We start from the raw sequence: 227,618 nt of genomic DNA, 5'->3' as shown, positions 1-227,618 counted from the left end.
CTCAATTCCATAATTCCTTCGAGAGAAACATGAAGGGAGGAATAATTGTAGCCTTTCTAACAAGACCTGAATGCTATACATGAATAATTGCATATAATCAATCCAAGCTGACATATGTTCATTGTGTAGGGACAGATCAACAGTGATTTTATATATAATGTGTTTCCTGGCCTCAACACATCCCAAAGCACTTTATAGCCAATGAAATGTTTTTGAAGTGAAGATACTGTTCATAGAATCATACGGCCCCAACAGTGCAGAAGGAGGCCATTCGGCCCATTGAGCCTGCACTGAACCTTCGAAAGAGCACTCTACCTAGGTCCAATACCCCTCCCTAGCCCAGTAACCCCACCCAACCATTCGACACTAAGGGGCAATTTATCACGGCCAATCCACCCAACCTGCACATCTTTGGACTCTGGGAGTAAACCGGAGCACCCGGAGGAAACCCACATAGACATGGGTAGAATGTGTAAACTCCACACAGTCATCCGAGGTGGGAATCGAAACTGGCACTGTGAGGCAGCAGTGCTAACTAGTGTGCCACCGTGTCGCCCGTGTTATAATGGAGGAGCAGACCAAATAGATTGTACTGTCAGGCAGATAATATAGCCAGTGCATTCTGATTGCTTGGTGATAGGGAAAGCAACAAAGCAAGTTGAAAAAGCATTGTTGGTAGGAAAGAATTTCACACGATTGCACACGGGGGCAATGGGCATAGGTAGTGTGCTCTCAAAGGGTCGGTGTATACCCGATGGGCCAAATGGCCTCCTTCTGCACTGTAACATTTCTATGATTCTCAATCAGTTCCTCAGGTTGCGATACATTCAGAGGTGAATGAGGGAAGATTATTTTGCTACTGGTGTTTTATTCACTGTCTCCTCTGTCCCAGGAATCGCTAGCTAGTAATCCTGTTCCGCCCTCCAACGAGTAAATCTCAAATTTCTTCCAGTTCCGATGAAAGGTCATTCAGCTGAACTGTTAATCCTGGCCCTCTCTCCATATATGGATGCTGGACTGCTGGATGTTCCCAGCCTTTTCTGTTTTAAATTGGAGATATACTTTTGTGTATTTACAGTGCAATCAATTGTAAGTGTTTTCTGAAAAAATATGACTGGAAGTATTGACCAGACCCAATCTCCATGTGTTTGTTTGCAGTCTCAGAGATAAGGATGGAGATAAGAACAGTATTGATGTTGTTATCCTCAAAGGTTACATGGAACAAGGGACAATTTCAACTCTTGACATTATGCACATTCCTTAGTCACATTTACAATTTCTCTACCAGGGCCGGGATTTTCCCCTACCCGGCGGGGGCGGGGGGTCCCAGCGGGATGGAGTGGCGTGAACCACTCCGGCGTCGGGCCTCTCCAAAAGATGCGGAATTCTCCGCACCTTTAGGGGCTAGGCCCGCGCCGGAGTGGCTCCCGCTCTGCCGGCCGGCACGAACGGCCTTTGGCGCCCCGCCAGCCGGGGCCGATAGACCTTCGCCAGCCGGCGGAAGTCCGCGCATGCGCCGGTGCGTCAGCGGCTGCTCATACCGGCTCATGCGCAGGGGAGGGGGTCTCTTCCGCCCCCGCCATGGTGAAGGCCATGGTGAAGCGTGGTCAGATCGCCCCCGGGGTCAGATCGCCCCGTGCCCCCACCCCCCAGGACCCCGGAGCCCGCCCGCGCTGTCAATCCCGCCGGTACCAGAGGTGGTTTAAACCACGCTGGCGGGAAAGGGATGTCAGCGGTGGGACTTCGGCCCATCGCGGGCCGGAGAATCACCGCGGGGAGACCTGCGCGGCGCGATTTCCGCTCTCGCCAAACCTCGGGGGGGGGGCGGAGAATTCGGGACACGGCGGGGGCAGGATTGACACCGGCCCTGGAGAATTCCGCCCCAGTTCACTGAGTGGGAAGTTCCGCCCCCCTCACAATATTCCTCAAAAATTACATGTAATAACGGCAGAGATTAATCCGGGATAGTCAGTATGGTTTTGTTCAGGGAAAGTTGTATCATACCAACTGAATTGAATTTTTTGACCAGGTAACAAGGAAGATTGATGAGGATAGTGCAGTGGATATGGTCTACGTGGATTTTAGTAATGCTTTTGACAAAGTGCCGCAGGAAAGACTGTTTGGAAAGGGATACAAGAGAACACAAACATATAATTAGGAGCGGGGGTAGGCCACTCAGCCCTCGAGCCTGCTCCACCTATCAATAAGATCATGGCTGAATGTGGTGTGTTGGATCTAAAATTGGCTCACTGACAGGATGCAAAAGATGTTGAACCTGTGGAATTCTCAACCATAGAAGTGCTATGGAGGCCAAATCACTCAATATATTTAAGAAGGAAATGGATACATTTCAGACTCTAAAGATGTCAAGGGCTAAAGCAGGAGTGTGGCGTTGAGATAGAGGATCAGCTATCATCATGTTGAATGGCGGAGCACTCTGGAAGGGCCGAATGGCCCACTCCTGCTCCTATTTTCTATGTTTCCATCTTTCAAAAGGGAATGATTGACCAATGATTGGCTATATCTTAATGACCTGGACTTAAATGTGGGACGCACGATTGGGAAATTTGCAGAACATGGAAAAATATGGTGTCGCTGATAGTGAAGAGGCTAGCTGTCGTCTCCAGAATGATATCCATAGTTTGGTCGAATGGGCAAGAAAGCGCTAAATGGAATTCACTCCAGAGAAGTGTGAAGGAATGCATTTTGGGAGGGCAAACAAATCCAGGGAATTCTCAGTAAACGGGAGCATATTGAGAGGAGTAGGGGAAGTGAGAAACTTTGAGGTGTGTGTCCACAGGTCCCTGAAGGTGGCAGGGCAGGTAGCTATGTTGATAGAGAAGGCATATGGAATGCTTTCCCTTAAATAAAATGGGATAGCATACAAAAGCAGGGATGTAGTGCTGGAACTGCGTAAGGCCACAACTGGAATTTTGTGTCTAGTTCTGGTCACCACATAGTAAGGACAGTTTTTCTGGTGAGCGTGCAGGAGAGGTTGCCAAGAATGTTGTGGGGAAATTGCAGCTATGAGGAAAGATTAGCTGAGCTAGAGTTATTTTCTTAGAACAGAGAAGTTAAGAACCAACCACGTCGCTGTGACCAGCGTCACATATAAGCCAGACCAGGTAAGGACGACGATTTCCAAAGGGCGTTAGTGAAGCTGATGGGGTTTTATGACAATTGCTAATGGTTTCATGATCATCATTGGAGTTCTAATTCCAGATTGTTATTGAATTGCAATTCCTCTGTCTGCCGTGGTGGGATACAAACCTAGGTCCTCAGATCATTTCCATGGGATGCTGGATTACTTTTTTTAAAAATAATTTTTATTGGAATTTTTTACAGAAAATATAACAACAAGCAATGAAAAGCAACAATAGAACCCCATAATAACTGTAACACCCCCAAGACCGTATCAACGCATGTAACACACCCCCCCCCCCACACCCCCAAACCCAGTAAACAAGAAAACTTAAAAATTAATTAAAATTAAATAAACAAACATAGCCATTGTCCCACCCCCCCCCCCCCCTCCCCCCCGGGTTGCTGCTGCTACTGTCCCTGTACCCTATCGTTGAGCCAGAAAGTCGAGGAAAGGTTGCCACCGCCTAAAGAACCCTTGTACCGATCCTCTCAGGGCGAATTTGACCTTCTCTAGCTTAATAAAACCCGCCATGTCGTTGATCCAGGTCTCCACGCTTGGGGGCCTCGCATCCTTCCATTGTAGCAAGATCCTCCGCCGGGCTACTAGGGACGCAAAGGCTAGCACACCGGCCTCTCTCGCCTCCTGCACTCCCAGCTCCACCCCAACCCCAAAAATCACGAGTCCCCAGCCTGGTTGACCCTGGATCCTACTACCCTCGACACCGTCCTCGCCACCCCCTTCCAGAACTCTTCCAGTGCCGGGCATGCCCAGAACATATGGGCATGGTTCGCTGGACTCCCCGAGCACCTGACACACCTGACTTCACCCCCAAAGAACTTACTCATCCTCGACCCTGACATGTGGGCCCGGTGCAGCACCTTGAATTGGATGAGGCTAAGCCGCGCACATGAGGAGGAAGAGTTAACCCTCTCCAGGGCATCAGCCCATGTCCCATCTTCGATCCGTTCCCCCAGTTCCCCCTCCCACTTAGCTTTCAGCTCCTCTACTGATGCCTCCTCCACCTCCTGCATAACCTTGTAGATATCAGATACCTTCCCCTCCCCAACCCAGACCACCGAAAGCACCCTGTCACTCACCCCCCTCGCGGGAAGCGAAGGGAATCCCTCCACCTGCCGCCTAGCAAACGCCTTTACCTGCAGATACCTGAACATGTTTCCCGGGGGGAGCCCAAATTTCTCCTCCAACTCCCCCAGGCTCGCAAACCTTCCATCAATGAACAGGTCCCTCAGCTGTCTGATGCCCGCTCTGTGCCAACCCTGGAACCCCCCATCAATGTTCCCCGGGACGAACCGATGGTTCCCCCTTAACGGAGCTTGCTGCTCCTGCGCCCACTTCCACCAGTCCTCGGGTGTTCCGCCGGCCGCCATTTTGTCCTTCTTCCCCCGCTTTTCTTGGGAAGCTGCTGCAGCCTTTTCCTTCGCCCCACTCCGGGTGAGCACCATAAATTTCAGGGAATGCTCCTCCAAACACCTTCCCCCACCGGGATTTGTCGAAACAGCGCCATTTGGGGCCCTCAAGTAGGCCCGAAAGTCCTTTAGTAGCAGGAGCTGCCGAACGTGCGGCTTAGCTCCGCATGGCCGCAACCGGAAGTCTCGGGATGCTGGATTACTAACTCACAATACCAATACCACCACCAACACCTCGTCTCCCTTGGCAGAGAGGTCAGTTACCGGCCGGGGGTGGGGGGGGCACAGGTTTAAGGTGATTGGTAGAAGGGTGAGAGAGGCTATTAGAATGAAATGTTTCACCCAGAGAGTAGTAGGTGTCTGGAATTTATTGTCTGGATAGCTCGTTTAAAAATTTACCTGGATCTACACTTGAAATGCTGTAACCTGCAAACGCTGCGGACCACAAGTGGCTGATTTTTTTCAAACATGATGGGCTGAATGGCCTTTCTCTGCACCGTAACTTTTCTATAGTCCTGTGAACAAAACTGCAGGAAACCTTTTACATATCAAACCTGCTCCAAAGGATCCTCCGCCGTGTCCACGAAACAGTCAACAAGCCAGGAACTTGAATACAAAGTCAACGGATTGAATGACTGAAGTTAAACCAAATCTGTCGCCAGAAAATTAAAAGTGGATGTTAAACCTGGATTTCCAGGTATCTGTGTTCCTTCAACTTTAATTATTACGGGTAGTTCAGGGAAAGCGGCCAAAAAAAACATTTTCATTTGTTTTTACATGCATTATTAAAAGGGACAATTCGCTTCTACTGAGTGCCTTTCAAATCATTTAATAAGGTGATGGTCCAATGCAATGAAAGGTTTGCAGTCAGTTTGAGGGTCTTGATTTGTTCAGTTTGACTAAGAAATATTCGCAAACATTGTGCGCCTCTGCCAGGTTTTATAAGGGATTTGTCATGCCTAGCTGCAAGTTATTTGAAGTGGCCTAATTTCAAGGCACGGTAACCTCAGCAAGTTCCTTTCAACACCTTTGAGTCACCACCGAATTATTGCTTGTGGGCAGCCAGTGGGGAACCCTTGTTCAAAGGCACTCGTGACTGATCGAGAGACCAGGCATCAGGAAGGGAATTAGGGCCTGCTGAGTGCCACCCCCTGCCCTTGCTGCAGACCACCCCAATCTGCAACCCCCAGCCTGTGATCCACATTAATTCTTACCAACTTTTACAGATGCACCATAGAAAGCACCCTGGGTGGAATTCTCCAACCCCCCTCCCCCCCGCCATGCCGGGTGGGAAAATCGGCAGGGCGCCGCACGAGTCCCGCCACGCCGCCCCGGCACCCGTACGCGATTCTCCCACCTCCCCAAACCGCGGCGGGAATCACGGCTGGCCACTCGGAGAATCGCCGCTCGCCGTTTGCAAAAGGCGAGCGCCGATTCTCCGGCCCGGATGGGCCAAGCGGCCACTCCAACATGACAGGTTCCCGCCGGCGCCGTCCACACCTGGTCGCTGCCGGCGGGAACTGCGCGGGAACGCAGGGGGGGGGGGGCGGCCTGTGGGGGGTGGAGGGGGGTTCCTCCACCGGGGGGGGGGGCCTCCGATGGGGTCTGGTCCGCGATCGGCGCCCACCAATCGGCGGGCCGGCCTCTCTAAGGGAGGACCTCCTTTCCTCCGCTGCCCCGCAAGATCCATCCGCCATCTTCTTGCGGGGCGGACTCGGGGAGGATGGCAACCGCGTATGCGTGGGTGACGTCATTTACAAAGCGCCGGCCACATCATTTACGCGGCGCCAAGGCCCAGCGCGCCTAAATGATGCGACGCCGCTCCTAGCCCCCCGGGGGCGGGAGAATAGGGGGCTGGGAGCGTGTTCCGAAGCCAGAGTGAAACACTCCGGTTTTCACTCCGGCGTCGGCACTTAGACTCCCGTTGGGAGAATTGTGCCCCCTATCGGGCTGCATCACAGCCTGGTATGGCAACTGCTCGGCCCAAGACCGCAAGAAACTTCAGAGGGTCGTGAACACAGCCCAGTCCATCACACAAACCTGCCTCCTAGCCATTGACTCCATCTACTCCTCCCGCTGCCTGGGGAAAGCGGGCAGCATAATCACCTGAGACGGTGTGAGGCTCTCGTTGACACTCAAGCCAGTGAGCAAGTCTCCTGTCGCTTCCATTAGCTAAATACCAGAATGTGTCAATCGTGGCTCAGTTGGTAGCGCATTTGACGCCCTGCCTGAGACTTGAGCACAAAGGAGTGCAGTACTAAGGAAGTGCAGACTCCGCACAGACAGTGATCCAAGCTGGGAATCGAACTTGGGACCCTGGAGCTGTGAAGCAGCAATGCTAACCACTGTGCTACCGTGCTGTCCTGCTCTCCTGCCAGAGCTGAATCGCTTCTGGCTTGCTCTCGTGCTGGGAGTGGCGCCCAGAGGTAATTCACTGTCCCTCGCCATGCAAATTTATGTTTTAATTTTAATTAAATGTATGGCATGGATTTCCACCGTGAATCCCGCTATTGAGCTGTCACTTTGAGTGTGCGGCCCGATAGCAAGGTCTGGCGCCTGCCCCCCCCCCCCCCCCCTCCCTGCAACGCAATTCACACTCCCAGAAGGCACACATGAGAGTGACCGATCCCCTCAACCAGAGGCCCCCACCAGAGACCCCCATATCACAGACTCCTCATATCAGAGACCCCACCATATCACAGACCCTTCCATATCAGAGACCACACCATATCAGAGACCACACCATATCAGAGACCCCACCATATCAGAGACCCCCATACCAAGACCCCCCCATATCAAAGATCCCCCAGGTTTTACTAGGCTGTAATTGATAGCTTGCAGATGTCTGTATTGTTTAATTTCATGCTTGAATGGATCTCAAGAACCCTGCTGTGAAACTAACTGCAATGTTTATAAACATCTAGCTATGATTGATGCTCATGACCACAACTAAAGGGGCAGCATGGTGGCCTAGTGGTTAGCACAGATGCCTCACGGTGCTGAGGTCCCAGGTTCGATCCCGGCTCTGGGTCACTGTCCATGTGGAGTTTGCACATTCTCCCTGTGTTTGCGTGGGTTTCGCCCCCACAACCCAAAAATGTGCAGAGTAGGTGGATTGGGCACGTTAAATTGCCCCTTAATTGGAAAAAATAATTGGGTAATCTAAATTTGTTTTTAAATGACCACCTCTAAAGCAGTTAAGTGCTTTCTGCTGAGAAAAATAGGAAGTAAAATCACTTAACATCTAGATGTTTACAAATATTGTGGTCCGGTTCAAAGCAGGGGACTTGAGATCCATTCAAGCGTGAAGGGTAATTACATTAAACAATCCAGACATCTGGCTGTCTGTCTGGAAGATGTCAATTACGACCTAGTAAAAGCTTTTTCTCTTTGACATGCACAGAAGCCTTGCAGATCAAAGAATCTGAGGGGGTTTGAACCCTGGTGATGTGGCTTTTGCTTTCTATTAAGTTACAGCTACTGCTTTACCTGCCTGAGGCAGCAGCTGTAGGGAACAGGTGAGTTTTAAAGCAGTGATGTTTTCACTGTTTCTTTCTCGACTGCTCTTTAGCTTCCAGGATAGGGTAACTGATTGGAGGAGGGGTCAAGTCTTTGTTATGGGTGGTCTTTGGTGGGGGTCTCTGATGGGAGTCCCTGCTGAGGTCTGATGAGATGGGCAAAATTTTCATTTGATGCAGGAGGTCAGGAGGGAAAGGAGTTGCAGCTCCAGCAGGAGGCACTACATGGGCGACATTAGCATTCAAATCAACAAGGGCCTGAGAAGCACAGACCCAGACAGCGGAGCAATTCACAACAGCAAGGTTCCATCATCCTCGTGACTCCTTTCTACACCTGAGTGAGAGACAGTGCAGGGCAAGGCAGCAATTGTGCAGAGATCTGGCCCACCACATGTCACTTGCTCTGAGAAGACCCGACGGCATGTGGGTTTGAAGGCTTCCGCCAGCCATTGGTCCTGAATGTGACGGCAGCACTTTCCCTTGAGTCTTTCCAGGGATTAACTGTGGACCTGTGAGGCATTTCACCGTCAGCAACGCACGGTGCAATCAGGAGGTGGCCAATTCTCTTTACAGTAGGGCCCATCATTATGTGAACATTGCTGGGGATCGAGAAGGGCCAGGCTGAGAGATTCACGTGCTTCAGAGCAATCCCAATGCTCACAAGAGTGCAGGGAGCGATAGACTGCACCCATGTAGTGAAACAGGCTCCCTGTCAGCAGCCCCTGAGGTTCATCAACCGCAGGGACTTCCATTCCGTCACCCGCAGTTGGTGCGTCACCATCGAAAGCAAATCCTGCGCGTGTGTGCACTGTTCCCCGGGAGTTGCCATGACTCCTACATCCCCAGATACTTCCAGGTGCCTGAGATCTTCGAGAGGACAGAACGTCTACAGGGATGGTTGCTGGGGGATAAGGGCTTCCCACTTAAACACTGACTAATTAATCTGGAGCATCGCTTCAGACTCCAGGGAAGGAACAATGCTCCACACATCACCACACACTCCCTCATAGAGCAGACCACAGGACTGCTGAAGACGTGATTCAGATGCCTGGACTACTCAGGTTGCTCACTGCAATACGCACCGGAAGGGGTTTGCCGCATCATTGCAGTTTGCTATACCCTTCGCAAAAGTACCTCAATGATTAAAGAGTCTGCGCGGAGTCTGCACGTTCTCCCCCTGTCTGCGTGGGTTTCCTCTGAGTGCTCCGGTTTCCTCACACCAGACATAGTCATAGATGTTTACAGCATGAAAGCCGGCTCTTTGACCCAACTTGTCCATGCAGTCCATCCCGAAAGACATGCTTGCTCGGTGAATTGGACATTCTGATAAAATATTGAGGAAGGATAGGAGCAGCACGGTAGCACAGTGGTCAGCACTGTTGCTTCACAGCGCCAAAGTCCCAGGTTCGATTCCCGGCTTGGGTCACTGTCTGTGCGGAGTCTGCACGTTCTCCCCGTGTGTGTGTGGGTTTCCTCCGGGTGCTCCGGTTTCCTCCCACAAGTCCCAAAAACAACGTCCTTGTTAGGTCATTTGGACATTCTGAATTCTCCCTCCGCGTACCCGAACAGGCACCGGAATGTGGCGACTAGGGGCTTTTCACGGTAACTTCATTGCAGTGTTGATGTAAGCCTACTTGCGACACTAAGAAAGATTATTATAGAAGGTCGCTCCTTTCTCGGTCATTTCAGAGCACAGTTGAGAGTCAACCACATTGCTGTCGGTCTGAAATTACATGTAGGGCAGGAAGGACAATGGCTTTCCTTCCCTGAAGGTTTCTATAGCAATTCAATGGTTTTAAGGTCGCCGTTCCTGAGACTAACATTCTATTTCAGATATATGAATTAATTGAATTGAACTCCGCCAGCTGTTGTGGTGAGATTTGAACTCACAACTTCAAGGAATTCATCCTGGCCTCTGGAATACTAGTCCTTCAACATTCCGATTAGACCACCATCACGCCTGTGAGCAAGAAGTCTAATAAATTATTTCCTGCGGCTACGACTTCTCCTTATTTTCTGTTTACCTCACCATCAATGCAGACTTAATAATACATTTCAGCATCGGCATGACTCGACCCTTTGAATAGAGAGAAAAACAACACTTTAATCATTGAGGTGCTTTCGCGATGCACTCAAATCCCCGTCTACTCTCCAACAATTAACAGTGACAGCGTACCAAAAATGTCTTTAGAAAAAGAACAGCTCACAGCTAGCATCTTTGAAAGCTGCAAGTTACCCCGAGCACGCAAAAGGTTAACTCCATCTTGTACATATTCAAATTAGCCTCATTTTGTTCCCTAGCAATTCCATGGAGATATGCAAATGAAATACCGATTTATGCATCAATGTTAGCAAATTTTACTCCCAAGTTACGGTGTTACCGGAGCTTGCGTTGGCTGATCCTTTACGATGTAGTATGGAGCAAAGCAAATGTCCAAACTTCTGAAGGACAGGGGGCCTGGTCATCCTTAATGGTTGTTGCGTTGGAGGTTGGTCAGTTTTTTTCCTGCCTTGCACGGGAGTAAAGGCCAGCTGAGTAAAATGCAATCACAGCCACTTGCTAATTCAGAGTTTACTAAAAGGATAGAGCATTAAAAAGAAAAGCAAAAAAAAATTTGAACTGCCTCTCTGTTATTTTCTACCATTTCGATCTTCAGGCAGGGCATCTTGACAATTAATGGCATTGCCTTCAGGAGCCTATTTTTAGATGCACCAGTGTAAGTGTGCCAGGTGTACCTACCTGCAGTGGAGAGATGTCAGGAGTCTGAGCAGGGAACAGATAAGGACCCTATCGTCAAAGAAAAAGCAGGTAAGTTCTTACCTTTTTCATTCCTTATAAAATAATTATTTTAATTACACCTAGTAGCTATTTATTACAGTGTGTTCGTGAGCCATAGATGGTCGATTAGCAAAGTATCCTTGCCGTTCTAATTGTGACCTCAAAACAATTGAGTGTAACTAGCAGCCTTCTCTCTCTATCTCTCTTGTCATCTGACTGTGAAAGGTATTTCTTTGTTGTGCGTTTCAGATGCTTAATGCTACGTAGGGCAAGGAGACAAATATGTAGAATGACGAAATGTGTATTGAATGTACCATCAAATCAAGCGTCTCCAATCTAGATGTAATTGTGTTTCAGTGAGGCTGTCTCTGTTTTTTCTCAAGACGCTGATTACAAGTTATTGCAGAGTTAGCAATCAGATTATCTGACAGATCTAAATCTGAGCCTCATTTCTCCATAAGTTTCGGTGTAGCCCAGGTGTGTCTTAAGTCCTAAAGAGCTCATTCACTCATGCTTTTATTTTTCAATCTTTTTCTGAGATAATTTCACTCAGCATAGGTCTGGGATTGTCATGCTCTGTATGATTCAATATCACACTGAGCAACGTTTAAATGGGCAGAAGTATTTAAGTAAGGAAGCTCTTTAAGGAAGCTCTAGCGTTCCAGTATCACTGAGAAAAGGGTTTATACCAATAATTTGCATGCACAGTGGACACCACTTTCATCTTCGTTACTTGGGTGGTGAACTGGCAGAGTTGGAACACTCACCTGCTGTGAGACCCATGCGAGTTTCAGTTCCATTAATTCCTCATCTTTTTGCCAGAATTCATTTGCCAAATGGAGAAATAGGTGTGTTGCCACTAGGTCTGTGAGAGGAACATTCTACAGCTGTATAAAATGGTGTGGTGTTTAGGTAGAGTGGGTAAGGCCCTACTCCCCATGGTTGAGGAGTCCATAACCAGGGAGCATTGATTCAGGAGAGGAGGAAGGAGGTTCTGAGGGGACTCAAGGGGAACGTCTTTCACCCAGAGAGTGATGAAGATCTGGAACTCACTGCCTAAGAGGGCGATAGAGGCAGAAACCCTCATAAAATCTGAAAACAAAACTTGAATCTGCACTTGAAGTATGCAACATTCAAGGCTACAAAGTGCCAGAGAATGGGATTAGGCTGGGCGGCTCTTTCTAGGCCAGGAAGGAATGGGATGAATGGCCACCTTCCATGTATATTTCTATGAATGCACACAGGGACCCATTTGCAATTCTTCAAATAAAGAAACATGAGCAACTGTATTCATGTTTGGGTGAAGGATCTGCCTATAGCACAGCCATATAACCAAATTAAACTGCATGTTAGAGAGAGTTTACGCATCGCAATAATATTCTCATTCTAATTTAACATATTTGTTAAGTCACTCATGTCTGAAGAGCCCTGAGATATAATTGCAATGTTAATCGATTAACTCCAAAAGCCCCAAGGGGTTAAAAAAAAGTACAGCACTATTGAGTTGCATTCTCGTGTTCTTAAACCAAATATATTCACAATCGCTGCAGACGTATTTCACGACCAATTAAACCAAATCAAGACCAAGCAACCCTGAACTGTCCACTAAATCCGGAATGAAATTGTCAGGAGTTTTAAAAAGTGGAATGCTGACTACAACACCTTACCGCAGAAGCTATAGAAAGCTGCAGCAGGTAAAACAGTGTGAGATCCATGTGGGTCAGAATCTAGGACGCTGAGGTAGTTCTGTGCATCTGTCACTGTCATCCAATATAAAAGTAGGTCAATATTTTAATGTGCGGGTTTTTGGTGCCACCAATCAGATTCATTCCCTGCGCTGCATATGGCTGTAATGATTTAAATCATTTTGGGCATGGGTACTCTCTGATTTCTCTCTGGCAGCAGCTAAAACAGTTCACAGCAGGATCGGTGTGGCTGTGCTCGACAGCTTGCCTTTAACAAGCGTAGAAATATGGGAGGGAAGTTGCTTTGCACATCGACTGTAAAACGGGCACGAGAGCGAACAGTTCAGCATTGGCACAGATTGAGCAGATACCGCAAATAACCCAGAAGGAAACAGCAAAAATGGGGAATTAAGCACACTTGTCCGAACTGGTCTTGTGTACCTTAAAAGCGAACGTCGACAGAAACAGGGACTAGAAACAGGGGTGACACAGTGGTTAGCACTGCTGCCTCCCAGCGCCAGGGATCCGGTTTCGATTCACTGTCTGTGCGGAGTCTGCACGTTCTCCCCGTGTCTGCGTGGGTTTCCTCCGGGCGCTCCGGTTTCCTCCCACAGTCCAAAGATGTGCGGGTTAGGTGGATTGGCTAAATCGGCCCTTCGTGTCCAAAGGTCGGGCGGGGTGGGGTGGGATGGGGTGACAGAGATAGAGGAGGGGAGTGGGCCTGGATGGGGTTCTCCTTCAGAGGGTCGATAAGGACTCGATGGGCCGAATAGCCTCCTTCCACACGGTAGGCATTCTATGATAAATACGAATACAGATCCAAACTTTAAATGGAACGCCAGAAAAAAAGGGGAGATTAGAATACTGGTCGGAATAATTTATTTCCTTTTGGGAAACACTTGCACTCTTGCAAATAATAAAAGAGCCCTGGACCAAAGTGACTTGTCCTAAGTGGAGAGAGCCCCGGGCTGGCCCCACTCCAGTACATTGTCAGTCAAGCTCCTAAACATTTGCTGAAGAGCCTTTATTCCCACCAGGATCCTCAGATGAACATTGATTGCATCCTGTAAGGTGTTCTTGAGCAGTTTCCCTGCACAGATGTTCAGCACACTAGCTGGAATTCCCAGGTTCATTTCGCATTGCATTTTCAAACACTGGGTAATACTTGCTGTCCTCCAGCCAATAGCCATTTCTGCCTTTTCATGTATCCCATCTGGCCCAGCAGCCTGTAGACTCATTCCTTCAGCTGTTGTGCACAATGTGTGCTTTTCTCACCCCTGCAAAGGTTATAGATTTATGAGTTACATCTGGAACTTGATGTGAGGAGTCCATTGAATGACTATCATTTCCTAACCTCCTGTATTTTTACCCAGTCCATAAGAAATAGGAGTAGGCACCAGCCATTCGGCCCTTTGAGCCAGCTGCATCATCCAATAAGATCGGAGTTGATTTGGTTGAGGGCTTCATTCCGCTTTCCCACCTGTATGACCCTGACTCTCTTGTCAGTGAAAAGACTGTCTAACTCTGCAATGATCATAGTCGATAATGCAGCTTTCACTGGTGAAAGGAATTCCAAACATTAACAACACGGGCAGCACGGTAGCATAGTGGTTAGCATAAATGCTTCACATCTCCAGGGTCCCAGGTTCGATTCCCGGCTGGGTCACTGTCTGTGCGGAGTCTGCACGTCCTCCCCGTGTGTGCGTGGGTTTCCTCCGGGTGCTCCGGTTTCCTCCCACAGTCCAAAGATGTGCGGGTTAGGTGGATTGGCCATGCTAAATTGCCCGTAGTGTCCTAAAAGTAAGGTTGGGGGGGGGGGGTTGTTGGGTTACGGGTATAGGGTGGATACGTGGGTCTGAGTAGGATGATCATGGCTCGGCACAACATCAAGGGCCGAAGGGCCTGTTCTGTGCTGTACTGTTCTATGTTCTATGTTCTATGTTCTAACACTCAGAAATTCTTAAAATGGAGACCCTTTGTTTTGAAACTTGGGGGGCGGGTGCAGAAAACCCCGTTCAAAGGGTTTATCTTTCTATAGCCAGTGCAGACTCGATGGGCCAAATGGCCTCCTTCTGCACTGTATGATTCGATGATTCTACGATAGCATTTTTCACATCCTCACGTCATTCCCAAGAGGCTCATAGCTCAAGGATTATATTCTTAGTGGAGCAACTGTTGACTTGTTGGCATGGACTGAAATCTTCTGGCCATTCCTGCTGGTGGGTTCTTCTGTTCCCCCTGATGCCGCACCCCCAACCCAGGTTTCATGGCGGAGAGGGGGGTGCATTCAACAAAAATCCCCGTTGACAATGACAGGCCCAAAAGATCCCAGCGCCGGACACTGACAAGCCACTGCGACGGTTTGCAAGGTAAATTCCACCCATAATTTATGCACAGTTAAGGTTCCACAAACAGCAAGTGACCAATGAATGGATCAGTTCTACACGAGGTTGATTGAGGAGTCAATGGTGCTCAGTACACTGGGAAAACTCCATATTTGCTGTCATTAAGTGTCGTGGGATTTCATTTTATATCCATCGGAACAAGCAGGTGGGGCCTTAGTTAAACTTCTTCCCAGAAAGACAGGGGGCTGGACTCCCCGGTTGGTGACGCCAAAATCGCGTTTGGGGCAAACGGCCGGAGAATCCAAATTCCCTCCGAAATAGGGGACAGTGCCGCTTTCGCGATGCTCCACCCCCTGCAAAGTGGTACACTCCTGCAGTACGCCGCGACACGTATCGACAGCCTCAGGACACTGCCTGAGGCCCGCCCCCGATGCTCCGCGACCAACCAGCCGAGTTCCGGACGCCGTGGGTCTCTCATGGCCTCACCCATCGGGAACTCGGCGTGGCGGCTGCAGACTCATTCCAGCACCGCCACAGTCGGGGGGAGGGCCGATCCACGGGCAGAGGGGACTTTATCAGGGGCTGGGGGCACCGTGGGGTGGTCCAAGGCACATGAGCCGACTGAAGGGGGTGGGGACTATTTCGCGGACCGGGTCCGCGGTCGACCTCCGGCATGTTGCAGGGCGCGGCCGCTGCCGTGCGCAGCCACGGACACGGCAATTCTCCGGGCCGTATCGGCATCCACAGCCAGCTGCTTTACCCTGCCGTCCTGCTCGCCCCCCAGCAGAATGGGAATCGGCATAAAACGCCACCATTCCCACGCCGGCATGGGGACATGGTCTCAGAATCGGAGAATTCAGCACAGGGCCTCTGAGAGAGCCGTGCTTCTCAGAACCGGATCAACCTGGATCATGTGCTGAAATCCAGGGATTTTTGGGATCCCTGCAGGTTTTCCAGCGGCGGATGTGGTCGGCGGGTTCCTCAGTGACAAAGCCGGCGAGCAACGCAAATGGCTATGGAGCTATAATAATCTTTATTAGTGTCACAAGTAGGCTTACATTCACACTGCAATGAAGTCACTGTGAAAATCCCCTAGTCTCCACATTCCGGCGCCTGTTCGGGTACACAGAGGGAGAATTCAGAATGTCCAATTCACCTGACAGCACGTCTTTCGGGACTTGTGGGAGGAAACCGGAGCACCCGGGGGAAACCCACGCAGACACGGGGAGAACGTGCAGACTCCGCACAGGCAGTGACCCAAGCCTGGGACCCTGGAGCTGTGAAGCAACCAGTGCTAACCACTGTGCTACCGTGCCGCCCAATAGCGACCCACTTCAGCCACCAGAAAACCCTGTTGGGGGGGGGGGGAGAGGAGAGAGAGAGAGAGAGAGAGAGAGATCCCAACCCTGGAGTGCGGTTTCAGTCCAAGAGAATCAACTAGATTAAACATAATTGATGAGGACATTTGTGCTAAATTATTACATTTGAATAAGCTTTAATATTGACATTGAAACTTTGCTATGAAACCTTATAGTCCTTTGGTTTTACAAACATTTACAAAATGGCAAACCTATCTTGTTACACTTCTGAAGTCAGGCTGGTTGAGTAATGGTTGTGAATTGTGCGTTAAGTTGTTCATTATGAAACTGTCCATCACCGACAGAAGCAAAGATTGTCACTTAAGGATGTAACTTGACAAGTCTGGTAGGAGCTTGCAATTCAATATGTTGCAGAATTGACAGCTACGTGACTGATTTTCTGAGTGCCTGCTTTAATATTTTAATCTTTAGCAGCCACCGTCTGGAATTAGAGTTTTAGGCATTCGAAAGGGGAAATACTTGTTGGATTTTCTAGGGTACAAAAGCCCGGAACCCTAGTTTCTAATTGACTGCACCGCACCTCCCCAAAGTTAATGTGCTGTTACACGCAGTGCTGGAGCGGCTTAATGTCATCAGAAATATTTGCATTTGTGGAGTATATTTCACAATTAGAGAATTCCCCAAAGCATTTTATAGTCAATTAAGTGTGTTTGTAGAAAATGGGTCTGTCAATTTGGGCACAGCAAACTCTCAGAAGTAGCAATGTGATAATGACCCGATCGTCCATTTTTCATAATGGTGATTGCAGAATAAGTATTGGGCAGGACGTCAGGGATAACTATCCACCTCTGCTTTAGAAATAGCATCGGGTTGCCAACTGTGATTAAAAGTATTCCTGGAGCTTTGTCACATGACTTGCCCCCACACTCCAGCCATCAATTGGCCAACATGTCCATCCCTGTCACTCACGTCCTCCTTACACCAGTTGGAAAGGGTAAAGACTCATTCCCCAATTGGCAATTTAGCATGGCCAATCCACCTAACCCGCACATCTTTGGACTGTGGGAGGAAACCGGAGCACCCGGAGGAAACCCAATTCAAAGGATGGCACTCCAACAATCCCTCAGTATTGTGTTCGAGTGTCAGCACTCATTCTTGGAGTATTCACAGCCCTTTGACTCAGAGGCCAGTGAGCCAAGTGATAAGAGGAATCTCATGTGCATGAGACAGTTGGCAAATAGTCCGCGCCAGTCAATGCTCGTGTAGAAGAATGAGCCTATTGCAATGAAGGCAGCTTACAGGAAGAAACACGGTCCACAGATGAAGACAAGACAGGTCCCAGTCGCCAGTTTCCCCCAGGCCACAGCTCCCGGATAAAAACAGTTGGTTAATCATTTGACTGTTAACACAGTGGGAGAGTGAACGCACAAGGCTTGGGACGCCTGAGAGGAAAAAGGAGCATCTGTGAAGGGAAAATGTGTGTCTAAACTAAGGCAAAGTGTTTATTTGGAAGACAGATCTCTTAAGTCAAACTTTGAATTAATTCCCAAAACACTCCTTGTGTAACGTTTGTTGGAGCGTCATCGACAGAATGTGACACTTTCCTGCTCAAGTGGCGAGGGTGAAAATGACCCCGAGCGTCTCTCCTTTCTTCCTGCATCCTCAGGAGATGGAATGATGAATCATCACACCAGCTCCTCTTCAACCACAATCTTTCACAGGATCTCAAAGCTGCAGAAACTCTCACATTTCCGTTCCCACGACTTCTGCAGACCTCAATTTTAGGAATCAGCCTGAGCATCACCTATTCTCCGATCGTGTGGCCTTCTGATTACACGGCGGCGGATATTACTGGAGTGACGGTCGGCATCGCCACCGGGGGTAGCGGCTTGGTTGGGTGGCCTGTACCACTTCCTGCGGTTGGAGAAGATAAAGTATGAGTTAAGGGGCTCAGCAGAGGGGTTTGAGAAAAGGTGGGGGATGTTCGTGACCGTGTATGAGGAGCTGTTCGTCGCAGAGAGGGAGGTGGGGGTGAAAAATGGGAAAACATTTGTACAGACTGTGTAGTTGATTGCTGGGAAGTATGTTTCCCAGGGTGTTTTTGTTGTAACCTGTTTTGATACGTGTTGGTAATGAAATACATTTTATTAAATGTGCGTGAGCCACAGCACATTGGTCCACATGCTCAGCTCTCAGTGAGAATGCTTTGGTTCACGGTCCGACAGGGCTAGTATTGATGGAACGTTGCACCAACTATTTGGCCGGCTCAGCCAGAGGCATTGGTCAGGCCACAGAGCTCAACCGCCAAGGGCGCACACGCTGCAAACCACAACGAGAAACCGGACGCTGTGCGGGTATGTCTCGGGGCCTTGGAGTCAAAGCCCAGGGCTGCCCTGCAGGAATCTCTGCCCTTCGGTCACCATCGCTACCTTGTTAGAGTGGGGAGGAGTTTGTGAACTTTGCACAACCCACAGTGTGGGAACCCCCTTTTCCACAGTCGGATGAAGGGACAGCTAGTTAGAAAGCAAACAACAGAAGACTATGTTGACAGGAATAGATAAAGTAAACGGGGCCCAGGCTTGCGTGGGCCATAAACGCAAACATGGATCAGTTGGGCCAAAAGGTCCGATCGTGTCTGCTTTCTGTAAATTCTACGTAATCCTCAGCTGAACACAACACACTGAGAAATGTTATCCCATTCCACTCTCCTACTTTATGACAATTAACATTGGCAGAAAGTCACTTACAAACAACCTTGTAAAATTCAGCCACGGACTAACATAAATAGCAGAGAACCATGTCTGCAGATGTTTTATGCGGTTTTGTCAGCTACAAAGAACAGATGCTACCCAATGGACTCATTTATCCCAATTAAAAAAAAAAAGATCTTCTAACCCGTCCCCAATATTTCGCTCCCAGAAAACAATGAGAGCACAAGACGCCAGGAATAACAATCTGCTGCTCCATATTGTAAGGAGGATCGAGCACAGACTGTAATCTGCTCGAGGCCCCAAAGCACCAGAAAGTAGTGACATTTTTAACAAGGAGGGCAATGTGTTTTTTTTTGTATGTTGGAGATAAGTGTAGGAATGAAGATTTATCGGGATCACTATCTACCCAAGTGGAGAAATTGTGCCAGCGACATAATCAGTAGGGTTGCCAACCCTCCTGGATTGGCCTGGAGTCTCCAGAAATTAAAGATCATTTTTCAGGGCATTCTTGTGTGCAACCCTGGAGAAAAATCATCGGGACGTTAAAAATGATAGTTTATTTTTGTCATTTCCTTTGAACATTCCTCTTCCCGCAGGTATAAAAACATTGAGAAAGGGCTGTTCGGCTGACAGTCCAATTGGGCGATGAGCCATTTTGCTTTCCACTTGCCGCAGGAAGGCAAGAGCTTCACGAGGATGGATGTGTTGGCCGACCAATGGCTGGACTGTGGGGAAATTCATGCGGTGGGACCTCATTTAATTACAGTTGGCAACCTTGACAACAAGGTGTCACCTTTTCCAAAGGCAGTCATGGAGGCCACAACACGCCTGCATTCGATCTCGATGCCTCCTACTCTGAGAGCCCACGAAGGAACAGGGAATAAAGCTGGCTCCAACAATAGTGGCCCCAAGCGAGACAGGCGTTTCTGCCACCCTGTTAGAGTCATAGATAGAGTCATAGATGTTTACAGCACGGAAACAGGCCCTCCGGCTGAGCTTGTCCATGCCGCCCAGTTTCTATCACTAATCTAGTCCCACTCGCCCACATTTGGCCCATATCCCTCTATACCCACCCTGCCCATGTAACTGTCTAACTGCTTTTTAAAAAATAAAATCGTACCCGCCTCTACCACTGCCTCTGGCAGCTCGTTCCAGATGCTCACCACCCTCTGTGTGAAGAAATGTCCCCTCTGGTCTCTTTTGTATCTCTCCCCTCTCACCTTAAACCTATGCCCTCTAGTTCTAGACTCCTCTACCTTTGGGAAAAGATGTTGACTTTCTACCTTAGCGATGCCCCGCATTATTTTATAGGCCTCTATAAGATCACCCCTAAGCTTCACACGCTCCAGGGAAAAAGGTCCCAGCCTATCCAGCCTCTCCTTATAGCTCAGACCATCAAGTCCTGGTAGCATCATCGTAAATCTCTTCTGCACTCTTTCTAGTTTAACAATATCCTTCCTATAATAGGGTGATCAGAACTGAACACAGTATTCCATGTGTGGTCTGTCTAATGTCTTGTACAACTTCAACAAGACGTCCCAACTCCTGTATTCAATATTCTGACCAATAAAGCCTAACATGTTGAATGCCTTCTTCACCATCCTGTCCACCTGTGTCTCCACCTTCAAGGGGCTAGGAACCTGTACCCCTAGATCTCTTTATTCTGTAACTCTCCCCAACTCACGACCATTAACTGATATGCCCTGCCCTGATTTGATCGACCAAAATGCATCACCTCACATTTATCCAAATTAAACTTCATCTGCCATTCATCGGCCCACTGGTCCAATTGGTCAAGATCCTGTTGCAATCTTATATCACCTTCTTCTGTTGTTATAAAATAGAGAATATTGCCGCCAGATCATGCCAGAATTCGCTGCTTTGGCATCACTGTCGACGACCCCGTGTATATATTATTTAGCTATGTGAAGCACCGCCCTGTGCCACTGCATTGATTGTTCATTGTGTTGGGATTTTATTGTTGTCTCGGGCAGGTAAGAAATGAAGCACCTATTTCATTTTGGTTTTGCGAGATTCAGCTTTCCACAGCTGCACGAGTGTTTCAGGTGGAAACAGTCCAGCCCTGTCGAGGTGGCGTTGGAGGGTCAGGAATGGGGAAATGTCAGAGGTTGGCAGTCGGGATGGCTCCCCTGCTGCTTCCTTGCTGGAGGTGGACTCAGGTTGTCCACCCGGCAGCCATTTGGAGGTGCCCCTTGCTCAGTAGGCCGGAAGGCCCTCGACACCTCCTCGCAGCGGTCTAATGAGCGAGCCACAAGAACGAAAAAGCCTCAAACATTACCAGTCCAGCGGAGGGGTTTTCCCTCTGCACCCATGCCCCTCGAGCAGTGCGCACTTGCTCATTTTAAAAATTGAGGCATGCTTCTGAGAGCATCTCCATTTTGAAATGCCCTCGTGCCTCCTGCCCTCTCCATGGTGGGGCTGCTGTCCGTCCACTACATGCGGGGACCTCTGGTTGGAAACGCATGTCCCTGTTCCACCCAATGTCCTGAAATTGGACAGTGAATGTAGAAATGACAGATTAATGGTTCACCAGGAGGCACACTGACGATTTCTGACGTTGATAAAATTGCACCCTTTATGATGTGAGGGCAGAGTACCAGGATGTCAAGAGCAGGATTGAGATGCGCTACCTGCATTATAAGCGGGCAGCTAAAGGGTTCAGCAGCCTGTGAACAGATTATTCGTTAATGAACTGGGAAGATGTGAAAAATACCAGATGATGCAACGGTCAGGTTCTGAAAAGGGCACAAAACACTGAGTTAAACACTTCAAAACTGAAAGCAAGTGGATGTGAATGGGAGGTACTGACAGTATATTAGTCGGTGTGATGCGAGATGCCTGGTAAGATCCTCCCACATGCAGGGCAGTTGGTGCCTGGAAAGTCCAATTGCTGAGTTGATGGGAGGTTTGACCTCTCTCGCCCATCCCTCGACTTCACTTCTGCGTGCATCCAGTGAAATCTCTTGATGTTCTCAATGCTTCGCTGAATGAATCTTGGCGACATTCCAGGGACACCCCCTGAGCCAGCGAGGACATTTGACCTCTGCGGTGATACTTTGATGACATCCATAAAGAGTTTCCATTGTCCACCTGGAAGTCTCCGGCCTAAATTGAGTTCTGAGAAGAGCGGACCATAGGTATAGGACGGGTTCTTCCCATGAAATGGCCAAGTGTCAGGTTCTGAGTGAAAAGCGGATTGTTTCCACTCACAAACCCGCAGGTTTTCTCTCCACATCTTCAGACGCCTTGTGAAAAAAAAGCAGGGATGGGTGTTTTGCACCATCACTCTGGCAGGGTGGGGCCGTTTTTACATGGCGGTCCGATTTCTCGACACCCAAACCCCCCCCCCCCAAAGCCTTAACTCACCTATAAGGGGTTCCTTGGGCCCCCCTCCACCCCTGTGCAAGGCCCCCCCCGGGCCCAACCCTCGGCACCCCTTGCCAGCTTGGCAGTGCCATCTGGGTACTGCGGCAGTGCCAGGGTAGCACCCAGGTGGCACTGCAGGGTACCATGCTGGGAATGCCAGGGTGTCAGCTTGCCCAGAGAGCAGGCACCTGGACTGCTGATCACATGGGAGACCCCACCTAAGTCTCCTTCCACCTGGTCCCGTTTGTGGGGTTCAGCACTGAACGGCACTGACCGGGAACGCCGAGGTAAAGGGGGTTCGATCGCAACACCTTGGGTAGATCATGGGAGAGCAGATCAGAATGAGACTAGCTGTCTCACTCTAACATAGAAATTTGCAAAATCGTGATCCTGCCCACAATGGACAGATTCACATTGTGACGTCTCGCGAGATTGCATTAGATCTCGGGAGACGTGGTGAGTTGGGTCAATCCCAGAAGAGGGATCTCCCGGCATCTACCAGCCTCGTCACACTGCCATTCGGGCACACCGCAGCCGGCAGGTTATACCCAGTATGTTCCACCTTTCAGTTCCACACAGACTGATCACACAAGCTTGCCACCCCCACATTGATTCTGTATACACCTCCCGCTGCCTCAGGAAGGCAGACAGCATTGTCAGACGCCCCTCCCACCCAGGCTTTGCCCTCTTCCAGACCCTTCCATCAGGCGGAAGATACAGAAGTCTGAAGACCCGCACATTCAGACACAGGAACAGCTTCTTCCCCACAGCTACAGGACTCCTCAACGACTCCCCCCCGGACTGATCTGTCCCCCTGTAAGAATACTATTCGCGACACCCTATGCTGCTCTTGCTCGTGTATTTGCTTTGTTTGGGCCCTTGTTCCGCACTGGAACCAATCACTGTTTGTCGATGTACCATTTGTCAATGTTCTCTGTTGATTATTTGTCTACTATGTGTACGTTCCCTCGGCTGCAGAAAAATACTTTCCACTGTACTTCAGTACATGTGACAATAAATCAAATCAAAATCTGGGATGAATTCTCCTTTAAAAGATACAGATAAGTTTGTTGAATGTGGAAATGATCATCTGCAATGGGTGTGGGAAGGACAAGGGAATGGAGGCAAGACCTTGGCAACCATGATGGAAACTGTTGCCATGTTTCCTCTGACCATTGCACTTTTTGCCATTATTTGATCAGTACGGAATCAAATGTTCTCATTTCCTGCCCTATGACTCTGTCAACAAAACTCTGTCAAAGACACTACACTAAGTACCATAGCAAAATGTCTCAACATGATTGGAGGAGATGACCTATTTGAAAACCAGCACTGGGTTTTCTGTCATAAACACAATCGTGCTTTTGTGCACAATTTAGCTCCCCATGTAGACTGCACAACAGTTAGAATTTCTGGGAAATGAAACCATTTCCAAATACCATTCCTGAGAAATACAGCGGGATTTTCTTGTCACATCTGCCTTGAGTCCCGAAATTCCCAACCGAGGTCAACGGACCTTTGAATGCTCCATCAAATGATCTGTCCCATCTGCGAACATTTACCCCATGTTCCATGAAACCATAATATTTAACATCCTAAAATCTAACTTCTGGGGCAGGATTCGCCGACCCCCGCCGGGTCGGAGAATCGCCGGGGGCCGGCGTGAATCCCGCCCCCTCCGTGTCCCGAGATCTCCACCACCAGAAATTCGGCAGGGACGGGAATCGCGCTGCGCCGGTTGGCAGGCCCCTCTCCGGCGATTCTCCGGCTCGCGATGGGCCGAAGTCCCGCCGCTGTCAAGCCTCTCCCGCCGGCGTGGATCAAACCACCTACCTTACCGGCGGGAGCAGGTGGCGCGGGCGGGCTCTGGGGTCCTGGGGGGGTGCGGGTCAATCTGGCCCCGGTGGGTGCCCCCATGGTGGCCTGGCCCGCAATCAGGGCCCACCGATCGGCGGGCGGGCCTGTGCCGTGGGGGCACTCTTTTCCTTCCACCATAGCCATGGTCTTCACCATGGCGGAGGCGGAAGTGACCCCCTCCCTGCGCATGCGCAGCGTTGATGTCAGCAGCCGCTGATGCTCCAGCGCATGCGTGGAAGTCCCTTCGGACCGGCTGGCGTGGCGCCAAAGGCCGTCCACGCCAGCCGGCGGAGCGCCAACCACTCTGGCTCGGGCCTAGCCCCTCAATGTTAGGGCTTAGCCCCTAAAGGTGCGGAGACTTCACGCCACCATCACGCCGGGACCCCCCGCCCCGCCGGGTAGGTGAGAATCCCGGCCCAAGTCATCCAACTCAATGTGGGGCATTGCTGGGTGATATTAGTTGCCAATCTTTCTCATTGTACACAGGTTACAGTTGGTCAAAAGCAATTCACGATGAGGAGCTTGGAGATAGTTTAAGGCTGTAATAGGAGGCGATGCACAAATGAGAAGAATCTGTTTAACTCGCTCTTCCTGAAAATGCCCAAACATTCTGAAATTACAATGCACCATCAAGGTTCAATAGGAATAAAGTCGAACATGAGGTAAATTGGGGGATAATGATTTGGTGACACCAAAGTCTTGGAATATTTGCCACCCATTTTACAGGCTCATGTAAATAAGAGACACATTGGGCGGGATTCTCCGCCCCGCTGCACCACATTTCCGCCCCGACCCGTCGGCTGGATTCTCTGTTACGCCGGCCGGTCAATGGGGTTTCCCATTGTGGGGCAGCCCCACGCAGTCGGGAACCCCCCCCCCCCCCCCGGCGCCGGCAGAATGGGTTTGCCCTGAATAGGGACAGTGGTCAGATAGCAATGGGTCGGCCAGGTTTAAAATACTTACCTAAATTTGAAATCAAGGGAAGGTCTCCTGCTCTATCCAGCTGGACATAAAAACCACCAGCACCAGGGGCGCATGCTGGCTCAGTGGTTAGCACTGCAGCCTCACGGCGTTGAGGACCCGGGTTCACTTCCGGTCCCGGGTCACTGTCCATGTGGAGTTTTCACATTCTACCCGTGTCTGCGTGTGATTCACCCCCACAACCCAAAGGTGTACATGGTAGGTGGATTGGCCACGCGAACACACACCCCATTACCCTGATCCTCCTGATCACTAACACACACAGATCACCCTGATCCTCCTGATCACTAACACACACACAACACCCCGATCCTCCTGATTACTAACACACACCCATCACCCCGATCCTCCTGATCACTAACACACATACAACACCCCGATCCTCCTGATTACTAACACACACCCATCACCCCGATCCTCCTGATCACTAACACACACCCCATCACCCCGATCCTCCTGATTACTAACACACACCCATCACCCCGATCCTCCTGATCACTAACACACATACAACACCCCGATCCTCCTGATTACTAACACACACCCATCACCTCGATCCTCCTGATCACTAACACACACCCATCACCCCGATCCTCCTGATTACTAACACACACCCATCACCCCGATCCTCCTGATCACTAACACACACCCCATCACCCCGATCACTAACACACACCCATCACCCCGATCCTCCTGATCACTAACACACACCCCATCACCCCGATCCTCCTGATCACTAACACACACCCCATTACCCTGATCCTCCTGATCACTAACACACACCCATCACCCTGATCCTCCTGATCACTAACACACATACAACACCCCGATCCTCCTGATTACTAACACACACCCATCACCCCAATCCTCCTGATCACGAACACACACCCATCACCCCGATCCTCCAGATCACTAACACACACCCCATCACCCCGATCACTAACACACACCCATCACCCCGATCCTCCTGATTACTAACACACACCCATCACCCCGATCCTCCTGATCACTAACACACACCCCATCACCCCGATCACTAACACACACCCATCACCCCGATCCTCCTGATCACTAACACACACCCCATCACCCCGATCACTAACACACACCCATCACCCCGATCCTCCTGATCACTAACACACACCCCATCACCCCGATCCTCCTGATCACTAACACACACCCCATTACCCTGATCCTCCTGATCACTAACACACACCCATCACCCTGATCCTCCTGATCACTAACACACATACAACACCCCGATCCTCCTGATTACTAACACACACCCATCACCCCAATCCTCCTGATCACGAACACACACCCATCACCCCGATCCTCCAGATCACTAACACACACCCCATCACCCCGATCACTAACACACACCCATCACCCCGATCCTCCTGATTACTAACACACACCCATCACCCCGATCCTCCTGATCACTAACACACACCCCATCACCCCGATCACTAACACACACCCATCACCCCGATCCTCCTGATCACTAACACACACCCCATCACCCCGATCACTAACACACACCCATCACCCCGATCCTCCTGATTACTAACACACACCCATCACCCCGATCCTCCTGATCACTAACACACACCCCATCACCCCGATCACTAACACACACCCATCACCCCGATCCTCCTGATCACTAACACACACCCCATCACCCCGATCCTCCTGATCACTAACACACACCCATCACCCCAATCCTCCTGATCACTAACACACACCCATCACCCTGATCCTCCTGATCACTAACACACACGCAACACCCCAATCCTCCTGATCACTAACACACACCCATCACCCCAATCCTCCTGATCACGAACACACACCCATCACCCCGATCCTCCAGATCACTAACGCACACCCCATCATCCCAATCCTCCTGATCACTAACACACACCCATCACCTCGATCCTCCTGATCACTAACACACACCCATCACCCTATCCTCCTGATCACTAACAAACACCCATCACCCCAATCCTCCTGATAACTAACACACACCCATCACCCCGATCATCCTGATCACTAACACACACCCCATCACCCCTATCCTCCTGATCACTAACACACACCCCATCACCCCAATCACTAACACACACACATCACCCTGATCCTCCTGATCACTAACACACACCCATCACCCCAATCCTCCTGATCACTAACACACACCCCATCACACCGATCCTCCTGATCACTAACACACACCCCATCACCCCGATCCTCCTGATCACTAACACACACCCATCACCCCAATCCTCCTGATCACTAACACACACCCCATCACCCTGATCCTCCTGATCACTAACACACACCCAATACCCCAATCCTCCTGATCACTAACACACACCCATCACACCGATCCTCCTGATCACTAACACACACCCAACACCCCGATCCTCCTGATCACTAACACACACCCATCACCCGATCCTCCTAATCACTAACACACACCCCATCACCCCGATCCTCCTGATCACTAACACACACCCCATCATCCCAATCCTCCTGATCACTAACACTCACCCATCACTCCGATCCTCCTGATCACTAACACACACCCCATCACCCCGATCCTCCTGATCACTAACACTCACCCATCACTCCGATCCTCCTGATCACTAACACACACCCATCACCTCAATCCTCCTGATCACTAACACACACCCATCACCCTGATCCTCCTGATCACTAACGCACACCCAACACCCCGATCCTCCTGATCACTAACACATACCCATCACCCCGATCCTCCTCATCACTAACACACACCCCATCACCCCGATCCTCCTGATCACTAACACACACCCATCACCCCAATCCTCCTGATCACTAACACACACCCATCACCCCGATCCTCCAGATCACTAACGCACACCCCATCATCCCAATCCTCCTGATCACTAACACACACCCATCACCCCGATCCTCCAGATCACTAACACACACCCATCACCCCGATCCTCCTGATCACTAACACACACCCATCGCCCCGATCCTCCTGATCACTGACACACACCCATCACCCCGATCCTCCTGATCACTGACACACACCCATCACCCCGATCCTCCTGATCACTAACACACACCCATCACCCCGATCCTCCTGATCACTAACACACACCCATCACCCCAATCCTCCTGATCACTAACACACACTCATCACCCCGATCACTAACACACACCCATCGCCCCGATCCTCCTGATCACTGACACACACCCATCACCCCGATCCTCCTGATCACTAACACACACCCATCACCCCGATCCTCCTGATCACTAACACACACCCATCACCCCGATCCTCCAGATCACTAACACACACCCATCACCCCGATCCTCCTGATCACTAACACACACCCATCACCCCGATCCTCCTGATCACTAACACACACCCATCACCCCGATCCTCCTGATCACTAACACGCACCCATCACCCCGATCCTCCTGATCACTAACACACACCCCATCATCCCAATCCTCCTGATCACTAACACACCCAACACCACAATTCTCCTGATCACTGACACACACCCATCGCCCCGATCCTCCTGATCACTAACACACACCCCATCACCCTGATCCTCCTGATCACTAACACACACCCAACACCACAATCCTCCTGATCACTAACACACACCCATCACCCCGATCCTCCTGATCACTAACACACACCCAACACCACAATCCTCCTGATCACTAACACACACCCCATCACCCCGATCCTCCTGATCACTAACACACACCCAACACCACAATCCTCCTGATCACTAACACACACCCAACACCACAATCCTCCTGATCACTAACACACACCCATCACCCCGATCCTCCTGATCACTAACACACACCCATCACCCCGATCCTCCTGATCGCTTAATTTCTTCGTTCTTCTCCTACAGCGCTGATTTCTGTGAAGTATTAGTGGGCCTCGGTGGCTCATCCACCAGCATCTCCTCTTCTGTGAGTGGCATGTAAGTCAAATTCTGTCCTTAGCGAAACTTCCAAACATATGTTTCTAGCTGTGCTTGCAGTATAGCAAGAAGACCCCCCGATGTGTTTTTACTCCATATCGCACTGGTCAATATTGGACCCTTCCAGTAAAGCTCCATTTGTGATCATCGAATATCACTTTAACTTTGGGGTCTTTGGCCTGTGTGGTTTAGTTTCACACTGTCACATCAAGTTTCAAAATGAATTTAAATCCTAAGTTGTAACAAAATTAAGCACAAATAAAGTATGCAGGCCTCAGGATAACTCACTTATGCTTTGATTACCGTAGTGCCCTTGAGTCTCTATGTGTGTCAGTTATTGCCAAGAGGCATTCCAACCAACTTTATTCATTTGTGTGGCTGAACGAAGAACAAAGAAAAGTACAGCACATGAACAGGCCCTTCGGCCCTCCAAGCTTGCGCCAACCATGCTGCCCGTCTAAACTAAAATCTGCTACACTTCCGGGGTCCGTATCCCTCTATTCCCATCCTATTCATGTATTTGTCAAGGTGCCCCTTGGGGAAGCAGTTATAGTTTAACATTGAGGTTAACGATCTATTATTGGGGGGCAGGCAGGAATTGGGGTTGAGATTATAACTAGATCATCCTCGAAGAGCCAAATGGCCTGCCCCTAATTCTCGGGCGGGATTCTCCGGCCTCCCAGCCACATGCTTCTCGGCAACGGGAGGCTGCACAGCATTCACTGGCAGCTGGAACCTCTGCCCGCACCGCGGTCAATGGGGATTCCCATTGAAGGGTACAGACTGGGGCATGGCTCCTCGGGGAAAGCTCTCAAAGGGTTCACAGTGTAAGACCAACAGAACGATACCGACTAAATCAGGCCCCCATAACCTTGGCATGTATTCATTCCTCTGAGTATCAAAGATTGAGAGACAAGCTAATTCAGGCGTTTAAAATCTTAAAAGGATTTGATGGAGAAACTTTCTAGCGGGAGAATCAAGAAAAGAGGGGTCAAGGTTTTACGCTACAGCTTGGGCATTAAGGAGGGAAATCAGGCGGGAAAATTTCTTACAAAGTATAGTGGAATCTGAAATTGCCCCCAGAGGTGTGGCTGCTGGAACAATTGGAGCCTTCAAGACTGGAATTGTTCGATTTTGTCAGGTAATTTATAATTTAATAGGGAGGTGATAGGGTTGACTCTGACAAAGTGGTGGGAGTGCAATCAGGTAACATACCTGTGGTGAATTATAAACACTAATAATCCACACTGTATTGTACAACATGTGTTGAGCCTGTACCTTGTACTGGATCATGTGTAGTTGCGCGGCTCTACCCATGGGGGGAGATGAGGAGCTTGTACTGGGCTCCACCCTTGGCTCCGCCCATGGCTCCGCCCATGGCTCCTCCCCCTAACCGGAAGTATAAAGGTTGCTGTTGTGAGCCTGCCTGCCAGTTCATCTAGAGTTCATCTCGTCACAGGCAGGCTCTGTTGTAAGACGATTAAAACCACTGTTCGCTTCCAACCACGTGTCGCGTGAGTTGATGGTCTCATCAATACCCCTGAGCAAAAATCGTTTTTTATTGATCATAATTGGTTGCCAGACAATAGGGCTGGGGGGGGGGGGGGGGGGGGGGGGATCATGGGTGTGTTTCTATGGGATGAAACAACCCCCTTTTCTGAACATGTTGGACTTGTTGGGATTCTGTACCTGTGGTCACTTGTAATACTAAAGGGAAGCAAGAAGCAATTAACTCAGCCCTGACTGTCCAGTTATGTACTTGGTCGTAGAGAGGGGTCAACTTATCTAAATGGATATGATCTGATTTAGAATTGTAAGGCCATGAAGTATTTCCATTTGTACCTGTTATCTTGGTGCTGTGAACGGAATATTTTCAGCTATAAATTCCTGTGACCAAAGCTATTTCTTTCTACTCATATGGCCTGCCTCTCGGCCAAAGGTCACAACCAGACTTGGTCAACCCCTTAAGCTCCAATCCCTCACCAAGGTTCCAGGAAACTGGAAATTATAAATGTGAATCAGCTTCGGATGTTATCTGGGTATGAATAAAATAATTAACACAGCGGGTAATGTCACCAATATTGAGTGAGTGCTCCAGATTGTGCCCCTGAACTGGGGGTCAGTACACAGTCAATGTGATGTGAGAAAAAAACGTTTTCACACAACGAGCGGTTGGGGCCTGGAAGTGTGGTGGATGTCATAATATACACATCAGTATATGATGGTGCAGGGACACACACTGACTGACACACTGGAGGACCAATCAACACACACAACACAGCAGCCAATCACCAGTTAGGGCACGGTCACTATAAAACCAGAGGGCACTAGTTTTCCCGCTCATTCGGGATGCAGCCTCTGAGACAGACAGAGCTCGCAGTCAGTAGCACAAACATCCACCATGTGCTGGCAGTATAGGCTGGTCAGGTTAGGCATAGGTCTTCAGTCAATCTAACAGAGTGTTGACCCACAGGGCAAGTATGTTTAACAGCTCTTAGTTAAATAAAATAGAGTTGTACTATTACAAGTGTTGGTAGCCTGTCTATGTTACTGCTAAGGTAAACGCAGTCTCCACAGATCCAGAGTACCCAACACATCATGGTACCTGTACGTAATGTTAGAGTTTAATAGACCTACCTTCAAGTGATCTGCCTTCCACCAGCAATCAGCCATCCGGTAGTATGGGCAGTGTCCGCCCTCCACCGCCGCTCCGCATCACCGGCAACCTCGGTGCAACACATCAGTGGAGGCAGGTTCAACCGAGACTTTCAACAGGGCATTGGGTGATTTCTTGAATAGAAACAGTGTGCAGGGGTACGGGGAACAGGCAGGGGAATGGCAATAAGTCATAATGCTCTTTTGTGTGTCAGTTATCACCAAGAGGCAGACACAATGGACTGAATGGCTTCATTCTGCACAGTAAGAATTCTGTAAGGGATATAGAGCTGTGGATAATTGGCTTTGAGGTACAGAATGGTCGTGGTCTAACTGAGCACAGAGCAGTTCTGAAGGGGCCACTCCTACTCCTAGTTCCGATTAAAGGGTTTAAAATTTTGGTAGGAATACCAACCCTTGGGAATCTTAATGGGAACACTTGCAATATTGCTACATAACAGTTGGAGTAATTTCCCACCCATTGTTGGATCACAATTGAGAGCATTCTGAGTCTGGATCCAAACATTTAACGCAATCAGCAGGAAGTGCTCCATTTCCAACGAAGAACCGTTCTCACTTTGAGGAGTTTGTTGTGAAGAAGGACATTAAAATATCAGCAATGCTGGAAATTATTCAAAAATATCACCTTCCTTAAGCCACCTTTTTCACATTTGAGGAAATCATTTATAGGCCAAGGGGTAAGGGAATAAAGAAAGATCTGCATTTATTTCTTTATTTAAAATATATTTTTTAAATTTAGAGTACCCAATTATATATTTTTTCCAATTGAAGGGCGATTTAGCGTGGCCAATCCACCTACCCTGCACATCTTTGGGTTATGGGGGGGTGAGACCCACACAAACACGGGGAGAATGTGCAAACTCCACACGGAAGAGCCGGGATCGAACCCAGATCTTCAGCGCCCTGAGGCAAGAACTTGCATTTATATAGCACCTTTCACTCTATCATAATGTCCCAAAGCGCAATATGAGGCACTGAATTGGTTCTCAAAGTCACTACTGATATCAAATCAAATGTGACAGTGAAGATTGCACTTTTAGTAGCTTTTATTTTAGCATGAGTCAAAACCAATGCAAATTGCACAGGACTGGACAAGCAAATGATACTTCAAATAAAAGGGTGAATTTCACTTTAAAGATTCAACATAAGAAAGATGCGTCTCACACAACCCCAAGCACCCACATCAGTCCCCGCACAACTGCGACGCTACATAGCTACACAGTGCCACAAGAAGCTGCTTTTTATTCCTAAGCAGCATAGGTCAGGAGTCCTTCCTGATAAGAGGCTTCACCTTTGGGTTTTGTGGTTATGATCATCATCAGGAAGGCACACCTCTACGAACCCTCCCTCCCTCACTCCGGACGGTCGAAACGTCACTCGCCGTCCAGCCATATTTGTTGCTATGACAAGTTTGCGCGGTCGAAGATGTGCGGCCAACCTTTAAAATATAGACTGTTGGGCAACATGGTGGCACAGTGGTTAGCATTGCTGCCTACGGCGCTGGGGACCCGGGTTCGAATCCCGGCCCTGGGTCACTGTCCGTGAGGAGTTTGCACATTCTCCCCGTGTCTGCCTGGGTTTCACCCCCACAACCCAAAAGATGCGCAGGGTGGGTGGATTGGCCGCGCTAAATTGCCCCTTAATTGGAAAAAATAATTGGGTACTCTAAATTTATTTTTTAAAATATAGACTGTTGTCAAAACTAAGCTAATTAATTGTGGTGCCTGATTCAATCAAGACAGTCACATCAGTGCACTGCCAATCATTTACTCACATCCATTTAGTAAAGAAAGGGCTTCGTGCTTTGTAAGGGGTGCTGTGTGTTTAAATGACAAAGATCATTCGGTTTTCTAAAGGGTTAAACAAAAACAAGCCCCTTGTGTTGAGGCTCATGTTGGCTGGAGACGAGACAATTTACTTCACAACGACTGGGCTGGCGCCGGCCAGAGTGGCCATTCCGAAAGGAGATACACAAAATTTGGTGCAGGTATGTGAGGCATTTCTCAGGTTAACTCTGAAAGAACAAAGAACAATGGACAAATTGGGAATGGGGAAGTGTTGTGTAAACAAGTCAAAGTTTATCTTTAGGTAACGATAGCCTTGAGATTCACACCTCGCAAAATGCTGATGCTTTCCAAAGAAGTGCCAGGCGATAGAGGCAGCTACGCCATTGAGCGTACAACAACTGATTCTAATTGACAAAGGGTAATGCTTCGATCAGGCGTCAGATGGAAGTTTGGAATCTCACTGATTTCCAGCTGTCAGCTTGCCCAGTTCTCAAACATTAATGTCTGGCTGTATTTTTAATTACTGCCATGTTGGACTCTGATTTCATGGCCCCAATTCCACCTGTCCTCTAATAGGGGGCGGGATTCTCCCCTACCCGGCGTGACGGAGGGTCCCGGCGTAGGGGAGTGGCGCCAACCACTCAGGGGTCGGGCCTCCCCAAAGGTGGGGAATTTTCCCTATGACCTTTGGGGGCCAGCCCCGCGCCGGAGCTGGCCGCTGACGTCACTGCCGGCGCATGCGCGATGTGGGGTTCTCTTCAGCTTCCGCCATGGCGACCACGGAGGAGAAATAGTGCACCCAGGGCACTGGCCCAGAGTCTGAGCGGGGGGCCCCGATCGCGGGCCAGAACACCCCCCGGGGTTCGATCACCCCCCCCGCCCCCACCAGGACCCCGGGGGCCTGCTCGCGCCACTGATCCCACCGTTCCAGAGGTGGTTCAAACCTCGGCGGTGGGAGTGGCCTCCCAGCGGTGGGACTTCGGCCCATCCGGGCCGGAGAATCGCCACAGGGGCCTCTCCGATCGGAGTGGCGAGATTCCTGCCCCCGCCACTTCCCGGGTGGCGGAGAATCTCTGCCACGGCGGGGGCGGGATTTTCGGCGGCCCCAGGCGATTCTCCGACCCTGCTGGGTGTCGGAGAATTTCGCCCAGGGTTTCCCCCAAGGCTGGGAATTCTGCAGCAAGTGACTCACTTGATGGGCGGAATTCTCCGACCCCCTGCAGGGTCAGGCAATCGCCTGGGGCCTTTGTAAATCCCGCCCCCGCCGTGGCAGAAATTCTCCGCCACCCGGGAATCGGCGGGAGCGGCGATTCTCCGGCCTGCGATGGGACAAAGTCCCATCGCTGTCAGGCCTCTCCCGCCGACGTGGTTTAAACCATCTCTGGTGGCGGCGGAAGCAGGTGACGCGAGCGGGCCCCGGGGTCCTGGGGGGGGGGGGGCGCAGGGCGATCGGACCCCTTGGGGGTGCCCCCACGGTGGCCTGCCCCGCGATCGGGACCCACTGATCGGCGGGCAGACCAGTGCCGTGGGGGCACTCTTTTTCTTCCGCCGCCGCCACGGCCTCCACCATGGCGGAGGCGGAAGAGACCCCCTCCACCGCGCATGCGCCAGGGTGACGTCAGCGGCCGCTGACGCTCCGGCGCATGCGCGGCCTCCCGCCGGCCGGCGACGCCCTTTCAGCCTGCCGTTCCCGCCGGCTGGCGGGAGGAAGGGCCGCTCGCGCCAGCCGGAGGAGCGGGTGCCACTCCGGCGCGAGCCTAGCCCCTAAAGGTGCGGAGAATTCCGCACCTTTGGGGAGGCCCGACGCCAGAGTGGTTGGCGCCACTCCGGTACGCCAGGACCCCCCACCCCGCCGGGTAGGGGAGAACCCGGCCCAAGTTTTAAAGCTTGTCCGCCATCTACAAGGCACAAGTCGGGAGTGTGACGGAAAATACTCTCCACGTGGCACCACCTGCAAGGTGAACTGCAGCAATTCATCAATGCTCCTTTGGCAACACCTTCCAAACCCACCATCTATACCATCGAGGAGGGCAAGGGCAGCAGACACAAAGGAACACCACCACTTTGAAGTTCCAATCCAAGTTGCACACCATCCTGACTTGGAAATATCTCGCTATTCCTTCGCTGTTGCTGGGTCGAAATCCTGGAACTCCCTTCCTAACAGCACTGTGGATGTACCTGCATTACATTGACTACAGCGGCTCAAGAAGACAGCCCACCATCATCTCCTCAAAGACAGTTTGTGTTCAAGGGCTGAGTTCTCCGTCCGTTCACGGAAGTGGGATTTTCCGTCCTTCCCAGCAGCGGGATTCTCCAGTCCGGCTGCAGTGAATGGGAGATTCGACTCAGTGCCAAATCCTCCATCCTGTCCAGCATCAGCGAACTCGCAACGGGGAATCCCGGCCCACTGTGGGCCTTGTACCCCCCCCTCCCACATCCTGGCTCAGGTAAGTGATGTTACCAACTAAGCTAGCGCCAGGGAAGGGAGAATTCTGAAGAGAAAATATGTTTTTCAAGGAAATACAAACCCAATCAAATTATGTTATTAATGCAGACAAACGCTGCCGCGTGTGGCATCATAACCAACATCCTGAACATGTGGTTCTGTAAACACCTGGCTGGCAAACGTTTCGGAGTGTCAGAAAATTGCCATGTGAAATTGGAATCGTTCCTTCAGTGGGGTATTAACGAGGACAGGAGTTCACCCCAAGCCATTGTCATTTTGCGCTATTTGCATGAGTCACACCCGCCGCAAAATAGTTTCTCACTCCACAGCGAAGAATAGAGTGAAAACAGAAAGCAGAGCAATATTCAAGGGGAAAACTCCCCAAATCACAGAATCATACAGCACAGGGGGAGACTATCATCTTGTGTGGGTTCACTGGAAGAGCTATCGGTTAATCCTATTCCTTCCCCCTTCCCTCTCCCCCCCCCCCCCCCCCCACCACCACCACACCCCCTCCGCCCACCCTTTCTTTTTCCTGTTGTGAAATCTGGAGTATTGTGTGCAGTTTTGATTCTATTCTCTGCAATGAACATACTTGCTGTAGAGGGAGTGCAGAGAAGGTTCACTGATTCCCGGGATGGCAGGATCGTCGTAAGAGGAGAGACTGGGTCAACTAGACCTGCATTCGATGGAGTTTAGAAGAGTGAGAGGGGAACTAATTGAGACGTATAAAATTCTGACAGGGCGGGACAGAGTGGATGTAGGGACGTTGTTTCCTCTGGCTGGGGGCGGGGGGGGGGGATCTAGAAGAAGCCATTGTCAAATAGCCTGGTCAGATTATTTCACAATCAAAACCAAAATGACCATGAAAACACTAAACAAGAATCACTTTTTGGAAAAAAAGGAATCACTTTTTGTGGGGGGGGGGGGGGGGGAGGGGGGTGGGGGGGGGGGGGGGGGGTGGGGGAGAGGCGGCAGGGTGGCTCAGTGGTTAGCACTGCTTCCTCACAGCGTCGAGGGCCCAGGTTCGATCCCGGCTCTGGGTCACTGTCCGTGTGGAGTTTGCACATTCTCCCCGTGTTTGTGTGGGTTTCACCCCACATCCCAAAGATGTGCAGGGTAGGTGGATTGGCCACACTAAATTGCCCCTTAATAGGAAAAATGTTTCAAAAAGTAAATGTTTTAATGCCTATGTAATTTATCTCCTGGGGTTAGTAGTGTCCCTCAGGTCACAACTCGATACGTTGTTGTGAATTCTCCACCGGCAGGACTCTCTGTTTTTGTTTTACAATTTACAGTGCAGGAGGCCATTCGGCCCATCGAGTCTGCACCGGCTCTTTGAAAGAGCATCCTACCCAAGCCCACACCTCCACCCTATACCCATAACCCAGTAACCCCACCCAACACTAAGGGCAATTTTGGACACTAAGAGCAATTGAGCATGGCCAATCCACCTAACCTGCACATCTTTGGACTGTGGGAGGAAACCGGAGCACCCGGACTAAACCCACACACACACGGGGAGGATGTGCAGACTCCGCACAGACAGTGACCCAAGCCGGGAATCGAACCTGGGACCCTGGAGTTATGAAGTAACTGTGCTAATCACTATGTTCCGTGTTCCGCCGGTAGCGCACCCCCGCTCGAAGCACATGCAGCTGGGGAGAGGGAGAGTTCACTCTGTTAACTCTGGGCGTGATTCAGTGGACTCAAGTTAAAGTCCGCACGTTTAGCGGGGTCATTCTCAGCGTCTGCAGTGCTGAGACACATCCCACTATCCAATGACACTTTGCCATTTTTTTGGGCCTTGGGTTGTTTCTCCCCACCTAGCCCCCCACCCAGAGGGATTTCCTGCCGGTGAGCTGAAGAACGCCAGCAGGAAAGGCTCCTCGCGGATCGCCGCGCCATTTTGGCTGGCAGCCCCGATCTCCCCCGACCCCCCGCCCACACTTTCAGGCCCAGCACCATGTTTCTGAGGCCCCTTCACTCCCTCAACGTTGGGGAGACCCCTGGGAATGACCCATCATCCCCCCTCTACCTGGAAAAGCCCCCCCCCCCCGGACCTGACCCCTGGCAGTGTCAACCTGGTGCCCAGGTGGTGTCATGGTGCCACTGCCAGTGGGCCACCTAGCCCTATCCCCCATCACCTGGGGGTCCTCAATGGCTTGGGAGACCCCCGGAGATGCAGTTTGTGTGAACCGGTATTAAATGGCGCCCTGGTGAAGTCCCGCAGGTGCAGCCATTGAGTCGCGGGCGCCAGCCCTCGCTGGGTGAAGTGAACCAGGTGACTCGCACGAAGTTTGGCCTCATCGCGGAGCCCAATTTGAGGCTCACACGCGATTCACCCATTGTGCCCAGATGCCCAGATCCACACCTGGCGCAGCGCGGTCGCTGTATGTATGTTTAAAATATGAATATATTCTATATCTTGTACGTGATGAATACTCCCCCGGCCGCCACCAGTAGCAAAGTTTTTGATGCCGCGCAGAATCCAGTGTCGGCCAAAAGACGGGATCCCGTTCGGATGCTCCAGTCACCAGCTGGCGGCGGCATCGATATCGGTGACCCTATTAATGGGTTTGGCACTGCATTCCCTCACCGTCCCTCATAACACCATTGGAGAACCGGAGAGCTCTGCCTAGTATCCCAAACGGAGAATTTCAGCCAAAATATATTGGGCTGGATTCTCCACTGCCCACCTGGGTAGTGAGGCCCCCAATACGGTGGCGAATCGGGAGTCCGGGAAACATCAGGATTGCCGCCGGCTGATCCGGCTCCGCCGCTGGTGGCGGGAAGATGCTAATTGATGCAAATCGGTCTGATCCACTTAGCGGGCCCGGCGCCAGAGTCTGCGGGCCCTCGCGATTCACTGATCCACTGGGCCAGGAATCACGTGGGAGGGGATGACAACAGGTATCACCGAACGTGAACCTGTCATCCTCATGGGGGGGGGGGGGGGGCAAGGGTGTAACTCCTTAAGGGAGTTGCCCACAAAGTCCAGCCGAAGGCCACACTCCCCGCTCACCAACAATGCACGGCCTGCCCACCCTTTCCCTACCAGACCACCCCCCACTGCCTCCCACCCTCAAAGACCCCGAAAACAGGAGACCCCCTAACTCAGGAAAGCCCCCTAACCTGGGTAACATCCCTCCCCAGTCACCTCCTAATGAAAGGGACCACCCACAGGTACCCCCGTAACTAGAGAGAGAGAGACCCCCTAACAAGCGTCCCCCCCAGAACCCCTCCCCTCCAGACCCCCATTCCCCAGAAAAGCAACCCCTGTCTGGGAACTAGAGAGCAGCAGTGAAAAGAAATTAGGGTTGTAACACTCACCTGGAAGCACCACGTGCCCAGACCTGGAAAGCTGTGAGCTATGTTAAAACCCCTCAGATCCTTTAGCTGCACGCAATTCATTCATTTTTAATAGTGGGCTGTGATTGACAGCTTCCACAAAATAGCCGTGAACCTTGTTTCATTCATCTTCTTCATGGATGAGTAAGTCTAAGTGCTGAAAGCACAATGTTTACAAACATCAACCACATCAAAGAGAGTTAAGTACATTCCAAGCATGCCCCTTCGCGCTTGCGTGATTTTCAACTGCTGAGCTGGGAATTAACAGCATTTAACTCTCTTTAAGTGCGTTGGGTGCTTGTTCTGTGGGTGTTGGGTGCTGGTTCTGTGGGTGTTGGGTGCTGGTTCTGTGGGTGTTGGGTGCTGGTTCTGTGGGCGTTGGGTGCTGGTTCTGTGGGTGTTGGGTGCTGGTTCTGTGGGTGTTGGGTGCTGATTTTGTGGGTGTTGGGTTAAGGTTAAACTTAAGGTTTTGTACCTGAATGCTCGGAGCATTTGAGTTAAAACGGATGTATTAGCTGTGCAGATAGATGTACACTGGTATGAAATAGCTGGGATTACAGAGAAATGTTTCCAAGGTGACCAAGGACAGGATCTAAACATTGAGGAAGGGCAGACAGAAAGGAAAAGGTGGTGGAATTGCATTGTTGATTCCAGAAAATATTTTTAAAAAATAAATTTAGAGTACCCAATTCATTTTTCCCCAATTAAGGGGCAATTTAGCGTGGCCAATCCACCTACCCTGCACATCTTTGGGTTGTGGGGGTGAACCCACGCAGACACGGGGAGAATAGAGGGATGCAATGGTAGATTTAAATTGAGGAAAGTTGGGATGAGAACATAACATAAGAACTAGGATCAGGAGTCGGCCATCTGGCCCCTCGAGCCTGCTCCGCCATTCAATGAGATCATGGCTGATCTTTTGTGGACTCAGCTCCACTTTCCGGCCCGAACACCATAACCCTTAATCCCTTTATTCTTCAAAAAACTATCTATCTTTATCTTAAAAACATTTAATGAAGGAGCCCAACTGCTTCACTGGGCAAGGAATTCCATAGATTCACAACCCTTTGGGTGAAAAAGTTCCTCCTAAACTCAGTCCTAAATCTACTTCCCCTTATTTTGAGGCTATGCCCCCTAGTTCTGCTGTCACCGGCCAGTGGAAACAACCTGCCTGCTTCTATCCTATCTATTCCCTTCATAATTTTATATGTTTCTATAAGATCCCCCCTCATCCTTCTAAATTCCAATGAGTACAGTCCCAGTCTACTCAACCTCTCCTCGTAATCCAACTCCTTCAGCTCTGGGATTAACCTAGTGAATCTCCTCTGCACACCCTCCAGTGCCAGTACGTCCTTTCTCAGGTAAGGAGACCAAAACTGAACACAATACTCCAGGTGTGGCCTCACTAACACCGTATACAATTGCAGCATAACCTGCCTAGTCTTAAACTCCATCCCTCTAGCAATGAAGGACAAAATTCCATTTGCCTTCTTAATCACCTGTTGCACCTGTAAACCAATTTTTTGCGACTCATGCACTAGCACACCCAGGTCTCTCTGCACAGCAGCATGTTTTAATATTTTATCATTTAAATAATAATCCCGTTTGCTGTTATTCCTACCAAAATGGATAGCCTCACATTTGTCAACATTGTATTCCATCTGCCAGACCCTAGCCCATTCACTTAACCTATCCAAATCCCTCTGCAGACTTCCAGTATCCTCTGAACTTTTCGCTTTACCACTCATCTTCATGTCATCTGCAAACTTGGGCACTTTGCCCTTGGTCCCCAACTCCAAATCATCTATGTAAATTGTGAACAATTGTGGGCCCAACACGGATCCCTGAGGGACACTACTAGCTACTGATTGCCAACCAGAGAAACACCCATTAATCCCATTCTTTGCTTTCTATTAATAAACCAATCCTCTATCCATGCTACTACTTTACCCTTAATGCCATGCAGTAGTTTCATGGTCATCATTAGACTTTTAATTCCAGATTTTAAATTGAATTTAAATTCCACCAACTGCCCAGGTAGGATTCGAACTTGGGTCCCTAGATCATTACCCTGGGTGGCTGGATCACTAGTCTAACAGCAATACCACTACGCCACTGCCTGGGACTATGAGGTTCTAGTAGAGCAGAATCTCCGGCATGGACGGATTGGGCCATTGGCCTGTTTCTGGGCCATATGCCTTAAATTATCCTACATAATCGTCCAATTACTCTCCCTGGGAGTACGATCCCCATTTGAACCACTCCCTGGGTGTAGAGGTCTCCCCTGAATTTCCAATTGGATGTATTAGTGACTACGTTATGTTTGCCATTGCCATTGGACTTCCTGCATGTCCACCATCTTAGATAGATGGATGGAAGCCTTTGAGACATTGTGGTTGGGATTTCCCCGACCCACCCATGACGATGCGTGCCGTTAGTGCGACCCGAAAATGCCACCTTCTATATGGTGACCCTATGGGCTCCCAGCTCCCCAACCCCCACCCCCAACAAGCAGAAACATTTTCTCTACATCTACCCTTTTAAGCCCTTTCCGAATCATAAACACCTCTGTTCATTCAGCCGCTTTTCCGGAGGAGAGTTTGACTTGAAGATCGTGAAAAACGTGGAACAAGTTCAGTGACATTTCTGATCGGGAGCCCCGCTTATTTGTGTAAACAGTATCCACTCCAACTTGAATGTAATTGCAGTCGGGAGTAGTGACTGCATCTGGACTTAACTCAACCAGAAACAGTGTACGGAGGCATAAACAAGGGCCCCAGCATTTACATGCTGTGGACAGATGTTGGTTCCTTGGTCCTGCCAACTGCTGGAAGCATAGAACGTCCCGGGTTATTATTAGTCACAAACATGAATACAATTGGAAGGTAACAATCCCCAGTATTAACTGTTAACTCAACCTTTCAACTGCACTCTCTGTTAATAAACACAATGATTTTTTAATACTATATTGCTACAACATACATCAGGAAACAGAACAATAACAGCTGTTGGTGAAAGCTCAGTGTCAGCCTGTTGCCGTTTGATCTTCAAGGATACACCTTTGGGTCAAGGCCAGAGGGCGCCTTAAGTTGGGTAAAAGATGCCCTTTGTTTGCCTGTTTACACAAACCAGTCCACACACAGGTCCTCTTTCATCCACTATTCTCACTGCTCAGCGCAATATTCTCAATATTCTCAAGGTGCTGAAGTGCAAATCCTACGATGGCCTTTTTTTCTCATTACCACTTGTATTTCTGTGTCTGTGATATGTTGTCCAATCATAGGCCAGAATTGTATGTTCCCCGGTGGTATTTTAGATGGGGTCGGGGGGGGGGGGGGGGGGGGGGGGGGGGGGCTGGATTGAAGGGACGGGATCTCCTCCGGGTCCCCCCCGCCCACCGACACCACACGGTGATATTACGCTGGGGTGAGCAAAGCCTCATACAGGAAGGGCCCCCCCCCCCCCCCTTTACCCAAATGGCTAATGTTCTGCCCCCTTAAGGGCCGTTTCCTCCCAGACTCAATTTTTAGATTGGTGGGAGGATTTAACTGGCATGGCGGAAGGATGAGAATCAACCGTTAGATTCCGGTTGGGAAGGGGACAGAGGTTGCCCCTCCAGCAGAAGCCCTCTTCTGAAGTCCAGCGCACCCCTCCTTAAGATCGAGTGGCCTCCAGACCTCCTTTCCCCACGACTCTCCCTTGAGACTTCAATCACCCCCAGGTCTGCCCAATCCTCCCTGCCCCAAGGGGACCCCTCGAACCTATCTGGGCCTCCAGTGCCCAGGTATAGCCCCAGGTGTCTTCCTGCATTTCTTCCTCTGTCCACTAAGGGCATTAATGAACCAGATGGGTTTTTACGACAATTGACTGCCCCCAGTAACTGTCAGGGTCTGAAGGGGTCTTGATTGGGGTGGGTGGGGGGGGGGGGGGGGTAGTTCTGAAGGGAGGGCCTGAGGTTCGGGCCTGAAGGGGGGGACTGGCAGGAGAACCTGTAGGAGCCTCAAAAGAGGGCGCTGAAGTGGGGAGGGAGGGGGGGGGGGCTTTGGCGACTCCATAGCAGGGTGTCACTCACTTGGAGGTGGCCTGACGACAGTGACTGGGGGAGGGTCTTACCTGCCGATTGGGGGGAATGTGGTTCTGTAGGGTTGTCTTAAGATTGGGAAGCTCCTGAAAACGGCTCCAATCTCTGAGGAGCCAGACATGCCCCCACACACCTCATTCACGGTGCAAAAAAACCCCCAAAAAGTTCAAAGAGTGGGTGGATTGCGATCTGGATCAGGCTGACATTCCCACCAGGGACCACACTTAGAAATCTTTAGGGAGAATCTCCTGCCTTCCCAGTCCGCGATTCCTATCTCATGTCCATCTGTGTCAGTAATTCCATGCATTTCATTTTCTTTCCTGAGCTGGTGTCATTAACTGTCCCATCATTGGAAATGGAAGCATCTTGGCAATGTCACGGGACCAGTAATCCAGGGCCTCAGCCGAATGCTAATGGAGACCTGGCTTCAAATCGCACAACGGCAGCTGGTGGAATTTAAATCCAATTCAGAAATCTACAATATAAAGCTAGTCTCAGTAAGCATCGCCATAAAACTAGTGTCGATTGGTGTAAAAACTCATCTGGTTCACTAATGTACAGTCAGGTGAAATTGGATATTCTGAATTCTCCCTCCGTGTACCCGAACATGCGCCGGAATGTGGCGACTAGGGGCTTTTCACGGTAACTTCATTGCAGTGTTTTTAAAAAAATATCTTTTATTCTCCTCCTTTTTTACATTTTCTCCCAAATTTACACCCACCAACAATAAACAATAATCAGTAACACATATGTCAATCTATATCAATAACAACAATTCCATCCTCCCATCAAACCCCAAACATTAGCCCGCATGTTCACATAAACAAATGACAAAAAGGAATCAGAAATCACCCATAGTCACCATCAACACCCCTACGACCCCCCCCACCTCCCCCACCCCCCCGACCCCCCCACCCCACCCACCACCACCCCCACCACCCCCCACCCCCCACACACCCCCCCACACACCCCCCACAACCCCACCCGACCCCCCCCACCCCCCACCCTCACCCCCACAAATATAGAATCCCTACCGTGCAGAAGGCGGCCATTCGGCCCATCGGGTCTGCACCGACCCTCTGAAAGAGAGCCCTAACTAGGCCCAATCCCTCTCCCTATCCCCGTAAGTCTGTTTTTTGGCCACTTAGGAGAGATTTTGCGCGGCCAATCCACCTAACCTGCTCATCTTTGGACTGTGGGAGGAAACCGGAGCACCCGGAGGAAACCCACGCAGACACGGGGTGAAAGTGCAAACTCCACGCAGTCACCCAAGGCCGGAATTGAACCCGGATCCCTGACGCTGTGAGGCAGCAGTGCTAACCATTATGCCACTCTGCCTTGGATCCATTCCGGCCATGCATTCATTTTACTGCTGATACTCAAGGCATTTATGTCTAGTTTCTGAAAATAAAATTTTGTAAATTAATTCTGTTCCACATATTGCTCGCACTGTTCAACACTGACTTTCAAGAATTCACATGATCAACAGCAGGGACGTCAAAATTAATTCATGTTCTAAAGGCAATAGCGCCATCTAATGGTAAATATGAGCATTACAAGAATCATTCAATATTTGGGGGCGATGGGGTAGGAGGAGCTTGCCTTCTTCAGTAATGCATGGCACCATAGTAAATCTGCAGAACACAAAATACTGTGTTTCTGCCAAGGTGTGTCGGCCTGAATTGTTAACTCTGCCCTCCTTACGGGTGGCACAGTAGCACAGTGGTTAGCACTGCTGCTTCACAGCGTCAGGGTCCCGGGTTCAATTCCTGGTTTGGGTCACTGTGCGGAGTCTGCACGTTCTCCCCGTGTCTGTGTGGGTTTCCTCCGGGTGATCCGGTTTCCTCCCACAAGTCCCAAAAGACGTGCTTGTTAGGTGAATTGGACATTCTGAATTCTCCCGCTGTGTACCCGAACAGGCGCCGGAATGTGGTGACTAGGGGCTTTTCACAGTAACTTCATTGCGGTGTTAATGTAAGCCTCCTGAGGCTACTGTGGATAAACAGGCTCCTGTTCCTGAAGGAGAGATTGAATAGCTCATTTGCATCTCCCTGATTCCATCCATATATAACAAGCACGTCTTTTGGGACTTGTGGGAGGAAACCGGAGCACCCGGAGGAATCCCACGCAGACACGGGGAGAACATGCAGACTCCGCACAGACAGTGACCCAAGCCGGGAACAATTCTTCCCAGAGTGACAGCTCTTCCAGAGTGACAGCTCTTCCCAGTGTGAAATCTAATAATAATAATAATCGCTTATTGTCACGAGTAGGCTTCAATAAAGTTACTGTGAAAAGCCCCTAGTCGCCACATTCCGACGCCTGTTCGGGGAGGCCGGTACGGGAATTGAATCCGCGCTGCTGGCCTTGTTCTGCATTGTTCTATCAGAGTGACTGTTCTTCACAGTGTGACTGCTCTTCCGGAGTGACAACTATTCCCAGAGTGCCAACTCTTCCCAGTGTGGCAGCTCTCCCGACGGTGACAACTCTTCCCAGAGTGACAATTCTTCCCAGAGTGACAATTCTTCCCAGAGTGGCAGCTCTCCCCACAGTGACAACTCTTACCAGAGTGACAATTCTTCCCACAGTGACAGCACTTCCCAGAGTGAGAGCTCTTCCCAGAGTAACAGTTCTTCCAGAGTAATATCTCTTCCAGAGTGGCTGCTCTTCCCAGAGTGACAATTCTTCCCAGAGTGAAATTCTTCCCAGAGCGGCAATCCTTCCCAGAGTGGTTGTCGAGTTGCTATTTGTTTCTACGTCCCTATCTCCATCCAGATCTAAGATTCCACATCTTTCCTTTGCAATGATATCCAGGCTCCTCGATACTTTTTGATATTTCCCTGGCCTGTCTCAATTCTATATGATCTTCGCTGTGGTACTATTTCTATTACAAAGCCTTCGCTCTGTCTACAGCCGCAGGCTGTAACACTTTCAAGCCCTGTGCCCTGTGCCTGAAATTTAAATTAGGAGCTTGACTGTCTCATTGTTTCTCCACATAGTTCATAACGTTCTCAAAATCATCGGCGGCACGGTAGCACAGTAGTTGGCACAGTTGCTTCACAGCTCCAAGGTCCCAGGTTCGATTCCCGGCTTGTATCATTGTCTGTGCGGAGTCTGCATGTTCTCCCCGTGTCTGCGTGGGTTTCCTCCGGGTGCTCCGGTTTCCTCCCACAGTCCGAAGATGTGCAGGTTGGGTGGCCTCATTGAAAAGGTAGATGGTGTGGGACATCCAGTGACGGCGGGCAGGAGGCAGCCGCACACTGGAGGGCTCCAGCTCGGGAATACGAATTTCGGAGTTTTAACGCCCGGTCCTGGGGGCAACTGAGGCTGAAAAGGCTGTAAGAAGGCACAGGGAGGAGAAATGTCCAAGTTTGGGAGAAAAACGGACGTGAAAAAGGGGGTTAATGGAAGTCTGCCGGGGAGTGAAAAAGTCAGAGTAGGAACTGTATGGAAGGCTGGAGCACCAGGGGAGGCCGCATCGCTCACAGCAGAAGAAATGACCAAGGTGATGGCTGTGGAACTTGAAAAACAGTTCACAAAGCACATGGAAGTGATGAAGAAGGAGATGGGGGTGGTATTGAAAGGGCTGGTGGAGGAGGCGATTGCCCCGGTGAGGGCGGCGGTATTGAGCGCAGTGGAGGAGGTGCGGGAGCAAGGGAGACACTGAAGGAAGTGGAAGAGGCATTATCATACATAGCACAATGATCAACTCACCTCGATGGGGAAGGAGTTGCAGAGCATTATAGAGACAACAAGGGTCTGCGAGCCAAAATGGAAGACCTGGAAAACAGATCCAGGCGACAGAATCTGAGGATTGTGGGTCTGTCCGAAGGTGTGGGAGGCCCGAGGCCGACGGAGTATTTTGACCCGATGTTGGCGGAGCTATTGGGGGAGGGGGAACTGGATCAGTCTCATCGGTCGTGGAGACCTATAAAAAGGCGAATGAGCCGCCAAGAGTAGTAACAGTGTATTTCCGTAGGTACAGCGTGAAGGAGAAAGTCCTGTGCTGGGCAAAGCAGAAGCGGGTGGTGCAGTGGGCTGGAGCTGGTATACGCATATACCAGGACTTAACAGTGGAGCTGGCAAGGAGGCGGGCTGCCTTCAGCCGGGTGAAGAAGGCACTGTACATCAGTAAGGTGCAGTGCAGCATAGTATATCCAGTTAAGTTGAGGGTGACCTACAAATCTTGGACTTTTATTGTAGGACAGCGGAAGCAGCGGACGGGTTTGCGAAGGCAGAAGGACTGTGGCAGAATTGAGAAATGGTCGTGTACCGACGTAGCCTCATGTAACTTTATTTTTTCACTGCATGTTGGTGTATGTACAAAATTACTAAACGCTGTATATATTTGGACAAGGGAAAGAGTTGGGACTATTATTTGCAATGATGGTTCTTTGGGGCTTGGGTGTGTATGCGGGGGTTGTGTGCGAAAGGAAATTTCTTTGTTTCCCTGGGCCCGGGCAAGGGGGAAGGAGACCCGGGCGGTGGCCTCCACGCTGGCCGGTTTAAGCCGGCCAGTGAATGGGAGTGAGGTGGGGGGGAAGAGCTGCGGCCCTCGGAGCCTGGTAGAGCAGGTTTTGGTGCGTCTAGCCGGGGTGAAAAGTTGGGGGAAGGAACCGAGGTTGGGGGGAGGAGTTTACAAGAGGAAGTGGAGGGGAGGAGCCTGAGAGGGGGGGGTGGGTGGGGGGTGTCTACATTTCATGGGTGTCATTCACGGTACTCTTTTGGGGATTGGATGGCATTGAATATTAGTGGGGGGAGAGGTTGGGGGTGGACCGTATATGTCAACGGTGACCATAGGTGATTCCTGATTCCTTTTTCTGTTTTTCCTATTTCTTTCCACCTTGGGAGGGTTTGTTTTAATTGATGCTCAGATTGTCAGGCGGGTCGTTGTTTGGGGGGCAGTGGGAGGATGGGATCATTGTTGTTGGTTGGGGGATTGACATTGTATTCATTACCGTTTACTGTTTGTTGGTGGGGTGTAACTTCTGAAGAAAATGTGAAAATGTAGAATAAAAATATTTATTAAAAAAAAGGAAAGGTAGATGGTGTAAGTGAGTTTGCCTTCACTATTGTCTTGGCACTCTGCACATAAGGCAACTCGTGATTAATCCTTCAATGGAATGACTGTTGCCTGCCCATCACATTGACTATTTGGCTCTTGCTCTGCAGTTCACTATTCCCAAGTGACCTTGGTAGATTTCCTGAAGAATGTTGAGTCGAGATGTTTTAGGGATGACTAGTCTGTTATTATCGATAATGGTAAAATGTTTCCTTTGTTCAAAATATTAGCAAAGTACAGGATTATTTGGAGTGTATCCTGGCCCCCATTAGGGAACACTCGTTTATTTTCATGTGCTCATCATCTTGCTGATTTTGCTTAATTAGTCCGTGGCTGCTCAGTGTTTTGGTGACAAGCGAAGTCTGTGCTTCCAATTGCCCAATAAAATTTGTGTTTTCCAATTTAACTCCCTTCACTGTTGATCTTGATGATACATCCCCTTTTGGCTGATACTTCCTTTGAACATACGCAGTAACTGAATCGTATCTCATGAGTCGCAGTATGAACCATTAAATTCTATGTGGCATTTTCGCAATTTTCTTTAGATTAAGAAGGTCTGTGTTCACTTTCAATTTTAAACCCAAACATCCAAACATTCAAATTCTCTTTCCACACCTAGTGGTGAACTAAGGCAGGCTTTTGTCTGTTTCCGTAGCTAATAATTCCTGGAACAGGTTGCTAGTCTGTCGCTAGAGGCTTATAGCGTAAGGGGCCCTACTCCACATCAAGCCTGGCTGGCCAGGAGTCTCACCCGCCCTTACCGTCAGCCATTGGTGTGTTGGAAGGATTTTCAGAATGGCACATTCAACCTGTTTTGCCATCAAGTCCTGGATGGGGCTCGACCCCGGAGCTTGTGGCTCAGGGGCAGGGAGGCTAACCCACTCTACTGCGCAAGACCTCCAATCCTAAAACATAATCAGAAAATTTCTCGAATGGCTGCCCATGCTTCTTTCTCAATGGTTTCATACCTCATCTCTGTGTGAGGGATCTTGAGCCATGATAAACTGGTCTTCTTTTCCATCTTATTGAACTTGAAACAGCTGCTATAATAGTTGGTAACTGAGGGCCGAAGGGCCTGTTCCTGTGCTGTAAATTTTCTTTGTTCTTTAAGTAGACCTTGGAAAATAGGCAACAGGTTTAGATAAAGGATCTGGATCGGCGCAGGCTGGGAGGGCCGAAGGGCCTGTTCCTGTGCTGTAAGTTTTCTTTGTTCTTTGTTCTTCGTTATATTTCTGGTAAAATTAGGAGACCTTTGATCTTGTCAAAAAGATTTTCCTGGTCCACATTCCAGCACCACCATTGACCTTGCTCAACAGCTGTTGGAAGGGCTCAAAGATTTCCGCCACGTTTGCTATGAATTTGTTTTTTTATCAATTTAGAGTACCCAATTAATGTTTTCCAATTGAGGGGTAATTTAGCATGGCCAATCCACCTCCTCTGAACATCTTTGGGTTGTGGGGGCGAAACCCACACAGACACGGGGAGGATGTGCAAACTCCACACGGACAGTGACCCAGAGCCGGGATCGAACCTGGGACCTTGGCAATTTGCCTACTTGTTTGACCATCTCAAGGAACTTTGTCATTCTATAATGTTTTTAGGCTGTGGTAACTCTCTACAAACCTTGGTTTTCTGCGTGTCGACCGTCATTCCTGAAGTTTGTGTAATGTGGCCTCAGAGTTTAGTCGTAGGCTTTGCAAACTCACATTTAGCATTTAATGTCAAACTGGCTTCCTGGAGGATTTTGAGGACCGCTCTCACTGGATGTTCTTCCCTGGACAAGAATGTGGACCATGTGGCATGCTACTCCCTGCATGCCTGCCAGGGTCTGAGTTATGGGGCATGATTCTCCGGTCTCTGACGCCGAAATTGGATTTGACGATCGGCCGGAGAATCAAAGATCCCGACCAAATCGGGGACAGTGCCTCTTTCGCAATGCTCCACCCTCTCCAAAGCAGCATATCGACGGCCTCAGGACATTGGCTGAGGCCCGGCCCCTGATGCTCCGCCCCCGACCGGTGGACTTCCCTACGGCGCGGGTCTCTCATGGTCTCATCCATCGGGACTCAGTCCAGCGGCGCCACAGTTGTGGGTGGGCCGATCTGCGGACAAGGGGAACTTTGCCAGGGGCTGGGGGCACTGTGTGGGGGGTTGTCTGGGGCACGTGAGCCGGCCAAAGAGGGGGGTGGGATTATTTTGCAGGCCGGGTCCACAATCGGCCGGCGCCATGTTGTACGGTGCGGCTGCGGACCCAGCAAGTCTCCGGGCCTATCGGCAGCTAGAGCCGGGTGCTCTAAGCTGCCTTGATGCGAGCCCCCAGCCAAACGGAGGATCGGTGGCCGTGTTATACCATTTTTTGTGTCATAAAACGCCACCGTTCCCACGACATAGCCTCAAAATCGAGCATTTGGTTCATTGGAAATCTCAGATGCAGAAGCAATTTTTTTTTTAAATTTGTTCATGGGAGGTGGATGGCGCAGTCTGGGCCAGCATTCATTGCCCATACGTCATATTGGCCCTTGTGGGGCCAGTTAAGCATTAACCACATCGCTGTAAGTCTGGAGTCACATGTAGGCCAGACCGGGTAAGGACGGCAGATTTCCTTCCCGAAAGGACATTAGTGAACCAGATGGGTTTTTACGAAAATCGACAATGGTTATCATTAGAAATTTAATTCCAGATTTTTATTGAATTCCAATTTCACCATCTGCAGTGGTGGGATTTGAACCTGGGTCCCCGGAGCATTTCTCTGGGCCTCTGGTTTACTAGTCCAGTGACAGTACACCACCACCACCACCCCATTCAAAATGGTGACCTGTTAAAACAATAACAACCAAATGTGTTGATAAAAGTAGTTAACGATCAGGATTTGTTATCCGGATTCAACGGCCAGAAGCCGCTCTTAGCATCCAAATTTGTGAAGGGGTGGGCGTGTTTGCTCCTTTGGCGAAACTTTTATCCATTGATGCCATTGGCTGGGTCTTGCGTTCTCTTGTTTAATTGAGTCAAGTTAAGTACGGTTACGCGGTTTTTTGTGTTCAGCTTTCCTAAGCCTGCAAATCGGGATGGAAATTTATTCCTTTAAAAAAATTTTTTTTAGAGTACCCAATTCATTTTTTCCAATTAAGGGGCAATTTAGCGTGGCCAATCCACCTGCCCTGCACACCTTTGGGTTGTGGGGGCAAAATCCACGGAAACACGGGGAGAATGTACAAACTCCACACAGACAGTGACCCAGAGCCGGGATCGAACCTGGGATCTCGGCGCCATGAGGCAGCAGTGCTGACCCACTGTGCCACCGTGCTGCCCCGGAAATTCATTCCTGAATACCTCACTGGACTGCCCGTCAGCAGTTGCATCAACCTCGTGAATGAGTCTCAACTGCAAACATGCGTTTCTGCTCAGCAGTGACTGAGAACTCCTGGTTCTTTACCACAGGGGTTCCACAGTTCCTTTATTCTTGTCTCTTAATCTTGCCAAGTGTTGGCCTCTTATGCTCAGTGTTGTTTCTCTTGTTACTTGTAATTAAGATAGGATTATAGGCCATTCAGCCCCTTGTGTCTGTCCCACCATTCAATGAGATCATGGCTGATCAGTGACCTAACTCCATATACCTGCCCTTGGCCCATATCCCTCAATATCTTTGCGTAACAAAAGCCACTCCATCTCAGATTTAAAATTAATGGCTGTTCGAGCTCCAACTGCTGCCTGTGGGAGAGAGATCCAACCCTCTACCACCCTTTGAATCAAGAAATGCTTCCTAACATCTCTCCTGAACAGTTGAGCCCTAATTTCTAGACTATGCCCCCTAGTTTTTGAATCGCCTACCAGTGGAAGTAGTTTACTTTTATCTATTAGATGGTGGATGGCTCTAATGTGATATGTTTAAGCCATTTGGCTTCATTCCCGTAACAGCCTTCCCGAACAGACGCCAGAATGTGGCGACTAGGGGCTTTTCACAGTAACTTCATTTGAAGCCTACTCGTGACAATAAGCGATTTTCATTTCATTTTAATTTCATTAGATAATACTGAAACACCTGTGCCTGTATCTAGCTTGAATTCTGTGGGTGACTATTGTCATGTGAGAGTACCTTTAAGAAATGGGTGTTTATTACTGCAGTGATGTCAGAGAATGGGTGGAGCTGGGCTGTGTGTCAGCTTTTTACTTTCATTTTAGGCTGTTTGCTGCAGGGTGTTTTAGTTTCAGAGCTGGATAGCTGCAGTCACAGCCAGAAGGTGTATGAATCTCTCTCTGTAATCCAAAGACTGTAAATCGATCCTGGAGATTTAAAACTAATAACAGTAGTGACTTTAACCTGATGTGTTTCTGGTAAACGGTGTTTTAAGTCTTATGGATGTTAAAAGGAAAGCTGAAAGGATTACTTAGTGTTGTATTCTTTAAGGTTTGTATTTGAATTAATGGTTGCTAAGATGTTCACTGTATGTTTTAAAAAGGTTAACTTGAGTTCATAGAATAAACATTGTTTTGCTTTAAACAATACTTTTCCATTTCTGCTGTACCATACCTGTAGAGTGGGCCGTGTGCTCCCCATACCACAATCTAGTAAAAGTTGTGGGTCAGGTGAACTCCATGATACACTTTGGGGTTCTCTAAACCCTGGCCTATAACACTATCAACTTCTAATTTAATGCTCCAGTAACTATTTTCTGCTTTGTTATTTTTTTCTTTCTGTGGTTCTTCCACTGCTTGGATTTTACTTTGTCTCTTTATTATTTCCTCTTTTGCCCTCTGAGCTGTAAGTATTTTGGATATTCAAACTATTTTAGAGTGTCCGAACGACCCACAGTTGTGGCACTCAGCTCCCCCTGCTGGGCATTTTCCCCACTCGCGTTGGGTTTTCCCACAACACCAAGAGCAACTCAAACGGGGGTTGGTGCACTTTTACCCGATTCCATGGACTTTATTTTCACTTCGCTTTCACGTTTTTGTCTGGCATAATTGAATGGCTTCACTGTTTTTTCGCAAGAAACATCATCCCTCTTCAAATAGCCGCTTCCTAATCTCGGTCTGTCAAGCTACTTGTACTACCTAATTTTGTTTTTGTTTTTTTAAAAATTTAGAGTACCCAATTAAGTTTTTCCAATTAAGGGGCAATTTAGTGTGGCCAATTCACCTACCCTGCACATCTTTGGGTTGTGGGGGTGAAACCCACGCAAACACGGGGAGAATGTGCAAACTCCACACGGACAGTGACCCAGAGCCGGGATTGAACCTGGGACCTCGGCGCCGTGAGGCAGCAGTGCTAACCCACTGCACCACCCTGCTGCCATTGTACTAACTATTTGAGAGTTAAATCTTCCCTCATTTGCAAAAGATCTGACAGGGTTTCAACAAAGACCCCAGCCACTACAAGGTCATGTATTAGAGGATCCCTCAGAGTGGAGGCGGGAGCTTAGTGGTATTGTCCCTGGACTATTGTCCAGAGACCCAGGGGAATGCCTGGGTTCGAATTCCGCCACGGCAGATGGTGAAATTCAAATTCCACAAAAATCTGGGATTAAAAGTCTAATGCTGACCATGACACCGTTGCCAATTGTCGTAAAAACCCATCTGGTTCAGCGATGTCCTTTAGGGAAGGAAATCCGCCATTCTTACCTGGACAGGCCTACACGTGACTCCAGACCCCACACAGCGATGTGGTTGACTCGTAACCGCTCCCCCCCCCCTCTGAAATGGTCCTGTTCAAGGGCAATTAGGGATGGGCAACAAATGCGGGCCCAGCCAGCGACGCCCACATCCCAAAACAGAATAAATAAATCCCATATCTCAATACTCTGCGAGTCTGTACAGGTCATTTATAAGTGGGTCCATGGATCCACCCATTTTTTTCCCTCTTATTAAATTCTGCCTTGTCAATTATCACATTTTTTCAAGTGCTGAAATATGAATTGAGTGCCACGCGTGCTTGAAACCTTATCGATGCCCTGTCCTGCAATAACATTATCTGCCTCCACTGCGTAAAGTACTGATCTGATCTGATGTGTTGGCTAGTGTAGACTTGAGAGATGACCAGACACTTCCAACACTGATGAAGGTTCAACTCAATTTTATTAACTACTTCTAATTAACTAACACACGATGACTGTGGGTCTAAATAATGCTAACTTAAACTAGAGACCTAAGCCTTGTCCGAACCAGTTGATTCTCTCAGCACGTGTTGTAAGTCTGTGCTGGGCTGGATGAGTTCTTGTTACACTGACAGGCAGCACCCAGAATGAGCGGGAACCGTGGTGCCCTCTGCCTTTATAGTGTGTGTATTCTAACTGGTGATTGGCTGCGGTGTTTGTACATGTTGCCTTTATAGTGTGTGTATTCTAACTGGTGATTGGCTGCGGTGTTTGTACATGTTGATTGGTCCCTGTGTGTGTCCATCAGTGTGTGTCTGCACCATGATATAGAATTTACAGTGCAGAAGGAGGCAATTCGGCCCATCGAGTCTGCACCGGCTCTTGGAAAGAGCACCCTACCCAAGTTCAACACCTCCGCAGTATCCCCATAACCCAGTAACCCCACCTAATACTAAGGGCAATTTTGGACACTAAGGGCAATTTAGCACCTAACCTGCACATCTTTGGACTGTGGGAGGAAACCGGAGCACCCGGAGGAAACCCACGCACGCACGGGGAGGACGTGCAGACTCCGCACAGACAGTGACTCAAGCCGGAATCGAACCTGGGACACTGGAGCTCTGAAGCAATTATGCTATCCACAATGTTACTGGTGTATATTATGACAGGATCTTTCTCTTATACAAACCTGAAGTTTGTCTGTATCTGGAGAATCAGGTTCTCCACTGGTCGCAGTGTTGAGCCTGGGTGGGCCTTCAGCACGTCAGGTTGGCTCTGGGAGCGGCAATGTAGACTCCACACTTACCCTCAGCTCTGGATCACCTGCTGCATCAGCAGTTTGGCTTGGAGATTGTGATCTGTACTCACTCCTGTCTGGACTCCGGGTCTGTGTGTCCGCTGTCTGGACTCCGGGTCTGTGTGTCTGCTGTCTGGACTCTGGGTCTGTGTGTCTGCTGTCTGGACTTCGGGTCTGTGTGTCCGCTGTCTGGACTCCGGGTCTGTGTGTCCGCTGTCTGAACCGTCCGGGTCTGTGTGTCTGCTGTCTGCACTCCGGGTCTGTGTGTCCGCTGTCTGGACTCCGAGTCCATGTATCTGCTGTCTGGACTCCGGGTCTGTGTGTCTGCTGTCTGCACTCCGGGTCTGTGTGTCTGCTGTCTGGGCCGTCCGGGTCTGTGTGTCTGCTGTCTGGGCCGTCCGGGTCTGTGTGTCTGCTGTCTGGGCCGTCCGGGTCTGTGTGTCTGCTGTCTGCACTAAGGGTCTGTGTGTCTGCTGTCTGCACTCCGAGTCTGTGCGTCTGCTGTCTGCACTCCGGGTCTGTGTGTCTGCTGTCTGGGCCGTCCGGGTCTGTGTGTCTGCTGTCTGCACTCCGGGTCTGTGTGTCTGCTGTCTGCACTCCGGGTCTGTGTGTCTGCTGTCTGGGCCGTCCGGGTCTGTGTGTCTGCTGTCTGGACTCCGGGTCTGTGTGTCTGCTGTCTGCACTCCGGGTCTGTGTGTCTGTGTGTCCGCTGTCTGCACTCCGGGTCTGTGTGTCTGTGTGTCTGCTGTCTGGACTCCGGGTCTGTGTATCTGATCTCCTCTGCAGCACCCACAAAGCTCCATTCTCAGGTCAGTCTTTAATCTTGCCGCAGGGTAGGTGGATTGGCCATGTTAAATTGCTCCTTAATCGAAAAAAAACTAGAATTGGGCGCTTTAAATTTGTAAAAAGGGCAAAAAAAAGTCTCCAATCTTGTCTCTTGGTGAAGGATACCGAGGGGGGAGGGGAGTTGGGTGGTCGGAGGTTTAGTGGGTGGAGTCAAGGGAGCAGGAGATGAATCTCATGAACAAGATGAGCTTTTCAAGGAAAGTTGGCCCAATAGGCTAGTGGAAGGGATGAGCATGGCAGAGGTAGCTGGTCAGATGTCCTCCATCCGCATGACAAAGAAATCCATGAACTAGAATTAAGGAAATTTTATCTCAACTTCCTTATAGGAGTAGCACGATGGCGCAGTGGTTAGCACTGCTGCTTCACGGCACCGAGGACCCGGTTCAATCCTGGACCCGGGTTCGATCCTGGACCTGGTACTCTGTCTGTGTGGAGTTTGCACATTGTCTGCATGGATCTCACCCCCACAACCCAAAGATGTGCAGGGTAGGTGGACTGGCACACTAAATTGTCCCTTAATTGGGAATTAAAAATGAATTGGGCACTTTAAATATATTTTGGAAACAAAACTTCCGTATAGAAATTAAAGGGGATAAAAGATTATCCTTTAAGTTCCACCAAATTGTTCCTGTGATTTTGCAAGCTGCAAATTGTTTTTTAACATAGTTTTTTTCAGCTGATTTCTGCACAGCAACCAAAATAAATCTGAGAGAAGTGATGTGATCGGTCAAAACCAGGAGATTTTTTGCCGATCTGTTGGCTGTGCTCTGAATGGGGCTGATTCTAGAGGGAGACAGGAAAATGGCAGAATTAGGAGCAAGCTTGATGCATCTTCTGCCTGTTCCAGTGGCTTTGAAGGGGATCAGGGAGTTCTCCTGCTGCCAGGACTCCCCTCAAATAACACCACCAAAATAAACCAGACTGTCTCCACATCAGGGTGGCAAGGTAGCACAATGGGTAGCACTGTTGCTTCACAGCTCCAGGATCTCAGGTTCGATTCCCGGGATGGTCACTATCTGTGCGGAGTCTGCACGTTCTCCCTGTGTCTGCGTGGGTTTCCTCCGGGTGCTCCAGTTTCCTCCCACGAGTCCCGAAAGACGTGCTGTCAGGTGAATTGGACATTCTGAATTCTCCCTCAGTGTACCCAAACAGGCGCCGGAATGGGGTGACTAGGGACTTTTCATTGCAGTGTTAATGTAAGCCTGCTTTCTGTCATATTGGCATTGAATTCGCCCTGTGAATCATATCGGGATTAAGTTGGTTTATATAACGTAGGGAACACCAGGCAAGTCTATCTGGGAGAAGGGAACAGATGGTTACAATGATAGATTTAGACGAGAAAAGACGGGAGGAGGTTCCAGAGGAGCATAATGGGACTGTTGGACTGAATGGACTGTCCCTGTGTAACAGGTAAATTACAATGTAAAAGCCACCAATCCCCACCAGGTGGCAGCAAAGCAGTAACTTAGCTATTCTGTCATACGGTCCAACATCTATTCCTGTTGCACTTTTTAATTTGTTTGTTATTGTGACATTTGTATTTAATAATCAGGTTATTTTCCTGCAACGTTACAAGCACATAGGCTGTGCAAGTCATGAGGTGCAACTTCACAGGGAGAAATAACTTGCATTTATATAGCGCCTTTGATGACTGCAGGCCATCTCAAGGTGCTTTCAAACTAAATAAATACTTCTGAAGTCTGGTCATTGTTGTTGTAATAATTGGCAACCAATTAGCACACAGCAAGCCCTCACAAATGGGAAAGTGATCGTGACGTTGGTGGAGGGACATATCAGACCAGCGATGCCTTGAGTGCGAAATTCTAATCTTTGTTTCCACAGCTTTCCATGGCTATCTCACTGTCTCGTCCGGACATCAAACCCTCTGAGGTTTCAGCATTCCGAAATGGTCCCTTGTCCATCCCTGGTTTTAATCACTCCAGTTGCCTCGGCCACCAAGCTCTCTGATCCTCTCTCCACACCGTTCTCTACCTCACTTTCACTCCTCCCAGCCCGTGCCTTGAACCAAGCTTTTGGTCATCTCACCTGATATGTAACTTGCCATCATATTCGGATTTGTAACGCTCCTGTAAAGGACCTTGGGTATTATGTGAAAGGCGGTATATAAATGTAAGTTGTTGATGTTGAGGACAGCATAATAATAATGATCTTTATTTTCACAAGTAGGCTTACATTAACACTGCAATGAAGTTACTGTGAAAATCCCCTAGTCGCCACACTCCGGCGCCTGTTCGGGTACACTGAGGGAGAATTCAGAATGTCCAATTCACCTAACAGCACATCTTTTGGGACTTGTGGGAGGAAACCAGAGCACCCGGAGGAAACCCGCGCAGACACGGGGAGAGCGTGCAGACTCCACACAGACGGTGACCCAAGATGGGAATCGAGCCTGGGACCCTGGACCTGTGAAGCAACAGTGCTAACCACTGTGCTACCGTGCATAGCCCTGCTCTTCCATGCCATGAGGGGGCGGCGAAGCGGTTAGCACTGCTGCCTCACGGTTCCGCGGACCCGGGTTCGATCCCGGCCCCGGGTCACTGTCCGTGTGGAGTTTGCACATTCTCCCCGTGTCTGCGCGGGTCTCACCCCCCACAACCCAAAGATGTGCGGGGTAGGTGGATCGGCCACGCTAATTGGAAAAAAAAGAATTGGTACTCTAAATTTTTTTAAAATGAAAAGAAAATGCCATGAGACTTTTCGAACCCACCTGAGGGAGCAGAGAGGGCTTTGACTTAACTTCCCCTTTGGAGGACAGCAGTGCTGAAACGTCAGTGCAGAATCGTGTCATCGAGGCTCTGGTATACACAGCCTCGTGACTCAGAGCAAAGCTGCCTAACCAGCCACAGCCTAAGCTGATGTCTGTGTCTATTCTATCCCAAGGGCTCTCAATACGTGGGTTTCCATCGGCCTTGCTGCTGTTACGACATGTGAGTGCTGTGTACAAACAATATTGAAGTGACATAACTCTGAACGCCGCTTTTAGGATCCTGGAATATTAACAACTTACCCAGACGAAGGCTGGTGAGGGAAGTGGGAGAATCCACACATTTCTGCTGTTTTCTCACATGCTAAGAACTGTGAACTCTCCCACAGGACTAGTCATTAACAAGATCAGGAACAACCAGGTTCCAACCTCACACCTCACTCATCGGAACATCTCGGAGGATTTTGCAATGGGGGGGGATGCTGAATTTGAAATCAGGAAAGGTAGTGCGAAGGAGACTCTGGGGGCGACGCTGAGCCCACACCAGCCGCCAGTGAGAACGGCGAGCGCGAGCTCAAACTCCACGGAGAATCAAAAACTGAGGCGCTAGCCCGGTACCGGAATCGGTCAGGGCTCCGCGCCCCACTATCCTGCCGTGAACCTCCCGAGGATTCCGCGTTTGAGTCGGCACTTAGCCTCAGCCACGGGGAATCCAGACGGAGATTCTTCCTGGCCAATCGGGATTTGGAATTTAAAAAAAAAATAATTTTAATTAAACTTTTCACATTTTCACAAAAAAGAAAACTAACAGAAAATTCAAAGAACAAAAAGAACAAACCCCCCCCCCCCCCATATATACAAAAGAGAAACAATAAATAAACGCCCGTCGTTAGCGAAGATTCAACCCAAAACAAATTTCACCCTCTCCAATTTAATAAAGCCCGCCATATCATTGACCCAGGAGGGATTTGGAATTTTGGCCTCCTGCCCCCCTCACTGATGGAGTAACGCTAATCACGCCGCGAACATACAGTGCAGAAGGAGGCCATTTGGCCCATCGAGTCTGCACCAACCCACTTAAGCCCTCACTTCCACCCTATCCCCACAACCCAATAACCCCTCCTAACCTTTTTTTGGACACTAAGGGCAATTTAGCATGGCCAATCCACTTAACCTGCACGGCTTTGGACTGTGGGAGGAAACCGCTCCAGCTGCCGATCCCGGCGTCAGATGGGCGCCGCGGGTCCGCACATGCGCGGTGGGACCTGCGCGATTTCCGCAGATGTGCGATGTCCCCCTTCTCCACGCCGGCCCCAACGCAACATGGCGTAGGGGTACAGGGGCCGGCGCAGAACAAAGGAGGCCCCCAGCCGAGAGGCTGGCCACAGCGGAGGCCCCCCCCCCGGGGTCGGACCTCCCCTCCCCCTCCCACAGGCTGCCCCAGGATCCTTCCACGCCGAGGTCCCTCCGGGTAAGATCAGGTTAGAACGGCGCCGGCAGGACTCGGGCTTTTTGGTATGACCGCTCGGCCCATCCCAGGCGGAGAATCGCCTGGGGGCTCCCTAGAGCGGCCGCAACCGACTGTGCCGGCGCCAACGGTGCTGATTCTCCATTCTGCGGAGGAGCGCGTCCCGGCGTCGGGGCAGCGTGGCACGATTCTCGCCGGTCGCGGCGATTCTCAGACCCAGCCCTGGGGTCAGAGAATCCTGCCCACCGCATTTCAAAATAACTCATGTTATGCACGGCTTTTTGAGAAATATTAAAAGGTTCTGTGTAAATGCAAAACAAAAATTTTTTGCAATTGTTGGAGATTTGAAATAGAAATGGAAAGTTGGTTTGACCAACATGTGCAAAGGAAAAAGAAAGATTCATATTTCTGCCGTGAATTCTTTATCAGAATTGTAACCTTAACCAGTTTTTTCTCAGCTTACTGATTGACCTAACATACGACCATAATAAAAAGGCTTCCACATCTTTTTAATCAAATTTTGGTAACGCTTGAATATATTTCGACCATAAGGCAATAAGGTGTAGGGACAGAATTAGGCCAGTCGGCTCATTGAGTCTGCTCCACCATTCGATCATGGCTGAAATGTTTCTCATCCCCATTCTCCTGCATTCTCCCCATAACCCCTGATCCCCACATTAATCAAGAAATCCCCTTATTAATCAAGAACACCAGATTTGTGCTTGAGGTGCTGTTACCTACAGGGCTACAGACCAAGAGCTGGAAGGTGGAATTAGACAGAATAGTTCTTTCTTAGAACATCAGAACTTGGAGCAGGAATAGGCAATTTACAATCATGGTTGATCTCAACATGGTCCCACCTGTTGGGGCTGGTTTAGCACACTGGGCTAAATCACTGGCTTTGAAAGCAGAGCAAGCAGGCCAGCAGCATGGTTCAATTCCTGTAACAGCCTCCCCGAACAGGCGCCGGAATGTGGCGACTAAGGGCTTTTCACAGTAACTTCATTTGAAGCCTACTCGTGACAATAAGAGATTTCCATTTCATTTTTTTTTTTCATTTCACCTCCACCTCCCTGCCCTTTCTCCATACCCCTTCAACCCATTACTCCTCCTTAAATTTACTCACTGTCCCAGCAGCTGCTGTCATCTGGGGTAGTGAGTTCCACAGATTCACAACCCCTTTGGGAGAAGTCTTCATCTCAGTTTTCAATTTGCTACTCCTTGGTCCTGAGACTGTGCCCTCTCATTTTAGAATGTCCCCAAGTGAGTGGTTAGCTCAGATTGTTGGAGCACAGTGCTAATAATGCCGAGGTTGTGGGGTTGATCCCTGTACTGGCCAATAGAATCCTACATTACTAGAATGCCCCACAAGAGGAAGCATCCATTCTACTTTATCCAAAACTTGTATCATCTTGTATCCCTCAATTTGATCTCCCCTCATTCTTCTAAACTCCAGAGAGTTTCGGCCTAAACTGCTCAATCTCTCGTCATAAGGCAAGCCCCTCATCTCTGGAATCAGTCTAGAGAACCTCCTCTGAACTGCCTCCGATGCCATTTGCAGGTGGTGGTGTCCACGTACACATGCCACCCTTTTGCTCGCTGGTGGGTGCCCCGGGTCTGGAAGGTGCAAAACTAAAATACAACATTAATGGATTAACGTATTCTTTGTGTCCCCCCAACGGAAACAGTGGAACTGTTCCCGTTTCATGCGCTCAGCATTTCTATGTGATGTAAGGTAACTTACAGAATAAATTAGGCCTATTTTCGCTAGAATTTAGAAGGTTAAGGGGTGATGCGATCAAAATATTCAAGATATTAACAGGGAAAGACAGGCTTGATAAAGATTATTTCCACTGGTTGGAGACTCTGAAACAAAGGGGGTATATTCTAAAAATTAGGGCTGGACCGTTCAGGAGAGACGTGAAGAAATGAAATGAAATGAAAATTGCTTATTGTCACGAGTAGGCTTCAATGAAGTTACTGTGAAAAGCTTCTAGTCGCCCCATTCCGGCGCCTGTTCGGGGAGGCTGGTACGGGAATTGAACCGTGCTGCTGGCCTGCCTTGGTCTGCTTTAAAAGCCAGTGATTTAGCCCAGTGTGCTAAACCAGCCCCGTGGGCTGGGAAGCACGTCTTCATTCACAGAGGTTTGGAATCCTCTCCCACACACAGCACTGAAGCTGGAACAGTTGTTAATGTTAAATTTGCGATAGATAGTTTTTTTTAAGCAAAGATATTAAGGGATATGGGCCAACGGCAGGTATATGGAGTTAGGTCACAGATCAGCCATGATCTCATTGAATGGCAGGACAGGCTCGAGGGGCTGAATGGCCTGCTCCTGTTCCTGTACTGGACCAGTCCAACATTTGCCCCTCATCGCGTCTGTAGCTTCACAGAATCACAGAGTTGTTACGCAGGAGGAGGCCATTTGGCCCATCATTGTCTGCAATGGTTGTCCAATCGAACATTACGGCTTAGTGTTATTCCCCTTTTCCCCATACACTCGCACTTCAATGAATGAGACACCAGCCTGCCTGGAACTAAACTCTGCTGACTGCCCTGAGCTATCTCATTTCCTGCAGAATGCTTAGTGATTTTTATCCCACCTGTGTGGGTGAAATTTGAACCTTGGTTCCTCGAAAGGAAAGGCTAGTTTCGGTCACAATTAGTATGCAAGTTTGTGTCAATATTATTGAACGGGAGCTGAATAATGTGTTAACCTGGCCCCTGATTGCCATTTGGAACTGAATGATGGTGGATTCACAGTTGTGAGAGCATTAAATCTACGTGTGTTATTTTGCATGCAATTAATTAACTGCTGCATAACTTCATCATTAGTGATGGATTTTCAGTGAGCACACAGCTCTCCCGTCATTCATTCTCTGCCGGAAGGCAGTTCCTTGGCTGATTGTCTGCTGATTCCTCGCCCTCAGCCATTTTACTTGGCAGTTTTTTTCTGCCAATGATGCTTAGCCCTTGCTTCCCACTCTTAGGGCAGTGCGTGGGTTTCCTCCGGGTGCTCCGGTTTCCTCCCACAGTCCAAAGATGTGCAGGTTAGGTGGATTGGCCAGGCTAAATTGCCCTTAGTGTCCAAAATTGCCCTTAGTGTTGGGTGGGGTTACTGGGTTATGGGGATAGGGTGGAGGTGTTGACCTTGGGTAGGATGCTCTTTCCAAGAGCCGGTGCAGACTCGATGGGCCGAATGGCCTCCTTCTGCACTGTAAATTCTATGTAAAATATGTAAAAAAGCCGAGGAGGTAGGTCTATCTCAGCTGGCGCAGGAATCGAACCCGTGCTTTTAGTGCTGGCCCAAACCACGCAATGGCCATTTCGACAACTGAGCTCATAGCCCCCACACAGGCTTTGGCCTCAGTAATAAAGCTAGTGCGATTGTATACATTCACAATTATCTGTTGGTCTTATGCAATGGACGCATCACGAGGGTCACTGGCAATACTTCACACCCTGGGGTTGGGATGTGGGTGGGATTGACTGTCGGATCTCAAAGTACATTTGAACTCATTCAAATTTTGATCATCAGGTTGGGTGGAGTCTCTTTTATTGTTGTGGTGGGAACTAATTGTAGCTTCTCAGGTGTAACTGACAACTCTCAGTATGTGCAAACAAGACGCCCTTTTATTAATGAATGCTAATTTGTTGTTATAGACAGTTTTTTTGGTTTCGCTGAAGGTCATTGCAAATTCAGAACAGTAAACTTACTTTGAACTGCGCTTGCTTTAAACTGGACCAAAGGGACTTCGTCCTCAAATTTCCTGTAAACCAACGGTTGGGAATCTCCGCTGTCCCCCAGCCGACTGTTTCTCTCGGAGGCGCGCCATTTGCTGGTGGTGGGATTCTGTCTTCCCACTGCTTGACAATGGGATTTCCCATCAAAACCACCCCACGCCGGCGGGTAATGTGGGGGCGGGGTTGCGCTGCCAGTGGGAAAAGTGAATTCCAAGGACAGGAGAACTCTGGCCAACGACTCGAACTCTAGTATTCCAGGTACTGTAACAGAACAGCCACTGCCTTCTGAAGCGTCCAATTATGTGTGAGAACAGGTCCCAGATGAGGTTAATTACAGAGGGGATCCTCTGCTTGACGTCAATTAATTTTCAGAGATTGGCTATCTTCTCATACGACAGGTGCCATTGTACTTCTTCCTACGCGTAAAGAGGCCCATTGAGAATGCAGAGAGATTGTGTGTTACACAAACACATTTGGTGCAGTCCCGTGGGGTGGGGGGCAAAGCAGTTGGGGCAAACGGCTACAGGCGACAGGCGATAACGGAGGCAGAAGCTGAGCAGAGAAAGGTTGGCGGCTACAAGCAAGAAACAGTATCATTTGTCAAGCACCAAACTTTCCCTCATCTTCATATTACTGCCATTTTCCATTGTTCATGTGAATCATAGAATTTCATAGCATTTACAGTGCAGAAGGAGGCCATTCGGCCCATCGAGTCTGCACCGGCTCTTGGAAAGAGCACCCTACCCAAGGTCAACACCTCCTCCACCCTATCCTCATAACCCAGTAACCCCACCCAACACTAAGGGCAATTTTGGTCACTAAGGGCAATTTATCATGGCCAATCCGCCTAACCTGCACATCTTTGGACTGTGGGAGGAAACTGGAGTACCCGGAGGAAACCCACGCACACACGGGGAGGATGTGCAGACTCCGCACAGACAGTGGCCCAAGCCGGAATCGAACCTGGGACCCTGAAGCTGTGAAGCAATTATGCTATCCACAATGCTACCATCCTACCGTGTTAAGGAATAAAAGCATCTTCAAAGGTTGTTATGCAGCAATGCTTAACTGCATCCTTTAAGTGCTTTTTACAAACAGTTTGAATTATTTTTCAACCTTTATATGCAGATTGTTTTCCATAACAGTGAAGCCCAATTCTTTACGTGTTTCTGGTGGTGAATGTTGTAAAGTAGAGCTCGACAGTGAGTTCCTACTGGAGCATTTATAATTGCTATAATTGCAGTAAATAATTGGGACAGAGGACCAAAAGCTTGGGTTTTAAGGAATGTGCTGAAGGAGAAGAGAACGGTAGAGAGTTGGAGAGGTGTAAAAAGGAAATTCCAGAAGGTAGGGCCCAGGCAATTGAAACGATGGTCGCCATTGCTGGAGTGAGGAGAATCCAGGACAGGCCACAAGACATAATTAGAGGAGCGCAGATTTCTCTGAGGGCTATAGGGCTGGAAAGAATTGCAGAGATAGGGATGAAAAAATGGAAATACTTAAAAAGAAACAAGGATGCAAATTTTAAAATGGAGATGTTACTCAACTGTGAACCAGTGTGGATCAGCAAGCACAGGGCTGATGGGTGAAGGAGTCTTGGTACAAGTTGAGACATGGGCAGTAAAGCTTTGGATGACCTTTTGTGCTTGGTCCTCCCCTCGTTCCAACTGCCCTCTGGGTAGAGCCCAATTGTTCTGCGTCTGATTATGTGAGTCTGTTTGTTTCTGATGCTCACTGTGCTTGGCTGATTAAACCTGGGTGTGGCCAGGGAAGTGTAAATAAAGCTGTAGAAAGCTGGAAATCAGAGCTGAAACTCAGTGTTGACATTTTAAAGCACCGTAAACTAAACGTGCTACGCACATAAAAGCTAGTGTGATCTCTGCATAGGTGCGAGATCTATAAAATACACACTGCTCTGATACTTCACCCAATAAGCCATTCCTCTCATATGAGCCACGACCATGAGTGTGGCCCACATACCAGATCCTGTGGCAGGTCCTCTGTTGCTGCCCTTAAACTGAATTAGACCCAGTCCAATTACCAATGGACGGTCCTACTGCTCAAAAGTTTCACACCAGAACCAGCCCCAGATTCCTCTTCCTATCCAACTCCAGTCCAGCTGTAAGTCCCACTACATATCTAATTAGAATGATAGAATCATAGAAAGGTTACTGCACAGAAGGGAGCCATTCAGCCCATCTTGTCCATGCCAGCCCGAGGACACCCAGGTGCCCTTTCTAATCCCACCTTCCTGCACCCAGTCCATAGCCCTGTAGCTTACTGCACTTAAGATGCAGATCCAGGTACAATTTAAAACAGTTTAGGGTCTCTGCCTTGGAAGCGAAGTCCAGACTCCCACTACCCTCTGCTTAAAAAAAATTTCCTCATGCCCCCTCTACACCTTGAATCTATGTAATGTAAATCGCTTATTGTCACGAGTAGGCTTCAATGAAGTTACTGTGAAAAGCCCCTAGTCACCACATTCCGGCGCCTGTCCGGGGAGGCTGGTCCCCGGTTCTAGAATTCTCCGCCAAAGAGAAACAATTTTATCCTGTCCACCCTATCTCTTCCCCTCATAATTTTGTCCGCCTCAATTAATTCACCTCTCGGGCAGCACGGTGGCACAGTGGTTAGCACTGCTGCCTCACGGCGCCGAGGTCCCAGGTTCGATCCCGGCTCTGGGTCACTGTCCGTGTGGAGTTTGCACGTTCTCCCCGTGTTTGCCTGGGTTTCGCCCCCACAACCCAAAGATGGGCAGGATAGGTGGATTGGCCACACTAAATTGCCCCTCAAGTGCAAAAAATGAATTGGGTACTCTAAATTTATTTTTTTTAAACTTAATTCACCCCTCAGCCTTCTTTGTTCCATGGAAAATAACCCCATCCTATCCAATCGTATCCCATGTTCCATTCTAAATTCAACTCTTCCCAGGCTTCAATCTCAATGCCACTCAAGATGATAGAATCAAAGAATCATACAGTACAGAAGAGGCTCTTCAACCCATTAAGCCTGCACCTACAACAATCTATTCTAAATCTACACTAGTCCCACTTGGTCCAGAGCCTTGAATGTTGTGACATTTCAAGTGCTCCTCCAAGTAAAGATTGTGAGGTTTCCTGCTTCAACTACCCTCAGGAAGTGATTCCCGCCATCCTCTGGGTGAAAGATGTTTTCCTCAAATCCCCTCTAAATCTCCTGCCTTTCACCTCAAAATTGTGGCCCCTTCAACTAAGGGCAACAGCTGTTCTCAATCCACCCTGTCCATGTTGCTCATAATCTTATACACCTCAGTCAGGTTCTCTCTCGTCTATCTTTGCTCCAAAGAAAACAACCCAAGCTTATCCAGCCTCTCTTTCTAGCTGAAATGCTCCAGCCCAGGCCACATCCTGGTCAATCTCCTCTGCACCCTCTCCAGTGCAATCACATCCTTCCTATCGTACGGTGATCAGAACTAAACACTGTACTCCAGCTGTGGTCTAACCAAAGTTCTGACCAGCTCCAACCTAACCACCCTGCTCTTATAATACATGATGTGGAGATGCCGGCGTTGGACTGGGGTCGGCACAGTAAAAAGTCCGACAACACCAGGTTGAAGTCCAATAGGTTTGTTTCAAATCACTAGCTTTCGGAGCGCAGCTCCTTCCTCAGGTGAATGTGAGGTAAACATCTGCTTTTGATCCACCTGAGGAAGGAGCTGTGCTCCGAAAGCTAGTGATTTGAAACAAACCTGTTGGACTTTAATCTGGTGTTGTAAGACTTCTCACTTATAATACATGCCACAACTAATAAAGGTAATGCCTTCATTTCCCCAGCGACTCTCAAGTGGGGCCCAAGGCCTCTTCCATTGATTTCCAGAGGTCCTCCTACACAATTCATGGGTGCTTTTCGAACTCATTCGCCAAGGTACTAAAAAGCACCTTGACCATCAGTGGCGTGGCTGGAGCCCCAGAGACTGAGTCCACCATTTTACCTGCCGATGATCTCTGAGTGGCCTCAGGTTCCATCAACAAACCTTTCCCTTCCATCTTCTTCCCCCTGACGTTTTTGGGCATTTTAGTCAAAGGGAATCCATATTACATTAACTATGTGGGTTTTCAGGAGAAAACAATACACGGCACCAAGAAAAGGGGTAAAAAAGACAATACTCTCGCAGAAGCCACCTCGTGCGTGGCTTCCCCCGTGTTACGCCACCAGAGGTCCCCTCTGGAAAGCCTTCTCAACTACCCTATTCACCTGTCCTGCAACTTTAGAGGATCTGTGGACAAGCACCCCAAGATTCCTCTGTGCCTCTGAGATTCCTATAGTCCTGCCGTTCATTGAGTACTCCCTTGGCTTGTTACTCCCTCCAAAGTGCATCACCTCACACTTTTCAGGGTGAAATATTATGGCCACTAACATTCTGTGAAACTTTACAGACTGAAATACCACAAAATACCACATCACGCCTTTGGAGAAGGCCACCAATTCAAGGATCCCAGGGGTGGACATCGAATTTAGAATCATAGAATTTACAGTGCAGAAGGAGGCCATTCGGCCCATCGAGTCTGCACTGGCCCTTGGAAAGAGCACCCTACCTAAACCATACCTCCACCCTATACCCACACCTCCACCTGTAATTACTCTGTAATCCCACCTAACCTTTTTTCTTTTGGACACTAAGGGCAATTTAGCGTGGCCAATCCACCTAACCTGCACATCTTTGGACTGTGGGAGGAAACCGGAGCACCGGGAGAAAACCACGCAGACATGGGGAGAAAGTGTAGACTCCGCACAGACAGTAACCCAAGCGTGAATTGAACCCCGAACCCTGGAGCTGTGAAGCAACTGTGCTAACCACTATGCTACTGTGCTGCCCTTAAGAGCTGCCCTTCCCCCATGAGAGCTGCTGGCCAATCAAAGGCCAATCGCTCTCCATTGAGGGAGTGCCAGTGGGTGAGGTGCCACCCACCAGCAATGCACCAAGAGAGAGAGAGTCCTCCAGCATTGCCAAGGAGCACAGGCCGCAGGTGAGTGACGGTGGGATGGAGCCATGGGATGGGGGTCGTGGATGAAGAGGGGATTTCAAAGGCAGGGACAGGGTGTTGGCTCTCAGCATCCCCCAACCCCCCCTTCCCAATGTCAGGTCCTTGGATCAGGCACGGAATTCAATTGATGAAGGACTGCGCCCACTGCGAGTCCACAGACCATCTGCTTGTCAGGCACTGCACACATGGCGGGTCCGGCGCACTCTGCTGCCTGAAAACCCCCGGCAATGGGATTGTGCCCTTCAATAGCCCACTTAAGTACGTAATTGGTAGCAGGGCAGGAGAGTCATTCATGAGCTCCCCCACCCTGAACGGAATCGGAGGTTCCGCACTCAATAACTCCTCACCCCATTAACCACCACCCCTTCCCCCTCACCCCCCCCCTCCCCCGCTCTCCCCCTTCCCCTCCAAGCCTGCCCCAGGGGGAGTAGGGCGAGTTCAGGTCAGACATTCATCCTACATCCTGCCGATTTTACCCTCCATTAAAAATGGAGAGGGGCTGTTAAAGAATCTTCTTTCTCATTCGACAACATGACAAAAATTTGCATTTATTCAGTGCTCTCGAGGTACAAAAATGGCTCAAGGCTCTTCGCGCAGGCATATTGTTGGGACCAACAATTCTACGGACACGTGCTTGTAGGATTAGAATAGAGGTTTTAATATACTTCCAACAGAGCCAGCCTGTTAGCCGTTGAACTTTCGGTGAACTGGCCGGCTGACCCTGTGGCACTGATCTTTATACAGCAACTCCCGGGGGAGGAGTCCTGGGCGGAGCCAAGGGAGAAGCCCCATACAACTCTCGAGCATTCCCAGAGCTACTCCCCCTGGAGGTCAGGTAGTGCAACTGCACTTACAATATAGACGCATGTATATACAGATTATAATCCGGTGTGAATCACATTCACCACACATATGTACAATGAATGGACATGGGGGCAAAGGACATACCATGAATGACGACATAAGGTTTGGTCAAAGGTGGGTTTGGAAGAGAACGTGTTTTTAGAAAGGGAATTCTTCAGCACGAGGTCTAATTAGCTGAAGGCATGGCTGCCAATATTTGCCCAACAGAGGCTCCATATCGAGCAATGGAGAATTCAGTAGGTTTCTTGCGCTGGGGGAGGTTACAGAGATACAAAAAGAGAAAACAACGGCTGCACAGTGACGCAGTGGTTAGCCCTGCTGCCTCACGGCGCTGAGGACCCGGGTTCGATCCCGGCTCTGGGTCACTGTCCGTGTGGAGTTTGCACATTCTCCCCGTGTTTGCGTGGGTTTTGCCCCCACAACCCAAAGATGTGCAGGCTAGGTGAATTGGGCACGCTAAATTGCCCGTTAGTTGGAAAAAATGAATTGGGTACTCTAAATTTTTTTTTAAACAAAAGACAAAGCAATGGAGTGATTTAAATGCAAGCACGGTAAATGTGAGATATCGGGCGCAGGGGAACAGTAAAGGACAGCGAGGAGAGTGTGACCAGGGCCTGTTATGGGATAGGATATCAGCTGCCAAGATTCGGATGGATTCTGGTTTTCGGTCAACATAAGGGGCAAGACTGCCCCTTGACACCAGATGAATTCCTGATCCTAATCCGGACTTCAAATCTGAAAAATTCTGTGGGAAATGATCGCGGGGTGTTGCAAACTTTGAGACTCCCTGGATACAATTGAGGAGTGAAAAAGATAGAGGGTTCGATTTAATAGAAATGGAACAGAGTCCCGTTTTGGACCTCAGGCGCCCACTTCATAAGGGCAGGGCACCCCCAGGCCTGATCCCTGGCTTGGGCAAAATGCCACCTGGGCACCCTGGCACTGGCAGGGTGGCACCCAGTTGGCATTGCCAAGGTGGTACTGGCTTGTGTCTTTAAGTCTTCAAGACACAGGGTGGTACCACCCTGCCCAAAGCCCGACCACCCAGAGGCACCCAATCACCTGGGAGAGCCCCTCAGGTGGCGATACGTCTGGTCCACATTTGTGGAGACCAGTGTTAAATGGCGCCTGCTCGGTACCTCCGAGGCGAGGCCATTCGGTCCCACACCTTGAGTAACTCCGGCGCAAACATATTTAATTGAGCTTAACTGCGCGCTTAAATATGCAAATCTGGTTCACGCACAGTGAGGGCGAGGTCCAAATTACGACCCCTCGCGAGATCTCGTTAGATCTCACAAGGCTTAACTGGACTTGCTGGCCACATTGCGTCCCGTGTTGGGCATGATGAGGACACTGAGGAACTCCTGCAGCGCTTTCCTGATCGGCCTCCAAATACCTTTATGCTCAGTATGATTCCAGCCAGCGGCAAAATCCTGCCTTGCTGCCAAAAACGGCAACAATACCTCACCTTAACGTTTCCTTCCAAACAAATGGCACCTCTGGCACTGCAGCACTCCTTCAGTACCTGGAAACTCCGGTTTAATTCCGTGCTCCAGGCCGGATTTCTCCGTCCGTTTGCAGGTGGCGGGACTCTCTGATCCCGACGGTAGCGCACGCCCGTCCGTGGGTTTCCCAGCGGTGCAGGGTGGCTTCATTGGGAAGCAGAGAATCCCGCTGCCAGCGAACGGCGTGCCTCCCCTCGCTGCCGAGAAGCACGCGGCTGGGGAGGGGGGGGGGGGGGGGGGAGAATCCTAAATCTTCTGATTAGAGATGAAAGTGTGCCTCTCTTTATAAATTACAGTAATCAGCCTTACAAGATACTTTGCAGTGATGATTTGGGACTATTTATTTTGCCGTATCATCGAAATGAAGATAAAACAAAACGCAAACTTGTTCAAAAATGTGTTTGCTGGGTTCAATCCTCCGAAGGGTTAAGTGCTTCTTGTGTAGCAGAATGTCGAAGCACAGGGCAATACTTAAGGTGACCACAGTCTGATTGTTCATCCTGTGAAACTTGTAATCAGGGTGAACAATCATGCACTGTCTTCACTTTCAGCTCTCCAAGGGAGCCGGAGGTCGGCGCAAAGGGATTGGTTCCTGTCAATTGACTGCTTAATGTCTTTGTGAGAGAGAAAATGCAAAAAAAAGAGGCCTGTTGCTGATTGGTGAGCCCATTCTCGATACGATTGGAGCTGAGCCTGTGAGGGGGTTGGGTTGTAACTGTAGCCACCGTCATGCCCCAGACTCTAATCACATTTTCTTACTCCCAGCAAGTACTGTGTGTCACTGTTAACCTCACTTGCAAGAAGCTGATAGAGAAGGCTTGTGGCATTCGCGTTCCAGTCAGTAAGTAGGTCTCAATTCTCATCCTACCAGTTAAAGCTAATTAACCCGAGTTGTTCAATCCACTTGTGAAACAGGCCTGTGCACCTTTTCAGAGCTGGGCACAAAGTGATGGCTTCATTGTGAAGTGCAAAACAATTGAACACATCTTTCAGTAATATTAAACTTCGATGCACAAAAAAAACTGTGCCGAACGGTGTACTATGCAATAAGAATGTTAAGGTTTGCTCACGTAACACAAAACTGGTTTGCATGAAGATGTGTTGGATATTTTATGGTGTTTATAGTGAGGGCATGCTCTCATATCCTGAAGTGTGCCCGTTTTGCTCATCTCCTGTCCTAAGTTAGGATGTTGTGGATTTGAGTGGCACCCCAGCGTCTGAGGCTGGCATTCCCACGCGGTGCTGAGGTAGTGCCGCATTGTTGGAGGCACCCACCCTTCAGGTGAGACGTTTACACTGAGTCGCTTCCTGCCTGTGACAGTGGTTTGGGGGATCTTAGGTTGGAGCAGCGGTTTCTCTTGCTGTCCTTCCCCAACATAAGCAACACAAACAGACCACCTGCTAGTTTAGTTGAATGCTATTAGTGGGCTGTTGCTGGTGTTGAATTTGCCTGCCTCTATAACAAGAGTCCCTGCACCTCCCAAATAATCGGGGTACTGTAAAGTGACACAGAGCTTAATACAAATATGATCATTAGGAGCAAGGCATTGAACTGGGAACTCCATGGAATAGGAGCCCAAGTTAATATCAAAATGAAAATGGGATGACTTGCATTTGTATAGCACCTTGCATGACCATTGGACATCCCAAAATGCTTTGGAGCCAATGAAGTGTTGTAGGAATTTGGGGAAAGCGGCAGCCAATTTGCACACAGCAGACTCCCACAAACAGCACTTGAGAGTGACCAGATAGTCCATTTTGTTTCAGTGTTGATTTGAGTGTTTTAATGTTGATTGAGGGGTAAGTATTAGCAGGACACGGAGAGTGTTCTTCTTTGAAATTGTGCCATGGATTATTTTGCATCCACTGAAGACAGCAGGGAAGGTGGTGGCTGAACGTCACAGAAAGACCACACCCCTGGCAAATCTGCACCCCCTTCCACCCTGATGTTTGTGCTCCAGTCTCGAGTGAGACACTCCGAAGCAGGCATGGCACAAACTGAGCAATTGAAAAGGTGCAACTTGTTGCTAATTTCAAATCTCATTTGTTACAGACTGATAGATATCAGCTGTGATTTTTTTTCCGATTGTATTTTCATGGTTAACACAATAGGAGTCTTTGGCTAAACAATACAAATACAAAATTAACACGGTTAGCGATTTAGAAAGCATTTGTTCCCCTCGAGATATTTGTGAGCTGGGACAATTACTCGCAGAAGGAAATTGATTTGTGGTCAATTGGCATCTTTAAAAAGTATCTGGGTGCACAGTTGTTGAGAAGAAGGCTGTGAAAATATTAAAGCACAGTTTGATTTAACTGCAATTTTGCCATGAGTTTAGCCTTAGTTTAAAGTAAATGCAGCTTCATGCTAAAGTTTTTTTGTGAAATCAGATGTTTAGGGCTCACTCTAGCTCCACAGTGAAGTAAGATTCCGACCTTCATAGAATCCCTACAGTGCAGAAGGAGGCCATTTGGCCCATCGAGTCTGCATCGACAGCCCGAAAGAACACCCCACCTAACCTTTTGACACTATGCGCAATTAGCAAGGCCAGTCCACCTAACCTGCCATATCTTTGGACTGTGGGAGCACCCGGAGGAAACCCACGCAGACACGGGGAGAATTTAGACAGTCGCCCAAGGCAGAATTGAACCAGGGCAGATCTAACTCCAGATTCATTGGGACTTTCTTCCGAGCCTCGTCAGTTCCACGTGGATCAAGAAATCAGGAGCACGCTGAATGGGGATTTACCGATCTGTGACATTAGTGGGTGAGGTGAAATCCTCCGCTTATAAATCTAGCCTTTACAACTATGCTGGTGGCAAAAACTGAACTATTGTAGCTTTGCAACAACACCAGAGCTGTGCCAGTGCACTCTCATTGATCCTTAAAGCAGGAGATCAATAAGTGGCAACGGAGTATGCAGAGAAATTTCAGAATAGAACACTCCGAGATAATCCCAGGATAGTGTGGAAATAATGGGTCAAAAGGGCTCCAATCATCTTCTATAAGTTGCATTTATGGAGCACCTTTGTGGTAATACGACTTGACTTACAGGGGAACAGTCAAATACAAATTGACACCAAGCAAATGGATACTCGGGCAGGTGACTGAGAGCTCGGTCAAAGAGATAGGCTTTGAGGAGGAAGGAGTAGTGGAGAAGCAGGAGGGTGGAGGGAGGGTAACTCTAGAGCTTGGAGTCTGGACGGATGAAGGCACGACGAGTGGTGGGGTAAAGGAAGGCGGAGGCAAAGGAGAGCAAAAGTGGAGCAGTGCAGAGATTTTGGGAGGGTTCTGGTTCTGGAGGTGGTTAGAGAGAGAGGGATGAGGCCATGGAGGGATTTGAACTCCATCAAGCCATTCAGGCACGGGAGGGAGGGCAATGTATGCCTCGAGCACTGAGGTGATATGAGACTTTGGCCACCGCAACGCAGGAAGGACAGCAAAACTTGGAGAGCACCATGGCAATACCAGCAAATCCTGCTGTTGGTGTGGGACAGAATATGAGCAGCTGGGATTTAGATGATCTCCAAGTTCATTAACGGGCAGTGAGCCTATCCGTTCCATTCTCCGCAATGACATTGAGTGCGTTGGGCTCTGGGAAACTCAGATTCCTTAAGTTTGTGGCAGGTTTCAATGAGATTAATGAGTTTGTTTTAGACGAGGGGAAGACTCCCAGCCATGACAACAATCCTTCAAATAACAATCCTAGACACCGCCAACCAATCCTCCAGCACCCCCACCCTCACCCTCACCCTCGAGATTAATTTAGGGAACTGATTCTGTGTTACAAAAAAAGATTTAAAGCAGACATATGATAGTTCCCTGAAAGCGATGAGGGCTGGATGGAGTAGGAGACAGGAGGCAGCTGGACGCTGAGGCAACAATAACGTCACATCCCTGACCCTAAATGCTGCAAAAATGACAATGTCCAAAATGGGAGGTCAGCCAGAATGGAATCACTTGTCGATGATGATTAGAAATGCCTAATTTATTTTATTTGAGAGCTGACATGGCCGCCAGAAGGAGTAACTGAGACCGGTTCAGGATTCATCACGAAGCAGCTGAGTTGTCTCAGTGGCAGGTCAGCATATTCTTAAAAAGGTGAAAGGCTGATGGGTCAATGCATCTGACAGATACTCGGTGATAAACTGATTCATACAATCTCCGATATCCACCCCCCAGCAAACACCAGGAACTACAAACTCTGAACATTGTTGCACTGTTTTGCCTTTTGTAGACCGCTGCATCCAGGACAGCAGTCAGATCTGCTCAATTTATCTCCACTTTAGCTAAGTGCCCCAGCCAACTCGCTGCTTGAGCATGCAGGGACACACGCGTGGCCACGAGCAGGGACACACGCGTGGCCGCGAGCAGGGACACACACGTGGCCGCGAGCAGGGACACACGCGTGGCCGCGAGCAGGGACACACGCGTAGCCCCGAGCAGGGACACACACGTGGCCGTGAGCAGGGACACACGCGTAGCCCCGAGCAGGGACACACACGTGGCCGCGAGCAGGGACACACGCGTAGCCCCGAGCAGGGACACACGCGTGGCCGCGAGCAGGGACACACGCGTGGCCGCGAGCAGGGACACACGCGTGGCCCCGAGCAGGGACACACACGTGGCCCCGAGCAGGGACACACGCGTGGCCCTGAGCAGGGACACACGCGTGGCCGCGAGCAGGGACACACGCGTGGCCGCGAGCAGGGACACACGCGTGGCCCCGAGCAGAGACACACGCGTGGCCCCGAGCAGGGACACACGCGTGGCCGCGAGCAGGGACACACGCGTGTGCACCGAGCAGAGACACACACGTGTGCACCGAGCACAGAGACACGCGTGACCCCGAGCAGGGACACACGCGTGGCCGCGAGCAGAGACACACGCGTGGCCGCGAGCAGAGACACACGCGTGGCCCCCGAGCAGAGACACACGCGTGGCCCCCGAGCAGAGACACACGCGTGGCCCCGAGCAGAGACACCCGCGTGGCCCCGAGCAGATACACCCGCGTGGCCCCGAGCAGGGACACACGCGTGGCCCCGAGCAGGGACACACGCGTGGCCCCCGAGCAGGGACACACGCGTGGCCCCCGAGCAGGGACACACGCGTGGCCCCCGAGCAGGGACACACGCGTGGCCCCCGAGCAGGGACACACGCGTGGCCCCCGAGCAGGGACACACGCGTGGCCCCCGAGCAGGGACACACGCGTGGCCCCCGAGCAGGGACACACGCGTGGCCCCCGAGCAGGGACACACGCGTGGCCCCGATCAGCTAGATTGCAGCCCCATAAAAGATGATGGCAGGTGTTGACAAAGTAGATGTGGAGTGGATGCTTTCTCTTTGGATGTTGTTTATTATCACGTGTACCAAGCGACAATGAAAAGTATTTTTCTGCGAGCAGCTCAAACAGATCATTAAGTACATGAAAAGAAAATACATAATAGGGCAACACAAGGTCCACAATGTAAATACATAGACGCTGACATCGGGTGAAGCATACAGGAGTGTAGTTTATATCAGGTCAGTCCATAAGAGGGTCGTTTAGGAGTCTGGTAACAGTGGGGAAGAAGCTGTTTTTGAACCTGTTAGTGCGTGTTCTCAGACTTTTGTATCTCCTGCCCGATGGAAGTTGGAAGAGTGAGTAAGCCGGGTGGGAGGGGTCTTTGATTATGCTTGTGGGGCAATCAAAAATGAGAGGTCATAGTTTTAGGATAAAGGGTGGCAGGTTTAAAACGCACGAGGAGAAATTGCTTCTCCCGTTGGGTCGTGAATCTGTGAAAGTTGCTACTTCAGAGCGCAGTGGATGCTGGGACATTGAGTAACTTTAAGGAGGAGATAGTAATGGGCTGAAGGATTATGGAGAACGGGCAGGAAGTGCAGTTGAGGCCGAGAGGAGATCAGCCATGATAGAATTGAATAGTAAAGTGGGCTCGAGGGGCTGAATGGCCTACTCCTGAGCCTCGTCCTTGTGTTCTTTATGGAAGACAGACGTTACAGTGAATGCACGGTACTTTTACACTACAGCGTCGCCCTTCCTGTGTTTCAATAGGAGCACTTTGGGAAGTTGGAAGAAATTTTGAGAAAATTGTTCTCTTATTTCAGACCCACCAATGTGGAATCCTTCAGGGATAAAACCCTCTCTTTTTCCTGTTCCACGGCTCGAGGTGCAGACTCTGTGTCGTGCGATCTCACTTGCACCAGGATCCCCTGACACCTCATTCAACAGGCCATTCTCCTGAGGAAAGATTGGATTGGCCGGGGTTGTTTTCTTTGAAACAGAGGAGGCTGAATTGCGCAACATTATTGGAGGCCTAGATAGAGTGGATAAGGAAGGAGCCATTTCCCCCAGCAGACAGAGAGGTCAATAATAATCTTAACACTGCAATGAAGTTATTGTGAAAATCCCCTATGACCAGGGGGACCGATTCAAAGTAATTGTGGAAAGTTTAGAGAGGAGTTGGGAATTTCTTCCACCTGGAAGGTGGTCGGGGTCTGGATCTCAATGCCTGGAGGCAGGAACCCTCGCTGCATTTCATAAGGTGCTTGGATATGCACTTAAGGTGCTGTGACCCACAGGGCAATGGCCCAAGAGCTGGAATGTGGGTTTGGTTTGATAGCCTTTTTTCAGCCAACCCAAATGGAATGGGCTGAATGGTTTCCTTCTGTTCCACAGATTTTCTATGTTTCTCCTTCGAGGCTATGCACAGCCAGGCCTGACCCTCGATCCTAACCCAACAATCACAGGGGTAGTGAATAATGTAGGAGTTCTTTCTGATGATTTCCCCTTTCTTTATTGTTGTGCCATTATCATTTTGATCCATGGATGCTTAATGGACATGTGTCTTTATATCAAAAAGCCCAGAGAATGAGGAATTCAGAAAGTTGCAACATAGTGTATGGTTCTGGTTTCTCTAACAGGAGAACGCGGACGTTTCGGCATCCGCGAGATGGGATGGAACTCAGTTCGATTGGTTAAAATTGGTCAAAAGGCTGTATTCTGCCCAATAACAGGTGGTGATTGGATTCTGTCTGAGTGGGATGATTTCCAGAGACTAAAGGAAAGCGGAGTTGAGATCTGGACATACAGCGGAAAGGACACGCTCTCGCACTCTCTCGTGCACTCTCTCTCTTTCTCATGTTATCTCCAGAAATTCTATCTGTTGCTGTTTTTCTGAAACTGCAGAGACCTGAATGAGTCTAGCGTGAAACCATTGCCCATTACAGGCTGCAAACGGAGACCTGGATCTGAAAGCTTACTTTGAAGGAAGGTCTGCTTACCGACAACCATCTGAAACAAAGGGAACACATGGAAACATTTCTAAGTATCATTTTGGGCTTGCTTGCCAGGACCTGCCACAAAGGCGACCACTGTGGTCTCCTGTAATTCCCCCCCCCCAACACCGGCAATCCTCAAGGGTAACCGGAAGAACAGGTTGGCAAGGCGATGCCAGTGACACCAGTAAGTCGACTGGGGCACTCTGGGCTCCAGACCCTCCAGAGGATGTCTGCCACAGCATCAAAGGCCACAGAGCACAAAAAGCAGCGGCTGCCTCCTCTTCTGATGTACATCCTGGGGACATACCTAGACGTAGCAGTAAAAGATGCAAGATTGAGGATCACGGAGTGGGCACTGGGGAAGGGGGGATTGCCACAATCTGTAGGTGTGTTGTGTGTGTGTTCTACCAGCCACATTGCGCCTGAAAGGCAGCGTGACCAGTAGAGGCCAGGAGATCCCTCTTCTGGGATCTACCGGATCACCATCTCTCGCAAGATCTAACGTTCCCCGCCGACGCCCCAAATATAACCAGAGTCCCGGTGGGTAGCATGGTGTTTCTCGGTGCTAAGAGCGTCGGGAAACACCCAAATCAACACGCTCGTCCCGGGACTCTGTTCAGAGTTCGGTTAGATCGCGCCTGTTGTCCCTGCTAACTCGGGGGCAGAAACTGGAGCTGGGCCTAGCCTGGCCTGGACCCGAATGGCTCAGGAAACATATGTAACCATGGAAACACCTATCAATTTACTTTGATAAAGGCAAATAATTTCAGAAGGTGTATATCTATTGAGGTAAATTCATTGATCTCGGAGAGCGTACAATTGAACAGACACAGATGAGAGAATGGACCCATTGGTGTGTTACTCTTGTCTACCCTCGCTTCCTTTTGAACAAGGTTCCCTGCTTGGTGAATTGATCAGTTTTATACCAGGCCTATATTTTACAAAGTCTCCAATTCTGACAAAAGCAGAACTCATTTGATCTTGGCTCATAGCTTCAATGGTCTAATTTGCCATCCCTCATTGCTGGTCCAAAAATACGACTGATTCTCACTAGTGTGTTTCAATGGCTTTGTGTTCGGTCTCACTTTCTTTTTTTAAATTAGTCATCTCACACATAACATTTCCCCACCTTTTGATAGCTCTCCAACTTGGGTATTTTTGTACCACAGCCTATTTCATTTTCCTATTAACTATATACCGGTCGAGTATCCTTAATCCATAAATCTGAAAACCAAACCTCTCCAAAACTCCCACTTTTTGGGGGGGACCTCATCAGCCTTTAGCACAGGAAGTCTCGTTCAGCACAAGAAGCTTTGTTCGCGTTGTTTGTCGTAATATGATATGGGCAGCACGGTAGCATGGTGGTTAGCATAAATGCTTCACAGCTCCAGGGTCCCAGGTTCGATTCCCGGCTGGGTCACTGTCTGTGCAGAGTCTGCACGTCCTCCCCGTGTGTGCGTGGGTTTCCTCCGGGTGCTCCGGTTTCCTCCCACAGTCCAAAGATGTGCGGGTTAGGTGGATTGGCCATGCTAAATTGCCCGTAGTGTCCTAAAAAATAAGGTTAATGGTGGGGGGTTGTTGGGTTACTGGTATAGGGTGGATACGTTGACTTGAGTAGGGTGATCATTGCTCGACACAACATCGAGGGCCGAAGAGCCTGTTCTGTGCTGTACTGTTCTATGTTCTATGATGTCAGCTCTGTGGCTCATTGAGGAGTTTGGGACTGGGATATTTCAATGTGGAACATTTATTGTTCGTCTTTAACCATTTACAAATCGCCAGCTACGGGCACTCATGCGCTGCTGCCATGCAGGTAGGCTGCTTCCAAAGTATCATCTCTTGAGTCTATTACCATGTGACTCTATGCATCATACCATGCTGCTATTCTCCAATCTCATGTTAACCCTTGCTCTGCCAAACACCCTTTGTTACAACGGCATAGAGACACTTAACACAACTACCCCCCTGCCTTCCTCACCTGAAGATCATTTTCCTACATTCCAATGGAGTATTACAGTACAAGTTTTATTTGCTATTCCTTCTCCTTAGCTCAAGTATCTTACTTTATAACTTTATTAATGACTCATCAACTTCTTTCAGACACTCTGGGATTGGCACTTGTTAAATTTGGACTCAAAGTTTATTTTTCTGTGGTGTTCACCATTTTCTTGCTGGGTGTTTAAATTTCGTGAATGGAACCTTCATTCCACTTCACTCGCATCCCAAGTTCAGCCAAACATTTGTTTCGCTGTTTTATTTTCAAACTCTCTGGCAAGCTTATGAACCTTTTCACTCAGCTCAGCTGGTCTTTCTTCTAATGCCTTGCATTTCAGTGTCAGGTTTACATTTTCCAATCTTCTCGTTGTCTTTTCTTTCTCTTTGCCTTTGTTGGCTTCCCTGTTGGCCGGGTCTCCTAGACCCCTAGAACTGACTCATAGAATCCATACAGTGTGGAGACTCTCGAAAGACCACCTTACCCAGTACCCCCCCTCTCCCCCCCACCCCCCCACCCCCGTAACTTAACCTGTACATCTTTGGATTGTGGAAGGAAACTGGAGCACCCGGAGAAAACCCATGCAGACACTGGGAGAAATTGCAAACTCCACACAGGCAATTGAACCCGAGTCGCTGCCGCTCTGAGGCAGCAGTGCTAACCATTGTGCCACTGTCCCGCCCAGGTCTGTCTCCAGCGAAGTCTTAACTTGTTTCAGTTCTGTCGTTCTGCTACCCTTGGCTTCATTATCCGCTCGCAGCTTGGAAAGTTCCGTGGCTTTGCCTTTCAATCCCTCTTCATCTTCAGCTTTTGTATCTTTTTGCTTCCTCCTGGAATATTGAGCATTGCTACGTCTTCTCTACCAGCTGGTTCTTCGGTTTTGTTTAGAGTGACATTACATTCACGATGCTTCGCTTCCTAATTTTCCAGTGGAATAAGCTTTGACCTGAGGGATTCTTGTACTGCGTGAAGGACTGCTGTTTGTGAAGCTTGCTTTCTTTATTGTGAGTTCTCCTGTAATCAAGCAAAGTCTCCTTGAGTTTTTTCTGCTGTGCTTCCATTCTGCTGTTAAGACTGTCGTCATGTCTTCCTGTTGCTAAATGGTCACACTTTTCTTGAGCGTTTGATCCTGAAGGAAAACCAACTGTTCTTTCAACTGTTTCTTGTCTCAGTTCTTCTTGACCTCTTGCCAACTCACTCTGGGTTTCAGTGCATCATCTCGATGACTCAGCTTGAATCTTGTGCTTCAAATCTTCCAGTTCAGCTCTGGCACGAACATTTCCCTGTACAAGAACTTCATTTACTTTTTGCACGTTTTGCTTCTTTTGATTTATCTCCGATAGCTTTCCTTCATTCACAGCCATCCGCGCACTCCCCACTGCCATCTGCTGTTGCAGTTTGTGTTACTGTTAGCACCATAGCGTGGGCTGTGCTATTCTCCAGTTCATGGTTGCTCTGCCGAACACTTTACTTTAAAATGTCATGCAGGCACATAACACAACACCTTGAGGTTTTTGTGGTGAACATGCCAAAAATAAACTTGTTACAGGTACCTTGCATTCATTATTCAGTGATACATATCACTTTTCAACCCATTTTATTTACGTTAGACTATAGATAGCCCAGGTTTATGCTAATATAATGTAAGTTTATATGTGGTCCAAGCAGAAGGGCTGCTTCCAGACTGTTCTTTGTGAGTCTGTTACCATGCAATTCTATATGTCTTACCATGGGCTGTGCTATTCTCCATTTCATGTTACCCATTGCTCTGCTGAGCACCTTTTACATTACAATGGCTTGCTGGCACATAATTCTTTACCTTGTGACTACTGTGATGAACATGTCAAAAAGAAACTTATTACAGGTACTCTGTACTTATTATTCAGCAATGCATCTTACTTTTCTAGTCATTTTATTTACTTTAGCCTACGTTTATGTTAACGTAATGTAAGGAGTTATGTGGTATCTGAAAACCCAAATTACAGGCAGTCCTCAGCTGTACGACACAATTGGTTCCTGAAAACCGCGTCTTAAGTCAAAAAGTCATAAGCTGAAACCAATTTTCCCATTGAAAAAAAATGTTATAAATGGGGGGTTGTTTCCTGAACTCTCTTTTCACTGAAAAGTCGGGCGCGATTCTCCAATATTGGGCCCAAGAGTTTGCGCCGTCGCGTTTCACGATGGCGCGAACCGGGCCCGGTCACGTACGGTTCTGGCCCCCACAGGGGGCCAGCATGGCGCTGGAGTGGTTCACGCCGCTCCAGCCTCCTTACGCGGTGCCAAATGGGCGTCGCGCCAACCTGCGCATGCGCGGGGGACTTCGTTTGCGCGCCAGCCCCGACCAATATGGGGTCGGTGTTCAGGGGCCGGCCGCGCCAGGAAGTAGGCCTGCGGGGGGGAGAGGCCGGCCCGCCGATTGGTGGGCGCCGATCGCGGGCCAGACACCATCGGAGGCCCCCCCCCGGTCAAGGAGCACCCCTACCCCCCCCCCCCCCCCCCCCCCCCCCCCCCTCACCCCACACAGGCCGCACCCCGACCGTTCCTGCAGAGTTCCCGCCGGAAGCGACCGGGGGTTAACGGCGCCGGCGGGAATCTGTCGTATCGGAGCGGCCGCCCGGCCCAACCAAGCCGGAGAATCGGCGGACCCGTCAATTCCAGCAGCCCGCGACCGGCGCCGCGCCAAATGGCGCCGATTCTCCGCACCTCGGGGCATCGTGGTGTAGTTGCGGTGATTCTCCGGCCAGGTACGGGGCTCGGAGAATCGCCCCCGTAATGTTCCCTTTCCCTCAACTTGTGGCCATTGGCCATGACACCACGGACAGAGGTTTGGAATCACCCCCTTATTTGATGTTTTGTATTTTTGAAGCGGAAACAATTGAGTGTTAAGTAAACTCAAACGTTTTGTCAAACAGGCGTCCGGCTCATCAGTTGCTGCTGAGTCAGTTAGTTTTAAACTGGGGCTTTTGTCACGTTAAAGTTTGTGAGATCTTCTAGATCTGAGGACCAATTTATCCTCCTTGTAGTTGTGAATGGCGAAACATAATAAATAGTTGGCAAAGATCAACTGTTCGCTGGCGTGGCATCATAACGTCACAACTGACGGTATAAAGCCAGAACTGGGTGTAAGTTTATAAATATCGTAAGTTCTGTTCATCGTAACTCCAAGATCGTAAAGTCGAGAGTGCCTGTATCTGAAATCCAAAATGCAATCGACCTCTATAGTTTCAGATAAAGGATACTCGGCCTGTATTATAAACAGCTAACAAAATGCTGTTGGCATAGAACTAACTTTGAAACCTGTTCGTAGTTAGTGGAATTTGGTTAAGATATGCCAGTCAAGTATTTAACTTGTTGAGTCAGCTCAGTGGGATAACGGGGCAGCATTTATTGCCTGCCTTAGAGATTGTGAGTCACTATTGTATTTGGATGGAGACTGCTACACAGTCCAAGGGAATGGGAAGTGGTGTGGTGGCTGGACGCCGGTGTGGTTCTGGAATATGCTCAGATCAGGCACTGTGTGTGTTGCTTGCAAGTTATTGTCGACCTGACTGAAGAACTCCGCATAAACCAGCTCATTTATTGCAGGAAACATTCCTGCACAAGAAACGTGTGTTCTAACTAACCTTTGTAAGTGTAGTGTGAATCCCAGAATAGATTAATTTAATTGCTGCTGCGTCACACACTCTCTTGGCAGCTTCTGTCTAAGCAGCTTGCACGTCCAATCAAGGCCCGCTCTCCTCTGCACCCCCTGCAGTCAAACCAAACAGAATTCTAAGCGTTACCCGCAGGCGCCATGCTCATAAAATTTTGGCGTTTCCTGAATGCACAGGTCTTTTCCCGTGGTGAAGCTGCACAATCTGACAGGCTTGTGCATTAGCAATAAAGATTTCTGACCTTCATTAATAGGTTAAAGCCTGCTTGCCTGTATGTGGGTACGTTCCTGTGGATCAGTTGGATTCCTCGCATTTAGCACAGGGCTAAATCGCTGGCTTTGAAAGCAGACCAAGCAGGCCAGCAGCACGGTTCGATTCCCGTAACAGCCTTCCCGAGCAGGCGCCGGAATGTGGTGACTAGGGACTTTTCACAGTAACTTCATTTGAGGCCTACTCGTGGCAATAAGCGATTTTCATTTCATTTCATTTTCATTTCAATACACACAAGATCTCGATGCTTATTGTCACCTTCTGGTCCTGGCTTTTGATGCAACTTCATTCACCCATCTCTCCCTTGCGCATAGCTGTCCACAGCTTTGGTCTGAAGACTACAATTCATCTTCCGTGCTCAAGTCCCAGACTAGGGCTCGAGTGGAAAATTCAAATTGACACTCCAGTGCAGCTCTGAGGGGATGCTGCATTGTTGGAGGTGCCATGTTTCAGGTGAGACTTTAAAGCGAAGCCCCATCTGCCTATTGGGTGGATGTAAAAACTCCCGCAGTACCAGTTCAGAGATGAGCAGAGGTGATGTCCCGAGCAGTATTTTCCCCCTCAGTCAACGTGACAAATACACAGATTAACTTGTCATTAGCGCATTGCAAATAAAATATTTAATTGGCTCTAAAGCGCTTTTTTGAGACATCGGGGGGTGGATTCTCCATCGCTCGACGCTGGTATGAGGATTCCCAAACGGGGGGAGAATGGAGCAATGAAGCACTGGTTTGACAACCCCCCCCAACCCTGCATTCTTAAATGAAAGTACTTAGCTGCTTTTGATGTGGCAAGGAACTGGCAATCATTGCAAAAGTGTTTTGAAACATTGTGTTTAGCATCAAAGCAGGGTAATGGAGGGCGGCACAGTGGGTTAGCCCTGTTGCCTCACGGCGCCGAGGTCCCAGGTTCGATCCCGGCTCTGGGTCACTGTCCGTGTGGAGTTTGCACATTCTCCCCGTGTTTGCGTGGGTTTCACCCCCACAACCCAAAGATGTGCCGGCTAGGTGGATTGAGCATGCGATATTGCCCCTTAATTGGAAAAGAAAAATGAATTGGGTACACTAAATTTATTTTTTTTAAAAGCAGGGTAATGGAGATGCATTCAAGCATGAAAGGAAGGATAGATCAACAATCCACCAAGCACCTGTCTCTGGAGTAATAAAACTGTCAATCACTGGCTAATGTACTGTATCGCCGCGTGAAATTGAATGGAAGATTTGCATTTCAAAGGCTATCAAGGGATTTGAAGCCCTTTGAAGTTCACTTGGCTTTGGGAAGCCTCTGACACTTGTAACAGCTGTTACTTTAAACACTTTTGCAGCAGATTTTGGGACCGGGTAAGTGAAAATACAGTGATTTTTCACTCTACTGCCCAAACTGCTTTTCAGCTTTCTGGTGGGAGGGTTGGGTCACCCTCATGTGTGCATGCTGTGGGTGGTGATCTGTGATTCCCATGGTGGTGGTTGGGGGGGGGGGGGGGAGCATGCTCCTCCTTGTCAGCGGGGGAGGTAGCAGGATTTGCATTGTAAGGGGAGGGGATCCACCACTGGACCCTGATATTGGCCGTCCACTCAAAATGGTGGCCCGGTACCGGTTTTTCCAACAGAATCCGACGAGCTCTTCCCCCATGCATGAATTAGCACGGTGAAGGGGGAAGAATCACATTCAGGTGCCTCTAGTACCTGTGGAGACCAGTAGCGATTCGTCACCGGCAGGAGAACGTAGTCTCCAGAACGGAGAATCCAGACCCAAGTGATGAGAAAGGTGCTATAAAAACACAAGCATTCCTAGGAAGAACTTCAGCTATGTTCCGAATCCAGTGTGTTCCTGAACAAGACAGCCATGGGCATCCATGGCCTGTTCCAGGCCTGTGCTGTATATAGTGAACATAAATCAATCCATCAACTGAAGGTCCATCATTGACCTCTGTGTTATGGGCTGAGGAGAGGAATTGATCCAACTTTCCTGTTTTAATCACTGTCACTGGAGTCGGGGATTGTGTTTGACTGAGATGCTCCGATGAATTCACTGTTCTGCATCCATGTATAAAGAATGGTCACACGGGTGAAGTATAGTATTCTAGTGTCTGTGATTCCAACACTCTGGACTCCTGATTCATGTCACAGTGAGGAGACTTGGCCTGAGTGCGAAAAACAGAATAAACTCCATAGACTGGCTTACTCGCCCAAACTTAGATTTTTTTTGGGCGATAAAGATCCTGGGGTGGATTGACGGATCTTCTCTCCTGCACCTCCAGTTGCGTCGCAATGCTCTAAAAGCACAGGAAGCAATTTACTGAGGTTTGCAAATAAGGTTGCAATGAGCTACCCTAACAGCACAACCATCTCGTGCCAAATACCTCCAACATTTGCAATGGTTTCCCATCACACTTGTATGAGCCTTTGCGAAAAGCCCTATACTTCATGGTGTTTACACCCACACAGAGACATTTTGACTTTGAATGCAGGTGTAAAATGGATAGTGTCAAATTAGCAAGCATTACACTGCAGATCCCACTGAAATCAATGGCAAGGACTTTCAGGAGGAATATATAGATGGGTGGCTGATTCTACAACGCTCCGCTCACACTATTATCTGGCGCGCACTGTGAAACTGACCCAATTGTACTGGGGACTTTCAATATTTGGCTGCATGAGAGGCAGCAGGGCATGGGAGTAGAGTACACTGGCAGCATGCAACTGTACTGGCACAAGGCCAGCCCCCACAGATCAGACCTATTTGAACAAATATCCTTTCATGCCTCAAAGCCAGTGACCAAATGGCTGAATCCAGTCTGTACCACATGTGTGGGTGGAGGGGCGATGGTAAATTTCCACTGGTTCTACTTATTTTCACATCAATGTTACTTTTCAGTCCTAATCACTGCCATGCAATAGTGAATAAACAACTAATGATGATTAGGTTTTATGAAGAAGGGAACAATTAAATATCATTATGCAGAGAAATTTAATTTTCCTCCTCCAGTTTGTGTCTGTACAATGCGTGATTCCTTTCCATCAGACTACCCGACAGTGAGATTTCAATACACATTGGGTCTCCACAGTAGAAATGTGGAACATCGACCTGGGCGGCACGGTGACGCAGTGGTTAGCACTGCCGCATCACGGCGCTGAGGACCCGTGTTCGATCCTGGCCCCGGGTCACTGTCCGTGTGGAGTTTGCACATTCTCCCAGTGTCTGCGTGGACCCAAAGATGTGCAGGGTAGGTGGATTGGCCACGCTATATTGCCGCTTAATTTGGGGGAAAAAAAGAATTGGGTACTCTAAATTTATTTTGTAAAAGCGTTTTGCCGTCAGTAATTCAACACCGACTCGGTAAGATTGTTGTGTAAATTCTAGCTGGAGTTTTCTGCTTTCTGTTGAATTAAAGTCATTCTGTGTATCCTTCTTGTTTACCTTCTAACATCCTCTCTCGCTTCCCTGATGATGTCCTTCACCCTGTCAGAGATTAGAAAACACAAATCGAAGTGGGGTTGGATATTCCGCATCCGGACGGAATCGCGTCCGGTGCCAGGGCAGAGAATCCAGTTCTCCGTGTGGAATCGGGACTAGCAATGGTTCCTCTATTTTCCGACCACCGAAAAGCGGCGTACCCGGGATGTACACCGCGCCGCGCATCCCCTACCTGGAGGCCCGCCCCGCCATTCTCCGCCGCCGACTGGTCAAAGCCCCGACCGCGTATTTCTAATATGGTCCCAGCCATTCGGGAAACTCGCTAGGCGGCTGCGGATTCAGTCCACGGCCGCCATGGTCGTGGGTGGGCCGATCGAAGGGAAGGGGGGGGACCTCATACGGGACTGCGCCTTTATTGTGCAGGTGGTCCGAGTCAGGTGCACGGCCAATCGGGGGCACGATCTCCACAGTCCAGCTCTGTGCTGAATCCGCCACGGAGCACGGCACAGCCGCTGGACGACGCCGCTGCGCACACGCGGCCTCTGACCCGGACGTGCGGGTTGCCATATCGGCAGCTGGAGCTGCGAGCTCCACAACAGCTGTCTGCTAGCCTCCTGCAGGACAATGAATCTGTGGCCTTCTGACGCCAGGTTACCTGGTGTAAAAGGCCACAGTTTTCACGACAGCGTGGGGACATAGTCCCTGAAACCGGAGAATCCAGCCCTTGATTTTTCCTGAACCTTATTCGATTCTCTCCCAGTGGTTCTTGCTGTATTCCAGCTGAGAAATCTGCCTAACGTAAACAGGATTGAGACAAGCTCCCTCAAAGTGTTGTGGGATTCTTCGAGGCACACTGGGGGGATTCTCTCAATCGGTGACTAATCATACTCCTGTAAAGTGCCCTGGGACATGTTACATTGCTTTAAAAATGCAACTTGTTGTAAAGTAGTTCTGCTCAAAAATCTGTATTATTAATACCACCGCCATTGCTATTCCTAGCCATGCAGTGGAATTGCACATTACCCTTTGACTTTTGTGAGTTGGGTTTGAAACCAGCCACGTTGTTATAACTTCTCTCTGCTCGCTATAAGACAGAGAGCATAGAACCATACAGTGCAGAAGGAGGCTATTCGGCCCATCGAGTCTGCACCGAGCCACTTAAGCCCTCACGTCCACCCTATCCCCGTAACCCAATAACCCCTCCTAACCTATTTGGTCAACCAGGGCAATTTATAAGGGCCAATTCACCTAACCTGCCCATCTTTGGACTGTGGGAGGAAACCGGAGCACCTGGCGGAAACCCACACAGACACAGGGAGAACGTGCAGACTCCGCACAGACAGTGACCCAGCGGGGAATCAAACCTGGGACCCCTGGTGCTGTGAAGCCACAGTGCTATCCACTAGGAGCAGAACTAGGCCACTTCAGCCCATCGAATCTGCTCCGCCTTTCAATCATGGCTGGTATGTTTCTCTTCCCCATTCTCCTGACCTCCCCATAACCCCTTATTAATCAAGAACCTATCTATCTCTGCCTTAAAGACACTCAGTGATTTGGCCTCCACAGCCTTCTGCGGCAAAGAGTTCCACCGATTCACCACCCTGTGGCTGAATAAATTCTTCCTCATCTCGGTTTTAAAGGATCATCCCTTTAGTCTGAGGCTGTGGTCTCGAGTTCTAGTTTTTCCCACTAATGGAAACATCCTTTCCATGTCCACTCTATCCAGGCCTCTCGGTATCCTGTAAGTTTCAATAAGATCCCCCCCCCCCCATTCTCCCGCCCGTCAATGAGTACAGTCCCCACCGCTCCTCGTATGTCAAGCTCTTCATTCCAGGGATCATTTTTGTGAACCTCCTCTGGACCCTTTCCAAGGTCAGCACATCCTTCCTTAGATACGGGGCCCAAAACTGCTCACAAATGGGGTCTGGCCAGAGCCTTGTAGAGCCCCATGGAAGGTTTAACGTGCCATGGGTTGGGACAGTCTTCACTCAGTTCCAAGTGAATATGAGCCCCTGGCACAAAATAAGAGCGTTGTGTATTGAAGTGGAGCTTAACTAATACGATTACCACTAACTAGCTACCCTGATAGAATATCGTACGGTGAATGCAGTAATATCACTTGTAATGATTGTAGCCTCTGTTTTAATGTGAACAACAAACGGGACAGAAACTAGTGGCAAATAAAGGGCGTGATTTGATGGAAAAGAAACTGAGTCCCGTTTTGGGCACGTTCAGCAGTGTTGTTCCTGGCACTTGCAGCGTCGAGAACGACACACCAGTAAACGGGAATCAGCTTCTTATCTGGGCCTCGGTGGGAAGCTCCCCACCAAGGCAGCACTTAGACTCATTTAGTGCAGGAAGAGATTATGTCGCCCTAATCTCGGCGCCCGGATCTCTGAACCTCCCCCCACTGCGGCTTCTGGACACCTCCCCCACCCCCCGAGCTTACCAATTGGGTGGGGGGTCCTCGAGCCCCCCCCCCCCCCCCCCCGCTCCCTGACACAGGCAGGATGCCACCCTGGCAATGTCCCTCCTGGCCTGGCAGTGCCACCTGGGCACCCTGGCATTGTCAAGGTGGCACTGCCGGAGTGCCCAGCTGGAAGTGCCACAGTGCCCAGATGGCATCGGGTGTGCCAGGGTAACACCTTGCCCAGTAAGGCATGACCTCCCGGGGTGCCCTGGATCACGGCGGGACCTTTGTGGAAACCAGTGTTATACGGCGTCAATCGGGGGTCGGGGGGGGGGGGGGCAAGGCCGTTAATCCCGTGCCTTGGGTAACTCCGGTGCAGCCAGTCAAGTGAGACTAACTATTCACTTGAATATGAAGATCTGGATTCCTCGCATTGAGAGCAGGATCCAGATCCCGGTGCCTCACAAGATCTCGTTAGTTCTTGCAAGGCGTGACGAGCGTCATAAATCTCGTAGGATTTACCAACCTCGTCGCATCCTGTGCTGGGCGTGATGAGGCAGCCCAAAGGCTCCCGGAAACTACATTGGGAAAACCACCATTTGCATAATTCCATTTCCTATGCGGAATAATGTTGTTTGGCAACAAGTTGTGACTTCACACTTTATCCATGTGTGTGAACGCAGTGTGCCGTGTATACTGGCAAACCTTTTCACTTGTCCCTGCCTTGCGTAGTCACTTGTGCCAGCAGTAACAAAATAAGGTGTGATATAAATGCAAGTTGTTGATGTTGGCATGATAAAATTGCACAGCGTATGTTCCAAGCTCTGGAATCTGTAACTCAAATAGTCACAGCTGCTCCTGGGTCTCATAAAACCATAGTTTACACAACGGGAACCAGTTGGCTGATTTGGTCTGCTGCATACCTCATTTCTAGATTAATCTGACCACCAACCCCGTCCCGCAGTCCTGTACCTGCCTCAGCTTCAAATATTTATCCAATTTTACTGTAACATTCTCCACCTCAAAGCATTCCACCTCCAAGAAAGAAATTTCTCCCACCGCTCTCCTCATTCGAGGCCAATTTGAATTGTATGACCTTTTCTCACTTCCCAAGTGTAAAAGGAACTGTTAAATTCCCACTTGGGTTCTCTCCACTCCTGCACAAATTGTCCCAATCTTCTATCTTTCCCCAAAAGCCTACTTTCTTATTCCTGCGCCCATGTCGGTGCACTGATGCTGTGCAGTGCCTATGGCTTGGACGCCTGAACAATATAAATGACTTGTTAGGGTTTGGCGTCGAGGTCTTAACGATGCGGTCTACAGTGTCCATTCTTCAATAAAGGTTACATGATTTAATTTTGCGCCCAAGCATCCTCTGACAAAAGGTGATCATTTTGTAAAAAAACAAAGAAAATGGGGTTTCAAGTCTCCGAGATGTGATAAATGAGAATTACTCCGTTTTCAGTATTGACACTGAATATTGGAAATTTTGCTGGGCTCCATCTAACAAGAATGAAGCAGCATCCTATAGAGAGTTAGGCAGAGTTTGTAAGATTACAGACAGATATATTGTACAAACTAGGAGCAGGAATAGGCCATTCAGCCCCTTGAGCCTGGTCCGCCATTTGGTAAAATCATGGCTGACCTGATTGTGACCTATACCTTCCTGTCTAACCCCTATAACCTTTGACTTCCTCATCAATCAAGAATGTATCTAACTCTGGCTTAAAAATATTCGATAATTCAGCCACCCCGGAGAAGAGGATTCTGCAGATGATCCGTTCAGAGAGAGAATCACCCTAGATATGGGTCATAAATGGGAGACGCCTCAATTGTGTCCCCTTGTTGTCACGTCGCCCACAAGGGGAAATGCCCTGTCAGCACCCACCCTGCCAAATCCCCTCACAATCCTATATGTTTCAATAAGGTCACCTCGTATACAGAATTACAGATCATTCTTGATCTTCTCCTGAGTGGGAACATAATGATTTTGAACATCTCTATCAAATCTCCTCTCGGCCTTCTCCAAGGAAAACAATCCCAACTTCTCCAATCGATCTCCGTAACTGAAGCACAGAAAGAGGCCATTCAGCCCATTGTTTCTTCATCGGCTCTCCAAATGAGCAATTCACCTAATACCATTCTACACCCCCCCCCCCCCCCCCCCGCCTTCTCCCTGTAACCGTGCACATTCTTCTTTTTCAGATAAAGATCATTTGAATGCCTCAATTGAACCTACCTCCACCGCTCTCTCTCACGCCGAGCAATCCAGACCTTAATCACTCGCTGTGTGCAAAAGTCTTTCCACCTGTCAGTTTTGCTTCTTTTGCAATACTTTAAAACTGCGCCCTCTCATTCTCGATCTTCCCCTGAGTGGGAACGGTTCCTCCCTGTCTACTCTGTCCAGCCCCGCAATGATTTTGAACATCTCTATCAAATCTCCTCTCGGCCTTCTCCAAGGAAAACAATCCCAACTTCTCCGATCTATCTCCATAACTGAAGTTCCTCATCCCCCAGAATCATTCTCCTGAACCTTTTCTGTACTCTTTCCAAGGCCTTCACATCCTTCCTAAATTGGTGCATCCAGAACTGGACGCAGTACTCCTTGCTCTTGTACTCTATTTCTCTCTGTCCCTGTTAATAAAACTTAGGATACTGTATGCCTTATTAACCGGTCTATCAATCTGTCCTGCCACCTTCAATGCACCTATACACCCAGTTCCCTCTGCATCTGTGCCCCTTTAAAGTTACTCTTTATTTTATATTGTGTCTCCATGTTCTTCCGACCAAAACAAATCACTTCACGTTTCTCTGCATTGAGCTTCGTCTGCCACTTGTCCGTCCATTCCACCAACTCGCCTGTGTCGTTTTGAAATTCTACGCTATCTTCCCCATAGTTCAAAGTTTTAAATCATCGTTGTTCCCTATGCACCAAGGTCTATATCATCAATATATGACCGGAAAAGCAAGGGTCCCAATACTGACTCCTGGGGAACACCAGTACAGGCCTTCCTCCAGCCTGACATCTATGAACCACCACACTCTGTCTCCTAGTCACTCAACTAATTTTGTGTCCATTTTCCTACTGTCCCTTAACTTTGCTCACAAGTCTGTTGTGTGGCACTCCATCAGCTACTCGCTCCAGATGCTTTATGGGTGGTATAAAATTCTGGAGGTCCGAGAAGATAAGTCCAAGAGAAGTTTAATTTTGCTTGGCGGCCAAAAAAGTGACAGCCGCAACGCTCCAAGGTTCCAAACCTTGGACTGCCGTTCCAGCCGGTCCCAATCCGGGCCGGCTTTTGTGAGGTGATTTCTACCATCCCCAGCTGATGGGCTTCCGCCCACCAGCAGGGGGGGAAACCCATATCCCACGAGTCGATGTGAGGGTTATTACAGCCGGGCAGCAATTTATCAGCATTAATTGGTTTGATAATGAGCCTAATTGATCCTTGATTACTTCTTTGAATATGGTGGGCAGGCTGCCAATTTTCATTCCCCTTGTATTTATGGAGGGGGGGGGGAGGAGTCAGAGTGGGTGGGAAGGTGGTGAACTAGATGCCTGTCGTATTTTATGTGCCCCTCCCCCATCCCCCACTCCTCACCCCTCCAGGAGACACATGTAAAATCTCTCTTCCTTTACCCCATCTCTTAACCTTTTGCCCATTCACTTAGCTATCAATGTCCCTTTTACAGATCCCTTATGTCCTCTTCACCACTTACTCTCCTACCTATTTTTGTCTCCAGGGCAAACTTAGCAACCATACCTGGGGGGCCCTTTTCATTCAAGTCATGGATATAGATTGTAAGAAGTTGAGACCCCAGCACCGATCCCCGTGGCACTCCACTCGTTACATCCGGCCAACCCAATATAGACCCATTTATCCTTGCTCTGTTTCCTGCCAGCTAACCAATCCTCTATCCATGCGAATATGTTTCCTCCCCCCACATTATCAAGTTACTCCGGCTGGAGCAGCAGTTGTTTTGTGGTTTTCTATAACAACAGAAGTGCAGGGCGACAGCCTCGTCTGTCCAGGAGGCTGACAAAAGTTTCTTTCTCCGTTTTGCGTCCAGCAGTGCGACCGTGTCAAAATCTGACTCGTGGAAACCAAACACCCATTACACAGTTGCAAACATCTTGACCGGGACTCTTTTGGGGTCACAACTTCCTACACGGAGTGACCTTTCGCTCCCCTCCAAAATAAATAAGATTTGATCAGCAGGAATTTTTTTTTAAAAATTGTACAAAGACAAATGAGTCACCAATGAATAGAAAGACCATTTCACTGACTCTTACCATGACTCACTGTGTGTGCTCCCATTGAGCCTCACAGACCGAGTGGGAATCACTGCTCTGTGTTAACTTCGCTCATTCAAGTCGGGGTAGCTGTGAATTTACCTCAAACAAAAGGGAAGGAGGGATGTCCCAGTTGTTACCGTGCCATTGTGGCGGCACGGTACCACAGTGGTTGGCACTGTTGCTTCACAGCGCCAGGGTCCCAGGTTCGATTCCCGACTTGGGTCACTGTCTGTGCGGAGTCTGCACGTTCTCCCCGTGTCTGCGTGGGTTTCCTCCGGGTGCTCCGGTTTCCACCCACAAGTTCCAAAAGGCGTGCTTGTTAGGAGAATTGGACATTCTGAATTCTCCCTCTGTGTACCCGAACAGGCGCCGGAGTGCGGCAACTGGGGGATTTTCACAGTAACTTCATTGCAGTGTTAATGTAAGCCTACTTGTGACATTGATGAAGATTATTGGATGCTGTTTAAAAGGTACATGCGCATCCTTTTGTACGTGCCCCCCACCACATAAAATTGTGTCACCCTCATGATTGGAAAGGATGAGATGAGCAATGGCAGGCCTCTATCAAAATTGGATTGCTCTCCAAAAGTGTCAGCTCAGGCTTGATGGGCCAAACGGCCTTCTCCTGCACTGCATGATTGTGTGTAGTCTATGATTTCATCGTGGAGTCAAGTTGCGCTTAAAGGCGCTCCAGTCTTACGGGCAATTAACAAACTTACTGGTGCTGTTTTCATTTCTTGAGAAGCCAGACATTCACACCCACAACCTCCTGGCGTTAAGGATGCAGTGGTCGGGGTGAGGGATTTTGCATATCTGCACAATTTTCTTCTCTGGTGAACAAAGTACGAGTAACGGTCTGCAGAGTAATACCGGCCTTGCTGACTGCAAGCTCAAGCTGGCAATGTAATCTGACCACAGCCTGCACGTTGTAAAATATAAACTGTCTCTTCTGATTCCAGGAGCTACGGGGCCTCCGTGAAAATAAACTGCACACATGAGAAACATACCACTTCAGCAATTCTTCTTGATCGTGAATTGTACTCCTGACATTTGCCCGAAGTTGACATTTTTATTGCAAGTCTTTAAGCGGTACGTTTCTTCTCTCCATGGTACAAGAATACAGAGGGAGCTAGTGTCAGAAATGCACACACCTGGAAGCAGTAGCTGTGTCTTTATTGCAACTCCCCAGCTGCATGCGAGAATGTATCCGATGGAAGTGGAATATTTTAAAGTAATTAACACATAGAAGTCAGAATAGGGAAAGGGCTCAGATATCAGAGGGTCCCTCCAAAGATTGTTCGCTGTCAATTTTTTCCAGGTTTCTGTGTAAAAGCACTGAGAACGTTGCCTTTTTTTTTCAAGTGCATTCTTGGTCCAAAAGGCAGCAAAATCGGTGCATCGTGTCTGGAACACGTGTCAGTGCCAACATTTTTATACATATTCAGAAAATTTAAATGTGCAATTTCTTCTTCATCACGGTTAATGGACATAGTGGGAGCAAACCAGAACTCTTTTAAATTTTTTATTTTCTCGCCATCTATCCATTAGCCGAGGTGTTTTAGGCTGTCGGCTGTTTCCCCCATACCCTCAGTTTGTGAGGTCAATTTTCAAAGTGACTCACTACAAAGAGTTGAATCAGAAGTATTATTTATTCATACATTCAAACCAGGGCAATGGCCGTGACCACAACAACATTCACATACACACACACACACACACACACACACACACAGTAGCACACAAAGAGAAATGAAATGAAATGAAAATTGCTTATCGTCACAAGTAGGCTTCAAATGAAGTTACTGTGAAAAGCCCCTAGTCGCCACATTCCGGCGCCTGTTCGGGGAGGCTGGTACGGGAATTGAACCGTGCTGCTGGCCTGCCTTGGTCTGCTTTAAAAGCCAGCGATTTAGCCCTGTGTGCTAAACCAAAGAGGAGTTTTTATAATTATGATTAACTTGATAGAATAAGGACCACAGATATTGATATCAGTTCACCTGATTACAAGAGTCCAGACTCCAGTGAGGGCTCCTTCGTGGAGAAGTTACAGTTCAGGCGAGTTCAGATAGCTGAAGCAGGAGTTGCAGAAGTAATTTAAAGTTGATGGCTATGTAGTGAGATGCAGTCTAAAGAGACTTGACCTGCATGGCAGACGCTGGCAGGAACCTTCCAGAGAAACCGGCTTCCAGGAGAATTAGACTTGATGCGGGCTGTTAGTCAACCTGGAGTTCTGCTTTGTTGCATGCTGGAGGCTAATCCACAGACTTGAGTTGCAGGTCTAGAAATGTAATACAGGCAGTCCTCGGACCTACAACACAATTAGTTCTTGAAAACCATCTTCAGTCGGAACATTGTAAGTCAGAATCGATTTCTCCATAAGAGAGGATTCTGCGGTTCACAGCCGCATGCTTCTCAGCGGCAGGCTTGGACTGGGGGCAAGATTCTCTGCTCCCGCTGCTTGATGATGGGACTTCCCACTCAAGCCAGCCTGCGCTCCCGGGAATCCCACAGATGGAGGTGCATTGCCAGCCGGAAAAGAGAATCCCAACGACCAGCAAATTCCAGCCAATGTTATAAATCGGGGATTGTTTCATGGACCGAGATCTGACGCTCTATTTTCACCAAAGTAACCCTGAACTTGGTACTCTGATAACAAAGTAATATAGCAATAAATTAATATTATAAAATACAAATTATAAACAAAAGTTTGGAAGGGAGAAACATGCACCAAGTAAAAATGTGATGGAACAACGACTGTACACCTTGAGTCAGGGAGAAGGATGGCGCAGAACATCGACGCGCATGTACAGATGTAAGTTCACTGGTGTGACATCGTAAAGTCAAAACCAAGATTGTAAAGTCAAAATAGGGTGTCAATTTATAAATGTAAAGGCCGTCCATCATACCACGAATGTCGTCAAGTCAAGGACTGGCTCTATTAAAACTTTCCAAAGGCCGGAAGCTTGGGTCGTGTGATGTTGCCTATTAATGAATCAGTTCAGTGCGGCTTCTATGCCTCTGGTCAAAATCCGTTAGGGCAGCACGGTGGCACAGTGGTTAGCATTGTTGCCTACGGTGCTGAGGACCCGGGTTCGAATCCCGGCCCTGGGTCACTGTCCGTGTGGAGTTTGCACATTCTCCCCGTGTCTGCGTGGGTTTCGCCCCCACAACCCAAAAGATGTGCAGGATAGGTGGATTGGCCACACTAAATTGCCCCTTAATTGGAAAAAATAATTGGGTACTCTAAATTTAAAAAAAAAAAAAAATCCGTTAGTTACCTTGGGCGATAGATGGTGCCTATTTGTGCCTCTAGGTTCTGATGGCTCTCCCTTTGTTATACGACCAAGTTGGTGAGAGAGATTGTAATGTGTCCTCCTAATAAGACGTCTGAGATTCTACGAGGATGAGGGTTGAGCTCTGTCCTGTAACTGCTGTAACTCCTGTAGGGTGATCATGGCTCGGCACAACATTGAGGGCTGAAGGGCCTGTTCTGTGCTGTACTGTTCTATGTTCTATGCTGCTTGAAATTTTCAGAAACTGTCGCCAATCTGTGATTCATACGACCTACAGCAGCCAATTTTGGTTCAGCCCAATCCATTTTTAAAATAAGCCCTAGGCAACGATGTAAATAATCTCATTTAATTTGAACATTTTAATTCATCATGAGATGATGGTTTGCACCACGGTGGTCTATTCTATGTTTAAAAAAAACTCTAACATTGTCAAATACTTATTAACTATCAAATGGTTTTCTTATCTTTTTAGGGGTTAGCTCCAAACAATGACTACACCGAGACAACCAGCAAATAGTCATGAATTGCAGGAGTTTGACAGCGTGAAAGAATCGATCACTGACATCATTAACCAGCTACAAGACATTGATCCGAGTCGATTGTCCTTCTCTCCATTCTTGGACCTGGACACCCAGATTACCTTGGCACCTATCTCAGATAGCCCAGAATCATCGGTGGAAGAACTTCACTCTCTGTCTGATGAAAATCTGGGGCATTTAACTGAACCACTTCCTAAAGCCAAAAAGGGACAGTGCAGTGAAACTCAACAGAAGCCCATGAAGCACCAGAGTACGCAGAACGATGGGAGTTTGACTATGATTAATGCAGAGCTGGTAAATCAGACCCTTCCATGCACAGAAACCCAGAGAAAGCAACCCGACAATGTGTCTCTTATCATCACCGCAGAAACCTCTTTTCTAACTGATGAGAAAGTATCTTTCTCCGAGCCCTCGTCGCCCAGTGAAGCAAGAATCTTCCCTACCCAGAATTTCATCACCAAGGCGGCGGGAGAGAAGTTGGGAGCCCTGGAGCAGGCGCACAAATTCACCAGTCGGGCCTCCGAGGTGCAGCCGCTCCTCGACCCATCGCCTGATACCGAGACCATTGAACTGATTTCCAGTGACTGCGAGTGCAACGCGGCAGCTGAATCCTCGGGCAAGGAGGTGACTGGAGGGGCAACAGGAAACCGGAAATGCTGTCCCTGCTGTCAGTGCTGCACCGCTTCCCACCTGAAAGCAATATCGTCCGTCTTTGTTGCTCTGATTTTTATACCTTGGATCCTCTACGGTCTCTACTTGTTCGTGCCTTTTGACCCACCGCCCTGTCCAGACCTAACCAGTCGAATGACATTTACTCTCCGCTGCAACATAATTGCAGTCACGCCAATTTTATTCGGTAAGGATTTATTTTTTTAATAGTTTGCGTTGAGAAACAGTTGCCTACTTTTCCCCCGCTGCCCTCCAGTTCTCTCCTGAAGGCACGAACGTATTCTGGAGTACAGTTAACTGGGCTTTGGTGTCTCGCCCATGGCCGTTTTTTTTTATGTGCGTGTCCACGCCCCCAATATTCAACTGGGAGGGTGTGGGTGAGGCCAACATCAGCCGAAGAGCCTGCCCAGGCCTGGGATACGGAGACACTCAGGATCTTAAGGGCAGGGTCTTATTCGCGGTTTGTACATTTGAGTCTCACTCAGAGCTGCAAGGCCTGCAATTAGGAGAGCCAAGAGAAGGCCCACAATTGGGAGAAGCATGGAGGAGGGAGGCCTGTGATAGGGATGACTGGGAGTAGGGGAACAGAGATAAAGATAAGTGCCGGGCAAGGCTGAATGTCTCCTTGAGGGGCCTACGGGGAGAAACTTAATTGCCTCAGGAAGCCAATACTGTCTACCTCCACTTCCCTGTCGCAGGCTCCCCCAGGAACTCGTGCAGTACCGGGTAATTGCCAATTGCGTTGCAGCAGCCCAATTTAAACATGTGAATACGTATCCGGCCGCTCCTTAGTGAGTCACCTTTCAACCCCACGCCCGTCAATCATCCCCCACCCATCATGGTGGAATGGCGGGGATGTGAAATTAACATCAAGGCCTGAAACAGGCTATTCATCCATGGATAGAGCACCTTAGCAGGGTATTATTCTCTCTACCGTTCTACTGAAACAGAAAAGTGGGTGCACCCAAGTACCATTGCCTTGATGCAACACAATAGTTGGCCATGGGGCTCATATATGCTTTCCAATTGGCTCGGCATAAACTTCTTCACCATTAACTTTTGCAGAAATTTCTTTACATGTTACAACCACTCATTGAGTAGGACAGAATAAAGCCGATCTATTTTAGAATGATATGGGACATTGCTGCCCACAATTGGCCTCATTGACCCTATTTTACAGCTGCACAGAACTCGAACAACAAAATTCAATTCCAGCTCCCGAGTTTCTGCCACCATTAAAATTAATAATGAGCGGGATTGGGGGGGGGGTTAGGGTTAGGGGGGGGAACGGAAATAATTAATAATCGTACGGAGATTAATTTCTCCGCTACTTTTGACTAATGTTTCAACCTATTATTTTCTGCAAGTTAATGCTTCTGTTAAGATAGGGGTGGGGATGGAGGAATTCTATCCAAACCTGACCACATTTGTTAATAATGGCGCACAACATAATTTTAATTTCCCGATTGTGGGGAGCAAGCATTTATTTTAGTGGTGTACTAATGATGAAATTATGATGGCCACGATCCGAGTCCATGTTTACCGAGCTAGCTTGGTCCAAAGGAATGTTGTAGCCACATCCGTCTTTACAAACACAACTGGGTTTCAAGAATGGATCTTCAGCCTGTGATCCTTGTACAAATTGTAACCCCTGGATTGTAACAGAAATTTCCTTTTGTCCACTAAAGTGGCCACTGGACCAGCAAGGCCGATAAATGTGAATGTTGGCAAACCTACAAAATAATATTTGGAATGAGTGCCTAACGGGTTGTCTTGTTCCCTATTTCTCAGTTAGCCGCTTCCAGAGGCACTGTCATACACTGGGGCATTGTTCCAGTACATCGCCAAGTTAACCACGTGTGAACGCAGGGAATGAACACATCTGACCATGAGTGTTATCTTCTCGTACAGAAACAATTACTGAGTCGGCATACTACAGAACATCTAGTTCAAGACTAGTTAATTTTAGTATAGTATGGGGCAGTACGGTGGCGCAATGGTTAGTACTGCTGCCTCACGGTGCCGAGGTCCCAGGTTCAATACCGGCCCCGGGTCACTGTCCGTGTGGAGTTTTCACATTCTCCCCGTGTTTGCGTGGGTTTCACTCCCACAGTCCAAAGATGTGCAGGGTAGGTGATTGGCCACGCTGAATTGCCCCTTAATTGGGAAAAATTAATTGTGTACTCTAAATTTTAAAACATTTATTATAGTATAATTAACTGTGGGTAGGAAACTAATGCTATAAAAATGGAACTAATACAATCTCAACTGACCATGATGGTTTCTCCTCAAGACTCCTCCAGGCTACAGTGTCACGTGCTGCTACTTGCCTGACACCTGCTGGTTGGAGACTATGGGCGAAATTCTCCGACCCCCACGACGGGTCGGAGAATAGCGGGAGGGCCTTCCCGACATTTTTCCCGCCCTCCCGCTATTCTTCCCCCCCCCCCCCCCCCCCCCCCCCCCGCCCAACTCCCGACACGAATCGCTGCCGCCGTTTTTTTACGGCCGGCAGCGATTCACAGCTGTTTGATGGGCCGAAGTCCCAGCCCTTTACGCCGTTTTTGCGAACGGCAAACACACCTGGTCTGGCCGTTCGTAAAAACGCCGTCACAAACTCGCTTTTCATAACCATGGCACCGATTGGCACGGCAGTACCACGGCCGTGCCAAGGGTGCCATGGGCCCGCGATCGGTAGGCACCGATCGCGGGCAGCGGGCCCGATGCCCGCGCACTCTTTCTCCTTCCGCCGCCCCGCAGTATCCATTCGCGGGGCGGCTGAGGGGCATCCCGGCCCGCGCATGCGCAGGTTTCGCGCAAATACGCGATGACGTCATCCGCGCATGCGCGGGTTGGAGTCTTCCAATCCGCGCATGCGCGGCTGACGTCATATGACGCGTCAGCCGGCGCTAACTCCGGCAAGCGGGCTTAACGAAATTCGTTAAGCCCGTCATGCCGGAGCCTACGGCGTCGGGCTGCTAGCCCCGACCGGGGACCAGAATCGGTTCCCGGTCGGGAAGGGGCGCGCTGGCGTCAAACCCGCCCGGTTTTGACGCCAGCTTTACGATTTCTCCCGTTTTGGGAGAATCGCGCCCTATATATATTTACACATTCACCTGTTAATGCATATCACTACAATAAGGATAGCATGCCTGCTAATTCTTTTCAGTAGAAATTATTGGATAGCAATTAGGAACATAGACTCTATTAGGAACGGAGACCCTTTCTACGATTTCTCTCCTACCTCCCCTCATGCCCTCTTTGAACTAATTTTGTCCACAAGACCTCCCTCCTGCTACTTGGTCCCTGTTCCCACTAAAATGCTGACCACACAAGGTTCCTTCATGGCAGCCATGTTAGATGATTTTGTTAACACCTCTCTCTCCACGAGGTGTTCTGCTGTTCCTCCAATCTGCTATCATCACCCTCTCCTTAAAAAAAACACCCCTTGATCCCTAGATCCTTGTAAACTATTGCTCCATCTCCAAAGTCCTTGAATGAGTTGCTGCTTCCCAAATTCTTGCCCGTCTTTCCCAGAACCCCATGTTTGAATCCTTCCAATCAAGATTCAGCCCCTGCCATGGCACCAAGAAGTCACAAAGGACATCTAAGGTGGCAGTGATAGAAGCAAACTATTCCTCCTCCCCCTTTTCGACCTGCCTGCAGCCTTTGACGCAGTTGACCACACCATCCTCCTCCAAGACCTTTATCCTTCAACCAAAGCCACCAAAAGCAGATTCAGATCTTTTATCCGATTGATTGCTGTACCAATGTTGGCTTCCCCATTTCACACTTCACAATCAATTACTACCTTATCTGTGAATCCCCTTCCAAGGCCTTGAAAGGTACTATATAAATGCAAGTTATTTCTTTCTTTCTTAGGACCCCTCAGAGAGATACAGGAAAAGCCACCAAGGTGCCTGCTTCTGGCTGTTCTGCAGTGACCCATGCAAGCCAGTCTGAGGGTCCCAGCTCAGAAAAGTCATCCAATTAAGGATGTAGTGCTTGCACCTTTTTAAGACCTCACAAATTCCCTTTTGAAAGGAATGGGTAGACATAAAACACTTGGCTCAATTGGAGTCTTTTGATGAAGAATCCCAAAGTGGGAATTGCAGCCCAGACCAACAGCCCAGTACACCAAGGCAAAGACAGGACTCATTTCACTGTCAAGCAGCCTAACACAGGCCACTTGGGCAAAGGTGATAACTGTGCAAAGGTGAATCAGCAAGTGTCTCCAGGAAGGGAGTGGAGAAAATGGCACTGGGAGCCCATTGAGGTCTTCCGTTCTTCTGTTCTCCCTTCCATACCTTGACGTGTAGGAAGGCAGACTTTTGTCTGTTCTCAAAGCTAGTGACTCCCTGAACAGGCCGCTCCTCTGTCCCCAGCTTGAGGGATGCCACTCCACATTGAGCTTGGCTGACCAGCAGTCTCCCTCACTCTTACCGCCAGCCATTGGCATGTACGGAAGGATTTGCAGGTTGATGCACTCACCCTGTCTGACTGCGTTATGAACGCACCTTCCTTTGCCCATCAAGTCCTGGGGTGGGACTCGAACCGGCAGCTTCTGGTTCAGAAGCAGGGACGTGAGTCCACTGCACCACAAGACCTCCCCTCTTCCAATCTTGCTGTCACTGAATGTCGAACTCAGCTCCTGAAAAGTCGCAATCAATTTACAGGTCGTTAATAACCTTGTTTGTATTCCATGAAAAATACTCCTTTTTTTGTAATGTTTACCCACAGCTTTCCGCACGCTTCACTGCCCAAACTAATTTGAAACCTGGCCCAGCTGTTCAGACTCTACCCGATTAAACTTTGTGACTCCTCACTATGTTTAAGTGAAGCAACAATTCCTTTTCAATCCCTCTTTGATGTCAAAATAATCTGGATACTTTACCAATATTTCAATTCCGCTCTGTCTGCGTTCGCACGATAGAAACTGACCATCAAAGATTATTTGCCACCTTTAGCCAAATTAACCCGGGTATTTTACACTTTTCCTGTTCAACTTTTTTCATAATTTGGTTTCCAATTTACCCGTTGAAAAATTCAGTTGCTGTTAATGAAAGAAATTTGAGCCCCTACACAATCCAAGAATTAATTTATTTATATGAATAATTCACTTTTAGAATAATCATTTCCCCAAGTGCTTCATAACCGATGATTCATTTTGAAAAGAAAGACTTGCCTTATATGCAGACTTTCAAGACCTGGGGCAGCACAGCCAATTAAATACCCTTTACATCACTTCTGTAATAAGGGAAATGCGAAGGAACATAGAAACTATGGATCAGGTGTAAGCCATTCGGCCCCTCGAGCCTGCTCTGCCACTGTTCATCAACTAGGGCATGGCCGATCTTCTACCTCAGTGCCATCTTCCCTCACTTTGATGCTATTGGTACCTAGAAATCTATCATCTGCATTGAACATACTCAATGACTTGAGCCTTCACAGTCCTCTGGGTAGATAATTCCCAAGATTCACTACCCTATTAGTGAAGACATTCCTCCTCACCTTGATCTGAAATGGTCTCACCCGTATTCTGGGAAAGTGCCCTCTGATTCTAGAAACCCTCCTCCCCCGAATCAGGGGAAACTATCTTCTTGCATCTACCTTGTCAAGCCCTGTAAGAATTTTGCACGCTTCAATGGGATCACCTTTCCTTCTTATAAACTCTAAAGAATATCGTCCCAAATACCATCTCACAACTGGGGTGGGCAGAGCCTCGGGTGGGGAAACCCGCCCTTTCCCCTATTGAGATATTTCATTAAAGCTCTTTTCCCACCCGGCCTCAATTTCTGGGCTGGCAGGCGGAGGTCCGAACAGGGTGGGAAATCCAAAAAGAAGCAATTCCCCATCTCCGGCGAAGGATCGAGAAGGGAGGGAGTGGTCATCTCTATAGCTTTGGGGCACACTCACCTCCGGGACCTGGGAGCTCTGACCCTCTATCCCTCAGCCTATTCTCCGCCACCACAATCCCCCCCCCCCCCCCCCCCCCCCCCCCCCCCCCCCCCCCCCACCCACCCCATGACCATCCCAGGGCTCACGTTAAGAACAGTCCCGGGGCTTTGTTCCAGCCAGTGTATCCCAAAACCTCTTCTGGTCGCTGCAGCGCTGTGCCCTGTCTGGTTGGACAGTTGTTGGCCAATCCTTCCAAGGGCAGCAAGAAGTCCCACCCACTGCCAAGCAGTTCGCAATTGACCCTGAAATGCCATTGGCCTAGGACATTCAGCAGGAATGGGTTACTCTCTGGATAGCTCGAAGCTCCTGAAATTCTGCCCTTGCTCCTAAAAGGCTGCCCTCAGTCCCCAGGTCCTGAAATGGGACCAGAAAAGCTAATAGCTAGGGCAGCATGGTAGCATGGTGGTTAGCATAAATGCTTCACAGCTCCAGGGTCCCAGGTTCGATTCCCGGCTGGGTCACTGTCTGTGCGGAGTCTGCACGTCCTCCCCGTGTCTGCGTGGGTTTCCTCCGGGTGCTCCGGTTTCCTCCCACAGTCCAAAGATGTGCGGGTTAGGTGGATTGGCCATGATAAATTGCCCGTAGTGTCCAAATAAAAGTAAGGTTAAGGGGGGGAGTTGTTGGGTTACGGGTATAGGGTGGATACGTGGGTTTGAGTAGGGTGATCATGGCTCGGCACAACATCGAGGGCCGAAGGGCCTGTTCTGTGCTGTACTGTTCTATGTTCTATGTTCTATATAGCCCGAACAGTAGAATGCTATCCTCCAGAATTTATGGTAAAGCTTTACGGTGACATTGTCAGGTCATTATCGCAATTGTGCATCTAGTTCTAGATAACCAGGCTACATAAAAGATATTCGCGACATAGAAAAGTTGCACAGGAAAATAGGAGACTTGATCCCAAGTTTAAAGAGATGAGCTAGGAGATTAAAAGTGCAGAAAAACAATGGTTAAATGTGGGCCTCAACGAAGAATATTAAATGGGAGACCGAAATTTAGCAATGAAAGCTGAGTTGATAATGTATATCAGGAAGAGAACTTCTTTATTCCAAGAGTGGCCACTATTTAGACTACCCTGTGGTAGTTTAGAAAAAATATTGGGGGTTGTCACATTTCAGGATTTCCAATCAAGTTTTGTCTTCATGGTAAAATGTTTGGAAATGAGTTATGTTCAAGTGAAAGCAATGGGGTTGCATTTTCACAAGGATTGTTTGGATTGTCCACTCTAACATACATGGAAGATCTGCACAAATCCTGGAAAAATGGCACAGGCATTTACATGAACACACAGGGAATAAAGATAAAGGAACACTGGGAAATGAGTCAGATAGCTCTGGGAAGGAAGCCTGTATTAATAAGGGAAATCGGACCCATCTCAAACTATGTAAAGTTATGTAAAGCTCACCTGTAGGCATAAATGCGGCACGTGTCAATTTTGCTCGATGAATGCGCTTTGGCTAAATTAATCAATATAATCTTTGATTACATCTGTTGCTCTTTTAAAAGAAAAGGCTTAACTATTTTATCTGGCTTTGTCTCACGTACTCTCGTGGGGTCGTGTATGACCAACACAACATTTGTTTCCCATCAGAGAGGGTCCATATTGTTTTTATTAATTTGTGGGGTGTGAGGATCATCATCCAGATCGGCATTTACTGCCTATCCTGAATTGTCCTTCAGTAAGTGGCTCGCTAGACCATTTTACAGGGCAATAGAATTACTTTGGCTGTGGACTTGCATATAGGCAGACCCGATGGATCAGCCGTCTTCTATCCCTGAAGGACATTAGTCATTTTACAGCAATCTGTTAGTTTCATGATCGCCGTGTATCCTTGTCTTGCCTCCTGCTGGATGTGGAGCGGTTCCTCTGAAGCAATATAACCACTTGCCCATTTCATTTACATGGCTAATTACCTAGTATTGTCCTCTAATTGTAATGGCTACATTTTCCCTTGTTGGCACCATCTTCCTCCAAAACCTAGCCATCTGTTTCAGTCCCTTGTGAGTGTTATCTTTTGTCCCTCTGTGTTCACTGTAAATGCCGGTGCAATCGCGTCTTGGCCTTTTTTTCGAAGAACAAGCCCAATATGAGGTGCAATGCCTTTTCTTGTCAACTTGGATCTTGTATGTCTCTCTTGTGGAGACCATGAATTGGCTTCAATTTGAATTGGTTTTTGGAGCGGGCAATGAGATGAATTAAGGGTTTGCCCGTCCATTCTGCGCATTGGCTTTGTAACTTTTAAGGATGGGATTTTTTTAAAATTTGCCATTTTCCAGATTTCTGAAGATCTTCCGTGTATCTTGCCCAGTGACAATTCAATCCTATTGTTTTCAATTGAACATAACTCATTTACGAACCTTTTCTATGAAGGCAAAAAGTGATTGGCAATCCTGAAACGTGACAAACGCCAATATGTTTACCTAATATTATCTTGATCTAACTTGTGTAAAAGTGTGCTGGCCACTTCCATGGAAGATCCTTATCTTCAGGACTGTTGCCCATGAAGCCCACGGCCAAATTGAAGGCAAGGAACATGCAAGGAATTGTAGCAGGAACGTTCAAAATGTAACTGGATATTAAAACGGGACTGTCAATGTGCTAAAAGAATGAGTTTCAATGAGCCAAATGCTGTTTTTTCATCCTTGACTTTGTTTTCTATTGCTTCTTTGTTGATCTCGTGGGCCTGATGATAATTCTTCTGTCTTTGTCCCCATAACAGCCATTATTGCTTTTGAGCAAATGTAAATCTCACTGACTTGTTCTGCAGTGAATTCATGGGCTACATTTTGTGAAATGGAACAGAAATCGCTTTAAAAATCCATCAGAACGATCAATATTTCACGCTTTAGTGAGCTTGATGCGAATGCCATGCTCATAGCGATTGACTTGATTCATTTTTATTTTACCGATTTGTTTTTTTTTTCTCTTTCTTGTGTCGCTTTGGCTAATGTCTGCAAAATCCTGTGTTGACACTTCCATCAATCACATTTAACCAGAGGCAGTTGAACACTAAGCTCCGTTATCTACTCACCCTTGCTCTGTTTTGCAGCCTTTGATGTGGCGAGAGAATTGAGCAATCCTCATTTCACTTTTATTCTCTTGGGTGCCAGCCATGACCAAGTTGGCAACGCTCTTGCCTCCGAGCACCAATCCCACTCCCAAGACTTGTGCACAAAAATCAAGGCTGGGATTTTTCGGGACCCCCGTGGCGTGGTTTTCTGCCAGCGGCGGTGACTTACCGTTAGCCTTCAGTGGTATCTTTCGCATCCCACCAAGGTCGTGGCGTTTTGTATCGCTCCGCTGTTGGGGATCCCGCCACGGGGAGCTGGATTCGGCGTAACCTACAGATCCCACCACTGGGAAGGGCAGGAAAATCCCGCTACAAGGCTGACACTCCAGTGGAGTAGCAAGGGGTTAGTGCACAGGCTAGTGTGATGCATATATAAATTGTTATCTATTATATTTGCGGCAGTAATTGTTATTAAAAACCCAGGTTTAAATAGATACAGACAGTATGTCTGCTAAAGCTGTAATGAAAGAGTCGTAATGGGTGAGAAAATCATTCATTCAAACCACTTACATGTTCCAGATAAAAGGCTAATGGAACAGTGTTTATATTGTGGATGATTCCCTGAGTGTAGCTAACTGATGAGGGTTTGTATTTAGTCCTAGCTAAGCAGGTCATGGGACTTATTGGGATACAGATAATGTAATTAGTGGGAGGAGTCATGTCTGACTAGTTTTGCAATTCCCATAGGATTTGAGTTGACAAGACAGAAATGTATTGGTTCTGTCCTTGAAACGACCTCTCTCCAAATGTCTCTACTGATAATGTGGTTAATGTTTAAATTAAAGTTTGTTGTAACATAAAAGATGACCTATTGGTCAGAGTCTTCACTCCTGGAGTGAAATGTATTTTCCTCACAGTTTTACAATTTGAAAAATATTGTTTGGGGTTCGCGTTCGGTATCCTGATAAATGTTGGGATCTGGTCTGGAATCCTAACACAAGAGGTGATGTCATTTAGGTGACTTATCTCGATGCCCCATTTGTCCCCTCGGGTAAATGCAAAAGGTTGCATGGCACTGCCTTGAGGAAGGCTGGGAGTGTATTCCCTGGCGCCCTGGCCAATAATTATCGCTTAAACAACGTCACAGAAATGGTTTATCTGCTCGTTATCATATTGTTGTTTGTCGGAACCTGTTGCACAAATTGACTGCTGGGTTTCCTACTTTACATCAGTGACTACGCGTCAAAGGTACGTCATTGGCCATAAAGCATTTTGAGACATCTGTCGGTCAGTAAAGGTGCTATATAAATGCAAGTCTTTCTTTCTTCTCTTTCGTTTACACTTTAAGCAGGACCACAAGATTTTCACTTTGGTCACCCTACAGTCCTGTCCACCGGTCGCACTACAGTTAATTGAGGATGCAGCTTATGTATTAAAGTTCGACAGTTATCGTTTATTAAAATAATCCTGAAAGGGTTCCAGTCCATGCCTTTCTAGTCCCTCCATCTACAAGGTAACATTTTTCCTTGGACCATGCTTAAGTCAGTCCAACTTGGGGCAGAACATTTTAGCTTCCTCCTTGCTTTGTGCTGTACTTTAAGTCACTGTTCTTTGTGAGAAGTGCCTGTGCTCAAAAGCAGATCGTAGAGGCTGTGTTGCCTGTCTTTAGTTGAAAGAGATTTTGTTGAATTTGCCAGCTTGCTGATAACTGTGCAATATTACTGCTTTCATCAGCAGCGTGTCTGCCAATGCAGACATGATGGGCCGAATGGCGTCCTTCTGCATCGGAGCGATTCTGTGAACATCAGGATGTCCCAGTTAGGCTGAAGAGTTGAAAATTTTGCCGCACCACTGTCTTTGCCCTTGATCGTTACGTCCAACAATGAATTACTGCCGTGGCACTGTTAGCTCCCACTTGCCTGCTCCAGATTCAAATTGAAAATTATATTAAAACCAACAGTTTAATCCTTGTTTGCCTTGACATCGAGGGGGGAGGATTTCATCAAGGCCTGTAACCCATCAGGAATGGGAGCAGAGAAAGAAGTCAACCATGTGCAAGACAGATAGGAGCTGTTCATTGGCAGTTACCTACACGTGGGGTGGGGTTGGGGGAATGTGTGGCTGGTGGGGGGAGAGACATGATATCAAGCATCCCCAGAGGTCAGCATACTTTTAAAGGGGGGGATGCAATTTTGCTATGGGCTACTTAAATTGATTTTCAACACTGGAAAAAGCGGGAAGATCTGGTGAAGGGGAGGGTCCCCGGGTTTTCAGGGGCCACTTTGGAACTTTCTCACCAGGAGCCCAGCAGAACGGTCAAAGGACACTGCGGGGAAGGGGTGGGCACACCTGTTACCCAGCACCAGTGGCTCAAGCGGGTCGATTTAGGGAAGAAATTTAACAATCTGACCAGGGCTACTAAGATTAAACCTGTAACAATCATGTCTGTTACTCTCTGCATCAGCTGTAGTCCTAGAACTCACAAGGCTTCCTTATCCCAGCTTATCTGAGACCGTGCTCGTGTGTTTCAGATTCCCTGGCTAGCGGAAACCAGCTTTCAGCATCTACCCTATCAAGCCCCTTCAGACCTACGTGTGTTGTGAAGCTATTTTATTCAGTCAGTCTATTCAATGTTGCACGTTCACTACCCCAGTCCTATTGTGGGCAAATACTAAATCTAACAAAGATCCTCTGTTGCCTTTCATACCCCTGTGATCATTTCCGATCAATCACATTTTTCTTTATTTTAGAAAGAAACTTGAGATGGCAGTCGCTTACTTGCAGCTTAGACTTGTGTTCCCAAGGGACAGGTAGCAGTCAAAGTTATCTGTTCTATTCCTGAATCTCCAGGTCCAATCAGAGAGAGGTTTGTAGTGTGAGGAGAAACAGAATCATTTCACAGCTGGATAAATTGCTTCCTCCTCCATTTCCAGGCAAGCTGCTCCTGACAATGTGCTCTTTGTGCTTTGGGCTTTACCAATAATTCAGACTTGACTTGGCCTACAGAAAAGCAGCCGTATATTTTCACTAGTCCAGAGATTGCAGACAGATGGGCAGCTGGCGGGCTGTTTTTCTCCCTCCTGCCAGGAGGTCGCCAGGCTGAGATAGCCACATGAAAGAAAAAAATACAAAGGTACAATTGACTGCATCAAATGGTCAGAGGAATGAGTGACCATTTAACCCCTCAAGCCTGATCTGCCGTTCCATGGGATTGGTGATCAGTGGCCTTAACTTAATGTTGTAGGTTCCATCCTGGTCAGGGCTGGGTTAGCCCAGGTTCCATCCTGGTTAGGGCTGGGTTAGCCCAGGTTCCATCCTGGTCAGGGCTGGGTTACCCCAGGTTCCATCCTGGTCAGGGCTGGGTTAGCCCAGGTTCCATCCTGGTCAGGGCTGGGTTACCCCAGGTTCCATCCTGGTCAGGGCTGGGTTAGCCCAGGTTCCATCCTGGTCAGGGCTGGGTTAGCCCAGGTTCCACCCTGGTCAGGGCTGGTTTACCCCAGGTTCCATCCTGGTCAGGGCTGGGTTACCCCAGGTTCCATCCTGGTCAGGGCTGGGTTACCCTAGGTTCCATCCTGGTCAGGGCTGGGTTAGCCCAGGTTCCATCCTGGTCAGGGCTGGGTTAGCCCAGGTTCCATCCTGGTCAGGGCTGGTTTACCCCAGGTTCCATCCTGGTCAGGGCTGGGTTGGGAGAGCCTGACTGAAGCAGGGGCACTGCAAGTTTTATTTTATTGCTTTATTTCTCTCATGGGACTTGGGTGCCACTGGCTGGACCAACATTTGTTGCCCATCCAAATTGCCCTTGAACGGAGTGGCCTGTGAGGCCATTGCATAGGACAGTTAAGAGTCAACCACATTGCTGTGGGACTGGAGTCACATGTAGGCCAGGCCAGGCCAGACCGGGTCAGGGTGTCATAGAATCATAGAATTTACAGTGCAGAGGAGGCCATTCAGCCCATCGCGTCTGCACCGGCCCTTGGAAAGAGTACCCCATTTAAGCCTAGACTTCCAATTTATCCCCGTAACCCAGTAACCCCACCTATCCTTTTTGGACACTAAGGGCATATTAGCGTGGCCAATCCACCTAACCTACACATCTTTGGGCACCCGGATGAAACCCACGCAGACACTGGGAGAACGTGCAGACTCCGCACAGACAGGGTCAACGTTACTGGGTCTAGCTTTATAGATAGAATCGCTACAGTGCTGAAGGAGGCCATTCAGCCCATCAGCCCACCTAGCCTGCACATCTTTGGACTGTGGGAGTGAAACCGGTGCACCCGGTGGAAACAGGGAGAGCGTGCAAACTCCATTCCACACAGACAATCACCCATGACCGGAATCCAACCCAGGTTCCTGACGCTGTGAGGCAGAGGTTCTAACCAATGTGCCATCCACTGTGCCTCCCAGATTTATTAGCTGACTGGAAATTCCACCAACCGTGTTGTATTGGAACCCATGTCCTTGGAGCACCAGCCTGCGCCTCTGGATTACTAGTCCAGTGACATTACTACTATGCTACCATCTCACGCAGAAAGTGTCTTCAGTGTTCTTGGGCTAGGAAGTAGGCAAGTGGCCCAGGTTTTGCTGCTGAATGCTACACAGTGACATTATTCTGCTTGATTGGTGTGGCCATCAGATGAGTATCTGGTACTCTCTGTGATTGAACAACCAGGTGGTACCTGTGCTCGCCTTTGGCAAGTTAGGCAAGATACTTGGAGGGCTGCTGAACTTCCCTCATCGCTGGCCCTCCTCCTTTTGAAGAAAACATTCCTCATTCACCTGAGGAAGGAGCAGTGCTCCGAAAGCTAGTGTTTGAAACAAACATGTTGGACTTTAACCTGGTGTTGTAAGACTTCTTACTCTGCTCACCCCAGTCCAACGCCGGCATCTCCACATTTTGAAGAAAAGGCATGAATATTTATTAAACCACAGCAAGAAGGGATCGATAAATGTCAGTTAGCGGACAACCACTTGGTGAACTGACATGATATTCCTTTGTCCCGTCTGGAAGGCTTTTAATCTGTTAGTTGCGACCGGGATGGGAACCTTGAGCCAACACAATGGACAAGGAAAGTCAAATGAACATGTAAATCTTCCAGCAATATTGGCAGGAAATTGAACCCACACTTTATTGTATCTGTTTAATTAAAAGGAGTGCTAACAACTGAAAAATAATTCCAGCAGCGAACCCGTTCCTTCCTTTAATGCCTGACTCAGGAAACTGTCATCGACGTGAAATGTGAGTGGTCCGTTGAGTTTTCCATCCTTTCCCGGAACGATTCCTGCAGGACGGGAAAATCCCGGCCATTATCCCCGTCTTTCCCTTTCCACGCAGATGTTGCTTGATCTGCTGGGTGTTTTCTGTTTTTTATTTCTCATTTTAAGGCTTCTGGCATTTTTTTAAAAGAAGTATTTGGGAGTGAATGGAGTGCGTGATGTTCATCAGAGTTAATGAGCACCGAGGTTGTGTAATCTAAATAGCCACTGTTCCGACGGGAAGGTTGAGAAGTATGCTGACCTTTACTGAGCACTTTAATTAGGTTAGCATTTGCGCTGATTAACAAGTTAATGGGAGGCTGTTGTCCCGATCGATGTGATGCACTGCATGCCTCGATGATTGAAACCAAAGAAAGAACCCAACAGCCGGGGTCATTCAGCAACTTTAAACTAACAAATCTGTCCAGTCAGCAGTAGTAAAACTCTCCTGAGCTGTCAGAATCTAAACAGAAAGGGGAAAACTTTAGACACTACCTATCAGCATCTGAAAGAGAATAGGAAGCTTACCGTCTCAGGACCTGATGAAGTGTCTTGTTCAAAAACCTGACGACATCAACACCGTTGATGTCGGAGTTCAGAAAAATGAAAGGTGATCTGATTGAAATGTGTCAAACCCCTGGAGGGTTTGACCGGGTTGATGCTGAATGTTTGTTCCCTCTGGTTGAAGAGTCAAGAACTAGGGGTCATAGTAACGGAATAACTGGAGGTCATAGAACTAGGGGTAATGTGTATGTTTGTCTAAGGGGTCTAGCCAATTAGAACTGAAACCAGGAGAAATTTCTCGGAAGGTGGTGAATCTTCCGAATTTTCTAACCCAGGGGGCCGCGGATGCTCAGCTGTTGAGTATACTCCAGGTAGAGGTTGATAGATTTTTGCACAGTAAAGGAATCAAAGGATTTGGGGATAAAGCGGAATTGATCATAAGAACATAAGAACTAGGAGCAGGAGTAGGCCATCTGGCCCCTCGAGCCTGCTCCACCATTCAATGAGATCGTGGCTGATCTTTCGTGAACTCAGCTCCACTTTCCGGCCCGAACACCATAACCCTTAATCCCTTTATTCTTCAAAAAACTATCCATCTTTATCTTAAAAACATTTAATGAAGGAGCCTCAACTGCTTCACTAGGCAAGGAATTCCATAGATTCACAACCCTTTGGGTGAAGAAGTTCCTCCTAAACTCAGTCTTAAATCTAATTGAGGAAGGAAAGAGCGACCATAATCTTATTCAATGTCAGAGTAACCTCGAAGGGCAGTTTGTCCTACTCCTGTTCCCACGTCTTAGAATCTTATTAATCTGGTTTCCCGTTTAGGGGGTGACTAACCTGCACCGATATTCAAAGCACTTTGTGTTTTTATTGTGACATTCAATCAAAATTGAGAAAAAATGGTGGAGCAGAGTATCAGCAGGGAAGCTGTTAATCCAAGACATTTTGGGGCGGCATGGTGGCACAATGGTTAGCACTGCTGCCTCACAGCTCCAGGGTCCCAGGTTCGATTCTCGGCTAGGGTCACTGTCTGTGCGGAGTCTGCACGATCTCCCTGTGTCTGCATGAGTTTCCTCCGGGTGCTCCGGTTTCCTCCCACAGTCCAAAGAGGTGGATTGGCCACGATCAATTGCCCCTTAGTGTCCAAAAGGTTAGGTCGGGTTACTGGGTTACAGGGATAGGGTGGAGGCATCGGCTTGAGTAGGGCGCTGTTTCCAAGGGCCAGTGCAGGCTCGATGGGCCGAATTGCCTCCTGCGCTGTAAACTCTGTTGACCGTTGCCTATGCGCAGTTTTGCCTATTCCACTACTTTCGTCGACATGGTTTTTTCTCACGACTGGTACGACTAAAGTGATGCGCCTGTCAAGTAATTACATGTGAAGTGAGGGGTGCATGTTGATTATGCACAACATTAACCATGAGAGCCGCGCACTCCCTCTGCGCCCAATCAAAACATGAATATTCCTTTTGTTTTTACCTATTAAAGAAGAACGAAGAACAATACAGCACAGGAACAGGCCCTTCGGCCCTCCAAGCCTGTGCAGGTCATGGTACCAACCTTGGCCAAAACCCTCAGCACATCCTTGTGTCAGGTCCCTCTATACCCTATCCATGTATTTGTCAAGATGCCTTTTGAACGCCGTTAATGTATCTGCTTCCACAGCCTCCCCTGGCAACGCGTTCCAGGCACTCACCACCCTCTGTGTAAAAAAACCTGCCTCACTCATCTCCTCTAAACTTTGCCCCAAGGACCTTAAATCTATGCCACCTGGTGACTGACCCATCCACCCTTGGAAAGAGTGCCTGCCCATCCACTCTATCCATGCCCCTCATAATCTTGTAGACCTCTATCAGGTCACCCCTCAATCTCCGCCTTTCTAATGAAAACAGTCCGAATCTATTCAGCCTTTCCGCATAGCTAACACCCTCCAGACCAGGCAACATCCTGGTAAACCTCCTCTGCACCCTCTCCAAAGCCTCCACATCCTTCTGGTAATGTGGTGACCATAATTGTTATTGGAAGTTAATAATTCTATTGACATATGAATGTTTAAGCAAATGTTTAGGCATTTTCCATAATTCATTATGAAATGTTCAGCGTGTATCAAATATATTCGATCTTATTCACGGGGTCATGGTCAGCGAAGAAGCCTGATTTCAACCTTGCGACCCACTGAAATGACGGAGCCAGCCTAAGTTGCCCATCACTGATCTAGGGGTTCACGTCAGCAGGCGAGAGCATTTTAAATAGTGCCTGGGGGACACTATTTAACAGGAAGCATCACACTTTGAAACTGGTCCATTTTAAGAGTGGAGGAATGTGCTCTGAGAAAGGTGCCTGGGGGCTACGCTTTTAACAGGGGATGGGATTGCGTGTTTAAAGGGCGTGCAGAGTACATTTTAATGAGAACATGCTGCTTGTCAGGCCAGTAAACAGAAAACATCAGGAAGGCAAAGTTGGTTAAATTTCTGAACAAACATCCGGATCTTCACCCTCAGAAGTAACATCTTCCACTTGCAAAAGTGCAGCAGTTGATTGTCTATCTCCACAGGCGACGTGCTGCTGTCGTACATTCAGTTAATTGTCTGGAGATTTCTAAGCCAGGGGCAAAGCCATTATGATGGTTGCATGGCAACTGCGTTGCTATACGCACCGCAGGTTGCCCCCCCCCCAACCCCCCCACCCAGTGCACAAACTTTTTCAATGGGGGAAAAACCCCCTTAAGAATTTTTGCGTTGTTCTTAAAGGATGCAGAAGTCTATTGCTTGTTTATTAATGCAAATCGTCCAACCCACTCTTTAATAGAAACAGATTTTTAAAAATATTTTCATTCAGATTTTAACATTTACAACACACAACATTACAAAGTAAACCAACCTCCCCACCTTGCTCCCTCCCCTACCCCCTAGCAGTCGACAGTAACCAGCTCCTTGAAATGTAATATAAACAAACCTCATCTCTTATGGAACCCCTCACTCGTCTTCCCCCCTCCCCCCCACCTTTAGAGCAAATCTCACATTTTCCAAGTGCAAGAACTCCATTAGATCCCAGTGCATCCCACCGGCCTGAACCAGAAATTTGGCACGGCAGGGCGGGGAAACCAGTCCCACCTCTTTGACCAAGTGTTTGTTCATGTGTCTGAAGTATCTCCTGAAGTGGCTCAGTGTCATACTTGGTTTTATTAGGCTCCTGTGAAGCACCTTGGGACATTTTATAATGTTTAATCAATTTATCGAGTTCTTTGAAGAAATCTCATGTGCTGTGAGTAAAGGGGAACTGGTAGATGCACTGTATTTAGATTTCCAGAAGTCATTTGATAAGGTGCCACATCAAGGGTTACTGAGGAAAATAAAAGCTCATGGTATAGGGGGTGACATAGTGACATTGATTGAAATTGGTTAGCTTACAGGAGACAGAGCACGCATAAATGGATCTATTTCTGGTGGGCAGGATATGCCGAGTAATGTGAGACAAGAATCAGTGCTGGGGCCTCAAAATTTTACATTGTTTTATAAATGTGCAGGTTAGGTGGATTGGCCATGATAAATTGCCCTTAGTGTCCAAAATTGTCCTTAGTATTGGATGGGGTTACTGGGTTATGGGGATAGGGTGGAGGTGTTGACCTTGGGTAGGGTGCTCTTTCTAAGAGCCGGTGCAGACTCGATGGGCCGAATGGCCTCCTTCTGCACTGTAAATTCTATGAAATAAAAATTCTATGAAGAAGAAAAAAGAAACCCAAAATGATGGGCAGCACGGTAGCATGGTGGTTAGCATAAATGCTTCACAGCTCCAGGGTCCCAGGTTCGATTCCCGGCTGGGTCACTGTCTGTGCGGAGTCTGCACGTCCTCCCCGTGTGTGCGTGGGTTTCCTCCGGGTGCTCCGGTTTCCTCCCACAGTCCAAAGATGTGCGGCTTAGGTGGATTGGCTATGCTAAATTGCCCGTAGTGTCCTAAAAAAAGTAAGGTTAAGGGGGGGGGGGGGTTGTTGGGTTGCGGGTATAGGGTGGATACGTGGGTTTGAGTAGGGTGATCATTGCTCGGCACAACATCGAGGGCCGAAGGGCCTGTTCTGTGCTGTACTGTTCTATGTTCTATGTTCTATGTGCAGGGTAGGTGGATTGGCCACGCTAAATTGACCCTTTAATTGAAAAAAAATAATTGGGTATTCTAAAATTAAAAAAGAATATTCTCTAAATGGTGAGAGATTGCAGAGCGCTTGAGATGCAGTGGGATCTGGGTGTCCGAGTGCATGAATCACAAAAGGTTAGTTTACAGGTCCAGCAATAATTAGGAAAGCTAATGGAATGTTATCATTTATTGTGTGGGGAGTTGCTTCCAAAAGTAGAGAGGTTATGCTTCAGTTGTACAGGGCATTGTTGAGGCCAGATCTGGAGTACTGTGTACAATTAGGGCTCTGACTTGTACGCTCACATTGGTAAACCACTGCATTGCTGTATCTGAGTGATTCACACCTTCAGCCAGAAAACAGATTAAACGAAAAGCTTCATTTGTTTCTCATGTTTTTAATATTAAATGTTGGGAATGTATGTAGAATTCTTTGTCAAACATCTTCTTCTGCTCCTATTTTGATCCACACTTAAGGATTTAACATGTTTTGATCTTTTCCAGGTGTTGTAATAGGTTCCCTGTCCCGGCTTTGTTCCACAGTGATTGATCCCTTGGACACTAATGTTCGTGCTGTTCTTATCCATCAGAGATATGTTGGCAACTCCATTGAGCAGTTTACCATCTACTTTATCAACATGGTTGTAATGGCAACCTACCTTCACCAGGAACACCTGAAGATCATTCCCATCTTAGCAGGACTCTTTGCAGTGGCAAGGTGAAAAATAATATGCAATAGACAGTGCTGGAATTACTAACAATTCTCTCGAGCTAAAGGCGCCAGGGTTCTCCCAGTGCCCTGGTCAGTGTGATACTGAACACGTGGTCCCAAAGTTTATCCTTGTTTTGGGATGAGTCCATTCATTGTCGATGGGGTAGAGACAGAGCCTCTAGTAGCCCTGGGAGTAAAATCAGCCACTCTTCCACTCCTGATCGCCATCCCAAATGGAAGGCCGTGTGGGTGAGGAGGGCTCCACTCTGATGCCTTCTACAGTCAAACCAAAATGACAAACCTCACCCATGCCCAACACACGAAAAATGACCGCTTCCCAATTTTTTATTTTTTTTTGCAATGATGAATACATCTTAAGAACCAGGAGCAGGGGGAGCAATTCAGCCCCTCGAGCCCACTCCGCTATTCAATACCATCATGGCTGATCTCATCTCGGCCTCAACTCCACTTTCCTGCCCGTTCTCCATAACCCTGCGACCCATTACCAATTTTTAAAATCTGTCAATCTCCTCACCTTTAATCAAAGTCCCGGCATCCACTGCACTCTGGGGTAGTGAATTTCACTGATTCTTGACCTTTTGAGAGATGAGTTCTCCTCATCTCTCATCATCCAGGGTAGCATGCTAGCATAGTGGTTAGCACAATTGCTTTACAGCTCCAGGGTCCCAGGTTCGATTCCGGCTTGGGTCACTGTCTGTGCGGAGTCTGCACGTTCTCCCCGTGTGTGCGTGGGTTTCCTCCGGGTGCTCCGGTTTCCTCCCACAGTCCAAAGATGTGCAGGTTAGGTGGATTGGCCGTGCTAAATTGCCCTTAGTGTCCAAAATTGCCCTTAGTGTTGGGTGGGGTTACTGGGTTATGGGGTGGGGGGTAGGCTTGGGTGGGGCGCTCTTTCCAAGAGCCGGTGCAGACTCAATGGGCCGAATGGCCTCCATTTGCACTGTAAATTCCATGATTCTATCTCTGTTTTAAATCGCTACCCCTTATCCTAAAACGATGACCTCTCGTTCTTGATTGTCCCACGAGGGGAAGCAGCAGCTCCACACCTACTTTGTCAATACATATACGCATCTTGTACTCCTCAATGAAATCTCCTCTCGTTCTTCTAAATGCGAGACGCATACGCCTAAACTGCTCAATTTCTCTTCATAAGACAAAGCCATCATCTCTGGTGAACCTCCTCTGAACTGCCTCTACTGCAACTTACATCCCCCCTCAAATAAGGGGACGAAAACTATACACAGTATCCCAGGTGCGGTCTCACCAATCTGTTGCACGTTTGCAGCAACATTTTACATTATACTCTTTCCCTTTAGCTATAAAGGCCAAAATTCCATTTGCCTTCCATATTACCTGCTGTATCTGAATGCTAGCTTTCTGAGATTCATGCACGAGAACACCCAGATCCCTCTGCACCAAAGTACTCTGAAGTTCCTTTCCATTTTGATGATGTTATCTTTCCAGTTTTCCGACCAAAATGGATAACCCCACTCTTATACATGTTAAACTCCATCTGCCAAAACTTGGCCCACTCACCTAACCTAACTACATCCATTTGTAAATTTCTTATTTCCACGTCATCTGCAATTTTGACTATAGTACCTTCTATCCCTACATCCAAGTCATTAATATATACTGTAACCGTTCCTGCATTTTTGGAATAGTATAACCAATGGGTCCACTACCTCCACTGCAACTTTCTTTAAGACCCTAGGATGTGGGTCATCAGGCCCTGGGAACTGGTCTGCCTTCAATTCCAACAGTTTGTTTAGTACTTTTTCCCTATCGATGTACGCTGAACTAGATGGTCTGTTTGGAGATGAAACATTAGAAACAGTAACAGTCCAAAGAAGTCCAGACATAAATTGTTCAAATGTCATGTTCAGTGATAGGAAATAATCAAAAGTGACACTGATCTTTATAGGGCGGCACGGTAGCACAGTAGTTAGCACTGTTGCTTCACAGCGCCAGGGACCCAGGTTTGATTCCCGACTTGGGTCACTGTCTATGTGTAGTCCCCACCTTCTCCCCGTATCTGTGGGTTTTCTCCGGGTGCTCCGGTTTCCTCCCACAGTGTGAATTGGACATTCTGAATTTGCCCTCTGTGTACCCGTACAGGCACCCTAGTGTGGCAACAAGGGGATATTCATTGAATGGTAGAACAAGGTCGAGGGACTAAATGGTCTATTCTTGTTCTGGTGTGTTGGGGCCTCTTTATACAAATTTTGCCTGCCTTTCAACAAAGCAGTGTAGGGACAGAATTACTGTAACTACATCGTGACTTCAGAAATGTTTCACTATGGGCTGGATTCTCCGCCCCGCCGCATTTCTGCCCCGACCCGCTGGTGGGATTCTCCGTTACGCCGCCCAGTCAATGGGGTTTCCCATTGTGGGGCAGCCCCACGCCGTCGGGAAACCCCCCCCCCCCCGGGCGCCGGCAAAACGGAGAATCCTGTTGGCAGAGAATCCCACCCAATATGTCTGCCTTGACCATCTCATGCAATTTGTAAAGCCAAGACGTACACGTTATGCTGTTAATAGCAGTGTACATCTACCCAGTTAACGAGATCCTGAAGGATACCAGGACAAATTTACAACACGCTCACTGAGTGCTGAGCTTGTGGCATTTGAGTGCTACAGTGAGAGTTTGGTGACTGAGGGAGTATAAGGGTTATTTAAAGTCTAGTATTTCTTTTATTTAGTTAATTAACTTAAAAGTTGCTGTTTGGTCTATAAGAAGGTGAATTTTGAATCAGCTTTAAACAAGGTTCTACTTGGACTTACTTGCAGCTGGAGCTTGTTAATTAGTTAATTGCATTAGGCCAGTTTTTTAGAAGCTAGAGTCACAGTATAAATAGGGGCTAGATACAGTGCAGACTTTGTTTGCACTGAGTGCTGAGCTTGTGGCATTTGAGCGCTACAGTGAGAGTTTGGTGACTGAGGGAGTTAGGTGAGGAGGGAGTAAGGTGCTCCTTACATTTCATTTCCTACATTTCCTCAAAGAGTGTGAAGGGAGCCAGGAGTTTACAGAGAGTACAGCTGACTGGAAGCAGAGTCGGAGGGCGGAGGTCCAGTTGGTCTACGGGGCAGCTAATTCTGTAAAGTAAGAGGGGATGGAGGCTAGGGCAGTTGCATGCTCCTCCTGTAGGATGTGGGTGGTGAGGGATACCACTGGTGTCCCCGCTGACTATACCTGCGGGAAGTGCACCCAACTCCAGCTCCTCAGAGACCGTGTTAAGGTACTGGAGCTGGAGCTGGATGAACTTCGGATCATCCGGGAGGCAGAGGGGGTCATAGAGAAGAGTTACAGGGAGGTAGCCACACCAAAGGTACTGGACAAGAGTAGCTGGGTTACAGTCAGGGGAAAGAAAACTAACAGGCAGACAGTGCAGGGATCCCTCGTGGCCATTCCCCTTCAAAACAAGTATACCATTTTGGATGCTGTTGGGGGGGATGACCTACCGGGGGAAGGCCCCAGCGGCCAGGTCTCTGGCACTGAGTCTGGCTCTGGGGCTCAGAAGGGAAGGGGGGAGCATAGAAAAGCAATAGTAATAGGAGATTCAATGGTTAGGGGAATAGATAGGAGATTCTGTGGTCGCAAGCGAGACTCCCGAAAGGTATGTTGCCTCCCGGGTGCCAGGGCCAGGGATGTCTCTGATCGTGTCTTCAGGATCCTGAAGGGGGAGGGTGAGCAGCCAGAAGTCGTGGTGCACATTGGTACCAACGATGTAGGTAGGAAAAAGGGTGTGGAGGTAATAAACAAGTTTAGGGAGTTAGGCTGGAAGTTAAGGGCCAGGACAGACAGAGTTGTCATCTCTGGTTTGTTGCCGGTGCCACGTGATAGCGAGGCTAGGAATAGGGAGAGAGTGCAGTTGAACACGTGGCTGCAGGAATGGTGTAGGAGGGAGGGCTTCAGGTATTTGGATAATTGGAGCGCATTCTGGGGAAGGTGGGACCTGTACAAGCAGGACGGGTTGCATCTGAACCAGAGGGGCACCAATATCCTGGGGGGGAGGTTTTCTAGTACTCTTCGGGAGGGTTTAAACTAATTTGGCAGGGGAATGGGAACCGGATCTGTAGTCCAGCAACTAAGGTAGATGATAGTCAGGACGCCAAAGCACGTAGTGATGCAGTGGGGAAGGTAACAATGACAAAGGAGAGTACTTGCAGGCAAGGAGATGGGTTGAAGTGTGTATACTTTAATGCAAGAAGCATCAGGAATAAGGTGGGTGAACTTAATGCATGGATCGGTACTTGGGACTACGATGTGGTGGCCATCACGGAAACTTGGATAGAAGAGGGGCAGAAATGGTTGTTGGAGGTCCCTGGTTATAGATGTTTCAACAAGATTAGGGAGGATGGTAAAAGAGGTGGGGGGGTGGCATTGTTAATTAGAGATAGTATAACAGCTGCAGAAAGGCAGTTCGAGGGGGATCTGCCTACTGAGGTAATATGGGTTGAAGTTAGAAATAGGAAAGGAGCAGTCACCTTGTTGGGAGTGTTCTATAGGCCCCCCAATAGCAGCAGAGATGTGGAGGAACAGATTGGGAAACAGATTCTGGAAAGGTGCAGAAGTCACAGGGTAGTAGTCATGGGCGACTTCAACTTCCCAAACATTGAGTGGAAACTCTTTAGATCAAATAGTTTGGATGGGGTAGTGTTTGTGCAGTGTGTCCAGGAAGCTTTTCTAACACAGTATGTAGATTGTCCGACCAGAGGGGAGGCCATATTGGATTTAGTACCTGGTAATGAACCAGGGCAGGTGATAGATTTGTTAGTGGGGGAGCATTTTGGAGGTAGTGACCACAATTCTGTGACTTTCACTTTAGTAATGGAGAGGGATAGGTACGAGCAACAGGGCAAGGTTTATAATTGGGGGAAGGGTAAATACAATGCTGTCAGACAAGAATTGAAGTGCAGAAGTTGGGAACATAGGCTGTCAGGGAAGGACACAAGTGAAATGTGGAACTTGTTCAAGGATCAGGTACTGCGTGTCTTTGATATGTATGTCCCTGTCAGGCAGGGAAGAGATGGTCGAGTGAGGGAACCATGGTTGACAAGAGAGGTTGAATGTCTTGTTAAGAGGAAGAAGGAGACTTATGTAAGGCTGAAGAAACAAGGTTCAGACAGTGCGCTGGAGGGATACAAGATAGCCAGGAGGGAACTGAAGAAAGGGATTAGGAGAGCTAAGAGAGGGCATGAAAAATCTTTGGCGGGTAGGATCAAGGAAAACCCCAAGGCCTTTTACACATACGTGAGAAATATGAGAATGACTAGAGTGAGAGTAGGTCCGATTAAGGACAGTAGCGGGAGATTGTGTATTGAGTCTGAAGAGATAGGAGAGGTCTTGAACAAGTATTTTTCTTCAGTATTTACAAATGAGAGGGGCCATATTGTTGGAGAGGACAGCGTGAAGCAGACTGATAAGCTTGAGGAGATACTTGTCAGGAAGGAAGATGTGTTGCGCGTTTTGAAAAACTTGAGGATAGACAAGTCCCCCGGGCCTGACGGGATATATCCAAGGATTCTATGGGAAGCAAGAAATGAAATTGCAGAGCCGTTGGCAATGATCTTTTCGTCCTCGCTGTCAACAGGGGTGGTACCAGAGGATTGGAGAGTGGCGAATGTCGTGCCCCTGTTCAAAAAAGGGAATAGGGATAACCCTGGGAATTACAGGCCAGTTAGTCTTACTTCGGTGGTAGGCAAAGTAATGGAAAGGGTACTGAGGGATAGGATTTCTGAGCATCTGGAAAGGCATTGCTTGATTAGGGATAGTCAGCACGGATTTGTGAGGGGTAGGTCTTGCCTTACAAGTCTTATTGAATTCTTTGAAGAGGTGACCAAGCATGTGGATGAAGGTAAAGCAGTGGATGTAGTGTACATGGATTTTAGTAAGGCATTTGATAAGGTTCCCCATGGTAGGCTTATGCAGAAAGTAAGGAGGCATGGGATAGTGGGAAATTTGGCCAGTTGGATAACAAACTGGCTAACCGATAGAAGACAGAGAGTTGTGGTGGATGGCAAATATTCAGCCTGGAGCCCAGTTATCAGTGGCGTACCGCAGGGATCAGTTCTGGGTCCTCTGCTGTTTGTGATTTTCATTAACGACTTGGATGAGGGAGTTGAAGGGTGGGTCAGTAAATTTGCAGATGATACGAAGATTGGTGGAGTTGTGGATAGTGAGGAGGGCTGTTGTCGGCTTCAAAGAGACATAGATAGAATGCAGAGCTGGGCTGAGAAGTGGCAGATGGAGTTTAACCCTGACAAGTGTGAGGTTGTCCATTTTGGAAGGACAAATCTGAATGCGGAATACAGGGTTAATGGTAGGGTTCTTGGCAATGTGGAGGAGCAGAGAGATCTTGGGGTCTATGTTCATTGTTCTTTGAAAGTTGCCACTCAAGTGGATAGAGCTGTGAAGAAGGCCTATGGTGTGCTAGCGTTCATTAGCAGAGGGATTGAATTTAAGAGCCGTGAGGTGATGATGCAGCTGTACAAAACCTTGGTCAGGCCACATTTGGAGTACTGTGTGCAGTTCTGGTCACCTCATTTTAGGAAGGATGTGGAAGCTTTGGAAAAGGTGCAAAGGAGATTTACCAGGATGTTGCCTGGAATGGAGAGTAGGTCATACGAGGAAAGATTGAGGGTGCTGGGCCTTTTCTCATTGGAACGGAGAAGGATGAGGGGCGACTTGATAGAGGTTTATAAGATGATCAGGGGAATAGATAGAGTAGATAGTCAGAGACTTTTTCCCCGGGTGGAACACACCATTACAAGGGGACATAAATTTAAGATAAATGGTGGAAGATATAGAGGGGATGTCAGAGGTAGGTTCTTTACCCAGAGAGTAGTGGGGGCATGGAATGCACTGCCTGTGGTAGTAGTTGAGTCGGAAAATTTATGGACCTTCAAACGGCTATTGGATAGGTACTTGGATTAGGGTAGAATAAGGGAGTGTAGGTTAACGTCTTAAGGGCAGCACGGTAGCATTGTGGATAGCACAATTGCTTCACAGCTCCAGGGTCCCAAGTTCGATTTCGACATGGGTCACTGTCTGTGTGGAGTCTACACATCCTCCCCGTGACTGCGTGGGTTTCCTCCGGGTACTCCGGTTTCCTCCCACAGTCCAAAGATGTGCAGGTTGGGTGGATTGGCCATGACAAATTGTCCAAAATTCTATGATTAACCTAGGACAAAAGTTCGGCGCAACATCGTGGGCCGAAGGGCCTGTTCTGTGCTGTATTTCTCTATCTATCTCTATCTAAGTTACTTAACACTCAAAAGAAGCAGGTAAGGAAACATGGAGGAATTATTTATGGCCGCTCATTCTCGCTTAAATAATCACAGAAATCCAACCACAAAGATATCAGTTGGCCCATTGGCTAGTTAGTCACGCTGGAGATAATCACTCCAATTTCATCTCCCCTGTAACTTTTAATATTTTTCTTCAAGTGTAGATTTGATTGCCTCTGCTGCCAAGTGATTAGGATTTAATAAGCATGTGGTAATGTATTTTATATTCCAATCACCCTTTGTTTGAAAAGATCTTCTAAAACTCCATTTATGCTTCTAGTTTATTCTTAATTTTATACCCCATTATTACCATTTTGCACAGCAGTGGAAATAATTCATCATTAAACCCTCAATTTTGACCGTCTTGTGTTCCAGCCATGCATTTGTGTAGTTTTTCTTCAAACCATATTGAGTAATTTTAAAGAGAAGAACAGATTCCAAAACGTTCTTAAGTGTTCTCTATTAAACACGGCGCGTGTCCATTTTCATGCACACAGATGCATGTGTGCACACAGGCAACACAAAACATCTGCTGGAACTTTGAAATAAAAGCAGAAAATGCTGGCAACATCTGCCGAGGGAACCACAGACGCTGCTACAAAAATGCATACACACCCCGGTCAAAAGGATCACAGAAACGTTATGGCGTAGAACAGGGGTGGGCAAACTACGGCCCGCAGGCCGCATGCGGCTCGCCAAAGGTCTTTATGCGGCCCACCAAGTCATTAAAACTTTTTTTTTTAAGGTTAATGGGGGGGCTGTTGGGTTACTTACTGGTATAGGGTGGATACGTTGACTTGAGTAGGGTGATCATTGCTCGGCACAACATCGAGGGCCGAAGGGCCTGTTCTGTGCTGTACTGTTCTATGTTCTATATGAGGCTCCCAGAATCATAACCGGGTGAAGTAATTATTTTACTTAATATACTATGCAGCCCTTTAAAATTGTGAATTTCTGAATCTGGCCCTTGCACGGAAAAGTTTGCCCACCCCTGGCGTAGAAGGAGACAATTAGACCATGAGACATAGGAGCAGAATTAGGCCATTCAGCCCATTGAGTCCGCTTTGATTCTCCAGATGCCCATTATGATTAATGCAATTCTCCTGCCTTTTCCCTGTACCCCTGCGCATTGTTTCAGTTCAAATAATGAAAAAACCTCGCTCATCGTTAACACTTACAAAATTTATTGCCCCTTTCTTGCAGGCTGATATATTGGATTACAGCTGGACTGAGCAGCGCCTATCGTGGATTTGGATTCGGGCTCTCGTTTTTCCCAACCTTGGCGATGGTGGCCTATAATTTCTATTGCATGTATGAACTAGGACTGGATCACGACTTTGTCCCAGCTGAGAGTGGGGGGCCCACCCGTCCTCCGGCACCAAGACTGAGGTGGTGGGGTCTGGGGGGTTGAACTGTATTGGGGCAGAGAAATCGCACTGCATCGCGGAAGACTAGACTAGTGTACTGTGTGATAGTGCAAGGAGAATAATGGGCAAGGGTCAAACTTGTTAGTTTTTTGTGGTTGGCTTATTGCAGTTTAAATTAAAAGCTACAAATATCAGACAGGATGCAGTCTTGTGACTGTTTTAACAAGCATTCAACTTTTCTGGAGTTGAGACTAACTAAAACTAGGAGATGATTGATGTCTGAACAACAGCACTCATTTAATGTCACCCAGGCACAGCGTTACTGTCTTATATATTTCCTTAAAGTTTGTACAATTATCTTATGCAATCGCATCTCAAATCATAGCATTAGAGCCAATTAAGGGACACTTGAGGCCGTTTATGACCAGCCAATATGGGTACGATTATATTCAATTTTACTGTCAAATTGAAATAGCTTCTCCTACAAAGCTGACCACACAATTTCCTTTTATCAATCCAGTAGCATCACATGGTTCTCTGCTCCTCAAAATTGTGAACTCGTTCTTAAAGAAAGTCTCCACTCTGAATTACCGCCACGTACCAGATACTTTCGAAGAGGGACCCAAAACAAGACTACTGTTTGTGTAATTGCCAGTGCTAAACCACAATGACTTAATTCTTAAGATCTCCTATAGTTATTGTTAATCTGTTTCACCGACTGACTCCACCAAGCTTAAAGATTTTCTGGTGTAGGGGCCTTTCAATTTAGCCATATGACTGAACACAGAAGCTGGGGATTTCCAGCATTTAGTCACAAATTAATAGGTGAGAAGCACACTATTATACTCAGGAAGCAACCTCATTATTTAACTGGACTAGGAAGTCTCGGGGCTCTGATCATGGTGAAATCTAGTGTATCAGGCTTACCAGCATAAAAGTTCCGCTTGCAACGTTACTCTGGCTGGTGGAAACACAGCGGTGTGAGTCATCACCAGACTTGCACGCTGTAAAAACCTACATCACCTGCGACCGATGGGAGATCTAATGGTAACAAGAACACTTCTAACGAAGGACAAGATGACCCAGTGTTAATATTTCCTGGCTGCAATAAACAATATGCATAGCACATAGATTGCTCATGGCAAACTTTTAAATTCTGACTAATAATGGACCCTTTCATATAGACTAGCACTCAGGATTTTCTGAACTTTAACGCATTCCCTTTCTCATTGAACGGATGGTGTCACAGGTTGATTGAAAGCCATGTTACATGTCTATCTTGCAGCGTTGCTCTGTGCAAGAGCTCGGAACCATTTCCCTTCAGTAACACTGAGCACACAAATTCACAATGGAAGATTTGTGACGCATATTTGCAGGTGTATCAATTCTGAATTTCCGACATTACAGTTTAACAAAGGGCCCATTGACCTTGGGTATTTTAAAAGTGTGCTATTATTGTTTGAGGTCTCTGTGCTGATGAATACACAAATATAATATAAAACAAGACACATAACACGCCAGAACACTATTAAGCACTCTTACTGATTCCCGTGAAGGACGTTTTTCACATTAGAATTCACCAAGAAAGGGCAGCACGATGGCCTAGTGGTTAGCACAGCTGCATCACGGCGCTGAGGTCCCAGGTTCGATCCCGGCTCTGGGTCACTGTCCGTGTGGAGTTTGCACATTCTCCCCGTGTCTGCGTGGGTTTCGCCCCCACAACCCAAAAATGTGCAGAGTAGGTGGATTGGCCACACTAAAATGCCCCTTAATTGGAAAAAATAATTGGTAATCTAAATTTATTTTTAAAAAAAGAATTCACCGAGAAAGCCAACTCATCGCCCAAGTCTGTAGACCATGGCTGGATTTTGCAGACTCCTTGTGGTCTGTAACCTTCAACACACACAAAGTAGTATTTTCACTGAGAGCACGGATGACTCGAGACAAAGACCAATAAATCCAGTCCTCGCGGGATTTAACCACCGTTACCGATTCAATCCCAATCTGGTCTATATTTACCTTGGAAATATAGGTATACGGCTAAGAAACCTAGCGTAGGGAGGTGCCAAATCTGCAAAAGGAAATGAAAAAACATTCCGTGGTGATTGTTGCTCCAAATCTGAGTTTACAAATGTTAAGATTAGAGAAGATAGACTGGGGATGCCTTAGGAGTTGCCAATGTTGAAGTCCTGGGAAACAATGGGTTAGAGTAGGTGCCTGTGCAACGAGTCTCAGTTTGAACGCTGAGGAGGAAGGATATTTGCTAAAATCATTAATTTTTCATGAATATTGTGAATAATTTCACTTGAAGGCAGTAGCATAGTATATGCTGATCACCCCTTTCTCCTAAATGTGTATAATAGTGAATTGTTAAGTGTTTTATTTTATTACTGATCTTGTTGTAACTTAAAAGAGGTACATTCAAGTATTGAATATTAGTCATTTTTATATGAAGTGTTTCGATATGTTGATCTGCATAGGACTTTGATCCACCTATAAAATATGTTGGTGAGCTAGTTATGTACTTTATCTAATACATCTTAAGACTGTGTAAGTGTGTAATAAAGTTACCGCATTGTGACAATGCTTTACAGAGAAGTTTCTACGCTTAAGTCCCACGAAAAATTGTATCATGCATTTTATTTTCCGGTGTGAATTATACATAAAATCATAAAGAATAAAGGAGAAAGCAATTCGGCAAAATGACCCTTCTCCACCATTCAATACAATCCACCTTAAATCCAACTTTCTGCTCCTTAATTTCCTGAGTAGGCAAAAAACTATTAATCTCTATCTTGATTATGTACAGTGCAGTGTTTTTTTAAATCGGTGCGCTTATTATATATCTCAGGCGCCGTGGCCTTTCCCAGAACTGTTGTTCCACTATCTCTCTAAGCCCCTGTCATCCCTGGAAAGGTATAGAATCGCTACAGTGCAGAAGGAGGCCATTTGGCCCATTGAGTCTGCACTGACCCTCTGAAAAAACACCCTACCTAGGCCGACTACCCCACCCTATCCCCAAAACCCCACCTGGGGCAATTTAGCACGGCCAATCCACCTAACCTGCATATCTTTGGACCGTGGGAGGAAACCGGAGCAGCCGGATGAAACCCACGCAGACACAGGGAGAAAGTGCAAATTCCACGCAATCACCCGAGGCCGGAATCGATCCCGAGTCTCTGCCGCTGTGAGGCAGCGGTGAATGTTTCTGCAGCCCAGAGTTTGATGAGGTAATGCAGGAACGCATGAACACATGCAGCCTCTTGTGTTGGGAACAGCTAATGCAATGGGTTTACTCTCTTTTCACATCTGGTGCCAGGAACAAATCCAGCCCTGATAGATGAATGGAGGTTTGCTTTCACTACCACTTGAACTGCTTCTAGGTGGGATAAGGTCTGTTGTGTGGTTAGGATTAGGTAAATCCACAGCAACAAAAGAAACTGATCGCTAGTTAAGACACCTTAACAAACAATCAGATAAAACATAGTGGAAATGTCATTGGAAATGCAATAGAGAAGTGCTCTTTTGGGGTTGAGGCATAATATTTAGGAAAAATAAAACCTGCATCAACTGTGATTCATTTGGCGATGCTCCAGTTTCTGAGTCAAAATGTTACAAATTAAAGTTCCACTTGAAAGGCTTGGGCAAAAGGTTTTAGGTTGAAGTACGTTCTAAATGCACACAATAACTGGGAGCCATTTGCTCCCTCAGCAAGCCCTGCAAATTCTTGGTACACAACTGTACTTAGCATAGCGACCCTATCCCGGGAGACCGTCTTGGTCACAGCTCCGATGGATGTGGGAATTTGAGATTTCTAGTGTTATTTTTCTACTTTAAGAAAGGTAAGTGTAAATATTTCTTTTGATTTTACCATTTGAAGTTGATGTCAGTTCTATTAATAGATGAATGATTAAGCATTTTCTATAACTGGTCATGAAATCTTCAGCCTATATTAAATGTATTTAATCAATCTTGCTGCCCACGCATGTGGCCCACTGACTAGCTTAGGTTGCCCATCACTGAGAGCCTGGTGCAGTACAGAGTGAATGCCGCTCTGACAGACGTCCTGCCTTTCAGATGACATGTCAAACCATGAAGTCTGGCCTTCCAGGTAGATGTAAAAGATCCCATGACACAATTTCAAAGGATTATCTCTGGCGTACTGTCTGATATTTATTCCTCAACCAACACCACTAATACCAGATAAGGGCAGCACGGTAGCATGAGGGCAGCACGGTAGCATGGTAGGGCAGCACGGTAGCATGGTGGTTAGCATAAATGCTTCACAGCTCCAGGGTCCCAGGTTCGATTCCCGGCTTGGGTCACTGTCTGTGCGGAGTCTGCACGTCCTCCCCGTGTGTGCGTGGGTTTCCTCCGGGTGCTCCGGTTTCCTCCCACAGTCCAAAGATGTGCGGGTTAGGTGGATTGGCCATGCTAAATTGCCCGTAGTGTCCTAAAATGTAAGGTTAAGGGGGGGTTGTTGGGTTACGGGTATAGGGTGGATACGTGGGTTTGAGTAGGGTGATCATGGCTCGGCACAACATCGAGGGCCGAAGGGCCTGTTCTGTGCTGTACTGTTCTATGTTCTATGTTCTATTATCTGTCATTATCGCTATGTTTGAGAATTTACTGTGTGCTAATTGGCTACGGGCTTCCTAATGTACAACAGTGACAAACTCAAAGCTACTTCATTGATAATAATGCCTATAGGTTATCCGGAGGTCATGAAAGTGGGTCTTTTAATGCAAGTTCCTCTAACATGTATAGTATTTGACTACGTGATGCTACAATTGGTGTGCAAACAGAGTTGCATTCTGCTTGTCTCCCCACAGGTTAATTCACCAAAAGGACAATAAAAAAGGGCGAATGCAACACCACTGGAAGTGTGGCAAAAATACACTCAGTTCCATGAATTGCCCAGCCACATATATATTGTTTTGAAAAACAGCAGCCCTTCAAACAGAATTAAACGCGAAAACCATCTGGAATGCAAGTTGTTCAGATCTAAATAAAGGCTTCAGTTTAAGGAGAAGGCCAATCTATCAGACTCTGACAAACCCTTCCAATTGAATGAAAACAGAATCTGGTATCACACTCATGTGGGGGAGGGTGATTTCCAGGCCACGTCAGAGAGAACGGCGACGCTGGCTCAGAATGCAGCGACAATCACGTTTCCCAACTGTCTTCCATTACTGGTGATGTCACCAGGTTCACGTCCACAAAAGGCGAGAACCAGGGGCGGGATTCTCCCCTACCCGGCAGGGCGGGGGTTCCCGGAGGGATGGAGTGGCGTGAACCACTCCGGCGTCTGGCCGCCTCAAAGGTGCGGAGGATAGGGGCCAAGCCCTCACCTTTAGGGGCTGGGCCTGCGCCGGAGTGGTTGGCACGCCGCTGACCAGCGGGAAAGGCCTTTGGCGTCACGCCATCCGGGGCCGAAGGGACACCGCCGGCCGGCGCAAGCGCAGGGGGATCACCAACGCGTTGGCCATTGCGGCAGCTGGAACGGCCGACGCAGAAGGGAAAGAGTTCCCCCACGAAGCAGGCCCGCCCGCCGATCGGTGGGCCCCGATCACAGGCCAGGCCACCGTGGGGGCACCCCGCGGGGACAGATCGCTCCACGCCCCCCCCCCTCCCCCCCCCAGGACCCCGGAGCTGGCCCGCGCCGCCTGGTCCCGTCGGTAAGGGAGGTGGTTTAATTCATGCCAGTGGGATGGGCATTACAGCAGCGGGACTTCGGCCCATCGCGGGCTGGAGAATCGCCGGGGGGGGGAGGGATTCCGACAGGCGTGGCGCGATTCCCGCCCCCGCCAAATCTCCGGTGCCGGAGAATTCGGCGGCCGACGGGGGCTAAGGGTGGGCCCTCTCGGCAGCCCCTTGGGAGCTGTTCCCCTTGTGTGTTTGGGGCAGGCTGATGACTGTGAGGGGGGAGCGTGCCCCCGAGACTGCGGTATTGGGGGGGGGGGGTGCGCAGTCGCTCCTATCCCTGCAAGGGACGGGGGTCGTCCTGTCATGACCCCCTGGGCTATTGCGCAGTCAATTCCAGCCCCACGTGAGTCGCAACACAAGGTATTATTAAAAATATCCAAGGTCCTTGACTGAGCCCAATAACTATAGTCACCAGGTTTGTAACTTTAAAACACAAGTAACATTTTATTATGTACAGTACTATAATTAAACAGACATCGACTATCTCCAACCCTTTCCCAATCACCCCGCTTTTCCTAATTTGCCCCACGCTATATACACACTCCGACAAACGTCACAGACAGGAAAGGGTGGTGGAAAGAGAAACTCAATATTAATAAAAATAAAAGGATGAAGATCTTTGGTGCACTGGGGTGATTTTCAGTCAGTGTCTTTCTGAAGTTCGAAGTTAGCAGTCGCCGATTTCATCAGAGCTAAGGTCCAACTGCAAATAATCTTTTAATTGCCTAAAGAAGCAACTCTGTGCTGGAGACAGTGCGGCCCCAGGATTCCTTCAACTGGGGCTGGGGGTGGGGGTGGGGAGAGTGCTGCCCCCCATTTCCCAAACCGCAACATTCTGAAATGAAGCATGGACAGGGCCTGAAAGTAAGAAGCTGCTGCCAGATACATTTCACAAACACTTCAGTTGGTCACATTCCCATCTAACACTGTTCTTTCTTCCATCGGGGCTTTGTTCGTCTCTTCTGCGAGGACGTTTCAGTGCCTGCTGCCCTCTGGTTACCTCTTTCCCAAGGGACCATTCTTCGTGTGAGTGCCAGAGGGCAGGAAGGCATCACAAGCATGTTCGAATCCTGCCCTCAGCTCCCATTTTCAAACAGCAGCCCCCAGCTTGACAACACCACCATTGTGATCAAGTGTCGGTGAGGCTCCTTGGGAATTATGTTTTACAACTCAATTAACCCCTAACTCTCCAACCCATCACCAAGGCCAGTAATTGTATCTTTACATTAGTCATTATCAAATGAGTGCCTCAAAGCTGTACACACTTAACCTTAATTTATACAATTGACACAGTGATGAGTGAATAATCAGAGCTTGACAGAACCATCAATTGGCTAAAATTATTGACATGAGATCAGATTTATGGATTAGAAAACACATAATAGGGCACTCTCAAATTAATGGGTTGACAGCAATGATACTGGGGGCTGGGGGTGCTTAATACCAACAATCCCTTGAGAGGTTAGTGATGTCTGCAAATATGTTCTACCTCTTTAGGTTATAAATATTATCCTGGCTTTGCCTGCCTACACTGATGGAAGACCATTTTTAAACTGTTACTTTTAGTGTATTTTTACTGGCTTTCCTTGAAAAATAACAAGCTGAACTTCTATTCATCATGTGGTTGTTTGCTCTTGAACACACACACAGTCTGTGTGTAAATGTACTATCCTATTGTGATTGTAGTCATTTTTTTTGTCATAGAATTTACAGTGCAGAAGGAAGCCATTCGGCCCATCGAGTCTGCACCGGCTCTTGGAAAGAGCACCCGACCCAAGGTCAACACCTCCACCATTTGTGCTACTGGTACCCACGGGATGTCATTCAAATCCAGTGCATTGTAACTAACACTTCCAGGGACCTGCGGAAATATTTCTGCAGCGTATCTAAGATCCAAACTTTTCATTATCCAAATTTTTTTCATTAACTGATATTGCAGAGGATCATTGCAAATCTTTTTTTCAAGGACTTGCCGCAACCTATTAGAAAACGTCAGAGGAATGCTGGATGAAATCTCATGGCCCATTCCATTCCTCGTTACCGTGCGCATGGTAGCACTGTGGTTAGCACTGTTGCTTCGCAGCGCCAGGGTCCCAGGTTCAATTACCGACTTGGGTCACTGTCTGTGCAGAGTCTGCACGTTCTCCCCGTGTCTGCGTGGGTTTCCTCCGAGTGCTCCGGTTTCCTCCCACAAGTCCCAAAACACGTGCTTGTTAGGTGAATTGGACATTCTGAATGCTCCCTCCGTGTACCTGAACAACTGCCGGAATGTGGCGACTAGGGGCTTTTCACAGTAACTTCATTGCAGTGTTAATGTAAGCCTACTTGTGACAATAAAGATTATTATTAGTTATAAGCTGTTCCACCACATACCAATGTGTATCTTTAATACCAATATCCAACTATAACTTTCCTACAGTCCAATTAATAGCTCAGTTAAAAGTGCTTTGGTGCACTTAAAGCAGGGTGAGTGAAGAGTACTTGGGACCCCAACCTCTTCTATCGACTAAGGTTCTGATGAAAGTTCATTGATCTGAAAGGTTGGGGGGAATTTTAACTCACCTAAAACCCATTAATTTGCACGGAGTTAAAATCAGGCCTGTAGCTTTACCCTCCACAATTGCTGCCAGACTTGCTGACTATTTTCAGCTTCTCTACATTGATTTAAGATTTTGCTCTTGTATAACTTAAGATGTCCACTTTTTTGCTCAGCTGATGGATTGATGGCAGTAAGCAAAGGTCTATGTGTAAAATATACATGAATGTAGTAAATGATGGAGATAGTCATACGTGCAGGCATGTACATGATTCTTTACAACTCCAAACAGCGCTCTTTTAATGATCAGAAGTACTGTGTGTGTGTGTGTGTGGTCACCTCAAAATTGATGGTCCAATTCAAACACAAATGAGCAGACCACCTCCTATTACTCCACGTGTCTGACCTTGGTGCCCACCAGATTAAGGTGTGCATATGTCAGCCAAGGGAGAGAAGTTAATCTTACTTTTCTAAAAGAATGATTAATGTTTGGAGTAGCTCTCGAGAAGTAACTGCTCAAGATTAAAGTCATTCCCAAAAGTTATAAATAATCTTCGACGGGGAGAATAAATTAGCAAATGTTATTAGCCGTGGCTCATGCTATCTTTCACTGCCAGTGTGAATTTATTATTTTAAGATGGAATCTGCAAGCGATGCGATCGTTCCCGAGCAGACACGTTGGTGGGATGGGGAGACTTCAGCGCAGACTGTTCTATTGTTTCCTGTCTGAAAGCTTTCCATTCAGGCAGTAACATCTCCTTAAAAGTATTAAATGGGGGCAAGAGAGCCAGTCGGTGCTCACTGAACTGCTGTTTTGCAGTGCCACCCTATATTTTAAAGAAAGCAATGACCAGCTCCAGACTCCAAGGTTGAAAAATTCACAGTGTGATATTTGCATCGGTGTCCTTCGTCTCTCTTTTCCTGCAATTATTTTGTCTGCCAAATAATGACTTGCACAAGCATAGTATTGATAATAATAATAATATTTTTATTGTCACAAGTAGGCTTATATTAACACTGCAATGAAGTTACTGTGAAAAGACGCCACATTCCGGCGCCTGTTCGGGTACACGGAGGGAGAATTCAGAATTCTCAGCCGGTATGGTAATTGAACCCGCGCTGCTGGCCTTGTTCTGCGTCACCAACCAGCTGTCTAGCCCCCTGAGCTTGAACCTAATAAAAGATCCCAACATACTTTGCAGGAGCATTGTCAAACAAAATTTGACACCAAGCCATATAAGGGGTCGGCAAGGTAGGTTTGAAGTAGGGTCTTGAAGGAAGGTGGGGGGAAGGGGACGCAACTCCAGAGTTTTTGCCCCAGGCGGTTGAAGTGGGATAATGTCCCCATTGCAATAGCGGGTACAATCTCCCTAGCTCCTCCTGAAACTGTGCAGAAATTCCCCCCCCTTCCCCTTAATTGTTCCTATGCTTCCACCAGCGAGTGCTTACAGCTATATTGGAATTGTTTTGTCTTCAATTTTATTTGAACTTAATTCCTTCCACATCACCCCCACTCCTCCCATAACACGCATCTCATAACTCAAACTGCACAACTTCTCCTATTCCCCTTAGCCACAAAATTAGAATAAGAATGAGGTTATTGGACAGTTTATTATGATAGGATAATTACTCTGCTGGACGACCTCTAGACCAGCCAGTCAGAATGAGACCCACTGTTAATTCTGGGTCAGATCCAAAAGATTTAAACGTCTACTTCCCCCTTGCTCAAACCAGCTCTGGGAAACTTGACTCCAAATCTAATTCCGATTACGCCCGTGGGGGCAAGAAATCAGTTTAGCCCAAGAGGAAGCAGTGAAACATTTTGTTTGCACGCTTCCCTGTTATCAGCATTCACTGGAAGGTGAGCAGTGTGGATTTTCTGCGCAATTGCTAACAGATCTGATTTAAATAATCTCAGACCACAGGATAGTTTTCTGCAAATGATGCATTTTTAGATTGTTTTTCTTTCTGCCTGCACTTCACCCACGTGGCGCACACTGCGGTAAAGGAGAGTTTGAGCTTACGTCAAATAGGGAGAGAACTTCAGATTCTGTCTTAACAACAAAGAACAAAGAAAAGTACAGCATAGAAACAGGCCCTTCGGCCCTCCAAGCCTGCGCCAACCATACTGCCCGTCTAAACTAAAATTTTCTACACTTCCGGGGTCCGCATTCCTCTATTCCCATCCTATTCATGTATTTGTCAAGACGCCCCTTAAATGTCACTATCGTCCCTGCTTCCACCACCTCCTCCGGCAGTCAGTTCCAGGCACCCACTACCCTCTGTGTAAAAAAACTTGTCTCGTACATCTCCTCTAAACCTTGCCCCTCGCACCTTAAACCTATGCCCCCTAGTAATTGACACCTCTACCCTGGGAAAAAGTCTCTGACTATCTACTCTGTCTATGCCCCTCATAATTTTTTAGACCGCTGTCAGGTCGCCCCTCAACCTCCTTCATTCCAGTGAGAACAAACCGAGTTTATTCAACCTCTCCTCATAGCTAATGCCCTCCATACCAGCCAACATCCTGGTAAATCTTTTCTGCACCCTCTCTAAAGCCTCACATCCTTCTGGTAGTGTGGCGACCAGAATTGAACACTATACTCCAAGTGTGGCCTAACTAAGGTTCTATACAGCAGCAACATGACTTGCCAATTTTTATACTCAAAAAGATATTTCATTTTAACGATTAAGTAAATCTGAATTTTGGATTGGTGGGTGCGTGAAACGTTCCTCCTTTTCTACATTTCAAGCAGATGACCCATACACAAAATGTTCCTGGGTCATTCCCGCTTTCAATGAAGGTTGGCAAGATGCCTTTGTTGCTGTTACTAGTGGCAATCAGAGATATTTGCTCAGCACTGGGCAGCCACTTTAAAACGTTAAGCTGCATGTATTTGGATAGAAAAATCGCAGACTGCCAACCACAGAACTAAGAAATAGCCAGCCATTTAATCAGGGGCAGAACTGAGATGAAAATAGCCAATGTGTCAACAATAAAATGGGTTGCGCAAAGTCATTCCGTAGCAGCCCCCAACTTAATATCAGTTTCTCAAAGAACAAAGAAAATTACAGCACAGGAACAGGCCCTTCGGCCCTCCCAGCCTGCGCCGATCCAGATCCTTTATCTAAACCTGGCGCCTATTTTCCAAGGATCTACTTCCCTCTGTTCCCCGCCCGTTCATATATCTGTCTAGATGCTTCTTAAATGATGCTATCGTACCCACCTCTAACACCTCTGCTGGCAAAGTGTTCCAGGCACCCACCACCCTCTGCGTAAAAAAACTTTCCACGCACATCTCCCTTAAACTTTCCCCCTCTCATCTTGAAATCGTGACCCTTGTAACTGACACCCCCACTCTTGGAAAAAGCTTGTTGCTATCCACCCTATCCATACCTCTCATAATTTTGTAGACCTTAATCAGGTTCCCCCCTCAACCTCTTTCCAACGAAAACAATCCTAATCTACTCAACCTTTCTTCATAGCTAGCACCCTCCATACCAGGCAACATCCTGGTGAACCTCCTCTGCACCCTTTCTAAAGCATCCGCATCCTTCTGGTAATGTGGCGACTAGAACTGCACACAGTATTCCAAATGTGGCCTAACCAAAGTCCTATACAACTGTAACATGACCTGCCGACTCTTGTACTCAATACCCCGTCCGATGAAGGCAAGCATGCTGTATGCCTTCTTGACCACTCTATCGACCTGAGTTTCCACCTTCAGGGTACAATGGACCTGAACTCCCAGATCTCTCTGTACATCAATTTTCGTATAGTCTGCTCTTGAATTGGATCTTCCAAAATGCATCACCTCGCATTTCCCTGGATTGAACTCCATCTGTCATTTCTCTGCCCAACTCTCCAATCTATCTATATTTTGCTGTATTCTCTGACAGTCCGCCTCGCTATCTGCAACTCCGCCAATCTGAGTATCATCTGCAAACTTGCTAATCAGACCACCTATACCTTCCTCCAGATCATTTATGTATATCACAAACAACAGTGGTCCCAGCACAGATCACTGTGGAACACCACTAGTCACCTTTCTCCATTTTGAGACACTCCCTTCCACCACTACTCTCTGTCTCCTGTTGCTCAGCCAGTTCTTTATCCATCTAGCTAGTACACCCTGAACCCCATACAACTTCACTTTTTCCATCAACCTGCCATGGGAAACTTTATCAAGTTGACCTACCTCCAGAAGAAAACATAAATCCCTACAAAAGATGGTAAATACTTTACTCCTTTCTGAATTGATTCAAATCTGTGCTTTCCTGTGCTATTATCTCGTCAATAAACCCCATAGCGGTATTAGCTAAAATATTGAGCAATATCTGAGCAGCATAAAGTAATTCCCTGGATGGTGGGATCATCCATTTCATTGGACTACTCTAAAGAACTCCACTGACTCTAGCTTCACCTAAGACTAGCCATATAGCCCACCACTCAACCCACCTCTGTACCTTCACATGGGATGTAAGGTTTGTTAGTGCAAGCTGGGACCACTGTGACAGCTTTGCAGTAGAGGGTGTGGGTTCGAGCCTCACAGAAGGATTTCAATCCGCCATTTGAAATGAAATGAAATGAAAATCGCTTATTGTCACGAGTAGGCTTCAATGAAGTTACTGTGAAAAGCCCCTAGTCGCCACGTTCCGGCGCCTGTCCGGGGAGGCTGGTACAAGAGGCAGCACAGTGGTTAGCACAGTTGCTTCACCGCTCCAGGGTCCCAGGTTTGATTCCCGGCTTGGGCCACTGTCTGTGCGGAGTCTGCACGTTTTCCCCGTGTGTCCGTGGGTTTCCTCCGGGTGCTCCGGTTTCCTCCCACAGTCCAAAGACGTGCAGGTTAGGTGGATGGGCCATGATAAAAATTGCCCTTAGTGTCCAAAAAAGGTTAGGTGGGGGTTACTGGGTTACGGGGATATGGGTGGAGATGTGGGGCTTCGAGTAGGGTGCTCTTTCCAAGGGCAGGTGCAGACTCGATGGGCCGAATGACATCCTTCTGCACTGTAAATTCTATAACCACCTCACAGTTGGTATCCTGACCGGTACAGGCGTGGAGGGGCGAAGGGCCTGTTCCTGTGCTGTATTCTTCTTTGTTCTTTGTTCTAACAGTGTGATACTTTCCACCCTTCATATTAGGCTGAAGAATATGATAGACACCGCACAAAGTCTGTGGTGGGACGTATCACAGGGATGGGATAATAGCCCCATGGTACGCAATCCCAGTTCCAAGGGTTCAGGTTTCAGGAGATTCAGCACGGGGAAACAAGATTACTTTTGGACTCTGAACATAAGTCAATAGTATTGAAAAGACCCTCAAATAACAACACACGGGGCAGTGAGATACCAGCATATTTGTGTTAATGACAGCTGTCAGAGCAAAGATGCAACCGAAAGTACCAGCCATGATTTAACGGAAACATCTCTAAGTGTCATTTTCGATACAAATAGCGGGGTGTTTCATGACGGCTGCATTGGCGAGTTAGTGGCCCCATATCTAACGCCAATTAGTGCCGAGGATGAGCCCCCACGGGTTTCTCGCCATTACTGGCTTTCACGCCTCCTCAGTGTCTCGCTGCTAACAAGGGGGAGCTGCTTTTAAACGCTCCCTCACCACTCACTCTCAGTCAGCACACCAGCACGGCAGCCCCCCAAAAATCACTGGCTTACCCTCCCCACATCCGCTTTTCATCAGCTTGTTCCTCAGGCCCCCCTGGCACACACCAGCTCTACCCCTTCATGTCCAGTTGCTGGGTACACACATGCCACCTGCTATAGAACCCCCACTCCCCCAACCCATCAAGCATACGTTTCACAAAGCCCTCTCTTTGACCCCACAGGGGCAGGTAGCCCATAATAAGCAGGCCAAAGCCCACTCTGGGGGCAGAGTACCAGAGATCCAAATCCTCACCTCCTGTGAGGAACAGGCCCTGGAAATTATGGGGTTGTCCGAGGAGAGAGCACTCACCGACCGCGAGGCTGGCCTGCGCCGCAGAGGTGAGGACTTACTGCCCCTTCACCCAGGTGACTTGTCTCAAATGAATTGTTCATGTCAGACAAAATGATCGTTCCCTCTCACTGAACACAGGTCCATTGCCTCTCGGGATCTCCATCCGGAGTGGTCCCACCCCAAAAGACAACCTCGGAGGGGAGCTCTGAGGTGACCACCATTGAGGCATCAGACCGATCACCACCAACCTCCACCAGAGCAGTGACACATGCCTCGGTGGGCAACATTGGTGGGCAGGCTTCTGGGGCACAAACTGGTCAGCACCACACAGTTGATGCACATCAGGTGGAGGCAGGAGCATCCAAGGGACTCCGCAGTCGCCGGTCAGCTGGATCCCAGGACTCTGCTAAGTGCCGGTCAGATGCCGAGCCTCTGGACAAGTTTATCCCGGAGCTGATGCAGATGTTGGGACACAGCCGTGACATTCAGGAAGGGGTGTCAGCGACAGTCCAATGAGTGCATAGCAATTGGAGGAATGCCAAAGTTACGGGTGCAGATGATGATGCCGACAATGCGAGGCACAGAAGCCAACACTGCTCGGACGGCGACTGCAGAGGAAAGCCTACTGCACGAGGTCAGCACGAGGTCAGCGTATTCAGTGGTGGTGTCCAAGGCATCGCTCAGCCTGTGATCATAATGGCTGAGGGCCTCGGCATCATGTCCCACTCGCTGAGGGACGTGTCCCATACGCAGATGGACATTATCGAGGCATTGCGGAGCATGGCCCAGTCACTGAGGGACGTGTCCCATTCGCAGATGGACATTATCGAGGCTCTGCAGAGCATGGCCCACTCACTGAGGAGCATCGCTGAGGGAGTCAACACCACAGTGCAGGCAATGGGGAGCCAACAGATTGGCAGAGCCAGATAGAACATAGAACAGTACAGCACAGAACAGGCCCTTCGGCCCTCAATGTTGTGCCGAGCCATGATGCAGAGGCCTCTGGAGCTCACGCCAGCTTCCCCTCCATCTCACGGAGACCCCCAGAGCCCCATGGGCATCATCAGGGAGGAGGAAGCTCTGGAGGTCAACCCGGCCCTGCCACCAAGGAGACGACGGTGATCTCCAGTTGTTCCAAATGCCCCTTCCTGACACTGGCAGCGGGCAGAATAGGGTGGCACAGCGAAGCCAGTGACACTGGTAAGTCGGCCGGGGCCCTGCGGTTCCAGGCCCTCCAGAGGACGTCCGCCAAGTGCATCAAAGGCCACATGTGCAGAAAGCAGCAGGCGACCTACACCTTTGATGTGCATTCTGGGACACATCTAGACTGAGCACTAGATCGTGTCAAACCAGGGTGTGGGGGGGGGGGGGGGGGGGGGGGTCACTATGTGTAGCTAGGGGAAACGGAAATGTCCAATCCTCACTCTATGTGAAGCCTCTGACATGTACATCTTCACAGCAGGTCTTCCTGCACCCTCACCCCTATTGCCCTCCGCTCCTCACACCATCTGCCGCCCCTAGGCACAGTGGTCCAAGATCAAATGCCCCCGCTGCAGACCCCATTCAGAGGGTGGGTGTGAGCGTGCTGTCAGCAGAAAGACAGGAATTAGTCTTTGGCATAAACTGAGGAGCAGAGGAGCTTTTCTCGCAGCGAGTGATCATCATTCTCCTGCCTTGGATAGGGGGGGGGGGGGGGGGGGAGAGAGACAGGGTAGTCAGGGCAGGGGGGTGGGGGGTGGGGGTGGGGGGGGTGAGAGACAGGGTAGTCAGGGCGGGGGGGGTGGGGGGGGGGAGAGACAGGGTAGTCAGGGCAGGGGACTAGTGGCAGGTGCTGTGGGGAAAAGCCTCATCCCAGAGAATCGAGTGAGGATAGGGGTCTCCCTGATCCTGCAGGCATTCCAGAGAATCGAGGGAGGATAGGGGTCTCCCTGATCCTGCAGGCATTCCAGACCCTCACCGCCATCTGTCCTCCAGCCTTTCGGCTCCTTATGCAGGTCCTCCACGGGCTCGTCCTCCATCCCCTCCTGGTCCGCCTCCTCTAACAAGGCTGCATGTCCCTCCTCCTCCTCCAGCATGTCGCCCCACTGCTGTGCCAGGTTGTGGAGGGCACTGCAAACCACTGCAAAACAGGAGGCCCTCAGGGGAGTGTGTTGCAATGCACCATCAGAGCATCAGAACCGCATAATGAGCATTCCGATACACAGCTCAATGACAGCACGGGTGGCAACATGGACCTCGTTATATCGGGTTTCCGCCTCGCTCTCTGGCCTCCGCGTTGGCACCTTTAGTCAGGACGTCAGCGGATACTAATTATACCCTAAGGATCTTCTCACAGATTGCCATCCAGTGAGCCAGTTCTGCTGGAGAACCTCGCTCTGCACACTCACCCCCGGCCACATCTGGAGTCCCTCGACCCCAGCCGGAAAGATTAGGGAGACCATCACAGGTGCCCTCCCCTGACCCACCCTTTGGTAGTGAGGCTATCCCCAGTGCTGAAGCCCAGCTCTTTGAGTGTTTGATTGTTGGCTGCTTCCTCTATGGTGCTGATGCTTCTGGAGGTCAGACAAGGTGTTCAGTTTTCAAAATTTGATTGAAATGTGATGTAATCATCGCCTGAGACATGGCGCGTGTACCCACGAGAAACCACTTGAGAATATTTTGTTTATTAAACGGTCAACAATGCCTTTATTCAAAAAGATTAAAATCAACTATTTAACAGTCCATATATCAAATTAAACAGGCAAGGAAAAGGCATTGTGCCATTCACACACAAGCACCCTTTTGCTACAGATTATCGGAACAAACACAAAACTACAATAGTTCATTTCTACAAAGAGAATCAAATAAACAGTCAACAGGACAATAAAGTCACCAGCAATCTGCACACCATTTCTTCAACACTTTCATCACGTTTTTCCATTCGGATCATGTCGCCTCTCTTCCCCCTCCTGCTCCTCCCAGCAGCAGACTCCCAACAGTAGAAAATCACACCAGAAAGCCACAGCAGGAGAGAAAGAGCTCCCCTTCCCCCTACCCCAGCACTGGCAGCAGGTCATCTTACATCCTCCCTTTCCTTACCCCAGGCCACAAAAGCAAAGCGGTGACAGCAAACACACAGCCTCCAGGCAGCTGCATTCGGACCAATCCGACTCCCTCTCCCCCTCCTGCAGCTCCCTACAGTTGACTCTCAACCGTGGTAAGTCACACCAACGCAGAACACACCAGAAAAAGCACCGCTTCTCCAGTGCTGGCAACAGGACATCAAATACCACCACTCCTCCTTTCCTATCTTTCCTGAGCACTTTGTATCGAGGAATATTTAACACCCAGTCCTGCCTTCTTTATAGTACAATGTCATGTTTCCACAATGCAGTCTGTGCATGTAAGTCACCAATCTTATTTACCATGTCCTGCGCATTCACATACATGCACAGTAACCCGAGTTTAGACCCTATTACTGCGATTCAAATAGTGTCATGGGAACTCTTACATCTACGAGAGCATGTTGTGGAGATGCCGGCGTTGGACTGGAGTGGACACAGTAAGAAGTCTTACAACACCAGGTTAAAGTCCAACAGGTTTGTTTGGAATCACTAGCTTTCGGAGCGCAGCTCCTTCCTCAGGTGCTGCCTCACCTGATGAAAGAGTTCACTCACCCGATGAAGGAGCAGTGCTCTGAGCGCTCGTGATTCCAAACAAACCTGTTGGACTTTAACCTGGTGTTGTAAGATTCTTACTCTATCTACATGAGCAGACAGAGGAGACCTCACTTTAATGTCTTATCCAAAAGATGGCGCCTGCACAGTGCAGTGCTCTCTGAGGACGACAATGGAGTGCAAAGCCTTGATTGCTGTGCTTAAGTGGTACTTGATACCAGAACCTGTGACTCAAAGGCAAGAGTGGTACCAGCTGAGACACAACTGTAGTTGCACCCACAATCCACCAGATGGGTGCAAAGGTCAAACCTTCAATTTCACATTTTTAAAAATCAGTCTGACCTCCGGCGCCAGGACAAAGCCCCAATTTAACCTAACCTACCAGGTGAAAATGGGATTGGTTGAGGGTCAATGGTGGATTAAAATTAGGTGGGACATAATTTGGGCATTCAATCCAAACCCACTCCTTTTCACCGAGCAGCTTTTGTTATAACTGTGGGCAAGTCTGCTGTCCCCTCATGTGTACCAGCTCTCTTTATTTTATATATTTTTAAAAATCATTTTTATCATAGAATTTACAGCGTAGAAGGAGGCCATTCGGCCCATCGAGTCTGCACCGGCTCTTGGAAAGAGCACCCTACCCAAGGTCAACACCTCCACCCTATCCCAATAACCCAATAACCCCACCCAACACTAAGGGCAATTTTGGACACTAAGGGAAATTTATCATGGCCAATCCACCTAACCTGCACATCTATAGACTGTGGGAGGAAACCGGAGCACCCGGAGGAAACCCACGCACACTCGGGGAGGATGTGCAGACTCTGCATAGACAGTGACCCAAGCCGGAATCGAACCTGGGACCCTGGAGATGTGAAGCAATTGTGCTATCCACAATGCTACCGTGCTGCCCCATTCTTCTGCAAGAATCAGTTGATTCCATCTATAAAATAGAGAAACCTTTTGTTGCCGAACCAGGACAGACTTCAATCCTGTGCAATTCTATTACCAAAGGACAGCACTGTGTCATTTCCCTATACAGCACTTGAACAAATAGGAAGACTTGCATTTATATCGCATATTCCATGAGACTGGGACATCCTAAAGTGTTTTATATCTGATGAAGTACATTTAAAATATAGGGCAGGGTTTCCTCACTGAAAAGGTCAGTGACATGCCCCTCCCTATTCCAGTGGGTTTGCCCTGCAGCCATTTAATGCCCTTGTCATGATATGGAAAAATTCAACCAATGAACACTCAAAACAGGACACAACCACTGGGCAGTCAGGGCACTCAGAGGTGGCATCTCCACAAGGGGGCATGACATAAACACTATAAAAGGGATGAGGCACTTACAACCTGCCTCTTTCCACAGACGGACATCTAGAGAGTTAGACAGGGTTGATCAGCAGCATCACACCCCAGCACGTGGCTTAGAGCAAGCTGGTACAGTTAGACCGAGTTACTAGTTAGATTAGCAGACAGTCGAACTCATTTGAGAACTGTGTTAATAGTTCAATAAACACGTTGAACTCATTTCAGAGTCTGGAGCATCCTTTAGTTAAGACTGCATCAAGTAGCAGCCTGTGTTATCCGAAGCAGCAGAACACAACAGCCCTGGAAGGGGTTAATAGGCTCAGGCAAGACTTTCATTCTGATTTGGAAAGGAAGTACCACCTCCAAGAGGTGCCGGTAAGTCAGAAGGCCGGTAGCTCCCCCATCCCATCAGTACCACTGGGAGCAGTGGCCACTGCTGAGACTGCATCCAGTCCTCAACAGCGCAAAGCCCTGGCCCAGAATGGGAGAGGACTTTCAGCAAGGCCAGGGGTAGGAGGGCCTGGGGAGGGTGGGGCCACCTGCTGTGTAGAAGCCAGTAAGGGAAGGGAAATTAGACTTTGGAAGAGCCCCCCCCCCGCAATGGGCCTGGTGTGCACTGTAAAAGAGGAAATCCCCTCTCTTTTCACATCAACAGCCCGAGTGGTGAACAGCGCCTCAGGAGCAATGCAGTGCCATGGTAGTGTGACACTCACCTCAAAGTCTCTGGCTAACTCAGGGCTGCCTTGTGCACATCACTCCTTAGCAATCGGATTTGATGCTGATGTGATTATCCACAGGCGTGATGCACGACTGGAAGGGCCGACGGGATATCACTGCCCAACTGTTTCGATAAGCATATACGAGATGCAAAATGACGTTGTCCGTCCGCCATTGGGAGCATTGCAGCATTATTTTCCTCCAGAGGGTTTCTGACCTGTTGGCCCCTGCTGGATTCTCCTTGCCCCCGGGCAAAGTGGGAGAATGCCCCACCTCTCCGCCCCACCTCTCCGCCCCAGTTCTGTGTCAGAGTGGCAACCTAGGTTGTTATGGCAAATTCTCTTTTTCTTTTTAATTTTTCCAATGAAGGGGCAATTTAGTGTGGCCAATCCACCTACGCTGCACATCTTCTGGGCTGTGGGGGGAGACCCACGCAGACACGGGGAGAATGTGCAAACTCCACAGGCGGTTATGTCGGATTCTCTGAACGAGGACTTGGAAGGCACAACCTTCTGAATCAGAAATGAGAGTGCTACCAACTGAAGCACAGCTGCTGCCACAATGCTGGTGAGGACATTATTAAAATTGCTGTAACACTAGAATTCTCCTCGATAAAAACATGTCCCAAAATAAGGCGCAATGTAGAATTACCAACACGTCACAAACCGTATTAATTATAAACAGAAGAGATGTAAAATGATCTGTAGATGGAGGGATAATTACAGATAACAGTTCAGAGTGAAAAAGGAGAAAGAGAAAGAAGTAAACCCAAATGGAGAGGCAATGTCACAGAACTAATCTTTAAAAATTCATGGCGAGGCAAATTGAGGATTGAATTTATTTATTTTTTTCCTAAGTTTATTTATTGCGGTGCTACCACAAAGGGTGAATGCTTGTTTCATAACGCTTCTGCCTTTATTTTTTTCCCTAAATAATGCACACATTAACAGAGCACCATCACACCTTAGAGTGCAATTTGCATGCAGCCTTTCCAACCATTTTGTTCCCCATTCATTGACCCACTGCTGAGATTACAAATAAGAGGTAGTTTGTGAACTAAATAGAAAACTGTTTTTATGGCTTAGTGATAGGCATCACAAACTCTATTGAGACTTAAATCTGCTGCACATTCTAACAGTCTCCTCGTCCCCGGCCATATCAAACATCAAATCTCACCTCGGAGACCTTCCAACTGCCGAGCGGGGAATGGAGCAGATGAAAAACTAATTAGACTAAAAGATCTAAAAACACAGCCCAAAACGATTAGATTCCCAGTCTCAGTTCTTTCAAAATAGTCATGCTGCGTTCATCTGAGCTGTCCTTAAATTTTCAGGAAAGGGTTAATCTCGTGCTCTCACTTACAAAAAAAAACTTAAAGCTGAGAAACTGGGCCAGTGAGCAGATGGACATTTGAACTCAGTCAGCAGCTGGTGCATAGACCAGAGCTTCACTCAATAAACAAGCAGTCTGCAAACGCCTTCACCAGCCATGATGGATCACCTATCCTTACTGGCAGGGTGGCACAATGCACAGGATTATTTGTTAAAAGTCGAGAAGGTGATTTTACGGAGGACAGCAAGATCATCCTGCAAACGTATTTCAGATGTTATCTTAATTTGAACACAACGCACGTCAAAACAAATGCTTTCCCCCTGTTATTGAAAGAATACAAGTTATATTCGACTGCTCCACAGAAACCCTACAGTGCAGAAGGATGACATTCGGCCCATCAAGTCTGCACTTACCCACTGGACGAGCACCCTACCTAGACTCAAGTCCCCCACCCAATCCCCCTAACCTGCACATCTTTCGGCACTAAGGGGCAATTTAGCATGGCCAATCTACCTAACCGGCACATTTGGACTGTGGGATGAAACCGGAGCACCGAGGAGACCCACTCAGACACAGGCAGAATGTGCAAACGGATTGTGAAAACTCTACAGAAGGCAGTGACCCAAGGACAGAATTCAACTGGCGCTGTGAGGCAGCAGTGCTAACCACTGTGCCACCTTCTCGTTAGTTTACCCTACTTTGCTTCAGAAGAAAACTTCACCAGAAATTCACTGAGGGATTGAAGATAGGTCACTTCATTGTGACTCCAGCTCTTGAATGAAACCTTGGTCATGAATAAATAACCATGCAGATATGTAGATCAATTTGCTGATATTTCTTTTTAATGCTGGAAGCATAACAAGGCAGCTGGTGGGAGTTCCAGAGCCCTCATCTGGCCTCTGGCATCATCTGGCTCTGCCAGTCCTGGCGCCTCCCCTTTCTCTACCGTGGTGTAAACACCCTTTGCGATGGTCCTCAGAGACTGGTCCTTGCTTTGGAGTGCCTCAGCAATGTCCACCTGCATCTGGGACAGTCACAAACCGAGTTGTGCATTGGGCACGCAGAGATCATACTCCAGGCATTCCACTGCAATCGCTACCCTAAGTGTTAGCCTCAGTACCACACATTGTCGGCACCATCTCCAGTGGTTGCAGCCTTTGAAACTCCTTCAATCGACTATGCACTTGCTGCAATATCACTGACATTCCCTCCTGAATCTCATGGCTGCGTCCCAGCACCTGCATCAACTGTGGGACAACCTTGCCCAGAGGCTTGGCATCTGACTGGGACCCAGCCGAGTCCTGGCATCCAGCAGGCCTCTCTTGGATGTTCCTGCCTCTTCCTACTGTGTGATGCTCAGCAGATTGTACCCCAGAAGCCTGTCCACCAATGTCACCCACCAAGGTGTGTCTCTCTGCGCTGGTGGAAGGTGGGGGTGACAGCTGTGACGCCTCGATGGTGGTCTCCTCCGAGCTCTCCTCAGAGGTGGTCTCACGGGTGGCAGAGGAAAATAGACTCCTGATGTCTCGTCTCCATCAAATGGAGATCCTGTGAGACGATGGACATCTGTTCAATGAGAGGGAAGGGTCATTTTGTCTGACATGAACTCACTTGAGACAGGTATTCCGGGTGAAGGGGCAGTGGATCCTCACCTCTGTGGAGCAGACCAACCTCACATCGGTGACTGCTCTCTCCTCTGACAACCCCACGCTCTCCAGGGGCCATTCCCCATAGAGGGTGAGGACTCAAATGTCTGGTACACCACCACCACCCCACCCCCCCCCCCCACTTCTTGTGAGCTATCTTCTACTGTGGGAACAGAGAGGGCATTGTGAGCCACACGGTTGATGGGGCAGGGGGATCTATAGCATGTGTGGACACCACTCCTGGAGATAGGGCTGTGCTGGCAGGTTCTGGGAGAAGAAGAGGACAATTTGAGAGGACGCCAGGAGGATGGACTTCCGGTGGCGGCGATGACGTAGGAAGCCGCACATTTGGGAGCTCCCGTTTTAAACAGACTTTTCGGCTCTTTTTAGAGCCCAAAACGGAAATTTTTCGACGTCTTCTGGTGGGAGAAGGTGTGCTGATCGACTTTCCCCGCAGTCCATGACTCGAACTCGGAGTGGAAAGGGGGAAAAAACGGCAGCAGCTCCCCAGAAAAAACAGGGGAAGGAATCCAAGATGGCGGCTGGCGGAGCACCAGAGGAGTGGAAGCAGTGGGCCCAGGAGCAACAAGCTGCTCTCCTGCGCTGCTTTACAGACTTCAAGGCTGAGGTACTGAGCTCTCTGCAGGAAACGAACAGAAGGCTGTCGGAGATTCAGACGACCCAGGGTGCTGCCATCAAGGAGTTGCAGACGCAGACCGCTGAACGAGAGGAGGAGGCCGGGATCCTCGTGAGTAAGGTGGAGGGACACGAGGCGCTCCACAAGAAGTGGCAGGAACGCTTCGAGGAGCTTGATCACCGCATGAGGCGGAAAAATATCTGTGGATCTTGGGCCTTACGGAGGGACTGAAGGGGTCGGATCTGACAAACTAGGTGGCTGCGATGCTGAACTCGCTAGTGGGGGCCGGGTCTTTCCATCTGCCCTTGGAGCTGGAGGGAGCCCACAGAGTACTGGCCAGGAGGCCTAAGGAGAATGAACCCCCGCGTGCGGTACTGGTGAGGTTCCACCGGTTCAGTGATCGGGAGAGTGTGCTGCGCTGGGCCAAGAAGGTGAAGAGCAGCAATTGGGAGAATGGGGTAGTACGGATCTACCAGGATTGGAGTGCGGAGGTGGCTAAGCGGCGGTCTGGGTTTAATCGGACGAAAGAGGTGCTTTACATGAAAAAGATAAAGTTCGGAATGTTGCAGCCTGCGCGCCTGTGGGTAACTTATTCGGACCGGCATTATTATTCCGATTCCCCGGAGGAGGCGTGGGCCTTCGTGCGGACGGAGAAACTGGACTTGAACTAAGGGTTGGGGGGTCGGTTGTAATACTTTATTGCTGGATTCTGCTGTTGCTGTGTTCTCTTTTTCTGTACTTTGCAATTTTGATATGGTTATTTATGGGGGTGTTGTTCTGTTATGTTTTTTTTGCTGTGGGGCATTGTTTGAGTTTTGTATCTTGCGGGGAGGGTTGGGGGGGGTTTGTTGTATTCTATGTCGGGTTGGGGGTATGAAGTGGGGCTGGTATTTGGGAGCTGCGTCAGAAGGGTGTGGTGGGGCAGTGCGAAAGCGCGGGCTTTCCTCTGGTTTCCCGCGCTGTGGGGCTGGGGGGTGGAGACAATGACGGGGGGAGGCCTTAGCTGGTTCCTCCCCGCGCTGGAGCGGTGCCTGGAGGAGGTATAGGATGGGGGATGATCCCACTTTGGGAGGGGTCGGGTTATTGGCGGGAGTTTCCGGGGTCAGCAGAAGTTAGCTGACCCACAGAAGTACAATGGAGGACGGTTCGCGGCTAGGAGGGTTCCTAGCCTGGGGGGGAAAGGGAAGGGGAATACCGGGTTTCTGCTGGTAGGGTCAGGAAGGAGCTGGTGGGGGCCGGGGGGACAGAGGTGAGGCGCTGTCGCTGTGGGGACTGGGTCGGGCAGGGGGTGCTGGCCTGGGGCGGGCAGTCGACGGGCTATGGCTAGTCGACGGGGGAGGGGGGCGGGACGCCCTCTGATTCGGTTGGTCACCTGGAATGCGAGAGGATTGAATGGGCCGGTGAAGCGGTCAAGGGTACTTGCTCATCTGAAGGGGCTAAAGGCAGATGTGGCAATGCTTCAGGAGACACACCTGAAGGTGGCGGACCAGGTCCGTCTGAGGAAGGGATGGGTGGGGCAGGTTTTCCACTCTGGGTTGGATGTGAAGAACCGGGGAGTGGCGATTCTGGTGGGGAAAAATGTGTCGTTTGAGGCATCTGAGGTGGTGGCGGTTTAGGGGGGTAGGTATGTTATGGTTAGGGGCAGGCTACAAGGAGAGAAGGTGGTACTGGCTAGTGTGTATGCCCCAAATTGGGACGATGCGGGCTTTATGAGGCATATGTTGGGACGGGTCCCGGATCTGGAGGCGGGAGGTCTGATCATGGGGGGGGGGGGGGGGGGGGGGGGGGGACTTCAATACGGTGTTGGATCCTTCACTGGATCAGTCCAGCTCTAGGATGGGTAGGAGGCCGGCGGCAGCCAAGGTACTGAGAGGGTTTATGGACCAGATGGGTGGGGAGGATGCTGGATCATCAGCTCCGCAAGCGGGATGTGGCTAAGGAAATTGCTGGAGTGAGAGACAAGAGTGGGAATGTGGTGCGGAAGGGGGTAGAGGTGAATGAGGTCTTCAAGGACTTTTACGGGGAACTGTACCGGTCGGAGCCAACGGGGAAGAGGAGGGGAATGGAGAGGTTCCTCGACGGGCTTTCTTTCCCGAAGGTACAGGAGGAGCAGGTGGAGGGGTTGGGTCCGCCGATTGAGCTGGAGGAGCTAGTTAAGGGGATTGGGCAGATGCAGTCAGGGAAGGCACCGGGGCCAGATGGGTTCCCTGTGGAATTTTATAAAAAATTTGTGGACCTAGTGGGCCCTTTGTTGGTGCGGACACTTAATGAAGCGTGGGAAGGGGGGACTTTGCCCCTGACGGTGTCGCGAGCGCTGATCTCGTTAATTTTAAAGGGGGACAAGGACCCCCAGCAGTGTGGTTCATACAGGCCCGTATCTCTCCTCAACGTAGATGCCAAGGTGCTGGCAAAAATCTGGCCACCAGGATAGAGGACTGTGTGCCAGGGATTGTACATGAGGACCAGACAGGTTTTGTGAAGGGAAGGCAGCTGAATACGAATGTGCGGAGATTGTTGAATGTCATCATGATGCCGGCGATTGAGGGGGAGGCAGAGATAGTGGTGGCGCTGGATGCGGAGAAGGCCTTCGATAGAGTGGAGTGGGGGTACTTATGGGAGGTGTTGGGGAGGTTTGGATTTGGTGAAGGGTTTATTAGATGGGTGAGGCTGCTATACGAGGCCCCGATGGTGTGCGTGGCCACGAATGGGAGGAGGTCGGAGTACTTCCAGCTTTACCAAGGACCAGGCAGGGTTGCCCCCTTTCCCCCTTGTTGTTTGCACTGGCAATCGAGCCGCTGGTGATGGCGTTGAGGGATTCAGAGAGGTGGAGAGGTTTGGTGCGAGGTGGGGAGGAACATAGGGTGTCGTTGTATGCCGATGACCTGTTACTGTATGTGGCGGACCCGGTGCGAGGGATGCCTGGGGTGATGGAGCTGCTAGCTGAGTTTGGGACCTTTTCAGGTTATAAACTAAATTTAGGCAAGAGTGAGGTGTTTGTGGTGCACCCTGGAGACCAGGAGGAAGGAATTTGTAGGCTCCCCCTTAGGCGGGCAGGGGAGAGCTTTAGGTACCTGGGGGTGCAGGTGGCCAGGGACTGGGGGACTCTTCACAAACATAATTTCACCAGACTTGTAGATCAGATGGAGGAGGAGTTCAAGAGGTGGGACATGCTGCCATTGTCGTTGGCGGGGAGGGTGCAGTCCGTCAAAATGACGGTGCTTCCGGGGTTCTAGTTCCTCTTCCAGTGCCTGCCCATCTTTATCCCCAGGGCCTTCTTTAGGAGAGTCACTAGCAGTATTTTGAGCTTTGTGTGGGCACATGGGACTCCGAGAGTGAAGAGGGTGTTCCTGGAGCGAGGGAGGGATAGAGGCGGGCTGGCGCTGCCCAACCTTTTGGGGTACTATTGGGAGGCCAATGTGTCAATGGTGCGTAAATGGGTGATTGCGGCGTGGAAAAGAATGGAGATGGCGTCATGTAGAGGTACGAGCCTGGGTGCCATGGTAACGGCGCCATTGCCGCTCTCCCCCAAGAGGTTTACCACGAGCCCGGTGGTGGCGGCGACCCTAAGAATCTGGGGATAGTGGAGACGGCATAGGGGGGAAACAGGGGGCTCGATGGCGGCTCCATTGGGTGGCAATCATCGGTTCATCCCAGGGAACAGGGATGGGGGAATTTAGGGGGTGGCAAAAGGTGGGCATCAGTAAATTGAGGGACCTGTTTATTGGCGGGAGGTTTGCGGGCCTTGGGGAACTGGAAGATAAATTTGGCCCTCCCCAAGGGAGCATGTTCAGATACTTGCAGGTAAAGGCGTTTGCTAGGCGATAGGTAGAGGGATTCCCTTTGCTGCCCTCGCGGGGGACGATGGACAGAGTGCTTTCGGGGGTGTGGGTCGGAGAGGGGAAGGTGTCTGACATCTATAAGGTAATGCAGGAGGTGGAGGAGTCGTCAGTGGAGGAGCTGAAGGCTAAATGGAAGGAGGAACTCGGGGAGCAGGTAGAAGACGGGACTTGGGCGGATGCCTTCGAGAGAGTCAACTCTTCCTCATGTGCGAGGCTTAGTCTCATCCAATTTAAGGTGCTGCACCGGGCCCACATGTCCGGTACTAGGATGAGTAGGTTTTATGGGGGTGAGGACAGGTGCACCAGATGTTCGGGGAGTCCAGCGAACCACGCCCATATGTTCTGGGCATGCCCAGCACTGGATGAATTCTGGAAGGGGGTGGCGGGGACGGTGTCGAGGGTGGTTGGATCCAGGGTCAAACCAGGGTGGGGACTCGCGATTTTTGGAGTTGCGGTAGAGCCGGGAGTGCAAGAGGCGAAAGAGGCTGGTGTCCTGGCCTTTGCGTCCCTAGTAGCCCGACGAAGGATCTTGCTGCAGTGGAAGGATGCGAGGCCCCCCAAGTGTGGAGACCTGGATCAGTGACATGGCGGGATTTATAAAATTGGAAAGGGTCAAATTTACCCTGAGAGGATCAGAACAAGGGTTCTATAAACGATGGCAGCCTTTTCTGGACTTCCTGGCTCAAAGATAGGTATCTTGGTCAATAGCAGCAGCAACCCGGGGAGAGGGGGGGGGGGGGGGGGGGGGGTGTTCCTTATTGTAGTTTCTATTATGTAACTTAATATTGTGTTAATCTGCACTGTTGTTAATATGCTGTGTTGTTCATGGAAGTGGGGTGAATGTTGATTGCTAATATTGTTATTTTTGGTATTTTATTATGGTTCGTTGTCGTTGTATAAATTCAAAATTTTTCAATAAAAATTATTTCTTTAAGAGAGGACACCAGGAGAGAGGTGGCAACTTATCCTCGCAACTCAGTGGAGGGAATTGGTCTTTTGCCAACATTGGGTGGTAGTCCTCCTTGTCTTGCTGCCTGCACTGACAGCCACTGTCCCAGGCGGTATTGGCAACCCAGCTGCTGGCCCTCTCACCCCAGGGGGAAACAGGCCGTGCTGTCTCACATCAATGACCTGGCCAGGAGATGAGCAAGTCTGCACACTATGCTTGCGTGTCAACTGAGAGTTAGTGGTGAGGGAGCGTTTAAAAGCAACTTCCCCTCGTTAGTGGTGAGACACGGGAGGTACGGATCTGGCTAATCAGAAGGCGGGACAGCCAGTAATGGAAAAAAGCCCGTGGGGGCTCATTTCTGGCACTAAATGATGTTAGAAATGGGCAGTGATCTCGCCAACGTGGCCCTCGAGAAACACCCTGCCCCAAAATGGCACTTCGGAAATGTTTCTGTTATATCAGGCCCACGTTTACAAAATTAGCAAGCCTCAAAGGAGTACCTGGACTACGCGAGTTAACTTAAGAGGAGAGATGACACAAATTAGGCCTGTTTTTGCTAGAATTTAGAAGGTTATGGGATAATCTATTTTAACAGGGAAAGACAGGGTTGATACCGATTCTAAAACAAGGGAGCATAGTCTAAAAATCAGGACCAGACCTCAGGAAAGATGTTAGGAAGCACATCTTCACTCAAAGGGTGGTAGAGGTTTGGAACTCCCTCCCACAAACAGCAGTTGAAGCTAGAACAGTTGTTAATGTTAAATCGGAGATAGATAGGGTTAAAGGATATGATCCAAAGGCAGGTACATGGAGTTAGGCCACAGATAAGTCATGATCTCATTGAATGAATGGCAGGCAGGCTCAAGGAGCTGAATGGCCTACTCCCGTTCTTATGTCCCGAGTTGGGAGATCCAAAGTTCCATCTTTTCTCCCCCACCCCAGAATCAAAAGGGTTTAATACCAGGCTAATAATTTTGCCTATGAATAAAATACATCAGTTACAGATGCATCTGCATAGAGATTCATAGCTCTGTCCCATGGAATCCGAAAAATAGTATGGCCAGGATGTTACGACCACGCCACAGCACGTCTCCCAGCAACAGGAGATGGGCTATTAATTTCAGAGGGACTGTAAAATTCTGGCCTAGGATTTACTCGATATAGAGGTAGTCAGGTTTATACAATGGACCTCTCCGTCTCTTAGCCTTGTTTGATTCTCCGATGCGAGGTCGCCTCACTACCACTGCTAGCGAGGATGGAGAATTCTCCCATTCACTGCAGCTGAAGCGGGAAATCCTGTTGCCGTGAACGGAGGGAGAATCCCAACCGTGATTACACAGCTTCAAGAGATAAACTGGGAATATGGTGTTGATTGTGAATGAAGAAAAAGCCTCAAACTATTAAAAGTAACATCCATGTTTCTTTGTCCAGGTTTGCATTATCTACACCAAATCTACCCCCTTAAATTACTGTGGAAATTCCAAGGAAATGCATTCCTGCACTTGTTGAAAGCTCGGAAAATGGAAGTTTGATTAAAACTAGTAACTTGGGAAAGCTGAACTGGAAATTTTATTTAATCAGATTAAAGACAAAATAGTAGCCTTGTTGTGACTGATGAAATAATGACGACAGGATCTGCATAAAATTAGTTAATTATCCTTTTGTTGGTCCAACTGTGTAATAAAGTAAGTGGATTCGGTTTCACTGCCTCCAGTTCCCTCATCCGTAGTGTCACGTTGTACTCTTAGTTGGGTTGTTTCGGAGGCTGCAGTCAGGGAGGTAGCTACCATTACCGTCTGCCTCGTATTTAAACGGTATATCAACCATGAGAGTGATGTTATACCACACATCAGGGCAACTGGTGCACCAATGAGGATTGTGACCAACACAGCGACTTTGTAAAGCCCATGCTTTTCGTTATTCCTTCCATTCATACCAGAACGTCTTGGGTAAATCGGAGTTGAGCAAGACTGATGATTTTCATCATAATTGGAAAACAGAGGGCACGTCAGACAGTGATTTACAGAATAGCCATCGCAGGAATAGCAAGATGAATGGCAAGGAGCACAGGCATCCACGGTGAAGCTTGTGCGAACACCATTCACTGTTTTATTTAAAGTTCTTGAAATATTGTAATAGCGTGGAGGACAGGTGGCAAGGCAAAGGTGTCCAAAGATGACAAAGGTGCCATGGCATTCTGTAGAGAAAGAAGAATCCATGAGGAACTTCGATAAACACAATAAAGTTATCCATATTTAAGAATATAATCCCAACTTCAAATAAATCTGTTAAAATCTTGCTGGGGTCCATTTTCAACAATGATACAGAACATCATTTAATTGTTCACTCAAAAGATAAACTAAGACACATTCACAATTATCACTTTTAGCAATCAAGTGTATTCTAGTAGTTCATCAAATTACTGCTGAACTTGTATTCCAAAAGATCATTCAAGCCAGGTATATAGACTTTGAGCAGAAGCTTCAGTGTTATTTAATGCAACTGGCATTTCTTCATATAGATGTCAGCACACTATTCAACCATGGAGAGCCTTCATTGTTTGAACCTGGCCATATCTTCATGATATTCACATTTGCCGTCATTTAGAAAAAGAGTTTGTGGATAAAAAGCATCAGCAGGAACCGTGACAATTTCCTCCCTAGCCTTGGGACAGTCACATTTGACATTTTTAAATTGCTTCATTTTTGCATAAACGACCCCTATAACTATTAAGCTAAATTTAGTCGACGAGGGATTGCATTCACAAATCAGCCACCTGCTGAAAGATTTAGATTAGATCTAAATGAAATGAAGATGAAAATGAAATGAATTAACTGGGGCTTTTCAACACTAGAGAGAGGAGAGTCATTAAGACATTTCTGCAAACCTGTAAATCCATTAGGCTGGGTTGGCTCAGTGGAGTTTAGCCAGGAGGGGGTGATTGCTACAAATGAACTCTCATTGGATTGCCTGCAGTTCTATCACCCAACAGTGAAAGCAAAAATAGGGTCAAGGTCAAGCTTCAGCCTTCCTTTCCAAAAGGCTTGTGATTGTACTAGTTTTGGTTATGTTCAGAGTCAAATCAGCTTCAGAGAAATTTGGGGCGAGGAGAATGCCTTGATTAACAAGGCCAGTGTTTTATTTTTAATTCTCTACCAGACTAGGAATTATAGAGAACAAGATTTAATATAAACATTACTGCTTACAAATCAGCTCACTGATTTATATTTAAGTGCCATCTCACTAAAGTGATGATCAATTGGCCTTTCGAAAAGCATCTGGTGAAATGCAAGATTCCAACCATCAGTTTATAAAACAAGAGGATTCATTGTTCCTGCTGTTGGGCCACTATTACTCGACTCAATATTAGGTTGTAAAGGTAAACTCTTGGATGGAATTTAATTACAGGAATAGCACGTGACCGTAAAGCAGAAAGTAGATCACATGCAGATCTGAAACACATACCAGACATTAATACTAATGATAGTAACCCCAATATCAGCTAATAGTACAAACCAGTTATCAAAGCCTCCCTTCTGCAATACAGCAAGCCACTAAATAATATAGTGACTGGCATGAGACAGTGGTGGGAGCCAAATACTGTTCATACAAATTCGGAGTCAACTACAAGGTTTTTTTTAAAAAAAGGAAAATCTTTGTACAGCTCACTGTACTATTTCTGGTTGTTGTTGCAAAGACAAAAAAAAAAATCAAGGGCTCTTATAAAATTGGAGGTATTCAGAAAAGGAATTTAGCCAAGGGCCTTTTTTAAACAGGTAAACAAGGTGATTTCAGGTTGTGTGCGAGGGTAAAACCCCGCAAGTGAAAAAAGTGTTGCTGGGGGGGGGGGGGGGGGGGGGGGGTCAGTGTGGGAGAGTAGAGGCAGCATCATGCAAGGGCGAAGTTTGGGGGCATTGGTAACGGCAACTCTGCCGTTCTCGCCGGCCCGGTACTCCACAAACCCGGTGGTAATGATGGCCCCGAGTGTCTGGGGGCAGTGGAGGAAGCATAGGAGAGTGGAGGGAGCATCAGTCTGGGCTCTAATCAGCAATAACCATCTGCTTGAAGGCTGGATTGTGGGGGATGGGGTGATTTCAGAGATGGCAGAGAGCAGAGATGGCAGAGAGCAGAGATTGAGAGGATGGGGGATCTATTTATAGATGGAGCTCCCCCTATTTGAAGGATTTAGAGGCAAAATTTGAACTGCCAGCAGGAAATGGATTCAGATATCTGCTGGTACGGGATTTTTTGTGAAGGCAGGTTTCGACCTCGCTCCTACCGCCATGGGGGACACAGGACAGGGTCTTTTCCAGAACAGGGGTGGTAGAGGGGAAGTTTTCGGATATTTATAAAGAACTCAAGGAGTCGGAGGAAACGCAGACAGAGAACCTAAAGCGCAAATAGGAAGACAAGCTGGGGGAGATAGAGCCAGGTCTTTGAGCGGATGCGTTAAGCAGAGTCAACACGTCCTCATCATGTGCCAGGCTCAGCCGGATTCAATTTAAGGTCGTTCACCAGGCACACATGACGATGGCCCAGATGAGCACGTTTTCTGGGATAGAGGACAGGTGCGCGAGACGGCCAGCAAACCATGTCCATATGTTTTGGGCATGTCCGAAGTTTAGGGGAATTTGGCAGGGTTTTATAGACGTCATGTCCACGGTGTTAAAAACAAGAAGTGGTGCAGAGTCCGGAGGTAACGATAGATCCGGAAGTCCAGGGGATGAGAGAGGCTGCCTCCTTGGTAGCCCGGAGATGGATCTTGTTAGCATGGAGGGACTCGAAGCCCCCGAATTCAGAGATCTAGCTTAGTGGAGAAAATAAAGTTCTCCTTAAGAGGGTCAATACTAGGGTTCATCCGGAAGTGACAGCCATTTGTCGATTTCTTTGGAGAAAACGGTCAGCGGGTTGGTGGGAGCGAGGAGTTAGATTATTGTTTAGAAGAGATAGGACTTAAGAGGGAGGTGGTCTTTGCACTCCGTTTATATTTGTACTGTTATTATTGTAATAGCCTTAATAAAATGTTTTTAAAAAAAAAAAAAGGAATTTAGCTCAACCTCGACTGATATTTTAAGCAGCAGCAAATTTGAACCAGTAAAAATCAGTATTAGAGTGGGCAGGAGTTGGCCAGAGATAACAATAAAGTTTCATTAAAAAAAATAGAAGAGAGCCTGGAAGCTGCAACAGAATTGTTACACATAATTAACACACTTAACTGAAACCCTCAAATATAATTTATGTTTTAGTAATAGTGCAGTAAAGGTAGCCTTCCACCTTTAATTGAAGCCGCTGCTTAAACTCAATGGTGGTCATTGCTGCAACATGTAGGAAATGTACAGCATGGAATGATTACCCATGTTGTAGAGGATGGGGGCAGTAGAGCTCTGGCCATTGCATGTAATTAGTCATTCAGTAATTAACAACCATAAACAATAGGCTCACAAAAATGTAATGACAAATTGGCCAGGTAGATACATGCGCAAGTGAACTGGGAATTGAGAAAATTAGCAAAGTATCAAATTTCCAGCTCCCTTGTGCTCATGGCAACATTAGGATTGGTAGCTTACATTACACCCAAAAGACTCCTGGCAGCAATTGTTTCGTTAATTGTGCACGAGACGATTCCAACATACTGGAAAAGTGCATTCAGAAATAGCCTTCCTACATCTTTTAACTCGCGTTAGTAATAGTTTGAAGCAAATTGCTATTTTTGGCCTGTGTATTTTAGGGGGGGGGGGGGTTTGAGAATAGGAAGGCAAAGGGTTTCCTCCTGCAGTTAAAAATATTGCTAGTCACCTCTTGTTCTTTGTCAAGTGCATTGATTAACTCACAAGTAGCCTGAGTAGTTTCAGAAGTACGATGAAAGGCAAATTCCTTCTAGCTATGCATTTTTCTTTCTAGAAAAAAAAATTAAAGAAAAATCCTTTGTTCCTGTTTGAAAACCCATGTAGTGATATTACAGTGGGTTCATATTTTCACTGAGAAGATTTCTGGAGTACAATAAAAAGGGATGCAAATATTTTGTTTGACAGAAAATCATTTTCACAGGATGATTATTTATTGGAGTTTTCTCGCTGGTGACACGTGTTAAAGCCATATATTACTATTAGTTTTCTGTAACTTGCAACATCTGTCTGGTCAACATGCACACACCAGATCGCAAACTGAACAGAGGCTATTTTACTTAATTCAATGCAATTGACTTTCTGGGGATCTTTTACAAATGACAGATGTAGCTGTCAATCAAACCTGTCGGACACGAGTCAGCGTTGAAAGAACAGGATCAGGATGTTTTTCCTTCCAACAGTCTCTGCTAGTCAGTAGTTAGGGCCATAGTTTTCCGGCCATTCCCACCAGCGGGATCTTCCAGTTCCGCCGATGGCAACTCCCCACCACAGGTTCCCCAGTGGTGAAGGGTGCGAACAATGGAAAACCTTTAATCAACAGCAGGACCGGAAGATCCCACCACTGGTCAATGGAGGGCCACCTCCTCAAAACATGCCATGGGGGGGGGGGGGGGGGGAAAGAGATCCCACCCTAGAAATTGTAGGTTTTTCTGGCTACCTGTAGTTCTTACTCAGTCTGAAACGAGCAGCAGAATTAAAGAGTGCTCCATGGTAGCGGATTATATGTGGCTTGTTTCATGATGCAATTTTACCTGGACTTAGAAATAGTGAAAGGAAATAGTTGTAAATATTCAGTTTGCACTGATTTAAAAAAAAAAAAAATTAGACTTGAAATATAACTGAGCTCCGTATTATTCTTGCCCATGACATGGGCATCATGTAGCAGAGCATTATATATTCCAGTTAGCCAGAATACACAGGGTAAAGAAAGATTTTTCTGACCTTGGGTCTTGCTACATTTACTTTGGCATTGGAAAGGCAAGGGAACAATGAACCAAAGGAAAACCGTAGTGTGCAAAACCGCAGAATCAAAAATATTTTGTCAACACGAGCATCATAAACACAAGCCAGCCAAAACCAATACTGCATTCAGGTAACATGAATTTACCCTCAATTTACCTTGCCTGAACTTGTTTAATGTGCTATGTCTGATATTCTATTACTTAATGAAGTACAACCCAAGGATTCATCACAACAAATCCACTAGGTGCAATTCAGCAACCGCGTTGCATGCAGCATGGATCGAGGCACACTGGGAGAATAGCAGGAGGGGGAAAACCATTTTACGATTCACCCGGCTTGCTCCAATAGTTCCGAATCAACCCCAAAATGGAAAGATCATTAACACTCATTTCAATCTCACTAACAAGAACCACCCTTCAGGGGGGCCGAGGCATTTCAGGTTAGAGGTCGTCTCCTGGGCCAGGGTGCGTCAGGGGCCTTCCATCAGTGACGCCTGTGGTGATATGCATCACTGCATATACACAAGGGGTTAATGTAAATACACTAAAACTAGGTAACCACTAGAGGGAGCACCAGAGATGTCATGACATGCAGACATACAGCCAATAGGTCATTACAACAGGACACAACCAATGGGTAATCAGGACATCCAGAGGTGGCATTACCACAAGGGGGCACTTCACAACCCATATAAAAAGGACAGGGCACACAGGCTCTGCCTCTTTCCACAAACAGACATCTAGAGTACATCAGGGTTGATCAACAGCATCACACCCAGCACGTGGCTTAGAGCAGGCTGGTAAAGATAGACCGAGTTAATACAGCTAGATTAGCAGAGAGTCGAACTCATTTAAGAACTGTTAATAGTTCAATAAACAAGTTGAACTAATTTCATAGTCTGGAGCTTCCTTTGTCAAAGCATACATCAAGGAAGCAGCTTATGCTACACAAAGCAGCATAACACAACAAGGCCTTCAAGCCATCTATAAAATATTGTGGAGACCCATCGTGGAGAGGCAACCACAACTACAGCCCGTCTGTCCTACCAGACTATGACAGATCCCTGCTGCGGTTTCTATCCAGAAATTCAATTCCACTCCCTTTGACTGTGAGCAGCCTCTAGCTTCATAGCTTTTTCCCCCAATTAAGGGGCATTTTAGTATGGTCAATTCACCTACCCTGCACATCTTTGGGTAGTGGGAGCAAAACCCACACAAACACGGAGAGAATGATATTAGTGACCCAGAGCCGGGATCAAACCTGGGACCTCGGAGCCGTGAGGGGCTGCATTTGCTGCTTGTGGCTGCAAATGCCTGGAGGCTGCTGTTGCCTTCTTTTTACATAGCTGGAAAGTAGAGTCTCGGCAGAGTCCCAACTGCTGACTCCCTTGGCTGTTACTGCCTCCACCTGATGTGTACCAGCAACTGTGTGGTGCTCACTAGATTGTGGCCCAGATGCCTGTCCCCCACACATCACCAGCCAAGGGGTGTCTCTAAACTGGTGGAAGTTTGGGGTGATAGCTGTGACGCATCGTCAATAGTCTCCTCATAGCTCTCCTCCAAGGTGTTCGGGCTGTGTGGGGCGATACTACTTAGGATGGCCCAGCTCCATAAGATGGAGATCCTGTGAGGCAATGGATATGTGATCAGTGAAAGGGAAGGATCATTTTGTCTGACATGAACAAACTCACATGAAACAGGTCATCTGGGTGAATAGGGAGTGGTTCCTCACCTCTCTGGTGCAGGCCAACCTCTGTCAGGACTCCTCTCCGTGGACAACCCCACAATTTTAAGGGCCCGTTCCTCATTAGGGTGCAAGGATTTGAATCTCCGAGATTCCACCCCTAATCCATTATAAACAGCAAAAGGACATCTTCTTCTGTGGGGACAGGGGGGTACCGCACTTGTACATGAGGGGGTTGTGCTGGTGGGTGCCGGGGGTTCTGAGGAACAAGCATGAAGGCAAGATGTGGAGAGCTCGCACCTAGTTGTCAGCCTGTGGATTGGAGGTGGCAGCCAGAACCGAGAGGGGAGATGGTAATTACCCTTGTAGCTCATTGGAGGCCGTTTGTCGTCTTCCTACATTGGACGGCGGTCCTCCTAGTCATAGTCAGGTCTTGACAGCAACTGCCTCCCAGGTGACAAGATAACCCTGCTGCTGATCTTCTGAACCTCTCGGGAGAACATGGCACCCTGACTCTTATCCACAGCATTGAGAAGCATTGCGATGTCGGCATCCCAAAAAGTGATAGCAGGTCTGTGCGCTGCCATGCTTGTATGTTGACTCAGTGAGTAGTGAGGGAGAGTTTAAAAGCAGCTCCCCCTTGTTAGCGGGTTGGGCAAATCAGACAGCAACAGAGTCAGTAATCCCCAGGGGCTCATTTTTGGTACTAAATGCAATCTTGCCAATGTGGCCATCGCAAAACACCTCACCAAACATGCCCAAAGCCAGATTTTTCCATTGAAGAATCGCACCCACCGTCTTCCTTTCAGATACTGCATTCAGAATCGTGTTGCCATCTTGGGATACTTCCCTGGGCCAATGTTACTAACAGCGAGAAACCAAAGAAAACCAATGTACACCACCGCCCAGGAGAATTAAACGTGCCAAAAACAAGGTAATGTTCCAATTTGTGATCAACTGTTGCTTTAGTCACCGAATTACTGGTCTAAAAATTCTGAATGATGCCTTTTTACCTTCACAGATTCCATCGACATTCCAGTTGTTACAGTGACTTATCACTGAATCCTTTATGCGTCTTGCCATCATGTTTTCATCAGTGCCATACAAGTGCAACTTGAAAAAGGACAGAACTCCTGCAGAAGATAGATTGCAAGAAATTTGCCATCATACAACACGGTAATAGAAGCTGGTGATACTTTTAAAAAAAAAATATCCAGTCATGCATTTTTGGTTGGAACATGCGGAATACATTGCATTACAATTATATATCTGGGCTGCAATAAAAATACAAAAAGGATATACTGAAAGTGATTTCATCTGGAATCATGGAAATCCCAAGAGGAAGGATCAAAGTTCAAATGACGTATAGGTATTTTGATGCATGTTTTAATAGCCCGTTGTTATGCAGGTAGATCTAGAATTTATAAAATGTGCCATTAGTGACTAATGATAAAAATAACATTCTGTAGCACTACTATCAAGTAACAAACATCTTCCCATTTAAATATTTCTGCGCCCATAAGTCATGAGACTTGGGGCAGCACGGTAGCATAGTGGTTAGCATCAATGCTTCACAGCTCCAGGGTCCCAGGTTCGGTTCCCGGCTGGGTCACTGTCTGTGCGGAGTCTGCACATCCTCCCCGTGTGTGCGTGGGTTTCCTCCGGGTGCTCCGGTTTCCTCCCACAGTCCAAAGATGTGCGGGTTAGGTGGATTGGCCATGCTAAATTGCCCGTAGTGTCCTAAAAAGTAAGGTTAAGGGGGAAGTTGTTGGGTTGCGGGTATAGGTTGGATATGTGAGTTTGAGTAGGGTGATCATTGCTCGGCACAACATCGAGGGCCGAAGGGCCTGTTCTGTGCTGTACTGTTCTAAATTCTAAATCCAAATGATAACTCGTTCTTAAGAGTTTTTGCAGCAAGACATTGGGAATTATTAATAGGATTAATTAATTCTTTTGAGATGTGAAAAGGAAATGATCATTAGGAGAAATATGAGCTTGTTACTTATGGAAACAAGATAAATTATAATGGAGAACAGGGAAATGGTAGATGGCCTTCCCTCCATCACAAGGTGGGGATGTTTGCTGATGATTGCACATTGCGACTCCTCAGACACTGAAGTAGTCTGTCTCCATGCACAGCAAGACCTGAACAATATTCAGCTTTGTGCTGATTGAGTGGCAAGTAACATTCATGCCATATTAGTGCCTGGCAGTAACCATCCACACAGAATCTGGCCACCATTCAGTCCATCAAGGTCAAAATGGTCTTTAAATAATTCGCAAACCTGGTGACTTGTAATTATTGGGCAGCGAAGGGTCACGTGTTTTTAAAAGAATTATTGGTTAATTCAGTGTTACCTCCAGGCCACGGGGGGTTTTCCAGTGCTGGGAGGGTGTGTGGAGGAGGTCACCACCAAGGGGTTCCTCACCCGGAGGACAGTGACTGACAATCTTTTCTTTTATATAAATGTTTTTATTCAGTTTTCGTATTTTATATTGAACAAATTACAAATTGTTAGGAGAGAGAAAAAAAAAAACAAAAACAAACACGCAAAAATTAACATACATATTTACAGGTAAGCATCTTCGTAGTAGTAACTGCGCCCCCCCCCCCCCTCCCCCCCTCCACATGTTTATTTAGCTTGGTTTTGGGCCTTAGCTAGCCATCGAACCCCCGTAACGAACCTGTAGCCCCCCCCCCCCCTCCCGCTACCTTCCCCCGACTATTCTTCCTCTTGTACATTGGCCACAAATAGGTCCCGGAACAGTTGCATGAATGGCTCCCACGTTCTGTGGAAGCCGTCGTCCGACCCTCGGATGGCAAATTTGATTTTCTCCATTTGGAGAGATTCCGAGAGGTCGGACAGCCAGTCCGCAGCTCTGGGCGGTGCTGCTGACCGCCAGCCAAACAGGATTCTACGGCGGGCAATCAGGGAGGCAAAGGCAAGGGCGTCCGCCCTCCTCCCCAGGAATAGATCTGGCTGTTCTGAAACCCCGAAGACCGCCACTATCGGGCATGGCTCCACCCTCACTCCCACCACTTTGGACATAACCTCGAAGAAGGCTGTCCAGTACTCCACGAGTCTGGGGCAAGACCAGAACATGTGGGCGTGGTTGGCCGGGCCTCTTTGGCACCGTTCACATCTGTCTTCCACCTCCGGGAAGAACCTACTCATACGGGTTCTTGTTAGGTGGGCTCTATGTACCACTTTTAGTTGCGTCAGGCTGAGCCTTGCGCACGTGGAGGTGGAGTTGACCCTATGCAGTGCTTCGCTCCAGAGTCCCCACCCTATCTCCATCCCCAGGTCGTCCTCCCATTTTCTCCTTGTTGCGTCCAGTACGGTGTCGTCCCTATCTACCAGTCGGTCATACATGTCACTACAGTTCCCTTTCTCTAGGATACTTGCGTCCAGTAGGTCTTCCAGTAGTGTCTGTCGTGGCGGTTGTGGGTACGTCCTTGTCTCCTTTCGTAGGAAGTTTTTGAGCTGCAGGTACCGTAGCTCGTTCCCCCCAGCTAGCTGAAATTTCTCTGTCAGTTCGTCCAGTGTTGCGATCCTGTCGTCCGTGTATAGGTCCCTGACGGTCAGTGTCCCCCCGTCCTGCCTCCACCTTTTGAAGGTGGCGTCGGTCAGTGCTGGTTTGAACCTATGGTTGTTGCAGATGGGAGCCCTGTTCGACATTTTGGTCAGGCCAAGTTGCTGCCGCAGTTGGTTCCAGGATTGGAGGGTGGCTGTCACCACTGGGCTGCTGGAGTGTTTTTTGGGTGGGGATGGGAGTGCTGCCGTGGCGAGGGCCCGGAGGGAGGTTCCCATGCAGGAGGCCTCCTCCGCACGCACCCACTCAGCTTCTGGCTCCTGGATCCATCCCCTTACTCGCTCGGCTGTTGCTGCCCAGTGGTAGAATTGTAGATTCGGGAGGGCTAACCCTCCCCTGGTTTTTGTTTTTTGTAAGACCTTCTTTGGGATCCTAGCATTTTTACCCCCCCATACGAACGCCATGATGAGTTTGTCCAGCGCTTTGAAAAAGGCCTTGGGGATGTAGATCGGAATGGATCTAAACAGGAAGAGGAACCTGGGCAGTACGTTCATTTTGATCGTCTGAACTCTCCCCGCGAGGGAGAGCGGGAGTGTGTTCCATCTTTGCAGGTCCTTTTTAACTTCCTCCGTCAGGCTGGTGAGGTTCCATTTGTGGATCCCTTTCCAGTCATGGGCTATTTGGATCCCCAGGTAGCGGAATTTATGTCGGGCTTGTTTGAACGGCAGCCCCTTTAGTGCTGCCCCCCCCCCCCCCCCCCCCCCCCCCCCTTGCGGGTGTAATGGGAAGATCTCACTTTTGCTCATGTTGAGTTTGTAGCCCGAGAAGGCTCCAAACTCTTTCAGGAGCGCGATGATTCCGTCCATGCTGCTTTGTGGGTCCGAGATATAGAGGAGCAGATCATCCGCATAGAGTGAGACTCTGTGCTCTCTACCTCCCCTTCGGATCCCCCTCCAATTTTTTGCTGCCCTGAGCGCGATTGCTAGCGGTTCGATTGCTAGTGCGAACAGCAGCGGGGACAGTGGGCATCCTTGTCTGGTGCCCCTGTGCAGCTGGAAGTATTGGGAGTTGGTATTGTTGGTCTGTACACTCGCCATGGGAGCGTTGTACAGGAGCTTTACCCAAGCTGTGAACCCTGTTCCAAGCCCGAACCGCTCCAGTACCTCTATGAGGTATATCCATTCGACTCTGTCGAAGGCCTTTTCTGCGTCCAGGGAGACGATCACCTCTTGTGTTCTCTCCCCGGAGGGGGTCATTATCACGTTCAGCAGGCGCCTGATGTTCGCGGTCAGCTGTCTACCTTTGACAAAGCCCGTCTGGTCCTCTGTGACCACCTCAGGTACACAGTCTTCTAGCCTTTTGGCTAGGATTTTGGCCAGTATTTTGGCGTCTGCATTCAGCAGAGATATGGGTCTGTATGACCCACATTCCGTTGGGTCTTTGTCTTTCTTAGGTATCAGCGAGATTGAGGCCTGTGCTAACGTGGGTGGCAACGTGCCCCTAGCTAGCGAGTCTGTGAACATCTCCCGCATGTGCGGGGCCAGCGCCGTCGCAAATTTTTTGTAGAAGTCCGCCGGGAATCCGTCCGGTCCCGGCGCCTTCCCCGCCTGCATGGAGCTAATGCTCTCCATGATCTCTCCCAGTGCTAGTGGTGCTTCCAGATCCCGTTTTCTGCCCTCTCCCACAACTGGTATGTTCAGTCCGTCAAGAAACCGGTTCATCCCAGCCTTCCCCGTTGGGGGCTCTGAGGTGTACAGCTCTTGGTAGAAGGCCTTGAAGGTTTTGTTAATCTTCTCTGGTTCTGTTTCCAACGTGCCTCAGGTATCTCTGATTTGCGCAATTTCTCTGCTGGCTGCCTGCTTTCTCAGCTGGTGGGCCAACAGGCGGCTGGCTTTGTCTCCGTGTTCGTATAGGGCCCCGCGTGCCTGGCGGAGGTGACTGACAATCTTGACTTCCTGTCAAGCAAGGAACAATTTGGAGGAGATGACCACAACACCAGGTAAATCCATTATGGGAGAGGGGAACAGGCAAGACCCCGTTTAACATTGCCTAATTTATCAATATTTTGCATTAACGTTAGTAAATTAACAGGGTCTTGTAATCTCATTGAATGTTACAAGATTCATTTGAATCTCGTTTCCCGCATTATGATCGGAAATGCGCCATTTTAGGGGCAGCACGGTGGCGCAGTGGTTAGCACTGGGACTGTGGCGCTGAGGACCTGGGTTCGAAGCTCAGCCCTGGGTCACTGTCCGTGTGGAGTTTGCACATTCTCCCTGCAACCCCCACAACCCAAAGATGTGCAGGGTAGGTGGATTGGCCACGCCAAATTGCCCCTTAAATTGGAAAATATTTATTGGGTACTCTCAATTTTAAAAAAGGAATTGCGGCATTTTGCCACATGATCAGAATGGAGCCTGTAATACTCCGCACAGAACCTACAGGGTGGGAGTGCTAGTCTTCACCATGCTCCTTGCTGACGCCCCCCACCCCCAACTCCCCCTCGTGTCACTTGTCTCTTCTGAACCTATCGTACATTCCGATTGAAAATATAGCTCCAGCATGAAGCCAAAATCCGATGTTGTGGAAGTGCAGGACCCAATGGTGCAGCAGCATTTTTTTTTTTCCTGTCAAGATATAACTCATTCCATAACCCCAACTACAGTTTTAAGTTTGTGATTTCACAAAGTTATGATTTTCAGGAATGTAACCACATCTTTTAAGTGGGGACTTGCTGCAAGTTTAAATGTTAACCCATTTCCTTTGAGCAGGTTGGTTTTCTCATGCATTCATTAAAATTAGACTTGGCAGACTGGAGTCAGGCATCAGGCTTACACCAGTTGCCCACGCAATCCAACGCCATTCTTTTCTTGGGGGTGGGGGGTAAGAACAAAGAACAAAGAAAATTACAGCACAGGAACAGGTCCTTCAGCCCTCCCAGCCTGCACCGATCCAGATCCTTTATCTAAACCTGTTGCCTATTTTCCAAGGATCTACTTCCCTCTGTTCCCCGCCCATTCATATATCTGTCCAGATGCATCTTAAATGATGCTATCGTGCCCGCCTCTACCACCTCCGCTGGCAAAGTGTTCCAGGCACCTACCACCCTCTGTGTAAAAAGACTTTCCACGCACATCTCCCTTAAACTTTCCCCCTCTCACCTTGAAATCGTGACCCCTCGTAATTGACACCCCGACTCTTGGAAAAAGCTTGTTGCTATCCACCCTGTCCATACCTCAATTTTGTAGACCTCAATCAGGTCCCCCCCTCAACCTCCGTCTTTCCTACGAAAACAATCCTAATCTACTCAACCTTTCTTCATAGCTAGCACCCTCCACACCAGGCAACATCCTGGTGAACCCCCTCTGCACCCTATCTAAAGCATCCACATCCTTCTGGCAATGTAGCGATCAGAACTGCACTCAGTATTCCAAATGTGGCCAACCAAAGTCCTATACAACTGTAACATGACCTGCATTGTACTCAATACCCCGTCCGATGAAGGCAAGCATGCTGCATGCCTTCTTGACCCTATCGACCTGCGTTGCCGATTCAGGGTACAATGGACCCAAACTCCCAGATCTCTCTGTACATCAATTTTCCCCAGGACTCTTCCATTGACCGTATAGTCCGCTCTTGAATTGGATCTCCCAAAATGCATCACCTCGCATTTCCCTGGATTGAACTCCATCTGCCATTTCTCTGCCCAACTCTCCAATCTATCTATACTTTGCTGTATTCTCTGACAGTCCGCCTCGCTATCTGCAACTCCACCAATCTTAGTATCATCTGCAAACTTGCTCATCAGACCACGTATACCTTGACCAGATCATTTATGTATATTACAAACAACAGTGGTCCGAGCATGGATCCCTGTGGAACACCACTAGTCACCTTTCTCCATTTTGAGACACTCCCTTCCACCACTCTCTGTCTCCTGTTGCCCAGCCAGTTCTTTATCCATCTAGCTAGTACACCTGAACCCCATACAACTTCACTTTTTCCATCAACCTGCCATGGGAAACTTTATCAAATGCTTTACTGAAGTCCATGTACATGACATCTACAGCCTTCCCTCATCAATTAACTTTGTCACTTCCTCAAAGAATTTTATTAGGTTTGTAAGACATGACCTTCCCTGCACAAAACCATGCTGCCTATCACTGATACGTCTATTTTCTTCCAAATGTGAATAGATCCTATCCCTCAGTATCTTCTCCAACAGTTTGCCTACCACTGACGTCAAGCTCACAGGTCTATAATTCCCTGGATTATCCCTGCTCCCCTTCTTAAACAAAGGGACAACATTAGCAATTCTCAGTCCTCCGGGACCTCACCCATGCTCAAGGATGCTGCAAAGATATCTGTTAAGGCCCCAGCTATTTCGTCCCTCGCTTCCCTCAGTAACCTGGGATAGATCCCATCCGGTCCTGGGGACTTGTCCACCTTAATGCCTTTTAGAATACCCAAAACCTCCCCCCTTCCTCATGCCGACATGACCTAGAGTATTTAAACATCCATCCCTAGCCTCAACATCCATCATGTCCCTCTCCTTGGTGAGTACCGATGTAAAGTACTCATTAAGAATCTCACTCATTTCCTCTGACTCCACACATAAATTCCCTCTTTTGTCTTTGAGTGGGCCAATCCTTTCTCTAGTTACCCTCTTGCTCCTTAGATATGAATAAAAGGCTTTGGGATTTTCCTTAACCCTGTTAGCCAAAGATATTTCATGACCCCTTTTAGCCCTCTTTATTGCGCGTTTGAGATTTGTCCTACTTTCCCAATATTCCTCCAAAGCTTCATCAGTTTTGAGTCACCTCGATCTTATGTAGGCTTCCTTTTTCATTTTAGCTAGTCTCACAATTCCACCCATCATCCATGGTTCCCTAATCTTGCCATTTCTATCTCTCATTTTCACAGGGACAACCCTAACCCTAATTTGGGTGAGGTGTTTGGTTAAAAGCCTCCCCTTATTCTATTTTGAAAACTGGTTTCCTATATTTATGTCCCCCTCTTTATTCCAAAATTTCAAATCTGATGAGAATTCAAGGTCAGAGAACTCCATCAGTAAACAGAACAAAAATAAAAATACATTAGTTGCACGTTGCAATCTAGCGGGAAACACACCAAAACAAAATGCAGCATTCCTGGTTTAAAAACATACCAGAGTTTCTTGAACTTCCTTTATTCTCAATCTCGAGGGTCCAAATTCCTTGTGGATCTTCATCCCAGCTGTGGGTGGTCATGAAAGTCCAGTCTCTATATCCATAGGGTGATGTATCATATGGTCTTAAAAAACAAGACCAGCGTTTGTATTAGATTGGGTAAACTTTCCTCTAATTAAAGGCTCACTATCTGACAAGTTAGGAGAAGCCATTACAAATCATATTAAAAACCACCTCTTTTTGAGCAGAAACAGGATAAGGATTGCATGAATACAAAGTACATAGAGGATAAAAAATTCTCTTTCGGAATTATTTTTCAAACATTTTTGGTGTAGAGAAACTGAATTTGCTTTTCTAGTTATTATTTCTACAACTAAAATTATTCATTTCTAAATTCCCTCACAGGTAGGAAGTGAGGTCCATTGGATCCTACTTACTCCCAACAAGTGTAATAGGTGTGAATGTGTTAAGAGTATGTAACCTGCAATTTGGTATCAATTGGTGCCGTATAATAAAAGGTCAAGAATAATCTGGTTCTATTCGCATATTGCATTGCTACTTGTCATTACTACTTCTGGCTCTGAACACTTCCAAAGAAGTTGTGTGGCCGAATTATCCGTTCCTGAGATTAAGTATTGATGCTGGGGCAGGATTTGTGAACTTCAACAGGAAAACTGGTGCCACACCTGGGCCAAGTGGAACATACCGATTCTAATGAAAAATCAGGTCTGATTTGCTGGGTCTGTGATTGACACTGAAGAGGCTGACTGCCGCCTCTACATACTTCACTCCCCACGCACACTCATGCCAGCCAACAAGATGGCACTGGTTGAGCTGGAGTGTGCCCATCCCATTGATGGATTTCTGGGGCCAGAGGGCACCTCAGGGGTGGCCTTGGGAGGGAGGGGGTTGCCATACAACCGCTGGCACTACGTTCACAGTGGGCAGTCAGCAGCATGCACAGCTGTCTTGCAGACTGCAGCTGTGAATGTAGTGCCCATCCACCCCGACCCCACAGCCCGCTACTAACCCCCGGTCCTGGCAGAAGCCACCCGACCAGCGGCACAACTGATAGCACATTGTGGCAATATTGGACATTTTTCGTATCCCCTCTCTCCCACTTTTTAAAAATAAATTTAGAGTACCCAATTAATTTTTCCAATTAAGGGGCAATTCAGCATGGCCAATCCACCTACTGCACATCTTTGGGTTGTGGGGGCGAAACCCACGCAAGCACGGGGAGAATGTACAAACTCCACACAGACAGTGACTCAGAGCCAGGATCGAACCTGGGACCTCGGCGCCGTGAGGCAGCAGGGCTAACCCACTCAGGGGCTTCCGCGATTCAACGCCTCCACCAGGAGGAATTTCTGACGGCAAGGCTCACTTGTGCTTTTTTTTTTTTTTTAAATCAGGAAATCAGCACCGTGGCTGCCCACCCTCTCCCACTTGGCAGCCACGGTGCTGATTTCCCGATTTTAAAAAGCACGAGTGAGCCTTGCCGTCAGAAATTCCTCCTGGTGGAGGCGTTGAATCGCGGAAGCCCTGGAGAATACTGGGTCAGGTCCGCTAATGATATGTAAACAACGTTTACTAAACTTGGGAGTAGAACGCATTGACTGCACTGTCGAGGCACCGGAGAATTGTGATTTGCCGTGAACCCAGCACCTCCCCCATGATTTTCGCATCAACCAGATTCTCCATCCAATCACCTTTCTCAATCTCAGCATCGGCCGATGGAGAATCATGCCCTTGATCAGGATTGCATGTTTATTTGTGGCACATTAAGTGTCATCAGTAAAATCTTCTTTATTTAATTGCTCAATAAATATTAGCTGGCAAAGTTGTTCTAAGATGTGCAAAACGTGCAGCTGTGAAATGGACAGGGTGGCATGGTGGAGGGCAGCACGGTTGCTTCACAGCTCCAGGCTCGATTCAGGTCACTGTCTGTGCAGAGTCTGTACATTCTCCCCTTGTGTACGTGGATGTCCTCTGGTTTCCTTCCACAGTCCAAAGATGTGGTTAGGTGGATTGGCCATTCTAAATTGCCCAGTGTCCAAAAAGGTTAGGTTGGGTTACGGGGATAAAGGGGATAGAGTGGAGGTGTGGGGCTTAAGTAGGGTGCTCTTTCTAAGTGCCGGTGCAAATTCGATGGGCTGAATGACTGCAAATTCTATGATTCTATGATTGGCATCCAGAACTATGGAGTCTTTCTTTCATAAACACCATCTCCCAACCAGCTACAAATTTAATTAAATACTTATGGTACAGCCCTTGATCTAAACAAAACAAAAACTCACTCCAGAAAGCAATATTGTGGAATCACCAATAATACCAGTAAAAGCCAAGCTAAGGTCATGATGTCAGCGGTCATAAATAAATGCGTGGAGTGTAAGCATACTTCTCACCAGCAATAGAGAAGCATGGTGGAAGGTGAATGAAATGAAATGAAATGAAAATCGCTTATTGTCACAAGTAGGCTTCAAATGAAGTTACTGTGAAAAGCCCCTAGTCGCCACATTCCGGTGCCTGTTAGGGGAGGCTGGTACGGGAATTGAACCGTGCTGCTGGCCTGCTTTAAAAGCCAGATCTTTGCCCTGTGCTAAACCATCCCGAGATGAAACATATTATTGTCTGCAAGGACAAACAAATTACACAAGAAAAAAGGAATGCTTCAAACCTCATTAGTGGCGAGATAGTCTACTTACTTTATTGCTATCAAGTGCCACATAATATTGAATACATATTTGTGTACTTACTAATCACTCCATTATTCCCAATTTCTGCTTAAAACTTCAATTCAGAGTAATGGGAATGTTATCTCCATAATTCACTAGGCGTTAAAAGTTTTGTTTTCAGTTCCAAATAGATGCTTTGAATCTGTTCTAGCCCACTCAAATATTTGTTCAAAGCCTAAAGCACAAATCATTTTAAAAACCAACCCTTTTGAGTTCTCATGGTAGTTGCCATCATTTTTTTTTTTTATAAATGTTTTTTATTGAGTTTTCATATTTTATATATGACAAATTACAAGTTATTAGAGAGAGAGAAAAAAAAACCAAAGGAAAACACAAAAATTTTTTACATGAATATTTACAGGTAAGCATCTTCATAACAATAATTGTGGCCGCCCCCTTTAGCCAGCATACATATTTTACATTCCCCAATATGGCCGAGGCACATGTTTATAGGCATTTATTTATAGTTTGGTTTTGGGCCTTGGCTTGCCATCAAACCCCCATACCGAGCCCGTAGCCCCCCCCCCCCCCCCCCCCCCCCCCGGCTACCTTCCCCCGATTCCCGCCCATTTTCCCCTGGTTCTTGGCCACCCGACTATTCTGCCTCATGTACGTTGGCCACAAACAGGTCCCGGAACAGTTGCATGAATGGCTCCCACGTTCTGTGGAAGCCGTCGTCCGACCCTCGGATGGCGAATTTGATTTTCTCCATTTGGAGAGATTCCGAGAGGTCGGACAGCCAGTCTGCAGCTCTGGGTGGTGCTGCTGACCGCCAGTCAAACAGGATTCTACGACGGGCAATCAGGGAGGCAAAGGCAAGGGCGTCCGCCCTCCTCCCCAGGAATAGATCTGGCTGGTCTGAAACCCCGAAGACCGCCACTATCGGGCATGGCTCCACCCTCACCCCCACCACTTTGGACATAGCCTCGAAGAAGGCTGTCCAGTACTCCACAAGTCTGGGGCAAGACCAGAACATGTGGGCGTGGTTGGCCGGGGTAGTTGCCATCATTGATTAAAAACACAAATGTTGCGAAAGATAATAGTAAGCACGAGGATTGGCCAAGTTAGAAACCAAAGGTCAATGAAAGAAAATTGAGAGAAAGGAGTAAACTAGCAAAAAATATAAGATTGATTCTGGAGATGACGGTTGCCTTATAAGGAAAGGTTGAATCCTGTTGCCCTACATGCTAACAAGCAGAGGTAATCTCTTTGAAAAGTACAAGGGGCTTGACAGAGTAGATACAAAGCCTGTTTCCTTGGCAAGATAAAAGGGTCAATCATTTAAGACGGAGATGAGGAGAAATTTCTTACTCAGAGGCTTGTGAGTTTTTGAAATTTGACAGAGTGCTGTGGATGCACAGAGTACATTTAAGGTGGAAAGATATTTGGATACTGGCGGGGGGAAAAAAAAAGGATATGAAGATCAGATGAGAACATGGAATTGGGGTCCAAAATCATATTAAATAGCCAAGCAGGCTTGAGGGGCAATACAGCCCAATCCTAGTTCTATTTTTGTTCTTATATTAACAGTCCTGTCAGATATAATGCAATAGTACTTTTGCACTGTCTAATGAGATTTTTTTTTTTTTTTTTAAAAAAGGAATATTTCTATGAAACTAAAGTTAACTAGCAATAGTCCAGAGGTATTCAAGTGGCACCAAAGAGAAAATGCTGGAAAATCTCAGCAGGTCTGGCAGCATCTGTAGGGATAGAAAAGAGCTAACGTTTCAAGTCCAGATGACCCTGTGTCAAAGCTTGGTTTCAGATTCCAGCATCCGCAATAATTTGCTTTTATCCAGTTTTCAAGTGACAAGTGGCCACTCTGGATAATCTCTCCTCCTTTATCTATAGTTTAGCAAATAAGCTACATGGACTTTCATACCTTACATCAACCAACTTGGAATATGTCCCACTAGGGCTTGTGAGAGAAATCCTCAGATCGCCTCTTCGCGTGTAGCTCAGTGACACTCTAACTTCCACGTGCTCAAGAGATCGGATGTAATTTTTAGCTTGAGAACAAGGATCAATATATTTCTTTATAACGAGCTTGTCAGAAATAACTCTGAAATTTAAAAAAAAGCAATGTTCAGTCCTTTTTAAATTCTAGGAATACATACATACTGAGTTTGATCACGCTAAATTTTGATGAACAAAATGAGTTAACATTAGATTAACTATTTACATCATTGCTCAGAGGAACATTCAAACTCAGTTAGCAAACTAATCCAGCATAGGGGTTGGAGTTTACAGATTTTGGGGGAAAAAATACAAATAACAATTTCTGAAATTTAGTGTCACGGAAATGGGTATTCAACGTGATCTATGATAGAAGCCAATTTATAGCTACTCCAGAAAAAGGTGTGGATTATTTCATATTGCAGTGAACAGTGAAATTTCTAATTGAGTTTTGTATACATTATATAAAATAACAGATGACTGAGAATGTGTTACATATAGCAATAAAGGCTAGTGACAATGCTTCAGGGTTGCAATACTATGAACAGGTTTAGAAGAAAAATGGTACTAGAGCAGTTTAAGATCAATCCATACTGCAGCATGATACCACACTAGCCAAACAGCAATTATATTCAATAAGTCTACTTTGGGATTCAAATTTGTTTTCTTTGTTAAATTTTATTCATAGGAGTTAGTTTCAGTCACTTCAAAGATCCAGATGATCATCTAAAAAAACAACATGGCAAAGATATTCTTCCAGCATATTATTAATTATTTAATCTATTCAGTTTTATACATCAAAACCTCAGAGACTGTGTTAGGGTTTTAAACACACTCCCAGCCAGCCACATTTTTCATATAATATACACAATCGTCAACCTTTGACAATAAGCAGTTTAACCAGTCATTTGTCCGAGACGCTGATGCAGATGACTGCTGTGTACCAAGAACTGCATACACTGCACTCATTGCATGAAATAATGTGTACATCAGTACTAGTTATTTTCCTTTGAAGAAATTATTCAAGTCTTGCTATGGGCTCCCCAAGATTAGTTTATCAGGTATTCAATCTTTTGTTAAGAATATTGAATTTGGGTTCTAACTCTATAAATGAGAGAAGTTATCCCCAAGTGCATATCAGGAGCTGGTGACTACAATTACACAGGCAGTGTTGAAAATGTGGAAGTTATCAGAGGGAATAGTGGAGTCAATATTAAGGTGCATTTAAGATGAAGCTAGGCAAATATGGGAGGGTTGTGCTGATAGGGTTAGATGAGGAAGGATGTGACCCAGCTCAAGTGGAGCATAAACAGGGGGATTGACTGGTTGGAAGCTGTGCTCGATTATCACATGGGCATGTTATATCTTGTAGGCTTTGATGCATGTTTACCAAACATACTGTTAAGAAACAATTAGAATTAGTTATGTACCATTTTCGATCTCCATTAAATATTAGTTAGAAATTTTCTGGGCAATGAATGGGCTGCTAATAAAAATAAAAACTTGTAAGACATTCAGAGCCATCTGTAATTCTATACACTATATACACAACAATTCCAATCTGCGTGAACATGCTTACTGTTGGGATTTACTAATGTCTATGGAGCATTCCCTCTGTGGGTTCACAGTCAACCACTTTGTTGCTAAATCCACCAGAAGTCCAGCATCTAGTAGTCCATAACCATAGTGATGGCTCACTGGAAACAATTAATCACAATACATATCATCAGCATGGTTTATTCAGGGTGAACAATGTGATTTTAGGATGTATGATTATGGTTGCCCTCAGTGCAAAAACCAAATCATATCCAGGCAAATTTAAAAAACACTTTACTTAATGCATTAGAGAGTCACATTTTTCAATAGGCTATATACCTATTACATACAGGCAAAAGCATGTGCTACTGTCATTTTAGATTACAAAAAACAAAAAAGCCAAATCTACTCTTCACACTAATAATCTACTCTTCACACTAATAATCTTTATTAGTGTCACAAGTAGGCATACATTTTTAAAAAATTTAGTGTACCCAAATTATTTTTTTCCAATTAAGGGGCAATTTAGCGAGGCCAATCCACCTAGCCTGCACATCTTTGGGTTGTGGGGGCGAAACTCACGCAAACAGGGGAGAATGTGCAAACTCCTCACGGACAGTGACCCAGAGCCGGGATCGAACCTGGGACCTCGGTGCCGTAAGGCAGCAGGGCTAACCCACTGCGCCACCGTGCTGCCCTACAAGTAGGCATACATTAACACTGCAAAGAAGGTACTGTGAAAATCCCCTAATCGCCACACTCCGGCACCTGTTCAGGTACACCGAGGGAGAATTCAGAATGTTCAATTCACCAAACAAGCATGTCTTTGTGGACTTGTGGGAATAATAATAAATAATATTATTATTAATTATTAATAAGGAATTGAATCCAGGTAACTAGCTCTGTGAAGCAACAGTGCTAACCACTGTGCTACCCAGTAACAGGCTGACAAGTCTCCAGGTCCTGATGGACTTCATCCTATGATCTTAAGATGTGGCTGAGATGCACTGGTATTAATTCTCCAAACTTTGCTAAGGTTCTGGAAAGTAGCAAATATTTTTCTTGAAACTTTTTCACTTAGACAAACAGTAAACAATATAAAACAGGGGCGGCACAGTGACTAGCACTGCTGCCTAATGTTTCTGAGGACCCGGGTACGATCCCGACACACTGTCCATGTGGTGTTTGCACATTCTCGTGTCTGCGTGGGTCTCATCCCCATACCCAAAAAGAACTGCCATGGTGGGTACCAGCGGAAGTTACCGCAGCTAAACACTCTAGCTATGGGACTTTGTCCCCATTTAGTTAAAGCGCGCCCATGGAGTCTAAACTCGTCAGCACAAAGACAGTTATCACAGATAGGAGCCAACAACAACAACAACAACAACAACAACATGAGCTAAATTTAAAATGTCCCTCTTGTGGGCAAGACCAGAACTAGACAACGCTGTTTTAAAATTAGTGGTTGCCCTTATAGGACAGATACAAAGGATTTCACCCCCCCCCCCCCCCCCCCCAGGACAGATACAAAGAGGATTTCACCCCCCCCCCCCCCCCCCCCCCGGACGGTACTGTTTTACAAACATAACTACCAAATTTACAAAAAAGGAACTTTACGGCATTTTTTTGGGACTTCGATTTAAATAAGGTGCTTTGCCTTAACTGAAGTCTTAACGCTGTAAACACGAGGCAAATTTAGCAGTGTGTTCAGGCATGAATCAGCATCAGAGACTTTGGAGGGGGACTTTGATCTGAAACACTGGTTTAACCTGCATTTAGCAGCAGTCATCGTCTCAGTAAAGAGCTCAAGCCAAGAGTCCGAAATAGACATCTAGGAGATTTGTTATGGGGGATGTTTGCCAATTAGTATATCTGCTCGTGTTCATTCAAACCCACACTGCACAGCGTGGTCAGCACTGGTCTTAATGCCGTCTAACTGTGACTAGCAGTTGAGCATGAACATGGCATTGATATGGATTTCAAGAGTTACTTTAAAAGGGATACTCACTGATCGATGCTAACCGGAACTGTAACAAGAACCCCGAAAAAGATCAGGAGACTTTTATCAACATGCTAGCAACATTTATTCTGGAAATTAATAGGATTGCACTTAACAAGAGCAAGGGCAGCTCTAAGCAACCTTAAGTCACCAGGAGAAAGGCAATATTTGATCAGCACCTTGGTTTGAATGATGAATAGGATGAGGGCACAAGCCCAGGCAACAGAGCACTAGCTGCGACTGGAGAGAGGCCAGAGATAACATCCTACACCACCACCTCTTACGGATACAGGGCATTATCTCCTGCTATGGAACGCCTCCACCTCTCCTTTGGTACCTAAATCATGCCACAACGTGCTGCTATGAGCAAGCTAAAGCATTAATACCTTCAGTGGAAGTGGGTGCAAGGAGCCCACATATACTGCACAACGAAAATTGCATCTAAAACACCGGAGGGTCAAGCTCAAGTTTAGCACATCCAGGCAAATTCACATCACGCTCACCAGCAACAGAGGCCAAAATGGTGCTAAAGCCAGGCTCTCAAATGGACATGTCTTATTCACACAATATCCAGTGTCTATTTCTATGCTTCAGTGAAAATAATCCCTACAATGTTTTAAAGTTCATTTTTCCAGTTGTATTAGAATTAATTATTTATTTTGCTGAAGACAGGACGAAATTTAAGAAATAGCCAGTTTACCTTTGCGTCCCACTCCATTTTTGGCCCAGTCGTCTGCTTTCAAATGCAAAGGTTTGGATGCTCTCACCACAAGATGTTGCATATCGCGCCAGGTCAGTGTAGGGCTACAAACAGAAACCGAATATTGCCATTTTTTGTAACTCAATACATTTCATAATTTTGGCAATCTGCATCTATTATTTAACCCCTTTAAAAATAGAATGTTGTCCCAGCTGTTTTAGAAGCAGGGAAAGAGGACTACTAAAATGGAGATATTAGGCCGACCAAAAGCTTAGTCAAAGTGAAAAAGGAGAAGGCTGAGAAGCAGAGTATACAACTTAATTCTATTGCATAAGCCTAGTTGGATGAAGGCACAGCAATTGGTGGGGGCGCAAAAGAAAGAGGGTTGCCCAATTGGCCAGAGTTGGAACAGAATTCCAGGAGAATTGTAGTACTGGAGAAGGTTACCAATGGGAAGGGGAAGGAGGCAATTATAAGATGTTAAAACACGTGTACATTGAAGCTAAATTCATTTTGGGGGAAGGGGAGGGGGTCGTTAGAAATAATATGGTCATCGAAGCCAGGAATTGGGGTGAATAGGAGATTTTACAGAGTAAAGAAATTTTACATGAGCAAAGTCAAGAGCGTGGAGAATCTGAGGCCAGCCAGGTATGCATTGGAATAGTCAAGGATGGGGATGACAGAAACTTGCAGGTGGGCAAGTATAGGTCGGAGCTCAGCTGGGGGTTGGAGCTCAGCTGGGGCTGGAGCAATCTGAGCAACGAGGGACAGACCAGGAATTGGAAGACATGAAGTAACATAGGGAGTGTCTGGCATGGCCTGAAGACAATGGTTTGTTTCATAAACTTTTAACTATTAATAATAATCTTTATTGTCACAAGTAGGCTTCCATTAACGCTGCAATGAAGTTAAAAGCCCCTTGGATAGCACGGTTTGAAACTGGGTATCAAAACAGCTGACGCATGCAACAGTAGAAAAGTCAAGAGAGATGGAGGAAAGGTAAACAGCAGAGAAAAAAAATCAGCTCAGGTAATGGAATCCATTTGATTACAGGAGACAACGATCCAGCAAGAGGAAGGAGGAGGTGGTAGTGGAGTATGCCATGGTTATAATTATATAGGAAAGAATCAAGCCAAACCAATCCATTTGGATTTTAAGAAAAAAGAAAATATTCCGTCAGGGGCGTAGGTGTCACTGGCTAAACCAGCATTTAACACCAAACCCTAGAGAAGGTGGTTGGTAAGCAACCTTCTTGAACCACTGCAGTTTATGTGGTGCAAGTACACCCAAAGTGCTCTTGGGAGGAGGGGGGCCACAGCCAAACCGAACCCCTGCCAGAGGTCCCTCAGAGCCCTGTTCTGTGGAACCCAGTTTTTGAATCCTGTTATGCTCTAATGTTCCAAGTACACAGTTCATGTAAACCAATAGTCGAATAGTGGTCAGACACACCATACTCTGAAACCAAGCAACAGATGCCACCAAAACAGTGTGGGTTGCTCACCAAATCCTCCCCAGATACTTGTTCCGCTGAGTGTAAGCCAGCTGGCCTCAAAAAACAAAAACAAAAAACAAGTTCCACTCAAGAAACATAGGTGCACATGGTTGCAGTCCTCTCCCACACAAGGCCGTCACCAAAGGTTTCAATCTCTGCTTTTGGTATTCCTCAGCCCTGGATGGCCATGTGCATTCAAGCTTCCATGAAATCAGGTATCCAGCTACACCAAAGGCCACCACTGTTTCAAGGTGGAATACCCTCGGTTTGATTCTTTCCTCTTGTGGGGCAATGTCGAACGAGAGGCCATAGTTTTAGGATAAGGGATAGCAGAAATGAGGAGCAATTACTTCTCTCAAAGGGTTGAGAATCTGTGAAATTCACTACCCAGAGTGCAGTGGATGCCAGGGCATTTGAATAAATTAAAAGAGGAGACAGATTTTTAATGAATGGGTTGAAGGGTTATGGAGAAAGTAGGAGTTGAGCTGAGATTATATCAGCCTTGATCTTACCGAATGGTGGAGCATGCTCGAGGAGCTAATTGCCTACTCCTAGTTCTTGTGTTCTTAACAGGCAGTATTATGATGTCACCAACCTTAGGATTGCTTCAGACGTCTGTCTTCTCCAGTTCTGCACCTTGTAGCCCAGACTTTAATTGGGAGCCTCCCTCTGCCCCTTTCTTTGTCAATGAACAGGACCAGATTAGATTCCGGTTCTTTGACCCTTTGACTTCAGTCTTCTTGGAACTCTTCTTTTCATTCCCTGGTTTGAAACTTTGTTCTTTTAGTTTCTGGGACTTTATATTGTCCTGCCTGTACTGGCAGCTTTTGTGGATGGTTTCTTGCTTTTTGGGTTACCTGGGTTCCAAACTAAACTCAAATGCTTTGGCATTTCAATGTAGGCCTCTGGTTGCTAAGTAACAACTTCAAAGCCTGTAATTGGTTTTACGTCATAAAACCTCAATTACAATGCAGTCAAAAAAAAAAATGAAACTGAAACTTGCTGGTGCACATCCATGTTTAACATGAAGCTAGCTGAAGTTTTCTTAGCACACAAACACAGAAACACAAATAAAGCTTAAACCTATACTTTATTTCCAACACACAAGAGTACAAATATAGATGACTTAAACTATATCTATTTCATGATGTGTAGTGAATCAAATTGGCTGAAGATTGGCATCAGTTATGCTCGGCACCTCTGGAAGAGACCGAAATGAATCATCCACTTGGCTCTTCTGGCTGAAGATGGTTGCATGTACTTATCCTTTGCACGGATGTTCTGGGATCCCCCATCATTGAGGATAGGGAAGGGGTATTTGTGGAGACTCCTCCTTTAGCGAGTTGTTTAATTGTCCATCAGCATTCACAACTGGATATGGCAGATCTGATCCATTGGTTGTGAAACTACTTAGTTCAGTCTATCACTTGCTGATCAATGCTGTCTGACATGCAAGTAGTCCTGTGTTGTAACTTCACCAGGTTGGCACCTCTTTAGGTATGCCTGGTGCTACTCCTGGTCTGCCCCCCCAGAACTATTTGTTGAATCACGGTTGATCCCCTAGCTTGATAGTAAAAAAGTGGGAGTAGGGTTATTCTGGCCCATGAGGTTACAGATTATGGTTGTGTACAACTCTGATGATTGCACATAGCGCTTCATGGGGCCCAGTTTTCAAGTTGCGAGATAGCACAGCAGAGGACAGGAGTCAGAGAAGGATGGTGTAGTCGACCATGTCAAAAGCGGTGTAGCAATCAATGAAGGAAAACACATCAGTCATACTGGGCTCATCACTCTTTCAATTAGGGGACATTAATGTTGTAAAAGGGATGAAACTGGATAGGAAAGACTGCAACACTAGTTGTGGGAAAGATGGACCCAGATTTGGGAATTCAAAGCAGAGGAAAAACAAGGCTTTAAATTGAGAGTTGATCTACCAAAGAAACCTAGAGAGGGACAGTACCAGAAAAGGAGGAATTAATCACAATTTCAGATAACTATGGAAGGCAGAAAGAAAGAAAGTTGAGTAATCAGCAGTGTAGTGGGATTAAAGAAGCAAGAGGTAGACAAAATGAACAGACAGGATGAAGGGAGATAGGAACAAAACTAGCAAATTATACAGGATCAGGGATAGAACTGGTGAGGGTTGGGATGCGGTAGAGCCCAGTCTGAAACAGTGACAGAACTACAAGAGCTTCTTGCATCTCAGAAGTATCGGAGGTTAAAATAATGTTAAAAGTAGCCAAGTATTTTTGTTCTCCCAAACGTTCCTGGGTAATAGGATTAGTTTGGTTCATGAGAGCAAAGCCCAAATACTTCATGGAGTCCAGCCAAATCTGGCAATAGGTGGCTAAAGCAGTTGTCTGCTAGAGATGCAAGGAATGGATTCATTGTAAACCATTAAAATTAACAGGATAATTTTCTTACGCTTGGATCAAGCGGTTAGAAGCTACTGGTTCTAAGAAAAATTGATGTTTTTAAAAGCATCAATTACCATATGTTGCTTGGACATAATAGCGAAGGCATTAGAAATATTGAAACCCATTCATACATCAATAGCACACCCAAGAACATTACTGCATTCAAAAAAAAATTACTTTGCTTCGAGAGCAAGAGCTATGATCCCAGCAGCAAGTGGTGCAGATGCTGATGTTCCAGTGTGTTTCTCTGTACATCGTAAACGAAGGTCTGTTGTTACCTGGGAAGAGGGTGGAAGGACAGAAAGAGATTACTGACAGCGAGTTAACCAAAACATTATTAACTTAACCTCCTCACATTTGACATATCAGAAATGAAGCACAATTTTGAAATGCCTTCTTTGGGAAGTCAGAAGCAATTTTAGATAAACAGAGTCTACAGATTTTGAGGTCTATCTCCAGAAGGTGGGTTTTTCACTTTGGGGTTATCAAAAAGAATGAAAACTGGACAGGAGGAGCCATGCTTTCAAATGTATGCTTCCGTGCAAGTATGCAAAAAGATAGTCAGCCTTGCACACTGATTTATGGGGAACGGTTCTCCAATATTTCAAATCATCCTATCTTCTGACACAGCAAATAGCAAAAGTAATTCTGGTCTAAACAGCCAATTGCAAAGCCATGGGGGAAAAAAAAAAAATGAACAATGGGAGGCAATTTAATCTGTTCTCTTCCTTCCCCTTGCACCCACTCCCCCTATATCTACCATCCAAATGGGTGGATGGAATTGGCCAATCAGAATCCAGACACCGAACCACCTTAAACACACCACTTCCAATCGGAGCAAAGCTGCAGCAGGAGGTTAGCCTCTTGCCTCAAAAAATGGGTGCCAATTATTTAACTAATGTTCAGGAGTCTTCACAAAAGGAAAATTATAGTAGTCTTCCAGAATTAATTGCGGTAATTTAGCTTTACCATGACTTGGGAAGCGAGAAAGAGCGGATCCAGCAACAGGGCAACACGGTGGCACAGTGGTTAGCACTGCTGCTTCACAGCTTCAAGGTCCCAGGTTCAATTCCCAGCTTGGGTCACTGTCTGTGCGGAGTCGGCATGTTCTCCCAGTGCCTGCGTGGGTTTCCTCCGGGTGCTCCGGTTTCCTCCCACTAGTCCCGAAAGACGTGCTATTAGGTAATTTGGACATTCTGAATTCTCCCTCTGTGTACCCGAACAGGTGCCGGAATGTGGCAACTAGGGTTTTTCCATAGTAACTTTATTGCAGTATTAATGTAAGCCTACTTGTGACAATAAAGATTATTATTATTATTATTATTATTATTAAGTGCTTCTCAAAAGACTACCATGGTCCTCTCCCTGTCTCAATGTCCCTCCACTGCAAACCACCCCAGTCTTTCCTTAGCAGCCATAGCACCTCCCTCTCTCCTCAGCCAACCTCTTGGGAACAGAAAGGTTTGGACATGGTCTCACCATTCAATGTAGCAGGATCTTGATTATCTACATTTCCTCCCCGCTCCAAATCATACCTGCCCCATCCCCATCTCCACACAAATATCAGAGCAAATGGTTTGTCTTTGTGCACAGACAAAAAAAGCTTTCTTACAATCTGTTTTTCTGTTCTGGATCCGCTGCTATAAGTAGTTGTTAGCGTTGAAGAGCAGGCCTCGCTGTACCAAGGAACATTCCCCAGTTGAGTTGTGCTGCCTACAGACAGTGTGTAGATACTGTTGGTATAACCATCGCAGTTACAGTTATCATACTGGAAGCCTCCATTACCAGATGCCCAAACAAAGATGGAACCAAGACCACCTCGACCCTAAGAAGGAATAAGTAAGTCACCATGCAATTCTGAATGGCTCCAAATTTTAGACATGGCTAAAATGAACACCTAAATGACTGCAGATTATTGATGTTGAAGCAGTTTAATGATGAAGACTATATTATAAGCATAGCACTATGGCTATTCTCACGAGGAAGATAGTATGCATTATTAAAGTCACCAAGGCACAATTACAACGCAATTTTTAAAAAGTTACTGAATCCTTTATTTTCCCTTCCCAAATGACCCCTCACAGAACCTGACATTAACAGGACTTTCTTCAACCAGCAAAACATTCTTCCAAGTTCTAAGATCCATAGATGGAATTGAGATCAAAGGATGGACGGATGAAACAAACCATATTTCTAAAGGGCTCGAGTGGGTAGGTGTCGAGGGGCTGTTTGGTTGCAGATTATAGAACTAGGAGTCACAGAAACATATTGGAAGCAAAACAAAATTTCCTTCAGGAAAAACTGGCATGGACATGTGTTCAAGGAGGAAGAATTAGGGGTGACCCATTTATGACTTTGATAGTCTGTAGATTCTCTTCCCCGGAGAGAAATGGTGGTGGTGGCTAGGTCAAGGCAGAGGTAGGTAGGTATATTTTTGATCAGCGACTGTTGCTTCCGGATGTGGAAGGGGAGGGAAGAATTGGAGATATACACACACAAGTGGCTGGGGAGCAGGGAGATGAGTGGGTGGTGAAGATAAAGGAGAAATGGGAAGGGAGATCAATTGTGGGGTAAGGAGGCAGGCAATGCACAAGGTTACAGCCATCTGAGATGGCCACCTGCAAAGGACCATGGGAATTATGGCCAACCCAGGACTCAGACAGATAGAGCTTGTGTGTATTTGCAACCCAGATAGCTAGACCCAATCGGAATCCCCGCTCGTTTGCATTCTAATGGCCCATTTCCCCAGAACAATAGGACTGCACTCAAGAAATCGATACAGTCACAGACTGATTGGCGCCACTCCCTTTACTCAGAGAGCCCAACTGCCAAGGTCAATGACCGCAAAGAACCCACCCAGCCACCGAGGCAACCGCCCCTTTATTGCCGAAATTGAAGGCAGTGATCGAAGCCGTGTCGAATTATTGGATCCAAGATTAAGGACCGCCCCAAAGAGTGCAAATCCCTAGGAGGTCTCTTTTGGACTCGGCCTGTGCCAGCCCAACTGCAGCATAACGACCAGACAACCAAGTTCAAGACCAACGATCGCTACCTGACAAATAAGCCCAGCAGACAGAGCCACTTCTTCAAACCAGCCACGTGAGATCAAGATAAAGGCCTTATCCATCTGCACAGAGCCAGTTGCCCTGAAGTTAAGTATAGGTATTGTAGTTGATAGGTGTGGTTTAACTTGTAGTATATTATGCTTGCATGTCGAAGTAACCCTTGTGTGTAAATAAACCATCTTTAAACTTGAACTGACTAACTAGTTGGGTGGTCATTTGACCGATATACGGGAAAGCCTTGTGGTCAGTAAGAGAAACAGAAACACCCACATTATTGGTGACGCTCGTGGGATAGTATTCCATTAAATTGGCAACAGGGTAAATGGGACCTCCTCTTGTGCAAGGATCAGTCTGATACAGTTTAAGGTGGTGCACATGGCTCGGGCGAGAATGAGTGGGTTCTTTCAGGGGGTAGCAGATGAGTGAGAGGTGTGGGCGGGGGCAGCAAATCACATGCACATGTTTTGGGGTTGCAAAAAAATTGGGACGATTCTGGGCAGGAGTATTTGTGGCCTAAGCCAAAATAGTGGAGGAGGTGGAGAACCTGGACCCTTTGGTGGTGATATTTGAGGAATCAGAGAAGCCGGAGCTCATGGAGAAGAGGAAGGCCAATGTCATGGCCATCACCTCTTTGATTGCACGGCGGCAAATTTTGCTGGAGTGGCGGTCGGCATCGCCCCCAGGGGTAGTGGCTTGGTTGGGTGACCTGTACGACTCCCTGCGATTAGAGAAAGTAAAGTATGAGTTAAATGGCTCTTCAGGAGAGTTTGAGGAAAGGTGGGGGAGGGGGGGGTAGTAAAAAAGGAAGAAAATCTGTACAGACTGTAGAGTGGATTGTTAGGAAGTATGTTTCCCAGGGTGTTTATTTGCTGTAACTGGTTTTGATACATAATATACATTTTTTTTTAAATAAAAGTATTTTGATCAACATGGAAGTCAAGGGATACGGGGGACAGACAGGAAAGCGGAGTTGAGGCTACAGTCAGATCAGCCGTGATCTTATTGAATGGCAAACCGGACTCAAGGGGCCCAATGGCCTGCTCCAGCTCTTAATTCTTACAGTATCAGGATAAAGGGGTCAGCCATTTAGGACTGAGAAGAGGAGAAATTTCTTCACTTGGGGGAGGTTTGGAAATGAAATCTTTGGACTCCTCTACCTCAGAAGACTGAGGATGCAGTCGAAGAATATATGAGCTGCGCAGATCGAATGGGAAAGTGGATCGGAAGTAGACATTCAGCCATGATTTCATTTGAATGGCAAAGCAAGCTTGAGATGCATACATGGCCTACTCCCGTTCTCATTCTTTATTTTAAATATGAAAGTTTCATCCTCTTCTTGTATCTTATGCAAAACGGTTGGCTGGAGGCAACTAGTCCAATTCTGTGGTATGATGAAATTTACTTTACAAGGTGCAAGAAATAAACAGAACTCCACATTCACATCTTTTAAAGATGTCTATTCCATTCCCAGGTGACCTCCAACTAGCAACTCTAAATCTCTAAAACAAGAAACTACAGAAAGACATCAGTACATGGCAAATACTCTCCAAATAAGCATTAGAACAAGAGCTGTGATGGATCACAGTTTAAGTGCTGAGGAATATCTTTTTAAAATAGTTCTATGCCATCACAAAAGCTGGTCTCATACCAAAACATGTTAATTATCAAGAATTACTTGCAATGGTTTTAATTTAAAGCAGATTGCTTTGCACACAACTCCATATTGGAAAGCTTAGCACTCTGTAAAATACACACAGTTACTCAATGAACGATTTAGTGATCTTACATTTGTAATACCCCTGAGAAATGCCTGACTTGCCAACATTGCTGGCCCTTCCACAGTCTGCCCATTGTCTTCTGGACCCCAGCTGGCACTATAGATGTGGATGTGCTGAGGGTTGAGGCTGAGTGAGCGGGCTTCCACTACGTCAGTGATCTCACCATCAAGCATTCGTACCCCTGCAGGCGGAAATAGACAAACAAAACTATTACAGATGGCAAAGGATGGAAAACCACAAAACACCAGAGAACTGTAATCAACAAATATAGTACTGCTCTTGCAGAACAGTTCCAACATCACCAAACACCAAACCAACACGGTGGCTGAGAATGTGAAGCAAGGGTCAATAACTAGAACAATCCAGAATTAATGGGACACATTAGTGGAAAGTTACAAATAAGGGAGTTATTATTGAATTCGTGAGCCGACTCATGACTGTAAGCCAAATAGCCTTGAGAAACAAGGAAGATGGCTGGATGACGGAATATGAAATGTGGGAGCCATTGATACTGTGGCTAAACACCTGCTGTTTTTGCTAAAATTGCTATATACTCATGTGCCAATAGATAACTTTAAAGTCTGTAAAATCATGTATCGAAACTATGGCAAAAACAAGCTATGCTTTGTAATGGGGGCAAGTTCAAGTGAATGTAAGGGACAGCCCCTTAAAAAACATATAAAGACAGGATGTTTTGAGCAAAACTTTGGCACACTCAGAGGTGTTTCTTCGGAATACCTAGAGAGCGGCCCCGATCGCAATAAAGAATATTCTAAAGTACGAGCGTGTTCGAGACCGTTTCTTCCGGACTGAGAGACAAGTGAATTAGAGACACATTCACATGGCCAACTTGGCTATGCCTGGATCAAAGTAACGCATATCTATACAAATATCAGGTGGGTAAACAACATGCAAGATTAAAGGGTGCAACTGAATGACCTTGTCGCACCCAACTTGGTGATGCGACGAGGTCAGACTTAGACATAGAACATACAGTGAACATACAGTGCGGAAAGAGGCCACCCCTCCTACCCTTTTTTGGTTACTAAGGGCAATTTATCATGGCCAATCCATCTAACCTGCACGTCTTTTGACTGTGGGAGGAAACCCACGCAGACTCTTGAGGTTTGTGATGCTCGGGACACCTAGCGAGATCTAATGATACCTCAAAATCTGGATCTCCCCCTCGTTGGGAGAGATCCAGATTAACATACTTAAACGGGCCGTTGGGCTCACGTCTGCATGTTCTCCCGAAACCCAGGAACTAACGCCCACCCCGAACAGACTTGCCATGGGGCTCCCAGGCCATAGGTGGCCTCTAGGCAGGCTGATACTCTGGCACTCCTGCTGGCACACAGCACTGCCAAAGTGCCAGGCTGGCAATGCAAAGTTGCCCATGCCAGAGACCATGCCCAGGGGATTCCCCGCCCTTCAGAGGTGGGGTGAGTTTGACTCCTCATCAAGTTGGGGTGGGGGGGTTGAGAGATTGAGATGGCATATGGCACCGAGAAAGACCCTGCTGTACGTGCCCAAAATGTGACTCTATTGTGTAGGTTAAATTGCGCCCTAAACGTGGAGACCAATGCACATACTTTGGCCAAGATCACATTATGGTAGAAATGATGGGCTAAGGATTGCAAAGGACTAAAATCTACACCTCCAAGGCATTTTCAGGTAAAGGGAAGGCATCCTCTCCAGGGGTTGGATAAGAAAGGAACATCAATAATATGTTTCATGGTCAACGAGCCAAGAAAATTCAGTTAAGCTCAAAAAGGTTTAAAAAATGTAATAATTTGCTGTATAATGAGCTACATCTTTCGAAAGTCTTTCCTTATTAGGATGCAGTAAATGACCCATTTTATACATACAAAAAAAAACTGCATGTAACTGCAGGCCCAAAAGTGAAAGCGAATAGAACCCAGAATGGATTACCTAGCAACATGCTGCTAATATATTCCTTTCATGTCCCATTGACTCTTTACAATACGAGGGAAAAAAAACAGTAGCAACCATTCACATCTTTCAGCTGAAGTGGGGGGGGGGGGGGGGGGGGGGGGAGGGAAACTGAAGCAGCAGAAAGATCAGACTGCAAGAAACACTGCCCATGTTTAGTGTCTGTTTCAAAGTGCCTTTAGCACAGGTGCAACAAGCTGCACTTTTACAGAAGGCACAAGATAAAAAATGTTTTTAAAAAATTAATTTATGCAATGTTGGGGTTGTTGCTTAGGCCAGCATTTACTGTCCATCCCTGGTTGCCCTTCAAAAGGTGATGAGCTGCCTTGAACCGCTGCAGTCGCTGAGGTGTGGTACACCCACAGTTCTGTTAGGTAGGAGTTCCAGGAATGTGACCCAGCAACAGTGCAGGAATGGTGATATAGATGGTAGTGGGTTTGGAAGGTATTGCCAAAGGAACCTTAGTATTACCATAGTGCATCTTGTAGATGATACACACGGCTGTCACCATTAGTTGGTGGTGGAGGAATTGAATGTTTGTGGAAGGAGGAGCAATCAAGTGGGCTGCTTTGTCCTGGATGGGTGTCAAGCTTCTTTGTTGTTGGAGCTACACTCATCCAGGCAAGTGGACATATTCCATTGCCCTTTTGGCTTGTGCCTTGTAGATGGTGGACAGGCTTTGAGGGGGGGGGGGGGGGGGGAGGGGGGGAAAAGAGGGTGGAAATCCAGAGGCGAGTTACTCACCGTAGGATTCCTAGCCTTTGACCTGCTCTGATAGCCACAGTATTAATATGGATCGTCCAGTTCAGTTTCTGATCAATGGTAACTCCCAGGATATTGATTGTGGGGGAGGGGGGAGAAGAGGAAAGAGACTCAGCGATGGCAATGCCATTGAACGTCATGCGGCGATGGTTAGATCCTCGCTTGTAGGAAATAGTCATTGGCTGGCACTTGTGTGTGACGTCAATGCAATTTTCCCACTTGTCAGCCCAAGCCTGGATATTGTTCCGGCCTTGCTGCATTTGACCATGGACTGTTTTGCCTCATTTATCTGAGGAGTCACAAATGGCGCTGAACATCTGCGAACATCCCCACTTCTGACAGAAGGAAGATTATTGATGAAGCAGCTGAAGAGGGTTGGAAGCTAACTACCCAGAGGACCTCCTGCAGTGATGTCCTGGGGTTGAGATAATTGACCTCCAACCACCACAACCATCTTCCTTTCTGCCAGGTGTGACTCAGATTCCAATTAACTCCGTTTTGCTAGGGCTCCTTCATGCCACACTCTCGTGCTGCCTTGATGTCAAGGGCACCCACTCACCTCACCTCTGACATTCAGCTCTTTTGTCCCATGTTTGAGCCACAGCTGTAATGAGGTCAGCGGTGGAGTGATCCTGGCAGAACCCAAACTAAGCATGTCATTGTGGAGTAAAGTGCTGCTTGACAGCACAGTTGATAACGCCTTCCATTACTTTGCTGATGGCAAGTAGACTGATCGGGCTGTAATTGGCTGGGTTGGATTTGTCCTGCTTCTAGTGTACGGTACACACGGGCAATTTTCCACATTGCTGGGTAGGCGCCAGTGTTGTAGCTGTACTGGAACAGCTTGGCTAGGATGCAACAAAGTTCTGGAACACAAGTCTTCAATACTATTGCTGGAATACTGTCAGGGCCCATAGCCTTCGCTGTATCCAGTGCCTTGGTTCCTTAATATCACTTGGAGTGAATCGTATTTGTTGAAGACGGTGATGCTGGGGAGTTCCAGAGGCGACCGAGCTAGATCATCCACTCGGCACCTCTGGCAGAAGTTTGTTGCAAAATGTTTTAGCCTGGTCTTTTGCATAGATATGCTGGGCTCCTCCATCATGGAGTTATTTGTGGAGCCTCCTCCTCCAATGAGTTGTTTAATTGTGTACCACCATTCACAGCAGAGCTTAGATCCGACGCGTTCGCTGTGGAATTACTTAGTTTGGTCTATTACTTGCTGCTTGGCACATTAGTCCTGTGTTGTAGCTTCACCAGGTTGACACATTTTTAGGTATGGTGATGCTCCAGGCATGCTCCCCTGCACTCTTCATTGAACCAGGGCTGATGGTAATGGCAGAGTGGGGATATACCAGCGCCTCATGGATGGCCAGTCTGAAGTTGCTAGATCTGTTCGAAGTCTATCCCATTTAGCATGGTGGTAGTGCCACAAAACACAATGGAGGATATCCTCAACATGAAGACAGGACTTTTGTCACCACTGTGACTGTGCAGTGGTCACTTCTACTGATACGGTCATGGACAGATGCATCTGCAGCAGGCAGATTGGAGAGGATGATGTCAAGTATATTTTTCCCTCGCCACCTGCTGCAGTCCAGTCTAGCATCTATTTCCTTTCGGACCCGGTCAGCTCCGTCTGGCTACCGAGCCACTTTTGGTGACGGTTGAATGTCCATCTATTCGGCAACCTCGCCACACAAGTGCTTCCTCCAACTTTCAACACAAGTACAATTAGCTGATGCTGGACAGTACGTGGTAATCAGCAGGAGGTTTCCTTACTAATGTTTAACTTGAAGCCATGGGACTTCATGGGGCTCACAGAGTGAATGTTGAGGACTCCCAGGACAACTCCCTCCCGAATATATACCATTGCCACCATCTCTGCTGGGTCGGTCCTACCGGTGAGACAAGACATACCCCACGAATGGTAATAGTGGTGTCTGGGACATAATCTGTAAGGTATGATTCTGCAAGTATGACTATGTCAGGCTATTGCTTGACTAGTTGCTCTTCCAACTATGGCACAAGCCCCAAGATGTTAGTAAGAAGGCTGGGTTTGCTGTTGTGGTTTCCGGTGCCGAGGTTGATGCCGTGTGGTCCATCTGGTTTCATTCCTTTAATTCAGTTTTTAAGTCAAATAATGTTGACAGCACTACTAAAGAAAACGCATGGCACAGATTTTGTAGTTAGTGGCAAAAAGTGACAAGAGTTCAGTGATGATCTTAAAAGAAAGCCACCATTAGATTGCTGGCATTAGCTATGGAGGATTTCTAGTGCAATTTTTAAAATGGGCCTCACCTGTGTTACATATGAAAATTGTTAGGGAGACAAAGTGGCCCAATGGTTAGCACTGTTGCCTAGTGCACCGAGGACCGGGTTCGATCCCGGGTCACTTGTATGTGGAGTTTGCACATTCTCTCCATGTCTGCGTGGGTTTCACCACCCCCCAATCCAAAGGTGGATTGGCCATGCTAAATTGCCTCTTAATTGGGAAAAAAATATAATTGGGTACTCTAAATTTTAAAAAAATATATGAAAACTGTTGCTGTCTGAATTCACTCATCTCCTCTGACAGATGACAAACTGACTGGGCCACTTTGATGGGCTCTGTAGAAACACATCCTAGGAGGTAGGATAGCCTTTGCATAGGAGTTGGTGAATGTTATTGGTAGACAAATGCTACTTGCGCTCCACATCTCATGGAGCTGAGAAAATTGCAGCAGAGTCATTAAATGTGGAAAAGAGATGAACATTATCTGATCTAGAATTGTCCCATTAACCTTTTGGATAAAATCAGCATAAGGTCAATTGTTTATTCCACTTGTTCTGTTTATCAGAGAGAGAGAGTTTACTTTTTTTTTTTAATTCTGCTGCGAGGAGGTGATCACATTGGAATCAGCAATTGGTCCCGAATAGAAAACTGGAGACCATTTAAACAGAGATTCCAGGTAATACAGAGAAACACAACTGGTCAACCCGACTGAAGGGAATTTAATCCAAAAGGGGCTCGTCGGGTGCTTGATAAAAGGGCACGTGCACAGGTGGCCTTGGCAGACGTTCACCCTCTCATGGCACACCAGTGTGCTGCAGCACAGCGATTGGGGATCACTGCTCTAGAGTACAACAGTAATGTCAAGTATGCTAAACACTCAATCATTTTGCAGAATTAGCACAGACAGCAATTAGGAAGTAACAGGCAGGTTTTATCATTCACTTTCTATAATCAGCAAAATAAAAGGGCACGATCTATCTGAATTGGAGTCCTGCAACAAGGGTGTTTCCTGGTACTCAGACGCCAAGAAACTCCATGCCATCGAACTGGACTCTGGGGCCTCAGCTGGGAACTGCCCGACAAGGCGCACTCAAGTCTTGTTTTCTGCACCGAGGAGCTCCACTTGCCGGAACTCCTCAGTGGGGTAGGAGATTGGGAACCATTTCCCCCCCCTGCCCCTCAAACTCAAACCCCAACTCACTTACAAGAGGGCCCTCGGACACCCCCTCGCACCTGCCCCGGCACAGAGCATCCCTGGGCCGGATCTCTGGGAAAAATGCCTGCTTGGCACCATCAGTGCCCTCTGGGGTGCCAGGGTGCCACCCTGCCTAGAGGGAAACCACCTGGGGGCCTCCGATCCCCTGGGAGGCCCAGGCTCCGTCTGGTCCCGGTTTGTGGAGCCCAACACTGAACAATGCTCGCCCAAGGACTCCAAGGTGAAGGGATTAGATCCCAACACCTTGATTAGATCATGGGAGAACACGTTAGAGAGAGAGACTAGCTGCCCTGCCCGAATATGCAGAGTTACTAAAAAGTGATCCGCTAAAAAGCATTAATGGGCATGATTCACATCGCGATATTTCATGAGATAGTGTTAGCTCTCGAAGTGTGGTGAGCCGGGTAGATCCTGAAAGAATGACCTTCAAGAATCTACTGGCTGCATCGTGCAGCCTGCTGCCTTTTGGGCATGATAGTTGATAGATCGTGCCCAAGATAGAAGCAGAAACAAAAATAATTATTGAATAAAGTTTGTAAAATGTATAAGTCAGGGGACATTTAACATTCCACAACTAAAAAGGAGTTATTCAAAGCTGTAAAGGTTATGCAGCCTAGTAACTTAAACATACCATTTAAAACCAAGTTGTATTAAATTCAACAAGGTGCAATTTAAGCTAAGGTGAGATTATTTTTTAAAATGGAAGTTCACGTCAATTCAGTGATTTCTAATAGACTGCAACATCAGAATGAGGGAAGTGGGCAATCTTACTGACAGCAATTTCGGGAATTTCACATTTAATTAACTGCACATGTGTGAATGCCAGATGTTGCTGCAAAGTTTCAGAGTAATGATGGTGAACATTGACAATTCACCCTCATATTACAAAATCTAGGTGGTTAAAAAGAAAATTGTTGCTTCAGAACACGGTAAACATTGATCCAAAAAGTTAAAAGCAAAATATTGTGGGTGCGAGAAAACAGAAATAAAAACAGGAAAACAAAGGGTCAAAGCAAATTACTGCGGATGCTGGAATCTGAAACGAAAGAGAAAATGATGGAAAATCTCAGCAAGTCTGGCAGCATCTGACAAAGTCATCGGACTCAAAACGTTAGCTATTTTCTCTCCCCACAGATGCTGCCAGACTTGCTGAGACTTTCCAGCATTTTCTCTTTCAAAACAAAGGGTCATATAGACTCAAACATTAATCATTTTGCTCTCCACAGGTGCTACCAGACCTGCTGAATTTACCCAGCATTTTGGTTTTTATTTTGATCCAAAGGTTAATAGTTTCAGTGTGTTGAGCACTTTGGGGAAAACAGAAATTTTAATATGCTATCCTTAATTTATAAGCAATGATACTTTACCACCAATTCTGGCATTATAGGCTATGCCAATCCCGCAGAGGTTATTAGCCACAGCAGCCACTTCTCCTGCACACCGTGTTCCATGCCTGTTAAAAGATAAAGTTTTCTTAACAGTCACAGATGCTCAGGAGATTAGCATATGGATTATGAACCCAAAGCCACGGAACTGGGAGCTACCCACTGACAACTGAAAATGTTAAAAATATAAAATGTAGAGTACCTAATGTATTTTTAAAACCAATTAAGGAGCAATTTAGCGTGGCCAATCCACCTTGCCTGCACATCTTTTGGGTTGTGGGAGTGAGACCTACACAGACACAGGGAAAACGGGCAAACTCCACACGGACAGTGACCCAAGGCCAGGATTGAACCTGGGTCCTCAGTGCCGTGATACAGCAGCGCTAACCACAGTACCGCCGTGCCGCTCAATTTGACATTCTTTGGCCCAGTATTTTAGCACAGAAAGAGAAAAAAAGTTAATCGATTTGAAATAAATAGCAACATATCAACTCCTAAAACAGCCTCATAGGCAAATCAGGTAAACCTAGTGATTTTAATAAGAAAACACCCCATAGTAATATTTTCATAGAATCCCTACAGTGCAGGTGGCCATTTGACTCATCGAGTGTGTACTGGCCCTTGGGAAGAGCACCCTACTTAAGTCCCACGCCCCCACCCTATCCCCCTCAATCCCCATAACCCACACTAACGTTTTGGACACCAAGAGCAATCCAGAATGGCCAATCCACCTAACCTGCACATCTTTGGACTAGTGGGAGGAAACGGGAGCACTCGGAGGAAACCCACACACACACAGGGAGAACATGCAGTCTCCATGCAGACAGTGACCCAAGCTGGGAATCAAACCTGGGACCCTGGAGCTGTGAAGCAACTGCGCTAACCACTATGCTGTGCTGGCCAAACTGGAACAGGCGGAATGGCACTCAGTTGAGGCACACGCGCCGGGGGGGGGACAACAGCTGACACCTTGGTGCTGCCAAGGTGGCACTGCTAAATTGGCAGGAGCACTGCCTGGGTGCCAGTACTAGGGTACCCGAGTGCCAGGGTGGCACTGCCAAGAATCAGGGGGGCCATGCCCATTAACTGGAGGGTGAAAGGGGGATTTGAAGGGTGGGAAAGTGGTATGCTGTATGCTGCCCCCCCCCCCCCCCCCCAAGGGACTCCATAGCGGGGTATCGGGTAGTGCCCATATGTGTGGGGGTGACATTACCCATAGGTGGGGGGTGTGGGTGACCCACAAGCTCACTTAGATCGCTGCACCCTTTAAAAATGGTGGCCCGATCTCCCCAGTGTTAAAGAAAATTCAAAGTGAGGGCTAAACCGGTGAGAAACTCACCAAGGCCAAAAAAGTGACCATGTGTCATTGAATAGCGGTGGGGAACTTGCTGCCGATAAACCCCCTGAAAAAAACTTGACACTATTTTTTCCAGAGAATTGCATCCAAGATTAAAAGATATTGGAATAAATATGATATTTTCAGTGCAAGTTTTAGATTGACCTCATTTGGTACATGTACAAGAAAGAGACCAGATTATGCAGCACAAACCATTATGTCACAGTCATCAGGTTATTTTCCATTTAGAAAAAGTAACTATTTTAGATGCAGAATTTTCAAAGATTTATGAAAAATAAATAATAGTCTACTCACACCCTCTAGTGGCTGCTGTTTGCAAAGAGGTTTACAGCACTACATTTCACAAAATCATGGAATAATTCAGTCAGTGCTCGACTATATATTGTACACACAAAACTTGGCACATTCCTCAAGGTACTGTCCTGGGCTCAACTATCTTCAGCTGCTTCAACAATGACCTTCCCTCTAAATTAAGGTGAGAAGTGGGGATGTTCAGGGCAGCACGGTGGCCCAGTGGTTAGCACTGCTGCCTCATGGCACCAAGGACCCGGGTTTGATCCCAGCCCCGGGTCACTGTCCGTGTGGAGTTTGCATATCCTCCCAGTGTCTGCGTGGGTCTCACCCCCACAACCCAAAAATGTGCAGGGTAGGTGGATTGGCCACTCCAAAATTTCCCCTTAATTGGAAAAATATTCTTTCTTAAAAAAAAAAAGTGGGGATGTTCGCTGACGTTTACACAATATTCAGCACTATTCCTAATTCCTTAGATACTGAAGCAGTACTTGTCCATGTGCAGAGACAATTCTCTCTCTCCCCCCCCCCCCCCCCCTCCCAGGTGCATCCTGATGAAGGAGCTGTGCTCCGAAAGCTAGTGATTTGAAATAAACCTACTGGACTATAGAACATAGAACAGTACAGCACAGAACAGGCCCTTCAGCCCTCGATGTTGTGCCGAGCAATGATCACCCTACTCAAACCCACGTAACCCGTATACCCATAACCCAACAATCCCCCCATTAACCTTACACTACGGGCAATTTAGCATGGCCAATCCACCTAACCCGCACATCTTTGGACTGTGGGAGGAAACCGGAGCACCCGGAGGAAACCCACGCACACACGGGGAGGACATGCAGACTCCACACAGACAGTGACCCAGCCGGGAATCGAACCTGGGACCCTGGAGCTGTGAAGCATTGATGCTAACCACCATGCTACCGTGAGGCCCCCTGCTGCTACCATCTAGAACAGTGTTTTTCAAAGTGGGGGTCATGACCTGCAGGTGGGTCACAGAATGGTGTAAGATGGGTCGCCAAAAAGATCTCCTGACCATATTTTCTGTTTCTGGGTAAATTCTGGCTGCAGTGCAGTGTATGACCACAGGAGGCTGATGTAGAGGCCGGTGCCGTGGACTTTCTGGCCTTCCTGGGTCACTGTTACAGCCACCGCCACAGCCTCCAGCAGCAACTCCAGCAGCTGATCGGCCAGGTTAGTCACCACCTGCAACTAAAACCTGAAGAGTTTAAAGGAAAAATCAATTATTTTAAAAATGTCTTTCCTGAAGATACTCCTGCGTAGAGTTAGTTTCCAGGAGTGTTTAATGTGTTTTTTTGCCAGGCCTACATCTCCCACCCAAAACCAAATGGCTGCTGACTAGAATACCCCAGTCAGCAACTCACAGCTGGAGGGCTGCCATGTACAAGATTTATCAGAAATTCCTGCGTATCTTATAGGGATCGCCTCGCCTTTCAATTGGTCCATTGTTATGAAACTGGTTAATGTTTGCCCCATTCTGATCTCGGATGTGGGAACCCCATCCTTCCCAGTCGGGGGAAAATGCAGGTGATGAGATTTTTATTAAAAAGTTATTTAGATCTCCAAATAACAAGAAAATTACAATTTTTATATTTAATAATAGTGCCAACAACAAATGTGACTTTTTAAAAAAACTATAGAGAATCTAATATGAACGCGACGTGGGTCGAGAGATTTTGTAGAATTTTGTAAAAGTGGGTCCTAAAGTTTGAAAAACACTGATCTAGAAGAACAAAGGCAACAGATAACTGGGAACATTACACCACACACCATCCAGACTTGGAAATATATCACTGTTCCTTCACGGTCGCAGGGTCAAAGTCTTGAACTCACTCCCTAACAGCACCATGGGTGCACCTACACCACATGGACTGCAGCGGTTCAAAAGCGGCACACCAAGTCCTTCGGAAGCGTAATTTGGGATGGGCAATAAATGCTGGCCTAGTCAGTGATGCACTTATCCCAAGAATGATTTTCAAATCCCCAGAAATAAAATAATTTGTATATCTTATTTTATTTATTTTCTCTTTCTATTGCTCTTCTAGGTCAGTGCAGCATTCCACTGTTGCAGATAATGTATCGAAATATAAACAGAGCAAATGTTAAAACAGTAACATTAAGAAATTTACAACTCACTGGGCTTGCCCACCCATGATCATTAATTAAACTGAATTTTGATTATTATGTACGTGTGAACTGTGATACACCGAGCAATGGACCAGCCATTGGATTACTTGTGTGTTTAGTGCTGATTCAGGTGAAAAATTAAGAACATCTTCAAAATGTAAGCAACTTACCGATTTTCATCATTAAAGTTATATCTAGGTTGGGGGTCAGGGTCATTATCATTTATATCAAAGCTTGCATTGGGGTCCTGCAAATAAAAATGTAAAAATCTAATCAAAAAGATGGCTTTCTGCGGTCAGCTTCACACATTTGAAAACTGTAAGAGATCCCCAGTTACGTTCGTCCACAAGTACCAGATATCCTCCAGTATGTCACCCAAACAGCTATTCGCTTCAGAAGGTGGAGACAATTCTGACCTCTGGGGGCATCATAACTGAATCCAATTATATCTTTGACAAGCAGAAGTACATGAACTTTTACCAGAAGTTAACAAAAACAGAAAATATTGGCCAATCTCAGCAACATCTGTGGAGAGAGAAGGGAGCTAGTCTGGATGACTCTTGTCAAAGCTTCATCCAGACTCAAAACGCTCCTTCCTCTCTCCACAGATGCTGTTACAGCTGCTGAGATTATCCAGTATTTTCTGTTTTTGTTTCAGCTTCCAGCATCCATAGTAATTTGCTTATACCAGAGGTTGCTGGATAGTTCCAGGAGTAGATATCCTAGATGGTTTATTTTCCCAAGGGCTTAGAGGACAATTTGAGTGCTCATACAAGACATCAAACTGAGACCCTGCTTGGTCTTCATAAAGAAATGTATTGCAAGCTACAAATTCATCACAGCTGTTGAAAATTACCCACTTTATCATATTCAGACATACTATTCCAGCTGCATTTGATATTGAAGTAGTCTAAATATTCTGATCATACTGAAGAAAACACTTGTCGACACACAAACATTTGCAGTGAATGGTTAGGATCTCAAATGCACTTCCCAGGTTTAGAGAAAATGAGCAAGGACTCAGGGAAAAGAGGTCAGGCACTCTGACTAATTGAGTTGCTCTTACAGGAGATCCAGCACAGACATGACAGGCCAAATGGCCTCCTCCTGGGCAATAATCATTCCATGATCATTCCCTTTAGCAATGTTTTAAAACATTAGGTGATCTGCGTAACTTGGTTCCTAATAAAAGAGATGTATTCCATTTCATTAGATCTGCACATCTCCTTTCAATTAAATAAACATCAAAATGGAAAATACTTTGAATATATATGCCGAACAGCTGTTCTTTTCTGTAGAACTTTTCAAAACCGACTACCAGGTTATTATGCTCCTCATTCTCCAATGCATCATCCAACACTTTCAGGCCATGGTCAAATGCAGACATTAACATGGTCTATAAAAGTTTCCAGAGGCAGATGAAAATGCATTTAACCATTTCATACATTCTCTTCTAATTAGTGAAAAATGAAATTAGAACCTAAATGAAGTGAATTAGAAGCCCAGTATTACAATAATAATTTAATGATACGTGAAAAAGTAAGGCAATTTTAGAAGTACTGTCATTTAAACTAATCTCCCTCTGTCGTGCCTCTCCTTACTTTATGCTATTTGAGACAGATTACAATAAAGACATGAGTGCGTTTACAAGGTACTTCTATTGGATCTTACATAATTTTCAGCCAAGTCCGGATGGTTCTTCTCTATTCCATCATCCAGGATGGTGACCACAATCCCCTTTCCTGTGTAACCCCGCTTCCAAGCGGATAGAACATTTAGGTCATTAGGAATCGCACTGTTCTAAATAAGATAGTACGAGCTTTTATTGCAATTCAGCCACTGAAAACAGTAGTAACTACAGTATTTGAGAAAGTCTTAATCTTATTCAGTGGTCCTGGAACAAGTACAGAGTATAATTTTCAACAACTATCCCACAACAATCTAAAAATTCATGCTGCCAAGTTATCACATTCTTGCAGAAGTGCTGATCAAAGGTACCAAGGATCAAAAAAACCCTCAATTTAATAAGCAATCAGACTTATTTATATTGTTTTAACATAGTTGTGGGGGAGGAAAAGCAAGGTTGAAAATAATATTTACATCAGCAAGTATGTCACCCAAGGGGAATGAGGCATTTCAAACAAAGGCCCCCCATGACCCCATTTTGAAGAGCAGCGGGGAGGGGAAGAGTTATCCCCTTGTATACTAGCCAATATTTATCCTTCAAATCAACATCACAAAAACTGATGGCTTGCTATCATATAGCTGTGTATGGGAGCTTGTTGTGCACTACATGACTGCTGCATTTTCTACGTAACAGAAAAATACTTCATGAGCGGTCTTTTGAAACAACTGGTGGTCACGAAGGGGCTATACAAATGCAAGCTTGTCCTTCTATGAAATTTTGTCCACGATAGTCACTCGATTATAAATGGCAAGTCATTGTGTCTACCTCCTCAGAAGAACACGCAAAGTCTGCCCCTACTAAAATACGTTGCTATGTTTTAGCTCAGTCAATTGCCAAATTTAATCATTAGCCCCAAATCTGGAATTCTGAATAATAAAAGCAGAGTTTTATTACCTATAGATTATCCATTACACTGCAAGGATTCCACAGTAGCTTATTGAACAATACATGGACAACAGTGGCATGTCACAGGCTTCACTGCACAGGCATTATTAGCATTTGTTTCAAGTTAGGAAATTGTGATTTCCCCATGTAATCTTGCGGCAGATAATTAAATTTTATGCCCAGCGTGCTCTCCTCAAAATAAATCTGGTTATCGTACTTTTAGTACATTTTCGCAAAGTGGAAAATACCAGTTGAAATAAATGTTTCACTGCACATAAAGGCTTTACAAGTCTGACGAACATTCCAGAACTGAGTGAACGTTCCTCCTTTCCCAAAACACCAATGTGTACTGTATTACTTTAGTTCCCATAGCTTCAAGATAAGTAGCATGGAGTTTTAGAATTCATTGGAATACATATGCCACAGTGATTAAGAAGGGAAATGTATGCTTTAATTTTAGACTAATTAAGGTTCTTTAAGTTCAAGGCACCACTAGAGTCTTTAGCCCAAGTACTTTCCAGCAGCAGGATCCAATTTTCAGTGTTAAAATTAATGTAACATCAAACTCATGCCGACATAGCATACTTCCGTAGAGCCCTCCAGCAGAATTGGGCAGTTTTAAATAATGACGGGTAAACATGTTCTAAGTGACTGAGTGGAGATGCTAAACTCACAGGGATTTTTTTTTAAAAATTCCAATTAAGGGACAAATTAACCTGGCCAATCTACCTACCTTACACATCTTGGTTGTGGGGATGAGACCAACGCAGACACAGAAATGTGCAAACTTCACCTCACGGACAGTGACCCAGGGCCGGGATCGAACCCGGGTCCTCAGTGCTGTGAGGTAGTAGTGCTAACCACCACTCCGTGTGCCACCTGGGCATTTTTTTTTTTTTTTTTAAATACATTTTTGAGCAGAGTATTTTCAAAAACTTTGTTGAATACTAACATGCCATGAACACGTCGACAGTCATGAACACAGCCCAGTCCATCACCTGAATCCACCTCCCATCCACTGACTCAGTCTATACCTGCCGTTGCCTTGGGAAAGCGGGCAGCACAATCAAAGACCCTCTCACCCAGGTTATTCTCTTTCATCAGGCAGAAGATACAAAAGTCTGAGAACACGAACATTCAAAAACAGCTTCTTCCCCGCTATTACCAGACTTCTGAATGAACCTCTAACGGACTGAACTGATCTCTCCATGCATCTTCTCTACTGTTGTAGCACTGTACTCCATATGCTTCACCCGATATCTATGGCCATTTATTTTACATTGTGTATTATAATATGTCCTATGTTTTTATGTATGGAACTATGTATGAATCGTACACAGAACAATACTTTATCACAGTACCTTGGTCCACATGACACTAAATCTAAGCATGGCGAACAATCACGTTACTTGGTACCAAGATCCCAGAAAATCAACAGATATCAACCAAGCACTTGGGTCAACTTTTACTAAGTTAGACAGCTGCCTCTTGTCGTCACATGTGGGTGGAGTAGTACTTACATGAGATACTATTAGATACTGGGATTGATTTCATATCTGTTGGCACTTTACAATCAATTATTTTCTCCTCCAACTGGCAGAGAAAATGAAGCCCTATTGTGAACTGCACAAGTTTAGTTTGGACTAATGTGTCACAGAGCCAGACTCTTTAGTTGTTTTAATGCTTGACGTCGTTTAGGTCAAGGTTTTAAGTGCGGGTCGCAAAGCTATAGTGTTCCCGATCATGCCTAACAGCCACTACCGGCATTTTTATTGAGAATAGCGACCAACATGAGAAGAAATGAGGCGGTGTGTCTGAGGTTGGCAAAAATGGGTCCGTTAAAAGAAAAAAAAAGTGTGACTTCCGGTTGCGGCTACGCGGAGCTAAGCCACACGTTCGGCAGCTCCCGCTATTTAGGGACTTTTGGGCCGTTTCGAGGGCCCCAAACGGCGCTGTTTCTACACATCCCGGTGGGGGAAGGTGCCTGGAAGAACTTGCCCCACACTATATGGTGAAAAAGGCTGCAGTAACTCCCCCAAAAAAACGGGGGAAGAAAAACAAAATGGCGGCCGGTGCAACACCCAAGGACTGGTGGAAGTGGGCGCAGGAGCAACAGGTCTCTCTCCTGCGTTGTTTTGCTGCGCTGAAGGCTGAGCTGCTGGACTCCATGAATGCAACTACGACCAAGCTGCTTGGGACCTAGGCGGCCCAGGAGGAGTCTATTCGGGAGTTGCAGCGGCAGGCCGTTGAAAGAGAGGAGGCCGTGGTCCTCGTGGGGAAAGTGGAGTTGCACGAGGCACTTCATAAAAAGTGGCAGGACCGCTTGGAGGAGCTGGACGTTCGCACGAGGCGAAAGAATCTGAGGATCCTGGGCCTGGCGGAGGGGCTGGAGGGGTCGGATCTCCCGGCGTATGTGACCACGATGTTGAGCTCGTTGATGGGAGCGGGGTCCTTCCATTTGGCCCTGGAGCTTGAGGGAGCGCACAGAGTGATGGCCAGGAGGCCCAAGGCAGGTGAGCCCCCGCGGGCGGTGCTGGTGCGGTTCCATCGGTTTAGTGACCGGGAGTGTGTGCTGCGCTGGGCCAAGAAAGAGAGGAGCAGCAAGTGGGAGAATTCAGTTGTGCGAATCTACCAGGACTGGAGTGCGGAGGTGGCTAAGCGGCGGGCCGGGTTCAACCGGACGAAGGCGGTGCGTCATGCTAAGCAGGTCAGGTTCGGAATGCTGCAGCCTGCGCGCCTGTGGGTGACATACAAGGACCAGCACCATTACTTCGAGTCCCCGGAGGAGGCATGGGCCTTTGTACAGGCAGAGAAGCTGGACTCGAACTAGGGCCTGGGGACATACTTTGGCCGGCGTTGTTTCCGCTCTGGCTGTTTTGTTCCAACTGTTTCAACTTTTTTTAACTTCGACATGTGTGTTATGTACGCTGGTTTTCTGTTTGCGGGTGGGTTTGTTTGTTGGGCATGGTTGTGGGTTAGGTGGGGAGTGTTGGGGGTTTGTGTTCTATATGTTCTCTTCTGTACGGGGCTGGGGATTGAGGGGAAACTGGATTTTGGGGAACTGCGTCAGAAGGGTGGGGTATGGCAGAGGGCTTTCCTCTGGTTTCCCGCGCTGCGGGGCGGGGGGGTGGAGCTTGCGGTGGGGGAGGGGCCTCTACGGGTCTTCTTTCACACGCTGCAGCAATGCCAAGGAGGTGTGGCAAGAGGGTGATGACCCCCATGCCAGGATGGGATAGGTTTTGGCGGGAGCTGCCGGGGTCAGCAGAAGTCAGCTGACTCACGGAAGTACCATGGAGGGTGCGTCGCGGCTAGGAGAAGTCCTAGCCTTGGGGGGGGGGGGAATACCGGGTTGCTGCTGCAATGACTAGGAAGGAGCTGATGGGGGCCGGGGAAGGGGGGAAGAGGAGAGGCGCTATCGCCATGGGGAACGGGGTGTGCTGGCCTGGGGCGAACATCTGCCAAGCTATGGCTAGTTGGCGGAGGAGGGGAGGGGCGGGTTGCCCTCTGATCCGGCTGATTACCTGGAATGTGAGGGGGCTGAATGGGTCGGTTAAGAGAACCAGGGTGTTCTCCCATCTAAGGCGGACGTGGCTATGCTCCAGGAGACCCACCTGAAGGTGGCGGACCAGGTCCGTCTGAGGAAGGGGTGGGTGGGGCAGGTTTATCATTCAGGATTGGACGCGAAGAACCGGGGGGGTAGCGATTCTAGTGGGGAAGAGGGTGGCGTTTGAGGCGGCTGAGATGGTGTCAGACAAGGAGGGCAGATATATCATGGTGAGGGGTAGGCTGCAGGGAGAGAAGGTGGTGCTGGTGAACATATATGCCCTGAATTGGGATGATGCTGGCTTCATGAGGCGATTGTTGGGCCGCATCCCGGACCTGGAAGCAGGGGGCCTGATCATGGGGGGAGATTTTAACAGTGCTGGATCCCACACTGGACCGGTCCAGTTCAAGGACGGGTAGGAGACCGGCGGCGGCCAAAGTGCTGAGGGGATACATGGACCAGATGGGAGGGGTGGATCCCTGGAGGTTTGGGAGGCCAAGAGCGCGGGGGTATTCCTTTTTCTCTCACGTCCATAGGGTTTATTCCCGGATAGACTTTTTTTGTCCTGAGCAGGGGATTGATTCCGAAGGTGCAGGATGCCGAGTACTCGGCCATAGCGATTTCGGACCATGCCCCGCACTGGGTTGATCTGGAGATGGGGGAGGCGCGGGACGCTGGCGGAGGAGGTGGTGTGTAAGAGGGTTCGGAGAAGCATTGAGGGGTATCTGGATACCAATGATACGGGGGAGGTCCAGGTGGGGATGGTCTTGGAGGCTCTGAAAGCAGTGATCCGGGGGGAGCTGATCTCCATCCGGGCCCACAGGGAAAGGAGGGAGAGGAAGGAGAGGGAGAGACTGGTGGGAGAGCTTCTGGAGGTAGACAGGAGATATGCGGAGGCACCGGAAGAAGGATTGCTGGGGGAACGGCGCAGGTTGCAGGCCAATTTTGACTTGTTGGCCACCAGAAAGGCGGAGACACAGTGGAGGAGGGCGCAGGATACGAGTATGGAGATAAGGTGAGCAGGATGTTGGGAAATTGGGGGAGTGAAGGATGGGGGTGGAAATGTAGTGCAGAAGGGGACAGAAATAAACGGGGTCTTTAGGGACTTTTACGAGGGATTGTACCGGTCGGAACCTCCGAGGGGGAGGGAGGGGATGGAGAGCTTCATGAACAGGCTATGTTTCCCAAGGGTTCAAGAGAGGCTGGTAGAGGGGCTGGGGGCGCTGATAGAGTTGGAGGAGCTAGTCAGGGGGATCGGGCAAATGCAGTCAGGTAAGGCCCCGGGGACGGACGGGTTCCCGGCAGAAATTTACAAAAATATGCGGACCTGGTGGGTCCCCTGCTGGTGCAAACTTTCAATGAGGCGTGGGAGGGGGGGCTTTGCCCCCGACAATGTCGCAGGCACTGATCTCTTTGATCCTAAAACGGGATAAGGACCCCTTGCAGTTCGGATCATATAGGCCTATCTCGCTCCCCAACGTAGACGCTAAGTTGCTGGCGAAGATCCTGGCTACCAGGATAGAGGATTGTGTGCCAGAGGTAATTCATGAAGATCAGACAGGATTTGTCAAGGGGCGGCAGCTCAACACGAATGTGCGGAGACTGCTCAATGTTATCATGATGCCGGCAGTGGAGGGGGAGGTGGAGATAGTGGTGGCGCTGGACGCAGAGAAAGCGTTTGATGGAGTTGAGTGGGGGTACCTGTGGGAGGTGCTGGAGAGGTTTGGATTTGGGGAGGGATTCATCAAATGGATGAGGCTGCTTTACGCGGCGCCGATGGCGAGTGTAGTCACAAATGGAAGGAGATCGGAGTATTTTAGGCTCTATCGTGGGACCAGGCAGGGGTGTCCCCTGTCCCCCCTGCTCTTTGCACTGGCGATTGAACCGCTGGCCATGGCGTTGAAGGAGTCAGGGAAATGGAGGGGTCTGGTGCGGGGTGGGGAGGAGCACCAGGTATCGCTGTATGCGGACAACCTGCTGTTATATGTGGCGGACCCAGAGGGGGGAATGCCGGGGGTGATGGAGCTGTTAGCAGAATTTGGGGGGCTTCTCGGGCGATAAGCCCGGCATTGAAGGAGTTCTAGAAAGGGGTGGCGAGGACGGTGTCAAGGGTGGTGGGTTCCAGGGTCAAGCCAGGATGGGGACTCGCGATCTTTGGGGTTGGGGTAGAGCCGGGAGTGCAGGAGGTGAAAGAGGCCGGTGTGCTGGCCTTTGCGTCTAGTAGCCCGGCGAAAGATTTTGCTACAATGGAAGGACGCGAGGCCCCCAAGCATGGAGACCTGGATCAATGACATGGCGGGCTTCATTAAGGTCATATTCGCCCTGAGAGGATCGGTGCAAGGGTTCTTTAAACGGTGGCAACCTTTCCTCGACTTTCTGGCTCAACGATAGGGTATTGGGACAGTAGCAGCAGCAACCCGGGGGGGGGGGGGGGGTGGAACGTTGATTATGTTTGCTTATTTTATTTAAATTTGATTTATTTAATTTATGGTTAAGTTCTCTTGTTTGGGGGGGGGGGGGGGGGGGGGGGGGGGTTGTGATACATGTGATGTTACGGTTTGGGGAAAATTGTGGGCGTTATGGGGCTGTTAGTTGCATATTACTGCTTGTTGCTATATTTTTATATTTTCTGTAAAAAATTCCAATAAAAATTATTTTTTAAAAAAAGAAAAAAAAGTGTGATCTACCAGCCATGTTGCTATTGAAAGTCAATGCGCCGCAATAAATCCCACTCCCAGGATCTACTGGGCTCGCTACGTTGCAAAATCTGTCACAATCATGCGAGACATCGCCAATGTGAATCCTGCCCATGGTGGACGGGATCACCTTTTGGTAAAACTGCATATTAGAGCGAGTCAGATCGTCTCACTTTAATATGCAGTTCCCCAAGGTAACCATAAACGGGGACCAGACCAGACAGAACTGCAATCATGGGGGTCCCCCAGGCGATCGGAGGCCCCCAGATGCATGTCCTCTGGGCAGGGTGGTACCCTGGCACTGCCAAAATGCCAAGCTGGAAGTGCCATGGTGACATATTTTGCATGGCAGTGATTGGGCTGGGAGAAAGAGAAAGAATTCAGGAGCTAGGACGCCATTTAAAAATGGCATCCCTATCTCTCACTGCACTGAGGAGTTCTGGCAAGTAGAGCTTCTCAGTGCAGGAAATGGAGAGTGCGGCCTCATCAAGGAGTTGCCCACCGAGTCCCTGTATCTACCCGGATGGACGTTACATAGCAGGGCGCTTCCCGGCGCTCTGAGCGCCCCGAATCCTGTACAACAGGACTCTGTCCCCATTTGGGTAGATCACGCCCAAAATCTCCAAACAAATTGCTTAACAGGAAGGTTTCCTATGACCATGTGAGATAGATGACATTCTGAGGGCGTGTGGGGACAAAGGCTGCAAGAGTAAAACACCTAGGGACAAGTATAGGTACTGAAAGGACTAATAACAGGGTGTGGCACAATCAACACTCAAAACAATGGCAATAAACAATGGCAATAAATAACTGGTTTGGCAATTTTTTTTTTCTAAATAACCTTTTCATAGCTTTGGAAGCATAAGAAAATAATTGCTCTCTGCATATCTTTCACTTTTGACTGGATCAGAGATTCAAATCTTTCTTTATTAACTTAAGAGATGTGGGCGGCACTGGCTAGCCCAGCATTTATTGCCCATCAGGAGTAGGTGGAAAGCTGCCTTCTTGAACCTGCAGTGCCCGAGGTGTAGGTACATCCACAATGTTGATAAGGAGAGAATTCCAGGATTTTGACTCAGCAACAGCGATATATTTCCAAGTCAGGATGATGAGAGACTTGAAGGGGAACCTACAGGTTATGGCATTCCCAGACATCTGCGGCTCTTGTCCTTCTAGGTGCTAGCAATTGTGGGTTTGGTGTGGGGGGGGGGGGGGGGAGAAAAAAAAAAAAAAAAAGTGTTTCTGGTCAATAGTAACCCCCAAGATAATGGTGGATTCAGTGATGGTAATGTCAGTGAATGTCAAGTAAGTGATACCCCAAAGGACTTGTACTTACCAAGTACCACTGCTTATAATATAAAGGATCTGAAGGAACAGAAAATGCTCGCTTCTGTCGCCGTTTTACTACCTGCTGTTCCAGCCATTTCACCTAAACAATAAGACAGTTGCATAAGTTCAGAGGCTGAAGTTTAAAATAGTCAAAACAGTTCAAAAAGTAGAACTAGAGGCAATAAATGTCTAATAAATCCTTCAATAGTTACTTTTTAAAATGTTAGCGAAATCAGGCATGACTTCCATTTTTTTTTTTTTAATAATTTTTATTGGAATTTTTTACAGAAAATATATAAAAAAATATAACAACAAACAATAATATGCAACAAACTACCCCATAACACCCCCCAAACTGTATCAACACATGTATCCCATCCCCCCCACCCCCAACAAGAGAACTTAACCATAAATTAAAATTAAATAAATCAAATTTAAATAAAATAAATAAACATAGTCCTCGTCCTCGTCCCCCCCGTCCCCCCGGGTTGCTGCTGCTACTGTCCCTGTACCCTATCGTTGAGCCAGAAAGTCGAGAAAAGGTTGCCACCGCCTGAAGAATCCTTGTACCGATCCTCTTAGGGCGAATTTGACCTTCTCTAGTCTAATAAAACCCGCCATGTCATTGATCCAGGTCTCCACACTCGGGGGGCCTCGCATCCTTCCATTGTAGCAAAATCCTTCGCCGGGCTACTAGGGACGCAAAAGCCAGCACACCGGCCTCTTTCGCCTCCTGCACTCCCGCCTCCACCCCAACCCCAAAAATCGCGAGTCCCCATCCTGGCTTGACCCTGGATCCCACCACCCTTGACACCGTCCTCGCCACCCCCTTCCAGAACTCCTCCAATGCCGAGCATGCCCAGAACATATGGGCATGGTTCGCTGGACTCCCCGAGCACCGGACACACCTATCTTCACCCCCAAAGAATCTACTCATCCTCTGCCCAGTCATGTGGGCCCTATGCAGCACCTTGAATTGAATGAGGCTAAGCCGCGCACACGAGGAGGAAGAATTTACCCTCTCCAGGGCATCAGCCCATGTTCCGTCTTAGATCTGGTCCCCCAGTTCCCCCTCCCACTTAGTTTTCATCTCCTCTACTGACGCCTCTTCCACCTCCTGCATAACCTTGTAGATATCGGATATCTTCCCCTCTCCGACCCAGACCCCTGAAAGCACCCTGTCCCTCACGGGAAGCGCAGGGAATCCCTCCACCTGCCGTCTAGCAAATGCCTTTACTTGCAGATATCTAAACATGTTTCCCGGGGGGAGCCCAAATTTCTCCTCCAACTCCCCCAGGCTCGCAAACCTCCCATCGATAAACAGGTCCCTCAGCTGTCTGATGCCCGCTCTGTACCAACCCTGAAATCCCCCATCCATGTTCCCCGGGACGAACCTATGGTTCCCCCTCAACGGAGCCTCCATTGAGCACCCCACTTCTCCCCTATGTCGCCTCCACTGCCCCCAAATCTTGAGGGTAGCCGCTACCACTGGACTCGTGGTATACCTCGTGGGAGGGAGCGGCCACGGCGCCGTTACCAGGGCCCCCAGGCTCGTATCCCCACAGGACGCTCTCTCCATCAGTTTCCATGCTGCCCCCTCCATCAACCACGTGCGCACCATCGACACATTGGCCGCCCAGTAGTACCCCGAGAGATTGGACAACGCCAGCCCCCCCCCTATCTCTACCCCATTCCAAAAAGATCCTCTTCACCCTCGGGGTGCCATGCGCCCAAACAAAGCCCATGATGCTGCTGGTCACCCTTTTAAAAAAGGCCCTAGGGATAAAGATGGGCAAACACTGGAAGAGGAACAAGAACCTCGGGAGAACCGTCATTTTGACGGACTGCACTCTGCCCGCCAACGACAGCGGCACCATGTCCCACCTTTTAAATTCCTCCTCCATCTGGTCCACTAGTCTGGTGAAGTTAAGCTTATGGAGAGTCCCCCAACTCCTAGCCACCTGCACCCCCAGGTACCTGAAACTCTTCACTGCCCTCCTAAAAGGAAGCCTCCCAATTCCCTCCTCTCGATCTCCCGGGTGCACTACAAATACCTCGCTCTTTCCTAAATTTAGCTTATAGCCCGAGAAGCCCCCAAATTCCACTAACAGCTCCATCACCCCCGGCATTCCCCTCTCTGGGTCCGCCACATACAACAGCAGGTCGTCCGCATACAGCGATACCCGGTGTTCCTCCCCACCCCGCACCAAACCCCTCCATCTCTCCGACTCCCTCAACACCATAGCCAGAGGTTCAATCGCCAGTGCAAAGAGCAAGGGGGACAGGGGGCACCCCTGCCTAGTCCCACGATAGAGCCTAAAGTACTCAGATCTCCTTCCATTTGTAACTACACTCGCCATCGGAGCCGAGTAGAGCAGCCTCACCCATTTGATGAATCCCTCCCCAAATCCAAACCGCTCCAGCCACCTCCCACAGGTATCCCCACTCAACTCTATCAAACACTTTCTCTGCGTCCAGCGCCACCACTATCGCCGCCTCCCCCTCCACTGCCGGCATCATGATAACATTTAGCAGTCTCCGCACATTCGTGTTGAGCTGCCGCCCCTTGACAAATCCCGTCTGATCTTCGTGTATCACCTCTGGCACACATCCTCTATCCTGGTGGCCAGGAACTTCGCCCGCAACTTAGCGTCTAAATTGAGGAGCGAGATAGGCCTGTATGATCCACACTGCAAGGGGTCCTTATCCCACTTTAGGATCAAAGAGATCAGTGCCCGCGACATCGTCGGGGGCAAAGCCCCCCCCCCTCCCATGCCTCGTTGAAGGCTCGTACCAGCAGGGGGCCCACCAGGTCCGCATACTTTTTGTAAAATTCCACCGGGAGCCCGTCCGTCCCCGGGGCCTTACCTGACTGCATTTGTCCAATCCCCCTGACTAGCTCCTCCAGCTCTATCGGCGCCCTCAGCCCCTCTACCAGCCCCTCTTGAACCCTTGGGAAACAGCCTGTTCATGAAGCTCTCCATCACCTCTAACCATCGGAGGTTCCGACCGGTACAGTTCCTCGTAAAAGTCCCTAAAGACCCCGTTTACTGCTGTCCCCTTCTGCACTACATTTCCACCCCCATCCTTCACTCCACCAATTTCCCTAGCCGCATCCCGCCTACAGAACTGATGCGCCAACATCCTGCTCGCCTTCTACCCATACTCATATACCGCGCCCTCCTCCACTTTCTGATGGTCAGCAAGTCAAATTTGGCCTGCAAACTGCGCCGTTCCCCCAGCAACCCTTCCTCCGGTGCCTCCGCATATCTCCTGTCCACATCCAGGAGCTTCCCCCACCAGTCTCGTCCCTCTCCTTCCTTTCTCTGTGGGCCCGGATGGAGATCAGCTCCCCCCGGATCACTGCTTTCAGAGCCTCCCAGACCATCCACACCCGGACCTCCCCCGTATCATTGGTATCCAGATACCCCTCAATGCTTCTCCGAACCCTCCTACACACCTCATCCGCCAGCACCCCACATCCAGGCGCCAGAGCGGGCGCTGGTCCCGCGCCTCCCCCATCTCCAGATCAACCCGGTGCGGAGCATGGTCCGAAATCGCTATGGCCGAATACTCGGCATCCTGCACCCTCGGAATCAATCCCCTGCTCAGGACAAAATAAGTCTATCCGGGAATAAACCCTATGGACATGAGAGAAAAAGGAATACTCCCGCGCTCTTGGTCTCCCAAACCTCCAGGGACCCACCCCTCCCATCTGGTCCATGTATCCCCTCAGTACTTTGGCCGCTGCCAGTCTCCTACCCGTCCTTGCACTGGACCGGTCCAGTGTGGGATCCAGCACTGTGTTAAAATCTTCCCCCCCATGATCTGCCTCCAGGTCCGGGATACGGCCCAACAAGCACCTCATGAAGCCCGCATCATCCCAATTCGGGGCATATACATTTACCAGCACCACCTTCTCTCCCTGCAGCCTACCCTTCACCATGATATATCTGCCCTCCTTGTCCGACACCACCTCAGCCGCCTCGAGCGCCACCCCCCGGTTCTTCGCGTCCAATCCCGAGTGATAAACCTGCCCCACCCACCCCTTCCTCAGACGAACCTGGTCCGCCACCTTCAGGTGCGTCTCCTGGAGCATAGCCATGTCCACCTTCAGCCCCCTCAGTTGAGAAAATACCCTGGTTCTCTTAACCGGCCCATTCAGACCCCTCACGATCCTGGTAATCAGCCGGATCAGAGGGCAACCCGCCCCCCCTCCCCCGCCGGATAGCCATAGCTTATCAAATGTTCGCCCCAGGCCAGCACACCCCGCCCGACCCGTTCCCCATGGCGATAATGCCTCTCCTCTTCCCCCCCCGGCCCTCACCAGCTCCTTCCTGGTCATTCCAGCAGCAACCCCCCCCCAGGCTAGGACCCCTCCTAGCCGCAACGCACCCTCCATAGTACTTCCTCGAGTCAGCTGACTTCTGCTGACCCCGGCAGCTCCCGCCAACACCCATCCCCTCCCGGCATGGGGTCATCCCCCTCTTGCCACACCTCCTTGGCACCGCTTCAGCGCGGGAAAGACGACCAGTAGAGGCCCCGCCCCCACCGCCAACTCCACCCCCCCGCCAACTCCACCCCCCCGCCCCGCAGCGCGGGAAACCAGAGGAAAGCCCGCACTTTCACACTGCCACACCCCACCCTTCTAACGCAGTTCCCCAACATCCAGTTTCACCCCAACCCCATACAGAAGAGAACATATAAAACACAAATCCCCAACATTCCCCACAACCATACCCAACAGACAAACCCACCCGTAAACAGAGCAAAAAGAAAAAACCAGCATACATAATACACATGTTGAAGTTTAAAAAGTTGAAAAAACAGCAACAGCGAAAACAGCAACGGCCATAGTATGTCCTCAGACCCTAGTTCGAGTCCAGCTTCTCCTCCTGTACAAAGGCCCACGCCTCCTCCGGGTACTCGAAGTAATGGTGCTGGTCCTTGTATGTCACCCACAGGCACGCAGACTGCAACATTCCAAACCTGACCTGCTTGGCATGAAGCACCGCCTTCGTTCGGTTGAACCCGGCCCGCCGCTTAGCCACCTCCGCACTCCAGTCCTGGTAGATTCTCACTACCGAATTCTCCCACTTGCTGCTCCTCTCTTTCTTGGCCCAGCGCAGCACACTCCCGGTCACTGAATCGATGGAACCGCACCAGCACCGCCCTCGGGGGCTCATTTACCTTGGGCCTCCTGGCCATCAAGCTCCCTCAAGCTCCAGGGGCAAATGGAAAGACCCCGCTCCCATCAACGAGTTCAGCTTCGTAGTCACATACACCGGGAGGTCCGACACCTCTGCCAGGCCCAGGATCCTCAAATTCTTTCGCCTCGTGCGAACGTCCAGCTCATCCAAGCGGTCTTCCCACTTTTTATGCAGTGCCTCGTGCAACTCCACTTTCCCCACGGCCTCCTCCTCCCTTTCAACGGCCTGCTGCTGCAACTCCTGAATAGACACCTCCTGGGCCCCAAGCAGCTTGTTTGTAGTTGCATTCCAGCAACTCAGCCTTCACCTCCGCAAAACAACGCAGGAGAGAGGCCTGCTGCTCCTGCGCCCACTTCCACCAGTCCTCGGGTGTCCCACCGGCCGCCATTTTGTTCTTCTACCCCCGTTTTTTTTGGGGAGCTGCTGCAGCTTCTTCCTTCGTCCCACTCCAGGTGAGCACCATAAATTGTGGGGAAAGCTCCTCCAGACACCTTCCCCCACCGGGATGTGTTAAAACAGCGCCGTATGGGGCCCTCAAATCGGCCCAAAAGTCCCTAAATAGCGGGAGCTGCCGAACGTGCGGCTTAACTCCGCATAGACGCAACCGGAAGTCCAGGCATGACTTCCATAACCGTGACGAACACCAAATGCATTTGTCCTTCATAATTTCAACTCTCCAAAGTCATTGAAAGTGCAAATCAATACCTATCTTTCTAAAAACTTGTTGTTTGAACTGCTGAAAAGCTTCTACTCTGCCACAGGACTGGTTCACACCAGTGTCACAAACAACATCCTATATGACAGACAGCTTATCACAAATCATTCTCTAGCTGCAGGCTTTAAAATAGTTCCTCCTCCAACGTCCCTTCTCTCCTCAGTTACCAGCTGTGTGGGACTGCACTGATCTGGTTCCACTGATAGTGATCAAAATCACTCCCATTCCTGCATCATCGCCATCCCCGATCCATCCTTGGCCCTCGCCCACATTGCCTCCAACTAAAATGTTGGAAAGACTGGAGCCAATCAATGGTCCTTAGCCCCTACCACCAACGCAACATTTTGGGTGGGATTTTCCAGCCCTGCCCCCTCCACCAGATCATCTGGTCCTGCCGAAAGTCAATGGCCTTTTCGTTGGACCGACAAACCGCCCAGGGCGTGACCAGCCACAACGGGGCCAGAGAATTCCGGGTTTAAGCTACAAACTATCCACTCTAGTAGGGAGATGAGGAAAGGAAATACAAGTATTTCCGTAAAGCTTTTCACGGCCTCAGAACATCCCAAAGCACTTTACAACTAATGATCTGTTGTAGTCATAGAATCAGAATAGTTACAGCACAGAAGGAGGCCATTCAGTTCCTGTATCTATGCAAGAGCATGTTGGTTAATCCTTGCCATTTCCCCACACCAAGTCGAATTCAGCCATGCCCTCGCTGACTTACATTACCTACCAGCAACCATTGCCTCAAATTTAAAATTGTTTTATGGCCTCACCTTCCCCCCCCCCCCCCCCCCCCCCCCCCCCCCCAAACTCCAGCCTAAAGTCATTCCCACACTTAACAATCATGCCTTCAGTCACCCAAACCCCAAGTTCTGGAATTCATTCTCAAACTCTCTGCGGCTGAAAATCTACCTCCATGTCCAAATTTTTAGTCAAAAACATCTTTGGCCGAACACGAGGTACATCATGAAAAGTTATTAGACATTCTTTCTCTTCTTACCATCCTCCTCCAACCTTCCTCCTGAATTCAGGAGGATGAGGAAACAATGTTACAAAAATATAATATGCCTATCCTATCCACAAGATTGAAGATTCAAGCATTAGATTAGGTACAGTACAACTATGCCACATTAACTTGCCTTGGGTTCCATTTCCAGCCGTCTATGTCGCACGTGGTGTGGATTGATGGATCGTTTGGACACTCTTTTGTGTTTAAAGTAGTAATAATGTCCATCTTCAAAAACCTTTATGTAAAATTAAAGACAACTCAAACTGTTATTTCCAGCACTTGCTGTTATATTGGAATCTTTATCACTGCTCAAGGAGGGGGAAAATAAGAGATCTAATCAGCAATAGATCCCACTGGTCATTGCAAATTCTCCCAAGCTATTCTGACTGGATAGAAAATGGACCACACAATGTTGACATTGCCAATTTAAGAAGGGCTAAATCCATCACTTGCACCAAGTATATATTTTCATAATGTACAATAGTTAAGTGCCAGGGCCAGCACAACCACTAGGCAGTCACCTTGTGCAAAGAACTAAAATGAGCTATTCACAAAACGACATACGTAAACTAACAGGTTTCAGTGTGGGAATAGAAAGATCAGTATCTACCGATACACATCCACATAAACGGACATACATATAGATTCCCATGTATTTACATTGCACTCTTTCTTATTGTTTATGAGAGTTTTAAAAAATTGTATATCTATATAACTATTCCAAAGCTGTAAACCGGTAAATAACATCAAAGAACATAATTTACAGGTAGCACAGTGATAGCATTGCTGCCTCACAGCACCGAGGTTCAATCCCGGTTCACTGTCCATGTGGTGTTTGCACATTCTCCCCATATCTGCATGGGTCTCACCCTCACAACCCAAAAAGGTGCGCAGTGTAGGTGAACTGATTATGCTAAATTACCCCTTAATTGGGAAAAAAAGAATTGGATACGCTAAAAAAAAAAAAATTTGTTTTTGTTTACATAATTTAATCTATTCCAAATTGATTGTATAAATGGTGCCCACAATCATCTTGCAACTGCTGCAGAAACATTTAATATTACCGTTTAAGAGTCAAAACCAGCAACCTCAGGAGAGGACTGTGCCAGATTTCAAATTGGGAGGTTCGGGTCAAGCTGGATCGTGTCAGGTATACCAGCTAGCAAAATTATCCAGGTAAGTTTTTTTTTATTTTACTCGACTTTGCTTATCCCTGTTGCAAAAACAATTCTGCAGCCACATCCCTTTGTGTAAATAGAAGAGATTCGTCTTTCAGGAAGTTAGGAGTAAACATCTACAGAAAATCACTTTCATGCAAAGAAAGTTGGAAAATACTATCCTGGCATCACACAAGGCATATCCAATCCCAAGCCTAGGGACAGAGGAAAAAAAGAACTCAAGACAGGTACCATGTCACAGTCATAACCATAAACGACCAAAGCATCCTGGCTAATATTTCTTTTCCAACCAACATCCTGAACAAAATATGATCAGGTTGCTGTTTGCAGACACTTGCTGTATGTAAATTGGTTGCATAATTCCTGCATTATAAAATGAATACACTGCAAGAAAGTGCTTTCCTGGATGTAAAAGAATTTTGGGACAACCTGTGGCAGTGAAAGGCACAATACATATGCAGGTCCTTTTAAAAAAATAATTAATTAAAAGGGATGCAGGAGTCACCGACTAGGCAGGCATTTATTACCCATTCCAAATTGGCTGAGAAGATGACCTGCCTTCTTGAACCACCACAGTCACATATACAGTGCTGTGAGGGAGGGAGTTCCAGGATTTTGACCCAGTTGACAGTAAAGGAACAGCAACATATCTCAAGGCAGAATAGTGGGTAGCTTGGAATGGGAATGTGCACACCACCCTGGTCCCTCCAGATGGTAGCAGTCATGGGCTTGGAAGGTGCAGTCTCAGAAGCTTGGAGAGTTCCCACAGCGCATCTTGCAGATGGCACACACAGCTGCCACTGTGCTCCTACAGCAGAGGGAGCAAATGTTTGTGGAAGGGGTAGCAATCAAACGGGGCTGCGTTGTCCGGAAAGGTGTCAGGCCATTTGAGCGTTGTTAGAGCTGCACTCATTCAGGCGACGGGAGGGTATTCTACCGCACTCCCGACTTGTGCCTTGTAGATGGTGGACCAGCTTTGGAGAGGGGGTCAGGAGGCGGGTTACTGGCCACAGGATTCCCAGCCTCAGACACGGCTGGGTCCAGTCGGGTTTCTGGTCAACGGCAACAGGTCCAGTCGGGTTTCTGGTCAACGGCAACGGGTCCAGTCGGGTTTCAAGTCAACGGCAACGGGTCCAGTCGGGTTTCTGGTCAACGGCAACGGGTCCAGTCGGGTTTCTGGTCAACGGCAACGGGTCCAGTCGGGTTTCTGGTCAACGGCAACGGGTCCAGTCGGGTTTCTGGTCAACGGCAACGGGTCCAGTCGGGTTTCTGGTCAACGGCAACGGGTCCAGTCGGGTTTCTGGTCAACGGCAACGGGTCCAGTCGGGTTTCTGGTCAACGGCAACGGGTCCAGTCGGGTTTCTGGTCAACGGCAACGGGTCCAGTCGGGTTTCTGGTCAACGGCAACGGGTCCAGTCGGGTTTCTGGTCAACGGCAACGGGTCCAGTCGGGTTTCTGGTCAATGATAACGGGTCCAGTCAGGTTTCTGGTCAACGGCAACAGGTCCAGTCGGGTTTCTGGTCAATGGTAACGGGTCCAGTCGGGTTTCTGGTCAATGGTAATGGATTCAGTCGGGTTTCTGGTCAATGGCAACAGGTCCAGTCGAGTTTCTAGTGAATAGTAACCTCCCCCCACTGGCGCTGACCATCCCACCAAGTGAGCCATACCCGTCCCAAGTTGATGAAGCCGTGTTTGAGAGCTATCCTGCCGGCATCTGCCTCTCCGCCGGGGATGTGGACAGCCCAGCTGTTGGTGTAGAGCCGCCTGCTGCCGTCCCGCTCACTCAGGACACTGGCCAAGAGCGCGGCCACCAGCAGCTGGCGGGCGCCAACCATAACGACCGGAACTCGCTGCGATCCCAGCTTCAGCCTCCAACTAGCTCATCTTATAGCCGGCCGGCCCAGCCCGCTCCGGCGGTGCGAGGCCGCGGCACACAAACTTCCGGCAACTCATTGGCACAATTACATTCCCATACAGTGTGGGGAGGGAAAGCGGGCGGGGGACGGCAATGATGAGCTGATCACAATTCAGTCAGGAACCTGCGCTGATTGTTATTGTTCAAGTGGGAAAGCGGGGCTGGCGGAAATAGCCGAATGCGGCCGAGCACCCGACCCCGCCCCCAGCGCCCGAGTCCCCGCCCCCAGAGCCCGAGTCCCCGCCCCTAGAGCCCAGTACTCCGCCCGAGCACCGAGTTCCCGCCCCTTGGGCCCGATACCCTGCCCCGAGCACCGAGTCCACGCCCCCAGCGCCCGAGTCCCCGCCCCCAGAGCCCGAGACCCCGCCCCTAGAGCCCGATACCCCGCCCCGAGCACAGAGTCCCCGCCCCCAGAGCCGGAGGCCCCGCCCCCAGTGCACGAGACGCCGCCCCCAGTGCCCGAGTCTCCGCCCCCAGAGCTTGAGTCCCCGCCCCTAGAGCCCGATAACCCGCCCCGAGCACCCGAGCCCCCGCCCCCAGAGCCCGAGTCCCCGCCCCCAGAGCCCGAGTCCCCGCCCTCAGTGCTCGAGTCCCCGCCCCCAGAGCCCGAGTCCCCGCCCCCAGCGCACGAGACCCCGCTCCGAATCCAGTGGCCGGCCGTCGCGGCGGGGGGAGAGGGGAGGGACAGGGCAAAGAGCGTCAGCCAACCACCGCCGCGCTCGGGCTCGACCGTTAGAGGATGACGTCACCTGCCAGGTGTGCTCGAGCTCAACGGCCGGCCGCGGGTGACGTCATCGACAGGTGCGCTCCAGGTTAACGGCCGCCAGCGGCAGGTGACACACCTGGTGGGGGAGGGGAGTGGGGGAGGAGGCTGGAGCTCCAGAATGAAGACCTGCCATTGATATATTGCACAGCCACCTCCCTCCTCCAGATAAGAGCTAGGAAGTTCGTATACCCATCCTCCTAAACTCTCTTCAACTCTAAGCATGCCAAATAAATTCAGAGGAGTCATTAACAAGGCTAATAGGATAGAAAAACAGAAAATGCTAGAAATATTCAGCAGATCAGGAAGCATCTGAAGACATGAAGACAGAGAACAGTGTTAATATTTTGAGTTGGTAACCTTTCATCAAATGCAATGGGATGTTGAACTACTGTTAAACATGCCAGAACTGGCAATGATTAAACTTTATATTTCTCCGATTAGAACATATCTCGAATACTATGCCCACTCTGATCATTAAGAAATCTAAACATGTAAAGGATCTAAAGAAGCGAAGGATGAACAGAAATATGGAGTTTGCGAGAGGGGAAAATAGTTTATGATTCAATTTACAGACACCTGAATAGGGCACTAAATAGAGTGCAATCCTCCACCAGCTGCATTAATTCAACGGGATTACGATTACATGGCTCTTCCTTGAATCTTTTCCCCTGCCTTATTGGTGCCCGATAACTACAATGCTGAAAAATAAATATTTTATTCGGAGTTTCGATTTCACTGAGGAGGCTTTAGGCCAAGCCACATCTAACAAACTGCTCAGAAAACTCTGCTCGAGGGCAGCGCGGTGGCCCAGTGTGTTAGCACTGCTCACTGTTCACGGCGCCGAGGTCCCAGGTTCGATCCCGGCTCTGGGTCACTGTCCATGTGAAGTTTGCACATTCCTCCCAGAGTCCAAAGATGTGTAGGTTAGGTAGATTGGTCGTGCTAAATTGCCCCTTAGTGTCCAATGGTTAGATGGGGATAACAGGGATACGAGGATAGGGCAAGGGAGTGGGCCTAGGTAGAGTGCTCTTTCAGAGGGTCGGTGCAGACTCGATGTGCAAAATGCCTCCTTCTGTACTGTAGGGATTCTGTGATTCTATCTGTGTACCAAGTTTTGTTGAAATCCATCGGTTAATTCTTCAGATATATAGTTTACAGGAAAACAGTCTAATAGGGATGGAGACGCTGCTTTCCAAATTCACTGGCAGAGATAACCAACTTTATAGAATAAATTGCACAAAATCAAATGTTTTCTGTTCACCTGCCACAGATGAAGCAGCCCCATGACAATTTGTTGTGAAAGTATGAAAGAGATTTATTGCTAGTTAGGAATTAGCAATTTAAGTGTTGCAGATTTTATTGCATAATTCTCCTGATCATTCTTTCCTTTGTTGGTAGCCACATACCCATGTTATGCTCTGGCAGTGCAGTGGAATCATTCATTTTCTTTTGCACAGAAGTCACCATGAAAGATGGCAAAAAGGGGAAAGTGCAAAGAATAAACAGCTTTGACATATTAGATTTGTTTTCAATCTTTTTTTTTCCACTTCTGTTTTTTGCGGAGGGTGCCTTAGCTGTAAATGTTTGCTCATATGAAGACAAATGATTTATTTTGAAGGTGACAAGTTAGCTTTCAGGATTGTGCAATCCTTTTTTCTAAACATTTATTTAACTGGTCAGCAATAAAAACAATTAAAATGTTGGAATTGCATTGAGTTTATTTACATCATTGCTCCACCTTTTGATTCAATGTCAACAGTATATCTGGAGCATTTGCTATATTCTGTCTATTCATATTTCTGTCAGCAGCCATGAACACCAGAGAACTATTTAATGATATTTATGATCACAAAGGCTACAATGGAAGTACAGAAATTGGCAATTTGGACCATTTCTTGTGCATTTTGCTTTTTGTCCAAACTATTTAATCTCTTAAAAAATATTCTACTGTGCTCTGAAAATGACATATCTCAAAATAATACAGTATAGTAAAATATGGGCAGCACGGTAGCACAATGGTTAGAACTGCTGCCTCACAGTGCTAGGGACTTGGGTTCAATTCTGGCTTTGGGTGACTGTCTGTGTGGAGTTTGCACTTTTCTCCCTGTGTGTTCGTGGGTCTCCTCTGGGTGCTGCGGTTTCCTCCCACAGTCCAAAGATGTGAAGGCGAGGTGAATTGGCCGTGCTAAAATTGCCCCTTAGTGTCCAAAGATATGTAGGTTAACTGGGGTTACAGGGATAGGGCGGGGGAGTGGGCCTATGTAACATTCCACATATAACACTAACCATTAAACAACAAGGAAATGTTACAGTTCCATATTGGTACAGATAAAAAGCTGTATCAGCTCTTTTGCACACAAAAAAACAAACACATGGTATCATCCCTCACAGGTTTATCAACTGAAACAGAGGGTAAGCCTGAGAATGTGTTATCATGTCCAGACATTTGTAGAAATGATCTGTCCATCAATGTGTTACTTGTTCCGTGTATCAGAGCCATTCTCCATCCAGGAGCCGGAGCTGTGCAGGCCCCTCCCAAACAGTCCAATCTCACCGGAACCAAACCCTGGCATTCACATATTCCACTGGCGCTCAAGGAGCAGTTGAACATACTTGACTTCCAGCGTGTTTAACTTGCGGTGGACGCAAGTATCTTCGAAAAAAATTGCTGGATGTTGAGGCTAGGGATGGATGTTTAAATACTCTATGTCATGTCGGCATAAGGAAGGGGGAAGTTTTGGCTATTCTAAAAGACATTAAGGTAGACAAGTCCCCAGGACCGGATGGGATCTATCCCAGGTTACTGAGGGAAGCGAGGGACGAAATAGCTGGGGCCTTAACAGATATCTTTGCAGCATCCTTGAGCATGGGTGAGGTCCCGGAGGACTGGAGAATTGCTAATGTTGTCCCTTTGTTTAAGAAGGGGAGCAGGGATAATCCAGGGAATTATAGACCTGTGAGCTTGACGTCAGTGGTAGGCAAACTGTTGGAGAAGATACTGAGGGATAGGATCTATTCACATTTGGAAGAAAATAGACTTATCAGTGATAGGCAGCATGGATTTGTGCAGGGAAGGTCATGTCTTACAAACCTAATAGAATTCTTTGAGGAAGTGACAAAGTTAATTGATGAGGGAAAGGCTGTAGATATCATATACATGGACTTCAGTAAAGCATTTGATAAAGTTTCCCATGGCAGGTTGATGGAAAAAGTGAAGTCGTATGGGGTTCAGGGTGTACTAGCTAGATGGATAAAGAACTGGCTGGGCAACAGGAGACAGAGAGTAGTGGTGGAAGGGAGTGTCTCAAAATGGAGAAAGGTGACTAGTGGTGTTCCACAGGGATCCGTGCCCGGACCACTGTTGTTTGTGATATACATAAATGATCTGGACGAAGGTATAAGTGGTCTGATGAGCAAGTTTTCAGATGATACTAAGAAGATTGGTGGAGTTGCAGATAGCGAGGCGGACTGTCAGAGAATACAGCAAAAATAGATAGATTGGGGAGTTGGGCAGAGAAATGGCAGATGGAGTTCAATCCAGGCAAATTCGAGGTGATGCATTTTGGAAGATCTAACTCAAGAGCAGACTATATGGTCAATGGAAGAGTCCTGGGGAAAATTGATGTACAGAGAGATCTGGGAGTTCAGGTCCATTGTACCCTGAAGGTGGCAACGCAGGTCGATAGAGCGGTCAAGAAGGCATACAGCATGCTTGCCTTCATCAGACCGGGTATTGAGTACAAGAGTCGGCAGGTCATGTTACAGTTGTATCGGACTTTGGTTAGGCCACATTTAGAATACTGCATGCAGTTCTGGTCACCACATTACCAGAAGCATGTGGATGCTTTAGAGAGGGTGCAGAGGAGGTTCACCAGGATGTTGCCTGGTATGGAGGGTGCTAGCTATGAAGAAAGGTTGAGTAGATTAGGATTGTTTTCATTGGAAAGACGGAGGTTGAGGGGAGACCTGATTGAGGTCTACAAAATTATGAGAGGTATGGACAGGATGGATAGCAACAAGCTTTTTTCAAGAGTGGGGGTGTCAATTACAAGGGGTCACGATTTCAAGGTGAGAGGGGAAAAGTTTAAGGGCGATGTGCGTGGAACGTTTTTTACGCAGAGGGTGGTGGGTGCCTGGAATGCTTTGCCAGCAGAGGTGGTAGAGGCGGGCACGATCGCATCATTTAAGGTGCATCTGGACAGATATATGAACGAGTGGGGCACAGAGAGAAGTAGACCTTGGAAAAGAGGCAACAGGTTTAGATAAAGGATCTGGATCAGCGCAGGCTGGGAGGGGCGAAGGGCCTGTTCCTGTGCTGTCATTTTCTTTGTTCATTGTTTGTACCCCTCCCCCCCAACCCAAGACGATCCCCGACTGATGGCGCCC

At 48.0% G+C, this 227,618-nt stretch overlaps 2 protein-coding genes across 14 annotated transcripts; one reads left to right on the top strand and one right to left on the bottom strand.

Annotated features, from left to right (window-relative positions):
• Positions 1-10,806: 10,806 nt before the first annotated feature.
• Positions 10,807-130,279, top strand: LOC119953506. 8 transcript variants are annotated; one of them, XM_038777852.1, is made up of 5 exons: positions 59,155-59,234; positions 95,896-96,025; positions 98,702-99,624; positions 118,799-119,012; positions 127,518-130,279. In XM_038777852.1, exons 3-5 carry the CDS (start codon positions 98,718-98,720, stop codon positions 127,723-127,725), a joined length of 1,329 nt encoding a protein of 442 aa, XP_038633780.1. In that variant the 5' UTR covers positions 59,155-59,234; positions 95,896-96,025; positions 98,702-98,717; the 3' UTR covers positions 127,726-130,279. The 8 variants fall into 8 exon arrangements, with proteins under 8 accessions (XP_038633784.1, XP_038633782.1, XP_038633780.1 ...); XM_038777850.1 differs by lacking the exon at positions 59,155-59,234 and adding an exon at positions 72,326-72,458; XM_038777856.1 differs by lacking the exons at positions 59,155-59,234; positions 95,896-96,025 and adding an exon at positions 10,807-10,899.
• Positions 130,280-157,516: 27,237 nt separating this feature from the next.
• On the bottom strand, positions 157,517-222,682 carry LOC119953152 (furin-like). 6 transcript variants are annotated; one of them, XM_038777062.1, is made up of 16 exons: positions 222,219-222,356; positions 220,438-220,745; positions 219,504-219,608; positions 212,444-212,536; positions 203,967-204,095; positions 202,466-202,542; positions 198,479-198,564; positions 190,914-191,086; positions 187,675-187,887; positions 186,240-186,340; positions 182,154-182,257; positions 179,498-179,615; positions 177,845-178,024; positions 173,224-173,348; positions 165,536-165,655; positions 157,517-158,167 (listed from the first exon to the last, which is right to left on the bottom strand). In XM_038777062.1, the coding sequence occupies exons 3-16, from the start codon at positions 219,513-219,515 to the stop codon at positions 157,620-157,622; spliced, it is 2,079 nt and encodes a 692-aa protein (XP_038632990.1). In that variant the 5' UTR covers positions 219,516-219,608; positions 220,438-220,745; positions 222,219-222,356; the 3' UTR covers positions 157,517-157,619. The 6 variants fall into 6 exon arrangements, 5 of the variants coding, with proteins under 5 accessions (XP_038632990.1, XP_038632986.1, XP_038632987.1 ...); XR_005457971.1 differs by lacking the exon at positions 220,438-220,745 and adding an exon at positions 161,767-161,867 and having other exon boundaries at positions 158,034-158,167; positions 222,219-222,682; XM_038777063.1 differs by lacking the exon at positions 220,438-220,745 and adding an exon at positions 161,802-161,867 and having other exon boundaries at positions 158,103-158,167; positions 222,219-222,682.
• Positions 222,683-227,618: the final 4,936 nt, after the last annotated feature.

The sequence above is a fragment of the Scyliorhinus canicula genome, chromosome 18, assembly GCF_902713615.1.
Source record: "Scyliorhinus canicula chromosome 18, sScyCan1.1, whole genome shotgun sequence".
In the NCBI taxonomy this organism is placed as follows: domain Eukaryota; kingdom Metazoa; phylum Chordata; class Chondrichthyes; order Carcharhiniformes; family Scyliorhinidae; genus Scyliorhinus; species Scyliorhinus canicula.
This window is presented reverse-complemented; position numbering and strand designations above follow the sequence as displayed.

What these genes read in the sequence shown, in the direction of transcription:
- LOC119953506 (XM_038777856.1), top strand. Translation starts at nt 98,718, where the DNA reads ATGACTACACCGAGACAACCAGCAAATAGTCATGAATTGCAGGAGTTT. An exon ending in AGTCACGCCAATTTTATTCG is followed by an intron (nt 99,625 to 118,798) that starts GTAAGGATTTAT and finishes GATCTTTTCCAG; the next exon opens with GTGTTGTAATAGGTTCCCTG. An exon ending in GGACTCTTTGCAGTGGCAAG is followed by an intron (nt 119,013 to 127,517) that starts GTGAAAAATAAT and finishes CCTTTCTTGCAG; the next exon opens with GCTGATATATTGGATTACAG.
- LOC119953152 (XM_038777058.1), bottom strand. Translation starts at nt 222,386, where the DNA reads ATGGTTGGCGCCCGCCAGCTGCTGGTGGCCGCGCTCTTGGCCAGTGTC. An exon ending in GCTTCATCAACTTGGGACGG is followed by an intron (nt 219,609 to 222,218) that starts GTATGGCTCACT and finishes TTTTACATAAAG; the next exon opens with GTTTTTGAAGATGGACATTA. An exon ending in CCAGAACAGAAAAACAGATT is followed by an intron (nt 186,341 to 187,674) that starts GTAAGAAAGCTT and finishes CCCTCTTCCCAG; the next exon opens with GTAACAACAGACCTTCGTTT.